The 285,062-nt window shown below is 42.4% G+C and overlaps 14 protein-coding genes, 2 long non-coding RNA genes and 1 other non-coding gene across 28 annotated transcripts; 9 read left to right on the top strand and 8 right to left on the bottom strand.

Annotated features, from left to right (window-relative positions):
- The first annotated feature begins 16,626 nt into the window (after window positions 1-16,626).
- On the top strand, window positions 16,627-34,946 carry tbx5a (T-box transcription factor 5a). The gene is made up of 9 exons (XM_047569096.1): window positions 16,627-17,078; window positions 17,656-17,830; window positions 18,494-18,588; window positions 19,859-19,978; window positions 20,778-20,925; window positions 26,751-26,903; window positions 29,466-29,557; window positions 31,039-31,271; window positions 31,907-34,946. Exons 2-9 carry the CDS (start codon window positions 17,687-17,689, stop codon window positions 32,497-32,499), a joined length of 1,578 nt encoding a protein of 525 aa, XP_047425052.1. The 5' UTR covers window positions 16,627-17,078; window positions 17,656-17,686; the 3' UTR covers window positions 32,500-34,946.
- A 31,572-nt stretch (window positions 34,947-66,518) lies between these two features.
- ddx54 (DEAD (Asp-Glu-Ala-Asp) box polypeptide 54) lies at window positions 66,519-72,645 on the bottom strand. Its single transcript, XM_047570537.1, has 20 exons — window positions 72,395-72,645; window positions 71,398-71,524; window positions 71,229-71,299; window positions 70,959-71,147; window positions 70,761-70,810; window positions 70,631-70,672; window positions 70,450-70,545; window positions 70,235-70,356; window positions 70,092-70,153; window positions 69,717-69,848; window positions 69,416-69,626; window positions 69,205-69,336; window positions 68,815-69,036; window positions 68,646-68,719; window positions 68,348-68,563; window positions 67,815-67,963; window positions 67,617-67,730; window positions 67,398-67,508; window positions 67,158-67,294; window positions 66,519-67,069 (listed from the first exon to the last, which is right to left on the bottom strand). The coding sequence occupies exons 1-20, from the start codon at window positions 72,500-72,502 to the stop codon at window positions 66,813-66,815; spliced, it is 2,622 nt and encodes an 873-aa protein (XP_047426493.1). The 5' UTR covers window positions 72,503-72,645; the 3' UTR covers window positions 66,519-66,812.
- trnac-gca lies at window positions 72,186-72,257 on the bottom strand. The gene has a single exon. It is a non-coding gene; the product is annotated as a tRNA-Cys (tRNA).
- Window positions 72,646-78,434: 5,789 nt separating the features above from the next.
- On the top strand, window positions 78,435-85,719 carry LOC124996914. Its single transcript, XM_047570330.1, has 3 exons — window positions 78,435-79,150; window positions 82,822-82,962; window positions 84,948-85,719. Exons 1-3 carry the CDS (start codon window positions 79,081-79,083, stop codon window positions 85,133-85,135), a joined length of 399 nt encoding a protein of 132 aa, XP_047426286.1. The 5' UTR covers window positions 78,435-79,080; the 3' UTR covers window positions 85,136-85,719.
- LOC124996915 lies at window positions 84,686-86,912 on the bottom strand. The gene is made up of 2 exons (XR_007110903.1): window positions 86,770-86,912; window positions 84,686-85,253 (listed from the first exon to the last, which is right to left on the bottom strand). It is a non-coding gene; the product is annotated as an uncharacterized LOC124996915 (long non-coding RNA).
- On the top strand, window positions 86,840-98,012 carry rab14l (RAB14, member RAS oncogene family, like). The gene is made up of 8 exons (XM_047570329.1): window positions 86,840-86,987; window positions 91,586-91,644; window positions 92,510-92,563; window positions 93,167-93,344; window positions 93,929-93,995; window positions 95,118-95,205; window positions 95,439-95,469; window positions 95,551-98,012. Exons 2-8 carry the CDS (start codon window positions 91,593-91,595, stop codon window positions 95,726-95,728), a joined length of 648 nt encoding a protein of 215 aa, XP_047426285.1. The 5' UTR covers window positions 86,840-86,987; window positions 91,586-91,592; the 3' UTR covers window positions 95,729-98,012.
- A 59-nt stretch (window positions 98,013-98,071) lies between these two features.
- Window positions 98,072-133,098, bottom strand: abl1 (c-abl oncogene 1, non-receptor tyrosine kinase). 4 transcript variants are annotated; one of them, XM_047570325.1, is made up of 12 exons: window positions 132,538-133,098; window positions 131,733-132,081; window positions 106,737-106,901; window positions 105,645-105,940; window positions 103,916-104,206; window positions 103,689-103,773; window positions 103,392-103,569; window positions 102,702-102,886; window positions 102,444-102,596; window positions 102,260-102,349; window positions 102,040-102,168; window positions 98,072-101,364 (listed from the first exon to the last, which is right to left on the bottom strand). In XM_047570325.1, exons 2-12 carry the CDS (start codon window positions 131,857-131,859, stop codon window positions 99,710-99,712), a joined length of 3,354 nt encoding a protein of 1,117 aa, XP_047426281.1. In that variant the 5' UTR covers window positions 131,860-132,081; window positions 132,538-133,098; the 3' UTR covers window positions 98,072-99,709. The 4 variants fall into 4 exon arrangements, with proteins under 4 accessions (XP_047426281.1, XP_047426282.1, XP_047426283.1 ...); XM_047570326.1 differs by having other exon boundaries at window positions 103,916-104,188; window positions 132,538-133,097; XM_047570327.1 differs by lacking the exons at window positions 131,733-132,081; window positions 132,538-133,098 and adding an exon at window positions 111,566-112,375.
- Window positions 133,099-135,360: 2,262 nt separating this feature from the next.
- Window positions 135,361-140,015, bottom strand: exosc2 (exosome component 2). The gene is made up of 9 exons (XM_047570731.1): window positions 139,457-140,015; window positions 139,002-139,103; window positions 138,809-138,854; window positions 138,622-138,711; window positions 138,458-138,523; window positions 138,301-138,369; window positions 137,965-138,141; window positions 137,074-137,202; window positions 135,361-136,393 (listed from the first exon to the last, which is right to left on the bottom strand). The coding sequence occupies exons 1-9, from the start codon at window positions 139,573-139,575 to the stop codon at window positions 136,313-136,315; spliced, it is 879 nt and encodes a 292-aa protein (XP_047426687.1). The 5' UTR covers window positions 139,576-140,015; the 3' UTR covers window positions 135,361-136,312.
- Window positions 140,016-140,377: 362 nt separating this feature from the next.
- On the top strand, window positions 140,378-173,711 carry ric1 (RIC1 homolog, RAB6A GEF complex partner 1). 2 transcript variants are annotated; one of them, XM_047570729.1, is made up of 27 exons: window positions 140,378-141,093; window positions 145,659-145,766; window positions 159,325-159,404; window positions 160,131-160,238; window positions 162,199-162,344; window positions 162,436-162,572; window positions 163,156-163,244; window positions 163,962-164,050; window positions 164,542-164,686; window positions 164,792-164,840; window positions 164,942-165,112; window positions 165,204-165,410; window positions 165,552-165,590; window positions 165,894-166,004; window positions 166,086-166,175; window positions 166,285-166,445; window positions 166,948-167,086; window positions 167,184-167,300; window positions 168,239-168,646; window positions 168,729-169,040; window positions 169,139-169,297; window positions 169,846-169,982; window positions 170,094-170,374; window positions 170,463-170,675; window positions 170,765-170,942; window positions 171,027-171,215; window positions 171,298-173,711. In XM_047570729.1, exons 1-27 carry the CDS (start codon window positions 140,953-140,955, stop codon window positions 171,611-171,613), a joined length of 4,320 nt encoding a protein of 1,439 aa, XP_047426685.1. In that variant the 5' UTR covers window positions 140,378-140,952; the 3' UTR covers window positions 171,614-173,711. The 2 variants fall into 2 exon arrangements, with proteins under 2 accessions (XP_047426685.1, XP_047426683.1); XM_047570727.1 differs by having other exon boundaries at window positions 140,379-141,093; window positions 163,153-163,244.
- A 60-nt stretch (window positions 173,712-173,771) lies between these two features.
- LOC124997129 (endoplasmic reticulum metallopeptidase 1) lies at window positions 173,772-193,158 on the bottom strand. The gene is made up of 15 exons (XM_047570730.1): window positions 192,652-193,158; window positions 189,476-189,780; window positions 186,700-186,827; window positions 186,487-186,592; window positions 186,045-186,191; window positions 184,643-184,735; window positions 182,777-182,989; window positions 182,435-182,655; window positions 180,938-181,112; window positions 180,456-180,646; window positions 180,055-180,207; window positions 179,729-179,931; window positions 179,517-179,632; window positions 179,168-179,331; window positions 173,772-178,194 (listed from the first exon to the last, which is right to left on the bottom strand). The coding sequence occupies exons 1-15, from the start codon at window positions 192,924-192,926 to the stop codon at window positions 178,018-178,020; spliced, it is 2,667 nt and encodes an 888-aa protein (XP_047426686.1). The 5' UTR covers window positions 192,927-193,158; the 3' UTR covers window positions 173,772-178,017.
- Window positions 193,159-196,312: 3,154 nt separating this feature from the next.
- Window positions 196,313-201,092, top strand: oaz1b (ornithine decarboxylase antizyme 1b). The gene is given in 6 exon segments (XM_047569910.1): window positions 196,313-196,515; window positions 198,795-198,846; window positions 198,848-198,934; window positions 199,284-199,456; window positions 199,803-199,888; window positions 200,015-201,092. Coding segments are annotated over 6 exon segments (654 nt in total). The 5' UTR covers window positions 196,313-196,390; the 3' UTR covers window positions 200,146-201,092.
- Window positions 201,093-203,049: 1,957 nt separating this feature from the next.
- Window positions 203,050-235,415, bottom strand: LOC124996428 (E3 ubiquitin-protein ligase UHRF2-like). 2 transcript variants are annotated; one of them, XM_047569439.1, is made up of 16 exons: window positions 235,045-235,415; window positions 227,321-227,719; window positions 225,748-226,079; window positions 215,575-215,793; window positions 215,265-215,374; window positions 214,920-215,106; window positions 213,680-213,803; window positions 211,812-211,919; window positions 211,609-211,713; window positions 211,417-211,523; window positions 210,988-211,150; window positions 209,866-210,003; window positions 209,283-209,601; window positions 208,922-209,070; window positions 207,878-207,976; window positions 203,050-207,764 (listed from the first exon to the last, which is right to left on the bottom strand). In XM_047569439.1, exons 1-16 carry the CDS (start codon window positions 235,195-235,197, stop codon window positions 207,618-207,620), a joined length of 2,859 nt encoding a protein of 952 aa, XP_047425395.1. In that variant the 5' UTR covers window positions 235,198-235,415; the 3' UTR covers window positions 203,050-207,617. The 2 variants fall into 2 exon arrangements, with proteins under 2 accessions (XP_047425395.1, XP_047425397.1); XM_047569441.1 differs by having other exon boundaries at window positions 209,283-209,520; window positions 235,045-235,414.
- Window positions 207,369-208,057, top strand: LOC124996429. The gene is made up of 2 exons (XR_007110851.1): window positions 207,369-207,409; window positions 207,850-208,057. It is a non-coding gene; the product is annotated as an uncharacterized LOC124996429 (long non-coding RNA).
- Window positions 235,416-238,387: 2,972 nt separating the features above from the next.
- On the top strand, window positions 238,388-247,543 carry LOC124996660 (uncharacterized protein KIAA2026). Of its 5 annotated transcripts, none has more exons than XM_047569906.1 (10): window positions 238,388-238,468; window positions 239,447-240,161; window positions 240,333-240,533; window positions 240,613-242,234; window positions 242,331-242,392; window positions 242,472-242,561; window positions 242,658-242,773; window positions 242,970-243,172; window positions 243,282-245,273; window positions 245,440-247,543. In XM_047569906.1, exons 2-10 carry the CDS (start codon window positions 239,458-239,460, stop codon window positions 247,443-247,445), a joined length of 6,996 nt encoding a protein of 2,331 aa, XP_047425862.1. In that variant the 5' UTR covers window positions 238,388-238,468; window positions 239,447-239,457; the 3' UTR covers window positions 247,446-247,543. The 5 variants fall into 5 exon arrangements, with proteins under 5 accessions (XP_047425862.1, XP_047425861.1, XP_047425860.1 ...); XM_047569905.1 differs by having other exon boundaries at window positions 238,415-238,907; XM_047569904.1 differs by having other exon boundaries at window positions 238,415-239,189.
- A 498-nt stretch (window positions 247,544-248,041) lies between these two features.
- On the bottom strand, window positions 248,042-250,357 carry mlana (melan-A). Its single transcript, XM_047569908.1, has 5 exons — window positions 250,195-250,357; window positions 249,665-249,757; window positions 249,428-249,524; window positions 249,030-249,137; window positions 248,042-248,500 (listed from the first exon to the last, which is right to left on the bottom strand). Exons 2-5 carry the CDS (start codon window positions 249,751-249,753, stop codon window positions 248,432-248,434), a joined length of 363 nt encoding a protein of 120 aa, XP_047425864.1. The 5' UTR covers window positions 249,754-249,757; window positions 250,195-250,357; the 3' UTR covers window positions 248,042-248,431.
- A 2,522-nt stretch (window positions 250,358-252,879) lies between these two features.
- Window positions 252,880-272,559, top strand: LOC124996509 (nipped-B-like protein). 2 transcript variants are annotated; one of them, XM_047569612.1, is made up of 47 exons: window positions 252,880-253,046; window positions 254,197-254,345; window positions 255,052-255,217; window positions 255,522-255,622; window positions 256,699-256,807; window positions 256,889-257,031; window positions 257,179-257,309; window positions 257,397-257,487; window positions 257,595-258,086; window positions 258,197-259,663; window positions 259,903-259,998; window positions 260,117-260,266; window positions 260,821-260,892; window positions 261,000-261,089; window positions 261,177-261,277; window positions 261,355-261,441; window positions 261,532-261,763; window positions 262,681-262,832; window positions 262,939-263,019; window positions 263,138-263,238; window positions 263,339-263,468; window positions 263,578-263,660; window positions 263,748-263,880; window positions 263,991-264,134; window positions 264,227-264,313; window positions 264,425-264,642; window positions 264,730-264,832; window positions 264,920-265,018; window positions 265,407-265,553; window positions 265,846-265,980; window positions 266,062-266,160; window positions 266,269-266,322; window positions 266,412-266,520; window positions 266,614-266,750; window positions 266,955-267,095; window positions 267,218-267,311; window positions 267,471-267,625; window positions 267,711-267,801; window positions 267,904-268,077; window positions 268,172-268,362; window positions 268,469-268,576; window positions 268,765-268,965; window positions 269,096-269,242; window positions 269,345-269,721; window positions 269,831-270,005; window positions 270,158-270,346; window positions 271,537-272,559. In XM_047569612.1, exons 2-47 carry the CDS (start codon window positions 254,282-254,284, stop codon window positions 271,894-271,896), a joined length of 8,007 nt encoding a protein of 2,668 aa, XP_047425568.1. In that variant the 5' UTR covers window positions 252,880-253,046; window positions 254,197-254,281; the 3' UTR covers window positions 271,897-272,559. The 2 variants fall into 2 exon arrangements, with proteins under 2 accessions (XP_047425568.1, XP_047425569.1); XM_047569613.1 differs by having other exon boundaries at window positions 253,034-253,182.
- A 778-nt stretch (window positions 272,560-273,337) lies between these two features.
- On the top strand, window positions 273,338-283,985 carry nup155 (nucleoporin 155). 2 transcript variants are annotated; one of them, XM_047570380.1, is made up of 34 exons: window positions 273,338-273,493; window positions 273,740-273,906; window positions 274,422-274,559; window positions 274,683-274,779; window positions 274,913-274,983; window positions 275,058-275,150; window positions 275,584-275,847; window positions 275,941-276,014; window positions 276,097-276,188; window positions 276,282-276,379; window positions 276,486-276,653; window positions 276,742-276,842; window positions 276,962-277,132; window positions 277,213-277,323; window positions 277,473-277,567; window positions 277,659-277,744; window positions 277,942-278,083; window positions 278,209-278,275; window positions 278,373-278,488; window positions 278,649-278,752; window positions 278,951-279,084; window positions 279,244-279,435; window positions 279,696-279,834; window positions 279,906-280,041; window positions 280,135-280,288; window positions 280,380-280,484; window positions 280,584-280,738; window positions 280,980-281,109; window positions 281,197-281,310; window positions 281,391-281,511; window positions 281,585-281,695; window positions 282,000-282,136; window positions 282,224-282,330; window positions 283,094-283,985. In XM_047570380.1, the coding sequence occupies exons 2-34, from the start codon at window positions 273,765-273,767 to the stop codon at window positions 283,230-283,232; spliced, it is 4,104 nt and encodes a 1,367-aa protein (XP_047426336.1). In that variant the 5' UTR covers window positions 273,338-273,493; window positions 273,740-273,764; the 3' UTR covers window positions 283,233-283,985. The 2 variants fall into 2 exon arrangements, with proteins under 2 accessions (XP_047426336.1, XP_047426337.1); XM_047570381.1 differs by having other exon boundaries at window positions 273,340-273,635.
- Window positions 283,986-285,062: the final 1,077 nt, after the last annotated feature.

Below are 285,062 nucleotides of genomic sequence, written 5' to 3'. Positions count from 1 at the left end.
ATGTTACACAGAGTGCAGCAGTTCAACAGCATTCCTAAGGCATCCAGGATTTCTTTTTTCATCAGATTTACTTTGCAGTAGTGTAGAACATATTCCCAAATAATGTTTTTTTTTTAATTAAGCTGCTGTTTATAGGGCTTAAAGCAAATTCATTTTCACACTTATTGGATGAAAGAGACATTAGAATTCTCTCAAAAGGTGGGAGTGCAAGGCTGCATTTGTCAAAAAAACATTTTAATAATAAAAGCAACGATAAAAGTCTGTGACGCGACCAAAGCGAGATGAAATACAGTGATGCGTTTGTTTTCCATTTTGCGTCAAACCCTGACGGCGTGTGCGAACTTGTGATGTGACACAGGGCAGAGGAGCGAGGAGGTTTCAGACGGCTTATTTTCAGAGTAGTATCTGGTTTTGGAAAGTGAGTTTTGAGAAGGCTACGCCTTTTGGTGCATTCATTTTGGTATTTTGCAGAGAAGCTCTGGTTTTTCTGTCAAATACCAGAACCTTACCAGAAGTTGTTTCTGTCTTTTTTCTCTTCTAAAACCAGGGTCAACTCAATGTGGACTCCACTGGATATAAATTCACGACACATCTATGTTGATATGGTGGGAAAATACTTAAGTCTCAAGGACAAACATCTGTTAACAGATGGGTTTTGGTTTAGCTTTTAAAGTTACAAGATCAAACTTACTCCCTGAAGAAAAATTATTGTTGTGAATATTATTTAAATTCACTTGGTAATTCTCTTCCTGTTGATTTGAGAGTAATACTATCATTTAATTTGTGTAACCTGCCACTGAAATAAGATACAAATCACACTGTATAAGATGTTCCCTGGCTGGTTACGTAAGTTGCTGCCCAAAGAAAAAACCAACACCGCACGCCAAGAATAAACAAAACCTTAAACAGAAGGTGACACTGAAACTCCCGGCTCCCAAAAAAAAGTTGCCGAGTGAAAACGTGATTTCTACCCGTGCGATTGTTTGTTTTTAGAGGGGGAAAAAGCCCCCAGGAAGGAGCGAATCGGACTTCGCCGCTGTGTGAAGCTGCAGCTCAAAATATCACCTCAGAGGATAAAGTTACGCTGTTCAGAGGCGTTTGCAGCTCACTGACATGCCCGCTTGTCAGTCAATTAAATTCTCCATTTCTGTTGCTGTCAGCCCTAATTCTACTCCATCACAATGCGATGCCCCGGAGCTGTCGAGGAGGTTTGTTATGGCTTGCTCCAGAACGCGATGGTGCAACAATCTGTGTCCACATCGTATTACAGACTGTAGTGGGTAGGATTTTTATGTCTGAGATGACACCCTAGCACAGTTGTGCCGGGTCACGTCATTTGTACTCAAAAGAGGAAGCTGCACATCTATTTATTTCAACTAAATACGTGCATTCAGCTTTAAGACTTTTATGATCTTCTGTGACGGATAAATATACTGATAAATATACAGTATTATTATAATTTTGCATTCAATATATACATATATATATACACACATATATATACATATATATACACACATATATATACATATATATACACACATATATATATATACACACATATATATACACACACATATATACACACACATATATACACACACATATATACACACACATATATACACACACATATATATACACATATATATATATATATCCTTTATCACTTTACTAAAGTATGTTGGATTCATGTCAATGTGTGTTTAAAGAAATTTAATATATATATAAAGAGAGAGAGAGAGAAAATGTCTAATCAAGCAAAGATTTTGCAAAACTCTTCATGCATGTTGATATTTTGTGTTGATTATGAAAGGATTTATTCTGTAGGGCGTTTTATAGCATCCTTCCAAACTACCACCTAAACTACTTCACCACTATCGTTCCAGAATATATCAATTTGATCTTCAAAATAAATAAAATCACTTGGTTTCCGACACGCGCTGCAAAACTCGAGGACTCTATTGAATAACAGCACAACATAATATATGTAGCTTTTTCAACACCGCTATGTAGTACGTATATGCCCGACATCTGCAAACCCTAAAAGTAGACTGCCAGATGGATAGGAAAGCCAGGCCACATGTGTGGTACCCGTATGCCGTGTGAGCCATGATACATTGTTTGCACATGCAAAACCCGCCGCTGCTCCGTTGTCTTCGGCTAAATGGGTTCTTTACATGCTCTTCACTCATTCAAGTTTCTTAAGTAGAAGCCCTGGGTCCAGCCGCAAGAATCCCTGCGCCCGAGAGAGGACGTTTAATCTCGACCATCGGATGGAAGTTTAAATGAGCTGTGGGTGAACAGGAGAAGACAGCCAAGTCTCCCTTTCGCGGGCCTAATAGCCCCCACCGTCAGCGGCACTTCATACACAACCGCTGGCGGGCAGATTAGAAAGAAGGCTCACCACAAACACAGGCACACACACCAGTAAACATGCTAGCGGATTCGGGGGCATACATGCACACGTGACCGTTTGATGTACATCAAGCAAACGCACAAATTGTGATAAGCGCGTAAAAAAATCTAGACACACATGTGTGTCCTTTTTTTTTGTGACAGCAGCCTGTCTTCGCGGCCTAGTCGTTCCATCTTTGTAAAATGATATCACATTTACAGGTTATCCTTTTTCCTAGAGGATAGTACTTTTTGCTTCTCATATGCTCATCCATCATCTATCTGCGGCATGAAGCCTGTGATGGGGAGGCGCACATCCTCTTCATGCAGCAACATCCATTATGGGCCGTAACGCCATAGGAACACATGTTAACACTTGCATCTGGGCACAGGTGGAGCCCTCTGTTGGCTATAGGGTAATTGTATGTACGAATACTAGCAGTCAAAACTTCAACTTGTGCAAAAATGCCAATGCCACGCTGTGATAGTACTCCATTAAATGTTACATTTCTAGACTGCTAGAGAGCCTGTATTTCATTCAATAAAATTCAACAACTTTTAGGTCGAATTAGAGGTTATTATTTTTAACAACTTGTCATTTCTTCAGGGCTGTTTCTAGTGATTGATGCATGTTTTGTCAGGGCAAGAGCCCAGCCCGAAAAAATGAAAACTGAACTGATCACACTTACAAGGAAGAGCTGCAAATCCTGACGTTTGACAAAAAAACAAAACAGAAAAAAAACACACAATAACCAGAAAAGGTTCATTTTCTCCCAGTCGTCTCATTGTTGCATTTAATTCATGTGAAACCATCATGAATTCTTTATATGTTGTGCATATAAAATCTTAATTTAGATTAAGTCGTAAAGTAAATAGTAGTAAGTGAAAAAAAACATGAGCCTGAAGATAAAAAATACTTAAGGGTATTGAGGTATAGTATTGAGGAAATGTAATTATACATACCAGGGTTATATACAATCATGAACTCTCTAACCCTTAGAAGGGCACAATCATAAAGGTTTTCTAGTATAGCAATGAAAAAAGATCATTAGTTCCATACCATTTCTTCTGCAAAATCCATCAACGAGTGTGTGCAGAGCAGAAACGAGAAAAACATAATAGACAGCGATCAAAGGACGAAGAAAAGCCAAAAATGCTCTTAGTACATTAAGTGCTCCAGTCACAACCGCTGTTTTCCCCACTGTCATTGAAATGCACACTATTGCATAACTTTGCACAATTATCACTGCATAATATTGCACAATACTCCTGTTGCCACCCTGTAATAATGCACCATTATGCTGTATTTATATTTTTATATACTGCATGTTGCTTTAAATGGTATGTTTTGTGAAGTAGTTCTCTCTGTACATCGAGCACTGATGGGGAGCTGCACACCATAATGTCATTGTACTTCTTTGTGCAATGCCAATAAAGAACATACCATCTTTATTTGACTCTTAGATTTACCCATGTTTGTCTGGCAGCAATGTTGCGAATATTTCCCTGAGAAATCCAGAGCAGCATTAAAAAAAAAAAAACATTTGATGGAAATACGCGAGGCCACAAACACACCTCCAAAAAAACGTTTGCCAATTACTGCCAAATATGAAAACTGGCAGACGTTGATCTGCCTTGTTCTCACTGCATTTCCTCTCTGTGTTTAGGACCATTGTCTCGCTGAATGCTGAAATGTTGTGATGCGTTTTACTGAAACTGAGCACGCTGCATGCTTCTGTAAAACAAAACCTTTCCTGCTGCCTCCATCAGAAGTGGAGTCATCAGTAAAGGGTGGCGCGCCAGTTCTGTTGCCATGCATGCATGTCCAAGCCACAACAGAGCCACCATGTTTGACCGATGAGGTGAGAATCCTCAGGTTCTGATCTCCTCCATTTTCTCTTCCTCTTTTTGACATATGTTTGTTTGCATTTCATCGGTTCGTGCAACTTTGTTCCAGAACTGTGCTGGTTTCTTTCTTACTCTGAATTATTATTATTATTATTATTTATTTATTTATTTTTTTGCAAACTGCAACTGGCCAGTCTGTTTTTAAGGCTCACTAAAGTTTTGATGTGAATTCTCTGAGCTTACGGTATGTGCTCTTGATGAAATCTTTGCTTGATTGTTGACAAGCCATGGTGGAACTTTATGTCTAAACGCTATACTTGAATTTCTAAATAGTAATTACCTACTAGTTTATCTTTGCACATCATGCACATCGTCCTTGTGAATTGCGCAGCATGTGTCAAAAAGAGTTAGACATTGTTAATTAAATACTGATGTAATTAAAGCTGAGCCTTCTATATAGTTACTTCACATTGAAATAAATAAATCTGGACTGTGTACTATATTCTTGCTGCTATGAGGTGTGGTGCTGAAGTTATAAATACTCGTTGCCTCATTCTCTTTGAGAGCAGTTTGACTGAAGTTGCTGCAGGGATTTTATCATTGAAACCCACATCACAGACAAATATTGCACAATCATAAAACACAAAAAACAAAACAAAAAAAACAAACGTCCAATTAAGGACGCACGCATAGAAGAAAAAACAGGAACAACCAGTTCCGCTCCTTGAAGCTACCCGTGAATGACTAACAAACACCAAACAAAGATCCTGCACTTACAACTGAACAACTCTCCCATTCTGAAGTAAAACGCACTCTTTTCACTAGGGAGTGTGACATGCTGCGGGCTGTTTCCCAGGGCGGGAACACAGAACCACAACACCTGTGAGGACGCACTGCGCTGGCTCATTCGTCGCCATAGTGACGTTTCATTTTCTGCGTGACTGTAACTATTTAACAATCTGTGTTAATAATCTTCCCTCACACGCTCCATATAATTGGTTATAATTATGTGTGAATTGACAGACGTTTTGACGTATTGATGCAGTAGATGACTTGTCTGGTGCCCTGTACCCAGCCGTGTGGTTGGACCTGTGCACCGCAAGCATAGTCTAGTACAAAGCACCAAAATACTTGAGGAACTCAGGATTTAATAACCTGGTGTACAGCATTCTGCAGGAATAAAGTGCATGCGATGGTGATAGACAGCAAGCAGACACATTGAAAAAGTGGAAGTCCTATGGTGCAGGATCAGGACGCAGTTGTTCTGGTCTTCAGGGAGCATGATGTAGATGTGGAATAAAACAGCAGCGGGGGCACTGGACTCAGTACCGGGAGTACAGCAGCTTGTCCATGAGGAGTATATGGAAGGACAGCATTGACCTATGAGTGTGCCAAGTCACTTCCTGTCTATTGCTGTCTGATGCCACCACAGAATTATAAAAGAATGTGGGGATCACCCCACAGCAAGGCTCTAAGTGGACTCCATCCTGTGTCGTCTCCCTGATGTTCACCAGTGCAATCAGTAGGACATACATTATCTCTGTAGGCATGTTGGCAGTGAAGTGGAGGTACTTCTGGCGACGCCACTATTCTGTATTAATCCTTCTCTACGTGAGTGATGCACCCAGCCACAACCGAGTGGTTGCAAATCATCTCAGTAAAGTCACGAAGTCGGTACTGGATCCTCACAGCGCTTTCTTCTCCCTCGAGGTGTGAGAGAGATCCGTGGAGGCGGCAGATGACAGCAACACCCAAGCCGGTGAATGGCTGGCAGGCATGCTGGAACGCATCCGAAGTTGAGCTCAGCGGCGTGGATGGTGTTACACAGAGAGGCCGTGCGGCATGCCTCACATCGCGCCCCTTTCTAAACACTGGTTTCTCGTCGGCATTGCAAGCTTATCTGTTTTATTAGCAACAGTTAATAACGTCTCTTTGATGCAAGCTGCCTGATTCCCTTTCTGAAGCTCCGTTTCCTCAACTTTCCAGGTCTTTCCCAGGAAGCAGCCGGCTGATCCACCGAAGCCACGGTTACAAAAGGAGCAAGACGATTCAAATAAGTCCACACAAATATGCGTGTTGACGGATGCTGCGGTAACAAGCTGTCCCACATTTATGTAAAAAGGAATCACAAAAAGCCACACAATGTCAGAGCTACGGGACGTAATTAGCTAATAATATCAAATATGTGTATCTGTCACTGGCAGATTTATTTCTCAGTGGAGTAAAAGAAGAATTCACAATGGGTTCACTAAGTGTAAGCACATTCTGGCTGTCATAAAAAAGAAGTCATATTACTTCTGTGTCCTCTGTAAAAGCTGCAACTAAAACTTGCACCTAATGTGAGCTTCCATCCCAAAGCCCATACGTACACTGATCAGCCACAACATTATGACCGCTGACAGGAGAAGTGACTTAACACTGACCATCTTGTAACAATTCACTGTTCTCTACTGGGAAACTTTTGGACCTGGCCTGCAAACTCAGACATGCATCATCCACCTGGACCAGACCAGGCACACCGGCCCCACAGCAATGACACTCCTTGATGCCAGCAGCCATCCCCAGCAGGATTCAGCCTGACGCAGACACGCACGCAACTCAAAACAACATGAAACAGCACAAGGTGTTGACGTGGCCTCCAAAATCCCTAGATCCCCGAAACGGATCAAGTATCTGTGGGATGAACTGGAACAAGTCTGATCCACAGAGGCCCCTCCCATCAACACATAGGACTCAAAGTCCCCCACTAACATCATCCTGTTACCAGACACCACAGGACACCCTCAGAAGACCTATGTCCGTTTTCTGATGAGACACAAGTGTTTCGGAGGCACAAGGGAGACGGACGCGACATTAGGCAGGCCTGATTGGTGTATATGAAACATGCACAGATAAATAAATAAAGGACAAGGCGACTTTGTTTGGTGATGGAAGTGTCCAGTCAAGGCGTCTCTTTTGTAATGCCGTGCATTCAGCTCGCCGGTGGTGCCGACAGTACAGCGACAGGGCAGTGGAAATAAATTAAACAAGTGTTGACATGAAAGCCATTCACAGAGTGGAAAAACCCCTGCAATAAAAAGGACGCTAAAAATAAAGCTTCTCTTCGCGTTGTAGTCTTCCCTATGGTGGATTAATAAAGGATAACATAATGTTTAGAAGAGCTAAAGCTTGGCAGGTGGTGCTTTGCTGTAGCTGGTTATTAACAAATAGCACTGGAGATATAGCTTTAGTAAATAAAACTTCCATCTTGTTATCGAGATCTCTACTTTCCATCCCTACTGAAAGCCTACAGCATAGACATGTGTGTAAACCAGCCCAAAATTAACAATATTTCAAATATGAGTGTGTGTACAAAAAGAAAGACTTTTTACATTTTACTTCTAACACTGTCAAAATCTGTAATTTAGGTGCAACATTTGACACGGATCCCAGTATTTTGTGTTTTTCAGATTTCCCACAAAATCCGTTTTCGATTTCAAATATTCCCCACCCGTGTTTTGTCAGGTTTTCTACAAAAGCGGCAGCCAACTCGTGCAACAGTGCTGGCCTCCTCCCTACAGAGAGCAGAGCTGCAAGTCAGACGCGTCACCCACAGTTCTACGGATAAACAGATTCATTTACATAACTGACCCAACAATTATACACACTGAAACGCTGTCTGATCTCACCACTCTCGCGTCTTCTTGCCCTTACATCACGATAACAAATAACAATGCAGAAAGAAAAGCAACCTACAGTGATGCAACGGTATTTGTTTGTGTAAAACAGATGTGAGTATGACTGGTGAAGTGATGAGGATTCAAAAGGACCTCTGATTCTCTATGGTGTTTTGACAATACTAATGTAATCCAATAGATGAAATGAGAGAAACTATGCCAAACTAGAGCACTCATACTACATCACTGCTCCACCACAGTAAACACTCTTGAGCAGGGGTCTTTAATGTTTTTTTTCAGGGCAAGGATCCCCACACTGATTAAGTTGGGACCCCCTACCTACTATATGTGTTCTATATTAAATTCGGCCTAGTGCTATTTATAAATATACATTATTATAATTATGCATTCAGTATGAAGCTATTCAAATAACACACAGGTTCGAATATTCTTTTTTTTTTTATTTGATACATGTGCAACCGTAGGGTGTCCTTGCAACTGCTGTAAACACAAACATACCTACATATATCATGCACTTTTAGCTTCTCTTCTGCTAATGCTGCAGTTTGTGTTCGCGGGGCCTACTGTGTACAGGAGGCTTAAATTGACAGGTCTCGGCTAGTGTTTGTGCTGAGTGAAATGGTGCGCTGTTGAGACAGCTCCTGTATCGCTGAATGAAATAAGTGCTAACTGAAAGATAACGTCTTCTGCCTCCATTTATCCCTTTACTACAATATGGTGGATTCATGTTGAAAGAGATAAGACATTAGGGGGAAAAATTGTGGGTAAAAATAAAAAAAAATATATATATATAAACATATATATAAAAATGTTTAATCAACCAAAGACTTTACGACCCATCCTGCAGTACCGCTGCGGACTCCCTAGGGGGCGCAGACCCCCTGTTGAAGCCCTATGTTCTTGAGTATCTCTTCCTGTGCTTAAATTTATCCAATTTTCAATGCAAGTCCTTAACATTTTCTGTAGAGACGTCACACCTCCCACCCTCTCTATGTATCCCAGCTCAGCCAAAAGAGAAAATTTAAGGAACTGATTCAATTATTTGCGTGCATGTTCTCAAAAGGTGTTTCGCTACTACAGCCTCACAAACATTACGGTCACAGACCTGAAAGTATTCGCTGCCAAACAGCATGTTCATGTGAGTTAGAAGAAGAGAGTGTGTGCATCTTGGTGTGCAGAGAGTGGAATATTCCGAGAGCCATGGCCAAAGTAAGGCAGCAGGTTACCTAGGAAACCGTAGGTGAATTCTTTCTTCTATAGTTTAATGGCTGCTTCCAAACAGCTTTTCAGGGCATTATCCTATTATACCCTTTCGACAGAACGGTTGCTAAAATAATTCGCTGAACCGTTCTTCAAATGCCTGAGGTTGTGTTGCTGCCACCTTCTGGTGTTTTCTCCTTTAGACTCATTTCATCCATTCATTCATTTAAGCTGTCTTCTTGTCCCTCCTACCTTCACACCACAGTGCTGCGTATCTGGACCAGTCTTTGCATTGCAACCTGAAATTTCTGCATGCCACACACAAAAGTGCAGACGTGAATTGATCTCATATCAAGGTTCCTACACCAAGAACCGTTCCCACTCTCCAGTTTTTCTATTCACTATGCCTCTGTGTTCATAATTCAGTGTTCCCTTCTGCGTTTCTGTTTTTATTGGTTTGTTTTCCCAGCTCGTCCAAATCCTAATTTCTAGCAATGCTAATGTGTTGAGGACACGGGTTAGACCAGACTGAAATATTTCAAACAGAGAAAAACTGATCAGGCTTAATTTCAAGATAATAATAGATGGAAACACTTTTTCCCTCCACAAAATTTAATTTTCAACATATTATTAATTTTTTTTCCGTGATGCGTTATACGGGTCAATATTTGGAACAATTCTCTACCAAGTTCTCCTCCCAGGTGCATTGAGGAAGCCTAAAGACAGATGTGCGTCTCAGTTCCAGCTTTTATCTTTATCTGTACCTGCAGCCCGTTTCATCCCTTTTATGGCCTTAAAAATAACTTCCCAGGGTCCACTCTTCCATTCTTAGACACACCAAAGGGCCAAAAAGAGAGGCGAATGAAAAAACAAATTCATAATTTCTGGATTTGACAGGGCCATAATTCGTGCATTTGAACATGTCAAAGTTGAAGGTGCTTTGACCCCACCGAAGTGAGATGTGATGGCGCACAGGCCTGCAGGGTGTGCGACTGTGGCCCTGGCTGGAGCAGACCACACTGCATGATTCCCATGCTCATTACCTCGGCTCGGTAGGTGGCTTGGCGCCTGCATATGCGCTGGTGATAATGGCAACGTGTCTGCGTGTGTGAATGTGTAGTTTGAAGGCTCAGTACGTTTTCCTCTCTCTTATAAAACTCAATGCCATCCTAGAGTCCACGTCACCAAACAGGTCTGAGGGGGTAATTACAGCCATATCTGCATCAAACAACGGGACGACGTATTTACTGATAACACCCACGCTTCATTCAGCTTTGTGGCTATAACCCCTGAAAGCTTTGTGTTCGTGTGCTGTGTGTTTACTTATTATAATCCAAGTTTACCGGGTTAATTTAACAGTCAAGTGTCCTGGCGTCTAAAGGGAAAAGTAATTTCATGTGATTACGTAAATGAAGAAAATGCAATGTTCTTATGCACACACACACACACACACACACACACACACACACATGGACAATAACAAACAAAGAGAACAAAGTTTTAAGTTTTCTTAAAAAGTTAAATAACTAATCTGTAGATAGCAAAAACGGCAATAAAAATTTTAAATTATTACAGTTAATTATTTGGATTAGAAATACAATGTGTGCAACAGATACTTTTTGTAATAATGAAAACAAATTTTAAAATCCATCAGTACAAAGAGGCTTCTGTCTAGCCTGATTCTGCATATTAATATGTAGTTATTATTCCACGTATTTTACATAAATGTTATTATTAAATGTTTTTTTTTTTCTAATCAGGGTTGACTGCCTTAAAGTGCATGAATATTTACAATGTTCTCAACGATAAATCCAGTTTGGTTCCCCATTTTTGCTAATATTTGCTGCCTCACAATACATTTTCCACTGTGTCGCTAAACCAAGTAAACTGCAATTTTGTTCAGGACAATCGGAGCCCTGGCCTCCCCGAACTACTGCTGCCAAAATAAAATAAACGTGTGCAAAAGAAGCTAAAGTTGTGCATACAATCATGCAATTGCAAGTTCTTTTTGGTGCCCGTTGTACTTTCCCTGTAGCGGGCCACGTTATATCATTAACGGTCACTAGAGGGCAGCAGAGTACAAGACATGCACTATAACACACGGTCACACAACTGAGTCGCTCTACCGACGGGACAACTTTTCAAGATGAACCACATCCAGATGTTTCGTTTAATTTTGATGACTTTATACTGATTTAAAATTTTGTCTAGAGCTGGCAGGTCACTTGTTTATTAAAAATATTATGGTAAACTGTTTTTCCCTAAACTTCATATCAAAGAAAATGTATATTTCTGCATATTTTTTGTTATTTTTTATAAAAAGCTGTATGTTTCTCTGAGTACAGTCCGCCTCACAACTGCACCGTCCCCCCAAGCCTTGTTGAAGGAGGAGGAGGAGGAGGAGGTGGTGGACGACTGTAGGTGGAGGGGGTTGATCAGGAAGTTGGAATGTGGGTCCCTGTGTGTGATGTGATTGTTAGCAGAAATGTGTCAGGCCCAAGCTCACCGCCACCACCACCACCACCACCTCCACCACCCTGGAGCCCACAGCCCTGCTCAGGTTGTAAAGCTCAGTACGTGAATATGCATGTGTGTGTTGTGTGCATCCGCGTACGCACAAACGCAGCGCTTAACCCTGCGTTGCCATGGAGGCCCTGATACCTTATCTTCGCCTCTTCTAGTGGAACAAGGGTAAACTCATTCACGAGGTCGGGGGTGAGGAGGAGGGAATAACAAGACAGCCGAAAAGACTCGGGGCGGGTGGCAGACCACAGGCCCATGTGTGGCCATGGAGGGTGAAACCATACTGGATTAGGAGAGAGTTTACAACTCTCCATCTTTATATAGAGAAAGTGAAAGACAGAGGAGGATGGTGGCGGCTGAGTGGGAGTGTGCACCCAACTCGCCAGCAAATGAGGCATCAGTTGGTATAAATCCCCCGTCACCATAACAACCGCAGCTTTCTCATGGCTTCTATTGTCGTTGGCTTTCCCCCACCAAGCTTTTTGTTGCAATGTTTACACCTCTAGTATTTAAGCTTAAGTCGTGTGACGCTGCCAGCTCCTGTGAAACCATAAGGTCCTGATTTCAAATGCAAGAGCCTGAGCGTGTTTTTGTAGATTTTGGATCAAGGGGTTGGACTTTAAAGGTGCACTCTGTGGAGAAGGATTTGTCTCCTCATTTGACAGCGGAATGTTTGCTGAATATACAAACAGCTGAGGATTCATAAGCAACAGAACTTAATCCACACATGGATGAGTCATGATATTCCTTTGTTTGTGCTTAAGAAATTGGTCAAATAAATCCATTCCACGCTTGTCTCAGGCCCATTAAATCTGCTAACAGAGACTTGTTTCAGTGTCAATAGATTCATAGCTCTTTTATCCTATTTGGCTACCATTCCTTCACCTGGAAAAGATTTTTGCCTTTTGTTTTCCCTCTTCTCTCTTGTTCCTGAAAGCCAATCTGTGGATGGGTTTTCAGCCACAAATCTCACAGCTGGTGTTTGGTGCACAGCATCTGGCCACACTGCTCTCCCTTGCCCAGGAGCTGGACTGGTGGTTAGCCACACCAGGGCTTTCACCTGCCTCCAACTGCTTTAAGTCTTAGCAGACTTGAAACAGCCCTAAACAAGTGGCAACACCAGATCACACACTGGCCAGCCAGGAGGTAGGCAGCATGAGTCCAACCATTGTATATGTCTGTCTTGCATGTTGAACTTTAACTGGAGGCTTACTCTAAGTCCTGCATGGGGTTTTAATGCCCTTTCTTTTTTTTCTTCTTAAACTTAAAGTTTCAACCTAATACATCACTCTATTTTTTTGGCACCCTGTCATTTGCTCCTGGATGAGTGGGATTTGTAAGAGGAAGTTTTTGGCTGAGCCACACGTGCTTGGTCACTGGAAATGTTTAAAATGTTTTTCAGAAATAACATTAATGGGCTTCAGGCACTGTTTGATTCTAACGCTGCAGATTTACAGTCTATAAGAAGAGCGGCGGTGAGATGCCAAGCTGGTCAGTACACTGCAGCTTGGGGCCTTGTATGTCTTCCAGGCTATATTTAGGGTTTATGTATCAGAGTAAATACCAATTAGCTAGCATGCTCACGCAACATGTTGAGATGTATTTATTTATCTAGTGAGTGACTACGTGAGGACAGGTTTAATGTATTTTACTGTATATATTAACAGGCTGTTTGGAAGGATCATTATATTCAGCCATGGAAAAGATTTGATTAAAAATTCAGAGAAGGTCAGCAGGTGCAGTTTTCCCTCTCTGTCTTTTATTATTAATCTGTTATTTGCTTCCCAGTACTCAATGTTCCTATACATATATATACACACACACACTATATGTAAAAGGTTCCTATATTCATGTGTTTTTTCATTTTGTGACATGTGGAACACCGTTGGCTGTGTCAAATGTTTAGTTAACTCCACAAGGGTTGACTATGTCCTCACTTAAAAGAGAGAAAAGAAAGCTTTTTTAGATGGCCTCTCGCCATTATGATCCCAACCTGAGGCCTTTTACCAGACCCGCCAAATGTGTTTAAATGTGTGAAATCGTTCTCAGTTTCCATTATTCTTCAATGCATGATTTGATAACATATAAATGGGCTTGTGGTATTGCGCCAAAATAGTCGATTTTAATTTTAGTTTATTTGGAAACATGTTATCTATAAAATGCAGCTAAATTTAAAATATTTCTTTGCATTTTAACTTTTTCATTGAACTTGGGTATAGTTATTTTACGCGTAGGCTATTTACGCATAACGGCAGCCTCGAGTGAACTTTAACCCGTCTCGCACAAGGCTGCTTTATTTTGACCAAACTCTTTCACCAACTAACGAATGGCACATGGACCGTCATTTCGTTCTTCCCCTTTTTGTTAGTAAGCTGGCTAAGTTATTACTGTTTGTTCACATGCGAAAACACTCTGCGTGATCTTTAATTCTGGATCAAAAATAAATGTCAGCCCTTTAATTGCTCTTTTATAGCCTATAACTCATTATCATTGTTGTTGTTTGTTTTGTTTGCGCGCCTGTGTAAGTGTGTGAGTAAGAGGGAGACATAGAGAGAAACAGAGAGAAATGGAGAGGTATATAGAGCGAAAGAGAGTCTCACTTCCCTCTTGCGTGTCTATTTTCTATCTTTCGTTTGTTGTTTGGATCTCTTTAGCATATGAAGTTGAAGGCTACAAGACAATCATAGCCAGAGCGAGGCTGCGCCTCTGCCTGCACATTATCAGTTTGAGAGGGTCGACTTTAAAAATAAATAAATGAAAACATTTCATTATTTCATGTCGATGGGCCGTTTTGCTTTTGTTTTACTGACCCATTAAACCTGTTTTTTAATGACTGAATTTCGAAGACCTCTCATAATTAAAACATGAGGAGCTATTTTTTCTTTCTTTCTTTCTTTTTTTTTTTGTTTTGTATTTAACATTTTTGTTCCGGTATTTTTTTTTCTAGCCATGTCCCATGCGTAAATACGCATGATCTCTTTAAGAAAAGTTCTCGTAGAAATTGTTTGGCAAAAATGACACGATGTCACACATAAAAAAAGATAATATAATAAAATTTTACAGGCAGAAATGCTTAAGTCGATGTTACCTGTTCTACACTTTTTTATTTGGACGAATGTTGGCCTCCAGGATTTCTTACCTTCGTAAATATCTCAGACTTAATAATGCCGAGGTCAGAACGATCGGAACCCCAATATTTTATGTAGACTGTCATTTAAACTATGTTTAACGAATTGTCTAACCTGTGTAATCGCGTGGTGTGTATTAGTTGTTAAAGCTTCTGTTTCACATTTAAAGTTTTTAAATGCATTTTTCCGTTTCAAACCGTGGTAGTTGTCTTGGGTATTATTAAGCGTTCTTGGACCCGATTTGACAAATGTGTCATATTTGCACTGACAACCGTATTAGCTCACTATGAGAGTCCTCCATAGCTCACTAGAAGGTCTGCATACAGTCTAACAGAGGAACATGCTGTACCCCATGTCTGCAGATGTGCATTTACGCGCTTGTTGTGTAAAAGACTGAATGTTACCTATAAGCTACAACTCGTAAAAGAATCCCACAGAATGGAAATATACGCGTGAGATCTTCTCGGGGTTTCTTTTCACCTCGTTTTCTTGATTCCATTTTGTTTTTAATAGGACGCAGAGTTGAACCAACGCTATCAACTCATCTTAACACAACCAATACTTAATTGTGGCATTCTCCACGAAAATTACTCGAACACTTTAAAACATCTTAACAAATTAAATACTACTTTCAGGTTTTTTTTCACGTCTGTGTGGGCCAAGGGTGTACAATTCCTCTGCGCACGAGTCCAAAGAAATAACGTTAGATACAGAAAATGAGTGTTTTTAGTGTTTACATGTTGACAGTTTCCTAATGAACAAAACAAACAGTTCATGCCATCTTTGTGCATGAAGCTGAGTGGTGATAAAAGCTACTCTGAGGGCGCCTGCGTAATGAGATAACAGGCGAAACGCAAAGGAGACGTTTCAGCGCGCACACTGAAAGAAATGCCCACTTTAGCACGTTCTATGTTGTCAGACTGCCCACGCCTTTCGCTGAAATCAGATATTTTGTTTTTAAGCTGAGTCTGTTGTTTCAGTGTTTTCTTGAGTATATCAATCAAACTCTAGGAACTAAAGAATTAAAGTTGTAGAACAAGGTTGAATAAAACGCCGGGGCCATCGCCACCAATAGGTTTAAAGTAGCTTAAAAGTGGCTATTTTTGCAGTATGTGGTTCAGGCTCTAACTGGAGAGCCGCCAATACAAAGCCAGATAGATGCTCGTGTTTGGTAATGTTTCTGGTAATGTAAACAAGGAACTATATTGTTGTATTTAATTCAAATTAATCTGGCGACTTGTTGCGTTCCTGAATCTTGTTTGCACGTGAAACGGTCTGACTGAACCTGTGTGTAGCCAAAGGCCAAAAGATAGCACACGCAGACGTCCCCTCGATAATGTTTCCCCCCTTTAGATAAATGCGTGTCTTTTTGTCTGTCAGGGACACTGTTCTGTTTTGGGAAATTACTAGATTGTAAAAGAAGTATTCATAACATTCGGAGAGAAATTGATCCAGTACCAGTACTCTAACTGGTGGGGTTAATTGTCCAAACACCAATAGAAACTCCTTCGGCCACAAGCAGAGACAGGCTCTTGGTCCGTGTATAGGCTACTGATGGGGATGCAGATGCAACTTGATTCAGCATTGTCTGAAGAAGAAAAAAAAGTTTGCGCGTAAAGGCGCATGAGACTGCAAACATCAAATGGATTAGAAACTCGGATTATGGAGGGGTTTGGAGTGGATAAATAAGAAGACCCGGGGTGGAGACCTGGAAGGAATTATTATTTGGGATACAAACCAATGCTATTGCATGAGCAGGGAACACCCCCCGTCCTCCTCCCCCATCGCCCCACACCGCCACCTCTACGTCGCGGACTCAGTTTCCGCTTCGCACGGTTGGTCATTGATGCGCACTGGAGGGCTGGAGAGGGAGCACGCACGAAAGAGAGGGAGACGTAGAATTGACAAACCAGAGCCTGGGCGAGAGAGGAGGGAAGAAGGAGGTGACGGACCTGCTCCACTGGGACACGGCTGTAGCTTACCGCTAGGAGCTATCGGCGGGATCGGCTCAAAAAAAAAGGACCTCAGCTGCAAAATGCACAATAAAGCACCGAGTGACGCTTTATAGCTGTCACATAGCCCGCGAAGATCTCCACTGTCTCGTCTCGGCTTCTTTGATATCTGGACTAACTGTGCGAGACAGAATTAAGTGGATTCATGGAGATTCTGTGCAGCTCCGTCGAGTAAAACGCCTGGATTATCTGATTTGACAGCGCGCTGGACGTTTTAAAGGAGAAGCGGCGTTTTTTTTCTGTTGTGCCATCGCCGCGTCCGGCTCTAGCCCACGACGTGTTTTTGTTTGTAGGTAAGCTGATCATGGTGTGACCCGACTACGTGTATTCATTGCGGCTGCAACTCGTAGCACCATAGTAGTTGCAGAAATCGCTGCTCGCAGACGCCTGAGTGTAGACTGCTGTTTTTTTAGGAACAATCATTTTGTTTCCATTTATTCTGGACTTCATATTTTGTCCTAATAAAGCTCGTGTCTTTAGTTTTGGGAACATGAACAGGAAATAGAATTCCGTAAAAGCGACCGTGTCCTGGGCATGCTACAATATGTGGTTATTATACTTCAAATACTGTAGATTCTATGCTGTGCACTTCCTTCTTATTCAAACATTTATTGATTAAAATAGACCGTGACAAACCTCATGCTTTAGATCAACTTTATGGTCTATATTTGTCATCTTTCCCTTTTAATGCTGATGTCTTTCAGTTGTACTTCTATAGATAGACAACTGCGGTTACATATTGTGGCAATAAAGTTTCTGCGGATCCGTTTTTTGTTCAACTTATTAAAATCAGTTCTGAGCGCCACACACACACACACACACACACACACTCTCACACACACACACTGACTCCTCTGCTTGCTCTTCCAGCTGGGACGGTGTAGTTTTCGGAGCTCCGGCCATGGCGGACCAAGAGGAGACGTTTGTCCTCCAAAACTCTCCAGGTGGCTCGGATTCAAGGGAATTACAGAGCGATAATAAATCAGAGAAACAGAACGGGACCTCGAGCAAATCCCCATCATCACAGACAACGTACATTCAGCAGGTCAGTATCCGCCTGCAGGCCTCACTCTCGCTGCTCACAAGTCTGGGGTCACACTCGCAGGGGTTACGAAAAGGTGTTTCGAGTGTTATGTATTTTAAGCCTTAAAGCAAATATCTGCCAACTGAACAGAGCAATTCTACCAAATTAACGTCTTCCAGTGTGTATATTTATGTTGTTGGTTGGATCTCATATTTAATTTAGTTCGCGGCCACTTAAAAGTTGCTCCAGGCAATTTTGCACTTTCTTGTTAAACTTCCAACTATGTGACCAATCACTTCTGCTGGAGGTTATGTTAATTATCACACATTTGATCTGATATTTTTACGCAGTAGATTTTTTTTTTGTAGTTTAAATATGTGTGCAGAAAGTTTATGATGACAGAATGGCAGTATACACACAAATAAGTCAATAATTCATAAAGATTCTACACTGGGTTACTCACTACTCGCTCAATTGGCGATCAGTTCAGTGTTTCAAAGTTGTTGTTTTTTTTAGCATGCTTTTCGAAACTTCTAATTGATGTTGAAAGTTTGACATTTTATATTTGACAGCTGAAAATGCTCTGGAGGCCTTAACGCCTTATTGGTCAATACATGACATATCCGCTTTAACTACAACAACAATGACTGTGATAAGCAGTAGAGAAAATGTTTTATTTTGAAGGGGATGGAGGGAATAAAAGTCTACCTGCACGAAAGGGAGCTATGGTCGAAGTTCCATGAAGTGGGAACGGAGATGATCATAACCAAAGCCGGACGGTAAGAGTATTATTTTTTTTTCTTTCTTTTTAAAGAACGATATTATTAAGGCTGGAGAAGCAGAAACACACTGGCTCCATGTGTGCTCCTCGGTAGCAGTTTGTGTGATTTTCTTATCTGGGATTTAAATGTAAACTTTAGGCAGGATTGGGGTTTTCCCCCCCTTACGCGTGTATTTAGAAATATGCATTAAGAGGAACCACAGAGAAAAAACTCAGAGCATCTGGTGGACGCTTTAACGCTTTGCGACACCACCACCGCACAGCCTACATTTTAGTCTGGGTGGCCTCGTTGGAGAATGCAATCCCATCGACCAAATCAGCCCGAGAGAGGGCAAACGGACAAAACCGCCCTCCGGTGTGAAATATTGCGGAGCCTCTCTCTTTACGCACACTTAAATGAAAACAATTTTGGAGCACATGTTCTCGCGTGCGTAAAATTACACGCAAACACGTCCTGCTTACTGCGTCCGCGATCTCGTCTCGCTTTCAGCTCTACGGTTGCCCCTCAGACCGTATCCAGGCAGAACAGATCGCGCTGAATTGAGTGTGAACTCGCATAAATGCACAATTACCGCCGGTGTCTCGTCCTGTCAAATGCCCCGCGGCTCACATGTGTTTTCTTAAATGATGGATATTAATAATTGAACGTAGATGCATTTCACTGCGCTCCCCTCGTTTTTTAATCATTGCAGAAAGTCTCCATTATATCCCCGTCAATCATTTCACTCCTGTATTTTGGCGAGAACTGACATTGCACAGCATCCCCCCCTCGTCCGCAGCCCCTTTCCCTTTAACTCGCGAGGCTTTCTATGACTATGAATTTCGTCCTGGACTGTGACAGCTATCAAATATCCAAGTGATTTACTAAACGGATCTTGGAAAAAAAAAAAAAATCTGGCATGCAGTGGAAAACGGTTTATAAGGGTTCCTCTTAGACCCAACGCCTTGCCCTGTAAGTAAAAGTAAGCTTTCCTCTCCAAAACAAATAAAAGCATATAGCCTATATAAAGTCATCTCACACGAGCTTTGCAAATGCGTTCAGTTTAGAAGTTGGAGTCTTTGAAAATGCAAACCGTGTTAAACATCAAAGCGCAAAAGCTGCAAAAGGTTTTAAAACGAGGGAAAAAAAATTGCATCGTATATTTTAGAGATTTCTTCTTGAGTTCAGAAATCCAGGAAAACACACTCCCATCTATTTTTTGCCTGTGTGCGCGTGTTGCCAACTTTTCCCACAGTTTGACTGAAATATCACTCGTTGTTCCTCACAGGAGAATGTTCCCCAGCTTCAAAGTGAAGGTCACGGGATTAAACCCCAAAACTAAATATATTCTCCTGATGGATGTTGTTCCTGCGGACGATCACCGATACAAATTCGCCGACAATAAATGGTACGTAAACAAAAGTGAAACTCGTTCTGGGGCGCCTTTCTTTAATTTTTACGAGCAGATGAAGGCGGGGATGGCCGTTTTTAGATTTTCTTTTAATTAATTATTTTTTTTAGTTAATATACATTGTCCTGATGGGCGACAATCGGAAGTGAGCATGTTATTTCCAGGAGAATTATTAACTGTGCATTTTCTAATGGTTGCCAAGAGTCAGCAGGGAGATATGTGTCTACCTGATCTTTCGGTGCTGGATGTTGATGGTGTTCCCTAAAGCTACCACCCGCCTATGTGCACTGCAACAAGGTTGTCTTTCCCGTAAACACTGTTATTTGTTTAGTGCCATGTCGATCTCCGACCTTGGACAGGGATGCTTTGCTTGGGTCAGTGCCTTTCAATAAAGGGATACTTAAAGAGGATAATCACATGCCTATACTGCCGATAATGACCTGTCCACGTTGGTCCAAAGCATGTCCTGGAACTAATTCTTCCAGATCTAACATGTCTACCAGTTCCACCTTTGACCAATTCAAAATCACGCTGCAAAGTTTTGAAAAAGCTGTAAAGGCCCATGGCCTTCGCGTTTCATTGCGCGCAATTGTGCGGTATAATCAAGTGAAATTAAACAGCCCTAATGGTGAGTAACAGTGTAAATAGCCTAAGTAAGCATGTTTGGCTCTGTTTACGTGTTAATATCATTCATTTTACTTTAGTCAGTTTCATTTGGTTGGAATACCCTTCTGATTTTCTGAATAACAGCACTGTTCAGGTTGTTTAGTGAACTATGTTTACGTCTGTGCGTCAGGTCTGTGACCGGGAAGGCAGAGCCCGCCATGCCCGGAAGGCTCTACGTTCACCCGGACTCTCCTGCCACGGGGGCGCACTGGATGAGGCAGCTGGTCTCCTTCCAGAAGCTGAAGCTGACCAACAACCACCTGGACCCGTTCGGACACGTAGGTGCCTAGGCCTATCATCTATACTATGTCTGTATCTGTAGTAACTTTGGGGCTGCGCCGAGTCCAAGCCGGGGAATCTATTTTGGTTTGACGTGTTGATCAGTGACACTAAAGGAGTGGGACGAGGCTTGAGCACCAATGCTGGTTTCCAGTAGCTAATTTTTGTGGAATAAGAGTTTCTTCGTTTAATTACAAACCTGTCATGCATTTTAAGACTCACAAAAAGAGAATTATTATTATAATTATTATCATTACTACAACAACCATAACTAAAATTATTATCACTTATTAAGTTTAAAAAGTTTAAAATCTGTGTGGTCAAATAATCTTAGAAATAAAACTACTACTACTCTACTAAGAATTTAATTAAAAACAAACAAATGAATGCTCCCTGCTACCGTCTTGTAAAAAAGAAAAAAAAAGTCACCATTTGAATATGGATGTTATTTGTTAAATTTACTTTTAAAGTAAAAAAAAAAAAAAAAAAAAAAAAAAAAAACTTTCAGTCAATGAAACAGAAGGCCTTACAACCTCACTGACCTCTGTTGTTACATTCACTTAATATATTCAGGGTATTTGGTGTTAAAAGTGTTGTAAAATGAACTTTCACTTTCAAACTATTATTATTTATATTTTTGCTGCTTTCTTGATTTGATATTTGCTCTTTCATATTTGTTTTATTTTTTTTCTCAACTTTTTTGGGCTGGTGGAGATACTATTTAGATATCCTGTCTCTGAATTGCAAAGGGCTGATGAACTGAGACTTTTTATCAGAACAATCCATCCTCTTATCATATCCTCTTGTTGCAAAGAGGGAAAAGTGTTACAATTTGTAGTTTTAAGTTTTAAGTGGATTGCAAGGAAAAAACTATGAAAATATATATAAATAAAATTATCTTCCTGTTAGGGAAATTTATTTATTTATTTTTTAATGCCAGGAAAAAAAGGAGCCCCTATTAATTTGATTCACATCTCACTGATTTGAGCAATTCATTCTTAACTGAAAACTGCATAAAATACAAAGCAGAAGTTAAAAAGGAATCAGGAATCAGCTGCAAAATGAGTAAACGAATAAATAAATAAGAAAATGGTGGAGGTGCTTTTGCATGCAGCATTTACATGCAGTTTTAAAGTTGCACAGCTAATACAAAAAGACAATACAATTTGTATCTGCAAATACAAAATTAATTTACATTCATATCTTATCTTATGAATATGCAAGTATTGCATTAGAATGCATTTCACACTGTCTCTGGTTATCTGTCTGTCCTTCCCTGTCACTCAACACAATGAACGCAACTTATAGGAGCAATGTTCTCATCAGTAAATGATGTTCAGCGAAAACATCAGCTTCATAACAAAAGGACAGTCATTATTTTAAAGTAGAAGATTTCATAAAGTGTCCTGGAAGCTCTCTCAGGGTTGCACGTTTTGCAGCCCGGGTTTATAACAGCACCCCCTATGTGCATTGTAGTTGTGGACCTCCTGGAAGTCATCTTGCATATATAGGGGAGCAGTTATTCACTTTTTAGCTAAAAAGGAAAAAGGCAATCCCCTGCCCTCCTCCTCCTCCTCCTCCTCCTCCTCCCCCTCCACCACCACCAATGAGAGGCTGCATGGTACCCATTTCCTTGCTTTAACTCCTCATTATTACTCACTATTTGGCTCCAGGCTTTTGTGATTACTGTCTTACCCTGAGCGGAACGCACCAACATAATTGACTTCATCAAGAGACAAGCCTGTTGGCGGCAAGGTTTCATAAAATCTTGAGTTGATGGGCACATCGAGGCCTAATTATTGACAGAATAGTCACAGTTAGTTTTGTTACCAACAGGCCATTTTTAGAGGAAAGAAATAAAAGCAAAAACGAGGGATACATGTGGTGCTTTGAAAGCTTTTTTTTTTTTTTTTAAAGAGGTTTATTAAAATATGTGAATGTTCTATTTATTACAGGTGTTAAATGCATATGGCTCATTCAAGGATGAGGAAAAAATGTAATCTATTTACGTTTCACAGAAAGGCAGAAACATATCTCTGAAACGTAGTCCTATGTTTTATTAACTGTATTCTAATGATTATACCTTCATTTACAATTATTATTGTTATTCCAATTATTCTTTCAAAACGCTTGCGTCACTGGTTCCAGTTTGGCAGTGGCTGGTTTCAGCCTTTCACACCTACAGTGTGTATTTCTATACACATAAGTCGCTATCTGTCCACATGGCACCTATAGGTGCCTTGCCAAGGCACAGCTGGTGAAGTGAAACTGGAGCTCAGTCGGAATGCGAGCAGCGTTGTAAATTCTGGGTTAAAGTGCGTTTTTGATTGGTTGCAGCGCTTCCTGGCTCACCCTCTTTCGTGCTGGGAGACAGCACCATGGGATTCATAAATGAAACACTGGTGTCTGGCCAGAAATGCGCTCCATCAGCTTGTTGGTCCAGCTGGTTGAAATAACTTATAGATGATTTATAATTACTAGCAGGGCGACATGAGACCAAAACATATTGCTGGTGCAGACTGGACCAAACTCACGGACGGGCCTGGAGCTGAAGTTTTTTCTCCAGAAACGTCTGGTAAATTAGATACACGTCAGCGGGCTGAGCGGGGCCGAGCTCGGAGGCTCAGGGCTGCTGTAAAGGAGTTTAACAGGAAACATGGAAGTCTTGAGCCCCATCGAGCCTATTTGCTTGGAGACAGTTAATTTTGGGGCTTTTAAAAAAAAATAAAAATAATAATTAAGTTAATCACAGAATCAGGCTAGAATGCAACTTGCAAAGGCGTTTATTTTTGTGAGACACACACAAAAAAGTGAGCTGTGTCAGTTGTGAATTGAAAGATTTTTGTTGTGTATATTTATTGATATTTTCTAGTAGAAAGGGGTTCATAAGGTCAATAAAAACTAATCTTTTAACTGCATATGTAATGGGTTACATACAGGCACATAACTGTACTAGCTTAGTCTCAACTGCATAGTTAATGTGTTTTAAATGTGGTTTTATGACGAAAACAATATGGATTTATTAAGATTCTACACTGGTTGTGTAGATCAGCTAAGTAGAAATCCTCAACAGCTTTACTTAAGTGTGTGTTTTAAGCTGCGCAGTTGCTATTTAGCTATTTTTAGTTGCCCTGTTTTAGTTCTTTTTGCATTAATATAACGCTGAGAAGATAGGAAATGGATTGTTTAAATTAACTTCACCATGACAATCTGCAACTTGTGAGTTGTGTGTAGGTTACTGTATCTAATAATAATACAACACAGAGGAAAGGGCCATAGTAACACACGTTTGTTTGTTTTTTTCCTTTCAATACCTCTATGCTTTTACTTTGACAAAACTGTGAATACACCACTTTTATTTATATGGGTTACTTCCAGTAGTAAATTCTTGCAAACTGTTGCACAACGGCGCTGATTTGGTCTCATGGCTACAAATTGGTGTTTTTCCTGTATTTTGAATTCCTAAATATACTTTGTATTTGTCTCAAGTTTCATACCGAGCTCTTTCTTTGATCTCCCCCCTCGTCTCCCAGAATATTTCTTAGTGTTACCCCCACCCCTCCCTCAGTTCACTCTTGCACTCGTCTCCCAGTCTTCCCACACATGTTTTGGCCAGGAGGGTGGAGTGTGAGGATCGCACTGTTTATATTTCGATGGCAGTGTGCGATGAGCAATAGACGGCGGTGTACAAAGCCGGCTAATCCCGAAACTCTCTGATGTGCTGGAACATGAAAGCAAAGGGCAGCGGCGTGAGACCCAGGGTGATCCCTCACTATCATTAAATACTATCATCCAGAGGCTGGTCGGGTGGGGTGAGAGTGGGGGTGTGGGGGGGAGGCGGAGAGATACAGGGAACCAGGCGGGGCAGAGACTGGGCCACGGAGACGAGGCATATATGCTGTGGGTGGTCTGCAGCTACACCCCTACCACCGCAACCCCGGTGGACTTTGGGAACCCACAGCCAGTGGACCATTCCAGTGTGAAACTTTGGATAGCCCGTGTCCACGCAACTTCTAATATGTCTTAATAATGTCAAGGCATTTTTAGCTTCTGAAACCCTGCACTGTGCTGCATGACACATGTTTACATTGACGGACTTGTTGTGGTTTGTCCCGGTCTTACATAAATCGGTGCAGCAGCAAATAAGACAGTAATAAGTGCATGGATGAGAACACGTTTTCCCAAACCTTTTTTTTTTTTTTTTTTATTTTTTATTTCTGCACTGTGTTCAATGGAAGTGTCATTCATGAATATAATGACAAACAGAATAGTAGAGCTGCTTAATAGTCCCAAGAAAGAGGGATATGGTTTTCATTAGCCCAATGACACAACATATTACAGAAATAATCCACCTAAATATTAAAATGATGTCATTTAATGAACCAGGCCAGAGCTAAACAAATCTGACATTTTCTGCATCGTGTCAGTAACGTCCAGTAAACTATACATGCATCGTTTTGCCCAGTTTCTGTCCATTACAAAAACATGTCGTACCATAAAATGAGATCAAGTTCAACTGGGAATTAGTAATGAATAACTACTGTATTGTGTCTAGGCCTCCACTCAACTCTCAGAGGAAAAAAAAAAAAAAAAAAAAAGATTCTGCAAGATTCTCTCACAGGAGGATCGGTGCAATCCCATGTCATCCCATGATAGGCAATAGGAGGGACACTCGTGGGACACGAAGGTGGAAGCATTAAGAAAAAAGCAAGAAAAAACATAAATATAATATAATAACCAAAACATTGAAATAAATCCATGAAACGGTTAGATTTCTTCAAGGCTGGTGGTCATGGTCCATTAAAAAAAAGGCTTGAGATGGATGGATGGACGGATGGATGGACGGATGGATGGATGGATGGATGAATGGATGGGCATACTACAAAGTTCAAAGTTCAAGTTCAGCTGTGTGGACCACGTCTTAGCTATAGCCGTCACGTAAAGACAGAGGTCAAGCTTGTGTCAGTCATGTCACTGCATCCATGTGACTTTAACCACCGGAACTGTACTTTAAATACTGTTGTACAGTAATTAATACATTTTGTGCATTGAGACAGCAACATTTTATTTGCTTCTTGTTTTCCAAAATAACTTTTTTTTTTATTGCAGTTCAAATAGAACATGCTAGACCTTCTTTTGATATTCAGGCCTTCAAGTCATTAAAAACACACGTGGCCAAATTTTATTTGAGATATTTAGAAAAGCAGTAACGTTTTAATTGCATTTTGTAGTCCAAAAAAGGGTTTGTTTGTCCATAAAAGTGCAGTTGATCTCACATCATTAGTCGTCTTTGAGATTAATGGATAATAACAACTTAACCTAAATGCAAATATATCATGCCAAATTGAAGCCAATAACATTTCTGTGGCCTTATATAGATTTGATATTATGATCCACAAATGTCTCGTCCAGGTTTGCGTTTATTTTCGAATGTCTTCTGTAAAAAAAAAAAAAAAAAAAAAGAAAGAAAGAAAAGAAAAAAAGATAAAGTCTTGACATCTGTGCAAAACGGTGTGTGACACTTGCCAGCACATGCGCAACAGTTGTCCCCACCTCCAAATTAAAACAAAGCGTCAGAAATGCAATTGTGGTGTGTTCTGATGAAAGTAATTTACAGGGAAATGTATGTAGTCTCTCTATTAAATCCTCGCCTCCAAAATATTACTTAAGCAAGGTATGAGTGCCATTTAAAATGTTTTTGCTCCGAAGAAGGCTCGTTTTTCTTCTCTCGTCTTTCCTTTTTTCCCTTTTAAAGAAATAGTGCTTGTCTGTAACAACGTGCTGATATGAATTTAACGTTATTTTTGTTTTTTGTTTTTTCCAGATCATCTTAAATTCAATGCACAAGTACCAACCGAGGATCCACATCGTCAAAGCGGATGAGAATAACGGCTTCGGCTCTAAAAACACGGCCTTCTGCACTCACGTGTTCCCGGAGACGGCCTTCATTGCGGTCACGTCCTATCAGAACCACAAGGTAAATGGGCCTGGGCCTGCATTCGGATTTTTGCTCGACACCAGTAAATGCGCAACCTTAAAATCAAAGGCGTAATTTATGAGGTGGTTTAATTAAGTCTCCAACGAGGTACGGAAACAGAAGTAACGCTGCCCTTTGCGATTTCAGAATGTTACCAGAAAAAAAAAAATGCAGAATTGTGTTAAACATTTTAAGTAATTAAAACAAAAGGAAAAAAAGAAAAGAAAGTATAATTCCCTTAGTTTCTATTTTTTTTTTTTTTTTGTGGGGACAGTGGAGTGAAGGAGAGAAAAAGAAAGGCACGGCTCTCTGCGAGTTTAAAACCTGCAGTCAGCTGGAAATCGCTGATATCACATTGAGCCACTGACAGACGAGGGAATAACTTCAGATACTCCGACTAGACGACGTCTGACCTCAAGCGACTTTTTCCAAGTTGCAGGCTCACAGCGCTTTGTAGAGTGAGACAAGCTGAAGATAAACCGGATAAAGCTTTGGCACGACTTTCCCAGCCCCACGGTACTACCTATAAAATTACAGCGTAATAATAATCATAATAATGACAATAATAGGCTAACAAGTCGACGTAAATAAATAATTGTTGCGCAACCAAACCCGGGCCTAATTATTTAAATGAAAACGTGCGCTTTATTTTTCACAATATTTGTGTAGTGAGGTAAACATGAACTTAAATATCCCTTCAGTTTTGTAGCCTTTGACTTTTTATCTGCCTTACTTATTTACATCTACTTTATTTATTTAAAAAATGCTTTGCGTAAAATATGCGCAACAGGCGCAAACCTTGTCTCGTTTCAAAAGTTTAAATTCACTTTGCTTGCACAAAATAAAAATGCTGCGGTTTATATTCTACATCCTAATGCGTTAGGCTTGTTTTATCAATCAAGTTTTATTGATTCGGTTAAATGGCTCACCTTTCTGTTTGCAACTATTTGGGAAATTCTCTCTTTTTTTCCCACTTATCAGTAATTTGGAACTTTTTACGCAAATAATGTGACGAAAGAAACACCGTGTTTACGCTGTACAGCTTTCTGGAGAGAGAAAAAATGCAAGTGTATGTAAACAGCGTCTGTTTAACATCGTTTAACCACGCAGGCCTATATGTTTTTAGTTTGGGGAATACGGGAGAAAGGGGCGAAAGCTCATAATGTGCCTGCAGCCAATAAGACGTCTCTGCGCTTCTGGGAACAGGAAGCACAAAATGACCAACATTCTGTAGAAACCATTCATTATTTTCAAACATGTTATTGGGGGGCTGAGATCGTAACCCCGGGCTAATTATTGGGGCTTTCCAGGCCTGCAGAAAAACAAGCATTTCTGATTTCCAGGCGCTTTACCACAACTGTCTAATCAAACAGTTTAACATCTGCCAGAGCAATATGTGCTGCAGGCATGTGTCCAATTCACCTGTTAGACTCTCAGCTAATGAAAAAAAGTCACTGGTTTCCTGACGCAGCTGTAATTAAAACATTTTTTTTTTTTTTGAAAATCGTGTTTTCTTAAGAAATCTGAATTTTTGAATGAAGGCCAGTAACTCTATATCTTAGGTTATATTAAATAAATCTTGTTCTAAGTACGATGTCTTGGTTAAAATAGCCCAAAGCATCTGGAATTATGTTTATGTAGCCTCAGTTATTTTAATGAGCATAGTTTGGACACACTGCCTAGTAAAACTGCAGTCTTTGAAGCTGAGAATGAATTTCGCCCAATCGTCTTGAGTCTACTCCCAAATTATTTTTAACCATATTCTCTGCTCTGATTATTCTCATCTTCTGAGCACAGTCCGTCCAAAAATATTTTCTTTCCATGTAAACTGAACTATCCTACCTACTACCTCAGGACTGGTATGTATATAGGCCTTGCTGCACATTTGGGACACCTGCAGAGGAGGAGTGCAGCAGCAGATGCTCAAAAACTGATGAAATATAAATGATCTGCTATTAAAGCCTGCTAGCAAAGTGTCACACAAGAGATTTTACAAGGTTTGGTGAAAGTGTCAGCCAGCGTGCAGACAAAACTTCCAGTCTTCAAAAAAAAAAAAAGCTGGAAGCACACAAGAGCTGCCAACTAATTACCTGCCAGAAACCATTGCTCACAGGAGGGATATCCCTGGATTGTGTAGAACTTCTTTAGGATTAATTTACCGTAATGGGGAGGTTCTCAAAAATAAATTCTGCACTTGTTTAGTTTGGTATTGGCAAAGAAATTTTTACCGCAAAACATAAGTCAAATTACTTGCTATCAACTCTGCTAAACTTGACACAATCTAATGTAACATAAATGATGCGCTAAAAATATGAGATGTATTGAACTATTACACTTAGCAGATTTGTAAAAGCATGTTATTTTTGTCTACGTCTTCTGTCATTTCACTCTTTTGAGTAACATGTACGCGTCAAGTCAAAGAAGGCTGTTATTGAACATTTATATAAATTTAATAACTTCTGTATTTAACTTTAATACCATTGCTTACTTGTGTCAATTGTAACAGCAATAACTAGCAAAACAAATGTAATTTGCTAATACAAAGCGTGTTTGCCATTTCAGATAACCCAGCTGAAGATTGAAAACAACCCGTTTGCAAAAGGTTTCCGTGGAAGCGATGACATGGAATTGCACCGTATGTCCAGAATGCAAAGGTAGCGGCACATCTCAAATAACCATCTGTTGATTTTGGAACATTTTCCTCGAGCGCTGTTTATTTAATTGATCTTGTGGGCTCCAATCTATGGAAACACTGACACATGCTGAATGATGTCAAATGAGTGGATTAAATGCAGCCTCAATTAGGCAGGGGTTACTGACATCCTGGTCACACAGTCACTTAACAAGCCCCACTTTAATCCTTCAATCACACAAACGCAAGCCAGCAATGAGTGTTATTTTCAGTGAGTGTTATTTTCAGTGATGTAAGTGTAGCTCTTGATCGTCAGCCAGGTTTCATGCTGAAGACTTTTATGGCTGATCTGGCAGAACCTCTGAAACATGACTGTAACATCTCTCTTCCATGAAGCTCTTTCTACCCGGATGTTCCAACTTGCTTGTGCGTCTGTTGCATATGTGCGCGTACATATATGTGCATTTGTGCTGAACCAGTGGTATCGCTTGGTCAGGCAGCCAAGGCAATACACGACCACACTGCGCTCTCTCCCTCGCTTTTATTCAGTCCAGATGAGGGATGGAGTCCATACTGCATGGAAAACACTTTTTCAAAGGAGAAAATCTGGTTTTCAAACCCCCCACTCTCCCCCCCATTTGGGCAGCCCATGCACACACTAGTGCATTCAAATGAAGAAATCCCAAATCAGACAAAAGTGGAAAAGCCGCTTGGCTTTTCTGCAAGGTGTTAAAATCCTGCATCCTTCCCATAACCTTTACTCCCAGCCAAAGCATAAAACTCTTTATGATCAAGCATTTAAGATTAATGTCGTGATTTACTTTGCAGTGAAAATCCCTGAACACTCAATAGATTTCTGTTCTTTCAAGTAGTCCTAAAAAAAATCGGACACTTGATTGTACTAGACACACGTTAAGTTACCGTAAGTAGGTGCGTGCCACAAGATAATAGGACGTTTTTAGTGCAGCGCTTTTCAGCTATCACAACTTGCAAATGTATAGAACTTGGTGAGAGTCCAAACCACACTATCAATCTTAACATGCCGTAGCCCAATCCTGCCGAGTCCAGTAAGCAAAGGCACGTCTGCTCTTGGTTACACTTTTAAGGGGAGAGCTTATTGCAAAACCAGGTCACTTTTTCAACTGAATGTAACCCTGAAATCAAAGAACCCAAAGTAGCAAAATGATCTATTGATGGATCCTGTGGATTAATAGGAGAGAAATACATGCTAGCATTTTCAACAGAAGGGATTTTCCCCAGAGGAGTGTGTCTCTGTGTGTCCTAAGTGGGAGTGAATCGCTGTGAATTGTGACGCTGAACATTGCCGATTGAGTCTGTGAGTCTATGATGAATTGAACCGTACAGGAAAAAAAGCTATTAAAATAGCAATTTTCTGTTGAGAGACCATGTCTTGTTCAGTCTTAAACACGTTTAATATTTCACGGTGTCAGCTGGAGACAATTACTAATAACAGCATTCATATGTGTGCATGTAATCACACAGCACCAAGGAGTATCCGGTAGTGCCTCGCAGTACAGTGCGACAGAGAGTCGGCTCCAGCCACAGTCCGTTCAGTGGGGAGGTCCAAGGCATGGCCACGCCAAGCACCCTGAGCTCCCAGTACTCCCAGTGCGAGAACGGTGTCACAAGCACATCGCAGGACATGCTGCCCCAGTCAGGCTCCTACCCCCTGCCACATGAACACGGACAAGAGTACCACTGCATCAAGAGGAAAGGTAGGAGACTCTAAAGTGACTTTATTGAATATGAGAGACTTCGATGCATCAAAAAAGATGACTGATAGATTCTTCATTTGGTACAAGTCGATAATCATGTCCACTGCTGTTAACAGTATGGTTCTGTTTCAGTACTAGATTGTAGTTATGTTTAAATGTTATTAAATCACACAATATGTTCTATTAGAGACAAATATTAAAAAAAAATAATAAATGTATGGCATTAACCAGCGCATTCAAGGAAGGTATGGTGTCATCTGCATAACAAGTGATCAAATATATAGGTCTTCAACAGGGGGTCACAAAATCTTTGGTTGATTAGACATTTTTTATAGATTTTTTAAAATTCCCCCCAGAAATTTAAATTTCTTTAAATACACATTAACATAAATCCAACATATTTTAGTAAAGGGGCAGCTTAATATTGTATGCAAAATGATAATAATTAGACCAAGTTTAATATAGAACACATATAGTAGGTAAGGGGTCCCTACTTAATCTCTCCTTCAGTTTGGGGGTCCTTGATCTGAAAATTATTGAAGACCCCTGACCTAATAGAATAAATATTATTTGTTGAACTAACTTTTTGAATAATTGAATAACACTGTTGCCTGCCTCTGTAACTCTACCTGCAGTGGAGGATGACTGTCACTCAGGTGAGCACAGCTATAAGAAAGCCTACCTGGAGAGCTCGTCCAGTGAGGAGGACCATTACTATCGGCCCGTCGGCTACGCCCAGAGCCTCAGCCTTGCTGGTGGGCCCTACCGCAGCGAATCCAGCCAGCGGCAGGCCTGTATGTACGCCAGCGCCTCACAAGGCGCTGAGCCCGTTCCCAGTTTGGAGGACATCAGCTGCAACACTTGGGCTAGTGTCTCACCCTACGGTGGCTGTTCCGTCACCACCATGCAGCCAATGGAGCGACTGCCCTACCAGCACTTCTCTGCTCATTTCACCTCAGGGTCTCTGGTGTCCAGACTAGGAGGGGTGGGGGGCCACGCCTCTCCGCAGCTGGGTGACGGCCACCATCCGGCTATGTACCAGAGTTCCATGACCCACCAGACTCTGGGCCGCCAGTGCAGTCCTGGAGCTGGTATCCAGTCGCCAACTGCTGGCCTACAGGGAAACGAGTACCTCTATACACATGGCATACCACGTACACTATCGCCACACCAGTACCACTCAGTACATAGTGTAAGCCTCATGCCAGAATGGAGCGAGAACAGCTAAAAGAGTTTTTTTTTTATCGTTCAAATACAAATATTGAAATAAAAAAATGGAAAAGGACCAAAATAATGCAGGGTTTAGATGAAATTATATTTATATTTTTTTGAGTATGTGTTGTTATTCATCTTAATGAGATCCTTCTCGGTTCACTGACATCAATGAAAATTCATAGAATGGTGTTGGCTTGGATAGAAGGCATCTCATCACTTAACTTGTTGTGACAGCATCTGCACTTATAAGCAAATGGGTTGAGAATGAATAAAGAGGAGCTGGACCTGAACAAAGACTGCTCAAGTGCACAGAACACTGACACTGAACAGAAGGACAGAAATGCCTCGGATGCTTGGCCAACAGTCCCCAAGTTGGCCGTGTTCTCGTGCAGTGGTGTTTTTTGGACGTCTGTGTTTGAAGTGAGACTAGTACGTATATTTGAAGTCTTTTCTAACAAAAAATCTTGTTTTTGTATTCATGTCCCAAATTTGTGTTTTTAAAAAAGGACGTTGGTCTTCTGTCACGTTAGTCCAACTTCTCATTTTCTTTCTTTTTGTAGTTAACGATTTACTTAGTAAAACTGCTATATGTTTAAAAAATGAATAAGCAGATGTGAGCTTTTGTTGTGGCTTCTTGGTGACTATGCTTGCTCTTTAATCTCTCAGAAGGGTGACTGTGTTTCCTACTTCATGGGTACATTTAGATGCACATCAAAAATGTGATATTAATTCCATTTCGAAAGCCGCAGCTGTAAAAACCAGGAACAGGGCAGCTGTTCAGCTAAAATGTTTTTTTAATTGTGCAGATGTTTCGGGCTAATGTCCTCCTCGCCAAGTAAAGTGACAACACTGTCAGAAGAGGTGTAAAAATGTAAACGATGACAAGACTTAGGAGAGTAAACCTGAACTGTATTCAAACTGTTAATGATTTAATCGGCTATGTTTAGTACTTGGAGCTACTAGTCATCCAGTTTATAGAGTGCACTACACAGTGGCATAGTCAAGTCACATTGTGTCAACATAACACAACACCAAAAATCCTTCACAGCACCATAATAAAACATCAAGTTTACCCTCCCTGTATCCAGATCTACAACCTGCTCTTAGGTATTCACAACACACACTTTGAAGCTGCATCAACAGAACTGTGTCCTGTCCTCCTTGGATGGCTTATAAAAGAACCTAAAGATTAATTATTCTCTATGGATGTATACGTGAGAACTGGTTGCTAACAGACTAATGATAGGTGGTATCTGTCTGTGAGTTGGTCACCTTGCTGTGCAGTTTCTCTGTCCCCTTATTATGCAATTACTACAATTTAAAGATGGGCAAAAAAAAGTAAACTCAGGCCAGAAAGGCAGATTTCTAAGCAACTCCTTTATTTAATAAGGTTTAATATTTAAACACCATTAAAACATATACGGTATGGTGCCTCATTTTCTGTACAGCTTTTGGTACAATTGGCCTTTGTTGTAACTCCATTCTGCAGATGCCTTAAAACTAACAGTAATAAACAATGTGCAAAAGTGAATTAAAGCTAGACGTTTGGTGCAGACCATGCTCCAATCATACGTAAGCTTAATTACACTGAACAATTATATAAAAGTGGAGCTAATTCCACAAAAATACTTCGTCACAGTAGGGTAATATGGGTTTTTATGTCTAAATGTGTGCAATGGTCTCTAGATATTTCATAAGAGTTTCAAAAACAGTCCAGACTGGCATTCAAAGATGGATTTTTTTTCCTTGGTGCTTTGTCATTTTGCCAAAATCTTGCCACAGCCTACAGTATTTATGTATGTGGAGTGTAAAACATAACACCTGAGAGTGACCTACGGTATACAGAGATTCGGGTCATCATTTGAGGTGGCATTGTTGCATCTCTGGGTAATTTATATCTGAAGTGTTGAACTAATAACTATAGTTTGCCGTCTTTCTGTAATGAAATCTAAATCTGAAGGATATTTCTCATGCAAATTCTGATTGTGTGTTTTATGCATCTCATGTTGTACCCAGTGAATGTGTGAGTGACTCAAATAATTTGCATTAATCCTCAAAATGGCACTTCTCCGGAAAACAGCAGTCGGATGCCTCGGAGTATGAATTTAAAAATGTAAAACAAAATTTACTTGATACACGTTATGAAGCCAGGGTCAGCTTCACCACACAAATGAGTGTAGAGGTATGTTTGACATGTGGACAAAGGCTAATTCTCAAACGCTTGTAGTTCGATAGAATGTTTTTTTGTCAATAGTATTTATTTTTCAACTATGTAAATCAGCTTGTTCCTGCATGTATCAAAGATAGATGGTCCAGTTTCTTTTCTTTTATAGCCTGCTTTTATTTTGTTTTTTTGATTGTATAGGATTTTCTAATCATACCTATATAGAAAATGGAAGATTACAGCTGTCTAATAGTGTCAAAACAAGATTGAAAAACCATAAAGAATTGAGTATCTATGTAAATAAACATGTACATAACAGAATACCTGCAATAAATTAAAAAAAAAAAAAAAAACTAAATCACCTTGCCAAATTGTGTTCCCTTTTACCCCAGATATTTTTCATTGTCACACAATGTTTAAATCCATTTACAAAGAGGCTAACAATGAGTTCACTTCAAGATACTTTCCAGCTCTATATTTTACTTTTTTTTTCCTGCATTGCAAACATGTGGCGCTCGTTTTAGTGTCTTGTTGAGAAGTGCTGGTAATGTGCTTCTGCACAGACGCATACAGTAAATGTTTATGCAAACCTACACTGAGAATGGAAGCTGATGCACAAAGTTCCCACATTTTAATAGTGCACCGTCTGAAGTGTCTAGCAAAAATGGACACATCCAGTTCCAGTCAAAAGTCTGGGTGTCGTGCATACACGCGTTGGCTACATAAAGACAACTGGCTGTGGTGTGGGATAAAAAGGAAAGCAGACTGAAACTGTATTCATTTCAGACCTGCATCCAGTCACTGCTAGCACAGCTGGGGTTGGAGTACTGTATAGTTAAAATTACTACAACAAAGACAAATATTTATCAGTCGGTGCTATTAAGAGAGTGTGTGGTTCGAGTTGCACAGACTAAATCAATTTACACAAATTCAGTACATCAACGTTTCAGTAAAAGAATTACAGAGAGGAAAAGGGAGGGTGATCACTTCAGACAACTCGGAGATTGAAATGGGCCAAAATAATAGAATAGTTAGTTATTGTTGGCCTCCACTCAGGACTAAACCCAGACTGAACCAGACTCACCTCACCGTCTCCAATGTCATAGCCTTTTTATACACGTTAGGGTGGGGGAGAAACTACACCTTTACTGTGTTTACTAGTGCACGGATTCTTCTGACTTTGAGCAACTGTCAATATACTGACCGAGTGAAAGACATGAGTTCAATTAAATGCATCTGTCGTAAACAACAAATGCACTTTGTTTCCAGGACCCATTCATCCACTAGATAATCCAAGGGATTAAACGTCTGCAGTCTCTACACCATGTATTCCTCGAGAGCTACTCCCCCCAATAAATCCCTTACACTTGTCTGTATTAATCCTTGGTGGAATAATTCACAGTAAATCATACTGTATTTGCAGCAGAACTGAGTTGAGATTTTGAAGTATGATGCACTTCTGCGAATGAAAAATCCCCCGAGGTCCGAAAGCGCCAATGGCAGGTCATAAGTAAAACAGTGAAGAACCTGACTGACATGTAGCCACTGCTGTGACACAACTGGGAGACGCTAGGAGAACAGTGAGGACATGTTTGGACCATAAACAGCCAGAGCCGTTTTTTTCCTTTTATTATTTTTTCTCTTGCTTCTCTCCTGATGTTTGCTTGCTATAGGTAAAAAACTGTTCCTGGAAATCTGGAACATACAGCACATTGAATACTATATAGCAGTTTGAGACTAACTTACACATGACTGAAGGTGAACATTTTCAAGAAGCTGACTCGTCAGGATTACACACCAACCAGCCACAACATTAAAACCACTGACAGGAGAAGTGAATAACAGAGAAAAAACACAAAAAACAGCACAAGGTTTTGTCCTGGCCTCCATATTCCCTGGATCCCAAACTGACCAAGTGGGATGCACTGGAGCAAGTCTGATCCACAGAGGCCCCTCCCCTCGAACCCCTAGGACTTCAAGGCCCCCTACTAACAACAATCTGTTGTCAGACTCTACAGGACACCCCCAGAAGGCCTGTGTCCATTCTGATTCTGATGGATCATAATGGTTTTGGCGGCACAAGGGAGACCTACACAACATTAGGCAGGTGGTCATAATGTTATGCCTGATTAGCTAGTTAACATGCAACTTACTGAGTTAGTGTCTGTGTATAGTTGTGTGTCATTTATCTCGCACAAGATCAGTGTTTCCTGTAGAACTTGCTGAGACAAATTTGGTCAACAAACGTGTCCCAATAATAAAGCAGCTCAACTAAATGGAATGCAGTGACTTTAAGTGCTAACAATTCTAATAATTTGCACAGTTTTCTGTCGGAAAAGGAAGAAGAATGAATACAATAATAATAATAAAAAAAAAAAATCTGATGTTTGATGCTTAAATTTTTAAATGCCTTAAACGCCATTGAAGTTGTACCCAGAAATTAAAAGCTAAAGTGTCTGCTTTAAGAGAAAGCAAAACCCGAGAAAGTGAACATAAACAAATGGAAGAGGGTCACATATGAAATATGAAGAAAATTAGATAATGTCAAACTTGTGTCAACACTGTCCCACTTCAGCCGCCCGGTCTCATTGTTTCTCAGTCCTATTTGTCTTTTTTACTGTCTCTACCCATCGTTATGCCTCTTCATCTCCTTTACTCCCCGTTCCCAATCCCTCCAATTTACCCCTCTGCTCTCTCTCCACCACCCCATGGCCAAACACACTGACCTAGACTCCCTGCCTCCTTTGATGTGAGTGATGTGACCCCTGCGCTCCAAATGCCCCTACACCGCCAGTCTTATCCTCTCCGAGAGCCGGCACAGCCCACAGAGAGGGCCAGTCATTAACCCCGCACAACCCAGGCCTCCCTTAGACTGCTTATACACATGATGTATCACAACACCCACCCCCATACATCCCCGCGGATTCACCCAAACATGCATGTGTGGGCGAGGACCGATGATGCAAGAGGCTCTTTAAACATTTAAAGAACAGGTCAGCTTTTCAAAGGGAGGAGCTGGAACCTTTGGCCACTGCTTCAGTTATCATGGTCAGTGGTTGAAAGTCTGGTGATACGTCAGTAGGAAAATAAATGAATGTCTAATGAAGGGATAGGCTGGATAATGAATGAAATGTCACCCTGGCACATCACTGGTTTATTTGGATTATGAGTGTATATCTTTGCCATACCAGTACTGATAGGGCTTGATAGGACGAAAAGAAACAGTGTTTTTATCTACTAACTCATAGAATATGATGAAATGTAGGAAAATGTGTGTATAAGGAGACTTGTTTATTCTAAGACCGCCACACTAAAATTAGAACGCCGAAAAACAGCGCTGAATTCCTATTCAAGCATCTCACGGTTGACCCTACATCATTTTGTTACTTCTGCGGAGAGAAAATTAAAACAAGTCATCTCAGAGTAATGATGAGTCATGGCCTAAGTCAACCTTAAATGTTAAACCTAAACAAATCACAGTCTGGGTGCCCCGCATGACAAAGGAGAAGAGTGCAAGAACAAGAGCATTCCTAGGAGGAGAAAAACGAGGGGAGGGATTACTTTATTAAGATGTACTGAAACACAGATCACCACAGATGGATGAGCGCTTTGTACAAAGAGGGGTTTTCAGAGAATCAAATCCATCTCGTGCAGGAGTAACAAATATGTGTTTAAAACTGTTGCAACTTTATGTCTTTCATTAAAAAACTGGAAGCTCCCTTGCGAGTCTAGCTCAAAAGACAAAGAGAGGAGGGGACAAAGAAAGAAGTTCTCCTAACAACAACCGCAGGCAATAAAGGCGAGCCAGTCTGGGCTTCAATCGACAGAGCATCTGGGCCATCCGCATAAGGAGGCAAATGCTAATATTGTTCTTGCTGGCAGATAAAATAAAGTCTAGCACACTTTTCTTGGCTCATTCCCAGGACAGATGTTTATACCTGACCTGAGGCTTGTGGTGGGATAGTAGCGGTGGTCAGTCTGGAATTAACAGAGCCTTCCATCAGATAACACGTTTTCTGGTTCATGTAAAGATGTCGAGCGTATCAACGAAGACATGCATCACTGCGCAGTGAAATTTGCATCCGTGCACAACGGCAAGTTTTTTTCCTTTTGTTGTTTTTTTTTTTCTTTTTTGCCTCCACAGCCGGCCCAGACAAGTCCTGGGACCAGAGCGCTGACATGGGAGAACAGAGCCCTCCATCTTCCACCATTCGGTCTTTCAGCACCACTCCTGGCCACAATCCTGGGGAGACAGTGGGAGGAGGATGGGGAGGGCGAGGACGTCCTCACGAGGGAGGCAGACAGGGATGGTGCGGTGTTGAAAGGGTGAGAACCAGAGAGTGTCTAAGGTCCACAGAGCAGTGTTAAGCTGTGCACGTACAGTTGGGGGAAACTTTCATCTAGATTTGTGGCCTGTACGATTTTGCACATCAGTAAATAACCGTTCACCTATATCTTCTGTCCACCAACATAACTCAAAGAAAGAATAATAAGTCTTGCATGTATGAGAAAATTCTACATTATTGTGCACTGATTGAAGATTTCTTTGGGATTTTGATATTACCAATTTAGAAGGTAAACAGTTGCCCAAAGCATCACCGGTTTGGACTATCGTTGACTATTGTTGTTTTTTTCCCCCAATCCAGTCCACTCCAAACTCCCTGCTATTTACATTACATCTGGTTCAGACTATTTTTTTTTTTTTTTGTCATTTTCCTCCAATCCAGTCGACTCGAGGTGTCCCACAGGGATCATTAACAAACACCCTGCTATTTCCATTAATAAGCTGCACTGATACAACTAACAAGTACATAGTGTCTTGACTGTATATTTACTGAATTCCTCCTGAACAAAAGTTAAAATCTAAGTTTAATTCTAATAGTGGAATAGAATTGTTTTTTCCTTTGAGAGCTGACAACATGCTCTTAAACTACTTGCAGCTTTTTATTATGATGATTCGATTCAATATATCACGTAACTAATACATACAGCAGATATACTATAAAAAACGTTATCTTAATGTATACAGAGTGATCTGGACCTCATGGAGCTTTATGTCAACATAACTAAATAAACTGGCAATGTTTTGAGACCAATAAATTAGAAAACTGACTGATATGAAGACAGAAGAGAAAGGGAGGGAAGGCCTTGGATGCAGTTTTGTCTGGCAAGAGACAGATTATTTTGGGGAAAATAGTTTTTATCGTGTAGAAGAAGATCGAGAAACCCATGTGAATCTGGGCCAAATCAATTTATACTAAATGAATGAGGTTTTTCCATGACATGGATTTATGACTTTGCAACTTTTCTGATCCTTAAGTCAGTTCAGGCAGTGCTTGAGTGAATGCTTATGCTGTACCAACCATGCGATTCCGGTTAGTACAAAGGACGCACTTCTATTCATCAAGTGCACAATGACATCTTGGTGGAGGCTCTTTTTAATCATGGCTCGCATTAATCAGGATTTGATTTTAACATTGCATTTTCATCAAACCAAGAACATTCACTACCATGCAATGAAAGGGAATTTTTTAACTAAAAGGTTGCTCTCTGTGGGAGATAACAGCAAAGACTGAGTGAAACTATAGCATTTGCTCAGTAAAGGTATCATATCAGATTTGAATGAATGGTTAACATTGCTGAAGTCCCATCTATCATTGTCACTGGGAGACTAGGCAGGTTAGACCATAAGTGTTTCAATGTCAAAGCTGGGCCCAGTTGGAAAATGGCCTCCAGCTGCCTCATCATTAAAGCTGATAAGGCTCCGGGGCCAGGCTCCCTTCATTCCTCTCTCAGTCTGTGGGAATTACAGGTACAGACTCTGGGTACCAGCAAGTAGAATATATGTTTTTCTCTCATCCACCTGGGTAGTATTCTTTCCATATGGAAGACATTTAGACTTGTGTCAGTCTTTGAGATTATGAGCATGCTGGTTTGTTTCAGTTTAAACATCTTTATCAACTTTGTCCTGGGAAGATCTCAGTAGAACTAATAGAGAGGCACAAAATATGAATAACAGTTGTCTCCTGACAGCATGGTTATATACACATTTACTGTATACTGCACTATTTTCTTTTTTAAAGACTGTTTTCTGGTCCGTCACCACTGAAGTCTCATTTTGCAGGACTGGCCATCATGGTATTCATTAAGAACCGTTCAGAAGGGCACTGTTTAGAGAAAATGTGAGAGTAGCAGAAAGAAAATAGAGCTGTAGAATTAAGTTATAAAGAAAACTATTCCTTGCTCCAGATTGGCACTTTATGGCAACAGCGTTCATAGAATAGGTATAATATTATAGTCAATGTTGGCTGCATTGCTAGACAGTATCCATATGTGATGGTACTTTTGAAACAGTGCTGGTGCTTAAAAGGTGCCTGAACCGGTTCTTAAAGAATAGAAAACATACAGACTTTGTCCAAAAGGCATTTTGTGACATGCAAGTTGAACAGAATATTAAGTAAAAATCACAACAAACTGTCATAATTATCATATTAAAAACAGTAGTGTATTAACTGCTCTCCTCTCCGGGGATGCTGCTGACCCCACTTATTTAAATTTATGTTACCTTCCTTGCACAATATTGCCTTCAAGCACTTGTTGCATGTTGATGAGTAAGGGCGGGTATTGGCAAAGACTTCACAATACGATACGTATCACGATACTTGAGTCACGATACATTATTGCGATATTATGATATTGCAATGTATTGCAATATTCTACATAGTTCACTAGGTAATTTTAAATGCAGCTTAAAATACAAGTTGTGTATATGTACAGTGATAATTCACTGGACAACTGAGTCAAAACAACAATATTAATTGAAATTCAGTTCAAATCCCAGTTAATTGCACTTGTACAGAAGGTGGATCAACTTGCCTAGTACTAGATTTATTTACGTTTCTTAGATCAATGTGACAAAACACAAAAATGTTTTAAAACTCTACTATACTGCAACTGAACTGAATTGCCTGTAGACTTACTGATTTAGTTTCTTTCCCCATCATCAGCCATTCATTTTCCAGCTTCCACCATTGAGATCATGGTCAAACAAGGTTGCATGAACACACGATCGCACCTAATCGAAAAGCAGCAGGGCATAAACAATCTGGTCATACAAAGTTGACGGTTGAGCAGCACTGCAACAAGAGTGTACCACACCCTCGTACAAAAACCCCGCCGCAAACGAAGTGCCAGCTAAGGGATACCCTGTGACTACGGCCATTCATCTATAGGAATACTCAGCAGGGAGCACTGTAACGGCTGAGGGATCAATACCAAGGCTTCAGAGTAAGTAAGCCCTTGGGTAGTGAGGGTATAACCTTGAATGACCCCTCCAGTGTCTTCAGAGACAGTGTGCCAGCACAGCAGGTCAATACGTCTAGAAGCAGCAGTATGGGGCCATCACATTCAGAGACAGCATGCTGACTTATCAAGCGTGCTACAGCTTTGAGAAAAATTTGAATCCTGTTAAATCTGTCAAGAAAATAAATATTTCAAAGATTCTGGTTGGCTGTTTTTTAGGCTTAATTACATTCCATCAATCAGTCACTACTTTTTCTACACTTTGCATCTTGAAAGCATTTTACAAGTAGCACTGGCATGAGTCATAATAAGTTAATTATATTGTGCTTCATTCTGTTTCATACAAATTGAAAGGAGTGTCTCTACAACAGTCATGCTTTGGAGACATAAATAGAGTCGACTTGAGCGGACAATATCAGAAATATCGTCTCCCTCTATTAACACCAGCTGAAAAATCAATAAATGTTATTCCCCAGAGGAACTCTCGGCTGCTTGTGGCACGGTATTGATCTCCCTAAATGCAGGTGTCTGCATGCTGCTCTTGGGGAGACACTGTGGTCTGTCTGTGTGCCAGCATATCCTCAACCCCCCCCGCCCCCTTTTGCCCTTTGCTTCCACTCCATGTCTCTCTACCACCAGCCGGGCAAAGAAGCCAGCGTAGCACCTCCACGGAGGCCGATGTGTGACTTGATGCCATCAATAAAACCACCATTTGAGATGGGCTTCCATCACGCCCCACGCAGTTAGTCAGGCCCTCTGCGATGAATCACCTTGATAGAGGCAAGCCCTCGAGGAGGCAAACACTCAATATCTCACCAGTAGGCTTCTTGGATCCATACTGGTTCATGTTTCTGCTTTTCTTCTGCTTTGTACTTTTAGTTTTAAGGGTTCTGGGTTAGTCAGCATCGACACTCAACAAAAAAAGAGCACACATAGTGGGGTAAAAAGTAGTAAAGTGAGCAGTGAATGAATGTCAGGGAAAAAAAAGTTAGGCAAAGAGGAGTGCTATGCTTTTGAAAAAGAAACATCAGAAAGCCGAGCTGATCGCGGCTGTGGCGTTTGGAATGTGGTGAAGCTGAGGGCTGTTGTAAAGCCGAGGGTAAAGGTGCACAGCAGGATAACCGAGGACGGATGACTACCGAGCTTTATGCGTCTGTGAATCAGCTGTTCTGTTTTTATCTTATCACTGACAGGTTGTTTGGTTTTTGTAACAGCTTATTATCTACGCATGTGAAAAAGGTCACACTTTAGTAAATGAGCACGTGCGTGTGTGTGTGTGTCTGCGCGTCTGTGTGTAAGAGAGCGAGACCGTCTGCGATATCGTGTTGGTGGTCTTCTTCTTTCTCGCACTTGAATAACAAACCAACTTTTCGGCAAGACTGATCTCCGAGGAACCGATTTCCCCAGAACCTTTGCAAGGTCGGCCGTGAAGACGCAACTCACGCAGTCGTTTTAATCTGCAGTCTGAGAGTTAAGTGGTTCGAGTGTCCAAAAAGATTCATTTCTCATGCGACATACATTTTTCTTTCGGCGTGGCAGCGAGTGTAGACACAAATCAAGCTGGGAACAAATCAGCAGTCCTTTTTTGTAGCCATTACCAAACTTTAAATTACATGTTGAAAGCAGTGGTTAATGGTTAGCATATCACGCTAACACTTGACAGCTGACAGTAACAGTATGGAAGACACCCCATGGCCCCATATCTTAACAGAGCGCCCTATCAAGATGGATGGGTCTGAAAGGACAATAAATGGCTAAACTCACTGATAGGACAACAGACAGACCCCAGCCGTGATAAATTGGTCTTTAAATGCTGCACACAAACATAACTGTAATCTTTAAGTGTCTTTTAGATTACATGAGTCTGGCCTTTGTAATAAATGCATTAAAAGTGACGAAAAAAAAAAGCTAATAAAGATTTTAGGAAGAACTCATAAAAATGATAGGCTGCGGATATAAAATCTGGTGATCCATGAAGTCCGTTAGCGTCATTAAAGCCTAGCGGAAAGTATAATGTTACAGAAATTCCCTGCTCTGTCTGTGAATACTCTTACTAGTGTAGTTTATACAATCTTTTTTTCTTGCTGTCTAAGATCCAGACTGTAGGTAACCTACTTCCAGAGTGTTTGGAGCTCTCAGAGAGCGAACGGCTGCACCCGGCGTGAGTCCAGAACGTAGCCGAGATGGATGAGTGTGTGACAGCACTCTCCCTTTACTCACTCTACGGGAGGCTCACGCTGAACCATGCAACGTGCGAGAGTGTGTGTGTGTGTGTGTGTGCGCGCGCGCGCATACTGGCAGTATAAACTCACCCAGAGGGACCCCAGGCCTCGCGGAGATAAAGACCTCTCCTAAAATGTAAACACTCTCTGAAGTGGTGAGCGGGGCAGCTGTAGTTGCGCACACACATTTAGAGAAATGCAATCCCAAGGTCAAGGTTAAGCGGTACACTCTTTCAAGACTCACTTTCCCTCTTGACCCTCCGTCTTGCCATTGGATCTGCCCTGGAGTTTGGGTGCTGAAACGTGGGCCGCCTTGACAAGAGAAAAACACTGAGAATGTGCAGAGTGCTGGTGCTACAGAACGGTGATAGTGCAAGCGCTACAGTTTGACATAAAAAAGGGGTCTCGCCGAGGCCTGCTAGCACTTCTAGTGTAAAACGTGAAATAAACAGGAAAGGCAGAATGTGAAGGTATAGCAGAAGGAGTAACAGTTGGGAGAAAGATGCAGATGAAGCCGTTGATGCGGTTTAAATAAAGGCCTAAAAGTAATATTTCATCTGAGCTTTGAAAGAATAAAAATACTACAACTATACTGTAATAAACTGAATGGCTACAGCATAGCACTCAAATTGAGGGTAGTAGTTCATCCTTGCATCTGTGGTCAATTGGAAAATTCCCACAGATACATCCAATGTACTGTTGTACTACTACTGTGTTATACTCTTATCTCTAAGCAATTCAGACCAAACTACAATATATATCATTTTTTTTCTGCAGACTATCAAATTTATTTCCTGAGGATATGAGTCAGCTTTCAAAGGAGTACTTTGAAGAAAAATGCATGATCAACAGTATTTAATGCATGCAAGGAAATTGCAGTTGTTTGGAATCTTTGTGGTGCACAAATGCATAAACTGCATTTCATTCGTCAACATTTAGTGCAACGTCCGTGCACAAACATACACAAAAACACTCGCACAAAACATTCAAGTGCTGTGTGCGCCATTACCAGGGTGACGTCCGTGTGTACAAAGAATAACACTTAACGAGTACTTAACAAAGTATCTTCTGCTCAGCGAGAGTGCTGCGAAAAATGAGGGGGGACCGGTGGGGTTCGTGGGTAATCTTCGCTCGAGTCCATCTTTACTATCTTGGTCAATAGACAGAAGTGGATCCTGAAGTAAAAATATCCAAGCCTGCTTCTCATCAATGTGATGCTCTTATCTGACATTCGAAATACATTCAGCAGCACGGGTACACATGGGTGTGTGCGCACTGTGCCTGTCATAAATTTTGTAAACCATTTCTCATTTTCTGAGATGAGCGGCGCAGGACTGGCAAGCCGGTGGTACAAAATAAATAACCAAACCTTTTATCATGAGACATGGGAAAGGTGAGGTTTAGGGAAAGATCGGGGCCTAGCCTAGAATGAAGGATCTTTGTTGTCATGGTAATAAATAAACAGTAATAAATAGTTTAAGGTTGTAGAGCAGTGATGGAAAACTTGAGACACTATTTTTTTTTTCGCCCTACATGGACATTAAAACTATGTCATCTCACTTCCTCACAATAAACACGAACAATAAAAAGTTACAATAAAACCAAGCAGCATCTTAAAAAAATTAAGCAAACATGGAAGCGGCCATCGACTGCTATTGCAAACGCCGCCAATTTTTTAGAGCATAAATAAACATCTGTAGGAGCTGATAGAAAAAAAAAGTAAATGCCTAAAATGTAAATATTGATTGTAAGTGTTAAGAAGAATGGCTTAAAATTGAAGCCAATGCCACCGATAGGTCACTAGGTGCTGGATCGAAAAGGCTTGCATTCATAAACCGTCACCTTTTCTCATGCAACACAAATCAGAGGAGACCTGTGGATTTCTGTTTCGCAGATGGTTATGCCGTCATTAGCTAAATGCACTCCTCATCAGGTGGCTATCTTGAAAGCAAATCCACAATTAAGTAGATTTTTGTCCACAGTGACTGGTATTGCTCCAAGGCCTGACTGATACCAGGCCTGGAGGGGGTGACAGATGGTTTGGGTGCAGCTGGCTGAGGGGGTTTTCAAGTGTCTTCAAGTTAATTCAAGTTGTTTTAGTGACTTTGTTCACAGTAAGCAATGCATTTTCAAAAGACAGTTTTGCAGTGAATTTTAAATGTGAGCAAATGCGAGCAAATGTTTCTGTTTTCTTATGGTTCCCAGCGCCCATTAGCTAAAACACCGTAGGCATTAGCCATGTTTTCCGCGCTATTTCACACAATTGAAAGGTCCCCGTACCAACCGGAACAGATTATATCAAATGTAAAGTTATTCAGTTCCAATGCAAATCCAAGGGGCAACAACACTGATCTTCACGGTAAGGCAGTAAAGGAACTGTGTCGATGGCGTTTTAAAGTTTACGTATACAATGCATGTCTTTACTCTTTCCTGTTCAACACATTATTTAGTTTTGCCATTGTTAACTTTCATGCGTTGTACAACCTAGGTCACAACCAAGGCACACTCAAAGTTTATTTTTGGTGTAGGGGCGGTTAATGGGGACAACCCTGTCCGTCGTTAAGGCGCAACAGATATCAATCCAGCACAGAGTGGAGACAAGGGGGAACATTAGCTGGGTTTCAGGACAAGGTGAGAAATTGAAGCTCACAATCTATCATAGTTCCACTCTGGTGAGTTATTGATTTCGTCCCCAGTTTTTGAGAGGCCCTGGACACTCTGCGACCTTCGGTGGCACTCTTTCGTGCTCCTCCGGGAGGCGGGATAAAAGGACAACGCCACTGAACAAGTAACTCAAGTGTGTCACAAATCATTCAGGGAAACACCTCCAGAGATGGCAGCAGTTGTTTTTAAACTGAGCTAATAGTCCTCCTCTCAGGAATCCCCAATCTGCTTAGGGATACAAACACTTGCTTTCAGTTGGTCACGTATGAACAGAAAGAGATAAAAAAAAAAAAAAAGAACAAAAGGAACGAAAATGATCAATGCAATGAGTGCACTTGTATATCTGCACACACATCAATAAGAAAAGTAAGAATGAGGAAAGTACAGGTTGTAACAACCGATATGCCAAACAACTTTGTCGGTTGTTTTTTATTTTTTTTTGATCTGCATAATCAGTAAACTGCATGAAGAGATGTAGCTGCCAGTTCTTACAGGATTTACAGTTGGCACAATTTAATTTTAAGTTACAGGAATTGGCTTAGCTATCCGTACACGTGACAAATCTTCCAAAAGCAAAAAGTTTTTTTTTTGTTTTTTTTTTTGGATTAATGATCTCGGCCAGCTCGCTTAAATGAGGATTTATTACTGTTCTGATTTTGTGCAATTACTCAGTGAGCTTTGTTAAATTGTCTGTTGTCTAGAAAAGTCCACCTGTGCCATTACTAAACACTCTAAGTGGAGTTCCATCCTTCTCATTTCAATGTCATAACTGACTGGAAAGTGTAGGATTTTAACCTGTGATTCTGCAGCAACAGCAAAGCTGATGGCAGCAGTGAGAAATACATGAACAAATGTTCCCTGCAACTGCTGCTTCAAAAGCTGACCAAACATGAGTTCACATTTAAGTCTATTCTTCACGTTTGTAAAGTTTTTACCAATGACAATGTTGCCCACGTGTTCCTTTAACACCCTCCATATCAAAGGGGGATACTTCTAAGCCCTTCTGCAGCAAACAAATTCTGCTAATTACCTCGTGACGCAATACCTTGCCTCATTCTCCATGATTTAGTTTCTTCTGAGCTGAACTCCTTCCCTCTGAAGAGTTTCACTTATATTACTGAGTACCCATACATCAAGTTGTCAGTGGTAGTTTAAATCTTAAGAGGGAATAATCCATCACAAGGAATAGATATGAGCTACAGTTTTTCTTTTTTCTCCACTTCTGCACAGATATAAGCAGGAGAACGGCAGCGGCGGCGGGGCATTCAAGGAGCAGGCAGGCAGGCAGACGGGCAGGCGGCAGATAAAGAGGGCTCTATTAGTCTCGGCTCATTGTGCCACTCTGATTTCTTTCCACTTCCTAATTGGCTGGCTTCTGTAGGCTTGGTGGCCATATTTCAGTTTAAAGGCGAAAGCTCCGTGGGTCACGGGAATAAAGGGGCCTTTTTGACAGGTCAGCAGCCTGACGTCTACGGCATAGTCTCAGGTCAACGGTCAAACTAACATCAAGATAGGCCGTGGCAGTGTGGGTCAGCTCCTACAGCAACGAGCCCAAGCCGGCAGACTCGGTGGAATGTCGTATCTCAGAATTTTAAACAAGACATCAAGACAGTGATGGGAATTAATTTCATTAGTACCATATAAAAAAAACAAAATTTTAGGCCATAGTTTTTTTTTAAAAATTAGCCTAAAACACGAGCCTTTCATCCACCTAGCTTTAATAGGTACTAGTAATATTATCAAACTACTTTTAATTTAAAAGCTGAACAGGAATGGGAAATGGATGAAGAATTTGTCTTGGTGCTTTATCTGTGTAACAAGAGAAAATAAGATGTTATAGTACTACAAGTCAAAAAAATCTTTAAAATAAGAAACATTTACAACAAAGAAAAACTTTATTTTTATTCCTAAATATGTAGTTTGAGCAAGTCTGCGCAAATTATCATTTGTAGCTATAACACATTACAGTTTGGGCAGCAGTGGGACTTCAGTTAAAAGTTTAATATAACATTGATCTTTTCATTATTTGTCATATTTGTGGAGCCAAGTAAGTGAAAAATAACTGAAATAATCCAATTATGAGTAATCCACGAATTGCAGTAATCAGATGAGCTTAAGTAACTGACAACAGTCTTTAGGAGGGATTTGGTGTGTGCAACAGATCACACTGGACCCTGCTAACTCGATTAGCATTAAAGTTCGCCTCAAGGAGATGAGTCGTCTGAAGACATGAAATTCGCTGTGCACAAAAATGCATACACACGTATGCATGTGCGCGCGCACACACAAACACAGGACAGTCTGCCTGGCACCAGACAGCAGTGCGCGGCCAAATGAGATGTGTGAGAGCCCCCTGCTGCCAAGAGGCGGACAGGAAGAAGAAACAAACCCTCTCTAATGGAGACATGACATGCTCACCGGGGCGGAAACTCAAACAAACGATTAATGGGCCATGGAACCTTTAGTACAGCAGCAAAATATCCTCCGCCGCTCCCCCTCTCTGGACTCACTTGCTCTCGTTCTGTCCCATGTCGGCCTGGGGGGGGTTTGACATTTCAAGACCCAGGGCTCTACCCTGAGGCGACATATTTCTGCCACCCTCTTACCCCAATTCTGCTGGGATTCAGGACTGATGGAAGCGGACAACACGACGTAAGTATCCTAAACATCTCAGAAGAATCTTGTGCACTGAAGGAGATTGATTTAGCAGTAACATGGATCCACTTCTGCCTTTTTATTAGCTTCGCCTCAGCTATGGTAGGCGAATATCCAGGCAAGTTAGAAGAATAAGCTAAGATCTGTCCCCACTGGGACGGGACACAAATACTGTGGCTTCTGGTAAAGCTCGCTGGAGACAGCACTCCAACAATAGTGACAGAGGAGCAACAGAGCTTGAGAAAAGATAAAGAGCAAAATTCACAGAGTAGTGCACATTGCCCAAAAGTTCCAATGTGAAACTAAGGTGAGAGTGACTGTGTAAAGTTCATATAGAAACTTGCACTTCAGCTCTCTGCAGTGGATGTGTAACTCGATCAGACAGGGTGTGTGTTATAACACAAAAAAAAATAGTTAAGTCTGCAAGAACAACCGAGGCGCCAGAACTCTTCCAGCAAGTAATAGGGTTGGTGTCCATTTATATGGGGCCACGGAGGTCCAGTCCAGTCCAGTAGCTGGTGCTGTCTCTTCCTTCGTCTCCCGGTGCATCGCCTCCAGACCCCCAGCTCAGCAAAGAGTAGCGGAAGAAAAAGGGAAGCCCTTACGTTCATGTGTTTTGATTAGCAGGTAATGATCTTTGATCTAATGCGCTGACTGGGAAAGTGCGGCTCCCATTGAAATCCGGTGGATGCTTGGCCGACCTGGAGCCAGTGTCACTTCTCGTTAGGGCCTGCAGCTCCATGACCTCCCTGCTGCCAATCCCAGCCCCCTCCTCGCAGCATGAGCACCCTGCGTAATGATATCAATAGCAGCAGGGGTGCAATGAATACAAATCCGCGTGCAGAATGTTTGGACAAGAATTCGCTCCAAACCCTCCCTCCCTCCCGCCGTCGTCCAACCTCTATCCCCCACACAAAGGGCTAGGTTAGGGTTAGGCAGTAATCTGGATGTTTGATTACGCAAAAAAAAAAAAAAAAAAAAAAAAAGTTGATTACTGGAAATAACAAACTACCCTTTTGGGTTGACCATAACTTTTTATGTTTCATGAAGTACCAGATATTTTGAGTCCCGCTATGAAAGTTAACCATTTCCTGCAAAAAAAAAAAAAAAAAAAAAAATGACCGTGCGAAACTGTGTGCGATCACACTGAATTGTTTCAATTTATTCATGCATGCAAATAAAACCATTCAGGCTGCAAACTATATAATGCCTGTTGCATGCTTAATTGAAAGAATACAAAACTCATTTGTGCATTTGCATAAAATAGGCCAGTTCACAGAAATCTTCAATTAGAAATATCGTTTGTTTTGCACTGCCACATGAGAGGCGTATTTTGGCTTTGATACTAAGCTGGATCATTTATTAACTATTACAAGGCTCTTACTTTGGTCTCACTATAGCAAAATGTAACTTCATAATCACAAAATAAATGAGCTGTAGCTGTGCACAACAAATCCACAGAACACGGTCTTCCCCTACTGAACACTTGTGCAGTGTTGGGCCCGACATGGCAGTCACCAGATTTCCGCCTCTGGTGCCGTGACAGCCATTTAAAGCAGCCGGACCACCGATGCCCGCAACAAAGGTATGTTCATGAAGCCAGTCAACGAAAAACTCTAACCCTAACCCTAACAAATCAGGAAGGAAAGAAGCAATGCATTTCTTTTCTGAATTAACAAGACTGGAAAAGCTATAAAATCCCCGCTATGAGACCTGTTTATTATCAATTACCACGGCACAATGCAGCCACACTGTGAACATACATACATGTGCTGCAGCCGTGGGCCTCCCTGCGCAGATTGCATGCCATGTGCACATGGCCGGTGCACACAGAGTCCTCTCTTCTTCGCTCGCCTGGTTCATTAATGCTGTCTGAACACACCTCTGTTGCTTCCTACAAAGCTCTCAATTACATGGTTCAATGTTTAATGTGCTGTGAGACGCAACAGCGTCAAAAACAATGTCCGAGAGGCCTTAGTTTTAATTATCAGTTTGGAAGAAGAGATGAACGAAGCAAGAGAAAGCTCCAAAAAGCTAAGTGTAATAGAAGCACAAATAGTGAATGATAATGTAAAAAAAAAAAAAAAAAGATTGATTGATGAGTTATTGATCATGTTCATCTGTGAGCCACCAGCGACAAAAAAAAAAGAAAAAAGAACAGCCTTCGTTATGACTATACTGTTGTAACACTAGAACCCAGCATATAACATAGTCGCTTTTATCTAAATGGTTCTGAAGTGCTCAGACTGGTAGATCTTTGACATATGAACTACTGTTTTCAGGCTTTATGTGTGTTTGAAAACTTACCGGAGCCTCATTTTCTCCTCTGCTCAAGTTATCTCTCTGCCTCCATATATTTTTATTATTAAGTGTCCGTATATTGCGCCATTACGTGCATGTGTGTGTGTGCGTGCGTGCACACATCATTTGTGGGCCAGTGTTTCGTGAGACACGGTATTATCAGTGTGGTTCACTGGTTCAGCAAAAAATGGTCGAAATGATATCCAGAGCTCAGACATCAAACACCAGAGGCCAGTTGAGTTATGGCGCATCGATCGACTCCAAGAACAAAGGGAGCGCCGGTTAACGGGATGGAAATCGTGGAAGAAAGAGATAGATGAAGCAGGCGGAGGACAAGCAGCCCGGGGTCTGCAGCGAAGTCTGTTTGGGGTCTGAGGCTCTGGGGTTTATGTCAGTCAGGATCTGGAGGAAAAGTTGCTCCCTTGAGGAAAAGAGTGGAAAGAAAAAGAGAGAGGGAGATGCAAGCGGATGTGTGGGGCACCAAGGGTCTAGATGATGGGTGACGTTAACCAGGTGCCCTCTTGGCCCAGCTGTCAATTCATCGCTTTACCTTCTGCTGCTCGACTATAAAACTCTGAGTGTTGTTTTTTTTTTGTTTTTTTTTTATAAATATGGTCCGAAGTCAGGTGGGGCTCTGGAGCACGGATGGAGGGTGAGTTTCTGTGCGTCTGTTTTTCTAAGCCATTACAGTGGTGTACGGGCACATGTCTGGATGGTGATGAATAACCAGACCCTCCTTGGTTATCTTCACTTCCTTTAGAGTTTCAAGTGAGAGCCAGATGTAGCTATTTATCTTAATCTTTCCTCTCATTCAGTCTAGATGTAGGTGGAGGCCATTTCTCTTTTCATTACATTATCAAACATTAGAAGAACACGTTGTCATGAGAAAATAATCAGTACGTGTTGAGTGCATTGTCACCATTACGTATAAAATAGCAAAAAAAAAGAAAGGAGAAAAGACAAATTTGAGCAAAATTAGCTGCAGACTGAAATAATCTGGACACTGTAAGACAAAGATGTTTGACCCCAGGAAGCTTCCTCGTGTTCACATTAAGATTTCATTTCCGTAGCCGAATTAATCCTAATGCATTTGAGATGTACTTGAATAAAAAGCTTTTGAGACAAGAGTGTTGGATCAAAGGAGATGGGACTCCTCACACGGGTGTTAATGCCATGCTGGGTTCCTCTTAAGTGACGATACATTACACAATAAATTATTCAAAACAGTTCACATTTGGCTGATTCATTTTTTTTTTGTTACTTCTTAAGTACAGACCTAAAATTTAAAGCTGATAAACCTGACAAAATGTTTGTATTTATTTCTATCTATAAAACAAACAGAACGTTTAGAAGCTAATTAGGAGGCTGTCAAGATGTAGAGAACCTCACTTCCTGCCAGTAGCTTTGTCTCCAGCACCGCGCACTGACAGCGAACTCGCTTGCATGTTTGCAATTAACAGATTTTAAGCGGTGTCGTCCTCAGTGATGACAGACCGCAAACTATGAAACTTCTGCGACAAGGAGCACGCCCTACATATGAGAGGCACATGAATGCCAGCCCTTTCGGTGTTACCAAAGACGGTCTAAACCGCACTGTCTAAAAAGTGGTAAAGGAGTGTCAAAACAGCTCGTGCGAGCTGTTGTGATGTCCCCTTTCCCGGTGGCTGGTAGGAAGAGGATTGATCCAGCACAGGAAACAGTAACACCACGAAAACAAAACTGTCAGCAAAATAGTGGCATTCGCCTCCATTATGCTGCCAGAGCTTTCAGCACAGCTTTGATGCACGAAGAGAGGATGAATTTGCCACTGCCAGAATGAATCTGAAAATTAAAATGTAGCGTATATTCGTCTGAGGGCTCCTCGCTATTCTATATCCTACATCCTATATCCTGTAAAGGAGTCAATGTAATTTGACATGCATCAGGTATCATAAGTAGAAAGAATAGTTTTTTTTTGTTGTTGTTTTTTTTCAGGATAAGGGTGACAGATGTAAACACTCTTCAAACTTAATCCACATCACCAGCAGCAAACAATGTAAATAGTAAAAAAAAAATGCAACACATCCATCCCATCAGCGCTTTTCATACCTCTGACAAATGACAGTTTCAAAAGCCAAAACCTAGAGAAGGAAAAAGTAGATTGAAGAGTCATCTTTTATGTGTTGTTTAAGATAATTTCAAGATTTTTTTTACAAGACTGTAGAGGGAAAAGAAATATTCAATCAGATGTGAAGCCAAGCTTGAGTATGCCCAGGCTGTTATTATAGGTTATTATTATCTAGTTCAATTTGAGAGAAACATTAAGCAAAGACGTCATATCTGATGACCACTTTACAACATCATGACAATCTTTCTAACAAATGTGCACATACACATTTAAAAACGACCCATTAGCAGTTATTGGTGGTTTTGAACTTCACCAGACCAGCACTGGTGGATAAGCCATTTCAAAAGAACTGAGGAGCTACCCGTTAGCATTTAGCTTAACCCAACAGCGAGAAGCGGCTTCTTATCGAACTACTGCTCCTCAAGATGTATAACAAAATGTCAAACTGATTTGCAAAATAGTCACATTCACTTTACCCGAGTGAAAGCAAAGTCATTAACTTGCCTTCTTGTTAATTTTTGCAAATGTTTGAATACCCTGAGGATGTTACAGTGTAGAGTATACACCGTCTAGGAATTTAGTCAATGGGACAATTCAATTTTCGTAAATAATTGAATTTAACAGAATGATTATGCACAAGGTGTCATCTTATAGAAATCCCTTAACCTATGCCTTCCTCCTTCCTCGGCTCCCTTGAAGCATGCCGCCGAAGCGAGAGATCTGATCCGACCTATCATGTCCCGAGGTAGAGGAGTGTGTTCAGGTGCATTGAACTGGGAGGGAGTGCAGTTGTCATGTTCCCTAACGTGTAGCAGGATGTATTGCTGGCAGAAGCAGCAGGGGAGATCCAGGGTCTCTCCTGAACACTCACAGCCTCATGAAAGAATGATGGTTGATTACCTGCAGGAGATGAGCTACACTGGCCCTCCAGAGTCACAGGGTAGCACTCTAACAGCGCGGAGCTGCGCCGCTAAAGACGACTGTGAACGCTGAAGAGGAAAATCCATCTTTGTCCCGTTAAAGAGTTTTTTTTTTCCTTTCCCATAACCGAGGCGAAAATAGGACCTCACGTAATTTACCAATTTCCTGTCTCGTGTAAGACAAAATTAGCATAAAGCGTGATTCTACATTTTTATTTGAATGTAATTTATTGGGTGCTAAAAGAAAGCAATTTGATCAAAAAAAAAAGAAAAAAACATTACTATTTCTCTTTACATATTTAGATTTCACTGTCAGCATCCTATTTTGTGCCACAGGCTTTTTAGGAGAACAAGATCCAGATGGCTCGAGGGCGCCGTCAGATTCCCTCCACCAGCCACTTTGGTTATCGGCAAGTTCACTTCATTTCAAGGAACCACTGACAGCCCTGTTAATTAGCACCTTTAGCCCCTTTTTCCCCCCAGACTTGGACATTCATATGTGGGCATTCAACTGTCGTCATTTTCCCACATCTTTAGCCAGAACTGAATGGACAGGTGGGCCAAATCTGCAAAAAATTGCAAGATTATATATATATTATATGTATTTTCCTCCCAGAGAAACATTTGCAAAGGTTATTTTAAGTTTGCTACTAATATTGTTTCCATTACCTCCAGGTAATTTGTTAAAATTGCAACAACAGAGGATGCCAATATTAACAAAGATGTTAGATTTTCAAAGCATTATTTCTATACAGTGCAACTAAAACCCATCATCATCATTAGTGCTGTCGCCAAGTACACAACGCCATAGAATAATAAGCCCAAATCAGCCACGCTGCTCCGTTTGAAACTGAAAGCCGCAAGACACAGTTCACAACACAGTGGCATCAGTCCAGGGTCAGTCCCGGGGCCTTGGCCTCTCCCCTCAGCGGAACTGAGTTCTTGACCTGTTGGTCATTTGTCCGAAGTGCAGGTTGGACCCTGGACAGCCTGCAGAGGAGGAAAATCTGCCCGCAGCTTTGATCTGCAGTTGCGCTAAGATGGGGAGTAATGAAAGTGCCTCTGCTAAATTACAGTGGAGTTCAAAAGACTAATAAATAATCGGGTCCGCCAGTTACAGATGACTGGCACTGATCTGGGTCACATTCTGCAATCAAACAGCACAGATAATGATGAATAATCTATAGCTGGTGGTGGGTTTTAAAAAGGGAGAACCTTCTTTTGACAGTTTCCTTTCAATTAACAATTCTGCTCGTTTACCCTTTCTTCAAAATTCTATCAGAGACTTCTTATCAAGTATAAAATATAATTTGGTAATTTCCGTAAAAGTTAAATAAAGAGGGCTGGCCATGTGTTTGAAGTGGTCCACTAGGGGTGGGACAAGCGGTGCTGATTGATAGCCACTTGGCCTATTGGGCCGGCAGAGCTTCCTCCAGAAGGTCACGTCCTGTCTGGCCCCTGTCCACTGCACACTTCCACAACATATCCGGGGTCTCGGCCCTCAAAACTGGCTGACGCACACACCGCGCACACAGACACACACACACACACACTCACTCAGAAACACACTGTACCCCCTCGGCGCCACGCTGCGGCGGTGGTCAGGGCCTTGCGTGCCATCCGGGGTCTGGTGTGAGGGGAGAGAGGGGAGGAAGCGGGAGGGAGCGAGTGATGGGAAAATAGTCTTGGACCAATCAGAGACCTTAGTTCTCCTTATGGAAAAGGTTACTGCACTCCTGGTCCAGCGCTCCGGTCCCCGCGCTGTACTGTAACTGTAATTCTAGGTCACTCTGTCCTACACCTCTATGTTACTCAACAGGCCAGATGTAAAGTATATAACCTTGGCTTGGCTCTGCAGCTGGCCGCGTATCCATTGATCTCCAAGCGGCTCCTTTGACCACTCAACCTTGCACACCGTAACTGAAAAAGCTGAGGCCAATGTCTTAAAGATGCTGCCTTTAGTTAGATGTGATTGGTCCCCAATGAATGGCTCATTCCCCTAAACTTTTCCACACTAATAGTTGTTCCTGACACTGTACGGCCATTCAAATCAACTCACAAACATCCAGAGCCACTTCGGGAGGCCCAGAAAAGCTCTCTGGCTTTCTGCTAGGCGTCCGTCTCTGACCTTGAACAAAGGCTACAGCGCCATCTTTTGGTAGCTAAGGTAAGTGCCGCATTCGTGTGAGGAGAGGGGGAACTTTGAAAAGGTTTTCTACATTAAACGTAAAAAGGAAATTTAAAAGCTTGGAAAAATAATGAAACAGAAAAGCAAATTAAAGATTAAATGTGTGGAAATACTTTAGAATTAGTTTAATTGTGCACTGCCCATTTGGGACGAACCTTTAAAGAAACCTTGATACAGTTATAATGTGTATAATTAGAGTGATGGAAAATGTAATAGTTAATCTGTTTAAGTTAACTTTTCTTTCAGTTAATGTGTATTTAAATAGCGATCATTGTTTATGAGATCAAAATGCTAAAACTAAATGCATTTTGCAAATCTCTTCAACGTTCGACACAATTTAACAATGATGGAAAATAATAAAAATTAGTATAAAGCCTCGTGAAACACTTCTTAAATATGGCTAATAAAATAATAGCGGTGTGGCCGACTCGGTCTTAACAAGCTTCGTCATCTTGTTATCCTGTGTGGGGTTGTCCTCCACGTCCTACTACTACTACAACTACTACTACCTCAATGTCCCGTGATTATTTTGATTTTCAGAGTTTCTCTGATCCCGGGGAAGACAAATGAAGTGCGTGGCCACGGAGAGACAGACAGCTCACGGAGGGTGAAAAGAGAGTCAGGGAAAACATTCCTCAGACAAGGAAGGGAGAGTACGGTGAAAGAAAAAAAAAAAGAATGGAAAGATGTGGTAATAAAAGTCTTCAGTGAGTCAAATAAGCTCCTTCACCTTGGATCAGAAGGCACTGATGTTACATTAAAGGAGGTTAAAGACCCAGGGTTTAAAATCATTAAGTAGCTATTATGTTGCTCTGTAGGTTTATATATTGCTGTATATTTTTGTTTTGTAGAATTAATGTTCATCTTTCCAGTGAAATCCTATTAACCCCTCAACCATTCTTATACCACACTGTCATGATATGGTTAGAACCTTTGTTCTTGCAGTTCATTAATAATGTAAAGCAGCCCGATAAAGGGACAGAAAGGGCATGGGGAGGGACTGAGGAAAGCCTAACGCGGGCAAGAGCAAAAAAGGAAACTAAAATTCAATTCAAGACACTTATTCAAAGGGCGCTCAGCAAGGCCAAGGGTCGCTTCAGGGAGCCTGGGTCGCATTTGTGCAAGAGAGGAGTGGAAGGTGATGACTAGATGCAAACGAGCAGCCCCATCGAAGAGCGACAGCGCAGCTGATAACCCACTTTCCACCCACCCGGAGAGGACCTCTTTATAAGGGCTTTCTGACGGGGCCTCAGGAACCCGAACATCCCCAAAAATAAACCTCTCGGAGTCCTAATCCAATGGGCTGATGAGCTGTGGCTCCACGCCAACATGTTTCCCACCTCGCAGCACAACACGCAGCAGCCTCTCGTATACTCCCAAGACAAACACAGCTCCTCTTTTAATTTGTTTTTCGAGCAACCTGTAGGATCGTGTTGTGTACTTAACCAATCAGTGTTCCCAAAAAAGAGGTGCGAAACACATAAAAATGCGCGACGGCCGCATTTGAACTTCTGCGGCACGCAAGCGGCGGCCGACAGCAAAAGCTCAGCTGCAGCTCGCTTCAGACCCTGCAGAAAAACCTCTTTCCTCCCTCGGAGGGTGCATCCAGATTTACAGCTTGACAGAGGCAACAGATCATAGTGGAGACACAACTCTCGGGGCAACGAAAGATGTTCTTTGCGTTGCAACTGGCATGTGCTGATTTCAGACCAGAAAGCATATTTTGGATTCAGCCGAGACAGATGGCTGTTCGTATCATTCATCAGTAAATCTCAAATGACGGTTTCAAATCCACCGTAAGTCATCGACATATTAAAATGATGCATAATGTGGTTTTATGAAATAGTTTTGACATTTGAACAATTCACTAAACATCTCAAAGTGAGGATTTACTACAAGAAGGTGCATTTAAGTCCTGTACGGGTAGAGGACCTGTCAGAAGCAGGCTATGTATTTCTATCATCAAGAACCATTGATTCATATACAGGTTCCTAACACAAACAAAGCAATTTGATAAATAAATAAATAAATAAATAAGGTATTAGCTCATGTCTCCAGAAGTTCCCTCTCACGGTTGGTGTAACTGCATCACTTCTGAACTCCAATTTGTCACACTTCATAACAGAAATTTCAGATTTAAGGGTTTGGCATGGGTTTGATCAGCGCTCAGAGCTAGTTCCCGTTCAACTAACTGTAAAAGGGCTTGCAGCAAGCACAACCCCAACGCACATTTTCATGTCTAATTAGGACACTTTTCTGGCCCAGACAGCCCCACTAACTACGGTCTTTCCCTTGTGATCAAGCTAATTTTAGGCTCCGTGTAAGCATCTGCGTGGCAGGTTGTTCCAAATATCTTCATGAGTTCATGCCTGTTTCCAAAACAAGGCCGCAGCACTGTAATTATAATTTGACAATAAACCGAGCTAACCAGCGTTTGACCCAACAACATCTCAGCTCCACCCAGTCTGGTGTGAGAGCGCGGCACTTTAAGAGCTTCATGAAATAAAAAAATAAATAAATAAATAAAAAGCACAATGATAGAAGAATAGAAGATATTCAGTGGCTAATGAGTTGTCAGCAAGTTTTTTCCTGAAGGAGAATGGAACTGCTCAGGCGAGAGCGGCTAATGTCAGTCATGTCGGCCCTGTCATTCCTCAAGTGGCCTTTTGCCTTGTAAGCGATAGCCTGAGAAAAGGCAGCAATCTTATCATCGGAGGGAGAGCAGAGGAGCGGAGAGGAGAGTGGAGCAGAGCCAGACTGCAGGAACGGCCGCTCGGGAAGGAATCAAACCAGCACGACACACACACACGCGTATCTGCAAACTGATAGCTGCTTTGGTCATAGATTAAGATGGACGAGATAACTACGGGAAAAATCTAAATATAGCGTTCGTACATGTCAAGGAGGCTTGTCCTAATTTAAAAGCTACACAGCGTCATTTAGCTCATTAACAGCACACTGTGCATGTTTTACATGGCGGCCGAACAAAGGTGGAAGCATTGAAATCCTTGTATGTAAAGGTGTCAATAAAGCAATTCATGAAGACACAAATTAAGAAGCAAATTAAGTTAGATTGTTAAGATTACTGGTTTGGTTGCCATAATTGTTATAATATATATAATATATAATAAAGAGTTAACACAAATATGTGTTATGTTATTTTTGTTCTTTTCTCTAATCTCTCATTTTTGTGTGAGGTATTTGATTACTTCAGTATTATTTTTAAAATGAAACCATGCGAGTAGTTTAGAGATGAAAAATGTTAACAGATCACATTTGGAAAATACTGATTTACGCAAGTTAAGTGTAACAAAATTATGCCCAAACACAGGACTTATTTACTTTTCTGTTCCATGTTGTAAACAACACTCATAGACACATCTGACATACAAATCCAACAGCACAGTGCTCATTTTAGGACATGAGCAGCCAAAAAGCATAGAGGAGGCCGTTATAATCTTTAAAAACAACCCTTGTTGCATTAGCCGCAGTGCAAAATGTTGATCTAAAAAGTCACAAGTGTAAAGCTGTCAAATAAATTGAACAGAAAGTACAACATTGCCACCAGATATGTGGTGAAGGTGAAGTATAACGAAGCATAAAACAACATTCAATACTCAAGGAAAGTACCTTAAATCCTCCTCAATTAACTGAGTAAATGCACTTTTTACTTTTCAACTCTGTTTGTGAGATTTTCCAAACCATAACATTAGATTACATCATCAGATTCATCACCTAATGTACGCAGGTTGCTTTGTGACACACAGAACTACTGAACAATTAAAAATAAATACCTTTTATATCATTCTGAAAGTAAACGATAAAAATGTGACAAGGTGAGAGTCATGTCAAGGAGGCACAACATACGCCAAAACCTCTGACAGAAGAAGTAAATAACTTTGACCATCTTGTGAAAATACAATGTTTTGCAGGGAAACTTTAGGACCTGGCATTCGTGTGGATGTCGCTTAGATGCGTAGCACCCACCCAGACCAGACCAGGCACCCGCACCCCACTGCAATGACAGGAGGTAGCCTGACACAAGCACACACACAAAAACGGTTTAGAAACAACTCAAAAAAAACATGAGGAACAGCACAAGGTGTTGACCTGGCTTCCAATCCACAGATCCACAGAGACCCCTCCCCTCAACCCATAAAATCCAAAGGTCCCCACTAACAACAACAGGACACTCTCAGAAGACCCATGTTCAATACTAGGAAGGTGGTCATAATGTTATGCCTGATTGGTGTATTGTGCTATATATCTTTACCACAAACTGCAACTTTTATGACTTGTAGAGTTATCTTCTAAACTGACAAACATGTGTAATTTACAGCAATCAAAACATTGTCCAGCTCTCACTACTGACTACTGTATGTATTTTTTTCAAAATAAATTTCAATGGTGTCCATCAAAAGGGGCGGGACTACAAGTTCTAAAGATCACAACAAATCAGTGTTTTTGCATTTACATGAAGTTCTGCTCATTAAATTCTGTGCTCTTCATTTGACTAGGGCCTTCATTAGATCCAGACGTTGCTTTATTAGAATGAGTACGTAGTGTTCATCTTTTGTCTGACTCTTGACTTGAGTTTATCTCTTTAGTTTCTGTTCAGGATAAGCGCTTATTGGGATCTTCTCTCACCAATTTGACAATGAATGAACAAAAATCAAGGTGAGACCTAATTATCAGTGTTGTTTAACGCAGTTGCAAACCCAAACAGTTTCACAAATGTCGACGTTAATGCAATGCAAGAGGCCTATATGGATGATTTTGAAGGAGAGTACAATTCCAGATGTTCAAGTGATGAAAAAGGGTAAAAACGTTGAAGCCATAACTGCCTTTCTAGCACCAACAAGTTAAGAAATGCTGTATATTGACATAACAGTGACCAGTCCAGTAGCAATACAAAGGTTTGAAATCAGTTAGGTAAGGCTTAAAGTTATCGGTATGTTCTCTTAATTTATAAAAACTTCTAATTCCAATTTTTAAAAATGTAATCCAGTCAAATTCTACAACTATAAACGTTTATATGTTACTACTGCCTAGCATTTCCATCCCACTGTCATGAGAACAGCAGTATTCTGATGCTCAGGCTCTTTGTCATATCTCAAGTGGATGCTGTGTCCGTCCTGGGAACCCTAAACAAAGATAAAGCTGCCGTTCCTGATGACTGGAGAGCTGCTGTAGCACTAGAGAGTCAGGACAGGGAGGGGGGGCCATCAGATAGACGAGGGGGGTGGGGTAAAAGCAGGCTATGGCTCAGTATCTCTGCACACAAGGATTAACTGATAGTACTCCAGCTTGGACTGGATAGTTTGGGGACAGACAATCCAAGTTCCCCATCTGGATGTTATTCTACACTTTTTTTTTTTCCTTTTTTCTTTTTTTAAGTAACTGTAGTATGATGAGTGCGTATTTCAACAGGCACCTCCTTGCTTTTTATGGACAACAGAGGATTAGTCATTATGCAATCTTTTTGATAAAGTGTTTCATAGTCACATATCTTTCTTGTTGGCTCTCGTTTCAGATTCATCATAAAATGTCTTTATTTTTACTTACTGTCTTGTTAAACAGCGTGCAGGTTTTATAACTAAGTCTGCCCAAAGAGATCCAGATACTCCAATTAGATTTACAGTTTATCAAGAAGTGACCCTTCGTGATATTAAATCTTAAAGGGAAGGTCAAATAAAACGATTTCGTATAAAGCCTCATTTGAAATCATCTCTTTCAACGCCAGGTGCAGTTTACTTTGATGTTACTTTAAGCACTGCAAAGGGCTCATTAAAGAAGATTGACTCCAAAGGGTGCACATGTGTATACAGTATATACTCCGCAAGCACACATCAGTAAGAAAGTAAATGCCATGAATAATGTGAATAAGCTCTTATAGCAAACTTTCTAAATACAGTACACTCTAGAGTGATTTTATAAATTAATATGCATTTTTCACATCTGGTGTGTTTTGAATGTAAAGTCATGTCATTGGCCAGGTATATGTGTACACAGACAAGGACTTTGTTCTCCAACATATTTCCATTTGGGTTTAGGTACTAGATCTATTCAAACCAGTGATATCATGGTTTGCGTGCTTTACACTCTCAACAGAGCAGCTGCCATGTTTTATGAATGGATGTCATTTGGGAGAGCCCCGCTGCTGTGAAACATGACAGAGCTCTGGTGCGTGTCCCGTGACAATCTCCATGGCGACATGTCATGTTTGGACCCAATACATTACCCACCTACCACCCCTTTTTACTCCATCTTCAGCAGCATGCAAGCTTGGAAGCTACAAGTCTTTGTGGAGGAGCCACGGCCCACGAGTAACTGCGGCCACGTATAACTTATGATAGGATGTACGCGTATCATCAAAAAACAGCTAGCGCTGTAACCACATCCAGATGGACTGAGCGACTTGTCTCTGTCACTACAGTGGCGCGTTGCTTCTCTTTTCTCTCAGGCTGCTGTGCATGTGGTCATGTTTTGCACCTTCCAAGCAGCTGAAGGAATGACAGTATTCTCCTTTGGCGGATGATTGACTATTTTATCTTCTGCAGGAAATAAATTACATGATCATTTGAAATGAGGCCAGAAAAAAGACTTGAATGTGATGCTTCTCAGATGTGAGCAACCCAGTGCATCACCAATGATGGAAAATCTCAGGCTTATAGGATATTACTGATGAAAATAACAGAATTTTTTAAAAAGTGTCAATTTATAGTTAAACTCCAACAGTGCAACAGTGTAATTTAAACAAATGCAGCCCCAATACGAAGGAAACGTGAATGGAAAGACAATAGTAGCAAGCGATGACAAGTGTCAGTAGAAGATACCTTTTTACTGATTTAGTTTGTAGTCCGGCAATTAATACTAAAATGTATTAGTGATAATAACTTCATAATGGACCTCGGCCACACACTATAACATGCCTGTTTCTGACATTTCTTCTGTTCTTGCTGCCCTGTGATAAATGATAGTGAGAAAAAGTACAATCCCAACATTTGGACGTCTCTGACATGCAGTGCCAGTTTTTCACCAAAGGAGTGCAGCATTGTACTTTTCCAGATCTTCAAAGTTTAAACTACAAATAATGTATAATATAAAGAAGTTTACATTTAACAGTTCTCAGTTCTCAGTTCTGGCTAACAGTCATTTCATGGTGAATATGATATTTTAAAAAGAGAATGACCCACTGAACATATAGGACATTGTAGTTCCTCTAAGAAAGAAGGTGACCTCACTTAAACCAATACTCGATTCTTCATTCACATCACCCACGAGAAAACAAGTGAGGGACAAAGCACAGTTAATAGTAGAAAGCAACAACTTATCAACAAAAATGAAATCCTAGGATAGGGAGCAAAATCATATAAAAACAGAATAATCTCCAAATATCAATAAACTCTACAAAGCACTAGCATGTCTTGCAAGAACACAAGCCAAAACTAAGAGCTTATTTTAATCCTGGAGTCCGGGACTTTTAGATAATAAATTAATAAATTAATACAAATGAATGCGTGTTGCAATCAATTCCTCGACAAATATCTTCCCACAATGCAGTCCATGTTTCCTCAAAATACAATAATGGCAGAAGGGTCTAAGAAACATCTACAATAAAGAATAAGAAAGAAACTCAAAGCACGGAGAAAATGATAAATGAATGAAAAATAAATATCTTAAAGACAAAAGAAAATCGCAAACTCCCTTTGTTCCATTTTTTTTTTCCTCTTTCAAGTGCACTAAAAAGAGATAAATGACTGAGGTACTATAGACATACCGCATATAAGTGCAAAGACAGTTTCAGTAATTATTCTCGCTGCCTCTAGGGGGCGACCAACGTCGCACACTGTAGCTTTAAAATTTAATAGTTCAGGGGTTTTTAACCTAAGGTTTGGAAACATTGTGTCAATAGCGAAACATTAATTCCGTCTGATGCTTTAGAAACATCTGATAGAAATAAAATGCCACAGGCGAACTTCAAGGAGTTTCCTAACAAACGTTTAACTGCAAGCAATGCAAATGTCGGTTTAAAGACTGCAATGGTTTACTGCCTGCATGCCTGCATACCTGCAACAGTGAACATGCATCTACAGAAATGTGAATGACAACACAACCGCAGATGAGAGGCCTCTCTTACCTGTTGCATCATGAACCGGAACGAAGCGGTGTACCGGGGCCGGGGTCGTGTCTGGAGAAGTCCTGTTTGAGTCGGAGGAGCAGGTACGACAGGTGGGGGTACATTCCCGACAGCGTTCGTGTTTTCGCCACACAATTCCTTTGCAAGTTTGTTCCACTTTCTCGATGCAAACGTGTCCAGAGACACTTGCCACCTTTGCATTTTAATTAAATCACGTCCTGGGTCTGGTTAACTCTCAAGCCGCCCCGCGCTCGGTTCAACCACACTTTGAGCTTTGCTATCACGTGACGGGAAGTCTTTATGCACACCTGTCTTTTTTTTTTTTTTTTGGTGTTTTTTTTTTTTTGTTTGTTTTTTTTTTTTTTTTAAATCGTTTTCAAACGTACTAGAAATAATAAAATAACGATAGTAATAACCAATTTTTTATGAGCACCTAACGCATACATTTTCTAATTTTACCGGGTGTACCATATGACACAGGCACGTGATCTGGGCACACCTGTGGGTGGGTACCTGCATGCTATATAACGTTTATATTTGGAAATGCTTTACACTGAATGGTCCCTCCTCATACATTTAGTGTAGCATAGACCTCTTCTGGCAAAAGTCTTTGCACATTATAGCACAAGAAAAACAATGAAAAGGTATAGTAAAATGGTGGAACTCCATCACCATCCACTACCACAATATTAGTCATCTTGCGGTTGTTACATTCAGTAAACTCATGAGAGGTTGCCTCCGATTAGTTTTTCCTAGTGTAAGTCTTTATACACAAGAGGCCCATCACAACAATAAAACAGGAAACCAAACTGAATATAAGATATAACCAACGGGACACCGTGGTTTGGGATGAAAGGCTTCAAAGTCTTTTTGGTTTTACATTCAAAATTTGAGAATTATGAATGCACCATGTTTGTGGTAAAACAGCTGCAGCCTTCCTCAGCAGTTGCAGGACCCCACCCACCTGATCCAGGATTTTGAACTCCTGGACATGAAGTCTGTCCATATGTTCTTCTTTCGTGTTTTCAATATTATATTACGATGAACACACATTCAACATTCATTTTGGAAGCTTGATCCATACTATTTATTAAAACTAAGGATATCTCAGACTTTACTGTACATCTGAAAGTTTCACCCATATTATTAGGAAAACGGTCGACAACTTTGTGCATTTTGCCTAGTAACTTTATTTGCATAGATGTCTTTCCCGTTTCTCAGATCATTGTATATTGAAAAACAAAGACACTTGGACTTTTCCTTACCATCCATGCAAGTATTTTTTGGATCTTAGCCATAGACTTTTAAATACACTATTATTTGCTGTATCAATGTCACAAACTACAAATGAAGACAGAACACAATATTATGTCATTTACATCTGTATTTTACTATCAGTCAAAAACTGAATACTTTCAATACTCAAATACACTTAAGCAGATTACACTGCCAATATGCTTAGGTGGAGAAAATCCAGATCTCTGGATAAATTCTTGTGACACATGAAGAGTTCTGTAAGTAATCATTGGTGAAAATCGAAGTGCACCCTTACAGTCCAGAACGCACCACGAAAATCTGAAGGTGTTCCCAAACATTACTGCTCCTCATCATCCAGTTCCTCGTGGAGCTCTCCATCTCCACTTCATCACAGCCTTGATCCTCCTCACAGTCTCTTCCTCATCTTGCCCTTCTTCTGTCCACCCCGTCCAAATCCTGACTTTCTCATTTCTCCGACCGCCTGCTTGCCCTTGCGGTGCTTCTTCAAGCCTCCGCTCTGAAGGAACTGCTGCTTCTGGTTCTTCTTGCGCTGCTTCAGGATCTCCTGGTTCGTTTTCAGCTCCGAGCGTACTCTGCGTCCGCCGGGCGTCCGCTCTGGACTCTGGAAGTTAGGATTCTGATGCCCTCTGCCACGGCCGCGACCTGGGATAACACAGAATGATGGGGTTGGAGGTGCAGCAAGGGTTTCTCAAGTGATTAAATGAGTGGCAAAGTAAAGATGTTGTCCTACCTCTTCCTCCTCCTCTTCCTCCTCTACCTCCTCTTCCTCCTCTACCTCCTCTTCCTCCTCCTCCTCTCCCTCCTGTTTCTCCATCTGAGCCAGATCCTCCATCGTCAAATTTGTATTTTTTCTTCCACTCCTCATAACTGTCATGCCGTTAAGTGAAATAACACCTCAACAACTCAACGCAAACTGTTGTAGAGACTGAGAAAGAACAGATCACAAAGACATATTTCCCTGGAAGGATACAAGCTCTTCCTGTTCTTGTTGTTATTGATGACCTGGCCACTCTCTATTTTGATCTTCTTCTTGTGGTCTTCCCTTCCCGACTCTCTCACAAAGCGCTTCCTCTTACGGTCCCTGCAAACAATCAACAAAAACACAAAATTATGGTGGGAAATGTGTAAAATCTGAAACATGCGTAGAGAAATAAAACGACACAGCGAACGACTGAATTTAAATTTTCACCATTTCATTATTGTTTTGTGCTGGTTCAACCGGTCGCCCTCGTCTCCCATGAGGTCGAGTACGGCCGTGGAGGCCTGCTGCTCGAAAGCGGTGCCCTCTCCGCCGAGACTTAACCTAATGACGCCGAAAACAAGACAATGGCAGTTAAAACAAATTATATTTGTTATATTTGTTGAATTGCGCTGTTTCAAACCTCACCCTCTCTCAGAGTTGAAGTCTTTTGGCCTGTATGGGATGTAATAGTTGTCATCTTTGCCCATTTGCCTGCTTTTCTTATTTTTGGGACGCTCTCCACCCTCTTCCTGAGGGCCTCTTCTTTTACCACCGACTACCTCCGAGAACACCCCCTGGTGGACACATGAACAATTACATGTAAGAAAGTGAATTGTGCATGAAATAAACATTTTCAACAATTATGGCATAATGCTTCCTTTTTTTTTATTGTGTGTATCTAAACTCTTTGGACATACATTTAGAACTAAGCATAACATAAACTTAAATTATAGAAAGACGTGTTCTCCTCGGAGTTGCAAACAGTCTTTTGTAGTTTGCATATTTATGATTTAAAATTGCACTTTAATTCACTAACTCGAAGAAGTTTGACATTTTGCAAAATACGTATTTGCTTCCTGGCGGATGAAATGCAGGAGAAAATCAATACCTCACCAATTTTGGTATATCACAATGCTATTTCCTCCATGCACCACATACAGATTTGTTTTGTTTATTACCTTGAGATCCTCCTCTTCCTCCTCCTCATCTGTGCCTCGTGTGTGGTCATATGCTGCACTGGTGGTGGGGTGGGCCGGCTGATGCAGCTTGCTTTCTGCATCCAGGACTTCTTTCTTCTTGCTGAATTTGTCCACTAACCGCGTGTCCTTGGTGCGTTTGGCCCGCATCACCTCGCTGGCTGACGTCTTGTTGCTGGAGTTGATTTCGAAGATGGTCTACGTCGAGACGAAAGGAGATATTAAGACGTGTTTTATCACGAAACATCACATCGCTAAGAGATCATTTCCTCTAACTCACCGCTTTGGATTTGTAGCCCTTGATGGCGTCAACTATTTGAAGACGCTCCAATTCCATTTTCTCTAAACCTGCCCCTGAAACAAGATTAAAAAAAAAAAAATCAGTTACCTTCCATCATCGCGCTTAACTTTCTTACGTCCTGTCATAATTTAACATCTTCTGAACTGACCGAGCAGTGGATGGACACCCATCGTGGACAAATCTGTGTTTTTGACCCGTCTGATGGACTCTGGTGAGGGGTTTGGCCGGGACTTGAGGTACTGCTTGTAGGCGTTCTCTGAGACACGGTGCAGATTTTGCAGCTCCATCGAGTTTTCGTGAGTCGTGATCAGGTGAGAACTCTCATCGTCCAAGATGCTCTGAGGGACTCGGCCAAACACGCCGTCTGAATCTGGAGGAGGAGGAGGAGGAGAAGGAAAGGGGAGGCTTAGACAAGGATGCAGTTTACGCAGCACAAGAATAAATAGAGCAATACGTAAAATATATCAGGAGTTTTAGATGTGCAGGACATCGATCCAAGAGTTCATTAGTCCAAGACTTGGCAGAGCATTCTGCTTACCTGGCATGTGCTCAGCTGTGGCAAACTGTACCGGCCTCCCGACGAAGAGGTGGAGGTCATAGACAAACGGCATCTCGTCTGGACAAATCAAGCTGTAGGTTGTGCCGCTCCGACCCGCACGTCCCACACGGCCTGGTGGTGAAAAAAGCAGAAGGTCACTTTAATTTATCTGGTCACTTTAAAGATTTGAGAAAAAAAATAGATTACCCACCGACTCTGTGCAAGAACAGTTTGGACTTGGAAGGGAAGTTGTAGTTGATGACATTGTCCAGCAGGGGGATGTCTATACCACGGGCGGCGACGTCAGTCACGATGAGCACCATGGCTTTCCGATGCACAAACTTCCCTATGTTGATCTTCCTGGCGGTTTGGTCAAGGGCGCTGTAGATGTAGGCGCACTCGATGCCTTCTGAAGTCAGCAGCTGGAGATCGAAACAAAAGATTAATGACAGCTCTAAGGATAAATACACACAAACAAAAAACAAAACCGAGTTATCCTGATGTTGTCTTACCTCCTTCAGGTACTCTACGTGGTGTTTGGTGGCAGCAAAAACCACCGTCTGTTCCTGAGGCTTCGCTACGTTCCTCAGGAGGTGGAGCAGGAGCGCAGGCTTGTCGTCCATACGCAGGTAAAAGAATGCGAGCTGTAGGACAACGGGAGAAAATGAAATATTTTGAAAAGGTTGTCCAAATAGTGTGCACACATGAAGCATAACATGATGCTTGTTCCAGTACATCCCACAGATACTTGATCAGTTTGGGATTTAGTGAATTTGGAGTCCAGGTCAATGCAAGTTGTCATAATATGGTCAATGTTATTTACTTCTCCTATCAGTGGTCATAATGTTATGCCTGTTTGACTGATATGGGAAACGCCGTCTCTTTACCTTAATCTGGTCACTGAGTTTCGAATCCACATCCAAACGTAACAGCACAGGTTCTGTCAGACCTGGAAACGAAGATTATTTAGCGAAGCCGTTTACAAACCTCATAAACCTTTCTAAAACCATTAAAAGACTGTCGATCTCACCAGCTCTGGCAAACTCCACCAGCAGTTTGGGCAGAGTGGCAGAGAACAGCAGAGTCTGTCTGGTGTCTGGAAGCCTCCGGATGATCTCCTCCAGCTGCTCGGCGAAACCCATTTCGAACAACCTGAGCGGAGGGAGAACGGGCGCGGTACGAGCTCACACACGTGCACAAGTGAATTCGGATTTGTCAAATCTGAAACAGTGTGAAATTTCTCACCTGTCAGCCTCGTCAAACACCACGTACTCCACGTTGTTCAACTTCAGGTTCATCTCCTTGGCAACGTGCATGAGACGACCGGGCGTACCGATAATTCTGCAGGAGGAGGATGGAGATAGAGGTTTTTGTGCAATGCATTGATGGGGACATTTATAAAGTAGCGCTGCAGTTAAACGCTTACATGTCAGGGTTTTCATGCAGAGCAGCAAACTGATCTTCCATCCTGAAAAACAACAGAGACATTTATATTAACCCCAGTGGTAAAACAGAAAACTGTGAAAACTCTAAAGGCATACTGTGGAGTCACAAACCTGTCTCCACCGAGGATTAAAGCCGTCTTGAGGCCAGTGAATTTTCCCAACTACAACAATAAAGAAAATAAAGAAAACATCGAGCGATATTTTTATTTACTCTTAACACATAACAGATTAAGCACACTGCAACTACAGATTTAATTAATCCAGCATCAGCCAATTTAAAAGAACATATCAGTGTACAAGCTGACTGACCTCTTTTGTGAATTTCATGGTCTGCAGGGCCAACTCTCTAGTGGGGGTCAGGATGAGGGCCCTGGCTCCTGTTTGCGCTTGAGGAGCCTTCAGCTTCTCAAACATGGGCACCAGGAAAGCGGCCGTCTTACCGCTGCCGGTCCTCGCCATGGCTACGACATCCTTTCCGTCCAAAATCACAGGGATTGTCTGAAGTGACGAAGAAAGGATTGAGAATTAATGCCAAAGACATGATCACAGTTTGAAGATCCTGAAGGGACGCAGACATACCTTTCTCTGGATGGGTGTAGGGACTTTGTAGCCCTTCTTCATGACTCCTTTATACACGGGGTAACTGAGACCTAAGACAAAACATGAAGTGGTCAAACAGCTTGGCTTGTCAGCAGTCCAAAATGGATGAGAATGACAAGCAGTGGGCATGCTACTTTCTCACACTTACCCATGGACTGAAACCCTCCAGACTTCTTCTTCTTCTTGTTTTGGGCTCTGACCAGCTCCCTGGTGTCGGGCTCCACATCTGACAATGCGTCCGATGCCGCAGGGAATCGCGGCAGTTTCCTCCCAGGCTGTGAGACGAATGAGAAAACACAACCTTATTTTTTAAACAACCAGAAATGAGTGCCATGTGACATCTTCAAAATTTAGATAGAGTTGTCTCTGCATAAGTTGAAAAACGACACTGGTTTTCTGAGAAAAATTATCATATGGTGAGGACTAATTGCGAAACAGTAGCATGGCCTTTTCCCCTTGAAAGTTAAAGTTTACGTCATTAAAGCATAATCACTTTAAGAGTTTGAAGGCTGAAATTTCTGGTGTCTAGATTATACAATGAAGAGTTTCTGTTATTTAGACGTTCAGTATATAACCGATATAAACAGAGTGGACAGTCAGCAACACAATTCAACAGCACCACCAACTAAACCCTCCAAAACGAATAAACACCTCTCAGACTTTTCATCGGAATTGTCAACAACTATTTATATGTCAATCAACAATATATCAACTATATAGTTTCAGTAAACAGTTCAGGTATCAGATTAAAACTCACTGAGATATGAACAAGAGTGTGACACCTGTAAAACATGTTGTTGGTGATGCTCAACTCTGTTGAGACTAAAATAAAAATTCTTTGTGTCAACAAACGCTGAACATAAATGCAGACGTAGTGTCAAGCCCATTAAAGTGATGGCCTGTGTTCTATGAGTGAAGTAAATAAGGATCACTTTCAGGGGGCATCCGGATTTGAACCGGAGACCTCTTGATCTGCAGTCAAATGCTCTACCACTGAGCTATACCCCCTGTGACCAACCACAACACCGTGTACGTTTCTGAAAGTAGCAGCTATACCAGCATACAATATACTTATGTAATAACTTATTAACATAGAAGTCAGTGGTCGCATACTGAGTTAGTTGTTTAAAAGCGGTGTTTCTTACAGAATCATCGTCCTTAATTTCAAAGTGTCCAGTGTCAGAATCAGAGTCCTGCTCTACGTTGGCGGTGTGTCTCTTCTTCTTCGTCAGTTTCTTCTTCCTCTGGGCCATCCTGCCGCTTCCGAGTCCCTTTAGGCTGTCGCCCGATAACTTGACTTTACAGATTATTAAATATATCTAGTTTTCAGCCCAGCTCATGACATCTCAACACACAACAACGCGGTGAGCAGCCATGTTGGAAACACGTGTGAGACTTTTTTTCCTTTTTTGTTTTCTTCTGTCTTGTATTACTGTTGTTATGTAGCTCGAAGGTCAATACTGCCACCTACTGTTACGGAGGTCACACTTTTTATTTTATCTTGACTCGATACACTGTGCTACAGCCTCGTTTTATTTTCTAGTGTAATAACATCTAATTTACATACATTTTTTTCTGTCTATATCAAAGGTCTGGATTTTGGTGAAATTTGAGAAGCAGATCAACACTAACTCAAATCATCAGGCTCTTTATAGGCAGTCTATACATAATGTTATTTTCTTTTATATGTAAGTAATTATTTTAATATCTCCTAAAAACAACACATCAGTTTTTGTATTACCAATAAGAGCAGAGTGAATTTACAATAATAAAAAAAGTCAAAATACATATTTTCTGGACAGTTTCTGATATATTTTGCCCTCCGAAACTCATGGATGGGGCACGTATTTCAAAGTAAAAAGAGCATACATTAAAATGTCTTACAACATATTTATATAACTCACTTTATCAGTGTATTCCTTTTTGTTGCATAACAGTTGGAAGTGACTATATATTTTGGCAAAGCCTACCTATCAAACCTAGCTGCCACGCTACTGGAAATTTTAAAATATGCTATGAGATGCCTCCAAAAGAAACTGCACCAAACATAAACTCTGAGACAGAATCTTTACACTTCAGCATTGAGTACTGTGTTAACCTTAGGGTTCTGTCCTTTAATGTCATTTATATTGCACATGTACTAATCTGCAGAAATTACACAGAAGACTGTAATTTTTTAATGCAAATAAGTTCTGTTCATTGCTAGAGTTTTCTACAAAGCCATATTTTATCATTCTTTACTCTTCTACAAAACAGAGCTCTCCCATTCTTGTGGCTTATGCGAAATACACTCTTTGACAGCCTTGAATTAAAATGATTCTTACACAACCGGATGAATCAGTAAGGGGTTTCTCGCTTCTGTTCTCATTCTGGTTTATCCTAAAGCAGTTTAGGATAGGTAAATTTGTCAAAAGGTGCCAATAATCCTACAATAATCCTTGAATCTGCTTCCTTTGCACATTGATTATTGGTTAAAAAAAATGTCATTTGTTTTTTATTAAAATACAAGGGCTAACAAAACAGCTGTCCAAGATATCAAGAATATGTAATAATAACTGTGTATAAAAATGGTACATTTCCCATATTGGTCAATGTGTCTTAGCCTATGGCACACTTTGCATTTGCTTTTGAATTTCAGTTGTTCATAACCAGCCCCAGTTTACATTTTTTAAATCACCCAGTGGAAATGTGTCCTTTGGATGATAACACTGACACTAATATGGCAGCCAAAACGTGTGTCGCGCTGTTTGAAGTCAGTGGGCTGATGTACAGTAAATAAGTCAACACCATGGCAACAGCCTGGAGCTAATGCCATTCATATTCTCTCGCACAGCCGAGCGTCGGTGGCCTGGAACCAAATCTGTTCAGGAAACTGAGAGAGCTGCAGGGTTTCAAACATGAATGTAAAAAGAAAAAAGAAAAGGTGTAGCAGCAACTCATCTATACGTGTAAAGATTTAAATGATAGAGCGATAAAGGATTTAGGATATGAAGCTGGCAGCACTGAGGAAGACTGTCGTGGATTGGCACCCAGATATATTGGCATCAGTGCACTCCAAAGCCTCTGGCAGTGTCTTAACTTCCCCTCTATGTCAAGCTCTTCTGAATCACTGCTTCATCATGATGTTTTCTGATATTGCTTATTATTCATGAGGCGGGGCTTTTAATGGTTTCGTCGATGTGTGTCTGGAGCTCAAAGAAAATAGAGTACCGTGTTTTGATTTTTCCTGTTGCGAGCCAGGCTAAATGACACTCCACCTCTCACAGATCCCCCCCAGAGCCCGGTTATCGATTTCACTAAGTGTAACGGTAAGATCTTTAAATTACAAACATTTGATTTATGTGACGTAGTTAAGATGCAGTCTGAGTGCAGGGGATTAACAGTGGAATATGCGACCATTATTACGCAGCTATTACACAAATACACCGGTTCACCGCACAGTCAACGACTAAATGGGCACTGAATAAAAGACACTAACAGATGTCAAAAGTCTCAGGTTGGATTTTAATAAAGATCCGTGTGTGTGTGTGTGTGTGTGTTTGTGTAGCAGATGCCGCCTCTAATCCTCTGAGATTGAGGGGAATGTTTAAATTAAGAGATTACTGAGCTGATGGTTTGCAGAGCTAAGCTTTTAAATGGGGGTAGCAGTTAAACATTCTTCCATCCTATCTGTGTCAATTCAATTATTTATCTGCTGCTCTTCCAAAAAAAAAAAAAAAAAAAGACAAGATAAAAACTGGCCATGGGTTCAGCGGACCTTTTTAAAAATAGGCCAAACATCCAATTAGTAGTAGCAGCATATTAGGCAGGCAAGTCCCTCCAGCAAGCCTTCAAATGCTGGTTTGATTTTTCCACGCCAGGCACTGCACATCCGAGGGGCAAATTAATCGCCCAAATCTGATAACGGCTTTTCAAAAAGTTTTAACCGGCTGCATGGGGAGGAAACATCAGCGTTGGAGTCGCATCTCGGGAAGTGATTATTACCAAACTGTGAAAGGCAAACGTTACTGGGAATTTTGAACTAAAACTGATATTTGTATTACTGTGAAACTTTTTTTTTTGTTATCCCATAATCTGATATAATCTAATCGATGCATGTAGCAATTTTAACCCGTGGTAAGACCTGATAATGTACATGTGCATAAAAAAAGGTTTGAATTACCGTAACTCACCAATGGACCAATGGAAATGGACCAATGGAAAATTCAAAGTGCACTGGGAAGTTGGGCTTTCTGGGGAAAAAAACTGCCATTACGGTAATTATGACGCACTGCTGCCATCGGCTGCATGTTGGGGAGCGACGCAAGACCGGGGAGACCCAGGAAGAGAGAGTTGCTTGGAGGAATTTGTTGACAAAAGCAGAGCTTCCCAGTGTTCAACCACACTTTGAATTTTGCCAATAGAGCAACCAACTGTGAGTTACAGTAATTCAAATACCACATGCCTTAAAGGGTTAAGATTACGAGGAACATATCCTCAAGTATTTCGACAGGCGCCTTAGCTGTACACTAGTTAAAAAGCATGTCCTCAGCACAATGTGCCTCGAGACAAACAACCGGCACGCATCATGCGGCACGCTTTGAGCAACCCAGCCACGAAGACAGGTCTCAGGCCAGTCAGAGAGAGGGTCAGGGCCCGGGCTGGGGCTCACTGGGCTGGCCTTACACTGTTAATGTAATAGTGCCACACCTAGTGATGGCAGCAGATGGTGAGGAGGCCCCGGGCTTTACCCTCAGGCTCCTGGGCACAGGGATGGAGCAGCCAAGCACAAAATATCTGGCCACTGATTGGACCGTGTTGCACTCGATGCCACGGGCGGATAAGATGCTGGAGAGGAGCAACGCTTACATGCTTGAGAAGACTTATAATTATGGTAACTCGGTAGGTTCTCTGGACCCTCCACTCGCACATTCTGCTACATATTGTAGCGTGTTAGGTCACTAAATGGGAATGCATCACCTTTCATATTGCTTGTGATCCAAGGATCATCACAATGAAAGGAACGCACATGCTGCATGTGGTCAGTGAAAACATCAGTTTTTAGGCCGCACAAGTAAAACTCTTACAACCGCGCTGACAACACTAAACAAATAAAAGAAACCTACATGAGGTGCAAGGAAAATCTGTTGAATTAAACCTGATGATCAATCACAAGCGAGAGGACAAAGAGGAAACGTTACATTAAATGCACATGAGTTATTATTTCACAGCAAGGTGCATTTTAGCTCATGCAGCTTAAATGCATCAGCTCAAGTGGAAACAATGTATTTTGGGACCCGATGCGGCGCGTGCCAAAATCTCACTATTTGTCATTCACGTAAAAATGGTGGGAGTTCCTGTTAAAAGGGTAATAAAGCAAAAATTCAGAAGTGCTTACGCTTCTACAAGTGAACCTAAGCCTTAGACGCTGAGACGCCTCCTTTGCTGTATAAGGAGGATCCGGCTTTGCTCTGCCTTCAGTGTGAAACTGCAGAGGCACATACATTCGGTCAAACTTTCAATTACATTCCGGGTGCTAAAAGGACAGTTTCCCTTCAAGGCTCTTGCAGTTAATCTTGGAGCAAGCGGCAGCATTAAGGCGATAATCACGGGACATGTGACAAATGCACAAAAACTGTCCCCGGAGGGAGGCGAGGGGGACCCCCGAGGATTTCCACAAGCAGCCAAACTGGTCGTGGAGCTTTGTTTGGATGTGCCACCAGAACGTGCCTCCGCGTTTGCTGGAGTGATGTGGTCAAACACCACAGGATTACTGCTAATTATCACTGCAGAGAATCCCCCACCCACCCCCTTCGGGCCGTGTTCAGGACTTAATGACCATTTTCAGTTTCATCTCTTGTGCAGTTTTTGTGGAGGGTTATGTGCAGTGACAGAATTGAAGCCCACAGAGCAGAATTAACTTTTCATGTATCCCCCCCTCCGCCCCCTCACATCACTGTTGTTTCATTTTGGTCGACCTCGGGCCCCGCTCCTCCTCTCGTGTCTTAATTCCAATTTTCATCAAGAATTTAAACAGCGCATTCTTCCCTATTCTCGTCAGAGCCATTCTAAACTAGCCACCGCGGGGGGACTTTAAAGGGTATTTAAAGCAGCTATTGTGTGTCATAAGATAAGACAGGGGCAGCGCGGGGGGAAGACTCACTTTCATCACTCTTGTACTGCTGGACCTCCTCTGCCCGTCCTCCACCCTTCTCTCTTTCATGGCTTTATCACTCAGAGGCTCAAGCAGCTCAGTGGAATATAAATGAATAAGGGCTGTAAGACGGGGGGGAGAGAGGAAAAAAGGTCGAGGCGAAAATTGCATGAGCACGCCAGCGGTGGGACTTTAACAAGGGCTGTTCTTTCATGCTTCACGCCACTCAGTTTGGCCGAGTTGACGCGCAAGGAATAACTTCACATTACAGATTAATCACCTCCGTCCGTGGCAAATGGAAATGGTTGCAGTGCGGAGTTGTGTTCACTCACTTTAAGGTTACAGTCCCCGCATAGGAATATTCATTAAACGGCATCTAAAAACAGCATCTTCCCCATCCCTTTCCCCTTCCCTCGTGCACACAACAACTGTTCACATGGCTCTCTCTACCTAACATATGCTCCGCACAGATAGTACACACTGCTGGCATTTCCTTTCCTCTCGCTCTTTTCCTCTTGCACACACGCACAAACAATGACTCACGAATAAAAGCAGACGACTCAGACGCAGCTGCACACGCTTACAAATAACAAGAGGCACCTGTGTGTGTGTGTGTGTGCGTGCAAAAGCATACCACCAACATGAACTGCAGGACATGATTAGCCATTGTTTTCTTTTCTAAATGAGCATGCATGTAATGATAGCTCTCGGGCCGTGATTAAAACATATGTGGAAAAATCTCCCCCCTGCTCCCGTTAATATTTCCCGAATATGAATGATAGCAATCACTGGGAACCATCTATCAGGCCGGACCATATGTTGCTTTGGGTGGGGAGGGAATGAGGGCTTACCACAAAGCCTGCCTTATCCTCTGGCATTACAGTCTCTAAGAAAGGATTTAGTCTTTAATTCTCGATTAGATAGAATTTTCTCCCCAGTGCGCCAGTGTAGTGATACAACAAGCACAGATAACCTGCCCTGCTGGGGAAAGTGTGAGCGTGTGTGTGTGTGTGTGTTTTAGAGTCCTTTGGCACCGCTCGCTCTCTGAGACACACACACAGACTTACATGCACAAACAACCGGGACCTCTTCTATGCCATCCCATTTAGCATTTGGGCTTTTAACACGTTGTGATAGGGCTATTATTAGAAGAGATGGATTATCAATCAGGAATTAATCCTGACTGATGTGTTTGCCTGGAAAAGGAGCACATTGAATGTTTCTCTGATAAGGGAAAAGTCTTTTTTTTCCCCAGGAGGTGATATGAGAGTAGAGAGGATTTTTTTTTCTTTTTTTTTACTTCCAGCAGCTTCTCCTTCTCAGGACGTGAGGGGACCGCTGAGGAAGACATTCATTTATTTATCATAGTTCCTCCACTCAATCATCTTCCTCCCCCTAGTCTCTTTGCCTGACTGGCTGCTGAGCTGACTGCCTGCCTGCCTGCCTGCCTGCCTGCCTGCCTGGATGGTTGGCTCCCTCTCTGGCTGGACGCTCACTCGCTGTTCACTCACACAACTGAGCGAGCTTCACTGAGGCAGGGGTGCGGAGAGACAGTCGAGCTTGGAAAGTGGGATCTCTCTGCCAGATTTCTCTTTCTGTCTTTTTTTTTTTGCTTTTTTGTTTGGTTGGATTATTAGATGAGAGCAGAGGAAACCTCCTCCGGCACAGACTATAGACCACCACTACTGTGCTGCATCCATGACTTTACATACCTGGCTGGTGTATGGGTTTGGATTTATCTTGGTTTTGGCACTCCGCTCGGCACAAGGTGAGTGTTTCGGTTTTTAAATATGCGATGCGTTCTGTTGTGCGTGGAGGCATATGAGCTGCGCGTGAGTGCCCGCAAACTGTGCGTGCGTGTGTGTTTGTCCGTGTGTGTGTGTGTCTGTGTTTGCGCTAAGCACTAATGATATCCCTGAGACAATAATCTTCACTTACAACAGCCCTTTGCATGCAGGCCAATCAATAACATGACCAACAGTCATAACAGTGACACATTTTGAACACAGCAATAAGTGAATGCATGGTGCCGTGTAACTTTATTTCAGTGGTCTTGTGAAAACCTGCAAAATGTTAAAGAAACACAGAAGTACAACTGTGGGGAAAACGACCTGGTGAAGATTCCTGCCCGAAAGCAGAACAGCATTAATATAATGAACGACCATGTTCCTTTGTTCTGCCTGTAATTGACCTGGGAGTTAAAATCCATGTCTCACAACAATAGGTGATATCCATAAGAGGCAAACTAAATTTCCCTACAGAGCAATAACAATTGACACGACTCGCCTTGGCTCTAACCTCCGTGTCAGTGGGCGCAAGGCAAAAAGAAAACGGGGTGATTTCGCGTGCTGAGACGTCGCTTTGCTTTATTCAAATCTCTGTGTTTTTGGTCTGAGTCAGATAACCTCTGATCCCAACTCCGAACGCTAGGGTGAAGAAAGCCCCTGGGCTGATTAATGATATGTCGTTTATTGATATGGCTACAGCCTCGAATGGCTGCGAATGCACGCATTCATAATTCCAGTCGTTAGGCGTCAAAATGAATGTTATTTCCGCTTAAACATCGTTGCATAAATAATGCAACATGGGAAAATAATGAGTGAATGGATACAGGAATGTGATCCATTACCTGTGATCTACTACAGCATTGCTGGCTGGGTCAACTAAGCTCAACTAAGCTTTTGGGACACCTTGATTACTCTTATCTTTCGCTCGGTTTGTTTCTAATACATTTATGGTGCTAATTTAAAGCAGGATTTTATTTCTGTGCTAATGGAAAAATAAAAACAATAACCCCATTTAATGAAAAACAGGAAGGCAGTAATCTCCAGGGTTTTTTTTGTTTTGTTTTTTTACAATGTTTCTTAAAATCTTACTTTTCCTTTGTCCTCTCACAAAATTCATCCTCACCAAGAAATGTTGGAAGCATAACAGCATCATGCTCCTATAACTGGATCTGTGGTGTCTGCATGTGCACAAAACTAATTTATGAAACTGGATTTAGGTCACAACAGATTCAGAGTTAAGCAACGTTTGCGGTGCATACTCTGAGCGAATCTGGTGTACACACATAATAAAAATGCACTGTACCATAATATGACCTCATTATGCTGACAAATGCTCATACCGGGAAGCTTTTCAATGTTTCGTGCTGCGTGTAGCAACTCAGCCCGGTGAAATGTTATTTGTCAAATGTAAATGACCATTTCGCTGCTTGTAATTTCCATGACATTCAACTTGCTTTAATGAAACATGTGAGTATGTGAGTGTTTTCACTACATGGTGTATCACAAGCAGGAAAATGTGGCACATTCCCTCCAGACTGGCATGTGTTCTGTGCCCCGCCGAGGCTTTACATTGATTCCAGACGATTTCTAAAGTGATTTTTGTAAGAGCATTTGCCTGGGATTAGTTTGCTCCTGAAAGCTCCATCAGAGCTTTTGGTGGGCTATTTAACGGAGCAGAACCGGTGAGAGGCTGGCGTCCGCAGGGCTGCACAGATAAAGAGGGAGGATTGGTTTCAGCCAAAGCTGAAGCCATCTTGTGTGTGTGAGCGTTTGGAGCGCAGGCCCAGGTGTGTGAGGTGTCTGCATTCATGGACAATCCCTTTAAGCTCTGCTGGATTTGTTCTGGTCAGGCTTAGCCTTTCTTAGTCCTTTCTTAAGGGACTTTAAGGAGCGAGCCAGTTGTCTCTGGAAAGATGGAAAGTTTAGAGGAAATGTGCATTTTATTTCTTTTTGGATATGCTTCATTTTGAAGGGAGTGCAGGGTCAAAATCTGTTTTGGCAAGTGATCCTGTTAACTGATCCTGCATGTTGTTTTAGTTTCTGTCAAGTCCTTGTCTTTGCTGTATCTTTCTCTGCCGAGTGGTACAGACGTGGCTTTGAGATCACAAGTTGCTGCTGACTAGCAAACAGCTTGGGATGGGATGTAAGCTATTGAGGCTGAGTCACCCTTGTAGATGTTTTATGCTTCTGCATCAATTTGACATCGTAGCTATGGCAACAGCCCATATTCTACACAGACCCTATGGAGACCCTAATACTGTACCTTGAGGTACACCTCCTCACCTCCACCAGCCTTCTGCTTTAGTATTTCCGGTTGCTTCCTCATCTCACATTGCTTTGGATCAATAAAGATGGGACTCGTCAAGGATCACAAGGTTTACAGAGGAGGTTTGGTGCTACAAACATCTGTATGACTAGTTTCGGTAAAATTTCAGCGAAAGTTTCAGTTCGATCAGTGAAGATGGAACGCATCAAAGAAATGTTGATTGAGGAGCTTCAAAGGTACAAGCATTTTTACGACTCAACGCTTCAGCCACCATTGTTGGATGTAAATGGTTTGCTTTGGCGTAGGGCATGTACGTAATAAAATACGAAGAGAAGAGAAGAGAAGAGAAGAGAAGAGAAGAGAAGAGAAGAGAAGAGAAGAGAAGAGAAGAGAAGAGAAGAGAAGAGAAGAGAAGAGAAGAGAAGAGAAGAGAAGAGAAGAGAAGAGCTTCATTTAGACTTGTTGTCCTCACAAGTGGACGCATTTATCTGCCATCTAGTGGTCAGAGAGTCAACACATGTAAATCATGTAAAAACATGATACCATCATAGCAGGAATTTCAGCGAAATCTTTATTTTATTTTTATTTTTATGGTTGAAACTTGTCTATTTATGTTTAATAAGAGAGTTTAATATGTCATGCAAATTAAGAAATTCCATCAGTAGTAAAAAGCTACAGCGTCGCTTATTAGCAAATACCCGTTTGAGGATGTTGGGATTACACGTCCTGCTCAGAGATGATGCTTTTATACTTCTTAGCTCTTTGGAGCAATTAACAGCACATAACAAATAAAAACTCGGGTCTCAGGAGGTTAAACTGAAATCCTAATTAATTTGACAAACACTCAAAATGCAGTTCAAAAAAAAAAGTTCAGTTGTGTCAGCGGGAACATACGGGGAATGACTTTGAAAATTAGTGACAAAAGCTAATTGTATTTAGTGTAGTGTAGGACTTCTGACAAAATACAACCATTGTCAATGCTCAGTGGGCATTGATGAGGAGAGGTTTCTTTCAAAATTGAAACTGGGCTATGATAAAGGGTTGATGAATTATGACTTCTTTGCTTTGAAATGTCCTGTCCCTGAATTATAGGCGTATTTCACTGGAAGTAGAATCAGTGTGTCAGAGGTGTCAAATCAGTTCAAGTGTTTCCTCGTAATATGTACAAATGGAATCTTGATATCTTAATAATAATCATGGTAATAGTGGAATGCAGCTCCAAAAGTAAATGTCGACATGGAATAGAGTTGATATTGTGATCTCTTCCCATCATTTTATGTCTTGGCACAACAGTGATTCTCTGTGTTAGATTTTAACCAAAGAATCTATGGCACGTTATTGTAAACGGCACTATAACAATTAATTCATTTTCCGTTTACCTTGCAGTCCAGGGGCTGCAGTGCTATGGCTGTAACATCATCCAGGGCCAGAGGTACGTGGACGTGGGTTGCTCCAACCCAGAGGTCATCACCTGCACCCACTCACACAAGGGCTTTAAACACCGTTTCTGCATCAAGACAGAGAGCAGTGAGTAAACCTTTCATGAATGAGACTCGATGATTATTTTCTCTCGCTCTTTATCCTCTAAATCAGTCTGCTAATGCGCTTGTGTTGGGTACTTATTTGGAGAATATTTGTGGAGTAGCGGCAGATTATTAAATCCATAATGAATTCCCTCTGGCGGAGGGGCCGCTGGACCTTGTCATAATCATTTTTAATCATACTTTCCTGTAAATGTTCTTTGTCCGCTGATGTGAATATTCCATGCAGAGGATGGTTATGTAACTCTGCTTTGGTGTGCTTTGCTGAGTAAATTATAAGTCATTCACCGTTTGATGTTAAGTCAAATGGAGGATGTGGACATCCACGACAGGACGGTGATGGTCGGATGTCCACGGAAGCGTGGACGAGCCAGCTGTTTCTTTGCTTGACATCTCGCGCATCTGCAAAAGGGGCTGACGAGGCACTTTTTTTTTCTCTCCATTGGCTAAGACAAAAAGCGAGCTCGGAGAAGAACTGACAACAGCCTGTCACACACAGCGGGACGAGCACTTTGTCAAAATGTCATAGCAGTGTCTTGGTAGCAATCTGTGAGCCAGTGAGCCTGTTAATCTTCATGCGATCCCGTCCAAAGCAAGTCAAACAGATGCCGGTGAAGTTCGAAAAAGAACCTCTTAGATTTCTGGCCCTCATTTGTCCTCAGGTACAAAACATCTGTCCTCGACTCATGACAAATCCAGAATCCATCACTTCTAAATGATGTCCTCTTGTGTGTTATTTCTAACCTGTAACTGAAGTAAAGACAGGAAAAAATGTTTATGCGTGGACAGTATAAATAAAAGAAAGGTGCTTCATTCATTTGTTTTAATTAACAATATCAAACAATCCTAACACACACAAAAAGTAGAATGGACATTTTGGAATGATTTTACAGACTATTTAAAAGCAAAATGATTTATATACGTTGGTCTTTTTATGTTAGATTAAGACTAGTTTTGGAAAAATAACAACCAGATTTGGATGTGGAGGTACAAGGTTGTCATTTATCTTTTAGGACGTTATAAATAAATGTCCTCAGGTGCTAATCAAGTAGGTGATGATCAATAATGTCTCATTATAACTATTTATTGGAAAAGTGTAGAAACAGGCAAAGACGAAGAATTTTTATTATCCTATGCTACATGGGAAATTTGTGTGCACACAGATGAGGTAACGAGCACACTTGGGGTGGTGGGCTGCCACTTACATCTCAGGTAGTTGGGTGTCTTGCTCAAGAGGATGTCAGCTATGGATGCCTGGGAAAAAAGAGAATTTACTCCAACCTTGAACATTTCTAAATGTCAGTACTGGGATTCAAACTGGCCACCATCCAGTCCCAGGCCCGCCTCTCATAATGCTAGGCCAGAGCTGCCCTCTGCATGTATTTATAGCTCACTGGTGCTTGTTTTAATTATCAAATTCGAATGATGCATTAATATATTAACTACTTGTTTCAGGATTCAACATCGCAGGCTGCTTGACAAACCGTGGCCCTGTACCCAAACCGCTCATACCAAATAAAGGTTTGATTCGAGCTGAAAAACAGAAATGACGTGTCCTCCAGAAGTCAGATAATCTTTACTGCCAGTGTAGCCCTGCGGGTTTGACATTTGTAATGGTTAAAATGTCCCCGTTTGTATGTATTTTTAGTGCTTTCCCAGTTACATAAAAAATAAAAATGGGAGCGTATGCTACACAGAATAAGACTGGCCAATTTGTTAATACGTTTATTTGCTGAATTTAAAAGCACAACATATGCAGTTCATCAAAGGATTGGTTTCCCTGCTGCGTAGTCATATCCAGTGGAGTGTGTCTTTAAGATCTCCAAATGTCTTCCTCATTATACACTTGCAGTGTTTGCTGCTTACTTGTGCTCTTTTTTTTTCTTTTTTTTTTTTTTCTTGCTGAGCCAAACACCAGCTCATCACTCTTATGTGACTGACTGATTGTCTCCCCCTTTTCTGTCCGTCCAGCGGCTCTGGGTATCGTCCTGACCAGCGGTTGCGCTACATCCAGACACTGCCAGCAACAAGAGCTGCCGGGGGTGCGAATCCACTGCTGTGACTCAGACCTATGTAACAGCACCCCCCTCTGGCATCCGAGCACACTCCACTACGTATGCGCACTGCTCAGCCTCCTGCTGCTGAGGATGGGGTTATGATGTGAAGTCAGTCTGGGGAGAAACATCTGTGAACTCTTCTCTTGCAACTGCTCATGTTTAGGACCGAATGAGAGTTTTACTCCGTGTGGTGTCACGGGTGAGCACCTTGTAATAGCTTCTGCAGTCAGAGAAATTACAAAATGAGCCTGCGAACACATTTGATGAACATAACGAGGAAGGAAGCAGCTTGTAGTCATCTGTGAATTTATTGTACACACCCACTTAAAATGTATGGAACATCTGTTGCCATCTTTGTTATAGTCATAATATCAGTTGTATAAGCAATGAAAAACACTCTAACTTCAGTTTTATAAAAGCTTAGATCCACCTGTTTAATAAAATAGACATGCATTTTCTCTGTTAGGAGATTCACTACCTTTTTCAAGATCTCTTTTGAAGTCACGGGTGTTTACTTTGGGAAATGAGAGACCCTTTTTAGTTTGTTGTGCAAACTGTTCTCCAGGCTAAGCTTGGGAAAGCACACTGCATGCTCTTCTTCTATGTTTGATAGTAAGAAATATTGTTCAGTGAATGCATGTAGTATTGTGAAATTACTGTATTAAAATGTTTCATATTTTTCAAAAGAAAAAATGACCGGGACTCTGCTTTTTTTTTTTTTTTTTTAAAAAGACACACCATGACCACATGACACACATATTCAGAGCAACCAGAATGAAAAAGACTCAGTGTAAACATCTGCAAACAGTCGATCAGCTGATTCGGACATGAAGTAAATTTAGTAGTAGTGTTTTTTAACACTAAATTCAATAAGCCAAAGTCATCACAAGCTGATATAGGATGATCATATAAGGTAAGTTAATATCCATCAGATGACATTTATACATTTCAGTTATTACAGACATTTCCATATTATAGTAGAACGTGAAATTGCACTATATCTTTTTGTTATCCTAACATGTCATACACAAGCCCATAAATAGGCAGATGAATGTCATCCAGCTCCATATGTTTTAAAAAAACAGCTTTCAGCCAAGCTTTCCTTATGCTGATTGCCCTCTCTGAATTTTTTTTTTTTTCTTTTGCAGTTAGATTTCCAACAGTCAAGTGTGAATCCAACAAAGACAAATGCAATGCAAATTACAGGCTGTCTCACTAGAAACATTTAACATTTAACATGCTGGAAATGCCAACAGCATACAAAAAATAAAAATAAATAAATAAATGTATATATAAATAGTAAATGTAAATGTATGTTTGACTTCGTGTATGTATGTTTAGGGTTTAGGTGTATGTATTTTTGTATGCAGTTGTGCTGCTGCTGTTATTGACAATTGATGATTATCCATCCCCTCAAGACATAGACCACATATATATATCAAACCAAATGTAGCTTTGTGAGCTAAAGCTCTGGCCCTAGAATCGCCCTGCCTCAAGGCAACTCATTTCAGAAACCGCAAATAAAAAATTAATTTTAAAAAGAGATCCCTAAAGCTATACCTCTCACTTTGGAATCAGGTCAGGCAGGTGTATCCTTGTCAATCAAATACCTGAACGTTCACTGTTGTGTGTCCTGATCTCACCTAAGTGTTTATTTCATAAGGTGACATGGCTTTTATGATAGATTTCATGAGCATTAATAAGTGTTGATATAAATACAGTATGCATGAATATACCTGTAAAGGTGGTTGTCCTCCAGGACACGGTGAATGTTATTGGTGCAAAAGCTGCAAATCGCCGCATATACCGAGGCTCTTTGTCCCAGAAGCCCATTGTATAGAGCGGAGGAAACCCTGTGCCGTGGGCAGCCATCTTGGATAGACAGCTCATACTTGAGCCAGGATCACCTGCAAACCTCTTCTGACCAGCCCAAGCTCTGAAGACCGCATTTCTGGTAAGGACAGAGAACGACAAATAATTTAACACACTCCACGCATGTACATTATGCCTAACAACCACAGGCAAGCTAATATTTATATCGTGAAAGACTTGTAAATGTTCAGGTATCTTGTGTTTGAGGAGTCAGCTGAGGGGAAAGCTAACGAAGCTAGCCAACAGATGCTTACTGCTAGGCTGTAGACTGTGTCGTTACGTGCCAAGAATCTCGGGATATGATTTGTTTACCCATTGAACAGTTAGTGAATACTATTGCTGGCGGTAAATAAGATGTCCATGTTGGGTTATCGAGATAATTCAGCTCCGCGTCTATCACCAGCTGACAGACTAGCCTGCTAAAGCTATCGCTGGCTGTCGTTAACGTTAGTTGCTGCTGTAAGGTGTTATTTTTTTCATGAAATTAGGCGTAGGCCAAGAGTGTTTTCTAACCTAGTTATACTAATCAACGGCGTTTAATCGATGGGTCATGTGTCAGTGGGAGCAGCTGCCTTGCGTGGCGTGATGTTTTTGTTGTCAAGGTACAGTTGATGTCAGCAAGCAGAATGCTGGCTAACGTTAAGTTAGCTGTCAACACAGCCAACACAGGGCCCTTGAATTTTATCTGAAGCGACCATCTACATGGCTAACCGTGTCAGTTATCACTTCTCTTACTTCCTCGTCAGCTCAGCAACGTCAGTGGCTTTTTGGCCGCTAGATAAAATCTAAAGAATAGATCATACTTTAGCCAGTCATAATGCCGGTTGGGAAGCTAACGTTGAGCTAGTCGCTGTCTTTGGGGATAACGCTACTGTGTCAATTTAGGAGTTAACACCAGACACCCTAGTCTGGCTTGTTGTTGGATTTGACCACCCCTTAATTCTCCTTGCTTGTATTGAGAATATCGTAATAAGTCGTAGTGCAGTGTTGCACATCAGGTGCAATGCTAAGTATTTAGCCAACAGTGTTTTAGCATCCTCTGGTTTTGTTTTTTCCAAACACAAATGCATGATTTATAATCTGGATCCGGCAACAAGGTACACCATCGTCATCTCATCGTTTGAAATATTCTTCTGACGTTTCCCTTTATCATCTATGAAATGCTGCATCATTTCTTTTTTTTTTTTGTGCCACTCCTCTGTTTATTAGCACACTTCCTCTGAGCCTACTACTGCCCGATATGTATTTAGTTTATTATATTCGTAAGATATTTATGATTATTTCATACACCGTGTGATAATGTGTGCAGCTCTACATTACCTGTACATCACAGATGATTTCTCACAATATTGTTTCTCTTTGTGAAGAAGTCACATGATTCAAATAGTGGGCCTGGCCATTGTGAAAACAGTGTGACCATGTATGTGTCATGATTTCCTGTCAGCCTCCGTTTGAGTTGCCCACATGTCATCCTTGCATCCCTTTCATGAGGAATGATTGTTGAGAGAGGGAAAGGAAGTGGCATGGTTTCTCTGGAGGAAGATTCAGAGTGTTAAAGGAGTAACAGACAAGTGCTGAGGCTGCAGTCTTGTCACATGGTCTTGACTTGCCTCTTTCATTGATACTGCTCGGTTTATTTCCACATCATGTGCACGGGTAGCTATAAACTTAGTTAAGTATTGAATCACATCTTAATTTTGCTCTTGTTGGAAGACTTTTGTAATAGATCAACATTCCACCACACTGGGGCAAGAGAGGTCACATGATGGTCATGTGATAAGAGCCAGTCTAGAAAAAGGCCATTGAAGCCGTGTGTTTGAGGATAATCATGTGTGTGACCGGTTTATGGCCCCTGTTTAACTTTAAACTTGAATATCATCTCTGTGAGGGACGTACTCACTGCAATATCATGCACTTAATTTACTCGTGCATTAATACATTAAATAACCCTTAGTGTAAACAAGCTTGTAGTTGCAAGGCAATCATAATATCAGAGGTAGCTATATAATCCAAAAGTGTAAAAAAAAAGATAGGTACAGAGATGCCATGTCATGATGTAAGTAGAAAGTCATGAAGGATCTTTTTTAGCTTCAGTAAGATAGTTGTTATTAGTTTAAGTGTCTCAGGTGAAGCTGAAGAGCCAATTCTTTTCTTTGGCGGCCAGAAAATACAGCCACAGATTGCCCTGGACGCCCTGTAGGTTATTTACATAGCTTCAAATTATATCACTAAAAGCTTTTTCCTCTTGTCTTGTTTTACCTCAGAAAAATAGCACTATACAAACATCAGTGGACTCGGCTGTCTAGTTTTATGACTTAATCAATTTTTGTCTGACTGCAAGCGCATTCTTCTATCATGATGTTGTGTGTACCAACATGATGGTACCTGTAACCTGAACCAACACTTCTTATTCAAGCGAAGGCTTAGGCTTCTGTATCTGTCCGTCTGCATTTCCTGTCTAACAAATTAGCGTCTTTAGTCTTCTACATTTCACCCATTTACTCAATTTTCTTATAATACTTAATGTCTACTCGCTCTGTTTCTGCTTCTGTCTCTCTCTCGCTTCTCTTATCACACTGCATCCACATTTATCATGTGCTGTGTCAGCAATAATCTGGTCGGCCAAACATGGTCACTGAACTGCAGATGTAGAAGTGGGAACATAACGCTATCACTGTGCTCTGATGTGACACAGTGACTTTTACTTCCAAGGAACTGCTTTGACAGCAGCTGTGATTTAAATTACCCAAAAGCTGTGGTTTAAGGCAATCTTTGCCAGGGAAATAGAAACCCTCAGGCTAGAGAATGATTATGCTACCCATTCAGCCTGAATTATTTACTTCTCTAGAGTCGACCCTGTATGGCAGCACCTTAATACAGAATTATGAGACAGTCTTAAGTCAGCATAACTACAAAACAGTCCTGATGTCAGCGGATGACATTTCAAAGTGAATTTTATTTCAAATTCAACATGAGGGGGAAAAAATGCCTTTGAAGCACACTCACAGATGTCATACTTAACCATATCATTTATATATATTAAAGAAACTCAAATAGATCATATCCCAAAAGGAGTATAATCGATGTATGTGTGTACATGCTCTTTAGGACTGACTATTGATCTTGTGTGTGTGTGGTAAATCTAAAGCATTTTCCCAGATGAGTGTGCTGTCACTTGGGTGTGAACTATGAAACATCCCTGGATGTCAGTTAGGTGTCAGTTCTATCTTTAGCTCTTAGCCGCTGGAGGTACCTTTGTGCACTTCTACAGCTACTAAAATCAGCCAGAGTAACTGGTGCTCTGCTATTAAATTAGACTGAGTAATGCTATCATTATGAGAAGTTCAACAGAGGAGAGATAGCAGGACAGAATAATGTGGATCCATCTGTATAGGTGTGGCTTATCGACCACTGAAGAGTAGTCTTCTCCCATACTTGTTAAAAAACGATTTGTCTCAGCTGCCTACTTAAGCTGGGTTCAACTAATGTTAAGACTTCGTTGTCATCCTGTGGAGTGAGAGTGAAACGGATAAAGTTGCATATAATATATGCAACCTTATTTTTTAGTCACATTACCCGCCTTTTCTTTATTGTCACATTAAAAGCATAATGCCCCTGTGGCATTATTTGAAGTAAGGAAAGGGATTTGAAGCTTTGTTGTAATTGTTGTGAATATAAGTAATATAGGAAATGAATCATTAAAGAGGAACTGAGCATTTTCTGAGCATGATTATTGCTGGGTTGGAAGAAAGGATCCAGTGGAATTAGTCCGTGTCCATGTTTACATTTACTGATGATGCAGGTGGACAAGCTGACACCAGTGCTGTTGATACTTTTACATTTTATAGACTTGATGTCAAGCAGTGTTCAAGTATATGGCCATGGTTGTGTTTTTATTTTCTTTTTCCTGTGATTGTTTATATTGGCAGAAAAGTGTCTGCAGTGCAGTCTTTGTTGGGCAAACTGATTATCAGCTGAAGTCCATATATCAGTATCATGACTGTCACAATTTCATCAGTAAATGTTTAAAACAAAATCTATATTCCCCATTAAAGACATGTAACAGAGCTTGAACATTAGCAGCTGGCCTGCGTTAATCTAGTCACTTCCTCGCTGTCCAGTGAAGATGCTACGGTGGCGTTAGCTCCACATAGCTAGCTAAACCAGAAAGCTGCCAAACAACATCTCGGAGGATTTTTCCCAGCCTTACACAGCTGTATTCATCAAAACGACTTTGAAATTTTGTGTGTTTATCTCTAGATAGTAAGAGGCTCCTTCTCTGTTCTTATCACAGATTTTTACTGTACATGTCCTGTTATCCTGAAAGATTGAGCAGCCGTTACTGTTTTAAACTTTCTGTTCTATGTTTCTGTTCCCATAGATTTGTGCATAAAGTCAGTGTAGTTTAAATATCTTTTTTTTTTTTCCTATTCCTAATGTGTATTTTATACACATGGAGAGAAAACCAGTGGACATCCTCACGATAAAACCCAGTAATGGAAATGAATTTAGTCGGTGTTGAGTAATGCAGGGGATTCAAGTCAATGATTGTAAGATGGAAAAAGCATTATTGTGTACTGTTTTCTTTCCAGTCATTGCCTGGAAGTCTTCTTGTAGGAAAAATGTGACTTGTCCTTGAAAGTTTAAACGGCTGAATTTCTCCCTCTTCTGTTTTTTCAGAGCCACAATGGCCACCGCACCGTACAACTACTCCTACATCTTCAAATACATCATTATCGGTAAGTGAGCATCGACTCTTCAGCGAGTCAAGTTGTTGAAGCTGTTTAACTTCTGTTTTAAGATCCAAAGGACAATATGAATGTTACGTTTTGCACGACTCTTTAATGACGCTCAGTATTTTAGAAGATGTTTCGGCAAAACTTCATTCACATGGCAGAACAAAGACAATTTAACAGCAGTTAAACTCGACTGCCGTAAAGAAATCTACCGTTAAGTCATATTTAGGTTGCATTATGTGGCCCCACTCAACTTTATTTGAGTTTGGTACTAGGTCCTCTCTTTACTTCATTTCCTATTGCATTGTACACATTGCCGCTGTGCACACATTTACAGACAGACATATGCATATACACCCTGACCCGCAGCTCCGGGTTGTTTGTCTTAAACGCAAAACACACTGCCTGAAAAGTTATGCTCAGCCCGGATCTTAACAAGTTTTCTAAATAAATCTCAAATATAAGGGTTGCTGTTTTACTTTTTGCTTATTATTATTTAAAATACCAGGGTATTTTGTCAAATAATTAATTTTTTTGACAATATTACCTAATAATAACACAGAGGAGTATGTATGATTTGTTTGCTTGTGTCTTTGCTTTGTCACAAGTACACAATCCAGCACATTAGTGACAAAATACAAAGATTCATTGTCAAAATATATGGCTCTACATACGTTACAATAGGTCCCTGTTGCTTCGTCTCCTACGTCTCCTCCTCATTATGTGAAAGTTTAAGTATTGTTGCTGACTGTCACAGAGGGGTTGCCACATCATGCGTGGGGCAACACTGCAGGCTTGAATAGACAATTGTTGTTCTCCTGCTTTTTCCTTGGTTGACCTGAGATTCTCTCCGTATCTCTCTCCACAGGGGACATGGGGGTAGGGAAGTCATGTTTGCTTCACCAGTTCACAGAAAAGAAATGTAAGTGCTGCCCCGATTCTGATCCCTTTTCATCTGCGTGTGTCTCAGTGCGTGTAAGGTTGCCAGGTTCAACTGGAGTGCCTAAATCACTTTAGATTTCTTTATGCGCCGGAGGAAGTCGGCGGCATAGAAGTCAAGTGTGAGCTCAACAGTGAGAGTCTCTTCTTCTGTGCATGAGCCAGCTGCAGCCTCCCATCGCCATTCAGCTCAGTTTTGTTTAGTGCTACTATTAACGAGCCAGATGCTGGGTTCCTCATTCAGTTGTCCACGATCGCATCCTGTCTATATCCACACATGCACTGGGTGGGATTTAGAAAAGGTTTTCAGTGTCGCTTTTATAGAAACGCGATACTTTCTGGATGTTTATACAATTTAGAAAACTCCATTGCTCTAAAGACTAATTAATTATTGATGCAACTGCTGCTGGCCTACAGTAGGAATGAGGTAGTGATGTGTGAGAGACTGCGCACATGTTCATAAGAATAAAGTTAAATTTTTGTAAGCCATAATGAGGCAAGTTCTTCTTAAACTAAAGATTTTCTCAGTTTTGAATGTTTGAACTTCAGGCACAAAAATCAAACACACTCCGCTTCCTCTCTCCAGTCATGGCAGACTGCCCTCATACAATTGGCGTGGAGTTTGGTACAAGGATAATTGAGGTGAGCGGGCAGAAGATCAAGCTGCAGATTTGGGACACGGCAGGGCAAGAACGCTTCAGGGCCGTCACCCGCTCCTACTACCGCGGAGCCGCAGGGGCACTCATGGTCTACGACATCACCAGGTACGAGATGCTTCTCACGTGTTGAAGTGACACCGTACACGATAGCCACCGAGCTCGTTTCACGAAAGCATATATATAAGAGGAAGCTGGATGAAAGCAAAGCTGATAACTAAACAGTCCAACCCCAAATATGAACGGCTTGCCTTGCAGCTCTGTGTCTGACCTTCCTACCCAAACTGTTAGATGGTATCAGTGGTACGCCAAATAAACACAGCTGAACATGTGGAATGTCTGACCACGCTGCACCCAACTCCAATAATTGACCCGAGGGAATAGAGAACTACTGTAACACACAAACGTTAGAGCCACAGATGAGCGTTTATTGCGGTATATGTGGTTGCTGCGCATGATCAGCTGATCATATCCATATCCTGTAATTAAAGGGTGTGACCTCGCTCAGTGTTTGTGTGTCAAACTCCCAGGGTTTCAAGTTTCAAATGTATCCGCAAATATAAAAGTCTTTACTCTGAAGTGATGTCCTCAGTATGTCGCAGCTGCCGCCTCTTCTCCGGCCGCTCCTCGGAGTCGGAGATATGTTGTGTCTTTGCTTGTCGTCATAGTAACCTCTGTCTGATGTCACACAGGAGAAGCACGTACAACCACCTCAGTAGCTGGTTGACTGATGCCAGAAACCTCACCAATCCCAATACTGTAAGTACACAACAAGACCCCAAATACCCCTCTCTATACACACACAACTCAGATCTTTGCCAGTTCATTAGGTACATTAGTGAAAATGAATACTTTCTAGTATAACAGCCCTGCTCTAAGTCTTAGCCTCATCGAGGTTATGGTATTTTCTCTAGTGTTCCTAATGCAGTGGCAAGTGATGTTATATTTTCTTTCTGTAGTTTTTCTCTTTGTCTATGTTATCTTTGCTTCCTTCCCCATTTCCCTCCTGCGTTGCTCTCCCTCCTCCTTGACGCCACAGATCACTGTCCATTTCTTAAATAGATTTTTTCTTGGTAAATATGATTAGCTGGAAAACATCCTGCCTTCTCTTGCAGACCTGTGTTCCATCAAAGAAGTATGTTTGTGCTATAGGCCACGTCCACTTCACAGCTTTCATATCTCGCGAGAAGCCATTTAGATGACATTTAGATCCAGCTATTTTCACATGGATGAGTTTTGTCAACATTCATGTTTACTTTTGTGAATAAATGAGACCTCAAAGGAGTTTCCCAGGGTTTATAAAGTTATTTTAATCTGGTTCTGATGTTCTGATGAGGATGATTTGTTGTTTGGACACCAGTTCTAACCGTTTTATTGACAAGTGCTATTTTTGCTGAAGTGTCGTGTAACGACCAAGTGGTGGCACTGTTGTTGTGTGGGGATATTTGTGTCTGTTTTTGGAACTATAAACATAATGAATATATTGATACTCTTTCGACTGACGCCACCATTGCGGTAGGAAGGTAGGTTAGGAAGGCTCAGCAAGAGCTTCATCCGATAATTACATTTATCTTGTGAACATGTTCCTGTGGAGCAGAATCCTCAGAAATTCTGTCTCTTTCTTACAAGGAAGAAGTTCATCACAGCAGTACATTAGTGGACTAATTACATCACAGTTGCTGGGGGCTCTGTCTGGTGTGCCAGCCCGGTCCTCGGTGCATCTCTAAATCAATCTCTTAACGAACAACTCAACTCGTTAGTGTAGTCTTCCTGCCTTGCCGTCAGCTTAATTATCTCTCGGAGGTTCAGAAAGCGAGTTTCTTCCAGAGAAGAACTCCAGGGATGATCTCACTCTTCCTCTTCCTGTGTCTGCGTTGTCAGGTGATCATTCTCATAGGAAACAAAGCAGACTTGGAGGCCCAGAGGGACGTCACTTACGAGGAGGCGAAGCAGTTTGCTGAGGAGAACGGTGAGCCAGACAATGAATGTGCAGCATGACGAGAAGTCAGGAAAAGGGGCTTTATTCTCAGGAAATGGTTTTTATTTACATCATGAACACCGCTTTCTATTTATATCCCTGAGATAGTAGAACTGAGCAGACGTGTTAATTGAACGAGTGGGCGAATGAGGAAGTGGTGTATTAGGTATGTGAGCCTGGAGCATTGTTTCACTGAATCATTACTTCTGCTTTATGTTGCACAGGTCTGTTGTTTCTGGAAGCCAGTGCAAAAACGTAAGTGTGCTCAACTTCATTTCATGAACCATTTGAGCCACCTGCCTCCTCCCGTTTCTCTGACATTGTGTTTATGTTCAGAGGTGAAAACGTCGAGGATGCCTTCCTGGAAGCTGCTAAGAAGATCTACCAGAATATTCAAGATGGCAGCCTGGACCTGAACGCGGCCGAGTCAGGGGTCCAGCATAAGCCCTCGGCTCCACAGGGCTGCCGGCTAACCAACGAACCACAGCCTCAGAGGGAAGGCTGCGGCTGCTAATGACCAAGCAAACGTCCCTTTGCCCTCCCTCTCTCTGTCTGTCTCTCTCTCTGTCTGTCTGTCCGTCCCGCCCGCCCTCCCTCCTTCAACCGACCCTCTCCATTCATTCCACCACCTCTGTACGTTCATACGTCACTGCACCGGGAGCGTGAGAGCAGGGCTGCGGAGGGAAGGAACAGGGGGGGCAAATATCGACTTGGGCCAGACTGAGCTGAGCTGCGTGGACTACATCTCCCTCCTCCTCCTCCTCCTCCTTTTTCTCCTCCTCTATGCCCCTCCGTCTCCCTTTGTCGCTCTCTCACCCCTCCTCTCTAAAACTCTGTCAGCCGTGTTGTCGTCTCATAACTCTCCCCTCGCCCCCCCCCCTCCTCGTCATAGTATCGTAGAAGAAGCCACCACTCGTTACACAGGTCACTGACACTTTAGGTAGATGTAATGTTCATACGATAATGATAAACCGAGACTGTTTTTTTATGTTTGGTTTTATAGCTTCTATATGAAATGTAAACACTGCATTAAGTTTCATCCAGCACTGATCAGTTCTGTACGATCTAAATTATATTCCTGAAGCCCTCGCCGCCTCTCCTGCATGGTTTTGCGATATCTCGAAATCGCGCTTTATTCGTGTGGGAACAGTGAAGGCAATGAAGTAGTTGTGTATCATGCAGCCGCCAAGGCTCCTAAGCCTAAGCCTGAGTCCAGGAGCTGAGCGAGCTGCCTGTTGGCTTTTAATTCTATTTTTTGCTGCTTGGCACAAAGCAAATTCCCTGGCCAGATGTGGCAGCACTGATGATCTCAGTAGAGATTATTTAGAAAACAAGGAATTACCCTGTAACTCCTTTGGGGTAATTCCCAAGTCTCTCCACTGGGATATCGCAGGAAGGAATATTGGGTGTTTTCCAGTTTGTGTGCGCTCGTGTGTTAGGAGGTTGAATGATCGCTTCTTTTGACTAAGTTAAAATGACACTTTAGCAAAACGAAAATCCTTTTCCATTTTTCTCCTTAAATTTTTTTTATTTTCATTTTTTGCACCAGTTCTCCCTCACCCATCTCTCCTCAGAACCCTCCTCCTCCTCCTCTTCGTCATATCAAACAGATTCTGTCTTTTCCAGCATTTTCTTTGTCATTGTTTGTTGCCTTATTACAAATGAACGTTGTTACTCTTTAAACTGTTTCGCCGCGCTCGCTCTTCACTCTGCTGTCGAGATTCACCCTAATTCAATAAATCAAGTCTTTTAGAATAATTCTCGCATTTTACTAGTAAAATAATATTTAAAAATAGAAGTAAATGGTTCCCGCGGTCGTCGCGTCTCAGATGGCCGAGAAGAAGTATCAGCAGCATGGGTGTAAAAAAACAAACTCACACTCCTTTTTATCTAAATGACACCGCACTGAAGAGCTCATCTCTTGTTCATTCGAGCTGCCTCCCACAATGCAACACCAAGCAGCATGCCCCCGCCCCCCCCACGACCCCGCCCTTCTTGACACAAATCAAATTGTCTAAATCAAATTGTTTTGTTTTTTTTGTTGTTGTTTTTCAAGTTTCTGTATCATAGTGATTCTCTGATTGGACAGCTGTATATATTGCTTCTTAACTATTGGTGATGACCTCGCTACTGTACTTTTGGATTTAGAAAATTTATTTGGTGGCTCTGCCAAGATCTGTACAGTTGGTGTGCTAGTGGGTTGCCTGTAATTCATGCTTGGGAAATTCTGTAACATAGTTTCTATTAATAAATGTATGTAAAGGACAGACACCTAGACCCCACCCCCTTAACCACCCCCCACCCCATTCACACACTACTGAACCTGCCGATTGGTTGAGGGGAGAGGAAGTGGATTGAGATGACGCGCAAACTAGTATTTATGTCTTGATTCCTCTCATTTCTGTGCGGAGTTGAGAACGGGGCACTTTCATGTCGATTTTCTTTTCTCCACCCATTCGTCGCTCCTCTCGTGTGGGAGGGGTCCGCATCGCTGTCTTAACTTTTTCGGGGAGCGGGGATTGATTTGTTATTTGTGGGAAGTGGGTGGGCTGGGGTCTTTCTTTTTTTCCTGTGTCCCACCTCTTCGCAGTCCGAGTGACCACTTCCTGCTTTTGTCTGTCCACAAGTACAAAAAAAAACAAAACAAAACAACAAAAACGTACATATGTATAAATTTTTAAGGAGCTGTGCTAACATTTAAATGCGTTCTTGCGTGTTTATGATTTTAAAATGTTGACATTTTGATTTTAATGATAAAAATACTCTAGACAGAAAAAATAAATTATACATAACCTGTTGCTTTGTGTCCTGATTATTTTTTTTTTTTTTCTCGTTGAAAAAGCACCAGACACGCCAGTGTATTTCAAGTAGCACATCTGCTTTGTATTTTATTGCAACAAAAATTGCACCAAGGCTAGAGAGGGATACAGAAACACAACAAATGAAAGCAAAGTTCATCTACAAAATTGGTGAGGAGGCTTAGACACAAAAGCAGAGTAGTGGTTTGTACAGGCGAGGAATTATTTATTTTTTTTATTAAGTAAGCCAACACTGACAGTACCATGTAGAAGTCAAGGCAGCTAGCGGTTGACTTCTGTCCTCAGGCATCGCAGTCAGACAGGGCACACGGCATGAGACGACTACAGCACCAACTCTGAAAACGTCCAAGAGATGCAGGCGAGGAGAAAAGAAAAAAAAAAAGGGAACGTGCGATGTTACAGTGGAATTTCGTGGGTGCTTTTCGGTCTGTAATGGTCACCTCACACGTTCTGTGAGACGGCAAGTAACATCCATAAACATTTCAGTCCAGTGTTTCCCCCAGGATAAATGTTTCTATCTGGGGAGGAAAGGCCTCTGAAACAGCGTTTAGACCACGTGACGCGAAGCCTCCGTCCTCTCAGGCGAAGAGGCCCGTCAGAGAAACACTGTTTCAGTCTGTTGCCCCTCTTAACAGATCAAACATCTTGCTGCTACTGATGGCTTTTGTGACTGGCATATAGAAAATTAAACTTGTAAAAAAAAAAAAAAAAAAATAAGAAAGTAGTCCAATCTAAGGACAACGTAAAACAAAAGATCCACTGAGCTGCAGATCGTGCACCCTGGTCCCTCTCCAGAACGGACTGGAGACAAAAGGTTTTTGGTATGTCAAACATTTAAATCCGATAAACAGCTATTCTTAACCACATGGCACGACTCAGCCAAAGCCACACATCTACGGCAGCTCTGCTGATGGTGTTTAAGGCACTATTTGTTACCAAAATGTGCAGGGAAGCAAAAAAAAGGTGAAGGCTGGAGGCTCATCCTGCCTCATTGGCTTCCTCTTCTTATTACTTTATGGCACATGGTTGCAAATACTGCAAAAAAGCATTCATACGAAATAAACACTGACACGATGTCACCACTCGGCACACAACCAACGACACGACACAAAGGAATGGAAAATGTTGGGATGCATTGGACAGAGGCTGTTTTTTTTTCTGTTTTTTTGTTTTTTAACAAACACTGATTAATTACAGAGATCAGTCGCTCATGTGTTATTAAAGGATGTGGATGTATTCAGTTTTTTTTCACGTGGAAACAAATAACACAGGCCATTCATTTATACCCATGTCAGTGATAAAGGGGGGGAAAAAAGAAGCACAATACATAAGACATGATCATTTCAAAAATGATTGGTGAAAAGTCATGTTGATGAAGAATTGGCCCCGAACCTCATGTCAAGGCCAAATGACAGTGTTCATTCATAGTTAAGGCTTTTCATTGTTGCAAACTCCATCGTCATCATACATAAAGATTCCTTTGATTCCATCCATAGTAACCACAGGCTTAGTGTTTCAGAGCGTGCTGTAGTGTGAACCTACACTGCCGCTGCTGCTCTCCACCAGGCTTTACCCTCCAGCATGGCCACAGTTCACGCACATGCCCAGGAGAAAGGGTAGTGTAACAAAGAGTTCATGTCAGTTTTATGTCTTGGCAGTTTCGGGATTTTAAGGCGCTACCTCTGAACAATGTCACTGATCTCTTTGACGGAGGACAGCAGCTTGCTGAAGTCCTGCTGCGCGCTGGAGCCCCCCGTGGCAGTGGGGCAGATCTGCAGCTCGCGCAGGCTGTTCTCGAGCTTGTTGATGGCCTCGCGGAACGCGAACTTGTTCCTCATCTGCTGGATGGAGTCGACGTAGCTCACGCAGTACTTGGACAGGTTCTTGCCGGCCTCCAGCACGGCGCTGTGGCTCCCCGTTTGCTCCGAGTTGCGGCAAATGGCGGCGCGCAGCAGCTCGGCGCCCTCCAGCACCATCTCGCGCGTCACGGCGGAGTTGGGCGTGCGCTCGTTGGGCGTGCGCGGTGCAGTCTTGCGGAGCGAGCATCGGGTTTTCGCCAGAGGGGTGAACGGGGTCGAGCTCTGATCGCCTGGGGAGGCGCCCAGGCTCTGGCTGGAAGGGGAGGTGGTCACTGAAGAAGAAGAGGAGGAGGTGGAGGTCTTTAACGGTTGAGGTTTAGAGGTGGAGCCCAAGGGCAGCTTCTTGGAGCCTTCACTGAGGGTTGAGCGGGCCTGGTCAGCGGCGGTGGTTGTGTGGTGGGAATCTGAGATGGAAGGAAGGCACTTAGCTTTGCTGTCTGAGGTGGAAGACGAGGTGGGGGAGGGGAGTTCTTGAGTGGGGCTGCGGGAGACCTTGCCTGGTTTGGCATTGGTGGGCGGCGGCGGAGGCGCTGGCTTGGGTTTCTGTAACTTTCCTCTTTCCCTGAAAGACGAGGAGTCCACAGTATGCTTGTGTCTGCGTGCCCTGCACTCTTCTCCAACGGCCCCCAACGCAGGGAACATATTGGTCTTAAGGAGCTCGGCGTGGATGGCGCTGGTCTTGGCGTTCTCCAGCCCCGGCAAGCCCGGCCTCTTCACTACCTTAGGTGTCAACGCCTGAGGGCTGGAACCAGGACTGGTATCGGTGTCCTTGCCCAAGCAGATAGAGGAAACATCTGCCGCATTCAGACGTGGTGGGGGAGTCAGAGTTCCCATTCGAGGGGCGTTCTCCCCTTTCTGCTCATTGGTCCTCTTTCGCGGCAAAGCCGGCTTACCCCCAAAGGTGCCTGAGTCAAAGTGGCGCTGGCCCAGATCCCGCGGCAGCGTGACCGATTTCCATTCGCTGACGTCTGAGCCGCTGGGCATGCTGGAGGACCAGAGAAATCTCTTTGAGTTAGAAATGGATTCCTCCTCACTAGGTGGCGTTGTGGCCGCCTTCCCTCCAGGTCCAGGCACTGCAGGAGCTCCCTTCTTTCGGGGGAATAAAGGTCCTGGGTAGTTCGGAGCCCCGTTTGTGATACCTCCAGCGCCATTATTGTTAGTACCCAAGACGTGCGAGTTGTCATTAAGAGCCAAAGAAGCACCGTTGTTGAAGTTTTCACTGTCCCGAGGATCTGGGGTGACAACCCTCCTGTCAGTGTGGACGTCCATCTCCCTGAAAGAGGAACTGCGTTTGGGTGGTGTTGGTGCGTTCTTTTTCTTTATCTTGATGAGGCTGAGAAAGCCACTGCCACGTGTCTTGTCCTTGTCTTTGGGTAGCAAGCGGTCATCCTCATTCAGGTTGCTGTCCAGGATGGGCCGCTCTTTCCTGGGGAGCATGGGCGACCAAACGGCCGCTTCAGGCTCCAGTGGATCTAAGGTGAAAGTGTAAAACGAGCCATCAGCGACAAAGACAAATAGAAGACACATCTAATTATAAGTTCTTTTTATGAAATGAAAAAGAAAAAGATATAGCGGAAAGAACTATTTGAGAATACATGGTGAAAAATTAAGAAAGTAGACAAGTGTTTCCTGAGATAAAAATAAATCTTAGGGAGCAGACTCCACCAGCTGCTATGTGCACCTGACTGCACTTGGATCTTTCAGGGTGCTTCAACCTCAGATTGACTGAGGTAAAAATAATTGAGGTCACAACCACTCTGAACAAATTGAGAACTTGTACCATTACATTTCTACCTTCTATAGTCTTTTGATATAGTACAATTGGGCTTTGTACGTGTTTTCAATGACATGTGTTAGGGTTAGGGATATCCCATAATTGAGGAAGATGGACTTCAAATGAACTGGTCACATGATCCCCTGCATCATCTGTGGTGATGAGGAATACCGAAAAAAGTGTTTCCATTGCACTTTTGCGATACAATTTATATCGAAACGTTTGAAAAACCACGTCATGGAAGCGCAACAGCGTTTTAGCCATGTTTGAGAGGTTTTTCACAATGTAGGCGTTTTCATTACCACTTTTTTATTGCGATATTTAGCTTTTGCATTTCTATGTGTAATGGTAACACAGAAAATGTGCGTCCCACCTGGACTATCTCCTTCCCTGTTGTCCATATTTTTCCGGACAATTCTCTTCTTTGTGGGCAGCTCTGGGGCCTGCTGGATGGGGCCTAATGTTGACTTCTTCTCCTTCTTCCCCAACTCCTTTTCCACCTCTGAAAACACACATTTGAGATAGATTTAGCAAAAAATACGGGAAAGTATCTCCTAACGGTGTTTTAGATACAGAAAGCAGCACTCACTGACCATCAGAGATGCTGGATTCCTGGAACATGGTCTCGAAGGCTTGGTGCGTTTCAGCAAAAGACGGACGCTCTGAAGGGGTCCACCTCCAACCTGAGAAGAGGAACAAAACATGAGAATCAGAAATGCTTCCAAACAAAAACAGCGCCTTCAATCGTATTTTACATGGACGCGTCTTGGTACTCACAGGCCGTCATGAGTTCGTACACCTTCTCCGGGCAACCCTCTGGTCGGTCCATGCGGTAATCTTTCTCCAGGAGTTCGTAGACCTGCGACAGGTCAATGCCGGGGTAAGGAGACATGCCGTAGGTGGCAATCTCCCACAGCAGCACACCAAATGCTAGAGATTTAGAAACAACACAGGTGGTTTAACAATCGAAACAACTTCAACGTCAGGTAACTGTGGGCGTATCAATGTGAGAAAACTGGTTAAGATCAAAATTACCCCAGACATCAGACTTAATGGAGAACTTGTTGTAGGCCAGACTCTCCGGAGCAGTCCACTTGATGGGGAACTTGGCCCCGGCATGAGCTGTGTAGGTGTCTCCCGTCATTAGCCTGCTCAGGCCGAAGTCTGCAACCTTCACCAGGTGGTTCTCTCCCACCAGACAGTTACGGGCAGCCAAGTCCCTGGAGAAGAGAAGAATGAGAATGAACACGAGAGGTAATGTTCAGAGGCGAGAGGGATGAGACTGGGTGAGCTGATATGAACACACAGTCTGCAAAAAAATATTGAGAAAAGGAAAATAAACAGTCTGTCTTTGATACAGCCTCATCTCAGGTTCTGGATTTCAACAGATGTATGAAGCGCAGTCACAAGCCGAGTCTTGTCAGGCTTCGAAATTAAAATGCAGCAGAGCAAATATGAAAAGACATAAATCATCTCATTGCGTCTAAAGGTCCTTGTTAAACGTGCCAGAACAAACTAGAGAAGTTACAACATCGACGAGAGGAGCGCTGCTCTGGAATGGAGAGAAAAGAGATAATGAAATTTAAGGCCAAAGCTTGTTGTTTTGCTCCCTGGTATTCTTGGAGCTCTGACTAAAACCTCTCCCTTTAAGACTGGTGAACAAACTGTCTGAAAAACCTGCGATACTCTAGGTTTTCACAGATTTTTTACAGTAAAAAGACCAACCTGTGTATAAAGTTTTTTTTCTCCAGGTACTCCATGGCGGAGGAGATCTGCGTGGCCATGTAGAGCAGCACCACAGCGTTGACCTCCGCTCTGTTGCACTCCCTCAGGTAGTCTAGCAAGTTACCGTGGGTCATGAACTCTGTGATAATGTAGAACGGTGGCTCCCGTGTGCAGACGCCTATCAAGGACACGAGGATGAAAACACACCGACATTAGCTGGACATCTTGTGTTTTTATGTCACATGCGTCTGCTAACACCGCGTGGTTAAAAGGGTTATAAATACGATGTTTTCGTACCCAACAGTTGCACCAAGTTGGGGTGTTTGATCTCTTTCATAACGGCAGCCTCCTTGAGAAACTCCTCCACTTCCATCGTATCTTCCTGCACAGTTAATGTCACAAAGAAAAACCATGAGCGGGGTGCAGTTGCATCCGTACAACACCAGATGGCAGCATTAATCAGCCGAGTTAAAGATCAGCAGCGGACACCGTGTTCACGTGAGACATCGGGACGTTCTTCGTACCTTTAGTGTCTTGACGGCCACGGTGAGGTTGTACTTCTTCCAAACACCTTCATACACCTCCCCGTACTGGCCGCCTCCCAGTTTGTGCTTCATGGTAATGTCAGTGCGCTCCATCTCCCACTTGTCGTAGTTGGGAGAAACCCCGTAGATGGTGGGCTTGTTGCGTTTCGGCGCCGGGTAGTGCAGCGTGGTGATGAGGCCGTCGGACACGGTGGAGTGGTGGTGCACCAGCTCCGCCAGCGTGTTGAAGCGGCTTTCCGACGAGACGTACAGCTGGAGGAACACGAGATTCTACGTTTGAGTGGATGCACACACGAGGTCAGTTTTACTTCCCGTTGATACACTGAAAATATTACATATTTGCATTTTTAATTGTGTAGTTAGGCTTAAAATGTTACCTAGACGTCTGCGCATGTGTCATTAAATACGCATTGAGATGCATGAAAAGGAAGTGCGTAAAACCAGTGAGATCTAGGAAATGATCTTTTAACAATATTTTACAAAACTGCATTTAAATATGTCATTCATAAAAAATGATCCCAGCCCATTCCAGGCTTAGTAGTTAGTCAGGAAGCTGGTGGATGGAAGGACATTGGTCAGGGCCCAGTGGACAGTCTTTTCCATCATCCAAGACTTACATAACCCGAACAATGATTTGCTCTACAATCTGCCATTTGCCTTTTCTTTCTTTTTTTTTTAAACTTATGAACGGGTTCTTTACCCAAGCTGAAGACACGTGACGGAAAAGTAAAAAGGACAACCTTGACCGTAGTGAAAAGACTGTTGAAAAAGAGGATTTAATGGTCAGTTGGCTGCTCTCCTGGCTTAAATATTTACCTAAAAGAGTGGTTACTAACACAAAAACCTTCTCTTTTTTTTCCTTTTTTTTATTCAGAGCTGTGTTAATCACAGGGTCTGTGTGAAACACAAGCTGCAGCTTAAGGGAGTGCTGAGGTAATCTCGAACTGGAGAAGTCGATCATACCAGACTCTTGACTTGTAGCTCAGTGGGAGGATGGAAAACAACATGAGACCGAGGACCAAGTGTAAACGTGTGCATGTGTCTCGCTGCCTCCGTCTGTGCTTGTCCGTTTTCTTTTTTTTTTTTTCCCCTCCTCTCGCGTGCACGCGCATACTTGGCTGCATCTGTCTGTGCTAATGCATGTCTTAGCATGGGCGTCAGTGTCTGGCCAGGCCTCATGTCTGCTGGCCATTATGAGCAGCACAGTGGTGGTTAGGAGCATTTTTGTCATAGCTGGCGTTCCTGGAGCTACTTCACCTCGCTGCATCACGCACGGGAGGGTGACACGGCCAAAATGGCAGCAGCCTCTTGACTGGTTTCGGGGAAATCCCTCCCCGAGAGACGTTCTGCCGTACTTACAGGGACACTTAACTATCCTAACCATCTCATTTAAAGCTCCAAATACACTGGCGTCTTTGCCCAAACTAAATCCCATAACATTTTAATGACAATAAAATGACATCAAATGAATTTTGTTTTTGTGATGGCTCCGAATGTCTAGCTCTGAGAGAAATAAAACCCTGGCCTCAAGACTCTTGAGAGGAAGTTACAAATATGTCCATCAATTGCAAATGGAAGCACCAGGTTGTTTAAGTAAGAGCAATTAGACCTGTAGCACTCTTGCCACGGCTAGCCATAATAAATAAAATGCCCTTATGTCCTGATACGACTTTAATGTGTATGTGTCTGTGTCTCCACTGATGCCTACCTTTCCGTCAGATGCAGTGTTAATCCTGTAATGGTAGACTCTCCCCTCATACCGCAGGGAAATGGACCTCTGGCCGGGGCTGCTCTCGCTCTCTCGCACCAGAAAGCTTCCGTTGATGCCCGAGCTGAGCAGGTACTCGGCGGCGTTGCGTGACACGGGCCCGTGGTACCAGCTGTGCTTCTCCAGGCTGTTGACCGGGGTGATGTAGTTGGACGGCACCCAACCTTGGCCATTCTTGGTCTGTGCCTCGCACCACTCGCCGTTGTGATTGTAACCCAGCACGCGCAGCTTCTCTCCTAGAGCCCACGTGAGATTAAAACGTGTGAGTTATCCGTGCTGATTGAGAACGCTGGCAGGATGTATACACACTTAAGCTGAGCATAGATAAAACATAAAAGTAACAATCCTTGTTAGCTGGGTGGTTAAATCCAAATCGAAAAACAACTTTTCTTTCCTGTGTAACACGCTGTATTGGAAAGGAAAGTTGCTACAGGACATTTTCTTGTTTATTCCGGCGCATATGTTCCCTCCTTCCTTCCTCTGTTTGTCTCATCCATCTGCAGTATTGTTTTATAGTTTGTTCAGTGGAAAAAAGACCCATGTGTGAGACCAGTGTCAGGAAGTAAGAGTCAGATGGGAATGAACACATAGAGGGAAGGAGACGGGACGTAAATAGGCAGATTCCCATTCATGGTCATAACCTTATTGAGACCTTGGCTATATCTCCTGTAGTGAGTCACACTTCAGGAGATATAGCCATAATATCACTGTCAATCAAAAGTCCACTAATGCTCACATGTTAAGTCACATGCTGACTTAAGAGCAGCCACTTTAAGAAATAAGACCTACTGTGAACAAGAACAGCTAAGATACGATCAGAATTAATTCTCCTAGATTTTCCTCAGGGTGGCCTAGTGACCCAGAGGTTTAAGGCTCATAGGAATGCCTTGGTTCAAATCCAGTTACAGACTTTTATTGCATCATGTAATCCAGATTTCCTTTCTCCGCTTATTTCCTAATGCTTCTCTAATACCGCTACTGACTACATGCAAAACATCTGAAGAAATATCTTTATACTTCCCCTCCGCTCACCTTTGGTGATGCTTAGTGTGTTGTCGCCACTGGCCACGAAATCGTAGAGCGCGACAAACAGGTTGGGGTCATTCTCGCTGGGTCCAGCCAACAGGTTCTCTTTGGAGTTCCAGCGGGCCGCTTCCGTCAGACCCTGACCCTCAAAATCCGGTCTCTGGAGAGCTTCTGGAAGAACAAAACAAGAAGAAGCCCGTTAGGACGCATGTAATTAACTGCAGCAACGAGCAAACACGTTAACAGCCATTTAAAGTCTGCGACACCGCCTTTCAACTGTTCCGTGCTCAAACAAGCAGATCAGCTGCGATCCCACCGTGGGATTAGAGCCGTGCGACCCGCGCTGCCCTTCACGTCTTTGCAACATTTAATTTCCTGCGTTATCCATGCTTACTTTTCATTTTCCCCGAACGCCGAGAAAACCAGCCCACATCAGACCATGAGAATGTGTTTCAGCACGAACCTTCTACTCAAACTGTAAAGACAGTGAGCTCGACTCTCACAGGAAATGTGACAAAGTGCGTTGTGTTAATTATAGACACAGCTTGAATTATAGCAATTTTAGAGCAGTAAAGTGATGGAAAAAAAAGACAAAATGTGAGAAAAGATAAAACGAGTCAAAAGACATAGTGTTTAAGAGGGACAGGGAGAAGTTTCACATTTTCTAACTGCTGTTTGGCCTAATCGTGAGCCTGATTGTGTGGTTTCCCTCAGCTGTTGTCACACATATTTTGGAGGCGTCTTACATTTAATCCCCTCCCCCTCCTCCGCTCCCAGTTCACACAGCTTTCCGTCCGAGACAACAGGCGTTAGGTTTTCAACTTCCAGTGAGAAAGCGTGGCGAGATATAATTCACATTAGTAAATTCGATTAACTTAATTTTCCCCGCAATCATCGTATGACTGGAAAAAAAAAAATAAAAGCCAGCTACATTTTTGGGTTGTTTTTGTTTTGTCAGGCTACAAAATGCCCATGTGCTAACTTTTCTCCCTCCCTTGCAACAGCTGACATCCTCCCTGTGTTTGCACCTTCACCACCTGTCCCTACATAGCTCGCATCGCTGGTCGAGCTCCTCTGCCCGCTCCATTGTTTTGTTTTTTCTACTTAAATCGCTTATTTTAGTTCAAAATAGTTTATGTAAAAAAAAAAGCGTATTGATTTTCTCCTCGTCACATTTCTCAATAGCCGTGCAACTGCGCTATTTGTGTGTATTGGCAGCTTTTCAGACACATGACCAAATATTTGATTGAAAACATATTTCAACAGGAAACCATCTGGTGACCTGCAGAGTCTCAGGGTTTGGTAACAGTGGGAAACAAATACCGACTCGCAAGCATATTTATTTTGTAATCCAGCGATTATGCTCAACAACTATTACAATTATGAAAGGAGCTGGGAAAAGTGGCAGACAAAACTGAAAATAAAGGAGTAAGTAATATACAGCAGAAATCAAAATAACCGGTTTTTAAGCTCAACCGCATCCTGTAACAGCGATACCTGCATCAATGAAAAGCTAATTCGGCTGGCAAATTTGAGCTTCAGAGGGCAAAGTTCCCTCAAGGCAAAAACGACACTGAAATACAGCTAATTATAACACCTTTCGGGAATTAAAGAGCAAGTCTAATAATATGTGCTGGCACCACATAAACACTGGCTGGCTTTGTAAGGTGTCAAGCCAAAACCAATTATGTATAATTCCTAGAAAATTACAGTGGAGACTCTGACAAGAGATGATTTCACTCACACCACCAAGTGAGAATTTGTGTCTACCGCACGTCATCTACGACCTGCTGGCACAATTCTGATTTCCGCAGGAATAAAAGTGTATTAATTATCAAATAATCATTGAAAAAAATCATTGAAACATATAAAATAAAACCAGTTCTCAATGACTGTTGTAGTGCATCATATTGTGCTGTGCCATGCAGGCAGGACACTTGCCAGGCTTAGGCATTTCCAACTCAACCAAATAAAAAACAAATGCATAATTTACTTCTACATCTTGGGATGATAACTCTTGATTTAAAAAAAAAAAAAAAAAACTATTGGACTCACCTGATTAGCTCAGGAAAACATCCATGTTTTTCAGAAAACAGAATACAAGCTTTCCGTCGCATACTGGAAAACACTGGGGGGAAAAAAACTCCCAGCTGGATAATGTATCAGATTACCACTTGGTCACTGCTTTTATTGCATAAGTGGATACTAGCTGAGGAAATACCAGAGATCCACAGAGTGCCCCGACAAAAAAAATAGGTTGCACAAAGTTGATGTATCTCAGTTTGCGTGTGGTAGTGTTAAAAGTGTTCCTGGTCTGAATGAGAAAGTCGTAAAAACTGCCAATAATCCACCAGAACCCTGCGCTCTGAGCCGCAGTTTGATTTATTGAATACGTACGGATCATTACCTTGACTTTGGGAAAGGGACGACATGTACCACAATAAATACAGAAGGCGCAGCTGGATTTGGTAAAACTCAAAGCTGAGAGCTGACGGACAAATCCGCAAAGATACTCTGTGGAAAAGCACGGATATGTTCGGCGCAAACCCCGAGGTTTAAGAGCAACTGTGTTCGCCAAATGTATTCGCTTTTGAGCTTGGGGATAGACACGATACAGACGATACGACTTTAAAATTCCTAAAAACACACATGCAAAAAAAAGCAGAGATTGTGACGTACAGCACTAAAACTATGACAACAATAAGAAAGCAAACAGGCTCACAGTCTGTCACATGACATTGTTGACAAGTCGCAGGCATCAGTGGGTTGGAAAACCAACAAAATACTTTTACTCTGCTCCTTCTGCAAAGGCAAATGCGATCTATTGTGTGTTTAGATGTATTCCAATCCGAAAAGACACAGAACTATAACATTTCTGAGCGACGACCATGATGGACGAACACGCATCGATTTAAATACTGATGAGAAACTCAAAACCAAAACTATTCCTTAAACCTGTGAAGATCCAGGTGGATGCGTTTCTTTAAAGTCTTTGCCTAAAGTAGAAAACTTGAAAAGCATGATCAGCCATTCCTTCATGTCTACTAAACCTCATTTCGAACTAACAAAGATTCAGTTTGTCTAGAATTAGGTCCCGTCCAGCCTTGCGTAACAAACCATTTCAACAAAGTTAGCTACGTTTTAATGGGGCTACAGACAATAGCAGCCAAGATTTCCATTTCAGTTTCTCCCTCGGTTGCACAAGCAAAGGTGGCATTTTCCCAGCGAACGCCGTCGGTCGAAGAAAGCCTGAGGGCCAGGGATTGATTGAGGCAGAAAAGGAACACCGTGAATAAGACCTAAGACTACCGGTATGCTGCTGAGAGTTTGGCCCCGGCCGTAAAGTGTGTGGGCAGCGCATCTGAGCAGCCGACGCCACACATGTCCACTTTACGGGCCACAAATACCACAGCTCTTTGTGAGAGGGCGACAGCACGCCGACACATGGGCCGAGGAAACGCACGCTCTGAGAGAGGGGAAAAAGAAACGTCATATGAAAAAGGAGACTTTGGGAGGCAACTGAGAGAGAAACCTAAAAGAACGAGAAAGGCCCTTTATCGGACTGCGGCTCTCCAGAGTCAGGGAGTGGGAGAAATTACAGCATGTCTTGGCTGCGTCGCTGAGATGACAGTCAAAGTGATTAAATATGTGTGGAACTTGTAAAGAATTCAAAGTTGTGACTGCACTCCGATGAGCAATAAGAGAGGCGGCGAAGGTCAGGCACTGATGCAAGATGGAAATCTCTTCAAAAGCCAGGCCTGGTAGCACGTGGTCTTGTGGATTCCAGGCATCTTTAAACAAGTCGCACCTCGGACGTAAGGCAAACACGACCAAATACCTGGCTCTGCAACCTTGTCACCTTCCGCGGCGTCAGCTCTTATCCCAAAAACCACATGTATTTCTCTTGCATCACCTGTCATCGCCCGAGTAGTAGGTGGCACAGAACACTGTAGGAGATATTATGTTGATGAGGATGTTCAGACTACGATCCAGTGAAAGGAACCCCAGCACACAAAAAGTATCCAGCTTTTCTACCAGTAGCAAAAAAAGCAAACAAAAACCTCCCCCGTTTTTGCTGAATTTGGGCTGGAACATGTGGCATGAAGCATGACATTTGTTGTGCCTTCCACCATATGGCCTAACAATTAGAGCCTCTTTCATCCCCTTCAATGGAGGGCTGGCTTACCAGGACTATTAACTCTATTAAATCATTTGGTTGTGCAATCGTCGGGGCACAAACGTAAGACTTCACCGGACTAATCAATTACCACGCCGATTACGGACAGAGTCGATGTGTCCTAGATTTCTTCGAAACTGCCCTTGCGCTCCGCAGCTCATGCACAAATCAAGTGAGCATGACATTAGAAAGACGTAACACCGAATGAACGTCCACATCGTCCTCTAATTAAATTAAGAAACGGCATTCGTGGGCGGTGGAACATAATGGAATAGAAAGCGAGGGCACAGTGCTGAGATTAGATCCCCTCTCCTCATAAACAAGAGTTTAAAAGTGGGACATGGCCAGGAGTCAGATTTCCTTGTATTCTCTTCTCCGTCTCTTTTTCCACTTTTTTCCTCTGCTGCTAGCCAGTGTGTCTGGCCTCCCTCCGCCTCCCCTGCGCTTACTGCTTTCCCCTCCCCATTCTTCAGTTTCCACCGCTCAGAAATCATTGTTGAGGCTTTACACAGTAATCCTTCACCTTTCGTCCTTCTCAAAGAGTTTGTTAGCCCCGGCCTTTTTCCATTTCTGACTCCCCCCCCCACCCCCCCACTTGGTATTGCTTTAGCTTTTAAAATTAAGGCCCGAGATAAGAGCCGCCACTAAATATCCTTACCTTCCAAGTAACAGCTGGAGGAGGACGAGAGGCCTTTCTTAGATTTACACCCCACCAATTTCAGGCATATCTCCAACATTTTCATTTGCTTTCTTTCCCTTCCCGCTGAAAATTTCCTTGCTTGTTCAAATCAGATGTCCCACGAACTTTTTCCGTCTACATGTGTCCAAAAAGAAAAAAAAATGAAGCGCACGTTAAAAAAAAAAAAAAAAAAAAAAAAAAAAAGACAAAAGGAGAAACAGCAGCAAGGCCGAATGTAAACGGTTTGTTTTTTTGCGGTTTCTTCCCGGTCGCTGTAAATCCTCTTTTTCTCCTCGCTCCTTTCCAAAACTGAAAGAGTCCGCTGTCCGGTAAAGTCTACCAACTTTTTCTTAGGGACGTCTCCATGTTTTTTTTCCCTCTTTGGCTTCAGGGCTGGTGGTTAGCTCCGCTTTGGTGAGATAAAACGACGATCCGGCAGCCCAGGTTTCGGCCTAAAAAGCTCGGTGGATGCGCAGAAGTGTCAGTTGTGTAGGCTGAAGGGCAGTCTGAGCGGTGCCATTCCTCTCTCCTGTCCCCTGTGTGAGTGTGTATCTGAGGCGCAGGGACTACTCGTGCTGCAGCTGCCAACAAAGGGCCTCTTTCAGGCTCTGCCTGCTGCACTCAATGACATCAGCTGAGCCCTCCCACCTCATGCAGTGGGAGGGATAGACCGCTACCACACACACTCTCCCAGAAAAATACAAACAACGGCTCACCAGCGTCCAGAAATCATGCCAACACAAGAGACAAAAGCTCCAGAGGCATCTTTGGACACCTTGAAAGGAGTTTTGATTCAGAGCGGTTTGAAAATAAATCCCCCGGTTCAAGTCACAGGATTACAAAAAAAGCTCCTCCTCCGACTTTTTGTTAGCCCCCTCCTCCCTCTGTATTTCCCCCTCTGCTTCCCAGTCGTGCCTCCCCCTTCTCTCCTCTCCAGTCTGAAATGTTTACAGGTAGAAGAATCAGTTATGGAAACAGGACTGGGTTGTTAAAGGCATCACTGAAGCTCTCAATCAACACAGAGGAAATTTTAACTTTTGTTGCCGTTCTTTAGGCTAACACCAAACGAGGCCCATTTAATGAAGGAATGAAGAAAGCGCCACATGTGAATTCATAAATACGTTTCTATAGAAACTGTGTGACTATGTGATTTAAATCCAGGAACAGTCAGGACAGATATCAACAGGGAGGAAATAATCCTTGGCAGAAGCAAAACCATCTTCCCAGTCTTTTCCCAGCAATCGGAGGAGTGAAATGCAACCAACGACTCATTGAGACCTCCGGTCATACTTCTGAACCAAGCGAGCTTGAAGCGAGTCCTCGGAAAAATTCACAATATATGATAAAAGCAATTAAGAAAGGAATGCGACTATAGCTGCGGTTATAAATGCATTAGGGAGTGTCAATGGCATCTGGAAAATGAGTGAAGCTTTGTGGCCTGTGTCCTCTGTTCGTATCCCAGTTGTTAATTTGTTATTCCATCCAACTACTTGAAGCCAGCGTCTCTTTTTTTTTTTTTCGTACAATACCTGCAGTTCACATTAAGATCCATTTTTCTGCGCAGCGCTGCTCAACAGCTGTTCACATCGGGGCTAAAATGTTGCCCATTCATCGTTAACAGGATGAAACAAGGGAGAATTAGTCACTCCATCTACAATAACAACGTGGACACAGACGAAATTTATCGCAATTCAAAACAATGGCCACTCACGGTTATATGGACTAAAATGATTATGCATCGTCTTCACAGTGAAGGCTGAATACACAATGAGCGCAAGAGCGGCCGCAATCGACTGACTACCTCAAACAAATATTTTCCATATAAATGACAAACATCCTAGACTGCGTGTGTGAGTTCAGAGATAAGAGGTCCGGTCAAAGGGTGATTACACGCTGTTGGGAAGCCGACTCGATGACATTACAATAACAGATAACGGCTGCAACGCAGGCAATTTACTGGCTGATAGTGTCAGGGGAGTTTCCGAGACCGGAGTGAAGGTGCAGGCTAAAAATACACTCCACACACGGAAAAATACAAATTACGTTGGTGTAAACAGCTTTCGAAATCCCATTTATAACAATGAGAATAGACTGAACACTAGAAACATCTCTCAGCAAAACACGATACAATCCAAAGACGGCAAAACACCGCTCTAAAACAACAGAAACTGAACCACACAAAGGTTAGATTTAAGCTCAATATCCTAACACTTGAAAGGAAACTCCCTGGATATTTTTCTCTGGAATCTGCAATCTGCCCAATCAACCAGCCCATTTATTGTTCCTCGTTAACACTGGCTGTCCTTGCAGGCTCATTTGTAAGCACTGATTTCTTGATAATACAGATATTGAACGTCAATCACGTTTGATATTCATCTTGGTGGACCAGATGCTCAAACCTCAGTGCTAAGGAGGTTCAGACCAGTTTTCCATTCAAACGTCAAGAGAGATGCATCAAGTAATAAATCCATGTAATTGCCCTGTATTGTAAGCCCTAAATTAACATTTGCGTACCTAACAAACTCTGTATGATGACTTAAATTTATTTATTTTTGAAAAGAACAAGACCAGAAGAGATACCAAGGTTGAAGCTTCAATTGACTGGCTTCCAAATTGGACGAGGATTTGTACAAATCGAAAACTTATTATCACCTACTATCACAAGTTTGCATCAGGAAAAACACGTAAATTTAGTCAACGCCTCAAATACTGTGTAGGCTGACGGTGCTCGACGAGGCACAAGAATTACTAGCTCGCGAAATTAACCCATCAATCAGCCATACATTTGTGCTGACTGGTTGCGATAAATCAGAGTATGTAAACAAGAAGTATTTGTGCAACCCTATAGGAGTGACAAAAGTTCCAGCAGCTGCAGGACTCGGCCCGCATCTGCAGCAATAGCCGGGGCGTGATGATGTATTAAAGAGTCTGGCGAAATGGATAGCAACTCAGATTCAGTCACAGGTAAAAAAAAGAAAAAAGAAAAAAGAAAAATGCATCCCACCAGGCATCCATGGCAACCCCCACACTGCACGCTTTGTGCGTCTGTCTGTCTGTCTCATTAGCCGTTATGTGCATCCTTCGTGACGCCTCAGGCTCTAATGATCTCAATCATCCCTGAGCTTCCAGTCGCATGTAACCGGGCCCTACATCATCGCCGCTGCACTGCTGGTATGGCAAACATTTGTGTTCCTCTCATGCACCACCCCAAACGCCAATTAAGAAGAAATGCAGGCTTCCTCAAGCTCTGAGAAAGGCCCATTAACTCACCGCAGTCACAAAAGTGTCGGGGAGATGAGGGGAAGAGGAGAGTGGGCTATAAAAAAATGGAGGAGAGGAGGAAAGAGGAAAAAAGGTTGCAGATGGAGAAACATGAAGCACATTGTTTGGAAGTGAGCTCATAGGAGAATCGTTCGCTCCGCGTTTTAAAATCCCGACCTAGTATGTTAACAGTTAGCTGACGTACATCCACCCACGAGATGGTTTTTTGGCTCTTTTGTTTCTTTGCACCACCCCCCCCCCCCAGGGTCTCCTGATTCCTTTCTCCAAAACTTGAAAGTAAAGGACAAATTGTATTCGCTAGCGATTCGAACTATACTGCTGCAACAGGTAACCCATATTCCATAATTCACATTCTTTAGCATTGAGCAGGAACACAAATGAACAATTCGAGCTATTACAAGATTGTGTCATACTGATTTTGAGGTGATGATAGATTTTTAATTCATATGATAAATCACAATGGGTGCAGTTGATGCCCAAGTAAGAGAAGCAAATTAAAAGCTGGTATAAAAGACGTACTCTTGCCGATTTCCATCCTCCCAGCTTCACGCATGAGAGCATGCACACAAACATAATCACACAGTCTAACAATGTCAGAAATGCAAGCCAGCCAAAACTTGGCATACATCCTCGTGTCCATCTAAGTTATGGAACAAGAGTTATTAGGCTTTTAAACCAATAAAGCTTTCTAATTACAGCGTAGGAAAGGGGTGGGAGGCAGGGAGAGACACAAAGCCCTGTAGGTTCCCGAATCGCGATCTTCACGACGCTGCACATGGCTCATCACTTCACGGCTGCGCCTAACTCGGCAGCCACAGCAATCTGTAACCGTCAAGTGTGCTTAAATACCAGACGCTGCAGAACCAGGTACCATGTAATGTGGTGTTTGGATGTGTGTGTGTGTGTGTGTGTGTGTGTGTGTGTGCACGCGCGCACATGTGGCTGTTTACTCAAGGCCCTCTTGAGAATGCAGCCAGAGTGTCTGAGGCGTGCAGACCGACAGATGAGGTTAAGGGGTTTAGATTTCCACATAATTCTCCTCTCAGTATTGTCCACAGGGAAAATGGACACTTAAGAACAAAACAGTCGCTGCTCTAGTTCAAGGTTGAGGTTTTAGCATCAGCCTGTGGTGGAAATAATTCACCGATGTTGACGACTGTGAAATCAAACTTCTATGTACAAACATTTTTTTTTTTTAAAACCTAAACAAGAAATGCATGAAAAGAAAGAGATGGATATATTTATATTGTTTTTCTCACTGGTCCAGAGAGCATTCATTATTATTTAAGGTCCTAATCAAAATTATTTGAGTCTGGTAACACTATGATACCTCCAACTGAATGACAAATTATGTATGGTAGGGTTGGGCAGCGTGACCAAAAATGTGTATCATGGTAATTCTGACGGTATCATGCATGCATTGCAAAATGCAAAATCATGCATTTTTTTCCATGCATAATCACATTTTCACAACATTTTCTACTGGTTCAGAAAGGACTTAATGCAGAAGATAGACTAAGGATGGACTGTTTTACTGTGATGATGAGTAAATATTGTAGAATAATCCCACACTAGTAGTAAAACAGGTTTGCGTGACCTGTGTTAGCACTGACTGATGATGATGTGCGAATCCAGGGGCTCCAGCTTGGAGAAAAAAAAAAATAAAATGTTATCAAGATGAAATTAAGAAACTGGGACAATTGTGGTTTCATTTATTTTGTCATATTTAAACATCTTTATTCTGCTATGTCTGTAAGGTCAATAACAGCGTGACTGGCTACCGTAATAGTTGTAGTAAGCGCTCAACATTTTTTCTCACATTCATAAAAAGCTAAAATTGGGGACCTTTTCTGGGACAGCTTTAGCTGGGGGACAGGTCATCTAAAATGAGGACTGTCCCTAGAAATCAGGGACATCTGGTCACCCTAAAAAAATCCAAACAACTGATAGTGCATCTTTTATTTGGCACAAGTCCTCTCGTTCTGCCGCTTCATTTTTCGGACCTAACTACCTTCACCGTGACTAGCAGTGACGCAGTCAAGTGCTACATTGGAAAAAGTATCACAAGTACTGTCACCACCTTTTACAACAGACAAGAAAGTGCAATCTAAACATCTCATTTCTCCGGCGGTCGCCATTTTATTCAACTCAATCAAATCAACTCATTGGTGCTCAGATGATCTGTGTAACAATCTCGTTGTGACTCTTCTGTCCATTATCGCATGGAGCCCACCCAAACGATTTGATTTGTCCGGCAGATCTTCGCCAGGCAGGACTCCAGACCAAAATTCCCCAGCAAAACGGTTGTGGGTGGGGGAAACGTGGGCCGGCTTCCATGCTATGAAATTGTATGTATGTGCATGCTCTTCTGTATGTGGTCATACACAATCTACATCTCCTTAGCCTCCTGATCTGAGGGGACTCGGATTGTACCAACAGCTCAACGCAGACAAGCCAGGCGGAAAGCAGCTTTAATCCAGACAACCACATCGGAAAAGAACTCGAGGGGCCATGTTATCATGAGGAGAGACGCAAAATAGAGCAACGCGAAGCAGGTGACTGGGCAGCTCCTTCGCGCAAACCAGTCTATCGTGTGCCAAAAATATGCAAAACCATGCATGAGTGCCAGAATTACGCAATCCTGCAGAGAATCGAAATGTATGGATGCAAGCCAAGTTGGAATTTCATACTACAGACGGGCAGGTTAAATAAACATCACCGTTCATCACTTGTCGGGTATGAAACGCTGTGCTTAACATCTGCGTTGAAATGAAAATTAAGAGGGCAGACGAGATTCCAGACAAAGCTCTACTCCAAAACAGCACCCTACGTAGCATATATGCGGAGGGGAGATGGTGCTAATCCAGTCACTTATTTTAGAATTTAGCTAAACTACTCAATTTGAGCCGGAGCGCTGGCATAAAAATGCAACTTTTTTTTCATTTTTTATATTCCTTTGTTTTATGAGTGTGCTGACTAGGAGAGCCAAAATCTTCCAGGATGGAAAGAGAAGGCTGCAGAGAAATGAGTAGGAGGTTTGCAATGGTACAGCAACCAAAAGAGAAAGTTAAAACTTCTATGCGGGTACGATTTAGTGATTCAAGAGCATAAAAAAGACAACGCCAGGATGAGAGTTGACACAGTTAGTAAACAGACAGACAGAAGGACAGTCTTTGTGACTCTGTCATCCTTAACTGCCTCGGGAAAACCCCATTTGTCTGAACGCGCACTGGAGGAAAAACAGCAAAAGATACATCGGAGAGACGCTCGCTATAAGACTTTTGGAGCCGCAGTGTTGCTGCTTTGGTTCTTCTTAGTGTCTAAGTGGATCCAGATGCAGCAAGCATTGCAGGCCCCCTCCTATCCTCTTATAGCGTTGTGAAGAAGAGCTTAATGCATCAGATAGAAGAAGATACACGACAGCACAGCAGTAGTGTGTGGACCAGACTGGTGGGAGGGGGTGGCAAATCAGACAATAACAAACCTGATAATGACTAAGTAAGTGGACATGATATTTATTATCTTTCTGCTGAATAAAAACGAAAGCTTAGAAGAATCTTAACCATAAGAGAAAGTGAAATCATGCCCAGCTATCAGACTCAAACCTGATCCTGTATCCTGCAAGAGGTCAGAAGATTTATGAACAAGAAGGCTGAGCTTTTTGTTTTTTCTCCCTGAAAGACAGATCCGAGGTAGCAGGTTGTCTGCAGAAAAAACAACAGCTGTGTCTGCCTGCTTGGGCATGGAGGAGAGAATGTTTTTTTTTTCCTTTTCTTTTTCGGTGTGCATGTCTGTGTGTGCACGTGGAACCAGGTGGCGACAAGCCCCCATGCTGCATTCTTTAACTCCGCTTGGAGGTCCTCCGTAAGCATGCCAGCGTTACATGTATTACGTGTGCATGCGCGACCAGAGGGTTTAACAACCAAACGTGATGAAAAGCATCGCAAACCCCGCTTCATGACTGAGAAATCTACAAGTTTGTGTAATCTACGAGTAAAAAGCTTAGTTACACAATCTTTCAATACATAAATAATTATCCTCTTGGCAGAAATTGAACAATCACAGGCACAGATTTCACAAGAGAGCGTTTCAGATGCTGAAGTAAAAAAAATAAATGAATAAAAAAAATCAGGGTGAGAGTCGGTGACTCAACAGGACTGTTTGTCCTGAAGCGACTTTCATGCACTTCCAATTGTTCTGTGCAAAACACGGTGCGGCTAAGTAAATGGAAAAAGCTTTGGTTTGCGCCTTTGTTTTTTCCCTCCGGATGCCTTTTCATTACAGCGAGATTTTAGCAGATGAGATTTCAAGTTTAGAAAAGAAGCCGAAGTTATGATCGGAACAACAGATGTTAATGCCTAAAGATTAAAATTTAAAATCGGGCTGCGAATGTGAATAAAAATCATATGTACAGTGACTTCTGGATGAGATTCTGGTGTAACAAAAATGCTGTCAATGAGAAACTGTCACTGTCACATCACTGTCTTAAAACTGCTCATCCCAAATCATCGAAAGGTAAATTAATTAGGAAGAATAGTGATTGATGTTATGTTCGACACAGCACTGATTCTCATTTATTAAAATTCTTCACATAATCAAGTCTGAAGAAAGCCAAGGATTACGGCAGATAAATATCAACCACTGCCACACATAAAAAAAATGCGCAAAAATGGGTTGCAGATGGCAGTCAGCCATTAAGAAATGTGTATCCCATTGTCACATAACTCTAAATGCTCATGTACTGTTTTGAGTTTATTTTGTATGCACCGCTTTTGTCTTATTTTGTTTAGCTCTTTGTTTGTGCTTTGTTCTCCACGTCAATAAAAATGTTCTTTGCATTGTAAAAATCAGAGAAAGAACGAAAGAACGAAAGAAGGGGAAGGAGGGAGGGAGGGGGGGATTACACCAGTTATTTGAGAGAGGAATGCACAAGAGGTCACATTCTTCACTCCACTGCTGTGGCTTGCCCTATGTTCAACTCTCTCTCTCTGTCGATTTCGAGCCGAGCAAAATGGGCAACATTACTCAACACACTTCTGCACCAACAGATCACATATTTGAATTTGCTAGGAAACGGAGCGGAGTGGCCCGAGAGGCAGAGGACGAAAAGGATTTGGCCAGAGCCCATTCACGATATAGTCATACTGATCAGATAACAGAGTTACACAATAGACCTTTTTTTTTTTCGCCAGGAAGACCGCTTGACATGTTAGAGCGGAGAGAGCAGAGGTGAAAATAATTAATGACAGTTATATGTAGTTGATTTGGACCTTGCGTTGTGTGGACTGAATCAACACACTCACAGCTCAATCGACTTTCTGATGGCGGTCCTTGTCCCAGTTGACATGCAAAGGAGAAAATCGAATTGCTGACGGGAACACGTCTTCCTCCTCCGCACTAGGTGGCGATATGGGTCTTTTCAGCGGGTTAATACGGACCCCTTTCCGTTTGACCTATTATGTCACACAATAAACAACTGGTGTCTAATGCATCAGACCAGCATTTCAAACAAGAAGATGGATAATAGTTCAGCTTTTTATCTCATATGTAATGTGCATGCCACTTACGGTGCAGATAATCCCTCAGGTGGTTCTTCTACCGGCTCTGTTTACCTTCTTAATAAATAATAATGAATGGTGGGGAAAATTGATTTCCAGTCGTATTATCTAGTAGGTGGGTATTGGCAAGGAATTCACGATACCATACATACCATGATACTTGCCTCACGATATGATACTTAATATATTTATTATGTTACTTAATATTATCTTCAATGACAATTTTAAATACATTACATTTAAAATACACATTGTACATACAGTGGGGGAAATAAGTATTTGATCCCCTGCTGAATTTGTAATTGCATATGAATGATAGCTCGTTATGTGTTTACTGTTAGGCAGATCAATCGAATCTAAAACACACATCTAAAGTTATAAATTGTTATGTACTTATAAGGGAAATAAGTATTTGATCCCCACAATTTTAAATTCACTCCTACAATTGCTGGTCGTTTGAGTGTTCGTATAATACCAAATGATCTTAAATCGTCATATATAAAGCACACAACTAAGTCTAAATGATTATTTATTAAGGAATATTTCCCAACTTCACTAGAATGGCTCCTAAGATGCTGGTGCGCATGACACAGCTGTCAGCACTAATTACCAACTGATTAGTCATGTATATAAAGCACACTGCTCAAATAGTTTTACATTCCAACACAGCCATCAAGACAAAAGGCTTGGTGAGAAGGTGACAACTATTGGTGCCATTATTCGCAAGTGGAAGACCCATAAAAGGACCATCAACTGTCCTCGGTCTGGAGCTCCCCGCAAAATCTCGCCTCATGGAGTGAGGATGATGATGAGAAAGGTGAGGGAGCAGCCTAAAACAACACGGCAGGAGCTTGTAAATGATCTGGAAGCAGTTGGGACCTCCGTCACCAAGAAAACAGTTGGCAACACACTGCGCCGTTATGGATTGAACTCTTGCAGTGCCCGCAAGGTCCCCCTGCTCAAGAAGGCACATGTACAGGCCCGCCTTAAGTTTGCCAGTGAACATCTAAATGACTCAGAGAAGGCTTGGGAGAAAGTGCTGTGGTCTGACGAAACCAAAGTTGAGCTACAGTGGGGGAAATAAGTATTTGATCCCCTGCTGAATTTGTAAGTTTGCCCACTTCCATAGAAATGATCAGACTCTGGTTTTTATGGTTGTTTACTGGTTATGGGTATAGACAGAATATCAATCGAAAATGCATAAAAAACACACAATCTAAAAGTTATAAATTGTTATGTATTTTATTAAGGGAAATAAGTATTTGATCCCCAACAATTCACTTAGAATTCAGGCTCCTACAGATTGGCTGGTGCGCATGTGGCACACAGCTGTGCTCAGTCAACTAATTACCAATACTCCTGATCTTAACTCGTCATGTATATAAAGCACACCTGCTCTAAGAATCAGTTTTCTTACATTCCAACTTCTACAGCACCATGGGCAAGACCAAAGAGCTGTCAAAAGATGTCAGGGACAAGATTGTAGACCTGCACAAGGCTGGTAAGGTTACAAAACCATCAGCAAAAGGCTTGGTGAAAGTGACAACTATTGGTGCCATTATTCGCAAGTGAAGACCCATAAAGACATCACTGTCCTCGTCTGGAGCTCCCGCAAAATCCGCCTCATGGATGAGATGATATGAGAAAGGTGAGGAGCACCTAAACAACACGCAGGCTGTAAATGATCTGGAAGCAGTTGGACCTCCGTCACCAAGAAACAGTTGGCAACACACTGCGCCGTATGGATTGAACTCTTGCATGCCCGCAAGGTCCCTGCTCAAGAGGCACATGTACAGCCCTTAAGTTTGCCAGTAACATCTAAATGACTCAGAGAAGCTTGGAGAAAGTGCTGTGTCTGACGAAACCAAAGTTGAGCTACAGTGGGGAAATAGTATTTGATCCCTGCTGATTTGTAAGTTTGCCATTCCATAGAAATGATCAGACTCTGGTTTTTATGTTGTTACTGTTATGGTATAGACAGAATATCAATCGAAAATGCATAAAAACACACAACTAAAGTTATAAATTGTTATGTATTTTATTAAGGAAATAATATTGATCCAACAATTCACTTAGAATTCAGGCTCCACAGTTGGCTGGTGCCATGTGGCACACAGCTGTGCCAGTCAACTATTACCATACTCCTGACTTAACTCTCATGTATATAAAGCACACCTGCCTAAATCTTCTTACATTCCAACTTCTACACACCATGGCAAGACCAAAGAGCTGTCAAAAGATGTCAGGGACAAGATTGTAGACCTGCACAAGGCTGGTATAGGTTACAAAACCATCAGCAAAAGGCTTGGTGAGAAGGTGACAACTATTGGTGCCATTATTCGCAAGTGGAAGACCCATAAAAGGACCATCAACTGTCCTCGGTCTGGAGCTCCCCGAAAAATCTCGCCTCATGGAGTGAGGATGATGATGAGAAAGGTGAGGAGGCTAAAACAACAGGAGCTTGTTATGATCTGGAAGCAGTTGGGACCTCGTAAAAAACAGTTGGCAACACACTCGCCGTTATGGATGAACTTGCATGCGCAAGGTCTGTGGGACATGTACACCGCTAAGTTTGCGTGAACACTAAATGACTCGTTGGAGAAGTGCGTGGTCTGACGAATACCAATTGCAGCAGGCAATTAACTCGACGCCTGTTTGGAGTGAACTAGATCCAAAGACCTACAGGAAGCATTGGAAAATCTGTTTGGGCTGCAGAAAGGACAGGCAATTCACGCTTATGGGCATAACCATGTCGTAACATCTTGGACAAAAAACCTTCTTTCCTCAGCAAGAACACTGAAGATGCCTCGTGGGTGGGTTTCCAACATGACAATGACCCAAAACATACTGCCAGGACAACAAAAGGAGTGGCTCAAGAAGAAGCATATTAAGGTCATGGAGTGGCCTAGTCAGTCTCCAGACCTTAACCCGATCGAAAACCTGTGGAGGGAGCTGAAGCTCCGAGTTTCCAAGAGGCAGCCAAGAAACTTGAAGGATTTAGAGACTGTCTGTAAAGATGAATGGGCCAAAATCCCTCCTGCGCTGTGTGCAAACCTGGTGACCAACTACAAGAAACGTCTCATCGCTGTGCTTGCCAACAAAGGTTTCTCTACAAAGTACTGACTTGTGTTGTGCTTGGGGATCAAATACTTATTTCCCTTAATAAAATACATAACAATTTATAACTTTTAGATTGTGTGTTTTTTATGCATTTTCGATTGATATTCTGTCTATACCCATAACCAGTAAACAACCATAAAAACCAGAGTCTGATCATTTCTATGGAAGTGGGCAAACTTACAAATTCAGCAGGGGATCAAATACTTATTTCCCCCACTGTATTTGGCATTAACTCGACCCGCCGTGTTTGGAGGATGAAAAAACGTGAGTATGACCCAAAGAACACCATACCCACGGTTAAGCATGGAGGTGGAAACATCATGTTTTGGGGCTTTTTTTCAGCAAAGGGTACAGGGCAACTCCACCGCATTATGGGGCCAATGAATGCAGCCATGTACTGTAACATCTTGGACAAAAACCTCAGCAAGAACACTGAAGATGCCTCGTGGGTGGGTTTTCCAACATGACAATGACCCAAAACATACTGCCAGGACAACAAAGGAGTGGCTCAAGAAGAAGCATATTAAGGTCATGGAGTGGCCTAGTCAGTCTCCAGACCTTAACCCGATCGAAAACCTGTGGAGGGAGCTGAAGCTCCGAGTTTCCAAGAGGCAGCCAAGAAACTTGAAGGATTTAGAGACTGTCTGTAAAGATGAATGGGCCAAAATCCCTCCTGCGCTGTGTGCAAACCTGGTGACCAACTACAAGAAACGTCTCATCGCTGTGCTTGCCAACAAAGGTTTCTCTACAAAGTACTGACTTGTGTTGTGCTTGGGGATCAAATACTTATTTCCCTTAATAAAATACATAACAATTTATAACTTTTAGATTGTGTGTTTTTTATGCATTTTCGACTGATATTCTGTCTATACCCATAACCAGTAAACAACCATAAAAACCAGAGTCTGATCATTTCTATGGAAGTGGGCAAACTTACAAATTCAGCAGGGGATCAAATACTTATTTCCCCCACTGTATGTACATCAGAGGACAGGGATAATTAATTGGACAAAGTCAAAAAACTATTTTAATCCAAATGATCCATTTCCAATTTATTGCACTTGTACTTGTACACAAAATTGATATTGTATCAGAAGCAAAAAAAATATCATGATATACTGCCATATCGATATTTTTTCCCACCCCTAGTATTATCTGAGTGTCTTAATCGGATAAAGAGAACTCTGATTTTAGTCGGACTATTGTGTTTACATGAACTTTGTTGTCCAGTTAAAGTCAGACTAACTGGCGATGCTGAAATGAACAGGGCGGAAATTTAACAACTACTGCAATAAAACAATAGCCTCTTTAGTGTAGATTTATTTGTGGAGAACTGCCATGAATCAATCAAAACAAATTCTGTCACGTCCTTTTCAGATCCAATACTGCACAGTCAATCTTGTGCAACTTGCACCCATCAGCCTATATTTGCCATTTGTGTCCTTGTGGACCTCGGCAGCATGAGTTAAAGAGAGAAAGGCTCTGAGTATCTTGACTACCTTGATTTATACACACAGCTGTTTTGGCAAGTCACTGGTTAGCGCGGCCATAAAGTGGACTCTTTTCCAGGTGGTCAAGACTTGATGAGAGGGAGGAAACACTTACTAATCAGCAATGTGTCATCCGGCGGGGTCACGAAAAATTCAACACAAAAGCCCGTTCAAGCACGTCAGAGCTGGGAAATAAAACGGTTTAAGTAAGAAAAAAAGTTTATTTAGATGAAAGTCAGGCAGGATCTGTGTGTGTGTATATGTGTGTGTGCCCATCAGAGATATGACCAGGCACAGTGAGACGAGCCACCAGGGGCCTAACAGCTGGCCTGAATGAGCATTACTATGAGGCGCCTGCACACACACACACACACACATACACACACACGTACACGGACCCCCTCCTCCCATCTTCAGGACCCAGAGGGATCATGGGAGGAGATTTGGTGTCTAGACTCTATAGATTCCTCGAGTTCCAGCCAAAAAAGAGCCAGTTACCAACTCAAAGAGAAACGGATCCACTTACTGCATCACATGCCCGACGCAGCTGCTGCAGCAAACACACACGCTCAGAAATCAAATGATGTCACAAGAGAGTGTGTGTGTGTGTGTGTGTGTGTGTGTGTGTGGAGGGGAGGGGATTCACACTGGCTACTTTCTGCCCCAAACACAGCATGCATCACTTCAAAATGACAAAATCAACCGATATCCCAGCTTTACATAATGCTACTGGAAAACAACTCCCGTCGTCATGACTAAACGGCCAGTCTTAGTTCTGCATACTTGGGACATCAGCTGTACTTCCTGGAATCCATGACTGGACAGTGGGCTACTGTATCGGATTTACAGCTGACCCCGATAACTTGTTTGTTCATCTGCGAGGCCCGCCGCAGATTCCAGTTTCACGGATTATGACATCGTAGTGTCATGGCCCAGATATGAAAATTAAACGCCGTTCTTGTGTCTAGACATTTAGATGAAGCCGTTTACTTGTCTGCGCATAGATAAATGCGACACGATGTTCCTCCAGCATCCCATGACCCCGAATAGAAAACAGCGAATATAAACAATGAACAACTAGGTCCCCGCACTTTATTGTGCCTTGAACATACTTGAGATTTTGCCAGTCTGGACTCCAGGCATCAAGCAGGGAAGAAGTACGGGGTGAAGTTTATGAGTAGGAAGAAAAGCCCCGTTGTTGTGCCCATACTAAAACCTATCCAAGCAAGTAGCAACATGCCAGAGGTCCGTACACAATCTGTAACCCAACTCGTCTGGCTGATGACAATGGGTTGGCACCGTTCTCTTCTCGTTGCCTACACGTGAAAGATTGCTGCAATTTAAAGTGGTAAGCAATCACATGCCAAACTATCATCTATAAAACCTGAACCTTAAACCGTTTCCAGCTGTTGTTGTTTTTCTTTACCCGACGCATTCCCATGAACAATACAACTGAATAAACAGATCATTACAAACCATCTTGAAAAGCTCTAGAATAAAACTAACTGAAGTATCTTTGCAGTTTGACACAATCTTTTTTTTATATATATATATATATATATCAAAGTTATTGACATTCACTGTTCAACCTTTGCCAGAGCCTATGGTGTAGTTTTCCATAAAAGGAACAACTTAGTAAAGGACGCAGTTCGTCTTATTTCTGTGTTTTTACACCTGTATTACGTTCAGATTCAGCTGCAACTATGATACGGTATGTTACAATATTGCACTACCATTGGTTCTGTTTGTGCCACGCCTGCAAACACTGTTATCAGGAAATAATTACATAGAAAATGGAGCAATAGCTGCGAGTGCGTCCACTGACATTTACTGCTCTTCTGTGGCTCATGTACCAGTTTTCCATACGCAGACGGCAATGATCGAGCATCAAGGCTGTATGTTGCTCTGACTAAAAAGTTCTCCTTATCCGACTAAGACACTTGATTGGAAATCAATTTTCACCAACATGTATATACCGTAATCGCACTGGACAACGTACATGCTGCACAACTGCTGTTCTGGCGTATGACACCAGAACTAAAATGTCCTGCCGGTCACAGAAGAAGAAGGTAAACAGAGCCGGTAGAAGAACCACCTGAGGGATAGTGCATATCTTATCAACACCATAAGTAGCACGCACATTATGTAGAACATTAAAAAAGCTGAACTATTATTCATCGGGTTGTTGTTTGAAATGTCGGTCTGCCACATGAACGACTCCAGTTGTTTATTACATGACGTAATAGTTTAACCAGAAAGGGGGCTGTAATTACCCTCTGAAAAGACACATATCGCCACCTAGTGTGAAGGAGGAGAACATGTTCCCATCAGTTACTGGATTTTCTCCGTCGCATGTAAACAGGGACAAGGAACGCATTTAGAAAGTTGAATTTTCAGCATAGCTTGATTAAGCTGTGCATGTAAACGTACTGACTGCTGCAGCCAGACACCTCTGCAGGAGAAGATGTGCTCTAGGGACACACAACAGCCTATTCCACATCAGGTAAACTGCTTCATTATGTAATTATAGTCTTACGTGGCAGTCGTATCAGTCTGTAGGTAAGATGTGTTCTCACTGCAAACAGACTGAGACCAGCAAACACAGTGTTTACACGAAGCCCAAATGAACCGACCAGGTGGGTGTTCCGGTTTTGAACTGGGAGTGAAAGAATCATTTGGTTTTTACGTTTTTTCCTCAGATTTGTAGCTTTTGTCCAGTTTCCAATGTCTTTTAAATTGTTTTTAATTTGTATTGGAGCTACTAATGCAGCAAACGTCTGTTTTTGTGCAGATTTGGGTGTTATATACTCAAGAGTATATCTCATTGATTCCACATCAGCAGTCAAACAGCACAGACAAGTGTTAGCTCCACTACAGACATGAAAGCTGTTGGACCTGCTCATCTGTGTGTCTGATCTCACAATAATATGCATAAATCAAGCACGTCCTGAGAAATATATGAGGTGAACTGAACATACACATAACAGAAAACAGATTAAACAACCTCTGATTATAGAGGATTATTTTTGAATAAAAAACAGTATTCAACTGCAATGCACTCTAACAAAACACACTAACCTGATAAATAAATGTAACCACCAGGGGGCAAATTTCCCCCTTTATACCATCAGCTCCTTCTTTTGAACTCTCTTGCCTCCTAATCTTTCTCAGCTGTCCCGTGTCATGCCTTTTTAGGGAATGGCAGGAAAACAAAAGAAAGGCGCACTACTCCTTCACTGATTATTTACTACAACCACAGCGATTCCGCTTCCTGCAGCTTGTCAAACTTGCCAGTGGTGGTCACTTGAATTAAAAACCCTTGACACCAAACTGATTTTTTATTTTTTTTTGCATCCATAACATGCCAGCTAGCTGTATGCACAAATACAATGACAATGGGTGGGCAATTATCACAGCTGAACACACAGTTTTAATGCAGGGTGCATTTTTGTATCAACAATATTATACACTAAATGAAACAAGAAAAAGAAAAGGATCAAGTACATTTGTCGTGCTCAGACCTGTTTTTTAAAACAGGCCCGGTAACATACTGCAACTATTAATTCTGTGACTTTTTCGAGTTGCATGGTAAGAACACACTTGGTTATCTGAACCATACAGAGAGAAAAGGCTGAGAGTGCTGCAGGAGATATGGTTCCAGGGAATTCATTACCAAGCTCCTTTCTTAAAATCTGCGCTAGCTAACCAGTGAGATCATAACTATCCCTATCCACTGTACAGTATACGGAGGTGCCAAAAGCAGAGACAGGTCTTTGCTTGCCTGCCTCAGTCTCTCTCCCAGGCAGCTGCACGCAGAGGTCTGAACCTGCCTGCTGAGAAGCAGCGTGGCGCTGGCTATCCCAGTTTTAACTAGCAGGGGCTCACCAGGAAGAAGAAAAAACATAAAATCATGCGTGTTGATGTTGCCCTTCTCTTGCACTATGACTCACATCCCTTTTGATGGTCTAACCTGCTCATGGCAGGAGGAAAGGGGCAGAGAGGGAAAACAAATACACCCCATGTCACTGACCCTTCACCAAAATTTGATCCATTTACCGGCAAAAGCTTTCGTTCTGTTTTTCTGACCTTCCTCGTCCTGTCCCCCCTCTGTGTTATGCAAGACTCAGAGTCAGTGGAAAATATTCCTGCCAAGGCAATCACAACCCTACACACACATTTGGTAAACTTATCAGTTAGCTGGATGCATGGCACGCCTCTGGTTCAATGGCTGATGACATGTTTAAAAACAAATTACTACTCAACTGATAAGTTGAATTTTCTTAAGTTGGGGTAATTTTATGTGAACTTGTGCGACAAACATATTTTTTGTTAACCCCTCTTAGCACTGCGATATTAAGAAATACAAGTTCAACGCCGAAACGAGCCACCTGCATCATATAAACATCTTAGCAGAAGCAGGTGGAGACAATATTTATAGGCATACACAGAAAAGAAAACTTCCTGTACTTTGTCTACTTTGTGTTTTTTTTCTCGTGGACGGTAAACAAAGACAGACACCGCTGTCAGGGCGTTTTAATGAGCCACAACTGGTAAATAATAAATCATTGACTACAAAAACTAGAGTGGAAGTCACAGATGAGGTCACCGCTGATTCATGTGAATTAAGTTCAAAACTTTAAACGTCTGCTTTCTGTTCTGTGCCATGCTTTAAAACAAAGTCATCTGATGGGACATTAGAAAAGAGGCTGTAACCAGCAACGGAAAAGAAATGGACGGCTCTGTAAACGTATGCACAGTTGGCCGCATGTTTATAGGATTTTATATATTGTTCCATTACTACTCTGTGCAAAATTTGTTTTTAAATGTGCTAAATTGACACTGACGCAGGCGATTATTGATGCAATTATCGAGATATAATCTGCAGCTTGGTCAGTAACAGCTGTGCGTTTCAGCCCTAATTTGCATGCTTTCTACTACATCTACACTGATCAGCCACAACATTAAAACCACTGACAGCAAAAGTGAACAGAATTTAAATCTTGTGACAACAGAATGTTCCACTAGGAAACTTTAGAGCCTGGCATTCATGTGGATGTTACCTCGACATGTTCCACTCACCCAGACCAGACCAGACACCCCCACCCCACAGCAGTGACACTCCTTGGCACAGATACACAGACAAAAACAGTTCAGGAACAACTCAAAAACAGATCCTAAACGGTTCTATTATCTTTGGGATGCACTGGAAACAAGCCTGATCCACAGAGGCCCCTCCCTTCAACCCATAAGACTGAAAGTCCCTCACTAACGGGGGGGGGACAAACTCAAAACGCCCACGTCCACTCTCTGATGAGTAGAACTGTTTTGGAGGCAGAAGGGAGAACTACACAATCAAGACCATTAAGGTCATAATGTTGTGCCTGATCAGTGTAATATGCATATATCTGCACAAACTACACTTTTATACACAGACACAGGAAGATGCACTGACACAAACTACATGTGTATTATTGAATTACAAGAGACTGCACAGCCTGCACTTTTTTTTCCCCGAATGATTCTTCTTCATGTCTATTGTGAGTTACACACAAGGCACAGTCTCCATCCTCTTCTTCCTGACTCTCGTGACCCTCAAGGGAGACTTTTTCCTGGTCGGCTAAACTCTTATCATGAAAAAGTCTCCCATGTATTATGGAACTTGTTTGTTTTAGAATATTACTGAGATTAGAATGAATTGCTTAAAATACACTCAGGATATTGTACACTACTGTGTTAATTAACTTTACTATTATATGTTTCAAAAGTTGCGTGGGGGGTTTAGTGCTTTGCTTATGTGCCTAATAAGGTCGCACTGTACAAACTGAAAGCCATTCCTTTCGGGAGGATGTATAAAAATCATTCATTTTAATAAATATTATATTGGGATTTTTATGTCAGTGAGTTTAAAACCTTTTCACACAGTACAAATGATGATGGATGAGAATGATGATGGATTTGATGGTTCCAACAGTGGAATGGATTCTGAATGAGCATCACTCAGTCCCATCGAGAGTAATTAAGTTGCTAATCAGTTTAATATGGTGGAGATACCAAACGAACCAATATTAGCACCAGAGTGGCTGTGGGTTATTGCATGTTACGTGCTTGATTACAAGCAGTAAGACATGAGTTGAGAGGCATCATACTGTGGAGCGGTCAAAGTGGCAAGGTGCTGACAAATCATACGTACAAGAGATACAAAAGACACATCAAACCCTCTGTAGAATCTCTACGTCTCTAACGACAGCCAACAGTGGTTTTGGCAATTGGCTGCGTTACTAACTGTGGTAGACGTGATCATAAGCTGTTAAAATGTATCACTGCACACTTTAAAGTGCATTAATATTGCACAAGCATCAGTCCCAAAAATACAACTACAAAAGCCCGATGTCATCTGCACTCTCTTATTTATGCAAATTAAAACCTCCACACCACAAACTTGTGCTCTCACACCATCTATGTGTAATAAATGACAAAATCCATTCAAAAGTACACTGGTTGCTCCAGACTACTCATCTGAATGTAACTTACTCGGCTGATGAAGCGGTTCACAGACAGAAAGGTATCATAGAACTTGATTTTAGGGCCAAATATGCAAAAGCACAATGCTCAAAAAGCTACAAATTGTTTTTCAACAATCAAAAACAAACAGATTGTAGCTACAGAAATGAGCAACTTTAGAAAAGAAGAGCTTACCGTGCACAACAAAAACATTACAGGGCTGGATCCCATGGCGTGACGACTCTCTCTTTCCCCCCTTGATGAAGGCTGGCAGACTGGGTCTCCTCTGGTCCCCTGCAAACTTCCCCGGCTGCTGCCCCATAAGGGCAGGGTGCCAGGCCGCAGCCGGGACTCTCCAAGCTGGACTCGGTTGTTCACCGTCCAAAAGTTGGCCACCAAGGCAGGGAAGGGGGGGTGGTCGGGAAAAGACGAGTCCAGTTGATGGCGGTCACCTACACAGATGTGTATAACGCCAGTATGTCTCTGTCTATCATTAATGGAGCCCGGGTGCTACAAAGGACAAACAATGGATTTTCACGGGAATCTAGAGGGAAAAAAAAAATAAAAACATAAAAAAAACATTCAAGACTATCAGGATTTAAAAAAAAAATTAATCAAACCTTTTTATTTTGTTATTTTGGATTTTCACCTGTCAACCTTACATGTGCTATTTTAAATGGCCACCATGCTCTTTAAACGGCATGCACAGTCTGCACACACAACTCACGGGGAACTTTACAATTAACACAAAACTTATGAGTGCAAAAGAGTTTTTTTTTTTTCTCTCAACTAGACCATAAATAACAGGAGCACTGAACCGCAGCACACCGTTAACTATTGTTACTCTTAACCCCATTGTCCGTAGGGAACTTATTTATCATGTGCACAACACTTCATCACCAGTGATGAAGTGAAAAAAGAGTGATTTGTACCGCACAACTCAAACTCACGCAGCAGTTTCAAAGGCAGCGAGTGAAGACAAGTGCGAGGGAAAACTTACTCGGTCATAGAAACATTTGTGTTGTTGGTTAGCAGGCGACCTCGAGCTAATGTTGAAGGTAGCCATGAAAGCTAATGTCTGCTGGTGGTATGCAGCTCCGGACCCTTAAATGCACCACGAGCAGTCAACATTAGGCTCTCGTTGGTTCGACGTTAGCACGCTGGTAGCAAACCTGCACTTAAACGCCTCACGGAAAAAAAAACAAAAACAAAAACAAGCAGTTTTAACACTACTGCAAGCACTATTTCCAGAGTTGGTCTCAAACTTCCGTGTCCACTCTTCCCGTCTTGCGGAGTCTCTTCCCCTGTGGTACCCGGACTAAAGGCACTTCAATCAAGGAGGCGAAGGCAATTCGAGGAAACTCTGCCGGCCACAGACCGACGACTCTCCCTGGAAGTCCGTTCCTGTGTTCGCGGTCGCCGAGCTCTTCGTTACCGACCCCTCGGTTCGCGTACTTACTCATCGCTTTCACGTAAAAACCTGTGCAATAAACTTTGGCCGAGTGGTAGTTATGTCGCTGGGGCCGCCATACTTCCATACGCAAGGTGGTTTACAGAAATATGTGGGTGGGGCGACGTGTGACGTCAGGTGCGTGCGTGGGCTAGTAGCTACACTGGAGCAGAGCGACGGACTTTTTTTTATTTTTATTTATATTTTTTATCAGGCAGGGAGAGCAGGACGGAGCAATAACACACAGAGAGGCACACATACTTGAAGCTGTTTCTTAAAATATACGCAGTTTCAATGTGAAATAGTCAAGATTTTTTTATTTATTTATTTATTTATTTTTTCAGATTGGATTAGATTCAACTTTATTGTCATTACACATGTACAGGTACAGAAAAACGAAATGCACTTAGGCATCTAACCAGAAGTGCAATCAGTAAGTAAGTAAGTAAGCATGAAGCATAAATAGTGTGGTATATGGACAAAATTTACAGATGAAACCCTATGTACTTGTGAGACCATGTACACAGGTGAGTGACCAAGATGTACGCAATTGATTGAGGTACTATGAACATATTATACAGATGGATTTGTGGGTTAAATAAAAGTAGAGTATAAATAGGAACTATAACATAATGTACACTAGAGGAAATGGCAGATAATGTGAGAATAAAACAGTGCATAAATAAAAAGCAGTAGCTACACAATCTTACTAAACTAGTGCTATATTTGGTACATAGTATGGTGCAAACAGATTGTTAGTCTTTAGTCAGAGAGGGAATGAGGAGTCGAAGGGAGCAAGATTCTGCTTTGGATTCCTTCTTTATGAGTTGAGTGATACATAATATCAACGCCAAAAATGCATGATGTGGCATTTCGTGGAGCAAGAGTTTGTTTTGTTAAGATAACCGTGTCACAATATTGTTCACCTCCCCCATAAAACATTTTTTGTTTTTAAAGCTTTCTGACAGTTCTTATGGCCTGAAGTGGAGTTGAAATGTATAGGGATCTATAATGATCCTTTATTTGCTTCAGGTGCGATGCATATACATATCAACCGCACACATGAAAATATTCAAGGTGAGTCGCAATCATGTCTGAGGGAAGAGATTATTTCATCACACCCGAATGGCCTTGGGTAAAAGAAGATTTCCAAAAAAAATAACATTCCAAGAGACACCACTGGGAGCATTATAAGAAGTTAAAAAATTTACTGAACAGATGCAAACCTGCCTTTCAGTGGGAGAAAGCCCACAATTTCATCACTGCGAGATACCTACTAGTACGCACTCCACTTTTATGTTACAAATACAAATCTCACAGACAAAGAGTCTAATGTAAGAATTTATTTGTCCCGCAAGAGGGAATGTAGGTGTCGCAGCAGGACAGTGCTAAAAAATACGAGTTGGGTAAAAAATAAAAATAGAAATAAGAAGAAAAAGAAATACTATATACAAAAAAATATATAGTCGCCCCACCAGGTAATTAACTAATTAAAGTTAGTTGAAAAAGCAACCAAAGCAAGTAAAGTAAATAAAATGAAAATAAACACACAAAGATACTAACCTTCAGAAAACAGATATTGCACAAAATGACATGATAAATAATAAGATTTCCTGAGATACCAGCACAACAGGGGCATAGTATTGTACTTGTTAAATACCCCAAATGTTATTACACAGAATGACTAAATGAATAGTTTTTGGGGTTAGAAATGCTTATATTAAACACTCTGACTCTGATAGTGGCCATTCTTAAACTCTGGGTGCGGCAGTCAAACGGCTACGACAATATTATGGCAACAGTAAATTTAAAGTAAAAGATCAATACATCCACAGCCAGTCAGCTCAATCCATGTTAAAGGTTTCGTTGGCCAAGTAAGACATAAATGAGTCTCAAGTACAAGCAGCCCCGTTCTGTTTGCTCTTAATAATATACAGCGCGTCAGCCTCTCCAGCCAAAGGCATGTCATCAGCTCTCTTTCCCATATTCCAAGGGATGGCGGTTCAGCATTTTTCCAACATATTGCAATTAATGTTTCTGCTTGGAGCAGTCCAAAATCTATCATTTCCATTTGCTTCTTTGTTCTGATAATGTCCTCGGGGTACATTCCAAGTATTCAAAGTATTGACCTCAGCGGAATATTGCTTTGCACCATCCATGATAAACATTCACACCGAAACCTACTTTTATAGCTTTTATAGTAAAGGAATCATTCCACTTGTAAATCCTGGGGGATTTAACTAAACCTATAATCAAGTAAAAGCTCAGGATTTTGATCTGTGGTCTGCTAAACAGTAAACATTGATGGAATTAAGTGGTTTCCCTTTGAATTGTGGACACTGATACTAATGACCAGCCATTATGAGGAAGTGATCTGAAAAAAAAGGTGGTTTATTCAACGTTTAATAGTAAATTGCTGTCATTTATGTATCTTTATTACTATTACAACTGTAGACTTCATGCCCAAAAACACTGAACAAGAACAATGTCATTTATGCAGTTCAGTTAAGAATCCAGAGACCTGTACAGCGGGTTCATAAAACAACTACCATAACAAATGCATGTCTTAGCTGCCCACCTGCAACTGGAGTACAAGGGACACCCCTTAGGAAACATCAGACAAGCCAGGCGGTTTGAAAGAGGAGCAAAGGAACCCATCTATGTGGTATTGGAAAATTAACAACAGTCCCAAAAAGTTTAGATTTTGGTGGGTCACAAGAGAACCACTAAATGTGAAAAAGAAGATACCTCACAGGTTCATCTGAACAACGTCCTCCAATTGGAGGTGAAGACTGTGTCATGAAGTTTAGTCATATAAGGGTTCAAGTGTGGACCGATTACAGATGTTCCAAAAAAATAAAAAATAAAAACTCCTCACTTGGATTGGTAGTGAAACATTTTCTCAAGAATGTCCAGTTTCCTTCGTTTCAGCTTTATTTTTGACACACCATGCCCAGGATGACTGGTGACCTCTTCTATAAACTTTCATCACCTTTTTCAGAAATACAGACCACACAAGTGAGGTAGTGAAAATGTAACAAAATTACAGAAAATTTATTGCATACATTTTTTTTTTTTTGTATAACATCACAGGTTATCAAACATGTTCCACTAAACCGCAGTAAAATATTGAATTCGGACTGTGGCAGATTAAAAAACAAAACAAAACAAAACAAAAAAAAAAACGCTAGCAGTCAAACAATGTTGATCAGGTTTAAAGAAAACCGCCTCTAAACTCTTCAGCTGTGCAGCAGACAGGGACGCATCTTCGATGGAACGCCATTTCAGTCTTCGGACAGGTGGTCGATGCTCAGGCTCGAGCCCTTTAACCTTCCTGTTCCAGCAGCTTCTGTTGCGTCAACATTACAATCTCCTCCATCACCTCGGGTTTCAAGATGTCCTTGACCTGCAGGGACGGCATAAAGCAGAGAATTATAGATCTCTTGCACTGAAAACATCTGCACACGTTTTATGGATGCTTTTGCAAAATATTTAACAAAAAAAAAAAAAAAAAAACCTGTCTGCACTAGAATAAACCACAAAATTATGCTTTACTTCGTCAGATCATTCAATGGAATTGATAAACTCACAAATGTCAGAGGGTTCAAAATATATATATTTCGGGTTTCTGGTTACTCTGATAAGTATTCAACAAAGTATTTTCATAGGTTGCAGCTTAAGTTTAAACTGCCTTGAAACCATTTAAATAAATTGGGCCAAAGCTAATTTAATCTTACAAAAAGTTCCCTGTAAATGTGTTCACAGAATGATAATAGCATGTGAGCTATAGATATCATATGCTGATATTAGAGGACAGATTAATGAGAAGTCATCTATTTCCTACCTATAAAGACAATAAAAATCACCCCATCTGTTCCACACCGCAAGAACGGCAGAGAAAAAACTGAGGACTGCGTTTTCCACTGGTGCTGCTGTGGATTTCCAATGTGGCCACCAGATGGCACAGTAAATCACGGCAGGGTTCGAGTATTACAAAATCTTTTCAACCCCACTGATTGTAAAACAGTTGAAAACAGCTACAGAGGAATCTACAGAGCATTAAATTATACCTAGATGCTTTCCTACCTCGTGCTGAAGTGAGGATTCGTAGCAATAGAGGACACTGGTGTCGTACAGCAGGACCTTGTGTGCGGCCAAAGCCAGGAGGCAGTTTCTCAGGCGTGAAATCACCTCACGATCAGACAGGTTAACAGGCTGAGAGGACAGGGATGCAAAAAAAAAACAACAAATATGTTCAAACTACCACCACAGGAGAGTTGTACATTAGATAATCCTTAGCACTTGAATCTGAAATAAAAGTGGGGATTCTTCACTCAAATCTAAAATCACAGCAGGGACTTGAGGAGACGTACACCAACAGGGACAAAGTGAGTAGTTAAACTAAATCCTTTTACATTTTGTGGATAAAATCATGTCTGGGTCTTTAACTCAGTCTAACTTTAACCATTTTCTTCACAGTAGCCACTTTCAACTCACTGTGTGACCTTTTTGCCTTTAGTCTCCAGCAAGAGGAATGCAGCGAAACTGGATTGAGATCCGGTGACTGACTCTAGGACATTACACCTTGAGGGAATATTTGGTTGCTTCGGCCGTACGGTTAACATCCTTGTTCCGCCGAACGATAAAATGTTTAATGAGCTTCGAGCGAGAGTGTTTCTGTACACCTCGGCACTCATCCTGTTGCTTCTGTTTATTTGAAGCGGGTTAAAAATATTTACATCAGTAAGTGCTACTTAAAGCTGAGACTTGGAACATTAATGAAGTGTCCACTGTTTTGTTCCATTTAAACATGCTAAAGCAAAGAGCAGTGAACAAAAAAAATACCACTGAATTTGGATGCAATCAATTAAAATGAATCAAACCAATTGTTTGATCTTTGTAGAATATTTAGTTAACATAAGATAACGGTATTTAAACGAGACCAAGTGCAGATTTAAACGAGATTTCTATTCGTACCTCCAGACTGGTGTAGAAGCCCCCAGCTTCTTCCTCCTGTTGCCCCGGTGTGGGATACAACCACACAAAGCCATTATTCCCAAGGATAATGGATGCACCACACGGCAAGTTGTGGAAATGTGTTTTCTGCCTCTTGATCAGCGAAGGGGAAAGCTGCACCAGCACTCCTTGACCCAGCTGGTGGTCAGAAGAAACAGACACTGGTTTAAAGCTACATTTTTAAATGTTTTTAAATCTATTATTTTGTGTCTGTGAGTGACAGCAGACGGTCGCAGTTTTTCAGCAAACTCAGACATGTTTTGGGTGAATCATCTCATCTGCACTGGCATAACTTACTTTTCCATACTTTAAACTGCGGGTGTGAAGTGAGAGGGCTCCGTCTGAGAAGACTGACTGTACCTCAGCCTAAAACCACAGGAAAAGCAAAACAGAGTCAGTATTAAGTGGGAACGAGGAGACAGAATGGAGGAGATTACGATAAATTCTCAGTTACACTGATGAGATCGCCCTCATGAAGGTATTCTCTCATGGTGAGTTCATCTTCTGCTGATCTTCTCCTCTAAAAGGCCAAAATAAAAACAAAGTTAGAAGTAATACAAATACCTCGGCCGGTGAATCTGTTCTTTTTTTTGTTTTGTTTTTTGCCCATCTTCTTACCAGTTCACCTCCAGGCAGATTGACAGAGGACAACAAGAGGACAGAGTCCAGCCGGGAGTTGGTCTCCACCTTCCACCGCTTCTGTTGTACCTACACATTAAAAAAAAAAAAAGATGATCAAAATGTTTTTAAAATCTTTTTATGAAAATGAGAGGAATCAAATAAGAGAAGTGTCTCCTTGCTTTACCTCTGTAATTCGCCCAACCACAACATCTCCAACCTCGCCATTAAATCTGCAACAAATAACATAAAATAATATTGTAATTACATAAATTCTCAAAAAAGAAAAGCCGGGAAAAGCAGTGAACAAGTCAGTTCTGTACGATTGGCCCACTTCAGTGTGACTGCGAAATATCAAGAGCTTCAGTTCAATCACCCACCTGGTCTTCAGTGGCCGGACGCAGATGAGTTTGTCTACCCTCTGCACCTCTCCAGCAACTGAGGCTGTCAGCTTCTCGTCATCAACATAGGTACCATGACCCCTGTGGAAAAATGGAACACAGGACTGTTTATTAATAAGAAATACAAAGACGGAAATATAAGTAAAAGCGGGAAAGGGGAGGGAAGATGTGGTGTAATGAGTGAAGAATTCACCAAGTTTATGGTTGATGAAAGCTCAGACAGATTAGGTTTATTCCTACTCCATAAAATAATCACCAGATCCGGGTCTGAGCCGGTGATAACTTTGTATTACTAGTGTAATATTTAGTAGGTATTTCATTGCCTGTCAAGTTTAATGTAGCATTCTGTTATCAACTTAACGAGTCAGACCCCAGTGCCAAAGATCAACATGCTATTCTGTTGTATTTAGTTCACCAACGAACCCGGTACCGACCTCATGAAACCGGTGTCTGAAGTGATAACATCTCCAGGGACGACCAGATCTCTTCGGTTCGAAGCAGAACCTGATAACGCTGTTGTACGGAGCGTCGGTAGTCTCATGTCTGCAGCCATGCTTCTTGTTTTTCTTCTTCTTCGCGTCGGCTTCCGCACAACTTCCAACGAGTTAAGGACTTATAGCGCCACCTACTGTAGTTTGAGTCTGAATTTTCCCCAAACTGCGTAGTAGTTAGTCCCGTAGCATGAAAGAAACACAAAATAAAGACGGAATATATAGAAGTGATAAGCATACAGTTGTTCCGCAAAGTCTATCATTATCATTCTCTCTTTATTTCTCTCACCAAGTTTGTTATTATTTACGATTGAAGGCTTTCTTGAATAAATATGATCCTATTTTCTCTCCCTATTGTTTTATATAAAATAACACATCATCTTGGTGAACAGACGTAAACTCATAGCACCTTGCTGTATCATGTTAAAACGTGATAACTACTACACCACTATGTGAGAACTTTCTATCACACTTAAGTTTTGTCGAGTTGCAGCAGTGCAATGGCTCCAGGATGAAAGTGTGAAACCACTTAGGCATTAGCCTGCTATGAGATGCGCTTGTCTGAACCAAGGAAATCTTCAATGTATGACTTTATAATGAGTTAATTTAAGTATAGTATAGCAGTGAGACAAGTTGTTTGCCATCGTATTGTATTTCAAAATGTGCAAGTGTGTGTTGGTGTAGTTTTCATTTACCAATACAAAATCATTGTATTTCTTTTACAACAGGGCTTCCATCCCCCTTACTTAACATAATTAATGTTTTCTAAACAATCTAGTGTGGTATAGATAGATAGATAATGTGTCATTAACGCCTCTAGATGTCACCGTCGAGCAGCGTTGCCTTCCGACGAGAAAGGAATTCGCATAACGGAGAGATGACGTCAGATGTCAACAGGACGCAAACTTCTCCGTGGCAGCCAATCAGCGTTGAGTCCTCAGACAGACTCTTGTAAAGATGGCGACGGTGAGGCATAGAGGAGTCAAAACTGGACGCTTTGCCATTATTAAACACCACTGGTCCGGCCACAGGAAGAATTGATACGGCGCCGGGAGTTAAAAGTTAATCGAGCAATTCGTGCGTGGCGACGCGCTGTTCGGTGCTGTGTGTTGACGCTGCGTATGTGGCTGCTTTTGTTTTCGGTTACACTGCCGTTGCCTCGGACTGCTCTTTAGCTTCAAGTTGGCCAGCCGAAGCTAGCCCGGGGCTAGCCGCGTAGCTCCGTCGGCTGCCCGGACCTTTCTGCATGGCATCCGTGGATTGATAGCCTGACCAGTGCTAAGGCTGGACTGTAGATACCTGTAGTTTTATTTCCCACAAAAACAGCCGCTCATGAGTCCTCTTGGGTAAAAAAAAAATTCTACTTAAAGGAGGATTACGGGGCACCGACGACTTGGCATTGCGGCACTGTTTGGAGAGTCGAGACTGAGTTTGCCGTCATGTATTTTCTCACCGGCTGGCCCCGGGGGCTGCTTTGTCCACTGAGGAGTGAAGAGGAGCCGTTCTACGTCCAGCCCAGCTCCCAGAGGATGTACTTCGCCCTCCTGTCAGAGACGCAGCTCAGCGTCTGGTTCAGCCGGGTAAGTTTAGTCAACTAGCCGAGGCTCCGGACCGCGAACGCGGCTGTCCCGACAAAAACAATCCGTGTGGGGCTACTTTCAGTTTGGCGTAGCTTAGCGCCTTAGTGTGAGCTATTAAACCCGTTTCATCAAACACAACCTGCATTCTTTTATTTTTTAGCGCATGCTTTGCAGTCTGTCGTTCATGTGTATTATAATTATAGTTAACAAACATGGGTAGTAGCGGCGGTGCATTCGAGCGACAGACATGTACGGTATTTTCACTTTGATGTGTTGGCACTCAGTTCCACCTACACGCCCGTCACACAGGTGACAGGTGACGTGGTTACACACCGTTAACGTTTGAGTATATCCGGCCACATGCACATGTCACAGCCAGTGCGTTCTGCCTGAACAGTGTTGAGTTTACGTCCTTCCTGTCAGTTGTCACTTCATCAAGAACAAACATGGTATTCTCTCAACCACAGTACCTGAAGTGCAGCTGATGAATGCTCTAGATCAGGCATGTGGCAAATGGCAGACTATACCCCCATCAGATACATCTGCTCAGGTTCAAAGATTATCAGCACAGGGTTTTCAGTAGTGCTCAAAACAACTCCACGTTGTTGCATGTTATGCTCAACCCAGAGTAAAGACATTTCAGCCAGACACAGTTAAGTGGTAAACATAAAGAAATCAACAGATAAATTGATCTCTTTAGATTCTGATAGCAATAATCCAAAGCCAATGAAGTGGCTTTTCTCAAATTTGCAGTTCTCAATTCAGGGAGACAACCACTCTTGTGTCTCAACAAGGTCAGATTTTTATTAATATATATTTTAGCTGAGGATTTTCATAAAAGGAGTCCTATGCTGAAACTATTTCCTTAATTTCTACTGGTCTAGATGAGCTGAGGGACCAGTGATGTTTGATGCAGGATGTTGTTATGAGCATAGATGGCCAGATGGCCAGACTCATTGTGTAACAGACGAAGTGACATTTAAGGTTTGACTTGGGGGGGGGGGGATTACAGAAATGAATGGAAGTACTGTAGGTCAGTAATTTGTCAAAGACGCTGATGACTTATTGGAAGTCTTTTTCCATGAGAGAAATCCAAATAATAAAAAAATAAATAACAACTGCGTGCTGGGAGTTGTTGCTGCGACAAGCAATATTTTCCAGAAATCACAGAATATATTAACTTGCCGAAAAATATTTCTGTCTGGATTTTATACAATTTGCTACCAGGGCACTCCTGTATCTGGTTAACTAATAGATCAACGGATCTGTGGAAATGACCAGTGTTCTGCAGTAGATCCAAAAAAGGAACAAAGGCAACTGGAGCTGTTTGGTAAGCAGTTCAATTGCTTTTCTTTCAGCTTTTTTGTATATACCATGATCAGGATGACTGAGAATCATCACAGACATGTCGGAGAAAAAATACAAAATTCCAGTTACAGAACTATGACTTCTGTACTCCTGTCCTCTTTTGTTTGGAATAATTGTCAGATGGACCATTTGATTTCTGATGACTTGCCACTGAGTTCATTGTTTGTCTAGAACAGTCTATGTTCTAGACAGTTTGTATATTATTGAGTTGTAGCAACAATGGATCCGGGCCACTGCTAATTTCCTGAGGCCCATACAGGACGTGACCATGCGTTGTTTCCTCCCTTTCTTGTGGGCTTTGCCGGCCCCTGAGAATCAATGAGGGAAGCATCCAGGAAAAGGAATGTCTCACCCATGTAGATTGGATAAACGTCTTCCTCTTGACACGCACCTTTCACATCTGTTAAGTCCATTATGTTGCTCCATTTCACTACCCCACCCAACTCTGCACACAGGGTTGTAAAGGAGGATTTTCTTAGGGCTGTTTACCCTTTATTATTTTGTTAAAGTATAAGTCAACTTAGCAAAACAGGAAGTGGCAGACCTTTCCAAAAGATATTTGGCATGTGACAAACCAGTTGCCTGTTGCTGGCAGAATAGAGCAGCCAGTCTAGGTAGCGTAGCAGTTAGCATGCACGTTGGCGATTCTTTGTGAGGATAATTTTTACTCCGATAGCTGAAAATAGTTTCTCAGTGGACGCTGATTGGCTCACATGTCTGTGGATCAGCCGTGCGCACAAAGCTTGAATCTTGGCAAGATGCAGAGTCTAACTGTGTTGCAAATTTCCCGAGAATTAAGCTGCTTTGCAACGCAACTAAATTACATCCACAACTCTGTTCTTATCTCTTCCTCTCATAAACCCTGTGTCATGTTCTTCATGTTACTTTCTGAGGCGATGTTTATAAACCTGCCTTTTTCCTCATATTTTCCCTAGTAGTTCTCACTCCTCCTGTTAATGCCTTGTGTACTCGCTCTGATCCCATCTACCCTCAGCCAGTCCAGCCTGAGCTCAGTTCACTCGAGGTGCTATTACTAATCCGTGTAGCACAGTAGCTTAGCCTCGTTGTTGTTCTGTTCTGTCACCCTGCCACAGCTGTGTGTGTGTGTGTGTTTGTGTATGTGCGCAGAGCTTCATTCTTGGCTCTGGGTACTTGCGAAAATGATCGCCGTTGTGTGTTATGGCCGCATATCATTGAAAGTAATTGTGTGTGTAATCATTCATGTTCCCCAGGGATTTCTTCACTTACACCAACAAACTCTATATAACTGTGGCTGTGCATGGGAAATTGCGATGGAAAAGAAACAACATTCGTTCAAGTCAGTCGCTATTACTCTGCAAGCCATTTCAGTTTTAGCTCAGTGAGAACAGTGTGTACTGATTATTTATTTTGGATGTTGTCATGCAAATAAAGCCTTTCAAGGCCTTATTTTTCTTTTGGCCGCTCTGCCTGTGTGCAGCTGGGTAGCACACGTGCCTCCCTACTGGCCCGGGTGATACAGCAGGTATCATGTGAACAGTACCATGAAAAGTGCAAATTATTGATGAACAATTTCACAAAATTTTGACATTAAAATGAATTTTTATTGTCGGTTCCTTTTGAGGTTTACGCTTAATTCCAGTTAAGTCTGACACATTTGTGTTGCACTGACCGCTCTGATCAGCCAACAAGCAGTACGTAACACAATGGAGGGAATATGAGTAGAGAGGGCAAGCAAAGAATACTTCTGTAGGTGACATTTTGTGCAGTCGCAGAGACAGAGCTATGAACATAAAAGTCCATTTAGTACCAAAAGTCCAAAATTATCTTTAGCAGATATCTCTCCAGTGTATTACCATTGACACATGCATTCCAATCAGCTAAGTGTTCATCATAAAGGACTGCATGAAGCCAGTGTCCACTATTGGCTTTCTTTCCCATTCATTTCAGAAAAAAATACGAGGTGATTCTCAATTTTTGTCAACCGAATATGTATGATAGCTACAGTAGTATCCACAGAGTTTACAAGAAGCCGTCCTTTCACTTCAATACAGCAAAGAGACGGTGTATACACAAAAATAAGAACAACTTCAGACCAGGAGAGAGTTTTCTGTTTCCTTGCCAGTGCGGGTATCATTGGCACGATTAAATTTTAATTCCACGAAAGGGACACGGTAGGGCAGAAATAGCTAAAACACCGGTCTCTGATTACAGCGACCACGAGGTATCAGGACTAATGTTGCATAGCTGGAATTACCCGAGACATTTTCCCTACTTTTGTTACCTGTCCATAGCCATACAGTGTCCTACATTTTCTGTAATGTAAAGCCCTGTTATCTCTCACGGAAAGCAGAATTAGCTTCCTTAAACGAAAAGAGCTACGGGATCACTGCGTACTTCTGAAAATGCAGTTTCACTTCCTACTGATGTGTCTGGAATGACGGAGGTTCAACACTTATGAGCTGTTCTAACTTTAGTTCCATTTGCATCCCGCCCCAGTACCACTTCATCTTTAGTTCTGATCTGTGCTGTTAATATTATATCAGTTCTGCTTGAACCTTTTCTGATTTATTGCGCATTTCCTACACCACTTATGACTTTGTGCAAATAAGTAGTAGTGGACGGAGTAGACGGAGGAGGTCAAAGTCTCCACATAAACACATGTTAATCTGTATCTGCAATGCATTGCATTACACAGTGGCCTGAACATGCTTTTGTTTGCACGGTTGAACTATATTTCGCAGTCTGGCACCAGTCAGGGGTTATATAGTCATCCCATTTTTGGAAGGGAGTTGCAAATCAAATCTCTCCCACTTCTTTGCCAAAGAACCAACATTTAAGGGAAAAATCAATAGCAACAAGTCTCCCTCCAGCCACTAGTTGACAAGAATAAATGATTGCTGTAAATATTAACTCTCACAAAGTGGGTTTTAGTGGCCTTTCTTTACCAGAAGGATCACTGAGGCTGCAGCCATAATGCCAGACTTACATTCAGACCTCAGTGCACTTTTCTCTTAATGCACAGCTGGTGTTTGGGCATTCTGATTACCCATCACTCTCACTTGATTGAAGTGCTTTTGCCATTTCTTTTTGGGCTGCCATATTAACTTTTAATGAAAGCGAAATGCTTACGCTGGGAAGCAGTCAGGTTTTTTTTGTGACCTGCGGAACTTTTAAGTGCTCACTTTCTTTCCCATGTCCTTGTTTCCCACCCACAGCCCAGCGTTTTGATTGTCAGCTATATTGAATCTGCAAAGGCGGCAGCTCAGTTTGGCTTCTACCAGAAGGCAGAATGGAAACCAGATGACTCCATGATAGCTGTGGCGGTAAGTACATTGCTCTATTGGATCTTCTCCTGTCTTTTACACCAAAATAATGCGTGACTGAGTTTTGGCTTTCATCCTCTGGAATGGAAATCAAAATTTAAACAACTATATTTCAGCATTATATCAAAAACTTAAATCACAAGAAGAAAACGTTAAAATCGGCATTTATTGCACTCTTGTTATGGAACATCTGAGGAATTTCTACTTAATCAGCAGCCCGTTAAATTGTCAGATATATTTAAATTTATGTATATATTTTATATTTATGATTGTATAACACCCTCTACGCACTGTAACTAATGTATATTGGTGGATAAATCTGATATGACCTTCCCACAGTCGTACAAGCGAGGATGCAAGCTCAATTTAAAGCGGTTTCATGAAAAGCTTCCTCAGTAAGGTGTCACCTAAGGGTTCTGACACGCCAGGCTTCCAGTCGTGTGGCTCACTGTCACTTGTAGTTATCTCTTACTGCATTCTCGTCCTCTCCCGATTATCCGTCAACCGCTTGGTTTTTCCTCATTAGCGCAGACGCAGCTTCCTGAAAAATTAGACGTTGCCACAGTTTTCTGAATGACAGCTTTTGCCCTTTTCTGCACGGTGAGCTCCAGATGCGAGGAATATGTTACCGTGGCAATGAGCATGAACTGAAACACAGTCCCTGACGTACTCGCATCGTGTCACAACTTCACTTTCTGCCATCGTGTGCTAGTAGGTGACAAGTTTTTGTGAATTGAGGTCAAGTGTAATAAAAAAATAAAGGGAAATAAGCTTTAATGGATTAAAACTAGTTTGAATTGTGACATATTCAACATTAGCATTATGATCACTTCATGCAGGATAAGAACACTTTCCTCAATCATCATAATTCATAGTCATGCCTTTTATGAGTATTTACCTTTCCCTTTTTGGGAAATTCTTACAAAGCTTTGAGAAACTGTTTCACATGTTTAAGAAAAGGCAAGTCTGTGTATGCAACCTGAAGCTATACATGTTTTAACAGCGTTATAACTTGAATGAACCATAAATTATTTTCCCTGTTTATCTTACCATAAATGACTAAAAAATGAGGCTTTACCAGATCCTCAGTTTTTTTTTTTTTATGTTCACACTCCATTATCAGATCAGCCCTTCAGGATCCGCTTGAACCTTTTCTGATTTATTGGTTGCGCGTTTCATGCACCACTTATATTTACTGCAAATAAGCAGTGGACGAAGGAGGTCAAAGTCTCCCCGTAATAAAGGCACGTCTGTGTATGAAACCGAAAGCTATACATGTTTTAACTTGCGGAGTCATCAACTCAGGTTGTTTCCTTGCTCAAGTAGCTCCAGGTATACTGCTGTCAGGAGTGGAGTGGCCTTTTACAAAACAATGTAAGCTCTAAATGTAGTGCTTTAGGCCTGTATGGAAGAATTTGAAGGTGTGCTGGTGGTATCTGTTTCAGTGACGCTTCAATGGTCCACAGAAAAGCTATGCTAAGCTATGATGAACTTAACTTGTAGCTTAGCTCTACATGTTGCAAAAGATTGAGGATGTGGATGAAGGTGATTGTGGAAGATGATCAAAGAGAAGGGTAGAAGTAGCTAAAGAGCAGCCAGCTGTCACCAGTAGGTAAGTCAATCAGGGTTACCTAACTAATTAGCTTTTCAGATAACGTGATGTCTTCTATGTTGTCCTGCTGCTGATTGTTGTTCTCAAAGTGAGACAGCAGCTCTTTGCCAAACAAGTCACCGTGCTATCATTCACCAGTGTTTACATTTAAACAAAGTAGGCAGATAACTCCTTTAGTGTAGAATTTGGTTATATTTGGATATCAGTCACCTGAGTCTCTGAGCCTCACTCCCAGGGTATTGTTGTATGTGTGACCTGTTGTCTAAAAGGATTTCAGTTGTTTTAGGAGATGAAGAAAACTCTATTTTTCAGAAGCATTTCATCTATATTTTGTTTTCTGTGTAGTTGATTCAGCTTTTGGTTAACCACTGAGTAATAAACAGAACTTCCCCAATTAAACATTTATTCAAGTATAATGACATTTCTTTATTTTTATATATTATATATATTTTTTTACTTCAAGTTTGAAATAACGATACTATTCAAAAAGAGTTGAGATCTATTCTGTGTTGTTTACTGTCATTAATTAGCAGTGTTGAGCATGATTTCACTTTAACGACATATGCAAATTTAAATGGGAAAAGCTGCATCATTCATCTGCAAAGTGTTGTTTACACACGCTTATAATGTAGTTTTAATGGAAATTAATCTTGTTTAATTTCATAGCACTGCACGTGCAAAAACAAACCAATTACAAGTTGGAAATGCGCTGGAAAGCGCTGCAGCCCTTCCAGTCATTAGCATCTGCTCTAAAGAGCGTTGTGCGCTGAGACCCTGTCTCCTGGTTGTCTCCTCCCGGCCTCTGACCACCAACCAGCAATCACACAAAAATGGCTGTAATAGTCCAGATACTGAAGCCTGCTGTCTCATTGTTCTGAGCTGGCAAAGCTGTCGGGTCTTCTATGTTGAGGTGCTGTGTCACAGTGGTGGCCCCTTTTTCATTTTTAATAAGCACGCAACTTCAAATTTTTTGACAGTCCTGAAAGTGGGAGTCACCATAATTGGATGCGCAAAAACTCTGTGCCCTCGTATATTGCCTCATTCCATACGAGTCAGTTTATTTACAATGTGGTTGACGAGTGATTGCAGCGCTCGATTTTAACCACATGCTCAATAATACCAGATTGTTTCAGTTTCAGCAATCAGAATCTCCCTTACTGTTATTGCATCCCTACCTTTGGTAAACCATAACAAAATCATTTGCTGTGCTCATTTCCATGTAGATGAAATGCCCATGTTCTCGCCAGCCTCTTCCTCTGTGTGAGCCCACACACACACACGCTTACTGATGTTTGTTTAGTCATAGCTTTTATCTGCTTGTTATGCCTGCTGTTAGATCAGGAGTTTTTACAGTTTATCTTCCAGATAATAGAGTTTTTCTTGTCAGACGTACCCACACAGGCCTGTCAGATGTATTGTTAAACCACTTTAAACATGGTTTTAAAATCATTGTCATATAGTGACACCACGATGTTTCAGCTAATATTTCAACTAGACTTTATTTATCCCAGGGGAACTTCGATGTCCAGTAGCTTCATCAATAACTATATACCTCACAGAGCACAGAAGATCATCAGAGATGTCGTCGTACACAGGGTGGTGGACATTGTTCATGCATCTGCCGCCAATGTCAGAGACTCCATCTCTGCCCCGACCACAGAGTCCTCCTTCTTAGCGCTGCCTCCCCAGCACACCGCAGCGTAGCAAAGGGCACTGGTGACGATAGTCTGGTACAACATGTCCAGCAGCTTCCGGCAGATATTAAAAGACCTCAGCCTCCTGAGGAAATAGAGACGGCTCTGAGCTTTTTTGTGCACCGAGTCTGTTAGCTGACCAGCCCAGTTTGTGATCCAGCTGTAGACCCCGGTCCTTTTAGGTTTGAGCCAACTCTACACGCTCCCCGTTGATGGTTATAAGCAGGTGGGGCCTGGACCTCCGGAAAATCCAGACCATGAGACCAAGTCTTTCACCGGACTCTTGGACCTCTGCTCTCGTCCCTTCCTGATACACCCCACAATTCCAGCGTTATCTGAGAACATCTACATGTGACTCTGTGTTGTACTTGAAGTCCGAGGTGTACGGGGGGAGCACAGTCCGCTCTAGTGCTGCTGACGATAACTGCTGCCAATTATTCAACTATTTTCCGTAATTTAATTATCTGTCTATATGGACCAACTGCCACATATTTAACTACATATTTCAATCGTTTATTCATGGCTTTCGGAAACTGATAAGACGTCCCTACTGCCCAGTTTTTATGACTCACTGCAGACATTTTTATTTGTCTTTAATTCTCGACATGGGGGCCTGAAAGAGCGGCAGCAGGTCAGCAGTAGGTCCACGATTCGTAATTAAATCAGCTAATATTTCCACGTACCCCTCGGAAACTGCTGAAATGCACCCTGGGGTACAAGTACCTCTGATTGGGAACTCATGCCTTGGCTGATTGCGATGCTATTTACTATCCGGATGGAATGTAAATCACTCTTATCAAACATAATCCCTGGTGTCCCTTTGTGCTCTGAACTAACATCTTAGTTGAGAGGCCGAACAGGCGGATGCTGCATCTGGTGTGTCAAACATGTCGACGCGGACAAAGATGCCTGAGCTGTGGTGTAGGAATCACACTCCTTAGAATAATTATTTTAAATGACTAAAAAGCGTATGATGAGAAATGTGTGACAGAAGCTCTAATTCAGCTGGTCTCGTCGTCTGGTTCCAGACATTCCCCTCCCATTTAATACGGTCTACTGAGAAAGAATCACCGTGACACAGGCAGGAACTGTTGTCTCCTCTTGTTACCTGCAATTGTTTGCGCTCTGGCATCGAGATAACTGTGTGAAGGAAGTGACACATTGAGTAATCTCACACAAGTGAAACTTCAGAGTCAGCAGATAACATTTCTGAAGGCCACGTCATCAGAAAAGCCCAAGACGGCCGACAAGCCGCACAATACAAGCAGATGTTATGAAAACAAACCGTGCACAGATAATTGATTCATTAGAATCAGTAGCATACGCTCCAAAATTCCACTGCTCCTGGTTTCATATGTATTCATGTCCATGCGTAAGTGAACTGGCTTCTGAAAAGTTTATTTTGCGTTCCTGTTTACCTACCATACTTCTTCCTATTGCTACTATAAAATGTAATGAAAACAAGGATGTGAAAAAACACAACGCAGCCCTCTACCAGTGCGGAAAATTTCCCTTTTTAATCCTACGTGTAAACACTGCAAGGAAGTTGTGTCAAGGACGCAAGATGTTCAGAAGACAAAACGGCAGAGGGACATGCATGTTTGTCCCAAAACACTCCCTTCTGTCCTCAAAGCTGTTCTACTGAACAGAAAGAAAAAAACCTGAATCATTAAGGAGGCGACTAAGGCACATACACATGGGCCAGTGACGTAAATCAGAATCAGAATGACTTTATTATAAATTATTATTACAAAGGAGATGTTAATTAGCTGTATTGTATAATCAAGTTGCTTCATGAGAGTGTGAGGGCTGAAATGTTGTCTTTCAGGAAGGACATATTTTTTACATTAGTCAAAATATTTCTTCCAGTGCCACAGAAATCCAAGCTGGTAAAGCACAACAAGGAAAATGTTTGATTTATCTTCATATCTCCCTCCGTCCCAGTCCCTCCTTTTGCGTCTACTTCTTGCAGAGACGCCAAAGCACACATGAATGAATGTTGTGAATGTGTCTGCGAAAGCAGTGCGTCAACCCCTGTCCCAGGCCCACCCACTCCCAACGCAACAGGGAGCAGGTGCAGAAGTTAAGAATACCAGAGCTCAGTTATCACTCGATTCCTGGGATCCACAAATCATCAGTTTGGTTTCGGCTGGTGAAAAGTATTCAGTGTGTACAAACACGTGTACGACCGAAACAGAAATCCCTCTTTAATGCAATAGCCAGGAAATTGGCTAAAGTGGAGCTGCAGCTTCGTTGTAACAAAACTTTTGTTCTCTTATGATCTTTTTGTCCTCGGTGAGTGTCTCAGCTCCGTTTCATTTAGTCAGATTTCACCTTTGGGAACATGCTCATGCATTCCTTCTCCCCTCAGGTTTATTCTTTTTAACTCCGATAACTCAAACAGGAAATGTTTGGAGCCGCAGTCGTATAAACTTTGAAGCAACACTTAAGATGCATGTCCTCTTCAGTCTCGCAACACCCAGCGGTGGGAACGGTGAAAGTTAAGTTTTTGAAATGTAGTTTTCACTTGTTACGACGTTAGCAATGCAGATATCACCAGGAAAACATTGGGGAGAAAGAAATCCCCGTTATTGAGGCTAAAATTAAAGTTAAATCAGAACAAAAGTGGAGGACTGTGGTTGTTTTGCACGTGAGACATGATAGTGGCATCAGCCATTGAGGTTGTTGAGTAATCAGAAAGTAACACCACATAGTTGGTTACGAGTAGATCAGAAAATGTCACAATCCCCAGGGAACACTCGCCCAGAACTTGTACCACAGTAGGAATTAAACCAGCCCACTCTTGAATCTTAAATCTCCCTTCATCTTTTTCACACGAGCAGTGTATTATTTGTTTTTAATTTAATTGCCAATTTGACACCTCAAAAATAAAGCTTAGGTGTTTTTCTCTCCTAAAAAACAAACACATGATTTAATAGGAATTATTCCCTGATTGTGGCATCTTGACCAGATACCTATATTCTCCAGAAACCTCAGCTTCACATGCCCTTATTAGTATTGTAGCTTAATTATAGGGTGAAGAAACTTAGATTACAGAACAATAAAGGCCGAGGCAGTAGTCTTCACTTCAGCTACCAGCTGTTTCCCAGATGTTTGGCTACTCGCACTCCCTGCAGACCTCGAGGCTAACGTAATCACCCTCCTAAACCATGCCTGGGACTATCTTTAGCTGTGTGTGTATGAGGGAGAGAGAGAGAGAGACCGAGAATGCAAGAGAAATGATTATAGCAATTGACAAAGGGTGAGGGACAGAGTTTTTGTGTGGCTGGAGTCAAAAAAGGATGGAGTTCTTCAAACGAGGGGAAATACTTTTTTACCATTTAGCTTTACTTGTGTGTGTGTGTGTGTGTGTGTGTGTGTGTGTTTTGGGATCTGTCCGAGGCCAAAATGTTCCCTCTCCGTTTTTAGACTCGCAGCGGTACTCAGGAAAGTGTTTTCACCAAAAAAACGCTTTTCATTGACCAAGAATCCTGCGCAGTTTTTGTACCGTTTCTGCCCTGCTTTAACTCACGCTTTGCGAAAAGGAAAATGATTTAAGGTTAACGGGGTGAAAAGAGGGTTTAAAAATGAGGAATTGGTGCTTAAATTGAAACGCCAGCTTTTTCAGCGGGATTTATAGTTTTGTAAACACAGGCAAACCCTCAGATTCCACCCTTATCTGTATTGCGTACACGCTCGTGCAGGATGCAGACGCAGTAACGGGAGCATACATTAGGTAAATATAGTTTTGCTGGGACTGCATCAGACTCCGGAGAGGCTTTGCTGTGCCTGCACTGCGTTTGGTCCTCCTTTTCGGCGGGGCTGGTATTTTGTGCAATTGGAAGTAGACGACGCTTTATTTGACAGATTGATTTGGTTTTGGAATAGCTAGAATTTTTTAGATCAGCATTTCATGCTTTATTACCGTTCCCTGTTGTGGTTTTCCTTTACTGTAACTCTGGCTACACTTTTAACGCTCAGTTCCAGGTGGTTGGCCAGTTTAGCCGGCGGGAATGTGGAAGACTCAGCCATGTATTACACAATGAAGACAAGACGCGTCGTTGCAGTGTTCTCTCTGCTCCTGTAATCAGTTTTTCGGTACACTGACGGTGGCGGCGGAGACGTAGATGAGATGTCTTTAGACATGTCAAGCCTCGGCTGAGACTACCGACAGCTGTGGGCTTCCGCACCAGTTTGAGTAAGACTTAACACGTGCCGCATTCGTCTGTACATCATGTCTCTGCTTTGCCCTGTCTGCACTGTTTGCTCTCGTTCGCGGCCCATGCAGGTAGCTGGTGTTTCTCAGCAAACACACCTGACTTTTGCTCTTTTAGGACTTCATGGTCTGTTTGATTCTAAAAACTGTGCATTGTATTTCATACGGGTTTTAAAAGTGCACTTAAAGCAACATTATGAAACTACTTTGACCTTTAAATTAGTTGCATAACTACCACACTGACTTCTAGTAGAAAGAAATAGGCCTACTTCATACTCGCTCACTCCATGTCCAGATGGTCCGTTCGTACAATGTGTAACTTGGGCACGAGCGTAATCACCCACGAGACATGGAAAACCCCGTACACGTATAAAACAATTTGGTTGTCGCCCTTTGCCTCGTAGCTGATAGTCCGCCACTTAAGTCCGCCACTAAGCTCTGTATGACTTAATAAATCTCTCGTAAGTTTCCCACCCTAAATGATTAGTGAAACAAGCAGAACACGGAAATATTTTAAACCATTTTTTAAGGTAATCAAGAACAAGAACTCCTCTCTATTTGAAAGGAAGATGCTGCCAATGATGGCATCATCTTGTTTTTCCCAGTGCTCAAATTCCACTATCAATTACAATCAAAGTAAAGAACTGTTTTGTTCTTGCGGCAGTGCTACGTCTCCATGGTTTCAGTAGCTATCAACATCACGGTAAAACGCTGGCTTTTAGCTATGGACAGCACCGAAATGAGCGCTAGTCATCGATGGATACATAATATGGATGTTTTAAAAAGTCGTGGGATAGTTCTGTGAGAGTGCCTCATCAGTCACCTCTGACAGACTGGGTACATGACTTGATTGCCAGACCATAAGGAGAAAGTAAAAAATATAAAAAAAAAAAAATAATCACAAGTATTCCAGATCCTGTTTCAGGTCCAGCAAGTGGCAACTCCCATATGCTTTATGAAACGTGTGGATAGTATGTGGATATGTGATTTAACGCCACTCAGTCGCTCTCATCTTTCATCTCTTTAATCGCGTGGTCTCAGAGTTGAGATTAATTAAACCCTCTACCTGCCCACTTCGCGCCGCCAGAGTTTTTTTTTTTTCACCTGTCTTTGTTTCCACTGCAATTCATTAAAATCCCATCGTCTTTTGTCACCGTGTCAGTGCTGATCTTTTCCCATCTCTACACCCTGTTGGAACATTATAAAGGCCGAGCAAAAGGCTGGGAAAGAAAACGGCTCCAATTATTAGCAAGAGCATAAAATACAATAAGCTGGAGGGATTTTTGGACAAATCTGACTTGCTAGTTTTAATCATAAGCCAAGGTTTAGCTGCTAACAAGACAAAGAAGCACATTTCACACAACTGTACGGGTGCCCAGTTGCAAAAATAATAATAATAATAATAGTGATAATTTAAATGAGGCTGTAAGTAGTGCTTTAACTTGAGAGAAACACAGCACATATACGTAACCTTGTGTACATTTTTATGGGGACCTTTGGGGCCTGTTTAGACACGCGGAAGAGAGGCTTCAGTGCACCATCACAGACTTTTCTGCTGACTTGTGACTTCTGACAGTCCTTCATTCTGCTTACAAGCCTGAACTTGAGTTGTTACCACTCGGCTATGTGTCTATTTGTGATTTTTATAGCAGCAATAGGTCCATGCATTGATGGTGCCAGCTGAAGAGGAAGAAGAAGAAGAAGAAGTGTTAAGTGAGGGGGGGGGCTATATAGCCCTGCTTGGAAGTACTGTAATTACCATATCATTTACTACGTGCCTCTCACATACCAGTCATTATGTGTCCACCCTTGTTAAAGGGCAGGTGAAAGCGGGACATCATAAAACATACGTTCATACACTGCAATAATTTATTCTCAAACGACTTTCCTTTGAAACCAGGAGTGGCGTATTTTACCTTGATTACTGATTCACAGCGCGGCACAGACGCAGCACAGAGAGGTAAAGCAGTTTTTCTCCAGATGCAGCCCTTTTTTGCAGACTCATGAAAGAATCTGTGGGTCATCACTCCCCGACTCTGGTGCTGCAGCACTGTAGTGCAAGTCCCGTTAGCAAGAAAAAATAAAGAAAAACTTTTTCAACTTTCCCCATCCTGTGCCGCTGACTGCCTTTGAATATTAGTGCCTCCTTGTTTATTGGGCTTCGGTCGACAATGAGCGGCATCCTGCCTCTTCCTGTACCATTGTCTCTGCGTGTGTTAACCCACCAAGAGCGCCAGGAGTCTAGGGACGCATCTCAGTGCCATTCCTTTCATCCACGGGGTTTCACTTCTCCGACGAGATGCGTTAAACTAATCTCGATCATAGTCACATGAACAGATGAATGGACGTGTGAACGCTTTCATGTATTAGTGCGATCAATCTGCAGATGAAAGGCAGGAGAGGCCGCGAGCCGGAGACGGCGCTGGAGCTCTTCTTAAGTAGCCCAAGTAGTTTCCCTCCCCCTCTTGTCTTTGATACTTCAGTGAGAACCCCTGCCTCCTGTAATGACATGCTTTTGAAGTACAGTAGCTGACTGGTCACACTCGCGTTTCCTTTCTGAGCCCACATGGCCTCCCTCTGGGAGAGAGAGCCCGCTTGGAATTTGTGGCTACGGGGATTGAGGACATCGCATCGATTCCAGAGTCATGATGTGAACCTTCCCTCCATCTTATGTGTGGATATATGCAACTTGGCCTGCTGTGTGTCTGCTGGCAGAGGCGCAGCTTCCTTTCCTGCTTTACTGCCGTTCAAAGACACAGGGCGAGCATTCCTTCAAAGCTGAAGAAGCTCGCCAGTTTAATGACTGCGCTGCATAACTGTGTTTACAATTACTACAAGAACTACAAAATACTAGATTTTTAATGCGGGACTGTAAATAAATGATGTGTAGAACTGGTACTAAAATCTAAATCTTAAAAACTAAAACTCGATAATCGCAATTTAATGTTAAAAAAAAAAGGCTTAAATACAAGCATGTTTTGCTTTGTGGGTCTTAAATTACACTTAGTTGCGTCTTAAATCCTTACGCCCATTTACCGCTTCATTTGCAGCATGACCCCATCAGGCCCCGGCCTATTAGGTTTCTGTTCCTCATTAGTGGGGCCCACCCCGGGGATGTTGATAGTTGAATGACAATAAATTTTACTTTTGAAGTAATAATTTTAAATACTTATGTGTAAAATATGTATTTAGTTTGAAGCCGTGCATGTCTGTGAACACTTTTATGCAAATGTGGAAACCGACGCAATTTAAAAAAATTGTAAACATTCCCAAAGATAGCACATGCGGAGAACCGTGCTCTCTCTAATTACTTGTATTTATACCTCTAGACTGCTGGAGCGTGTTTTAACTAACTAGGTCGTTGTAGGGAGACTGCTGCGATCATCTTAACTATATATAGTGCCAACATGAAAAGGACTGAGGCTATTTTATCGCTGCAGCCTCGGTGCACAATGACTTTCCTTAACAGACTGAAGCCAGTGAATTATCCAAGCCCGCTCGTCTCACGTTGATTCAATTACACAGTCGCTTAGATCGATACTACATAATGTACTGTTGATCCAAAGATCACGGCAGTAGTTAATCAAGCAGAGGTGGTGCGTGGATGCGTTTTCTGTTTGCGGCGTGTTACGTGAAGTAAATCATGACTTTTTAGTGATCCGTTTTTATCTTGTTTTATCTTTAGCGGAGAGATTCCTTATCGGCCTCTTGGCGTGTTTCAGTATTCATTATCATATAATATGTCTCTATCTATGTCTGGGTGTCAGCATAATGAGTCAGTTCACCACAGCTGTGACTGTGCATTAAATGTTTACCTTGGCATCGCCCTCTTCCTTAACAAATATTGGAGCTGTCATATTTGCATAACATGTTTGTCTGAGAGAATCGGTGTGGACTTTTGTGCCACATCGTTACTAGGACTGCGTTTTACTACTGATTTCCTGAATTGATTTGATTTCGATTCGGGATTTAGAAAATCTGTCAGTTTCGGAATAAGCAGTTTGAGAGATTTGTGGTATTTTCGTAATGTGTTTGCCTACCTAGTTGGCACATTTTGCATATGGCTTCGCTTTTGTCGAATCCTTCTGTCGTCACACTGTTCAAATCCAAAATGCTCCCACACACCAGTCTCCAAAACTGACTGTCAGAGTTGAGCTCCTGTCATGTATTTGATCTCCCACACACTTGGACAAATTTTATTGTACACTCCCGGTCCTAGTCGATATGTGGATCTCGTGTTGCAAGACCGCTTCGAAACCTCCAATAAGAGTTTTTTATACAGCTCTTTGAAATGAAGATGGATTTGAATTAGAAAATCCAGTCCACTGTTATTAATATTACTTAGGACGGATCTAGATGACACGGAGCTAGTGTTTTATTGGATGAGAAACCTCATGGCCCTTTTCAAGGTTGAGTCTACGTCACCGCAAAACCGCTGCCTGCAGTGGGTGACTAAATCAAATGTTGCAATTGGATTTCGCCCTGTTCTAATATTTGTTCCTGTTGCCCAGGTCAAAAGTATCTGGATATTGAAAAAAGACACTGATGCCGATTTAACGCACGTTGGAGCGCTGTCTAGAAATCGTTGCCCTGCATATTTTTTCGCCGAGCTTCAAAGCTGCTGATGGCTTTAGCAGAGCTCAGTCTGGCTCCTTCTCCTGTTTCTGGCGGCGTTTTTTTTTTTTTTTTTTTTGTAAAGCCAAGCTTCATGCTCCCGCCGACTTTACTTTGGTGCTGCTTTTCTTATTGCTGCGGTGATGCGTTGACGGGCTGCCGGCCGTCCTTTTTACCACACTAGGTTACTGTAATTCACTGCCAAAAAACTTAACAAAATACCGGCGCGGTGAAGCCCGAGACGAATGTGTAAACAGAGGTGATCGTTATTCTAGCGTGGCAGGAGTTGTTTTATGTGCAGCCGCTGCTGAACCGTGGCGCATCGTGGTTGACAGTAGGGTCTGGGTCGGGTTTCGTGTCGAGTTTCAGTGCACGGGTCCAGTTTCAGCAGTTTCCCCGGCAGCAGCGTGCGCCTGCATGTATGTTAGAGCAGTTGTGGAAAAACCAATGGAGCTGGACCGTGTGCCGGAAGAGCACATACACTGAGCTTCACAGCACCTAATGCACTTCTACTATTTTAAAACGCTGGCTGTAATTATCAGTAATAACCATAGTCATCTATTAGAAATGATTGCCTTTAAAACTATATTACTAAGAGACCTATTTGAACATGAAATACTAATTAAAACTAGGTGTGGATGTGTCTCTCCTGATAGAACCAGTACGAGAATAGAATATGGCAACAGTTTCATTGTTTCTCCGTCCTCCAGCAGTGACCCGGAAAGTATTCTCCCTGCTTTCATCACCCAGCGCCTCTAATGCGTCACTGAGGAGTCGAGGTGTGAGAGCAGAGCTCCTCCTCGGCCGTGCTGTTTTTATTGACGTGTCAAAACGAGCCGCTGGGCTTTCATGGAAACAGCCCTGCTGTAATAACTTCATTCTTAATTTTATTTCCAAGACATACATAGAAGCACGCTACACTAGCAGCAGCAGCAGCAGTTCTGTTTATTTGTGTCATGAAATATAGCTGAATCCTTATATTTTCAGGAGAACCCCAAAAGATTTTTCATCCGCATCACATCTCGAGCTAATTCAGGAAAAAGCAGAACTATAGTTCAGCCAGCCTTATTTTTTTAGTCCGCCTGACCTTAAGGAATTTCACCTACTTGTGGCCTTTCATGACATATTTATTCTATTTCAGTCTCCATAGTCCCCACAGGTCTGTCCTCCTCTTACCAAAATAAACAAAAATGTATTTTGTTTTCTGTGACATTTTGTTTTCTTTCCCACCCCCTCATTATGTCATTTACTTCCCGAATAGCATTCGGTGACTTGCGATGACATTCATTTCATGACATTGTGTTTTTAGTTGCAGATTTCTTTTTTTATTTCCTCTCTCGTTTTCCTGCGTGATGATAAAATAATGGATGAGCGGTTGCGTTCGTGTTATTTTAATGACTTTCTTCTCTCTCCCATTTCCAGACTGCCAAAGGCTACATCCTCCTGTTTGACGTATTGGGTGTAGGGGACGACAAGAACCTCTACGAGCCCGTCTACCCAAAGTGAGTGCAGCACCCGTTCACTCACACACTTGCATGTCATTTTAGGCTGCTTGTATTTATTTGAGGTTTACCGTGTAAATTAAATTATGTTGCAACATGTGTTGTTTGAGGTGATCAGCTAAAATCACGTATATCCTGTAATTCGTTTATATCAACAGTTGCTTTTCCTCTTAGGGGATTGTGCGTTTGCAGCAGTTTGTCTTTGAATATAGTGTCATGTCCGACATTGCCTCGACACCCCTTCGGTATGTAATCAGCTGAGCCTCTTTAGCAGTCCACCAAGCAGCTGTCTGTCAGTCCTGCTGGAAAACGGTGCTCATGGGGATTGGTGATAAATGTTCGCTCATCACCAAAACATGTAATCTTGTTTCGTGCGCCCGGTGGTATTTTTGGAGCAGGAAGTGGCAATGCGGCAGCATTTTTGCAAGTGACAAATACAGTCTAAAAACTTGCCTCTACGGGTTTTGAATGCAGTTTAATGAGGTAAAACGGCAAATTAAACGTATTCAAGTTTGCAGAATCCCCATCCTGCCTTTTCTTCACCCGTTGGTATCGGGCTTGTCGGTGTGTGCGTCACATTCTTAGACAGCATACTTGCAAAGGTCGGGCAGGTCGGGACACGTTCGGAGATCTCTGTAAGCTCTAAAAGTTACAAACATTTAGCAGGTAAGCTCACACGTCGGAAATGAGCCTTTTTCTAATGACATCTTTGTGTGTTCGCCACAGAGGAAGTCCTCGTGTGAAGGTGACCCCGGGTTACAAGGAGGAGCAGTGTGCGCCCGCTCTGTCTTTAGAAATGATGAAGCCCGTGGACCTGGAGGCCCCCATCACCAGGTAGACACACACTCACTCTCAAGCGTGTCTGTGACATCACACAAGCAGAAGCTCCCACAAACACCGAAGCCGTCGTAACATTTCTCGCTCTGCGTCCTAATTTCCAAGCGCTTGCTGTAAAGACAGAGCGGAGTGAATCATGTTTGTCTGCAGCCACCCTCTATTGTGTAGCTTGTGTATTTACATTTCAGATTATTCATTTTAAGCAGATTAAACACAGGTGGGATGTCTTCCATTGAACTTTTCCATCTCACGTTTTTTTTTGCTCAAACTATTTACCACCGGACATTTAAAGACTTTCCACCATGTGTGCGTCTGCGAAGGCCATTTGGCTCCGTAAACGGTTTGATAAAGTCCTTCTTCCTCTAATAGAAAGTGTGTGTTGGCCGAGGGCGCTGCGAGAAGCTGAGCTCCTCTTCTCACGTTTGTAGAGGCGGAAGCACATGAATCTGCAGAAACGGAGGTGGGCTGAGAGCAGAGAGTGGGTGGAAGAATTTACTGATGATCGACGAAAATGACAGAAGTGACATGGAGTTAAGTGTTGCCTGGAGCTCATCTGACTCCAGTCGGCCTCGTTTGTTTGCTGGACGGTGTTTATTCAGACAATAACAAGGCATTTGGAGAATACAAATCGTTTCAGCAGCTTCAATTTGCGTCTTTTTAGTTTGTCGAATGCCGATGTGAGCCCGGTGGCTCGTTGTGCTTGAAATCTTTGGAGGTGGCTCAAGCTAATCTGCAAAATTGGAGGCATCTTTCTTTTTTTTTTTTCCAGTCAGAATCGCCTACACGAAGACACATCCTCATTCCCCTTCTCTTCAGCGGTGCATCCTCTGTTTTTCTGTCATCAAGTAGATAACTGTCAAATTACTACAGCCCCAGCATTGCATCTTAATTTAAGTAAAACAACTTTGTGTAGGCGGGTTTCAGCATTAATGATGAACCCTGCATCGTTACCATAGAAGCTAGCAAATGGGTATTAGAGAAATGTTTTGCCATCCCAGGGAAAGAGTTTGTGTGTCTCTGCTTTTTCCAACCACCGTTTATCTCATCTTCTTCGTGCTTGGTGGGTGCATAGCTGGGGATCCAAGTAAGAGTGGTAAGAGTATCTTGATATGAGCTGTCCACATCTTGTGGCAGAACGATCTTTCACAACGGTATGTTGTCAGTGATGTCCTCATCATTTACAGCCTGCAGCTCATTCGGTCTTTAGCTTGTTGTTTGGACTAACTGCTTTTGATAAAGGTGCATGCCCAGGCTGATTTCTCAAATATAAAACCAATACACAACTTATACTTCTGTTTTTTTTCTCTATGGTGGTTTGAGTTTGCCAGTTTCTGTTTTTGTTCCAGTCACTTACCTTCCCACACATTGAAAACCTTGACGTCTTTGTTTGCCAAGTGACAAGAACTTTCTTTTTCGTGTCGTGTTTTTGTCTGCCTCTTGTTTGTTTCGTCTGCGCCCCGGCGTCCTTTCACCGCTTCTCCTCCGCTGTCTGCACTTGACAGAGATTACAGGGTAGTCATCTGAATGAGAGCACTCTGCTGGCATTTCGCAGTCGCAGCTTGATTGTGCAGGAGATGAGTGGGCGTCTCCTGCTGCGAAGCTGCAGTTAAAGACGCAGCCGCCTCCTCCTCGTCCTCGGCGTCGCTCCGCCGCGCCGATGCCTTTCGCGTCTCTGACTCTCGCTTGCCTCCTCTTGGTCGTCCCGTCGTGCCGGCTTCGAGCGGCAGACAATGAAGCACTTTACACGCGTGAACACACTGTTGTTTGTTCCCGTGTGCGTTAGAGGACAGTGAAACTTGGCACGGGCAGACACGTGGCCTCGTCACAGCTGGCCAGTAAAACTTTCAGGCTTCGCTCAGGGCAGCTGGGTGAAGAATAGTCCACTGTTCATTATCACTTTATGTCGCTTATTTCAATCAAAATACTAAAACCCTGTGTTTTCTCTTCTTTACACCAGCCTGCAGTCTGTCCAGGAGGATTTATTGGTGTGTACCGCTAACGGCTACCTCCACGTGCTGCACTGGGACGGGCTGGGCAGCAATGGACGCAGGGCCATCTGCCTTACTACAATCCCCTTCTCACTAGACCTGCAGTCTGCTCGAGGTTAGAGAAAACCCACACACGACGTAACACGGGAGCTCCCTTGCTATTTGCTATTATTATTATGATGTAAACATTATCGTTATGCACGCAGGTGGTCCCTCTCTGGACCTGGAGGGAGTTCACATCCGCTGCATGGAGTACTGCGTGAGCCTGGACGGCTTTGCCGTGGTACTGAGTGACGGACGCCTGGGCTTCATCACGCCGCTGAGCGACACCATCAGCGCAGATGTAAGGACACACACGCAACATGGGGTGTCGCTGCAGGCACCAGATTGGTAACCTGCAAAATCAAAAAGGAAAACGCAGAGCGGGATTGTTGCCGCCGGTGGGAAAAATCTATTCCTGATTCAAGAACTGAGAGCTCAGCTTAAACCAGGAGTAGTGTGCGGGGCTCTTTTTCTGCACAGCAGCCCCGAGGGGTTGTTAAATGTCTGCACGTAGAGTAACAGCGTACTTGGTGACCGATTCTGTCAAAAGACTACTGTTAACGCACGTTGCTGCATGTTCGCAGGTAAAAGTCGAGCCTTTTAAGGTGAGATTGTGTAGCCTGAGTGGTTAATCGAGGGTCAAATTAGAGGGGAGAGGAGTGGGAATTAAAACAAATCTTACACACAGTTCCCAATTTTCAGTAAGTATTCTTAGAATATGCTTAAATATTCTGCCTGTTTCACTTTAGATGCCCTTAACGCATGACGCCGCACTTTAAAACAACTCTTTTCACCTGCTTTATTGATGATTCGCTTATTAAGGAGTATCCCACGTTTGTCCACGAAACAGCTTTTGAATCGTATCCTGTTTGTGTGTCCAGCAGCTGCAGGGCGTCTGGGCAGCAGATGTGACCGACGGCACCTGCGTCGCCATCAACAACAAGTACAGGCTGATGGCGTTCGGCTGCGCCAGGTACATATCTGTGCAACTGTCCCTCTCTGTCCGTCTCCATCTTTACAATACAGTGCTGAGGAGAACACTTGTGTTTGTTTGTTTGCGTGTCACGGGGAGACCGCTGTCCAGGTGGTGTGTGTCCAGTGTGAGAATCTGTCAGTTTGCGTTTGCAGAGGCCGCCTCGCGTGTGCTTGTCAGGGGCTCCTCGTGGATTATTATGCATTCTGCCGTGTTGGCAGGAATTTCTCTCCTCGCTGCTTCCTCCGTTTTGTACAAGATTCTCAACCGCACTGAAATAATCCGAGCACACGGCGTTCTCTGTGCGATTACTGACCAGACAGTCCTCGGAAGAGAACGTATATCTTCATTTCAAGCTGTTTGTGTGAAGGACGGGGTGAATGCACACGTTTGTAAGCACACCCACGGAAACAATAGCTTTTTACTCAGAAGAAATTAGATTCTTAAATTAAATCCTCTGTGATTAATCAGTTGCAATCAAACCCAGTGCAAGAAATAACCTTGATGATGATCTTTTGATGTTGCATTTAAATTAATGTGCAATCAAGTGCACAGACATGCTGAGAGCATCTCCAAGAATAAACCTGTATCTCTGAGATAACGATCCAACAACACACACACACACACGCATTCTGATCCTCAAATTAGCTGCTTCAGGTCCCGTGTGATACTTCTCGCCTTATGTTACAGCCGTTAAAGTGCTTGTTCTCATTGCAGCGGCTCAGTGCTGGTGTACATGATAGACACCACAACAGGATCCATGCAGCTCTCCCACAAACTGGAGCTCACCCCAAAACACTATCCAGGTATGACTTTGTATCATCTCCACGTGTCTCTTTCCTTCAGCACCTTCTGTTTACCTTCCGCTTTATCTTAACCTGTTCTGCCTTATCATACACTTTACAAATTCCTCTTTGAGATTACTCACATTCCACCAGCGGTCTCTGTCTCTCTTGGGTTTACGTGCCTGTGATTCCCTCAGTTCACGTCTGGTTCAATCAGACCGTGATGGGATCCAAACCCATAGCTCCCCCTAGTGGATGAACTCTAATATAGAGCCGTCAGCATTTAAGCAATGACGCTGGCTGTTGTGTTCCTCTTTTAGAAGTTAATTCATATGTAACATTTTATGCATTATTATATTTGCTTTATGTGGGATTTTTTTTTGTAGGATATAAGATAAATTTAAAAATGCTTTGCATCAACTAGAGTTTGCATCAAATAATTACATTGCTTTTGGTCATTGTAAAGTTGGAAAACAAAAAAGGAAATAACTCTGAATCCTTCGCCCGTTCAGACATCTACAACAAGACAGGCCCCGTCAAACTAATCTGCTGGTCACCTGACTTCAGCGTCGTCATGGTTACGTGGGAGTGTGGCGGCCTGTCGCTCTGGAGCGTCTTTGGAGCTCACCTCATCTGCACTCTGGGAGAGGACTTTGCGTAAGTGGACGCACACACACACAGAGCTTCAACGTACATACTTTTTTTAGTCTGTTAAAAAAAAAAACACAACATAACACTATTATTTTGTGTTTTTTCCCTCAGGTATCGTTCTGATGGTACCAAAAAGGAACCCCTTAAAATCAGCTCTATGGTACGTGGATGTAGTTTTAACATAATTTTTAATTAAACAGAAGTAACACACGTCAATACAATTTGCCTTGACGTGTGACATTTTTTTGTGTCTACTAAAAGAGCTGGGGAGCTGAGGGCTATCACTTGTGGGTGCTCCCTACCAAAGGGGAGAGGAGGCGACAAGAGGAGCAGGAGGACGTGGAGATGGTCGCACCTCCCAACTCCTCCCCGCAGGCCGGCATACTGCAGTTCCACTTCATTAAAAGCGCCCTCACAGTCAACCCCTGCACGGTGAGCACACAACCCATCACGGCACACGCGCAGACGCACCATTAAACATGCACGCGTTCATTTTTACTCTTCTCTCTCTGGGGCTGCACAGAGCAACCAGGAGCAGGTGCTGCTTCACGGCGAAGACCGACTCTACCTGACCTGTGGCGACCCCACGCAGATGCACGGCGCCTCTGACACGCACCCGCACATACGCCCGCACGACGGCAGCCCGCTGCACCAACCCCCCAACCCCGACTCCTCTCTCTCTCAGGGACTCAGCACTTTACTGGGACACAAGCACTGGCACGTGGTCCAGGTAATGACACCTGAGAATATGTCTTGGTGGTCACATGTCACAAATCCCAAGTAAATAGTGGTAATTATACTCACATTGCTTAACTTAAAAGTACCTATTTGTTTATAGCTGAATGGATGTGACTTTTTTTTGTCGTTACAGATTCACAGCACATACCTAGAGAGCAACTGGCCTATCCGGGTGAGTGTGTGAATGTGAATGTGTGTTCTGGATTTTTGGTCCACCGGGTCGTGTGTCAAGAAGTAGGCCAGGGCTCCTGCCACATTCCTGTGTTAACATAGTAAACTTATTGTGCCACAAGCTTAAGTGTGTGTGTGCATACGCAGCATTGTTGTAATACAAGGTGTAAGCTAGATAAAAAAAAAAAAAGAAAATATGTCACGTTACTGTTCTGTTCAGTTTTATGAGGTTATTTTAAATCCTGTGTCAACACTTGACGTTGTTAAACTGTTTGCCTTACACTCCATATGTCTGTGTGTGCAGTTCGCAGCCATAGACACAGCAGGACAATGTATGGCTGTAGCAGGGAGACGGGGGTTTGCACACTACTCGTTATTCACAAGGAAATGGAAGCTGTTTGGGAATATCACTCAGGTGTGGTTACACTTTGGACTGAAGGATTGAAATCAGCCAAAAAAGCCAGCACAGCTACCAATACCGTTTATTTCTCTGCAGGAGCAGAACATGACGGTGACGGGAGGTCTGGCGTGGTGGAACGACTTTGTGGTGGTGGCCTGTTACAATTTCATAGACCAGCAAGAGCAGGTGAGAGTGGCACACGCGTTATTTCACCATGATTACAATAAAATCCTTCAAAATATGTATCCGCTATGTGTTGTCTAACTGTCTTGGTCTAATCATGTGTTCAATCTAGTTGAGACTCTATCACCGCTCAACCAACCTGGACAATGCCTTCGCCTCGGTCACTAAGCTGCACTCAGACACTCTGCTGCTCAACGTCTTCAGAGACATGGTCATCCTGTTCAGAGCAGACTGCTCCATCTGCCTCTATAGTATAGAGAGAAGGAATGACATGTGGGTGCTTGTTCATACAACTCAAACATAACTTAAAAGGATATTTTTTCATCCAACTTTTCCTTATAGCCTATAACTTGTAACATGGTAATAAACTGTGCCTTGATGAATAAAGTGTCTGAACATTTTGTAAGGGCAACATTTTGAACTGATTAATTGATGGAATGTTTTATCAAATACTCAAAAGAAATGCTCATACTGTTTAGAACAGTGTCTGTTTCTTCTTTTCTTTCTCCATGTCATCACTCGTCATGATAATGTTAGGTAATCACGTTATTCTTCCTCATTTACCCCAGAAAAAAAGAGGCTTTAATAAAAAGCTTTTGACTTAAAAGTGACACGCCATGAAACTACTTGATGGCTGGCCCACACAAGATTAGGATTAAGTGGTCATAATGTTATGCCAGATCAGTGTACGTGCCAGCATTGCATAATAAAGACTTAGCTTGATTTGTTTTTCCTGCGTAACGTCCTGACTCTGACTTGTTCCTACGATTTCCAGTCCAAACCCAACAGCCAGTGTGGAGTTGCTGCAGGAGGTGTCGATGTCCCGCTACATCCCTCACCCAGGCCTCGTGGTGTCTGTCACGCTAACGTCGGTGCGCACGGAGACTGGCATCACATTGAAAGCCCCGCAGCAGGTAACACACTAACTAACACACACACACACAAGCATTCTTTGAGATATAACTACAGGTGTATTAATACTTGTCACGTGTGTGTGCGTGTCCCTGTCAGGCCTGCATGGCAGAGAGCATCATGTTGAATCTGGCTGGCCAGTTGATCATGCTACAGAGGGACCGTTCGGGACCGCAGGTACGAGAGAAAGAGACGCCTGCCGTCAACAAGAAGCTGGTAAGTCTGAGCATGTCTCGGAGATTTTCAGATTTTTAAATTTTCTGTCACGTTTTCTGCAAAGCCACATATGTAAATAATAATAGATTATCATGATTAATATGATTAAAGATGTTAACACAGTTAACTCCTCTGCAGTATAGAAAGACTGTGAATGTCCCTTATGTTTATGTTCATTTAAAAAGGACATTAGTAAGATGGAGGTCTTTCTGGTCCTTCTGGCAACGCATTTCGGGCAGTTTGTCCAAATAGAGTTAACGTTGCAAAAATGAGGAGTTGATCCATTAGTGACAGGCAGCAGAACCAACCGATAAACATGCAAGACGCTAAACAACGCGTTGGACCTCTCCAAGGGAAATTTGAATTAAAAAAAAAAAAAAACGAGATGGAACAGTCAACCAACATAATGCATTGTGCAGGAAGGAGTTTCAGCAGCTACTAAGACGTGCTAACTTGTTGACATTGTCTGACAGGAGAGCTAACCACTTGTTATTTGAAATGTCTGTAACTGATAACAGTGGTGAGATATCTGCAAGCCAGCATTGCCAGCCGCCTTTGTCTCGGTTTGAGCTGGGTGACACGTTAGCCAAAGTGCTAGCAGAATTCACAAACTAACGTATGCTTGGTGTTAATGTGGTGTTTTAAGCTGAAAGAAAACTTGTTAAGTTGTTTTAAACTGTTATGCATATGCATAACCTTCTTTCTTGCGTCTGTTCGCTCATGCAAAATGAAACGCGATTAATATAGATTACAAATGAATGATATTTAATCACGATTAATCAAAATTAATCTACAGCAATCAGATTAAAAATATGAATTGTTTGACAGCACTGGTACAGATACGTGCTCAAACTCATTTGCCTTCCATAAAATTTGAATAACTAATCTAAATAGCATTTCACATATTAATTACCAAATCTATTTCCCTTCTCCATTAGCTACCATTTTGTCCTCCTGTGGTGCTGGCCCAGTGCGTGGAGAACGTGTGGACGACCTGTCGCACCAACAAGAAGAAGCGCCATCTGCTGGAGGCGCTGTGGTTGTCCTGTGGCGAGGCGGGCATGAAAGTTTGGTTGCCCCTGTTCCCCCGGGACCACCGCAAGCCCCACTCCTTCCTCTCCAGGCGCATAATGCTGCCTTTCCACATCAACATCTATCCGCTGGCTGTGCTGTTTGAAGACGCCCTGGTACTGGGGGCCACCAACGAGACCGTGCTCTACGACGGGCTACAGGGGTCCTCGGAGCCGCTGGAGGCTCTGTTCCCCTACTGCACCGTGGAGAGGACCTCCCAGATCTACCTCCACCACATCCTGAGGCAGCTGCTGGTTCGCAACTTGGGTGAACAGGTACGTGGATCCGAGAGCCCTTTAGTCTCTTTATTTGTGGACATTACACTGAGCTCATGCTCCTTCGTGTCTCCTCTCTCAGGCTTTGATGCTGGCTCAGTCTTGTGCCTCGCTCCCCTACTTCCCTCATGTCATGGAGCTCATGGTCCACGTGGTACTGGAAGAGGAGGCGACATCGCGGGAGCCCATACCCGACCCTCTGCTGCCCACCGTGGCCAAGTTCATCACCGAGTTCCCCCTCTTCCTCCAGACCATCGTCCACTGTGCCAGGAAGACCGAGTACGCCCTGTGGAACTACCTGTTTGCAGCCGTGGGAAACCCCAAAGATCTCTTTGAAGAGTGTCTCATGGCTCAGGATCTGGACACGGCAGCCTCTTACCTGATTATACTGCAGGTAGAGCGCATACTACACGCACCTGGCAGTGATTGTTGAGCATTTATATCTTCAGACAGAAAAATAGAAAGTCTTTCTTTTCATTTCTTCCCGTAAAGAACATGGAGGTTCCAGCAGTCAGCAGGCAGCATGCCACTCTACTCTTCAACACAGCACTCGAGCAGGGCAAGTGGGACCTCTGCCGGCACATGATCCGATTCCTCAAAGCCATTGGCTCGGGGGAGACGGAAACTCCGCCCCCGACACCCACCACTCAGGTGAGGAGTTTCTCAGTGTTCTTTCCTTTAACCAACTTGGTTGTAATAGTCGGCAAAGAAAAGGCCTTGTCTGCCTTCAGGAGAGTGGATAGTGAAATCCTAATCACGTCCAGGATTTTGTATCTCATCAGTGTTCGTAATCAGATCGTTAGCGATTAATAATGATGCAAATAATGGACAAAAACGGCTGCAATAAGATCAGTAGAGATATGCTCGTTAAAAGCAGAGGCTGTAAAAAGTCACTCAGTTCAAATTCAGAGACATAACTGATTTTATACCAGACTATAAAGCTGAATTTCTGCTGTAAAGTTGGACGTTTTAACATCTATGGAGAATGATTCATTTGTGGAGTGAGCCTCAAGTGGCCACTCGTGGAACTGCAGTTTGTATTACCGCCATCTTCTACTGTAGTTTCGTTTTTCAGCGCAACGGACATGATTATGACCACTCAGCTGTGCTTGACCCAGTAAATGTGAGGATGCTTATGCTTTGTATACACTGACATTGCACTGAAACATGAGCATGAATGTGTGTGTGTGTGTCTTTAGGAACCCAGCTCAACTGGGGGTTTCGAGTTCTTTAGAAATCGCAGCATCAGCTTGTCTCAGTCAGCTGACTCCGTCGCTACAGGAAAGTTCAACCTCCAGAAGACCTTCAGCATGCCCACGGGAGCTTCTGCTAAAGGGTAAACAAACCTACACACACTGATACACACTAGTGAACACAGACTTTGAATCCTCGCTCTGTTAAATCTAATCGTTTCTACATTTTTTTATTTATTGTTTTCTCCTGTCAGCCGGGATGTGGAGTGTGCGGAGAACATGTACATCGACATGATGCTGTGGCGCCACGCCCGCCACCTCCTGGAGCAGGTGCGCCTCCGAGACCTGGGGTGCTTCTCCGCTCAGCTGGGCTTCGAGCTCATTGGCTGGCTGTGCCGTGAGCGGAACCGCGTGGCCCGGGTTGAGGATTTCGTTTCCGCGCTGAAGAAACTCCATAAGGATTTCCTCTGGCCGTTCCCCGTCATTCCCGTGGGGAGTCTCAGCTCGCCCCTGAAGAACGGGCGCTGTCGCACGGGTGAGTGGTGGATAATGTAAAAGACGTTTGTCGTGCAATGATTTAATAGCTGTTCGGTATGTAAACTGTCTTGCTTTAACTCTTTCAGTGCTGAGCACGCGGCTGTTGAAGTCGCAGTCAGCCGACAGCCTCCTGAACAGCGACATGGACACGGCGCCGCCGCGGACGTCTCCCAGCAACCACACCTGGATGGACGGGCTCAGCCAGAGACCCAAAGACATGGACGCGGCCTCGTCGGCTCACTCCAACCAACACTCGCCGCAGACGCACGACGCCTTCCTGTCGCTGCTCACCAACAAAGGTAAAAAGAGCCTCAGCAGTCACGCTGCCTTCAAAACGTTCGAGTTCTCCAGCTTTATTTTCTCACCTTCAACGTCTCGCCCCCTGTAGTCGAGGAGTACAGCATCGGCTCGGCCACGGACCTGACGGAGACCAGCTCGGTGGTGGACGGCGACTGGACGATGGTGGACGAGAACTCCTCCACCCTGAGCCTGAGCCAGGCCGAGCTGGAGCACATCTCCATGGAGCTGGCCAACAAAGGGCCGCACAAGTCGCAGGTGCAGCTCAGGTGAGGCGTCTTTTTCCGGCCACGTCTACGTCCTCGTTTGTGAGAGTGAGTGTCTGACGGCCGAGGCCTCTCTGCGTCCTTCAGGTACCTCCTGCACGTGTTCATGGAGGCGGGATGCCTGGAGTGGTGCGTGGTGATCGGGTTGATCCTGCGGGACGCGAACGTCATCAAGCAGGTGATCAGCTTCCTGGACAGCCCGGAGGTTCCTCCAGAAACGGTGCAAAGCGTCCGAAGCGGCTTGTTGGCCGTCGACGCGTGGGCTTCCGCCGACTGGTGGGTGAAACACGAGTCTCTTCCGTTGCGTGCGTCGTTTGAGCCGGTCTTATCTCGCTGACCCTCGTTTTTTTTTCTCCAGCCAGGGGTACAAACCATTTCTCAACCTGATCCAGCCGCAGCTGCAGCAGCTGATGGAGTCGGCGTCGGAGCAGGTGCAGCCCGAAGCCTTCCAGCCCGCCATCCAGAGCTCCAAGCTCGCCGCCTCCGAGGGGCTGGGGGGGTCGGCGGTACCACGGGTAGAGGACAGCAGGGGAGCGGCGGCTCCGCTGGGCCTGGCCCTGCCCTCCCTGGAGCCGCCGGGAGGCTTCTCCCGTCCCGCCTCCGAGGACTGTCCTCCGGAGCAGACGGAGGAGCAGGGAGAGGAGGAGGGAGCCTACGACTGCACCTTGTCCTGAGCCTCTCCCGGACTCTCGAGCAGAAAAGAGAGCTGTGGCTGATTGGAAATAGACTTTATTTTTGTGTGTGTGTGCGTGCGTGTGCGCGTGTGTGAACAGGAAGTACCTCTCGTGCCGGTTCTTACCCCAGTCAGTATTATCCACTCTTCAGATTCACCCTTCACGCGTGGAGGATAATGAGCTACCGACTGGAACAAAGACACGGCAGCAGACAGGGTTCAGGACTCATTTCACTAAAAATGTCCTGTGTCAGTTATTTTCCACTTGTTGCGCTTTCTTTTCTTTTCTCTCTTTTTTTTTTAAAATCAAACTCGATCCAGACTAAAAGCTCCGTCGTTTCGCCCGAGCGACGGAATCGGTTCAGAGGCTCCATCTTTTTCGTCGCGCCGCGTCGCTGAAGTCGAACAAAGCTCCGGTTTCGTGAAACCGCGGACGGGATGAGCTGAAGTGCGTCTGAGCCCGCGGCGAGCAGGAGGTGTTTCATACTTTCATACCTCATATTGGTTTTAAGATATTTTGTGATACCTTTTTGGATGACGTGTACAGGATAGCGGTATTTTTCTATCGGTCATGCCTTGCGCCCCCTCCCATTCCCCCCCCCCCCTCCCCCTGGAGGAAGAAATGAGAAAAAAAGAAAAAGTTCTCGGTATGAATTCTGTGTAATTCTTGAGAAAGCGACGACCTTAAGGTTTCTAAGAAAACGCTCTCAGAGGAAAATCCACTGTTGTGAGTGCAGACTAGTTTCTTACCACTGATCAGTACCTCCATTTGTGTATTTTTTTTTTCTTTCTCTTCATATGCCTAGACCTTACGGAGGCGTGCTCTTATATGCGTCGTCAGCTCTTACATGCGTGGGCCGAGCTGATCAGGGTTGAGCAGATTTTAAGTTTGTGGCATGTTTGGACTTAAAAAAAACAAAAAAAAAACATGCTGCAAAAACCAAATCATGTGACGCTTTATTCAGCTTTTTTAAATTTGTGCGTCCCTATCCGAGAGCTTGTGTGCAGAGCAGGTCATTACTGCGTTATTAAAGCCATTCTCTATATTCGTCTCTTATAACGGGAGCTTCGTTTAGATTCCCTCGTGAGCAGTGTTAAGACCGACACGTCAGTATCGCGTTTTATTTTTTAAGTCGGTGGGGAGGATTTAGTTTCCTCTTCGAGACGACGATCTGTGTGGATTGAACCGAGTGCGTTGTGTTCATGACGTGTTGACCTGATTGATTTAATCGTGTTAGTCCTCTTTATTATTTATTAGCATTATAGCTGAGTGATAAAGGCTGAATTGATAAATGGACACTGATAAGACCCCTTCTCCCCATTAACTATCAAAGTATAAAAGATTCATCCCAGACTTGTCAGTATTATATTGTGCAATGTATTGAAAGAAATGTTACTCAGCTTTATTTAGTTTACTCGTAATTACTTTGACCCCCCCCACACACACACACATACATCTTCTCCAGCTGTTTGCTTTCCACCACAGACCAAATCCTTTTGGCTCAGAGTCGGCCGTTGTTTTTCCGTTGATGTTGAAATAGTTTGTTCCATGTGTTGTTTGAACACTCTGACGAGGCGCCGCTCTGCGCTCGGCTGCTCCGCCTCGCGAGCTTTACTTGAAAACGGTAACTTTGATGAACCAAAGACTTTACGTCCAGAGGCCTTCTGTTTCAACCCCGTTGCTTCGATCCAATGTGACATTAAGCAGAGGGAAACGAATCCTCACACACAACCCCCGTCCCCCCACCTTCTCTGATCAGAAACAACTATTGCTCAGAACTAATGCTGACGGCATACGAGACAATTTCCTACGGAAATGAATATTTCAGATATTACGGTTCCCTCGTGCGGGTGAGGAGCGGTCGTCGAGTGTCTCGTGGTACTTGGACAGCGCCCCCCCCAACTCCTCCCCTCCCCTGCTCTGTACAGTTTATTGCCTATTTACTCAGAACGAAGTTGGAATTCTGGGGAAGCAGGCGTCATCAATGCAGTGTAAAGATACTCTCTTGTACATTTGCCTTTTCTACTCATATTTGGTTTTCTACTTCATTTTTTTCCCCCCCTTGTACATAAAGATCAATAAATTATTTTTAAAACGGTGTCTTTTTGTGTGCGTTTTCTGTGCATGAAGGACGACACGAACAGCAGCAGCAGCATCGTTGTAGTAAGAAGCATTTTTTAATCGCTGTACAAGTGCTAAATTAATTCAAGCTTTTTGCATAATGTAAAATCATCCCATTCATTTGACAGGCGGATACCCTGTTGACCAGATCAACCCCAATAATCCCAATCACAACGAGTCCAGCTGACAAGTAAAAATTAAAAAAAAAACAAATCTAAATATAATTTCAAAGGACAAACTTTTGATCACGAAGAAAAAGAAGAAAATGATCAGTTTAAAGTTTAAAAACCTCTTCATTTAACTTTCAGAACAGAAACTGAACAGTTAAGAGAAAGAAACACGGTTTTAAAAAATATATATATATATATGTATAAAATGAAAATAGAAGGACACCCTTCGACATTAAGACGTGTATCCTACATAAAGTCGTCCGGCCGCTGCACCGAGTTCACATTAGCACGTTAGATTCTGCCACGTTTAAACTCAACTTTGCTCTACTGACTAGTTTGTGTTTGAAGCTCTCTAGCAGCACTCGGTGCAGATTTAGCCTGACAGCGGGAGCACCGAGGGTGGAGGATGAGCCTTTTCACAGCGTTCCTGTCGAATACTGTTCTCCCCCTGCTTCTCCCACGTCGTCCCACGTTTACAGCAGTTCCTCCTGTGCTTTTCAGTTTTCATCAATAAAACAATGAAAAAACAAATAAGAAAAACAAGAACCTTCTTTCTCTGCCTTTCTCCTGTTTCTAAACTCTAGAAAATATTACTTTACATTAGTTAATTATGTTTTTTTCTTTTCTCTATTAGACACTCTCTACTGCACTGCACGGCCAAATGTTTCACTTTATTTTCAGGTGCTCCTCAACATTAGACGTTAAATCAAAAGCATAAAAGATGAGATGCTTACCTCTGATCACAGTTTAATCTGTTCACAGGAGGAAAACAAAACACAACGACCCTGTTAGGATTAACCGTGACCTGATGATGGAGTACCCAGAATGCACCTGGCCAGCTGCAGAAAGGCCCGATCAGCTGTTAGTGCTTCTATTAATGTTGTGATATGTTACTAGCAGGTGTGGAGAAGCATTTTTTTTGTTTGTTTTTTGCAGCAGCAGCATCAGGGAAGTTTTAAAACTTTTACGCCAACTATTTTACATTTATTTCTTTTATTTTATTTTTCCAGCAGGCATCCACATGGCGTGCAAATCAAACACCTGACATATGCTTTGGTAATCCACATTACATCCCGAGCCCAAAGTCTTATCAGAGTCTGGTACCACGCCGTTCGGATTTCGTTATAGGGCATGTTTCAACCAATACAGAAAATTAAAAAAAAAAAAAAAGTCGTCTTCATGCAATTGGATCGTCCTTCGACCAATTCATAGACGTTTTGTTTTAAAGTAATTCTTCACAATACATGTGAAAAGAACAGAAATATGTTGAATCGTTGCGCTGCTGACCACCTGTTTCACTGAACTTTAGCTTTTACGTCAAACCATCGAAATTCATTACAGCAGATATGGTCTTGGTATTTCAAATAGGCGGGAAAATCATCTGTCGGTCCACTGGGAGCCTTCGACTACATCACACCTCCTTCCTCCTTCACAGATGAGACTGAAAGTTCATTCTCGTCCACGGAAACAAAGGAATGAACTTTGTGCTTTTAATCTCGTCTGCTGAGCCTCTGCAACAACCGAGCAAAGTCCGTCTGCTGAGGAAGACCGTGCAACATGATTAAAAGCTCCAAAATACTGCAGCTACCGAGTGGACTTTACATCCTCTTTAAATCATCTGTGACTTTTACTTTTTTTCTCCCCTCCTCCTCATCCAGTGCATAAAGAATAAAGAGCACACCTGTTCGAAGGCTGAGCTGTTTTAGCTTTAAACCTTCCAGGACAAAATACACATAGAAATGCTGCACGACGTGGCACTTGAGAGTTTTTAAGACCACCGAGACGTCCACTACGGTAAACATTTTGTCTTTGGAAGCGAAAAACTTTTAAGGCCTCCCTTCGTGTTCGCGTCACACAAACGCGGATCACACCGCACTTGGCGCAACACAAAGAAGCTCAGTTCATCTCCCAATGTTTAACAACCCAATTCAAACTTTGATAACGTAAAAGGGCGGCGAACAAACTAGCCAGCAGGCAACTACCTGCCTCATGAGCAGGTGGGGGGCGAGGGCCCAGTCATCCTGGACTTAATCATATGCAACTCATCTAAAACAGTACGGACACAGACGGCTTCGTATAATAAAAAGCCCCTGAAACCAGAGGAAGCCCACGGACCTAATCTCCCTTTCCAACGATAACATTCAATCCAAGAGCTTTAGTAACTTAAGGTTTGATTCGTGTGGAGGTAGCGGCGGCGCCGGCCGTAACAGCGCGCTAACAATGTGAAGCGTGTAAAACTCGTCACGGTGACTGGGTCGTGGTCACGACACTTGTTTTTTTTTTTTTTAAGACGAAAAGACGCAGCTCCACGTGAAATTGGACACGGGTTACACTAAAGGTTGTCTCCAGCAGCACCAGCGTCTAGTTTTACAGTTTCTAGTAACACAAATTAGCTGCTAAGTTAGCTCTGTGTAGTGCAGCTACGTAGATGCTAGCTATGCTATGTCATGCTAACTCTTCCCTATCCCTATTACCGTTTACTTATTAAAATACTCATTACACCATGATATGTTTTTTATATACTATGTAGTACGTCACCTATACCATAGTATCTAAAAAAGGAGTTGACATTTATTTTTTAATGATATTTTAAAGTCAGACTTTAATGCTGCTCCCAGTCTGCTTTTTTCAACACAGCTTCACAATCCTTCAAAATCCTTAAAAAAAAGAAAAGAAAAACATCTTCATTTAGTGTAAATGATGTGCTGATAAGAAACGCACAATCCAGAATTAAATCCGTTTTCAGAGGTCGTTTCAGTCCAAAACTGAACTCGTATGTGACAAACAGGAGCAGAAACGTCTGAAAAGTTGGAGGCAGCAGCAGCTTGAGATATGATTAAATGAACCACTCATCCACATAGCGACAGATTAGTTTTCCTTTGATTCACTTACTAATCATTACGACAGTATTTTCTTTATTAAGCAAAAGACATTCACTGGTGCTGCTGGAGACGGCTCGGAGCACTGTTTGTTTTTTAACAAAAAGCACAATTGTTGTTACAGTAGTAGCAAATATAAATAAGCTTCACTTCTGTGTGAAACAAGGTGATTGACACTGTTGCAGTTAACGACTGTGGAGCTGCACTGCTGGTTTTCCACCTAGTCACCTGCAAGACTCGGAAAAAAAAAAACAAAAAAAATAATAATAATAATAAATCACACCACAAGACTGCCCTGGATTCCACATAAATTGAATGAAATGAAATGAAAGTGACGCACTTCTCCTGAAGGTATCAGGCAAAAACTTTAAGATATGACAACGTTTCCCTTCATTGTCCTCCGCATTTAAGGAGAACTTTAAGGACACCTTGACATTTTTGATTTGACTCGGCTGGTTTCCTTCAGCAGTTCTCTGTGTCTGCAGGACAGCAAGGAATGATAACAAGCATTTTCACAGTTAACTCATTAATCGATGCATAAATTATCCACATGTAATATTATTAGTGCATGTCGATGAAAAGTGACTTTCCAAGTTTCCAGTTGAATTCAGACGAGGAGCGGGGTGGGGGTCGAAACAGAACGGCTCACGTGACCACACGCAGTGCAGACAGCGGTAGTGGTGTTATTTTTTTTGCAGAGGAAGCCGGAGACGCACGGAGTCTGACGGTGGCCGGAGTGGTTTGAAGATGAGTAGAGAGCAGGGCAGGGGAGGTAGCCATTCAATGCTAATCATTCGGGAAGAGTGTTAGCATGAGAGGAGGAACAGAGGGAGGAGAGGGAGGGAGATCGAGGAAGGGACTGAGAAAGTAAGTGAGTAAAGCAAAGGCACGAAAGATTGAGTAGAAAAAGAAAAAAACGTAACCCCTTCGTTTCGCTAACCCAGGAGTGAGCCTCACGGTAGCCGGTGCATGGGTCTGTGAGCTAGCTGGTCGGCTCGCCTCCAGCACGTCTTCCTGCTCGGTTAGCTACTAAGCCTACTGACACAGTGATGGGGGTCTCTCAGGCAGGCTGGAACGGAGCGTGAGTTGGTGTGTGAGTGTTTGTGCGTATTTCTGTCAGAGTGTAGAGGCGTCGGGGCCTGTCCTCAGTACTGTTCCTTCGAAATCTCTTTTCTCTAGGGCCCTCGTGACCCTCAGCTTTCCTCTGCGTCAGTCGCTGCGATGTGTGACGTCCTCAGTATCGGTACATGTCATAGGTACTGACCCAAGAAGAGGGAAAAGCCCATGTGGGGAACCTACGGAGGATTTCCTCCAGCTGAGCAGTCCTCTGGTCCTCCCCAAAGAAATAGTGAGCAGAAATGGCAACGGAGATCATCCCCTCAGGGCCAGACGGGTCCGGGTCTCTGGGAGGCTGAGAGACACAAGGACATAAATAAAAACAATTAAAATATGTGAGAGGATCAGAACCAAATATACTAATAATAATATACAGACATACTGGTGTATTTGATTACACAGCGTAAGAATAAATATGTTTAAATAAGTCAAAATACATGAAACCGCAATTGTCCCAGTTTCTTTTTTTCTCTGAGCTCTAAATGTCCCCAGATTGTCACATCACTAGACAGTGTTAACACTGTTTTACTACTTGTGTGGGATTATTCTACAATATTTACTTATCATCACAGTAAAATAGTCAGTCCTTAGTCAATCTACTGCATTAATTCCTCTCTCAACCAGCAGAAAATGTTGTGAACACATGATTATGCATGAAAAAAAATATTCTGTGATATATATTTTTGGGTCATACCACCCAGCTCTACTTCAGTGCAATTCAAAGAATTTAAATAAATCTCCAAAACTGGAGTTTAAAGGTTTTCACATGGCAGCAACATTTTGCTTTTTGCTGGGTCTCTCCTGGAAGGAGCTAATCTCCTGCAGTCATTAATAACTGAGGCCTTAAAGCGTTCGTGCGCAGAAGTCCAGACATGTCGGGAAGGAAGAGAAAACCTGAAAGAATGAGTCTGGATTGCACCTGTACTGATGCAAAGAATTTCAGACCATCAAACGCACCACAGTAACTGGTGTTTTACTGTCAACGGTCTTAAAAGCATTGATCAACATTTTGGGAAATACACTTATCCGCTTTCCTGTTGAGAGTTACATGAGAGCAATGATACCACTCACATGTCTTTATGCTATTGACTGGCTAAGCATAAAATCTGTAAGCAGATAAACAGCTAGAAGATACTACTGATCATGTTAACCCACGTATTTTCAAAAATAGTGCTGCCAGAAGCTAAAGGGCCACCGTACACTACCCTTAGAAAGAAAACACTATCAATTGATGTTAATCAGTGCAAAAAGTACAGAATGCCCGGTACCTGTATTTCAAACCAGAATGTCCACGTAGGGGCGTTGAGACCGTGGGAATAGAAGACAAAATATTCTCCGCTCAGGTCGAACTGAGGCGTCCCGTCACCGAAGGACCAGGTGGAGAGGCTGGCCCCCTTGTGAGGCATCAGATACAGAGATATGTGGCTGGGGCCTGCATGTCACAACACAGGACAAAACTAAGTGCACGATCACACAGAGATCAAGGTCTAAAGACTTCACCATAACATGTTCTTTACTTAAGTTTACTCTGATCACAAACAGGAGCCTCTTTTTACTTTGAGGCCTTTCATTTCATTACTAACGTGTGAACTTCTATGACTACTTCTTCTTCCCGACCTTTCACACTGAACGTCATCTTGACCGTCCCCCAGCTCGTCTCCTCTTTGGACAGCAGGCTGAACTCCACCGGAGAACTCGGAGACACTTCTGAAGCAGGGAGGTACCAGTTCTTCCTACAAACGCACCAGATAAGTGGCAAACATGTTGATATAAAAAGTAACCAACAGTGTAAAAAAACAAAGCATGAGCTATAAGGCTGTTTTACTGACTTGCTGAGGAATTTCACAGGCAGGAACCACGGGTAACCGCAGAAGGGTCGGTCCTCTTGGCAGTGAGTCCGAACGCTGTCGTTGATCTCGGGGATGTGGGGTGTGACGTGCTGTATTCCCGTGAAATCAAAGCTGTTTATCCAAAGACCCGAGTCTCGGCTCTCCACCTGGCCCTGGAGATTGTGGAAGGTCCGCGTTGTATGCTGCAAGGAGAAAGTTCAAACATTTCCGTTAAATTACAGGAAGAGAAACAGCATCAATATGTAGAGGCTTTTCTTTTCTAAAATAGTAGTATCAATGCTTGTGTTTGTGCTGTGACTCTGAACCTGCAGGAAGACTCTCTTTGGTCGCGGGCTGTCCTGGCTGCCTGAATAAGGAAAGAAGAGGCCGGAGGACACCAACAGGAACATGATGATGAAGACTGAGCCAAGGCCGGTCAGGATCCACTTACTGCTCCGTACCAGGTAAATGAAATGCAGCTAAGACAGACCCAGATGCAATGAAGTCAAATTACAACAAAGTATTTAACGTATCAAATAAAAAAGTATTTGGTCAAATATCCACCAACAATCCATGAAATACATGTTGCTTCCACAACCTTAAATTCTAGCTCAGTTCTTTAGTCATTTATATTTTTTGTTGCCGCCCACACTTTCTAATTCAAAAACATTGCAATGTAGAGTGCACATTTGTTATTCACTGTTGCGCGTAATGTGGCAACACTCACAAAAAAAGAGGAGAGGAAGATGGTTGCCAGGGTGACCAAGGAGGCCAGCACCACCTCCGGGGGGATCTCTGTACCGCTGCGGCCCATGATGGGTGTGAAAATCTCAAACACCACCCAGATGAGGAACATGAAGTGGACGTATGGTAACGCCAGGCCCAACAGGTAGAGCACGCTGTACTTCAAAGATGCTCCTGGAGGGAAAATTAGTTGAGGCAAAAGTGTTAAGAACTGCAGGGCTTTTGCATGTCCTCGTAAGCAATTTTCAGAAGCCTCGTCTGATGCTAATAGGAGCTAGCAATAGCTTTTCAAGAGTTTTTTTTTTTCAAGAGTCACCTAACTGTGGCTATACCAGAATCTGTTAATAATCACCCCACATGCATAAAAACAAGTCCTTTCTTTTAACTTTTTATGACCCAGATTGTAGTATTTCCATACTGCATATAGAGAATGATGGTTGAGGTGGTTAAGGTTGAAGTGCTTACCTCTGTGTTTAAATTCTTTGGCCAGCAGCAGTCTGGTGGCCAGGGGGAAAGCTACCATCAGCATGGGTACGTAGGCCGAACACAGGCCCTGATGGGTCAGCCACACCAGGCTGCAGCACCACAGCAGCAAGCTCACGTCGAAGTAGAGATCCCCCAGCTCCACCAGACGGACTCCCTGTGTGGAAAACACGCAACATTATGTGAAATATGCATGAGCGGACTTTGCTGTGTACTGTGCTGTGTGTTGCCGTCTTTGACAGATGAGGAGTCAAATGACAAAATAAAAATCATCTTAATTACCACAGTCCGCATTCTGTTTCATTTATGGATTCATGTTTAATCGTTTTGAATATTTTTTTATTTTGACAATTTATAACATCTGAATATAGAACAAACAGTTAATGCATTAACTCAAATGTCAAATAGAAAATCATGGATCTATGTGGACTCATTAAACGTCATTTGTGATCTGTGTGTGGTGGCATCTTGTTATATATTTTAATAAAGTGTAAACAGAATAACCACTAATCTGTCTCTGTAGTAGAGTAGAAAAAAACAAGAAGAAGAAGCAGCAATAAAGCATCTATTCTTTTTATTCTGGTGCGTTACCTTTTTTTTAGCACTAAAAAGAAAGAAGATAATTCTATTTCTATATTTATTTCTCTTCCTCCGGGACTTATGATTTGTGTTCACTCGATCAAACCATGAAAGTACCATTCACAATAAGGCCAAAGATACATTCTGAGCTTTCAATAGAGATTTTGTTTCATTTAAGCGTTATGTAATCTGGGACAAAGGTTAGCCTGTGCCCTTTCTGGAAAATGGCCACGGTAAGCTACAGTTCATATTGTGGTAAACTGCAGCTTCAAATGAAAATCAACTGTCTGTTAAAACCTCAGACTGAGACTTACATTTACTAAATGTCGAACGCACAATACGTCCAGGGAACTGTAAACATCTGTTCCTAAATTTTTTCAGAGGAGTTTTGCTTTTATTCACACATGCGAAAATGGAAAACCACAAGACGTTCACGTCTGCAACAAGGATCTTAAGCAGTGAGTGGAGTCAGCTGGTTCTCAGTAATGAGGAAAACCCGTGTGCACATGTGATTGACGGATGACTGCCTCTCTGACAAATCTTTTAATCACTCATATCGAGACAAACACGAAGAGCTTCCTTTTCTGTAATCGCTGTAGAAGATCAGGAGTTTGTCTTTCTACTTTCTGTAGTGCTTAGTACTTATTGTAGTCCTCAACAAATGTGAGTCATGAGGCTCTTAACCTCAAACTATAAAAAAGTAATTAAAACAAGAAATAATTTAATCATGCTGATATAAAACTAAGCCAGAGAAAAGATGTTTTGTTCCAGACAGAAATGTAGTTTCACGTTCGACACACTGAACACGTATTTCAACTCAACTGCAGAGAGAAGCTGCACCTTTGAAAGTGACCATACATTCACGGACCACTTCACACATCAAAGACTCCCATTACTCACCCCGTAGTACAAGTTCTTGGCCAGCGTGTGGACGAGGATCATCTTGCCGGTGGCCGCGGCTCCGTACAGGCAGATGCAGGCGTAGAAATGGTTGTACCAAAACATGGAGCGGCCCAGCAGGGTGACGAGCAGAGCTACGATCAGCACCGACAGGAGGGTGATTAACCAGCTCAGCAGCGCTACGCAGGTGGCGCCGGCCAGTTCTCGAACATAGCGCCCACCTTTAAGAGAGACACTATAACTTTTCACCTGTGTTGCCTCCGGAGGATTAAAATGAACAGTCTTAAACCTTATTACATTTACGACAATGGCGCACAACATATATCCAGTGCAGGGACCTACCCCTGTTGCCGGGCAGGGAAGCTTTCTTGGCCAGATAGAGGAAGGTGGCTGTGGCCACCATGTAGTTGAGGATGGTGCCAACACGGGCTGGGTAAGCCACTACAACGACCCCCAACAGGTCAAAAAACACCATGTTGCCGTGACGATACTCCGAGGAATCGGCCAGCTTCTCTGACATTGCCAGGTACTTCAGCACTCCCAGGATGTTGTCACCTATAAATAAGAAGTGAGAGTGAACTCAAAAGGGATTCAACGCTGAAATGTTAAACGGACGCTTATTCTAGCCCTGACTAGCTGGTAGACAAAAAGTTTTTATTTGTTATATCTGTAAACCCACAATCAGAGGAAGTAAACAGTCTGTGTGACTGAATATGAAAGCAATGACTTCACTATCATATGAGCAAAAAGGGCCATGCAATCTCTATTAATTCTTTAATTTCCAAATTAAATTAAATGTCGGATTAAATTAGATTAAATTTCGGATTAAATGAATGCATGAGGATTACGGATGTACTTTCTCTCGCAATCATCAGCCTCCTGATCTGCTACAATTACGAAACTCTCCCACACAGACAAAAAAATACTGGCACCCATTAAATTAACTGTTCTTCTCATACCAATGGTCTCACATATATAAACTATACAGGGCGCGTAAGGGCGTACGCATGAGCAGGATGAACTGTGTGAGCGGCAGAAACAAGTGGTGTGATTCACATTACAAACAGTAGTGGGCGCAAGAGAGTACGGTGGCGTACTGGTGTGTGACAACGCGTCTAATTTATTGCAACTCGCGGTTACGCAACAGTTTAGGGGTCACTGAGGACTTTCCAATCATGGAATTGAATACAGATCAGAAATCTGGTTATGTGAAGGCTAAGTAAGATGTGATTGTGCGCGCTGCTGCAAGTTTCTTTTATCTGTGCAGCTCTCTGTATTACTGTACGCCTCTATGTCTGCACAGTTGACGGCGCACACACACACACACCCAAAATGAACGGGCCAGACAAAGCTCCATTGTTCTTCCGCCTGGTAGGCTCACTGTGGCCAGAAAGTGTAAACACGAGAGTGTACTTGTTCCTGTAAGGTTCACTGCTTGTGATTTTACCACAGTTTCCCTTTCTGAATTTCATATTGACACAGGCAAACCTGCTAAGAGTTATAAGATGGGTTTAAAGAAGTTATATGTAATAGTTTTCATATGGATTCTATTCTGTTTTTTGAGATGGGCTACATTCAAGCATTGCTACTTTTGCTACTTGGACAAAGTCTCGCAGCTTGCTCCACTTTGTCCACATTGTCAGGAGTAGGACAAAAAAAGTGCTGTGTTCACCACCAAAAAAAAAACAGCTACTAGAGCATCTTCTTCTTCTGTGCTGTCTCTTACTCTCCACCTTACAAAACTGTGTTGCCTTCTTCTTCTTCACAGACTAAAAATACCTTCTACCTCCCTCTGAAATCTCACTTTCTCTCTCTAATAATTCATGCCTTTTATGGCGAGTTGCTGCGCACAGAAGAAGAGAATCGAGATGTCCAGTAGCTGCTGAGGGAGAGAGGAAAGATGCCAACTGTCTCTGGATTTTAGTGCTGACTGACCGGATTCTTTGCTAAGTAAAGCAAAATATATTCATCAACACAGACGCTGGAGGTAAATGAGGTCAACAGTATGTGACTACTGTGCATGTGCGCATTTCTAGAGGAACTAATAAGGCCAGGGGACTGCTGACCGGGCAGGAGGATAAAACACAAATGTACTATTTTTGTCTGCGACAGAAGAATGGTGCTGTGGTTTATCAACTGTGGTTTACAATCACTATTCTATGTGACACATGTAAGCGTAAATGTATGCGAGTGCAGTTGGCTGTGTACCGGCTCTCTGTATCGAGTCTGTCAGGATCCTGTCAGCCGTGTCATATTTGGTGTGGTAGATGAAACCGTTTTCAATGAACGCCAGATCAATGCCTGGAAGGAAAAATACAGACAGACACAGAACACAATTAAACATCAAATATGTAGTAAATGTTTGTTTTGTATATCTATCTATGTCTATATCTAAGTAGTGTAGACCGAGTACCAGATTGTTGTCATGAAAAGCGAACTGAGCCATAAGAGCCAAAGATTTCAGTTTAACAGACTGTCGATGCCACAACGCTCACCTGTGGTTGTGAACAGAGATAAATTGATGATGGATACAAGTGTTTTCAAAGAGTTTTTTTCCAAAAAGGTGACAGGGTTCAGCCTTAAAAAAAAAAAAAAAAAACATCTGGAGTAGCTAGGAGCACAGATGCTGTTACTTTATGTGTAAAGGGGCCATCTGAGGAGGTGGTTTGGGCCTGTGGGGATGCCTCCTGGTCACAGTGCACTTGAATTTAGCAAATACAGTGGTGGAAAAAAGGCTTTAGTTTACCCTTAATACTTTACACACTGTTGAGGGGTGATCTTGTCCCATTCTTCTTAAATTACTACTTTTAATTTTTCTAAATTCTTTGGTTTGCGCTTTGAAACACACCTTTTGATAATCCACCACAGATTTTCAGCTGGGTTCATGTCCAGGGATTGAACTGGCCACTCTAAGACCTGGATACTGTGCTCCTGCAGCCAAGTTCTACCGGCCCTGGATGTGTGGCACGGGGCATTATCTTGTTGAAACATCTGTACCCTTTCTGCATTAGGTTCCTTGTTTCAGCCATTTTTGTCTCGAAAGAACTTTCAAATGTCCTGGCTTTATATAGACAGGAAGCACAGCAGCAGAAAAATGTGTCTTTTGATAAAAAGCATGGCCTTCATTAGTGGATCGCCGGAACCGAAATGACTCAACACTCAAAATTTCTCGTGTATTTTTATGGAACCAATCAATTTTCAGATTTAATGGCTGTTTTAGGATTTGCTTAATATTTTGTCTGTGACTGTACTAAAAGAAATTGAACTTGAAGACCTAAGAGTGATTTTTAATGCAAAATGCATGGGTCCGAAAACTCTTTCCCACCATTGTAGACATGTCTTACCAGACATGGTCAGCTGGGAGGAGACCCTGGGTTTGACCCAGAATTCAGTGGGCGAATTAAATATCGCATCTGGCTCGGAAATGCCTTAGGATACTTCATAATGAATTAGAAAAAGTTTCTAGAAAGAGGGCTCTCGTCTGGTTCGGGATACCGCAATTACCCTGTTGCTACTGCGACTATGGAAAAGTGTATGAAAACTGATAGATGGATTACAGAAAAGCTCAATAATCCATTAATAATTCTTGTGCTTGAAGAACTGTTTTTACCTGGGATGTTACCAAAGTCCCTATATATGCGGAAGTCAGTGTCAGATGGGATGATGCCACTCTGAAAGACCTCCTGGCCGACCACAGATGCAAAGGGGTGTTTGGCTGCATGAACATATGCCTGGACCAGCCACGGGTTCTCTGGACCTTTAAGAAAGCAGAAACAGCGTAAGCAAAGATATATTATCGGTGGGTTTGTATCCCTCGCCTCCGCTGCCGTAACTACTTCCTGATAGTTTGGTAACGAGGGCACAGAGGCAGACACTGTAGTTGCACACTACAAACCCTTACGGTGACCGCGGACAGTGATAATGTCTCAAGTTCACCACAGAAATAGGGAAATACTGCCCTGCAGTTCTTGCAAAGTTACAAAAAAAGAGCATGTGTAAGTATAGCATGCCAACAAAGCAGGACACTTAATCAAACGTGAGCAGCACCGCACCTGTCTGGAAGACGACCTCCTTGCCCCCGACACCTGCGGCCTCCAAGTTAATAAAGGCCCGCACCTGTTTGGCCCAGGGATGCTGCGTAATAAAACCGTGACTGGCCTGATGGAGAGAAAATAGAGAGACGAGAAGACAACGTGAGAATGAAACAAAAAAAACTTGCTGTGGTCAAGCCTGTCTAACGCACACACAGCTTACTTCCTTCCTACCTGCAGTATGTTTTCCTCTGCCCCATTAAAAAGGAAGATAACTCCGTGGTGAAGAGGAGTGGACTGGTTGGCTAGAGAATGGAGGACTTCCAACATCACTGCACAACTCACTGCGTCATCACTGGCACCTAACGTAAGGAAACCAGTGCATGTGTGTTAAGAATACCAAAAACTAAGCTTAGCACTGATGGGTTTTATACACACAGAGCTGCACAAGTGCACGTCTATATCACTAATCTTAGCTGGTGGAGCATTGTGAGATAAAAACATAGATGGTAGAGCTGATAACTAACGGTAAGCACATCAGTACAAAGACATAAGAATGAAGGGTGTAGGCTCAATGAGGAAACATGTGAAGAATGCAACAAGCTGGTTGAAAAGCTCAGCTCCCACTGCTCGTACGATGGAGAGAGCACAAAGAAACAGACAGAACAAAAGAGCGTGTGATCAGAGCATGTGACGCAGTAAGATTAGACAAACTAGCAGGGAGGGACAAATTTTGCAGAGAATATATGTGAAAAAAAGGACAAAATGACCCAAAGATCAGAACCAAACCGAGACATCATGTGCTCCAGCTTTCTAGACCAACTGCGCTCATGAGATTGGGGTAGGGATTGGTTCATTGTCTGTCTGGGTACCATTCATGTTCATGTCCCTGCCACTTAAATCAGCAACTTATTAATCCTTGTTCCCAAGAAGCTCTGAAACAGTTTGAAGTAATGTAATGCATCATGAGAGGCCAAGAAGTTCAGCTTTGGGTGTATGTTTTGGAGCTAAAGAACTGACTCCAAATACAGTACGTTCACCCTACGAGGACTATTGCACAGCATGGCTCAATTCTTTCTCCATTATTATTTTTCACATGAACAAATATTTAGAATTCCACCGAATCAAAGGCTTGGCGAGTAGCAGTGCACATGAAAATGTCTGTGCAACTCTTCCTGGTCCACACCTTTTGGACCTATTTCCTTTTACCGGTTAGAGTTGTGTTGGGAAAACGTGCGTTTATGCGTGTGTGTGTCTCTGCACAGGCTCATGGGCGTGGAGTTAAAAACGATCGTGAATTAAAGCCAGACACAGTGATGACTGCACACTCCAGTGTGGTAACAATCTAATAGCTTGCTTGCAGTTATCTATTCCTACATAGCGATGAAGTATACTTCTCCAATCTGCTTTTGGTACTCAGTACATGCACAGCCTTCTGAGCATTACTCTCTTGACAGTAACTTTACCACAACTAATACATTGAATGCGTTCTCTATTCATTGTTTTATGCATCACCTTGTATCATGTACTTTTGTTTGCATCATGTGAATATGCTGCATGTATTCTTTACGCAGATGCATATATGAATTAATCTGCGCCCTTTTGCTGCTCTCTTCTGTCCCTCCTCCCGCTTTTAAAGCAAACATGTTCCTCAATATTACCTGATTTCTGCTAAAAGTTCCTTCCTGTTAAAGGGGAGTTTCCTCCTAGTTGTTGCCCAGAGGGTTTCAGGCTCCGGCGTCTGTAAAGCATCTTTACACGATCTGGATTGTTCCTGACGGCACTAATAATAACATTGAATTGACTCGTTCTATTTCTGAGTAGACTGGATATTGTACAATGCTCTGCGTACATGCTTTTGTCACAAACGAAAAGAAGGACTGAAGTGTTCTGGATTGGCTTGCTACAGCCATTAAAATTTGGTGGGGGATTATTATCACAAAAGCCTTGCTGGCCTGCACATGTTATGAGGATCAACGTTTCAGGATTTCTGACAAAAAAAAAAGAAAGAAAGAAAGAAAAAAAAACCCTCTGGGAACTAAACTAAACTGTCTTTACAACATTTCACAATCAATTTTAGTAGAAGATGCAGTCTGGACCCAATTGACTCACAGAAATATACGAAAACCATCGTGAAAATACAAGAAAGTCCTTTCCTTTTTTTAAAGTGACACGTCTACAAAAGATTTGTCTCGATAATAAACAAATCCAAAGTGAAAGTGCACAGACTCTGCATCACAGGTTTACAGTATAAACTAGAGTTTCCACTCTGTGGCTGTATGTCTCCACCAGCCAATCAAGTTGCAGTTTATTTACAAACCTTTATAAAATATGAGAGTAGAGTTTGATTAAAGTGCATCTTTCTGTAAAAAGAACGGTACCTCTGAACTGAACTTTTTTTTTTTTTTTTTTTTTTTTAAAGAGAAATACCAAAGATTCTGACAGAGAGCTTCATCACATGGTGCAACGACAGCCTCCTGAAGCCCAGTGTCAGCACAATGACCAGAGGAACAGGGCCGTCCGTCCTCGTCGTCATTCAGGGAGAGGAAGTGAATATATATTAGACTTTTGTGCAAAATTTTATTATTATTATTAGCGTCAGGCTTCTTGAGGTATGGCTGATAATGGGTCCGTTGAGGTGACGGCGACCTTGACATTTGACTGGAATCTAATCGTTTTATCTTTGACTCCAATGAAGGTTTGTGAGATATTGCCGTCCACGGTCGTGGACGTCTAAAAATGACATTCAAGGTTTTACAACGCTGATTTAAGAGGACTGATTTATTAAACTTCGCAGGGGTTATTTCCCAAATGAACAGCGTGTTTCGTTTGGTCAAAGAATGACATTTGAAAGTCAGGTCAAATCTGGCCCATGGGTATTTTACGCATGTACCTGCATGCAAGCAGCCACCTACCAAGTTTTATCATTAAATCTGAAAAATAGTTCAGCCCCTTTCAAAGTCTCGGTTAAGGTGTAAATCTTCTCGTGAAAGAACAAATATTTATATACCTGGGCTGTTGGCCACAGTGTCAAAGTGGCAGTTTGCGAGCATGAGGTGTTGCGCGCCGCCTTTGGGCTCCACCCTGACGGCAATGTTAGTGACGTGATCATAGTAGCTGGTGAAGCCTCCGAGAAAGTCAATGGAGAAGGAGCCCGTTGGACGCTGCACGTCCACAGTGAGCTGATGGGGGCCTGCTGCCGTCTGGAGTCGGATGTTCTCGATCTGCTCTAACAGGTAGCCCACCGTCAGGACCTCGTTCTCCTGGCTGCCCACTGGCCGCGGGCCCACGCTGGTGATCCTCTCCAAGTGCTGTCTAGATTGTGAGGTGATGGAAGACACAACAAGAGATAAAATGAGTACTGTGGTAAATGCATGTACAGTACCACGAGTTTTAGCGCCTCAACAGATTTCTTTAAATGAGCCAATATTATATATATTATATAGGTGCAAAAGTAAGTGTGCCTCTAGAATTACAAGTTGATTTCAATGTTAAATTAAAGTTGTTTAGGAGTGTTTCCAATCCATGTAATGCAACTCAAGTGACTTCAATGTCGCGTTCGTTTTTTAATTTTTGTGTCAAAGGAATTTTCTGAGGACCTCAGAAAAAGAGTTGTTGTTGGTCCTCTGGCTGGAAAAGGTTACAAAACCATCTCTAAAAGGTCTGAAATCCACAAATCCACAGACAAGACAAATGGAGATTTATTTTACCCTCCACAGGAGTGGCTGCCCAACAAAGATGAGTCCAAAAGCAGTCTGCATAAAAGCCCCAGAGGAAACAAAAGAGCCCAGGGTAACTTCCCATGAATGCATTATCAACACTAGAACTCTTAACAACCACGGTGTGATGGAGGTGGCAACGACAAAAACCCTTCCAAAAAGGACAATTCTGCTGCTCAGTTTGCTGGACAACATGTGGACAGGCCAGAAGACTACTGGGAAAATGTTTTGTGGACAGTTGAAAGCAAAGTAGAATTAGTTGGCGTTAATGAGAAGCATTACCATAAATGGACCGATAAACTTTGGATTGTACCAGCGGTTTCTAAAAGACAATGTCAAGACATCTGTCTTCAGAGAAACTGGATCATGCAGCAAGACCCCAAGCACACAAGTCGTTCTACACAAGGCTAAATCGGTGTCCTGACTTTAATCCTACAGACAGCTTATGAGCAGTTACGGAAATGCATATTGAAATTGCTGTTATAGCTGCATAAGGGTCAATGTATCACACCAGATACGGGAAACAAGAGTTCACATTCACAGATATGCAATACTGGCACATTTCAGGATGTTTTGAGTCATTTTATGGAGAAATTATGAACATCATAAAGGAAACAAAAACCTTTAAGCAACAATGTATGTGTGGTTAAAAAAAAACAACTTGAGGTTTTAAAACTAGGTTGAAAGCACTTCCTGACAAGACTGTGTGCATGCGTACATGCATGTGTGCGTGCGTGCGCGCCAAACAATTCAAAAATGTTTTCCATTATGTGTCAGACAATGAATCAAGTTCTGACTATGTTGATTTATAAAATATTTGTGCAAACCCACTCACTGTATGTTTAAACAAGATTTTCCATGGGTAACAATGTTCAAACATGGAGTCGAAGTAGCTCAGAAAAGACAATGTTTATCACTTTAAGTGAAGGAATTTCTGCTTATGTAACACTTAAGGATGAAAATTCACAGGTTTCTCTTTGTTTTCTGTGACTGAATATGTGTCCATCACTGTGTGACGAGACCAAACAAACAATTTTAACAAAGAACGTATCTTAGAAACAGTAGTCTTTTGAGCACCAAACAATGAATTGATTAAAGAAGTATTTGAAGTGACATTAAAAGACTGGTGATGTTTGCGTCGAGATAAACTGGTGAGAATATAGATTGAAATGTCAGACAAAGACTGCAGAGACAGGTTTCCGAAAAATAAAATTAAAAACAATGCTAATAAACTGTAGACACAAACAGGATGAAACCTATCTTTGTTAAAAAAATATGCTGAGATATAATCTCTCTGTCTTGTCACTACACAGGCTCCCATAAGGGAAACAGACTATAATTGTTTGTGGTTTTTCAGCTCCAGACATCCAATAGATATAAGTTGGTGCGTACACTGTCCATACCAGCAAAAGTGCCGCAATGGAAACTGATGCTTACAGCTACCAGAAACAAAGTTAACTTTAGACACGCTGTACATTAGTTGAGATGATAATGCGACTTTCGCCCACTTTTTAAAGCAGCATCCAAGAGACTGTTTCATGGTTATAATTCATGTCTGGATTTGCAGCCCACATAATCCTGAAAGCCACACTTGTGACCAAAGAAGCTCAGAGTCTTAATCAGTTCAAATGCAGCCTGTCTCGCGCAATTTATGGAGCAAGCAGCCAAATGATGGTAAATCCCACTGCCCAGCACTTCCGGCAGCTCAACCACAGCCCTGCTGACCTCAGACTCAGTGCACTAATCCCCCACCCATCCCTACTTCTAAAAGTGAAATAAAAAAAATAAAAAATAGACTGAAGCTATTGCACTGAATCATTCCTGGCAAAGCAAGGCAGCTACTCACGATTGTTTTCATTAATTTGGTCAAGTTCCCAGAGCTGACATCTTAAAATTGGAGTTTTCCTTGCATTAAAAGGGAGGACGCTGCAATTTTATATTCATAAAATAACTTCAATTAGTGTTCACCTATTTGTAGGTATCGGTTTAATTGTAAAAATCTAACTGTGTTTTTAACTTGTGTTTCAATGTTTTATGCTGCATTTTCCTGCCTGTTTCACCTTTCAGTGTGGCATGTCAATTACTTTTTTGTGTAAATGTGTCACAGAGATTAACATATGTTAGCTTACCTAGAAAAGCAGTGTAGCGTTTGAGCATCTTACAAGTTCAATTCTGACTTCATGGATACCTTTTATGTTGGTGCACCTCTGTGGTCATTTTTAAGAGGCTTACGGAAACATGAAGCTCGCATGTACCTGTCCCATTGTTCAAAACTAACGGTTAAACGGCAGAAACACCTGTCACTTGGAAGTACAGGTAGCGGGAAAGCGGAAGAGAGATCCGGTAGTGGTTTCTAGGCAGGTCTGTTGACAAACTAGAGGAAAGGTTACCGGGAGCTCTGTTGCTTTGACTCTAAAAGCCAGTATATATGTCAAAAAGGGGGTATTATAATAAGCAGAAAACTCACCTAGCTCTAACTGCATTGAACTCGCCGGTCGGCTTCCCAATGACAAGCTGCTGCAACGATAAATGAACGAGTCCCCATAGCACCAAAATAAACACAGAGACCAGGGAAGCCGCCAGCCCTTCCCGCAGCAAGTAGAGGCTCACTTCAGGCTTCCTCTTCGGGTCACCGTTGTAGCCGTTATCCCCGCATTGGCCCTGGGGTCTGTCGTTGTTTTGAGCAGCATAATGTTGTGTCCCGAAGGATTTTATTCTTCGGACAGTGGTGTCGCTCTCCATTTTTGAGCCAGCGGTACATCAGCAGCAGCAGCACCAGCAGCAGCCGTCTCGCTCTCGGCCGTTGCCTTTTTCTTTTTTTTTTTTCTTCTTCTTTTTTTTTTTCCCGGACGACCTACGGATCCCACCGAGGGACAAACGCGAAGCGAGAGGAAAAGGCGAAATGCGTCTCGACAGCGAGGCAGAGGAAGAGATGACGCATAATACATTGATTAAAAAGTCTGATTAAGTTGCATATATGGCAGATATTATTGAAACTTTTAATAAAATATAGGCGTGTCTAGCCCATTTTAGGGGTGCTCCACCACTCCACATTTTAGATAAAAAAAAAAGATGAAGAAAATAACTGATTTTTGTTGTTGTTGATTTAAAATGTTGTCTATAACAATGTGACATGACAAAAAATGTGGTTTAAACGTGTGTGTGTGTGTGTGTGTGTGTGTGTGTGTGTGTGTGTGTGTGTGTAGCGGGGGAGCCTGGGGGGTGTTGGTGCAAAGGGTAGATCTAATCTTATATTTCTGGTCTTGGTGGCATATCTTTATTGACCTACATTTGTTTATCTATCAAAGACTGGGAGGAAACACTTGGCCTGGTTGTGTTTGAAGATAATAAGATAAGAAATAGTTTGACTGTGTATTAATTTCATCAGTCCCTTTTTAAAGTTGTCCTTAGAATGTTCAAAATAAAACAAAAATGCTCACAACATTAATTATTGTGATTATAAATTATTGGTGGTGTTTCACCTTGTATCCACTCTTGGTACTAAACTAACCAGCTGCTGCCTAGCTTTTACTCATGTATCTGTGGAGGCACAGATCAGGTCCAGATCATACTCAGTTATATGGAAGAAAGTGAAGGAGTATTTTTTAAAAGTGTCAAACTATTCGTTTAACATAAACATAGTTAAAATAAGCATTCTGTTCTTATAATGAGTAAAACTACCTGTGCCATATTGGACAAAAAACATATGCATAACTCTTTATAATTACAGTAAAACAAAACAAAAAATATGATCAATATCAATACTTCCCCAAATAATGTAATCGGAGAGAGTATGGTTTATTATTGTCACTAACAGATACTAATAAAGGAGACGATAATGTTGCATGAAAGCTTGTAAATAATTCACTCAAAATATATAGATTACATCCACTGTAGTGCCTCAGTTTGCAGTAGAGTTGACGTATACACCATTGTATTTTTATGGTTCAAGGAAGTGGTATTGTACTTAAACGTCCTTGAGATATCTCTACTTCTGGCTTTGGCCAGATTTTTTCCCCGGATTTTGTTCACCCGTTCAAAGTATAATGACCTCTGAAGAGTCTACAAAGAAACACAAGCCATTATAAAGATATAATGTTGAGTGTTTAATCTGTTGCTTGGAAAAGGCACAAGATCAAGGTTGTGGACTGGTTGTGTGGTAACAGCATACAAAGTGTGCTTTTTATACAGGTCTTTCCTGTTATTGAATTTTAAAAATCGTTCTTAAATCTGTGTACTCTGTGTAGTTTTTTTCAAGACTGGACATTACAGGCTGCTGAGAATGGGAGTCAGATTCCTTGTATGTGTAAATGTGTCATGTGGCCTGTGAAACGGAATCAGATTACTTCCTCGTATGGAGCTGTAAAAAGTCTGTGACAAATTCAGAAAGTCATAAGGAAAAATACGTAACAAGCAGCTACACCATCAGTAACCTCTGCGTACAACACAACAGTACAACACATTATCACTGTCATCGTCCTATTTACTCATCCTTACTATGCTGTTAAAACCAACAGCAAAAACATATTTCATACACTGAGAAATAACGTTGCTTTGTCGCCATCTTGTGGACGGGACGAGCAACCCCGGTGTCACTTTTTATGTTGTACAAATAAATCGCTCCAAATCATTGCTTCAGAACATTTTGCACGTAAGAGTTTGTCTTTTTAAATTACGTTTTAACTGCTATTCAACAAAGCATGCTGAAGGATTCATTTGCGCAGAGAAGCCCAATAAATGCACCAGTTTAATTAAACCAAAATTGTTTTAATCAATTCGCTGTTAATTACTATAATGTGAATATTTATATAGTAAATGTTCTGAGCTTTGACTAGATGCAATAAATCTTAAACCAAACTTCCAATCAACACTTTCCGTATGTTACACATGATCTCCAAAATGTTTGGGTGCACTTTATACGACATATGTTTTGCTGAAATTTTTAAATGGACTCAGCAGAGGAAGAATGCAAGTACCACAAATATAAGTGCACGATAAAAGTAAAAGCCTCAACATAGTCATATTAACTTTTTCACGGCATAATTATCCAAATATGATGAAAAGTAACTGAAGCGTGAGATCATTTATCGTAAGAAAATCAATTGCCTCTGGTGTCTTTGTTTTACAGTCATTGGTACTTTTCCATTAAACGCCCCCTGGCCAAGTAAACAGCCGCCCTACTGACGGCTAACAGGCTAACCTGCTTATTTCCCCGGCTCATCATCTAACGCTAAAGAGAATAAAAGGGAAAAAACGCTGTCTGCTTTAATCATTTACTCTGATGTGTGGTGACGACACTCGAAAGATTATTCAACATTTAGGTTGTAGCCTTTCACGGTCACAGGTCAAGGCCAGTTGGTTTTCCTAGAAACAAATTACGATCCTGTACGGTAGTAGCCTCTTGACCCAGCCTCCGGGTTAGCATATTAGCACGGTTAGCATAAGCTAACGCTAGTGTGAAGGTAGCTCATTTTAGGCGTAGCTGGCTTCCGCTTGGAAAATAAAAGCCCATCATTTTCACATTTAAAGGGAAATGCATTAAAATTCAATTTTACACATTGTGTGTTAAGTCAGGCTTATGTTATGTTTACTTAAGTGTTATTAAAATGTCAACTACGCTTATTCTACGTGAATAAAACATTAAAGTGCAAATACGTAAAAATAATAACATATTAATAAAAAAGTCTTTCAATGCCGGTAGTGTTGTGATACTTGTTTATTCTTTTGGTCTATTTTATATTGTCTTTATATATTTATATTACTTTTACTCTGTACTGTACCTGTTTTCGGTGTTTTTTTCTTTTAATTCTTGTTTAATATCTCGTAAAACACTTCGGTTCACCCGTGAGTTGTTGTGTAAGACTTACATAAATAAAGCACATGTATATTTTACATTGTACTATATGATGTACAAATGGTGTAGCTTATGTAATTTGTAATCTGTAATTCATCATATTTTCACATAACAGAAATGACCAGTTATATAATATTATTTTATGCGAAATAATAACACGATTGTGTAAGTCATGCGCTCCATCTCACAATTATTTTGAAGTTAAGAGGCAGTGGTGTTGTGTCGTAAAGTTGAAACTTAACTACTTCCTCTTTTTTTTTTTTTTTAACCAGCTCCCGACTCTTTGACTGATCACTACCCTGCCGAGCATAGCAGAGAGCAGTCAGCTCGTCGTGTCTCTACCCGAGGCCGGATGGTAAAATCCAACCTCCAGCGGATCCTAAACAGTCATTGCTTTGCTCGCGAGAAAGAAGGAAAACAGCAGCCCATTACTACCATGGCGGATTTAAGTAGCGGTATCTGTGACATGATTGGGACGTAAGTAAACGCCGAAAAATACCTCACTCATCCAGCTAGCTGCTAGCTGCTAGCCGCTAGCCGCTGTGGGTGTGGGGGAGGGGTGGCTAAGCTATGCTAAGCAAGCAAACACTGGAAAGCGGAAGTAAATAGCTGTTAGCATTAATCGTACGTTTTACATATTTACTGTATCGTCAACAACGAGGTAGCCCCGTGTGTTCTGTTAGACATCGTTATAGTGATATTTTAAAAACTGTCACGTTAAAATTACGGACGTTCATTCGTGGTCAAGAGAGATGAGTCGAGGAGAGCTAGCTAATATTAGCTACGACCGTCGTCGAACTTGTGTTACGTCACGTAGTCATCTGCGCCAGCCAGATAATCTTTTATTTTTATTATTAGTTTCGATCTGAAACCCAAATAAAAACAACATATCGAGTAAAATAATAATTAAAAAATGTATATATATTCGTCAGTCAGTCAACATTATATGAGACGTCCAGATAGATTTCGGGTAAAAAACTATAATATTGATATTATTGTGTCGCACTGAGGTTTCAGTTAAAGTGGTTTTATAATGAGAAGAAGCGTATAATATAAAAAGACAAGCGGACTTCAGGTGACGTGTTAACCAATGACAGTTACCGGTGGCCCCAGTGACCTAAAGAGAAAAATGACATCCTTATTCAAAGAAAGAAAGAAAAAGAAACAGCAGGTGAACACGTTTCTGTGCTTTCTGACCTCGTGAGTCAGGTTGATTATTACGCAACAGACATTTTACTGCAGCGGGCGTCGTGACGACACCACGACATTACCGTACACTGTAATGGAGAGCACCATAGAAACACTGTCAGAGGTGGCGATTTAATGACTTATCGGTTAGTGGGCCCTTCCTGAGTGGCGAGAAATACGATGAACTTTGGCACTGAATGATTTTACAGGAGGCCTTATAAGATGCGATAGGAATAATTGTGGGTTTTCAGTTGGCCTACTTTGATATGAGAAAGATAACATGAAGCAAGAGCTGTCAAAAGTTTAAAAAAATGGTTATTAGTTCAACCTTTTCAGGTGAGAGGATAGTGTGACTGGGTATTATATATATTAAACTAAATGCTAAAATAATTATCATAGTGGATTGCTAGAGAATATAACAGATTTTTTTTTAAAGATTTATTTATTTTACGGTTTTCAGTCATTTCATAACAAACCGTTTTGAAATCATTTACAGTTAGTTTGATAATGGTAGTAAAATAAAATAGTTTGCTTGGGTTGTTTATTTATTAAGCAAACAGTGAACCAAGTGTCTTGAGAGTTTGTTTTATTATCTTTGACTACATGAATTTATGAAAAAGCCTGATAAGTGATCTAGTTTTGGAAGAACTAAGTCAAATAAATCGACAATTTAAGCTGCAGCCCAAATCTTGATCTATGCGCCGTTCCTACTAAACTGTAGACTTAATGGCACGACTCTTTATAGTATGAATAAGAGCCTTTAGATACAGTGTTGACAAAGCACTTTGCAGCACGACAAATTTAGCCTGTGTGCATTTGTTTGGTGTGGCAGTCTGCGGCTTATGGCTCAACCGTCTGTTTCAACCAACCTCGGACACCGTGGCTCAAGAACGAGTCGGCGATCGTGTCGTAGCAGTAAATAATTGCGGTTTGTCGAGACCCGCTGCACGGGCCGCTCCGAAATGTTGTGTTAACAAGTCTGTAAACTCGGTGTCATTGTTTTGGGGAACGAAAACCATAAACGGATCGAAGCAGCAGGCGTAGTGCGACACATGTTGTGGGTTGAGCTCGATGCTTTGTGGCACGCAGTTTGCAGAAACCTTTTCGGCATCCACATGTCTTCTCTTATATAAAATAGAAACTAGATATTTTTGTTTCACAAAACACGGAAGTTGCTTTTTTTTTTTTTTTCAAAACACTTGATAAAAACAGGTGCGCTCACACAAAGGACTAGAAATGAAAACACTTTTACAGTGGTTCTTTTTTTTTTTTTTTTGCTTTTAAGAAATGTGTTGTGAGAATCGGTAGCAGCGTCGACACAGCTGCTTGTAAACAGTCCAAATCCAACATTACAGTGACCTGCCTGGAAATTGTTGAGTTTTGTTGCCAAACCTCCTCCATTATTTATTTGTAGTTGCAGTATAATTCCAGGATGTGACTCATGTGTCAGTATTGTACCATATGAAATACATTTGTTCATTTATTGTTGTTTGTACATTTGCCCTGTGGCTGTAAATGAATGCGTACATTTTTGTAAACAAGTCTTTTCTCCGTCTCCCCCCTTCTAGCCTGTCCCTGCACTGTAGTAGTACCCGCGGCCCGGGGCCTCTGTGGTGCTCCTGATGCCCCTCTCCCACCCCTGAAGATCCCAGGTGGGCGAGGGAATGGCACACGGGATCACACTCCTTCAGCTCGGCCTCTCTACTCGGTAAGTCAGCCACGCGTCGTCGCCGAAACGTACTGAAACGGAGCTGTGAGGCGTAAGCAGCGGTGAGGTGTTGACTGATTTTTAAGATTGCGTGCCTATGCTCACTGAAACCACTTCCTGTCATATGATCCAGCTTCACGGTTTACAGAGCAGCCGAAGACATTTAACAGCGGTTTAATCACCAGTAGCACATTTTCAGTCTCCCCATGTGTACACGCGTTTTTTTTTTTTTTTTTTTTCTTTTGTGTCCCCGGCCGTGTTTCCGTCCCAGCTGAGCATTCGAGAGAAACATTTTTTTTTTTTTTATCACATTTAACTTGGCCCTTCCCTACCTTCGTTCATCCTCCAGGACCGAGCGCTGACTGTAACGGAAGAGCCAGCAGGGAACGGACGCCCTGGCATACTCCACTTCCAAAGCCGTCCCACCGTTACCAAGACAATACAATGGGATGCCGTCTTAAGCAGCAGCGCTCTCTATGTGGAGATACCTCTTGACCCGCTCCCTGAAGGCAGCAAGGAGAGGTGAGGCCAGGCTAGCAGGAGCCTTTGAGGGGTGTTAAACAGGAGATTGAGCCGAGTCAACATGCGAATAAAAGTAGAAACGTTTTTATTAAGTCGATTATAATAACGATTGGACACTGGCACCTGGTGCACCTTCAAACAGGGCCACTAGGAATCTTGATTTCTCCTTAAATCTTATTTTACTCACCTCGAAACGTCGGAGCCAAAGCAGAGCCTGTTAAATAATCAGCGAGTCCCATCTAATCCTCCGAGGATAAAGCCAGAGGCTCGGTTTAGTTTTTGCCTGTTTGTTACAGAATAGTTTTTATATTTTCTAACCTAATCCACCCTCTACGCTCCCTTCCAGCTTTGCGGCTCTCCTGGAGTATGCTGAAGAACATCTGAAAGTCGTTAGCGTGTTTGTCTGCTTTTACAAGAACAGAGATGATCGTGGTACGTGCCAACCGCTTCATTTTCCCAGCACACCTACTTACTTCAGAATTTGTTCCATTTGTTGATAATTATTGTGGCTTTTTTTTTTATATATATATATAATTGTGATGTTGCTTTATTTTTCAGCTAAACTAGTGCGTACCTTCAGTTTCCTGGGCTTTGAGATTGTGAAACCGGGCCATGCCCTCGTCCCACCTCGACCCGATGTTTTCTTCATGGCCTACAATTTTGACAGGGACTCCTCGGACGAGGAGTAGCCCTCCGGACAACCTCTCCACCCTCTCTGCTTACACCTAATTTTTTTCCTTCCCATTGTATGTTTTCCTCCCCCGTACAGTCCCGGCGCACGCGGTCATCTGATCCGTGTAAAACCGTGGACTGTAACTCTCTGTATGCAAGTTCTCCCTCTCCCATGCTTTTTGTGTTTAAGGGAACGCTTAAGTCGTTTTTTTTTTCCCCCTCCAGCATCTATATATGTGTGTTCTATTAAAGTGTTCTCATTGAAGATTAATTTGTGTTGACATCTTAAAAAAAAAAAAGGAGGGAATCTTGTTGTTTTGTTTCGTTTGTTTTTAACTTACATTCATATTGCAGTCGTCATTTCTTGTGTTTGTTTTGTTATTTCCTTTAATGACAAATTAAGCTTCATTTCATGAATGTACAACAAAAAAAAAAGGTCATCAGGTTTTTACTCGGGGGGTACTCCAGCTTTCATCCGATTGGCTAAGTTTCAAATTGATTTCTCTCTCTGAACTGAATCACCAACATTTCAGTGGGACCAGTTAAATTTTGTAGCACTAATATCCTCTTATTAGTTATTGTTATTATTAGGGATTTTGAAACTTGCGTGCCCCAATAATTGGTACTTCACAGCCGGATAGTGCACCCCGTTAGACTAGAGGTGGAGGGAGAAGACGAATGCTGTTGCACGTGACTGATGTAAGCGCTTCACTTAAGATCTTGTGCGTTTATTGGTACAAAAGAAAGTGAATAATCCAAAGTGCTTTTGCTTCTTTCTGCCATGTATATCTGATGTTATTGTAGAGTTTTGTTTTGGAGGTTAAAAAAATGCTGTGATATTATGATTGGATTTTTGTTTTCATGGATTAGCATTCCTTTTAACTTTCTTTCTTGATAGTATTGAGTTGTTCACCTGCATAGTGGTACCTGTTGTGCTTCTGTGATAATAAAAGAACAAAACCAACCTTTTTGCGTCTTTGAATTTCTTGGTGAGGCCCTGAAAAGAGAAGCGAAGTTGGCGCAGATCATTTTCTTGAATAGCTCCCCGACTGGGGGGGGGTTAACTTTGTGCATGTTGACTAAGGAATAAACTTAAAAATAAACCTTTATTACATGACTTATCATTTGTGTCCTATTTATGTAACACGGTGAACCATACAGTCTGTGCTGCAGAAACTGAAGCGGTTATAAAAGCGTCGGGCCAGACGTCCAGATGGAGCCGAGCGTTGCCACCACAAGGAGGCTCCACGGGAACCGTTCAGCAGCGGATTTTAAAACATTCGTCTACCATTTGAGTCTAGGATGTGCAACTGTTTTCTCTTTCAAACTGCATCCACAGTCATTCAATATTTGGATTGCATCGATAGTTTACAGAAGGATTCTGCATCTTAATTCTTTTTTTTTTATGAGTAAAACATAATTCAAATAAAGGATATTCAAATTAACTAATTAATGATAATTAATGGTTTCTATGCTTTTAACTAATTATAGCAGCAAAATGGTATTTAGTGTTGAGCTTTGCAAGACTAAAGTTTACCTCTGATGGTACAGTTTGCTAATTGCACATAAGAGCCAGATGATGATGAGAATATTGTGAACAGGGGGGACATGTCCGCCAGAATCTGAATGTAGACAGTGGAAAATGAAAAGGTCATATGCACCATCCTTACAAGATAACGTAGCCAACAAAAGCAAGATGAAGACAATGTAACTGCACAATCCAAGAAAAGTAACTGTTTCCACTTAGTAGTGTAAATATTAAAGACAGCCTTCATTTTTGTCACTTTTTGGTACTAAAACACACCTGAAAACGCTCTGGACACAGAAGCCAAAAGAAATACGCTCAAACTGATATTATAAAATTATGTGTGTTTTGCTTGTGATGGCAAACGACAGCACACCAGGCTTTCTGCATTATTAAATTCTTATATGCATTATCAAATCATACACAAACGTAATCCGAACAAACACACAAACAGTTTGATTTTTCACATCTTTACCAAACACAGACTTAATAAATTGCAGTCTGGGAACAAAGTCAACTCTTGAGCATCATTAGCAGCGGCAGCCTCCACCAGGCGTTTCCTGAGGCCGCTTATGAGCCCTGAATATTGGACCGCTCCTTCATGGAAAACAGTTTTCATTAATGTTTCTGGGCTGTCTCGATTGAACAGCCTTCTTCGGGTCAGGCCACAACATCTCGGTTTGTTTTATTTTAACCGCCTGCTTCAGGTCACGGCCTTGTTGCGACAGTCGCCCACGTTTCAGGTCACAAAATGCTGGCATGAAAAGCTCCTGTAATGTTTCTTGGCGCGGTTTTGAGTTGTTTTGCCGTGATGCTGCCTCCACCATGCTTCACAGTTGAAGATGAGGTTTTAGTAAAAAAAAAAAAAAAAAAAGTGAACTGCTCTTTTTCTATAAAATGTTATTGTGCTCTTTTGCAAAATGTATCAGGGGAACCATGATGCTGCCTCCACCATGCTTCACTATTACGATGAGGTGTGTTATTCTTTCATAAACAAAGTGCATTTATTCCTTTTTCCACATATACTGGACAAATGAGACAGACGCCAAGAAATTCTTCTTTCAACCTAGTCCTGATTAGCAACAGTAGCTTCTCGTAAGGTCCAATGAAAGTTGTTGTGAGTGAGGCATATTTCACACCAACTAGTTTTTCCTGAGAAGAGCAAATAATCTCAGTTTGTGCGCCTTTATTTTTAGTTCGGGGAAGCTTAACAACTCACACTTCCATTATAGTCATGTTAACAGGAACATCCGGTTCCAGTTTTGAAGAAGCTGTTAGTGCAGAGGTTCACACACATTTTTTTATTTTTTATTTTTCTGTTCGTCCAAAATGAATTGGTCAGATACTGTCTGTAAGTGTGACTTATGAGGAAAAAAAAGACTTGATGAAAGCAGACTTTTTTTCTTGAATCCAAATATTTAATAGTTACATATCAAGTATTATTATGACATGTATAAAATTTCGATCACAATATGAAGCGATGAAAGACTGGCTGCAAATGCTTGAGGTCGCCAACGTAAAAATGACTAATGATTAAAAGAGAAGCAACTAAAATGGTAGAAAAATGGTGTACGGACATAGATAGTAGTAAGCATTCTAGGAAAATTAAACGTGACATCTCAAACTTTTTTTTTTTCTTCTTCAACAGAGTGCAATCGAAATAAAACAACACAGCACTGAAGCCAAGCGTCCACAAGACGTCTAAAAGTTGTTAGTACTGTAGGTTCACGGAGGGCAGAAGACAGCGGAAAGGAGGAGAGGGGAGGGAGCAAAGGTCACAGCAGAGAAAGAAAGGAGAGCTATTAGCTTGCCAGTCAATGCAGGGAGAAAATAAACCGAACAAGTTTAAGCAACAGTGGAAGTAATGCACATCACAGTTAGCTTTAAAGACCATAGTAGCATTTGTACTTGCATGTTGTTGATAAAAAAAAAAAAAAAAATCCTGAATGATTGAACAGAAACAAGGACATCACCACAAACAAACAAACAAACAAACAGCCTGCCAATGAAAGGGGGGAGGGAACGTCGGTCGGTTAACACAACGGGTGCTTTCTTCTCTGATCTGAACGTCAAACAGAGACAAACTGATGTGTGCAGCAGCGTCTTGAAATCGGCTGAAGGCGTCCTCGTCTCAAAACATGGCTTTGCCTCGAGGGCCGTTAACACTTAAACGTGACAATGTCGTCGGAACGAGGGCTACATTTTCCCCCCCGCGAACCCAACTCGGGGTCTGTTATTTGAAAAATCGAGCGCTCCAGGTGACCCTCTGTCCACGTCGCTGATCGGTGCAGAGGCCGCGCCGCCGCTCTCCATGGGATGTTTGTTTTGCTTCCTATCAGACCTGCCAACCCTGGACATTTTCAAGTACCACATCAGCGCTGGGAGAGATGCTAATCTTTGTCAGCCGCTCGCTGTAAAAACACATTTTTGACTCCGGGAAAAATGGACTTTCTGATTGTGTACTGTGCTAAACACGCTTTCTGAAGCATCCGTGTGCAGCAATCCTTTACGGTCATCAATGTCTTATCAGCGACAGTAGCAGGAAAAAACCGCGCAAAGATAACCGAAGCCCAAACAGGCAAGAAAATAATCTCTTTAAGATAATGACGGTCGTATTCTTCCAAAACAGATGCTCAACTACACAAAGGATGAATTAAAAGAGCACTTTGTAGACTTCCAATCTAATTTTTTTTAATGTCCTTTCAGTTTTGGGGGGAATCAGAGGAAAGCGGAAAAGACCAGCGGGGTCGAGGGGGCAGATGACCACTCTGTGGTTACTTTTTATCATGTAACGCCATGTTCGGCTCACAAAATCATAGTTGCATTAAACTGGGTGGGTTGCAATGCATCTTGGTATATGTAGGAAGTGAAACAACGGTTGTGCGAGCGGGACAACTTTAATTGACTTTCTCCGTCAATTAACTACCAACACAGATTAATATCCACATAAAAAAACGATATCGTATTCTCCCGGTAACTAGTCCTGCTCAATAGTTACCTTGGGAACGGGTAAACAACTTGTCCTTTTACCCCAAATAAGTAGCTTTAAATAAGCCAAGAAATGATCTCGAGTTTTGTTCGGACCTGTTTTAAGAGCGTTAAAGCTGAAAATCTTTTGGTATGCTGAATCTAAGGAAAACACACACATGCGTGCTTTTGTTTGAGTCGTGCCCACAGCTGCCATTTGTATTTTGGGCTATGGACCATTGCTTGTTAGATCTGATTAACCGGAATCTCCGTCCATATGAAGCCAGAAACGAACAAAAAAAAAAAAATCTCTTTCTGCCACACGGGGTGTTAATCCTTATAAACGTGTGCTGCAGCATGTAAACAGGCCTCATTGTTATCCAGCACATCCAAAATCTAAACCGCTCTCATAGGATGCTGTCTTTCTGGAAGCAACTTCTTGTGTCACTAAGTGCTCACATCCAGCACAGCCAACAATTCAGGGACTCAAAAATCATTTCCGTTAGCTTTCTCAGTTAATTGTAAAAGTGCTCTTTCTTTTTTTTTCTTTTCTTTTTTTTTTGTTCATATTTACAGGCGTCTCTCTCGAACGCGAGGATGCACGGGACAATAAGGGTCACAACTTTTCCTCTTGTACCGGTTGGGCTCAGTGAAGGACATGATGCAAACCCCACCGTGTCAGTAACTCTGAGTCAATGCTGCGTCACATTGTAAGTGTAATGAAGAGCATTATGAAAGTGTGTATTATAAAAACTACTGAAATCTGTTCTAAAGTCACACGCGAACAGCTGAAAACCCTTTTACACTGCTGAAACGTTCTCACAATACCCCGCAGGCTAAGGCCAGAGCATTGTTTTAAAACGCGTCAATATGATATCAATATGATATCTGAGTTTCAGTATTAGCTTTTTTTTTTTTTTTTTAAATACCTTACTTTAAGGTATATACATTTCCTCTAATAACAATATTAGGAAACTGGCCGTGTACGAACTTTGGGTACTGAAAGTGCTACAAGACACTCTAACGAGTCTCTTGTTGTTTTATGGGGTAGGAACTGGTGCATCGTAATTTATGACAATATGAGACTGGTCGCACACAAAGCTTCTATCTTATCTCTACTAACAGATATCCGCATAGAAACATGCTGGATTTGTAGGGAAGGGATGAGATTTTTGGAAACGTTCTGGTTTCCATTTTTGTCCCGATAGCATTGGCCGATCGTATCTGAGTGGGCTTTGATCGCGTGCGTGCGAAGAGGTCTGTGTGAGGAGCAAAAAAGAGGCAGAGTGCCACGTCATACCCTGTCGGCAAAAAAAAAAGTTACTGCATTTGTTAAACAAAACCCTTAAAAAAAACAGTTGTAGTGATTATTAAGCCTTTTCTCACACGTGTTTCCACTGGTACTCCTAATAGTAGCTGATCAATTCCTGGATTGATTTCTATCCCGTATATATACAGTGCTCCAGGTAACGTTGCATATTTTGTCAGTGTCACTGAGCCTCGCGTCGAATTGGAGAGAAAAGAAATCAGCGGCTTTGTGTTACGCTCGGGCCGAGGCAGATCCATCTCCATTTTTTTTTTCTCTTTTGGAAGTAATTTGATAAATAATCCACAACTATCCAGCTGAGTGCGCAATGACTCATCAGACTACTTCTCTGAAAAGAAGCACGTCTGCCCACAGCTCAGTAGCGAGTCCAAGAGGCAGAACAATGGCAGCACAATATATGCTAACCATCTTTGTGTGGAAGTCCTGCTTGATTGCGGTTGCTTGGTAACACCAGGGACAAACCACAGTCTGCCCTTTTTAGATGTCACCGAAATGAACGCGCATGCAGGCACATCTAACATTTTCGCGCGTTCAGAGGTGCTACAGGTAAAGCTTTAATTCTGCATTAAATGGGAGCGTTCCTCCGGGTCGATAAAGGGAAATATCATACTTATCTAATGAGCGGGGGGCTGCTTAGTAAATGTCATCCGACTTACGAAGCCAAACAGCGAGACAGAACTTAATTCCTGACATCTTTTCCCCCCTCGTCTGCTCGACAGTCTTTTGTTTCTTTGAACACGTTTTCTGACTCGTGGAGAGGCTCGTGTTCCGTGATCGCTGGTGCGCTGTATTTGTATGTAAAGCCGGAGCTTCGCCGGAGCCGGAAATCTTCCAACGCTCCGAACAAAGTGGACACAGCTGCCAATTTCTGTTGTCTGCCAATACGCAGAAAGCTACCCCTGGTGAGACGTTTGCTCGTTAGCTCAAGGCAGGGCAGTGGCGTCACTCCAAGTGACACGAGCGAGCACCTAGCAGGACGCTAGCAAGAACTCCCAATTAACCCACAAAACTATCCTGCTGCATATGTGAGAGTAAAGTGCTTCGAGGGCATGAGATAATCGTGTGCTTCATTGCAGGTTGATATCTGTCCGTCTTAATTTAACCTCTCCACATCAGACCAACTCAGACCAGCTCGGTGTTTCGGTGTAAAAACTGCATTCATGGTACGCGAAATGAAAACAGGTTGGCAGGAATCTGAAACGGCTGATTTCACGATATTGCCAGGAAGGAAATTTTGCACTCGCGCGTGCTTTGTAATGTCAATTAACGGACAACGGCGTGAAAGGGAGAACTAAAAATAAAATATCTCAAGATGGCAAGTGGGAGTATGAGATGGGACTCTTTTTTGTGCGTTTGATTTTGTGCGCGTTTGTGTGGCAGGAGTAGGGAGGTTAACGAAATGTCCTTGGTTGAATTTCAGGCTGGTGATGTTAATGGAGACAGTCCAAGTTCAACGGATGAGGTCAGTCCCTACTGAGGTTGTTTGTGTGTGAATGATTGTATACATAAATGGCTGTACTGTATATGCAATATGCATTTGCCCGTGGGTAAGTACAGTATGTGTGTGCAATGCATTTTAAAGTGGAGCTCTAGGTACTTGATGGTATACGAGGGGTGCACAGAATGGATCCTTATGTGCGTGTATCCTACTTCTAAACGTGATTTCGACCTCATCGGCCCTTGCTGTAGCCGGGAAAGAACTGGTCAAGCAGCAACTGAAGCGTCTTGTTTTGGGTCATGATGTAGTCCTTGCCCAGGTCGTGGCGGCAGGCGGGGCAGGTGTACACCTTCGCTCGGAACGACCGCTGGAGACAAGTCTGGGGAACGGAGGCGGCGAGGAGAAGGTTTGCACGTGGGGTTTTTTGCACAGGAGTGTTTACATTTTTTTTTTTTTTTTTTTAGGAATCAACCCTGAATTCGCGCGACATACCTTGCAAACATTGTGCGAGCAGACGGTGGTGATGGGCTGGAAGGCGAGCTCCTGGCAGCACACGCACATGAAGATTTGCTCCATCTTACGCAGGAAATTCTTCAAACATGTTAAAGGAGTAAAAGAGGGAAATTAGAAATAGAAGAAATAAATCAAATTTGTGAAAACTGCGCAATATATCATGGTTTTATTTATTCTGAATGATGTTGGTGCTGTAGCCAATTTAAATAACGTAGTTTTACTTTAAGAGAATTAAATTAGGAGATGAAAAGTAAAGTGGTTAGAATCTCAAGATCAAGAAGATGAATTGCCCGGTTTTAGATGTTAGCTTGGTCCTTGGTCCAAGGATCTACAGTGTGGAACCCTTGGTCATCTACACCGACCCTATGCTGAAATGAGCTACAACAGTAAAAGCTTTTACACTTGTGGGCTGGTGTACGGGAAAGGCCATGAAAAAATTACGTTGCTAAAACGCAGCCGGCAAGTCACCTCTGTTGGGTTTCTCTGTGCAGATGGTGCAGATACCGGCTCTGTTTACCTTCTTCTTCTTCCGCGACCCGCTTTCTTGGATGTTTTTGGCTGCGTCCGAAATCGCCCCCTAAGCCCTACGTAGGGGTTACGCCATTTTGTAGTGTCTGTAACCTTAGTGATCAAATTCTATGGTGGATACCCCATCTTGTACTGCGTTTCTAGTGGCCCCGCCGTTAATGAGCGTTAGCGAAGTTTCGTCTCAAAATAATTTCTTTAAATATAATTTTACTTTTTATTTCACGAACATCACACATATTTGTTTACAAAATCGTCACCTTTAAGTAATGTATGTATGTACACGTGTTAGTCGGATAAGGAGAACTCCGATTTTAGTCGGCGTAACGTGCTTACATGCACTTAAGTTGTCCAGTTAAAGTTGGATTAAGGCAATAATTGCATGTAAACATACTGATTCCGAAGCATAAAGGAGGAAATGCACAGGCGTCGCTTTCTGCATCACCACGCTGTCTAGCTACATTTTCGGGGATGTGCACATGGCGATGTGTTTCATACCGGCCCCTCTTTAAGGTTTTCCATGGCTTCATCCCAGAGTTTCTTGTTGGCTGTGTCTTCTCGGATCAACTGCTGCTGCTGCTCTGACAGCTGGAACGCCTCCTCTATCTTCACCCGTTTGGGGGGAGGCTCATCAACCGATGACGATTCTGGTAAAGACACAAATTAAAACTAAAGACGCTGAAGCTACTCTCGGAGAAAAGAAAAGTATTAAAAAGTGCGGTTAAAACTTAAAGCTGAGTATTAAGATCCAAGTTGACATATTAATTCGGACATTTTTCCGATCAGGCTGTCCTCACCTGTCCTCTTCTCACAACACCTTGTCTGACCTGCTTTGAGCTTCATCTGTAAAAGCACCCACCACTATCTCTGGTTGTCTTCTGCTCTCCATTACTTTGCGGCGGCTCCTCTTCCATCTCGCCCAGCGCAAGGTCCTCGTCCTCCTCTTCCTCGTCGAGTTCCTCCTTTTCCTTGATCTTGCGTTGTCTCCGTGGCCGCCCCCTCCCAGGGTAGTGCTTAGTCCTGCCACCGCGGCCCGGTCTAGCGCAGGCCTCTTTCTTTGTTTTGTTGGCCATGGCCGCCAAGTAGCCGGGCGGGTACTGCGGACACACAGGGAGAGGTGTGAGCACAGACGGCCCCGACTGGATTAAAACTTCTTTTCTGCTTGTCTCGTCTAAAAACTGGAGGTACGTATAAAAAGAATGGAAAATAGATGAGAGACAGATAGAAAGACGCTTTATTTATCCGATGGGAAATTCAGTATCCAGTAGCATTATTACAGACAGAGACAGTCAGAAAAAGAAGTCATAAAATAAAACAGAATGTATAAAAAGTATATACATAAAATCACAATACAATAAAATACATTTATGTATAAATGCAATAATATGGATATTAAGATATATGGTAATATAGATCTATATATATATATGTGTGTGTGTTACCTGAACTGCAAGACCCAGTTTTTTGATCCTCTCCAGCCCTTCAGGGGTCCACGGTGCAGGTTCCAGATCATCCCGTCTCAGCAGGTACCTCCACACCAAGTAGCCACACTTTCCAATCTCTGGCCAGTACTTCACCACCTACGAGCCCGACACAACCACATCAAGGTTACATTTCTTACATAAAGGAGCTGTTTTTAAGTCCTTTGAAGCAGGTCTAAATTAAGGCTGGTGGAAAATACTATGGATTTAAATGCCTAGCTGACTTTACAGCGCTAATAAGGGCACGACCTTGTACAGCTTTAGTGTACGAGGCTCTTTCCGACTACCCTACATTCATACACTACCTACAGTCTACTCGGGCAACCTAGCAGTGTCGCTGGCAGTGGTGGCAGTATGACCAAAAATGTATATCACAGTATTTTTCAAAATTCAGACGGTAACACAGTACTTTTTTTTTTCATGCATAATCATGTATTGACAGCACTTTCAGCTGGTTGAGAGAGAAATTAAATCAGTAGATTGACTAAGGATGGACTATTTTACTGTGATGACGAGTAAATATTGTAGAATAATCCCACACTAGAAGTAAAACAGGTTTGCATGGCCCTGTGTTAGCACTGTCTGCTGATGTGGAAATCTGGGGACATTTACATATAGAACAAATGTTATCAAGATGAAATTTAGTAACAGGGACAATTACGGTTTCATTTATTTTGACATATTTATTAATATTTAAACTGCTGTGCCTGTAATGTCAATAGCAGCGCAAACGTAATAATTGGATTCTGCGTGCAACATTTTTTTTCTTATTCATAAAATGCTACAATCGGGGACATTTTTGGGGACAGCTTTAGCAGAGGGACAGGTCATCCATCTGGTTTCCATCTGGTCACTCTAAAAAAAACAAAACGGCACCTTTTTTCAAGTTTTCTCATTCACACCTCACAGTGACGCAGTGACGTGTGTTTAGAAGAGCTACATTAAAAATGGTCCGGTCTGAAACAGTGTCTCACGGTGCAGCATTCCTAACACTGTAATCAAATAGGCCCACAAAAAAAAATACCGGAATTCTGTATGAACAGGTAAACCTAGAAAAACCTTTTTGACGGCGTTTGACGGTACCTTGTAAATACCATCGTAGCGGTTCCCTTCCTCAGGAGCATATTTGCTGATACGTCGACCTTTGGAGCTGCGCACCACCCTCACTGGTTTTCCTGCCCGCCAGTTTCTGGACTCCGCTCCGTCTTTGTCATTCAGGGGTGCATCACAGTTTAAGGCCAAAGCCCTGCATGGGTCAGGAGCCAAGTCATAGAGAGTGATGCTTAGTGAGAAGTTAATCACCTCATATTAAAATTCCAAACACATATTAACATTAAAGTAGTTAAAATATATCAGTATTTTCATAACTTTATCAACCTGAAGTCAACTAAACCAGCAGAACGTATTTAGAAGAGTAATCTAGTTTTAATGTGTATATGGAAATTCTTGCTCATCTTCAATGTAAAAAAAGAACATCAATTGGAAATGAGTGTCGTCTTTTACGTGCTGCACCTGTTCATGTGGGTCAGGGTCTGGTCGAAGGAGTGTTCCCCGATCCGTTTGTTTCCTGAGAGGTCACGACCCCCGCTGCCCGTGTAGGTGAACTCGTCTCCCCGGTCCTGCAACAGACAACGGTCACCATGACACAGTCACCGTGGCACAGACAAAAACCCCCGGGCGCTCGACACGACAATCAGATCTCACCACTTCATCCTCGAAGCCTCCAGCCAACACCAGCGAGTAGGAGCCGTCGTTGCTGCGGCCGTGGATGCCGCCGACGTGCGGCCTGTGAACGCCTGCCTCGCTCACCTGAAGTGACAAAAGCACAAAAACAGTGGGGGTGGAAAAAAAATGTTCACGTTATATCTGATCATAATGAAATGCACAATTAAAAAATAAAAGCTAACCTGTACTCTGAATTTCCAGGTAGTTCCCACGGGAACACCAGGTATGGGTCCATAGTGGTTTGAAGGAACAATTGTGCATTCTTTAGTACGCCCCACACAGGCCATACCCTGCAATTACAAGGAAACAAGACAACGTTAAAAAAAATACCCTTAAATACCAAAATGAAAAACATTCATATTAAGTCATTCAAGAGCCTGGTGGTAACGTATATATCAAGTAAAACCCGCGGTGAGTATCATAAGTGGTTATAATTTCAGAATTGATGATCATCTGATTTCCAGCGTACGAAAGTGTGAATACAAAACAAAAAGAACTCATGCAAGGCAAAGCGTTTTACTTTAATGGCAATAAAAATTTGCGATGATATGAAAGTCAAGTATAAATGCTGTGTGAGTCACAGCACTTAAAATGTGCCCAAACACACAAGCCGGGCTGTTTTCAATTAGTCCACAGCGAAAGGGAGCGTTCTGGTAAAGAAAGGAGTTATTTTCCGTTGGCGGTTCCAGGAAAGTGGCTAAGTCATGCTTAATGGCATTGTTCACATTACACCGTGGAGCTGAGCGCCGGGGAGACAGCGAGGCCAGAACGGGAACGATGCACACGGTATCTCAAAAGCGTTGCCACGAGAAGACTCGTGAGAGGAGGTTTTGAGGAAAATATTTAACAGTATGCCTGAAACAGATGCTTAAAAACAAATTTAAATCCATGTCAGATGTCTTCCACTGCCTCAGCTGCTACAATTATATAATTCTGTTTTTTGCCAAGTAAAAAAGTCTCAATTCAATTTTACAGCTTATAACGCCACGAAAAAAAAAGTGAAATGTGGATAATTAAAGACTGTTTATGAGCCATGGTATGAGGATATGAGAAACATTTAGTAATCAATACTACATCAATAATTTTATAATTGTAGACGTCTGAAAAACAAATGACGCGACCGACAGGGAGACTCTGTGAACACGATCTGAAGTCACTACTGTAAGTGACTAGATGAAACAAACTGATCTTATCATCTAATCAGAGGTAATTTGCTGTGATGTGTTCCAGGAATATCTAACAAACCCTCAGAAAGACACAAACACGGCAGACAATCGCTTACTCTGCGCGCATGAAAACGACCCCGAGCGAGGAATAATAAACACACGAACGGATCAATGAGTAGAAGGCTGGCTTCGCCCAAACGTTCGGAGCTAGCGGCCTCCAATAACTGTAAGTCACAGACTGCTGTGCAATCATACTTTAAAGCAGTTTCCATTAAAGCTGAATGACTTCTTGTGTCAGGGTGTTAAAAACGAGGCACGTCGTATAAACCCTCGCTTTTAAACAGTACGTAAATACAATGTTTGGCATAGAAAATATTGTGAAAGGGTCAAATATTTACTTGTGTTATTTCTGCAGATAGAACTTCTGTCATCCCCACAAGGAATTAAAAAATGTTGACACATGATCATCAAGCACACCCCAGTAATCGGGTTATCCAATTTTTGAAAGTGGATTGCCTTTGGCTACTTCATGGGAGGAAACAGAAAATTCTTCTTCTTCTCCCGCTCGTCATGAGCAGCCACTTAAACTCGAGCCTATGTGCGCTGAGGAGAACACAGGAAGGCATTATCAATCGTCTTCGGTCATTTTAATTTATGGCCGACCTCTAAAAGAAACAATTTGGAAAAGTCACAGCTGCTGAGAAGCATCTGACACGAACAAGATTCTTCGTATTCGCCCACATAACCGTTGCTCCTTTGAGGCTATCTGAGGAGGAAGAGCAGTCCTTCCCCCAGGCGTTCTGTTAAAATATACTTTCAATCTCACAGAGCGGATGTCGGTGCACCTGGTCCTACGTGTGCCTCCGGGTGCCTTAAGGTCCTACCTTTCCCCAGTCCCTTTGACTCTCGGTTGTTGCCGAAGGCATTTTGGCTTTCTTCTTGCTGGCTTTGAGCTTCTCGCCCGCCTTGACAACCTCACTGGTGTCGTTCTTACAGGTTGGACAGTACCTGTCGAAAGAAAAAGAAATGATTTTCTTTCCTGTGCGTTCGATAGGTTTAAGTTTGGGTTGTCGCGTTTTTAACAGCCACGTCAAGTCCAGACACGGTCTTGACATCGCTGTCATATTTGCACTTGTTGCATCAGCTTAAACCTTAAACACAGAATGGTGGTATATAATGTTAACGTCGGTTTTTCACAAACATAACATTTCTGAATTGTACTTTTTATTTTCATTATTTTTACCTTTTTAGTTCGGTTATTAATTGATTTTTATTTATTTATTTATTAATATTTTATCTTTTTAGTCTGGCTTTTAACAGAGTTCAACTTATTTTATTATGTTTAACTTATTACATGAATTTTATTTATTTTAATCCTTTAGGTAATTGCTAATTTATAGTGATAATTTACACAGTTATTTTTATCTCTCTAGTGTCTCCTCAAGTTCAAGGCTCTGAGAGTGGGCAAGCGTTTAATCATCATTCTTAATTTCTCAGTGTTTAGTGTGTGTGTGTGTGTGTGTGTTTACATACATATGCAGTCTTTGTTGTTGTTTGTTTTTGTTTTTATGTAAAGCACTTTGGGCTGCATTTTTTGTATGAAAAGTGCTCTACAAATAAAGTTTGATTGATTGATTGATTTCTTTCTTTCTCTCTTTCTTTCTTTAACAGAATACTACATTATAAAAGTTCTTTCTTATTTGAAATCAATAAAATGTTGACTCAATAATATGAGCTTGTCTCCTTTAAGGATTCAATGCCCTTTTTTATTTCGTAGAAGCAATGGACAATCCTTGAACACATGATAATGGATTTTTTTTCTATTTTATCTGACAAAACATCAAAACATAAATAAAGGTGTGTCTCCTGCACTCACTAACTTTGGCAACAGCTTTAGTTTCTTTTCTTTACACACACACACACACACACACACCTCTTGGTTGGTAGCGACTCAAACTTGCTCCAACTCGTGACAGCATTATGATTTTGACTTCAATCACCACTCGAATCACCCCACACATACAGTTTAGCCCACGCTGAATATCATTAATCAGGCTGTTTTACAATCTTCATGCTAATTGTTGAGCTACACTCTCCCTTTCTTTCTCCCTCTCCGTGTCTCACCAGTCCTCGTCGTCTGGGATGGTGGCCAGAGGTGGGTTGAGGCAGTAGATGTGGAACGCCATGTTGCACTCATCGCACAGCAGCTGCATGTGAGCATCCTGCTTCCCACCGCACACACAGCAGGAGCAGAATCGACACTCCGCTTCAGGGTCGGCCTTGCAGTGCTTGCACTCGGGCCCGCTCTTCCCTGGAGCCAAGAAGCAAGAAAAAAAAAATTCAGACACATTTAAGCAGCCGTATGAGCGAGAAGAAGAAGATATCACGGTTCTGATGCGCGTCAATATATCTTCAAAACCAATGTGGGCAGGTTTGTCAATGTTTTCGCGGTGTGTTTTTAGTGCCTACGTTTAAACTGCCCATCTGCAACTGATAGTGCACGAGCTCCTGGTTTCTCCACCTGGTAGATTTCATCCAGAAACTGAACTTTACAATCTGCGATTACATCTCCAGGACCCCTGGATGGCAGGCGAGAGAAACAGACAGAAGTAGGGAGAGTGCAAGGAAGAAAGAGGAATGAAAACTAAAGCGAAAAACAAAAACAAATAAAAAATGTCCACAGTAATATTCTGATGAGGAACATAAAAAAAACAGAAATCATCCAGTTTACACCCAATGCATCACCCCCCCCACCCCACCTAGGAAGGAAGCTCCTCACCCCAGGAGGATATTGACTCGGAGCTCCTTGTTGGTGCGGGAGGTTTGATTGAGGTTCACGACCTCCGCGTCAAACCAGAAGCCTCTTTCGTCGGGCGTCTCCATGTTGTAGTTGACCATCACGTGCATGCCCACCTGGAGCTGGTCCCACCGCAGCAAGGTCCGGGCACGTGGCCGCACGTGCACCGGTCGGATCTCCACGACGCCGTTCTCTGGGTAGCTGGGAGGGGGGAGGGGAGGGGAGAGGAGAAGCTCATGAATTTGTTTTCACCACTGTCATCACCCCACGTTCATTATGTTATCCACTGTGAAAACAGTCTGTCTGAAGTTAACAGCTAGACTTGGTGAATGCCCTCACATTTTTTTTTGACATTTTCATTGTATGGACAAACAGCATTTTATGGCGGCCACATTTCTTTGTTTGGAATTGAAAATAATGACTTATCTCTACGCTGATAGCTCCAGAGCACTTGGCGTTGTAATAACTGCACTATGCCGCCAACAAAAAACATAACAATGTAAAAAACAAAAGCAGCTCTTTAGACTAGTGAGTCTGTAAAAAAAAAAAAAAAGAAAAACAGATGTGCAACGAGACTATTAAACAGTGCAATGCACTGAGTCACCGATGGCTCTTCTGATAAGCAACATAACCTTTCCTGAACAGGAACATACCAGGCGACTGATTGGTCTGCTGACCACCAGCCAGACAGCTCCTGCCCTTTCCTCTTCCTGTTGCTGCCAGGTTAGACTATGAGCATTAGCAATCATGCTAACGTGGGAAGACGTGGGGTTATTTCCACACTTAATGACTGCACATTTTTCAAATTTTACGCTAACTAAATCTCTCTTTTTTTAATTGAAATGGACTATAGTGTTTGTGTTACCCTAGAGACAGTAACACAGGAAGTCAGGACTTGACAAAGGGTGGGAGTCGTCTGGATGGAAGAGTCCAACAGAGAGTCAGTTAACCAGTTTATTTAAAGGTTAATTCCTTAATTGGCCTTCCGTTATCTCATGCAAGAAAACAATAAACGTATTTATCCTCACCGAATTAAGCTTTGTTTTGATGATCAATTTGATTTGCTACAAGAGTCGACCAAAGATTTTTAGGTAGACAATTTTGTTTTGATTAGTTTAGCATATTACGTACACAGATACAACACCTTGGGGATTATAATAATCTTCAATAAAATAGGACCTGTCCATATGCTATAGCTTTTTAGACAACTGTCTCCACATAACACGACAAATCTGCCCACAACAGCTTCCTGACTGGGTTATTCTGAGCGAGGGATTATGAAGGATTTTCACCACTATAGCGTTGCACCACATTAATCTACACTGAAAATCAATTTAACACAGTGACGTTAGTGCAACTGGAAAGAATACTTGTTACCGCGTTACAACTGGACCAGTGTTTTCCAAGAGATCACAGATGACTGACGTTCATTGTCTCCACATTCTTTTGCTAAATTACAGTTTTCAGAGCCCCCCCCCCACAGAGCTGTAGTTTTAAGGGGAAAAGACAGAACCGAAAATGATCCTTACTCTCCATAATAGCCGTACTGTAGCTGCTGGAGCTTTGCTGTAATTTGTGCGCTCTTTTAAAGCGAGACATTTTAGAAAACAAGAAATCTCTTGTGCGGTTTGATCGAGCTTGAGTCATCCGTACGCTAAGCACACTAAGCATAGTTTCTGGGAACTGTCGCACTCTTTGCCGCAGTGAACAGCAGCAGCGTGAGTAAAGGTGAGTTGACTAATGATGACCAGCAGCCAACATAAGCAGATCCGTAGTAATGGCAGGAATACCGTGGGCTAAAGAAAACATCCACATAGCTCGACTGTTTTTGATATTTAATGTCAGTTTTAAAGCTTTGGCTCGGACTACTGTCAGGCACCAAAGCTACAGTGGACTACTTTATCTTTTTACATAATATAAACAACACTGTCCCCTGTATTCTCCACAGCTCTAACATAGAGGTGAACAGAATCATGGGATGAAAAAGGGAAAACCCTGACACAGTATTTTGTTTTAACCTTCACTACAAAAGTCAAAATGAGTGATTTCGAATCTGGATCGATCGCCAGGTCTTAAATGTCACAACGAGGCTGTTGAAATCAATTTGCATCCCTTAGTTTGGCGTTGGCTTTCTCTGTATTAGACCATACATGCCAGTCAAGACATTCATGCCCCAAAACTAACATCTCTTGGGGCCTGTTCAGACCTGGCATCAAGATCTGATCTGGGAAATCCCACGGCAAGTGGCCATCATAAAAGACGGACGTGAACACGCCCTGGACGCACTGAGAGGTCCGATCTCTGACCACATTTGGAGGTGGTCGCATGTGTCCACATTGTTTTGCATTCTTTCGGTGGTATTAACGCAATGCGTCCTGAGTCACATTAAAGGCCACCCATACTCAACGGGGGGTGTTCCAGCCAAGTTATGAATCATTGATTCGGGGAAAAGAAACAGCTATTATAAATGGTCAACTGAAAAGGAAAAAGCCCCACGACTGATGTTTGTTCATTAGTAATGGGAACCTTTTAAAATATTCTGTCCTTGTAGCCGTTAACTAATCAAGAATTAACAAATTACAATATTTAATATGAGTACACAAGTGTGATTCTGTCATTAAACAACGTATCAGCGTGGGGTTATGTTGATGTATGAGGAGCCGCATGTGGTTAAGATACGTTCAGTGGGGGAAATAAGTATTTGATACACCGCCGATTTTGCAAGTTTTCCCACTTACAAAGAATGGAGAGGTCTGTAATTTTCATCGTATCATAGATACAAGGCTTCCACTGTGAGGGACACAATCTAAACAAATCCAGAAAATCAAATTGTATGATTTTTAAATAATTTATTTGCACTTTGTTGCATGAAATAAGTATTTGATCACCTACCAACCAGCAAGAATTGTGGCTCTCACAGACCAGTCAGTCCATCTTTAAGAAGCCCTTCTATCCACTCATTACCTGTATCAATTGCATCTGAAACTTTATTACCTACATACAAGACATCTGTCCACGCACTTGCTTCAACCGATCCACCATGTGCAAGACCAAAGAGGACACCAGGGACAAAATTGTAGACCTGCACAAGGCTGGGATGGGCTACAGGACAATAGGCAAGCACCTTGGTGAGAAGGCGACAACTGTTGGCGCAATTATTAGAAAATGGAAGAAACTCAAGATGACTGTCAATCTAACTCGGACTGGAGCTCCATGCAAGATCTCACCTCGTGGAGTATCAGTGGTCATGAGAAAGGTGAGGGATCGGCCCAGAACTACACAGGACCTAGTCAATGACCTGAAGAGAGCTGGGACCACAGTCTCAAAGGTTACCACTGGTAACACACCGCGCCGCCACAGATTACAATCCTGCAGCTGCAGATGGGACCAAAATAGAACATTTTGGTATAAACTCCACTTGCTGTGTTTGGAGGAAGAAGAAGGATGAGTACAATCCCAAGAAGACCATCCCAACTGAGAAGCACGGGGGTGGAAACATCATGCTTTGGGGGTTTTTTTCTGCAAAGAGGATAGGACGACTGCACTGTATTGAGGGGGAGGATGGACAGGACCATGTATCACAAGATTTAGGGAAACAACCCCCTTTCCCTCAGGGAGAGCACTGAAGATGAGTCGTGACTGGGTCTTAGAGCATGACAATGACAATCATAAGAAGCATTCCAAGGTCCTGGAGTGACCTAGCCAGTCTCCAGACCTGAACCCAATAGAAAATCTTTGGAGGGAGCTGAAACTCTGTGTTGCCACACAGAGGGACAGCCCTGAAACCTCAAACATGTGGAGAAGATATGTATGAAGGACTGGGCCAAAACCTCTGCTGCAGTGTGTGCAAACCTGGTCAAGAACTGCAGGAAATGTCTGACCTCTGCAACTGTAAGCAAAGGTTTCTGTACCAAATATTAAGTTCTATTTTTCTGCTGTGTCAAATACTTATTTCATGTAATAAAATGCAAATTAATTATTTAAAAAACATATGATTTTTTTGGATTTTTTTAACAGTTGAAGTGTACCTACAATGAAAATTACAGTCCTCTCAATTTTCGCAAGTGGGATAATCAGCGATGTATCAAATACTTATTATATATACTGTATTTCCTGAATAAAGTCTTTATTTCCCTTCATTACCAGAGATGACAGTGTGCACGGAACCTTCCAGGGTTAAGGAGTCATAATGAGTTTTGTGCAGGTCTAACTAACATCAGGGGGGCGGAGAGATCAATAAATAATAACTTAATGCGTGTGCCAAAGTCATGATGCATTCACATGAGACAGGGTTCCATTAGAGGCAGCCGCTGTCATAATATTGTACTGCGCCATAGATGATGTTGCCGCATACAGAGTGCAAACCCGAGATCAGATTTGGAGATGCATTTTAGAGACCCATGTTCGCGCCAGGTCTGAACACACGCACCTAAAGCTGGCCACTTGCGATCGGATAGCCCAGACAGATGTTACTGCGAGGCCTGAACGGCAAATACCAGGGCCCACCTAAATGGAACAGGGACATAACCATATACGTCACAATGGTCTTTACTCTGCCTTGCTGTGTCAAAACCACGATATACGAAACACAAAAATGGTCTATTAGTATTTAATTATAGAATGATTAGCACATCGATGTAGCAACTTGGCGTAAATGTTGTGATTTTCGCACATTGCAGGATAATGACCTCTGGAAAACCTAAAGTATTGACTTTCTAATTAATGAGAGAAGATGACGATTTTTGAATGGAGGTCTACCGGAGACAGAATTTTTTGGAGGTCTTTGACCCGCTTCTGCATTGTCTTCTCTTTTCATACCTGGTAGCTACACCAATCTGTCATAATGGACTATGTGGAAAACTCCAGAAAGCTGCTACGCCACAAAGGCACTGACTGGCATGAAAATCCCCTATAATGCCCCTAAGTCACAGCGGGGCTAATAGTTGAATTTTGTCACTTGGCTCTTATTTTCTGCCTCTTAACATGCTGCTGGCTTCATATCCACCGTACAGGCATCCAATACTCAACAAGAAAGCGAATAAGCATGTTTTCTAAAGTGTCAACCCTTCCTTTTAGATGTTATTAAAGCCTGACATATTTACTGAAAGGGAATCGTATTTTTTTTGGTTCCTAAGAACACCTACTTTCATGTTCTGCGCCCCTCCTTTGCCAAATGGCGATCGGAATGAGCGTGAAATGGCTCCTTGTCTATCAAACTCGGAGCGGATAGAGTGGGGTTAATTGCACGGGTTTCCTGTCTGCCAATCATCCTTGAGCCGTGAGGATCGGGTCTGACTTAGAAATGAATTGACAGCTTGCACGCTTTGCCAATCGCTGAGATTTACGCTTACAGATGAACAATGTGTTAAACACTGAAGTTTAGCCGCACAACTGCCCGCGCACTCAGGTCCACTCAAGCATTGGGAGGTCAAGGGAGAAGTAGAGATAGTGTGCATGAGCGAGCAGTGTGTGTGTGTGTGTGTGTGTGCGTGTGTTTTTCTGGGAAAGCTGAGCCAAAACTACTTTTTCAGACAGTCTGCACCCACACAGAGCCAACAATGACCTATTGAGCTCGGGATAAAAACGCCTGGAATACCCAGCATATTAAGTTTTCATGCTGGCAAAATGTGGTTTACATTCTTACCGAGGAGACTATACTGTACATTTTAAAGGGGCTGAACGTTGTATCTATCTACAGAGATAGACTATACGAGCTGCAGCACCACTAGTGTACTCCCAGGAAGAGAAAGGCCGGTTGCACGGTGTAGGGATTTCCTTTTTTAGGCCCGAGGGATTACTGTGTTTCTTCGGAAGAGCATGGGAGTGAACGCAGGCCACACAAAAACTCCCAGACACATGTCAACATGTGCATGTTGGCGCACACACACACACACACAGCAGACTGGACTGGATATCTGCTTTGGAGCGCAATAGTAGTCGGCATGGACTGCAGGAGAACAGGGAGCAAAACAAGGGAAGCAGAAGTAGCTGAGCCAAGACCACACAAACTCTTAGTTTGCTTCAGATGTGCTGCATATTAAAAAATAAATAACATAAAACATTAATATCGTAATAGTATCGTAAGAAGACGTTTCTCAAAGCCTGATGTTATATAAAATTGACGAATGCACGTAGTTTTCTCTGTGCGGACATTTACGGGCCGACACTCTGACCTACAATTACTGCAGCAGAATATGATTTCTGTTTTCATACAGTCGTAAATGTAGCAGAATCACATAATGGATGCACTATAATTAACTTAATGGGAAAACATGACTGCGCACTGTCTCCGATGAATTAAACAGAAGCTACTGTCCCTGCAATTTGATACGTGATTTAGAAAGCCCACGCTATTTTCGTCTGGATTACTTTCCCGTACCTGATGAAACTGGCTTTACATGCTGCGTCTGCGTATTAGATTCAGATTTTTATTATTATTATTATTATTATATGTTTTATGTCTACACATTTAGCTCCAAATGGCACTCCAGAACGGACGCAGACAGCTGCTGATTTGTGCATGGACAGCAGATGTGTTTCGAAACCTACTGCAATCCAGGGCGTGCGTACACAGACACATTCCACACATGTGCTCTACAAAATATGACAGCGACCTCCTGAGAGCGAGAAGACGATTATTTTGCACATTTGTTAGGCTGAAAAAGCATGAAAAGGGTTCAAAATGTCAAAAAAAGAAGAAATTTTGTTTTTGCTATTGCTACAAAAATTGCAAGTGCGTTACGTATGTATGTTTACGTACATAAATATTCTGGCGTGTCCGCATGAGGACGTCCACATGAGACCACCACTGACCGCCACAGAAACCCAGAGTTTCCCCTGCCGCCTACTGACCCGTATTGCACAATTACAAACTAATAGAAAAAAACAATGACCCCCATTCAGATTTCTACAAGTGTAAATAAAATGCCTTCTAATAACTCGTCAAATCCGCTGCAAACATTTTTCTGTTCGCACAATGATCAGAGGAACAGGAAGCTGAGTCTGTATTGTGTTGGACCATTTTGGCACCGACAACAGCTGCCAAACCGTTTGGCAGCAATTCAGCGGATTCAGCATACAACTGCTCATGGTTAACGGGCGGAGGCTACTCTCTCTGGATGGTGCTTTCAAGTGTATTCCAACTATGTCCTGTTTGGTAGCCACACCAATACTCTCGCCTGACCCTAATGTCCGTCAAACGGTTTCTGGACAACTCTAAAATGGCATATTGCGCTACATCGAGTCGCGTAGAGAACAGCAGTCGATGCAAAGACAGTTTGGATGAGAGTTCCTAAACTAATATCCAATATATATTAAAAAAAAATGTTGAAATTGAACTCATCACTATGCAATGGGGAGGAATTTTAGACAGCTGAGCAACAGGCCTTTTTCATGCATATTTTTTTGCCTTTGTCCGACGTGGAGCGTAGAATCTGCCAAGAAGCATAACAGAAGAATAACACTCATTTCTCAGTTTAAATAGAATAATTCATTCATTAAAAAAATGTTGACCAAAACGACTAAAAGACAGTCAAAAGTTTTCAACCCGAACACCTCGTTATTTTTGCTACCAACATGTCGGTTTCCAAGAAGCACTTTCCGATCTGGCTGCGCGAGGACAGTTTGTTCTGGCTGAGCCGGTTACATGAGGTACATCTGTTCTGATTGGCTGTCATTCAAATTATTAGCAAACATCCACCGTCCATGTTAACGTAGCCGCTGACTGCTCCGTGCAGAAGATACAGACAAAGAGCGCGTGAATGAGAAGGCGGAACTTTCTATCGTCCATATTTCTTTGTCACTTACTAAACTGGAAACTACAGCAGATAAAACTCTCTCAGTGGTTGTGGAGTAGCTCAGATAACAGGAGGCCAGCTGCCACTACTTCAAATACTAGTGAGCTCTCCTCCACTGCACGCTGCATGTGGATCTACCTAAACTACTGTAGTGAGATCATAATCTATTAAAACCCGCTGGTTTAACAAAGCCTCTCCAAACCTCGACATTTAGCTTAAACGCAGCGTCTATAAGAATGATTCACCCCATCGGATGTTTCCCTTTTACTACTTTTAATGCTTTTTTTAAATAAACAAAAACAAAATTACAAAACCTCCACACTCACAAAATTAATTGATACTTTTTATATATGTAAGTATTTCTCACAGGAGAAATTTAGTTTAATTCTTTTAATGCAGCTCTCTGTAACATCTGTTATATTTAACTGCTTTTGTAAGTTTTTATTGTTAGACTGAGGCGGGATGAAAGATATCAGGACCCTGAAACTGAAGCTAAATCAAATTCAGCCTTTGTTAATTCCATTGCTTAAGCCTCTGATCCCTGAGATGTAATAAGGTCTTCCAAGTGGCAGAGATTGGAGAGCAGGAGGGCGACAATGTTGGTAATAACCTGCCAACATGTTGTTCTGAAAACTCCTATGTGATTTGTCCTGGACGATCCTGTTGTCTAGTGGCTGAGTGACGGGAAAATAATACCGTTCGCATGGCTGAAGCCTTTAATGCTAATACAATAATAGCTATATTAAATCTATGGCAGAGACGTGCATGAAATATTTTAGGTAAAAGACAGTCATAAATTCAGTAGTCTATTTCACAAACACAAGGAATTCTGCCTTATCATAAGAAGCATGATTCAGTCCCAACAGTTTGTTTTCAATCTGCTCGGGCTCATTAACGCACTTTAATAAAATGAAAATTTAATTGCAAAATTATGAGGTAGCATTAAAAACCAAGCTGCCCCTCTTTGCATATAAGAAATATCCATAAATATCATTAGAATCTGTTACTATCGGCATGCATAATCAGCCGAGATTGAACCATTACACCGCATCGGAGAGTCCAACGCATGCACATTACGCCGACTCAGTTCCTAGGAGCAGCCGAGAGGAGATTCTGAAGGCTTTGATTTCTGTGGCTCATTATATTCTGTGGAAATGCTGCCCTGAACGTTGCGAAAATGTGGCGTGCGCGCTTCGTCGGGCTGGTTGTCTGTCTATGCAGGCAGGTGTTTGGGGAGGGAGAGTGTGTGTGTGTGTGTGTGTGTGTGTGTGCGTGTGCGTGTGCGTGGGAGAGCACAGCAATCTAACACACACTTTTCTCTGGCAAACAAAATGATCGGAGAAGCTTGGAACGGAGCTCGGTGGTTTGCTACGCATTTTGTAAGAGGCAAAAAGATCACGTTAGACGAGCTGCAACCGAAACCGACGATTTAAATCTCCTGCATTCGTCGCTGCAGCTTCCGGGGCGCGCGACATTTGCGACTGTGTTCTTGGCTCAGTTGGCAAAGACACAAGTCATATAGTCCTGTGACATTCTGGGTTTAAAGCTAGCTCGGGACCTTTGTTGCTTTACTTCCCTCGCACCAATAAAACAAAGCAAACGAGGGACAAGAAACTAAATAATCTGACTACCCAAATAAACAGATAAATGTGTTATATATATATATATATATATATATATATATATATATATATATATATATATATATATATATATATATATATATGTGGATAAAAAGGAGGCACATAAAACTGTGTGGATTATTGGATTGTCCCTGCAGGAACTCTCCGGTCCCACTGAAAACGGTGGCTCACATCAAAGCGAAATACCAGGGATTTGGCAGACTGAATAATGTAAAATGGGAATGAAGTTTGAATAAAAGAAAACACACAAAGACCGTTCAAGCAAACCTTGATACCATTTCTCTGGTATTACATCCCTTGACAGAAACACACTTGCAAATGCACACCACGATAGACACAGCGAGGAGGCTATGTCTCACCGGTGGCATGTTCACAGCAATTACAGACAAAGCTGAAGGAGGCAAGCGAAGAAGTAATGCTCCCGAGAACTCATGAGTTACCATGGAAACATCGGCTTCTGAATGAATTTGCCGGGGAAGGGGAACGCGAGAGATAGAGTCCAAATTGTAGCATCAACTACACAAACCCTCTTTTCTCCATCCCCCTGTACTGCCAGGAGAAAGCAGGCTCCACTTCCCAGTGAGCCGAACCACAGTCCCTACGCATATACTCGCATCTATGTGTTTATGTTTGCAGCATGAATACCTTTTGAATATCGACGGAAAACCACAGCTCGTGTTCAGTTAAGTCACAGCAATCGTCGAGCCATTACTTACTCTTCGTATTTAATGTGGTAAACTACGTCCTCTTCTCTGTCCTTGCCGTCCGTTGCCGCCGCCGCTGCTGCTGCTGTAGAGTCTGTCTGAGAGGTGGAGGCTCCATTGCTCTCCGAGTTCAACACAACACTATTCCTCTTACTGTCCGTTTGACCCGGGCCGTGGGTCTGTACCTGCTCGGCCTCCAGCTTTCCATTAGTCCTTTTCGGGGGCCGGCCCACCTTGCCCTTGGGGGGCGTTATCTGTTCTTTGGGAGCGCGCGTAACGTTTTCGACGCAGGCCTCGAACCAGGCGCCGATGCTGACGTCTCTGCAGTCCACCAGCTCGTTAATCTGAGGAGACACGAGGACAAAAGTAACACCCGGTCGCTTAAGACTGCTGCGGGTTGTGCAGCGAAAAAAAGATTTTTTTTGCATTTTTTTGGACCATTTACTAAAAATCATGTACTTAAAAAGTGAATTTTATACACAACTTCGTACCCAGGAGAGCAAATTCTTAAAACTGTCAGTGAAGAATGAATGAAAAGCATATAACAAAAGCTTTTTTTGTAAATGACGTAGTTCTGCGTGGTAGAACTACTACTCGGATTCCTATTGTAGTATTTCATCTATTTTGTGTCTCTGCTCTCTAGAAATGGATTTGTTAAGACACACATAAACTATTGCCAACATCACCCCGTCCTATAAACTCATTAAAACACTAGAGTAATGTGATTAACATCAGTTACAGGCACTTTGCAGTAAATGGAGTGAGACTTTGATTAATTCTCTTGGTAACAATTTTCAAACATTACATATTCTGAGATGCTAATCTTCAAATTTGTGTTTGTGTGCACACAAATGTTAAATGTTAAACCCATCCATGTTAATTGTGTTCTGTTGTGAATTCTGACAGCGTTGCAAATGCTTGTAAAAGCATGTGACCTTGATATCCAGTGAGGTTGAACGTTTTTTCAGCTGATCTACTTGATTATTGATCGCCGTGCGTGCCGGACTGCACTGCAAGCGTCAGAGAGAGCCTAGTCCCACCCACGCCAAGTTCTCAGACGCGTGGGTCACCAAACAAAAATTCAATAGCCAAACGTTGACTCACTTTGACTGTAGCTGTTTTATGATGTGCAAAGTGGTTAGTGACAAGAGTGTATACACATGTTTCCAATGTGTGGTCTAACGTGACTTCTTCCCAAGAGCAGTCTTATGCATGCGCGCAATTAGCCATTATAAATTAAAAACATTTAGGGTATCACACCAACAGGCGACTAATACTTGAGAATGAGAAAACACAATGACTCTTTCTACAGGACGCGCACAAGACAAGGCATATTCTTCTTAGGCGGGAATACTGTACCTAAGCTGTAACACAAGACAATGGGGGAAAATACAAAAGCACATTGTTTCAACACAAATTACATCAGCTTCATATTTACAAGGCAACCTGAAGTTATAAGGAGCTGAGAAAGGGCTTGTCTGTAATTTTATTAGATGTCCAACCTCAGAACAGTCCAAGAATCTCTGGCAGTGAGCAGCTAAAAACCCAGAACAGCTATTTTAACGCAAGTTACCGACATCCTCACCTTGTACACGCCGATTCCTGGGTCGACTAGTGTGTTCCTGCTGGATGTGGGTGGCTGGGCGTCCTGTGCCGGACTGGAGGACTTGAACCCATTTTTGGTACTGGTTGAGTTACTGGTAGTGCTGGTGTCTGGATTGGTTTCGATAACAGTGCTGGTGGTGACACTGCTGCTGTTGTCATTGTCTATACTGGAGGAGGTTTCCATAGCAGGGGGGGAGACGGGAGCCGGGGAGTCGTGGCTTTCGGACCTGGAGTCGGATGCGGGAGCAGAACTACAGGCCACACCCGAGGAGTCCTTGGCGGCGGGGCTGTCTGGAGGGTCGGTCTGCGAGCGGATCAGCAGCTGGACGATGTCGTTGAGACCCACGTTGTAGTCGAACAGTGTCTGGCCATCTTCCATCTAAATGCATGGAAATAACAGTTACCGACTTGCGGGAATAAGACAAGTTTATAACAAGTGTGTATAAAGACCTGTTTGTTCAGCCGCTAATTATTTATTTAATCAATATTTTAATCCATTTAAAAAAAAAAAACTTCGATTACAAGATTTTAAATTAGATAGTTGTCCCATCATTAGTTCCATCTATTTTTACCGGACGCCAATGTTCAATTGCATAAATGTCCGTAACAAACCTTCCGTCATTTACTTTTAATTTTGCCCTTAATATCTTTCCTAATGGACGTATGCGCAATGTGAAATGAACACCGCTGCGCCGCAGAGTGCCCTCGGACAAATCCACGAGGCTGCTTGTCAAGGACAAACAAGAAACACACACTACAAAGAAAACAACGGCGAGTGCGGCGAGAGGAAAACATATTGTCACTGCGCTCAACGGAGAACATTCAAATAACACACACAGCACTGTCAACAGAGCCCGCACGCCTTTAAGGATGCTGCTCTGGAATCCAACGGCAACAACATCTGCTCTCTGCTCTTAAATCAGCCGATGTTTAACTAAACGTAATTGTCGGCGTTTCAACCGATTCCACTTATTCTGAGAGAGGAAAAAAAAAAAAAAAAACATTTGTAACAGTTAACACCAAGGATAGAGGAGCTGGCACTACTGATGCCATGTGTTCATTTACATTTACAGTCCGACGTAAATAGATGCTAAGCTCCGCTCGCTAGCATCCGTCTCCTAAAAGGAAAAAATAAATAAAAGATACGAATGCATGAATTAAAGTGATAGGAGATATAGCTGGGGAAAGAAGTGACTGGGTTGCCATGACAACCAAACCAGAGCACCCCCCCCACCCCCACCACCCCCCTTCACCCCACCCCCATGACTCTGAATCACATATATATACACACAATTGCTGTCGACACAAACCCACCACCACCACCATCATCATCATCATCATCAGCAGCAGCAGCAGCAGCAGCAGCGTGACCCTTTCAGGCAGTGCGGCATATGGGCATCAGAAAATGGTTTGCTCAAAAAAAAAAAAAAAAAAAAAAAAAAAACTCGCTGTTGGGAGGAAAAAAATCGACACGGACCCATTAGAAACCCAATTTACTCCTCCACCACAGCCGACCCACTGTTAAGGATACAGTGCGGCTGGTGGAGCTTATGGCGGACTCGCCAACTCATTACAGACATCAGCTATTCATTTCAGCATTCAACCCCACAAGCCCATTGTGCCGGAGAGACAAGCATGGCCGCCACTCTCCCGCTCCCCTTCTCCCCTTCCACGTTGTTTGACAATGAGGAGGAGAGCGGTTGGAAGTGTAGCAGGAGAGCGGTGGAGGGAGCGAGCGCGATTTCCCCATCCCTCCCCGTTTTTAATAGTCTCATGAAATTTAGATCAGAGGAGCAGTGGTGCAAACACAGCCATACAGTGGTGGTTACACTCACCTGTCTGTCTTACTGTGGGAGTCTATATCCCCATTTCTTTGTTTCCATGCCCAAGCTCGGTCTTCGATTTGGACTCAGTAAATGTCTAGTGTCGTTTTTTTTTTTTTTAAACAACTTGATACGGCATTAAGCAAAAGAAAGGTAAACAGACAAATAGATTGCTGGCGGAACTTGCGGCGTGCAAGCCTGACTGTTGACAAGTACGGGTTGAGGTGGATGGACGGAGGATCTCGCAGACACAGAGAGTATGAGAATATGCAGCAGGATTGCACTGCAGCAAACACACGAAATGATATCTAAGCCGTCCACAGCTTTCCACAGCGACTTCATTACCATCAGTGTGATCAGACTTTTGCTGCGAGGTGTTACATCGCCGGCTTCAGTCACGTCGAGCGGAATAATCCTCCAAACAAAGAATAACCATCAAAACGGGAAAATGTTAGGGGGGGAAAAAAGGCTTTATGTATTCACCGAGGACATGATCTCTCGGACGGAATAATGTCGCGCGCCGAGGACGTGACATTTCTCCCCGATAATAAATAATTTAAAAACACATTACGTCTGGTATTTTCATTATGCGACTCGGTGAGATGTTCGACGTTCCGGAGGGAGCGTCCTGAGCACTCATCACAACAAAGCTTTAGACAAACCGAAGACACTTGGTGGATTTCTCAAAAGGCTCGAAACAAATGAGAGTCAAAACTCCTTGGCACGGCGATGTTGTGTGTGTGTGTGCGCGCGTGTTAGTCTATTTCATTGTTGAGCGAAATATAATTAACACCTATCCACAAGGCTAATTTCTCCGCTGAATTTCCACAGGTCTTTCAAAGCCTAATGTCTCATTGTAACAGGCGCCAAAGAAAACAACAGAGTGTAATGCCAGATGGAACAAAGGAAAGACAAAGACCTGTGGCTGTTACGTACTCAACATCCACACGGATACCACTCTTCAGATATCAAAACCATCGTGTCTTTTTGTTTTGGAGCAAATCTGTTTATAGTGTTTTTAAATCTGCATATCAAAAAGCAAAGGGGGGTTGGCTAAAATATTACATTATCTTTCATAACTGTGCCAACGCGCTGCCACACAGTATCTTACGGTGAAGCTTTAAAGGCTCTTAAATCATTCTGACATCAACGCAACCTACTTCGCATCTATCCCCGCATAACAATGGGACCATAGGCAAAGGTGGAATCAAATTAACAGATCCGAGGAATCAATCACGGAGAATGAGGACCTAATTCTGAAATGACATTCAAAAGGTGTGAAACTCAAGCTGGAGCTGCAGGTGGTGAGGAGATTCCATTGCGGAGCAGAAATTAGCTGCTTTTTTTTTTTTTTTTTGCTTTTTTTCAGGCATGCCGCCACCAAACCCCTCACTCCTGCACCATTACTCCTTGTCTCCTCCCACTGTGTTGGCAAGGAGTTGAACAAAATAGGTCATATTACCAAAAACAATCGCACGGGGTGTGTCTGCATGCCTGCTGCCATTTACCAGCTCCCCACTTTGGTGCTTTATCCCTTCATTCTGTCTGTAGTCATTCAGTCAGAACAAATAAATCCTCTGCTCTTTATTACAAATTACCTGGAAAGGTGATGAAGCTTGTTTTTTTTATTACTTCCACTTATCAGGTCCTTTGATAACTAGGCGTTACAATAACCGCCACTATGTAGTTATAAAGGAACAGGTGAACTATTTTGAGCTATTTTCTGCAAAATTCTCCTCAAATTATTCAGTATTCACACAAAATACAAATGCTGTTTACTGTGTACGTTTGATGCATGGTTACGTACTGTAGAAAATGTAATGCTAAATTATTTACTTTGAAAGGCCCAGTTCTTCTAGACTATGTTAATTTGAGCTAGGTTATGAAAAAGCTAAGTCATTCGAACCGAAAATGATCAGAATAGATTTAATTTAATAGCCTTAGTCTATTAGAATATCAAACAACCTGTTGTTTTTTTTCATAGTGGCAGACGCCCTGTGTCAGATTCTGATTATGAATCAACCTTTTATTGGCTTTATGGTCCTTTTAACGATTATTATTGACCCCCCAAAAAAATCTAAACCCAAGAGACATGCTATCTGAGCTAAAAACCGAATGCCTGCCGTTTACAATGGCGGTAAAATGAAGTCTTTAACAGCTAGGACATTCGATCACTAGGCAAGCTGAAATTACAACTACGAGAGGGAGTGGGCAAGCTGTGAAAACATGTGGGAGTGATGGAAAGCCGGCACTTGTAGTACGTTTGGCGCCTTTCTTTGTCTTTGCCCTTTGTCCGGTCTATCTTTTCGAAGAAGGGTGTGACTGTGCACATGAACGGCTGCAGAACAACGCGGCTTCCTTGGAGCTCTGAGCCATGCCCGAATGAAACCCACCTTTTCGAGGAGTCGCAACACCAATACATAATCAAAGTAAAGATATCTAGGTCACAGCGGCCGTCTGCGTGAAAGAGGGCAAGCCAATAACTACAGCCCAACAATAGGCAGCAGTTAGCAGTGGAAGGCAGGCCAACTATTTAAACACGAAAACATGTTGCTGCCTCAGTGGAAAAAGAAAGCGAACGACGACCTTATACTTAAATCTCGCAGGCGCAACACAAGCCGAGCTTATAACCACTTAATTAAAAAGCCAAAACCTCTTTTAAAATTTGTAAACGTGAAGCCGCCTGCGAGAGTGAGAGTGGGCGCTGAGCAGAAAGGCCGCACGGCCACGGGAAGGTGTGTGTGAGCCTGCCGTCGTATGTGACCGACTAGAGAAGTGAAACAGAGACGCAACAAAGAGCGCTCGGGTAAAACAACAACACAACAATCAAAGAAAAAAAGCAGCGGAGCCAAGTTGTGTGGCTCCTGGCTCAAGACCGACTGAAAGGCAAGCATGACTTTGAACTGGAGAGCCAGCGTGAGCAGTGAGCTGGAGGGAAAACATGACGCCATTTTGAAAAGAGAATTAGACTGAGTTGCTCTCATACAAGTCTAAATCCTAACAGAGCGCAGGCACCGCTGTGCATGCAAGGGCACTAGCTAGTGTACGCTGCATGACACTGGCTTCTTCAATGCATTACTTAACACATGGAAATCCCCCAATCAGCGGCCCCCACTTATTTTCCAGTAAAAATGAAGGAAGCACAGGATCGCAACTCGCAACTACAGCTACAAAAAACTCCACAACAACTCCAACGTGGCGAACCCGTCAATAGAGGAAATGTAATTCGGCCACAGCAGATCTGCTACACCTGATTCAAATCTTGAATTTCGAGGGGGAACACGGTTTCTTTGGCACGCTTTTGACAGTGTGTGCGTGTGTGGTGTTTTTGATTTGCAGGACGTTGTTGATTTTAGTTAGCTCACTGCCCAAAGACAGAAGTGAAGCAAAAGGTCTAAAACAAATATTTCTTTTCATCAAATTGGTTTGTCAAATTTACATTTGCCATTGTTATTCTGTTATTCTAATATCTTTCTTGGCTTCGAACCCCTTCTGTGGTCATTTTTCTGTCTACAGCACGCAACAGAGGATACAAATCAATCCATTGTGGCGCATGCGACTCAGAATCGAATGCCTGTGAAGATTTTATTATCATCTAATTACACAACAGGAAGTAGGCTAGATGTTTTGACGCTGCAGAAACTTTCGAAGGAATGTCTCGGCCTATAATGCAGCCGTATGTATGCAGGGAGTGTATGTAAACAAGGTGAGATCAACACGTCATGTAGGCTGTCTGCGTCCTGGGGGTGCATGTGCCTGGCTGAGTCATGGCGTGTTAATATCAGCTATGTAATGTTATGCTAACATTTAGAACCAGCGTTCAGCCAGCAGCAAGAATCTTCTGCATTTTACTGATAACAACTGACAGTCAGTAATCTTTCACACATTATAACACACATGAAGAGTGGCTCATTCAGGTTCACACACTTGAGCGAGCCCAAAATATTTATAGAACGGGATTTCTACTCATAATTAAATCACATTTCATCTGGATGTAAATCTTTCCACGTTCTGTTTGTATTAGCTCATTTAACGTGCGCATAGTGCGTCAGTTTAAAAAAAAAATAAAATGAATGTGTGTATATTAAAAAGTGAACCACAAGGTTAGAGGCTGCACCTGAGATGACACGCAAAGACACACATGTCCATACCAGGGAAACAGATTTACACATTTCATCATCGTCTCCCATAGCCGCTGGAAGTTAGTGACAATGAACTTGTTTTCAATCACTGCAAAAGAGATGAATTGTACACTAACCTCTGTTCAGAGTAAAATATGTGTGTGGAATTGAAATGCCCAAGGTGGTGACTTAATATTCCAGCCTTATTGTAGCCTTAAAACCAAAGAGATATTGTCTTAATATCGAATTAGTCTTTGCCAATTATTGTGTCGTTGCCACTCTCCTAAAGTGACACTATAGTACCAGCTCTGCCGTGTTTGTCTCCGAACACTCTTAGCTTCAAATATAACGTATTAGGTCATAATATAGGAAGAAGAGTGACAGTAATAATGGGGCTGCTTGAGTCTGTCATTTATAACAGTTTATTACTGACAACCACGTAAATTCTAATTTATACATTATATATGAAGGCAATATGATCCAATATCAAACACGCCTGAGGTGGGTTGTGTGGACAAAGTCATTACTCCTGTATGCTTATTAGATATTAAACATGATAATACACAATAGTGTTGCAATAGTGTCTTTACCTGCGCTAAGAATAAGTGCTAAAATATAAATTAATGGTATTTGTTCCAAGACATTTGGAATCTCATGCTCTACGGAAATCTTATAATTAATTTAGACATGGCAACAGCATGTAAAATAATCTGTATATGAGAAATAAGTAAATAAATAACACAGCCTGATTATTCTACAGGCCACACTGTTAGACAGTATCAAACCCCAACATGTCACAGAATGTTTAAAGTTCTATTATTGTGTAATGACAACAAAATAGAGCTTTAATGGCTTTCTGATTATGTCCTATTTAGTATTTACATTGCTGGGGTGGCTGGATTTCAACTCCTGCTGAATAAACTGTAAATAAGTCTAAGAAAAATTACACGCCACTAAAGTAAAGATTAATGTTTGGATACAGTTCTGGCTTTAACACGCCAGTGATTAATTTCAGCCCGGGTGTTGCAAGAGCAGAGTGTGTTCACATTACATCTTTACAGTAGACTGTCCTGTCTGTCTTTACTGTACAGCGTGCGTACAGTGGCGACGCCAGGGTGTAAACACAACTACACTTGCTTTTAGATGCCAATACACGTGTAGCGGGTCCACTCCGCTTCCTCAAATTATCACCACCATCGCCGCTGCACGCTACATGCTCGCGACTCCCTAATGACGCCACGTTACAAACGCAAAAAGCGACGTGTGTAGAAAAATAGACCGCCTCAAAGGCAGTCAGGCAAGTGCACATTGGTGAGCGATGTTTGTTTGCGCTGCACTACTTTGGCGTACATGTGGAAACAGAGGGCGATGTTCTCCTTTCTCTCTGGCGGCAATGTAAACAAACATGTCTACGCCGCTGGGACATTTGTTGCATGCAGCTCTCCTCCTCCTCCTCCTCTTCCACCTCCAGCAGCAGGAGCAGCGACATAAACAATGTGCGAATGACAAACAGAAAGGGACCACGCATCCACGTTTTCCCCCCACAGGATGACAAAAAGAGGAGAAAAAAAAACGTCGCCCCGGGTCTCTTGCGCAAGAACTATTGGCGAATTCCTATCAAAACAGGAAGCTCGCGAGGGTCCGAAACGGCTACCAACACCAGAGGACCACTCACTTTTATCCACCAGCACCCCTAACCCAGGCAGCCGTCTCAAAATTTGACTGTTGCGTGACGAGAATGACACAAAAATCCAGTTTACCTGCTTCCCTCGGTAGAAGAGGCGCTGCTGCTGCGGGCTTACATTGAAGATGTCTTGTATTTTCAACCGTAAAGACTCAATTTTGGTCAGTCTAGAAAGATCCTCTACGGTTCGCGTCTCCTTCCCGTCTATGGTACGAACCTGGATCCACATCGTTGCGCCGCCCTGTTACGCCTCAAATAAATAGCAGATAAAGCAGCGTTGCTTTTTTTATTTTTTTTTGACTGCGACTATTATTGTTTTTTTCCAGGGTCAAATGAGACAGAAAGGAACAATTTTCAGGGCTCCATTGCCGTTTTCCTCTGCAGAGGTAACGTCGGAGTGGCTCGCGCAGGAGGTGTCTCACATGAGGTCGCGGCGCCAAGCAAATCTCGCGAAGTAACGTTAAGCGAGGACAGTGCGCAGTTAAAGGCACAGCACTCCCTTTACAGTAGAAAATAAGAAGAACCACGAACCATGCACGAAGTTCGCCGCTTGTTAAGGGGTCTCCAAAGTCGAATTAGACATCTGATGAATGATTTTCTGTCCTAGACCGAGTTGGGATTTAAGACATAGTAGTCCATAACAGTCCAGTGATAGTAAGCACTTTATAACAGGGGTGTCAAGTTCATTTTAGCTTGGAGGCCACACACAGCACAGTTTGATCATAAACGGGCCTGACGAGTAACTTAATAGAATAATAATCTATGAGTAATGACAACTACAGATTGTTTTCCATTTGTTTTTGTGCAAAGGAGAATCAGGAGAATGTTTACATTCAATAAACTATTCTTAAAAATTTTAATGTCTTAAGAAAAATTAGTGCAATTTAGGCACATTGCTGTCTGCTGTTTAGTCCTGGGTCTCAGAGTTGTGTTCTGTCCACTCCTTGCAGTCCTCTATGTAATTTTTCTGCATGCCAGTTTAGACCCAGTTTAGACCCTCTGGCCGACCGCTTTTGGCACACGGGCCATATGTTTGACACCTGTGCTTTATAACAATCTGAATATGTCTGGCATTGGGCTGGCATTTAATATAAGCCTATGCCATATGTATTCTTCCTGTCACTACAAAAAACACCCATGCATATTATTACAATCGACTTATTAACTTTCTCCTACCCCGATCGCTGGCTGAGCTCCTCCTGCAAGGCCCTGGCAATGGTTCCAAAATCTCAACTGGTCACTAAAGGAGACCAGGCCCTTCAGTCTGTGGATATCAAACATTACTGACCTCTTTTCAGTTTCTCTTTAAGACTTACATTGATCATATGACTTATTCTTGAGAGGTGGTATTCGATCAAACTATTTGAAATACTTAACTTACTATTTTATTTTTCTCGTATTTTATTTAGTATCTGTTTCTGATTGTAAAGCATATCTACTGGAGGTTCTCACAGCAGTTTTTAACATCAGGACCAACTACTCGGTCTTATCTTATCTTAGATTATGTTTTCCTATGTTCACTTGAAAGATACTATACAAGAAAAAAAGTTATTATTATTAAATTATCCTCGCGTTAGTTAAATGCATAATGGGATCAGTTGTGGAAGTGATTTGAAGGGACATTGCATTTTTTCAGTACAGTTTATAGTTTTCCATACTCCTTTCTACTTTATTAAGACTGTGATTGCAAGGATGGTGGAAGGTTGTTGCTACTTCAGAGAAAGCTCTCCATATTTGCTCCCCCACTGGGTCTGGTTAACGTGGAGCCACGGGGCACAATGACTGATTTCTAAACTGTACTGTATATTATAGGATTATACCATAAGACCAATTCCCTTGCTTTCCCAGAAAGACAAGTACACAACTGTAGCACAATCAAGCTCTAGGCAGAAGCTCTATCAAGAAACCAGCTCTTAATTTATTTATTTATTTTAAAATCTATACACTGGCTTACAGTTAGAATTGATTTTAAATTCTTGCTGCATGTTTTCAAATCATTTAATGGCTTATACAGTCAAGACATATGCTCTATCTATATGTATGAAAAATAAACCTATTAGGCACCGAAGATCTTTAAAGGAAGAAATAAGATCATGATTAAATGGTACTGCAATGCTGCTCACAGAGAGAACCATCTCTTACACACTCCCCAATAATCTTCTTCTTTAAGGTAATTTTCTCTGCCTATTTGTCCATTCATGCATTATTAAATTTGGCTAACTGGACAAATGAGTATACAGCATCTTTAGTTTTTTGTAGTTAATTTGGGACTGGTTTCAAGCCTTTTTTCATACGAGATAACCAACACTGTTATCACAAAACATTAATTATAAGACAATGAATAACCCCATAAATAACTAAAAACATACCTCAAAGAGTGTTATTGGTACATAATTTTACATTATTTCGTGGTGCATTACTCATAATTTTATACCAAAAACGAGGCCTATACTTGAATGAGACGTCCTTGTCTCACAATACCTCTTAGCTGAGCTGAAATCACTGTTAAGCACAGGCCCCCAGTGGCATAATTGTTTAATTAACAATAGTCCCAGCTGGAGACCTCCTCAGTGTCTCACATATGCCTATAACTGCCTGTATAAGATCTACTTGCTCTCCTGAAGCTGCAGGTTTAGTCCTTTGCTTATGTGATTTTTAAACATAGCAGTCGTATTTAGAAATGGAGCTGAATAAATTCAGGGGCAACGTTTTGATGTTTCAAGCAAGAATCCCTGCACATCCCCGCCTCAACCTTAGGCCTACATAGTACAGTAGTCCAAAACATTAGCCAGGGAACTCCTATGCCCTGATGTATGTCTGACAGGAAGCTTGTCCTCTTTGGGGAATTTCCAAATCCTGTTTTGTTCTGTAATTAACATACACACTAGCCCCCCAGCTTAGCCATAGACCGATCAAGCATTTGGTGGAGCTATTTATGGAGCGCTGAGGACCTGAGGTTAAGGGCTACCAGACATGCAAAAATAGGAGTAAACACCTGAGAGGCTAAAGAAAGGGCTAAAATCCCTCGGGGTGTTCAGCGTTGACGTACAGTATGAAGTCTATTAGCGACTAGCGACATCTAGCGGTTAAAAGTGAGACGTCTGTGTAACAGTGTCTCCCATAGTTCATTGAAAAACGTCTTAGCGCTCGAGTTATGAATGAATGATTAAAATACTCGGATGTTGTTGACTCATTGTTGTGCATAGTAGCCTTCCAATATGAGTATTTTTCTATTTGTTATTATTATTTTTTTCTGAAATGACAAATGTCTGTGTTTAATCGCCTTTCCGTGACAATGGCTGACACAATCGCCTGTCCTAAATAATATAAGGTAAATAGTCCGTGCGTCGGCATTTGCTTTCAAAATCAAAACAATCCAGCGTGACACGGAACCAGCTTGTCTACCCTACGTCCGGCTGCGCACATTTGCATCGGGTGCACGCAGGGTGGAAGTGGACGATATCAGCGGTCTTCAGGCAGCCCAGAGTGAGAGTGCTCGGGTACAGTTGCCTTTTTTTTTGTAACGCCACAGCGTTCACAACATACCAGGCACACGGTACAAACCTGTCTCTTGAGTGAACGTGCGAATCTATACGTCTCGTAAAGTAGATGTCAACTTCAAAAACCTAGCTCGTTGGCGGAATAGCTCGCGATAAGGAACTGTTACGCTTTGTCAGACCATCAGCTAGTGTTACTTGTAATGGTCTGTCACTGACATCATTCCGTGCGATGACGACATGCTGTCCCTGCATAACTTCTCATCTGCCGGACATTTAGTTGCGACGTTTTTTCTTTTACTATGGAAAGCGAACGCAGCAATTGCAGGCCCCGGGTTGGAGACAATAGCAAGCTAAGCCAGCTAGCAAGCTGTCGTAGCTGCTAAAAGCTTCACGCGTGTGTGTGTGTGTGTGTGTGTGGAGAAGCACTGGAAACGTCGAGGTATGTCGTCGAGCTAACCCAATTGTGTCTCCGGACAGTTTGTTGTGCACTTATTGAGCACGTGGTCGCGGTACGGGAAGTGATAAGGAAGTACCCACCCCAAGAGAAAGCAAAACAAACTTTTGGTTTCTTGTTGTTATTTTAACTACCCGTTAGCTAGCCGGCTAGGAGCTAACTTCGTGCTAGCTCGCCATTGATCCGGAGGAAAAGAAAAGTTTGCAAAGATCACATTGGTAAATCAAGTGGGATCATTTGCTTGTGGTGTGGGCCCAGTCACAAGAGGTAAACATTCCCGTTTTTCATCTCGTGTCTGTGTTAATGTGACCTCGTTTCATGGCAGGAGTTACAATGAAAACAAACAAGCCCAGTGATGTTGGGTAAGGTAAGGGCAAGTCACCTCAATGCTGTCGCGTATTTTGGAACTCGGAACATAAACGCTTAGTCAGCGATGTTTACTCGTCCTGCTCTAGATTTCAATCAAAAGTCGTTTGATTAATACATCAAAGTTTGCCATAGGTGACACCTGTTACCCTCTTCAGGTGCCTGTGCCATGGATCAGGAGGGTGTGACAGACCAAATCACTGCAGCCTGTAGCCAGTTGTTGTTCCACAACCAGGACTTGGCCTTGACTGACCGAGCACCCTCGCTGCCTAGCTCTGACACCATGTCCTCACAATCCAAATGGATGAGCAACAGAACTGAAGACACTGACCTGGCTGTGAGTGCTGATGGGCTGAGTAATGGCACCGGTGAAGTTGCACTACTATGTCCTGGAGATAGTGGGGAGGTCACTGCCGAGGGCGACAGCCTTCCTCTGAGCACAGATGGCATCCCAGAGTTTTCTAACAGTGACTTATCATTGCCCGAAGTTTGCATCTCCACCAACAGCAATAGCTTTGAGGAGGACATGAACTATGAGGTCCAGCAAGCATATAGGATATTCACTGGCTTTCTCCTGGACAAGCACAAAGGAATCACCAGCCCGTTCCTCCAGCCTGTTGGACACCAGGAGGCCCACCATGGCGTTGGAGGGGTTAAGGGCAGGGGTCAGTCTCAGGTCAGGCAGTCAATGTGTTTGCGGAGTATGGAGGCGAAGTTTATCAGCCAGGAATATGAAACCATAACAGAGTTTGTAGCGGACTTCAGGCTAATGTTGGAGAACTGCTACCGATACCACGGGGTGGACCACTGGATTTCCAAACAGGCTCAAAAGCTGGAAATTATGCTGGAGCAGAAGCTTACATTGCTGTCCAGGTAAAAATCATTGAATTACATGGTTGTTGTTTCCATCCTACTGTTGTTATTATTAATACCGATGATACATATTAATAATGATTATTGTTGTCATTCATAATAATTATAATAATACATTGTTAATTTATCAAAAATGTTCTATTTTTGTCTTCCCACCATCTCTCAAACAAGGACACTGCGAGAGAAGACAGCCTTAGCTGTGACTTCTAAAGGACGTTTCGGTGCAGAGGAAGAACGGGCCTCGGTGGGCACTTCCACACGGAGGAGGTTGGCTCCTCGTAGCCTCGCTACCATCACTGTTGGTGGGCATGAGTCTATCATGGTACAGACCCTACGACTGGAAGAGCAACAAAGGGCCAAGGAGGAGAAGAGGTAAGAATTTGAAAGAGAAGATTGAAATAGAGTTGTATGGTATGTTGCCAAAAAACACAACTGTACCCTGCCTTTTCAGGCAACGTGATATTGAGAAGAAGGAAGCAGAAGAAATGTCAGCCAAGGAGGTGGAAGAGTGGGAGCAGAACTTGCTGTCGCAGGCTTCTCCCCAGACTGTCGACACCCTTTGGGAGCTCCCAGCCATAGGACACTTTCTCTGCCTGGCTCAGACTGCCCTTAACCTTCCCGAGATTGTATTTTTTGAGCTGGAGCGTTGTCTGCTGATGCCCCGCTGCAGCCTGCTCCTCTCCAAAATCATGTCTTCCCTACTGTCACCTCCACAGCGGAGGGCGACTCTACACCGCCGGCCAGCCCTGCCTTACTGCCGCTGGGAGTCAGAATTAAGGCAGCGAGTAATGGGCTGGTACCGGTCTGTCGGTGCCTCCCATAATCAGCCACGTCGAGCTGAACAACTTGGACTTTGCCACCAGTTTTTCAGCATCCTGGGGGAGGTGAGTCCTTTAGAGGAGAGACCTTTTCACTTGTTGCCCTTCTACCAGCGAGTGTGGCTTCTGAAGGGTCTGTGTGATCATGTGTATGAGACACAGAAGGATGTACAGGACGCTGTGCTGGCTCAGCCCATCCATGAATGTCGGGAATCTATTTTGGGTTATGACAGTAAAGAGAACGCATATATACATTTCCCACATTTCTGTGGGGCAGACTTGAGGATATATTGCCAGAGCCCCAGCACACCCCCTGCGTTCCCTTTCCCTTCTGTGTTGGTTAAAAGGGTTGAAAATGAGCCAGGGACAGAGGGTGAAGAGTCGGATGGAATAAAGGATGAGGGGGATCAAAATGACAGTGGATGTTATGGACTTCAAATGGATGCAGGAGAGTCTGTTGATTTTGGAAAAGGGAGAACAGAAACACCTGGGGTCTTCAACAAGCAAAATGGAAAGGAGGATGAAGATAAAAAAACATTTAAAACATGGTCACTAATGAAGAAAGAGATGTCTGAATCGGGGTCCTCTGATGAAGATTCTAAATTGGACCTGAAAATGCACACTAACCCCTTATCCCTCACACACTGTAGTCCGAATAAGGGAGGTGGTGTGAAAATAAAGGAAGAGACTTTACATGTGGAGCACCAATCCAAGTGGCCCACGATAAAGCAGGAGCAAGAGCAGGAGCAGGGACTGTCATTGGGTTCAATGCGCACCATTAAAGCAGAGACACAAGATCCCTGTCTGAATGTAGGGGAGCACAGCTACACAGGCAGATCCCCTGCTCGCTCAGCGAATTTGGCCTCCCCAACCAAGCCTCTGATGCTCAAAATGGAGGGAGAACCTCCCCGTCAGGAAAACCAAATATCTTCCTGTCTGGAATGTTGTAAAAGCAAAGCTAGTCACCTTAGATCAGAGGAATACAAATGCTGCTGTGGTGCTTCGGCAACTCAGTTATCCTCTGAGAGCACTCAAAACTCGAGTGAAGAAAGAGTGAATGACAAAATCTGGACTAAAAAAAAGAAGCGGAAGAAAAATCGAGGGAAGGGACAGCTGCTGAGCATGAAACGAGGACACAAGCAGCTGCAGCATGTGGACAGGATGAGGCTGTCCCCAGCAGAGGCTGCTAATTCTCCAACTCAGACAGCTGCCACAGTTATCAAGAGAAAAGACAAGAAGAAAAAACATAAAGCAGGTGAGGAAAGGCTTAACGTTGTTCAAGCACATTGTAGTGTACAATGCTATGCAAAATAATAACTTGTTGATTACTTACCTGTTAACTTATTGACAGGAAAAAAGCCTGAATCGTCAAAGAATGTCGACGATGAACTCCCATTTGAGCCTTCGTTTAAGGTAAGCACACTCAGTTAACATTTTATGCTTTAAATCTTAGTCTCACTATTCTTGTCTCTGTCTTTTTTCTCCTATGCAGTTGGTTTGCACCAGTCTTGAGGAATTGCGAGAACTGATAAGCAAGACAGAAGATGAACTTGATGATCTGGAGAGTGCAAAAAAGCGATTGGTAGGTGCAGCTACCGCCAAGATGATTACTGAAATGTGTCATTATTTTAATGTTGTGAACTTAACTAATGTTTCCATCTCATGTTTGAACTGGCAGGGTCGATGGTATTATAGGAGAGAAGCAGTGAAGGACCTCCATAGCACTCTAATTAGACTACTGAATGAACTCTCACCCTGGGAACCCAAGCTTGTTAAGGCCTATCAAAGAAACAGGTTAGACATCCAAACAGCAGTTTGATAAATCTTTCATTAATTTCATTTTTAATAGTTCATCACGTGAAAGTTTTGCCCATTTGACCAACATAGAGCATTATGAACTCATCATTGATTTGGCATTGCTTTGTAATATATCATCCTTGCTGAATCAGAAAGATATCCTCCTCTTGCTTCTATTTTGCTTCTATTATAGGCTTCGCTTGAAGAAAGAATTTGATGACTTCAAGAAACACCCTGAGTACAATAACTTTGTACGTGAGGAGTGCGTTTCATCGTCGTCATCAGATGATGAAGAGAGGGATTACGAGAAGGAAATGTGTTCATTCTCTGATCATTATGGAAGATCAGAAGAGGAAGACCTAGAACATAAGGTTCCTAGAGGCCTTTGGAGGGGAGGTAAATAATCAAACTTGAAACATTCAAAATTTGTCTATTGAACTTGTATATGAAGCAGTTTAGCTAATAATTCTTGCATTTCTAATAGACAATTCTGTTGTGTTCTTAGCAAGCACCAGGGAGTTTGTGGCTGAGTCTGCTGGAGAAAAAAACGTGACCTGCAGACCTCTGAACCACCTTAAACATCCTCTGACTAGCCCAGAGAAAGGCATCACTCTTCTGCCAGGACTTCAGACTGTAAACGTTGACGAGTCTCTGCCACAGTCTATATCTGAACAAACACCAACAAATCAATCCAGGGATCCAACAGGGATAGCAAGGTTACCAACCAATATTTCAGTGTCACCCAAATCCCCCATCCTCAACCCCACCAGTGGACTACCTAAGGGCTACACGCCCATTCCCACCCTGCTGGCTAAGAGTGTGGGGAACAAAGTGACCTTAATGAAACGACCTGCTGATTTCAGAAGTGTTAACAATGTAGATGGACATAGCAAAGGGTCTTTCGTCTCCCTGCCCACTGCAGTGGCTAAAACAAAACTTTCAAAAGCACAAAGTTCTTCATCCCAACTTAACTGTCCACAAGGACCACAGCAAACACATGCACTTGTACGCCCAGCAATGGCCACTGTTACGGCAGCTCTTCCTAAATCACAGCAGGCCATGCCAACCCAGACTGTACCAAAAAATCCTGTCCAGGTTGTGTACAAAGTACCTGAGGGACTGGGAGTTATAAGGAAAGATAGCAGCAGCAGCAGCAGCAGCAGCAGCCCAGTCAAGGTCTCTGTTCATCCTGTCGTGGACCAGAACACTGGGGAAAAGATCATGCAGCAAGTGGTAATCCTACCCTCTAACCTTCTCATTAACAAAAGTGAAGCAAAGGCATCCTCTTTACATCAACACGAGGCTAAAGGCTTTCAGGTTGCTGTTCCAAAAGTGGCTGGCTCTCTATGTATGTCCACCGATGTGCCTGGGTTCAGCATTCCTGAAAACAGAATTCCTGTTCAACATGTGGCTCCTCTAAAAGATGCCAGGACAGAGAGGACTCCTTCCCCATCTGTTTCCCCTTGTTTGCCACAAGTGTCTGTCAACACAGCGGGATTTAAGGGTGCACAAGTATGCAGTGTCCAAACTAGCACATCGCAAGCAGTCACATCAAACCCTTCAACTGTCACAACTCTTTCCAGTGCAATTTCTACTGAGTCTGTTAAATCTACAGATCCTAAGCAGGAGCTTAAGACGGTGTGTATCCGTGACTCACAGTCCATCCTGGTAACAACTAGAGGAGGCAACACAGGCATCGTCAAAGTCCAGACATCCTCGGATCAGAGCGCACTAGGGTGTTTTCCCACCAGTCCAGTCATCACTATCTCACCTCAGTTTAAAGCCTTCCTTGTATCCAAGACATCAGCAACTCTGTCTCCTGCTACTCCCTCTCAGACTTCTCCTTCCCCTGTTGCAGCAGTGACTAGCATCGCAGTGGCCCAACCTCAGAAGCAAGTTCCTTCAGCATTAAAGCCCCCTTCGATTGTTACAAATCCCATGTTCACATCGGTCACTGGTAGCATTCCCATAACAGGCTCCAGAAGCCAGACTGCAGACACTACAGTTGCTTTAAGTCAAGGCTCCAGTACCTCAGCTGGTTCTACAGCTAAAACAATGACTTCCCAACTAGTGAAGACAACTACTGCTGGATCTCTAGTGCAAGCTTCAGTTTTAGAAAACACAGTTGTTGTCCCATCAGTGAGTAGTTCTGGAGTTCCTCAAGTTGTCACACAAGATTTCATCAACAAGACTGGTGTGAAACGAGCAAGTACTGATGAGAGATCCCCAGTTGCTAAATTCATCCTCGTTACTCCATCTTCTTCTTTGGCCTCCACTGTAGCTTTGCCCAAAGGTGCGCCCTCATCCACAAATTCAGTTCCTAGTTCAAGAGTGGTGTTCATCAGCCAGCCAAGTGTGACATCCTCTACCACCTTCATGGGAAATATTCCAAAGCAGACGATGTCAACTAGTGCAAGTGGACAGGTGCTGACCAAGTCAATACCAAGTCAGACTCTGAAAATGGGATTAAGGACAAAGAACATCACTCTTCCTTCAGGTAGGTTTTAAGTTTTTTCTCTATCTTACAGAGTCTGACAGATACTGGGCTGAATGCATCTTGTTTCAAATTTTGTATGGAATACTGATTCCTTAAAGTATAAGTCTAATCAATTCATAACCAAAATTGATCAATTGAATAAAATATTTTTCTTATGTGTCACCAGGGCTTCGAATCCAGTTGTCAGGGAAGACAACAACTATCGGACAGAGTATTGGTGCCCTGTCACATTCTCCTCCTGAGGGCACACCAATGTCTGTCTCAGGATGTCGAGACAGCACCGCTGGAATGCTCCCAGTAACAAGCTCAATTGCCATCACAAGTTCTCCTCAGCTTGCCCCTCACAGTTCTCTGACCACCAGCTCCCAGCTCCTGGGTATCTCTTCCTTCTCCCAGGCAAGTTGTTCTACATCCACATCCACATTTTCCACTCTGCCTGCAGGAAACATAATCAAGCGGGGCCTAAGTATGCCACCAAGTATACTGTCCAACAGCTCTCACGCTCAGGTAACCACTACCATGGAGAGCAATCCAGACCAAACCAAATCCACTCGTGGATGCCAGTCCTCGTCTGTCCAAAGTGGCATTGGTGAGGCAACCACTTCCTTCTTATCTTCCTCTCAACTTGCTTGCAATACAACAAAAAGTCCCCTCTCTGTACCAGCCACCTGTACTCCATTTACCACGTCTGCTACACAGTCTGGCACAGTCCAGCAGAGAATAGTCATCAACACCTCTACGCCTCTTGCTGCTGGCACACAGATCCTCCTTAACAATGCACGCTTTGTGGTCCCACCCCAGGGTTTGGGTCCAGGCAGTCACGTCCTTATCCTCTCAAGCCCTGCACCACAACAAGTGCCTACTGCCAGTGCTACCGGCACTGGAGAATCAGTACCTCCCCAAGGGGCAAGCCATGCCATTGTATCTCCTCGGGTACCAGTTTTACCCCAGTCCCCACTGGTACCCCAGTCCCCAGTCAGGCTGCCTGGGATGCCAGCCGTAAGTTCTCCTTTTGCATCATGTACACTTGCTACTGGTTCATCATTGCTAGCAACCCCTCCTAATGTCTTGCCAGTAAGACTGGCAGGAACACCTGGCCTAAGCTCAACATTGCCAAGTAAAACAAATGTAGTGTCAGCTCTTCCTAGGTTGCCAACTCCACAGGCTGGTAACTTTGCATTACCTCCATTAGGTACATCCACTCTAGTGTCTTCTCCAAGGTTACCCAGTGTACCAGCTCTAGTTTCTCCACTTGTAACCAGTGCCCCTGGTCTTGGTTCAGCACTGGCTACATTCAGCTTAGCTACCAGTACTCCAGCACAAGCTGTATGTTCATCTGCCGTTTCACCTGCAGTAGCACATCCCTTACCCAGATTATCAGGGCCTCTATCATCCTTGCCTGTATTACCCAGCCCATCAGATGTTGTCATCCCTGGCCCTGTCGTATCAGTTTCCTCACCTTTCTCCTCAGCTGCAGCTCCTGTTGTAGGAGAAAACACAACTTTGCACTGTCAACTTCCTGCCCCACAGATGGTTGCAGTGGCAACTCTGAGCTCCGGCATACAACCTAAACAGACAGCAGTTAGAATTACAGCACCCTCAGCCTCACAACCCCAGGCTTTAGTGTATGCTGGATTAGGCAATGCGTCTATCAAAAAAACAGTAGCAGTCATGCAGTCAGTGCCTGCTTGCACACGGACACAAGTGTTGCCAACAGTGGCAGTCCCACCAATTGTTAGTCCAGTGTCTAGGATGCAGACACTGCCCATTGCCACGGTTCCACCAATCGGAAGCACTGTCAACACCTTTGAAACCACACCTGTGGCAACGGCACCTCCACCCAGCCCCACCGTATCAGTCATGTCAGCTCAATCAATCACACCACTGAAGACAAACAACACCATCCACCTACCTGTCTTACTGACCAATCAAGCAATTGGGAAACACACTCTTCAGACCTCCACCTTGGGTATGCATACCAATATGACATCCAAGCTTCTCATTAGTCCTGATGGTGCTGTTTTGGGTACTGCTCCATGTCAGGTCAATCCAGCACAACTGACTGCCTTCCCCAAACCTCTGGAAGCACTGGTGATTTCCTCCAATAGTTCCACTGGAGCACTACAAACACATGATTCCTCTTTGCAGCATTCACGGGCAGACACAAAGTGAACCAATTAAATGAGACGGTGTCAGCTATGTCAGGGCTCAGACACCACTTTTTAGCTGCATAGTTTTTGAAGGTTTTGTATCTGTTACTTGTTGTAGTACTGGCAAGACTTAAAAGAACTGGGTGCTTTTACATCTATAGTTTGATTCGTAACTTAAACGTAGGAGGTTTGTAGAAGTCACTTTTTCCCTACGGTTAGATCATTTTATAGATAAATTCAGACTGACATTCTGATGTGTACTGTGATTGGTTTCTCATATGGAAACAAATGATAGGTTCTTGACTTTCCTTGATTTGCTTCATGGCCAGTATTTACAACTGTTACAACAAAATCAACGCAATCAGAGGGTAGATTTCATGTCAACCTTTTGCAAGATAAAAGTTTTTGTCTCATTAGATTTTGTTTCAAGAAGTATTAATTGGTTTACTACTCATCCTCGTTTCTGCTTGCTCTACTGTATTTGTCATTTTGAAAAACAAAACAATATTTCTACATCCAGTCTGACATTTTTTCAATCAATAACTTTTTGAGAACTACATTTTAATTTTTAGAAATATAAACTAATAGACAAATTTGTACTACATGTTGAAGCCCATGTAAATGTTTTGAAGTCACATTTATTTATTTTTATCATATAGATTTTTCAAAAAATATTCACTAGGTACATTTTCATTGAATAATAGTGGACGCTACTGCATGGAAATAAACAATGCGATTGTCCCGAAAGAATGTCTCTGTGCTCATTCTTTATACACAGATTTGTGAAGTCACTTCTATAATGTTTATTCAAACTACCTACAGTACATACGTTGTGGTCAATCAAGTAAGTCATTTTGCAAAGTGAGAGATACAGCAATTTCATCTGTGTGTATGCTAAAGTACAAAGCGTGCAGAGCTATAATGAAAGTGATATGAAAAATCCAATTATCATCAGGCAAAAACATTTTTTCCATTCCTCATAAGACATCCGTCTTCAACAGAGATCCTTCAGGGGGAATAGGGAGGAGGCAGCGGCCCTGAGGAAATCTTTTCATAGGCTGGAGGAGCGTTTGGAACCTGTAGAAGAGTGGGACAAATGTATTCAAATGAAGCAGCTGCAGGGTTATATAGTTTCACTTCATGTCTGTCGAGTCTGTACTTCGGTGCAAAGTTTACTTCATCATGGTTAAACAATCAAATACAAAATTTACATTTTACACACATGGAAGTCCATGTCGAATGTGAAAAGAGTGTGCGGTCCTGATCCTGCTTCCATTTTCCTCCACACTTGAATACACATATTTGCCTTGGGAATGCGACATTTTAATACCTACCCCTGGTCTGGTGACATAATAATCTCTCCTTCAGGCATCCACTGTATTGGCTCTACACTGTATTTCGAACTCAGAGGCTTTGTACAAGACTAATTCCCTCTGTCTTGGAGGTCGGTTTGCATGGTTAAAGTATGTTTATGTGGTAACTGCAGTATTTAAAATAATATAAATTAAGAAAGAGCTATGTGTTCCATATGTGTCATTAAATTACTACGGCAGAGGAAGTTACTGTTGAAGTCCAGGTAGAAATAGTCAGGGGGTAGTTAACTCACCACAGGTCGTAAGCTGCCAAAATCAGTGAGAGCCATCTTGTTATCTGCTGAAGGTCCTGCCTCTGAGTAGTGACCCCCCATGTGATTTGGTGAACCTGATCTGGAGCTCTGTTGAGTTGAGGTTGTGGGAAAAATGAGAAATGAGACCGTTATGATATACTGTAGGAAAAGAAAGGAGAACAGTCATGCAAAGATACAAAATGGAACATAGTCATTGTCTATGTAAATGAATCAGAAATAGCAAGTTTATGCTGGATTAAAAAATAGAGAGAGAGAGAGAGAGAGAGAGAGACGTTAAATGTGAACCCGCCTTTGTCATTTAATGGTTAATCAAGAGATTTACCTGTATAAATAAAGGTTTAATAATAATAATACAAAGTGAAATGTGATACACTCACCCTGATTATTCTGTAGCCACTCCTTTTCTTGAAGTACCAGCAGCCAAGGATGAGGAGACCCGCAAGGATGACCACCAGCAGGGCTATGCCCAGTGCCCTGTGATGCACAACCCATGTGACACTTTAAACATTTTTTTTTTTTTTTATAGCATCACTACAATGTGGTTCCAGACTATACAACAGATTCATGTAATGTCTGATCAAGCACAGGTTTATTTTTTTGACTGGAAAACATACTCTTCAGCTCTGACGTCTCCTCGTCTGCCGCTGGAAAAGTAGATGTTAAAGTCTCCACGAGGCATCCCGTCTGTACGATTGCACTTCATAAAGCTGCAAGTTAAAGGGGAGCCAGATCAGCAAATCAAAGAAAACCAGTCGAGTATCTTGAAGTTATTAAAACTGTATTTACATCATTCGATCACATTTAAACACTTTATGCGTTGGAGTCATCACTGAGCAGAGCACAAGACCAGAGCAATTATCATTGATGTTGTTTACCTGTAACGACTTTGCTTAGTCTGTTTTGGGTAGTGAAAGCAAACTATAACATAAAGTAAATGAATCGAAATGTAAAGTAAGCCTAGGGATCGTGCAAAGTGGCTCTGCTCTTCTTGGTGGCAACATCAGACGCAACAGTTAATCAATGATGCATGAAAGGTCAATCCAAAATACGTTGTTTTTTTTGCTCCATAACTAAATAAAGTACGCCTACAACACGGGTACCTCTACTAAAGAACAAGTACGAGGCAAACAGACGACCATCTTACCGAAATGGATGTTTGGCTTGCAGAGAACTGTTCCTCTGGTTCGGAGAGCTTTCTCAAAAAGACCCAGAAAGAGAGCTCTGTGTTATTTCACTCCTCAAATATCTCTTACCTCAGTGTGCCGGAGAGCAGAGAGGGGCAGAAAACCCCTCATGACCGTCACGGGTTACAGACTCATGGTTAAACCCATTGAAGCAGTCTTAATAACCGTGAAACCCCCGCGGCCCTGAACGCAACATTATTATCCACTCGTGAAACTACCGGCGTCAGCTGCTGGCCTTTCATAAGAAACAGAGTGAGTGTGTGCATGATCAATGCCGTGACTTCATACATCTGAATACATCTGTATACATCCTAATAATATTGTTATTGTACAAGTATCATTATGTAACTTAAACAACAGGTGAAATAGTTTAACCTGTGATAATTTTCGAGGTGTTCTGATACGAAAAAGTAAATAAAAATGTTAAAATGTAAAACATTTGATTAATTTTATGTCAAAGTGGTAGTTTATTGTCTTCAAATGTTCAAATATAGGTAAATGTCAGATTCTGATAAACAAACAAAACAAATAAGGTCCGTTAACAAGGGAATTGCTAACATCTGTGGAAAAATGTTCACTCGTGGATTTTTAAATTTTTGTTAGACAAAATGCTACTGTTTAAAGAAATCCCATGCGAAGTGGTTTGATATAATTACAAACAAACTAACTAAACGAGCAAATAAAAGCAAACAAACGCAACACCAACCAAAAGTCACACATTACAGGGGGATTGGAGGTTGAGATTGCTTTTTCAGTCTTTACAATATAAAGTTTATGCTATAAACTATAAATTGAGGCAAATCTTTGGTGGTGCAAAATTACTTGAAAATTTAGTAAAAGACACATACAAGCGTATTTCCCTTGTTTACTTTGTGTTATCACTCAGGTCGCTTCTGACCCGCCGTGTTTCAATGAAATTTTCCTCGCATAATTAAAATATCACAATCTAAAAATGAGACAGACAACAAGCCATGGGAATCTGACTTCAGGGTGCAAAAACACGCGTTTCTCCACAAGAGGGAGACCAAGCCTGCTTGTAAAAACTCATTTAATTTAAATGCGCCTCACTGGACTCATCTGGGTTTATTCTTATTCTCATTAATACGATGAATTACTGTTTTGATAGGCCCTCGCGTCTAAACTGCTACAGTCGCTCATTTAGTTTGGAGCATAAAAAGGAAGGAGACTGTTTGTAGCTTCGGGCAAGGCATGGTTAAGTTTTCAGTGGGAGGCAGTCAGCTGATTGGCTCTGGCTGTTCATGTGTTGTGATGACAAATCATCCAGTTAAACAGATAAAGCAGGTTTTTTTTTTTAAATATTATTTTACACAGGGGAACGGCATCTGACGAGAAAACCGTGTAACTTATTATAAGTTTAATACGTTTTATTCTGTGGAATAAATGCGACAGCATCATACAAGTGAGAAATCTGACGTTTATTGGAGCTTTAAAGCACAGAGCCCGGATATCCCAAACACAAAGAAAGCTCACATTTCATGCATTGCATTTCAATTCTTCAGGATTTTTTGTGAGTCCAAAATGTAATGTACATGAAAGAACACGAAACTAAAGACTTCTAAACTTTAAATAAATAAATAAATAATCCACAAGCTAACAAGGATAAAACAACAGAGCGATTTTAAACAAAATTATACTGTTTGTCTCAAACTATATAAATGTAGTATACTATATGAATACTATCCTATATAAGTACGTAAATACGATAAAAATACTCCAAAAGCAAACTAAATTCAAATCAAATGGCCACTGAGGCACTCATGACACATAAGACGGTGTTTATTTATCTCACATATGGAAATTTTTCCTTGTCACAGTTGTGCTGAATTAGACAAGAATATATACAAAAAAACAACAATATCAAATTTCAAAGAATATACAAAATATACAAAAAAATAAAAAAAAAATAAGAGCACACTGGAAAATATATAGAGGAAAATAGAAATATAAGGATATGGTGTATATGCAGTGTGGAATGGGAATTCGAAATGCTAATAATTGATAATATAATATAGTTTCTAAGATTTTAAAATATAGACAGTGGGGTAGCTTGTGCATTCGAGGATGTAAATCACGCAGGGATTGACAAAAAAAAAACTCATTTGTCCAGACAAACAAATGACTTTTGGCGTGGTTTATTTCCACTAGCATAGAGAGGGGAAAAAAAACAACAATGGCTTCTGCTGCCTCTTTCACCTGGTGTGCGTGATACCTTCAAAATAAAAGTATTAACAAGTAATCAAAATGAACAGAAATGCTAATAAACCTACTTTAAGTCTAATCTTGAACCTAAACAAAAGAAAACAAACGAGTAATATTAAAAGATTACAAAAGAATAACAAATAGCTCCGACAAAAATAAAAAATAATTAATAAATACTTTATAGACGGGTATATTTTTAAGTGAAATGTTAACTTTAAAAACAGTAGCCAAAAAACAAGAACAAACAAACAAAGTACGTACGTCCACGCTAGGCTGTTGTTTTCCACTGGGGGAAAAATATATATATATATATGTATAAAGCCGAGTCTGATGGCCCCCCATGTCCCAGTTGTTCGCCGTGAGAAAGAAGAAGAAGAAGAAGAAGAGAAGAAGCCCCCACCCGTCCCGTCGTGTTTGCCATTACCCGGAGGAGCTGTTTGAAGAGTGGGACGGAGAGGGAGCTAGAGTCTCTTCTCCAGCTCCAGCTGCCATCCTACTCCTGCTCCTCCCCCTCGTCCTCCTCCTTCTCCTCCTCCTCCTCCTCCTCCTCCTCCTCGACCAGAACCACTTCTCTTTCTCATCACATCCAGAGGTAAATAAGCTAGATTCACCAGTAACAGCCTCCTCTCGGGCAGACTGTTTTGTCTTCCTGCTTGTTTCCGCCTGGTGGACAGGTAGTACGCCGCCGACACAGACGTTGGGAGCCGTTAGCGAAACCAGCCAAGGGGGTAATTCTGATTTGTGATGAGGTCTTTTCGCTTTGTACCCCTGCCTCCTTAGCGTCGGGTCGGGGTCGTTACGCTTCCCGAGGCAAGTCCGAGGTCCACTTTTTGTGAGCTAGAGATGCGTCGGAGGAGGCCACAGCGACCGTGGGGTTGAAATATAAAACAATGCCCGACCCGTGTGGTGGAAAAAGAGCAATACGGGGCGAGCGAGCCGCGGCTAGCCGGCTTTGATGCACTCCTCCCGGTGATGCTAGCTAGGGCAAGTTCCCGATAAGGCTACACCTAGCCACCTAGCATACATTAGCTACATCTCCAGTTGTTGCTATCCGGCTAACCGCGAGTAGATTTTAGTCACTTTCACAGCCGTCGTTTCGCCCCTCGTCCTCCTAGCAAGACTCTAAAACACCATAATAGTAACAACGTAGTAGTAATGCAGTCGCAGCTGTTGTCAGGATAAGCTAATGTCGTTGTTAAAGGCTCGGACTGTCCCGGGAATCTGAACTGACACTGTAACAAAAGGAAGAATTTGCCACAGCTAACTGTTGTGTAAACGGTGTTTTGGTTTTCGTTTTGTACGTGTTTCAGTAGCCGAACGGCGCGTGAAAGCTAGGTTAGATATGCAAACACACACACACACACAAGATACAATCATTTCAGCTTTATATAATTAATGGTGTCATTTTTGTCAGTGTCGTGTAATTGCAGTGCAGATCATTGTTGATTGCCTGTTGTGTTTTCGAACATGCCACTGTTAGCAGGTTGAAATTTCACCAGGAGCAAGATGGGTTTTTTTTTTTTCGCTCTCACCAGAACCTTAAATCAATGAGTGATAAAGACATGCCCCTGCTTGCTGTAGGGCTTGTATAAACTATGCCCATCAGAGGTGCAGTTGGGCTGGCACAGTAATAATGCCCAATCATTCGTAATCCTGATATGATTAGTGCTGCATATGATGGTGTCCATCTTTATCCAGAGTGACTTTTGACACTTCTTTTTTTTTTTGTTTTATTTTTGCAGGACTTTGGAGATGTGACGAATAGGAAGAGACTGGTGATATTGAGCAGCCTGTGCATTGACACGACCTCTTGACCTCATCTTCAGCATGAATGGTGACATGCCTCATGTTCCCATCACTACTCTTGCTGGAATTGCTAGCCTAACAGACTGTAAGTGCAACATCGTCCCTCTAAAGCCTAAACACTGACATTCAAACGCAGATGAGGTCAAACTAAGGATTACCTGGCTGCCAAGCAGCCTGAAATGGACTGGGCAGGAGCGAAGTGCTAGTAACTGTAATGCTTATCACTAGTGGTGATTTCAGGGCAGGCAGATGGGCAGTGGCTTATGTTTTCTGAAGATGGCAGGCTGTAGGCATAAGGCTTCAAAACCGGGTTTTAATGTAAGAAAACAGAATAAATATATATATAAAAAAGACATCATGCATTTCACAAACGTATAATTCATAGCAGAATTCGGGGATGTGTTTACATTAGATTATAGAGGTGTATGAATGTAAAAATCTCTGGACATTGCCATATATTTAGAACATGGTTACAGAATTTTTATGATCAAATGTTGAGGCCCTGATTTGGTTGTTCTCATTAGAAATATTGTAAATATTAAAAAGGGAGTAAAATAAAAGCATTCTGAAGTTTGTGCATATGTTTTATTTTACTTACTTACTTATCTAAGTACATTTATGGTAAAAATAGATTTAAGCATCAGTTAGCACAGACGGTAAATAAGCTGCATAGTCTCATTTAAATAGTCTAAATTTTAAGTCCTTGCATACGGAAATACTTTCTCATCAACAATCTTACGTGATCATTTCTTTTCTTCTTAATCTAATTCCTCTTGCAATCATCCTTTCAGTGTTGAACCAGCTGCCTTTGCCTTCTCCTCTCCCTGCCACCACTGCTAAGAGCCTGCTCTACAATGGGAGGATCTCCGAAGAGGTCAGCAGCCTCCTGGTGTGTCACGATGAGAATTTGGTGACTCAGCTGGCGCACAGCCTTAACCAGGTCTCCACCGAACACATGTAAGTACCGCCCCCTTATTTTGTGCACTTTTCTGCAGTATAAATGAGGACAGCACTCAAGCAGTTAGTGTGAAATGCTTGCTATGGTGGTCTAACGTATTTATGAATTGGATGGAAATCGTTAGGAGACTGTGATTGGCAGGAGTGGTGGTTGAAAGGCTTCTCCAAGTGTCTTTTCACTTAGGCCCCCTAGACCATATCACGGTCTGGTTAGTCAGAATTGGTAAGCGCTAGCCGTGAAAGGGCAGAACACATTACGCGAGGGAGTAACTAAACTATTCTTTTGTTTTTGTTTGTTTTCCAGAGAGTTGAAGGACAACTTGGGGAACGATGAACCCGAGGGTGACATGCCAATGCTTTTACAAACTCTGCTGTCCAGGGACCCCAAAATCTTCAGGGACAAAAGTATGCTAACCCTGTGCAAGGTTTGGGGTGGGAGTGCATGCTCTGTCCTTCGTTGCACCCTTTGTATGTGCTCTAATTGCTTATTGGCTTGAGCATTTTCTGGGTCAGATCCACTATTTGCCTAATCACCACACTAATGTGATTCAAGTTTCTGACATTAATAACTTAGCACCTGTGACCACATACGTGTCCACGGAGGGATGCATAAACAGGAAACCAAATACAGTTTTAAAATACTTTACTACATTTGTTTTGTCACAACACAACATTTACATAAACATTTTCATATTCATTTAATGAGTTTTGTTCAGAAAAGCCTTTTAGTTTCATGATGAGCAGCAATAGCCTACAATTGCACATAAGTATGGTGGTAATAGTATGTAGTATGCCTACAAACTAACCAGCTACAGAAAAAAAAAGAGGCGTTGCATGCAGTGTGTGCACTGCAGCGTTCAGAGTGCTTCCAACGGTGAGATGGGCAGTAGTCAGAAAACTAAACCACAAGCGTTTGTGGTAGTGACCACACTCACTTCCCATTAAGACATATAATCAAGGACCTTTTATTAATACTGATACGCAAGCCTGACTAACCAGCAGACAAAACATGTCGGTGTAGTGTTATTCATGCCAGTAGTAGCACCTTTTGTTCCAGTGAATTGCTATTTCAAAGTTCTCACTTCAATGTGCTCAGACGTCATCCGACACAACGTACATACTTATGTAAACCCTCGCCATTTTCCTACAAGTACAACTTCCTTCTTCGTCACTTTGAACTCCGAATACGCTTTGTAGTGATTGAAGATTGAACTTGGAATGCTGTAAAAACAGTTTGTTTTGTGTACAGCCTCATAATTGTGTCTAATTATGCTAGTACCGTATTGTGAAACCATGCTCTGTCTAATGCAAACACCAACACACAAGGAAATGAAACTCAGAAATGACCACAGAGTTGAATAAAGACTTTCATGACACATGGTTAAGAGAAGAAAAGAAGTTATGATTCATATTACTGTGTAAAGGATAGATTTACACGGAAAATTGCAAATGTTAAACGTCTTTGTATTCTTATCTCTTAGGTGTAATGCAGCAGCCAGTGATGCAACAGTATAAGATATCTCAGAATCAGGTCCATGGGAGTCCAGCATCAAATTATCAGCAAACCTCTGTCCCTCAAAGCCCCTCTGGGTAAGGCAAATTTCTGTCGTTCTGTTGAGGAAGGAGAGGCATCTGTACCTGTATTAAGATTGCTTTTACCCCTTTTCACAGGTGCTTTACATCCCCGCAGTCTGCGTCAGGTACTCGATATGTACCCCAGCAGAACAGCCCAATACCTAGTCCCTATACCCCTCAGAGTCCTGCAGACTACATGCAGTACAATCCACCCACTTATTCTCAACACCAACAGCAAGGTGAGTACAAAGTCTGGTCAGGAATGTCATTAGATTCATGTCGCACCTCTGTAATGAATGACAATAAATAGCAAGCTAGAAAAGCAACCTTTGAATCTTCAGTTCGCGTGCAGGTGACTGTATATTTCATTTATTTTTTTGTTTCAGTTGGTAGTGGTGTGAGAAATATCCATGACAGCAAAGTCTCTGGACAGCTATCGAGTAATTCATCTAATCATAACGCGAGGCTAGGCTCAGATGAACACTACATAAACGTGGCTCACAGACTGGGAAATGAGGTAATGGAGAGAATCAACTTATCCCGAACCGGCCCTCGGTAGACACCACTGCTTAAAAGTAATGATGAATGTCTTATGCGCCAACAGGAGAATGACTCCTCGATGAAGGCAGCTGCATATTCAGTTAAATCACCACATTCCGAGTGTTCCCCTTCTGGGGGTGAAGAGACTGCAAGAGGTATGCTTCCTTAGCGACACGTTCACTTTTATTCATTTCTGCGATTCCTCCTGTGCCGAGGTGTGTTCTCTGGTGCTCACTTGCCCTTCTGTTTATTTGTGTTTCAGTAGGGTCCAGGCCTCCCCTCATCATGCAGTCACCTCCACCTGATGTGTCACGAAGCGCGGCACCCCTCCTTACCTCAGCTGACCGAAAAAAGAAACACAAGGATAGGAGTAAAGAAGAAAGCGAACAGATAGACCAGCATGCCTTGTATGACATAGTTAGTTCTCCATCAAAAGACTCTGCCAAGCTGACATTAAAACTCTCCCGGGTGAAGATGGATCAGTCACAGGAGCTGCCCCCCGGTGCACACATGGACTCGGACCATGAAACGGTCATGATGAATAATAACGATAATCAGTTGTCGAGGACTGCTCAGGACTTTTCTCACAAGTTAGGAGCTGAGGAACAGACAAACTGTCAGCAGGTCGGTGTTCAGCCAAACAGTGGGGTCGTGTTCGACGACGCCGAGATAGACGCCATTGCAGAGATCGAGAGAATAGAACGCGAGTCAGCCAGTGAGAGAGAGCGATGGTCTAAAGAAGTCCAGGATAAAGGTGAATATCTTTGCGTCTGCATTTGCTATAGTCCTTCTTGCACGTTTTCATACCCCAAGTTTGTTTATGTTTGTAGAGTAGCTCATCTACAGTGTTATTTCTCATTGCAGACAAGCCGCTGAAGAAACGAAAGCAAGACTCGTATCCTCAGGAACCCGGAGCCGAGTCGACCGAGGGACCTACTGTACACAGTGTCAGCAAGCTGACACCCAAGAAGACGAATGCTCCAAGTAACGGTGCCAGTCGGCCTGCTTTGATGGTCAGTATTGATCTACAGCAAGCGGGGAGAATAATACGACAGCCTGTAGTGGTCCTGGATGCACAGCCGTTGTGTGAGGGTCAGCTACACTGTCCGAAGCCAAACGCAGACGGAAAGGTGAATAAAGTCGTCGAAAACAGGCCTGGGATCATCAAACAGCACGGCGACACCACAGAGAAGTCTGGCTCGGACGGCCAACCGGAAGAACCCAAACAGAAGCAGGAAAGCCGGCGTGAATCAAAACACAAGCATGACAGCAAAGGTGACAGCGGTAGGGGACACGCGGACGACAGACAGCCAGAAACTCCCCGGAAACACGACAAACATTCAGACTCGCGCCACAGAGAGGAAAAGAACCACAACAACAGTGTCAGCGGACTTGAGACTCCAAAAACCAAGAGCAAGGGCGAACGTAACTCCGGACATGGAGAAGACAAAGGCAGGGATAGAGAAAGGGATAAGAACACGGACAGGCAGAGAGACAGAGACAAACACAGAGACAAAGACAGAAACAAAGACAGGGACAAAGATAGAGAGAGAATTAAAGAAAGAGATAAAGATAGAGAAAAGGATAAAGACAGAGAAAAAGTTAGAGAAAAGGATAACGATAGAGAAAAGGGTAAAGACAGAGAAAAAGTTAGAGAAAAAGATAACGATAGAGAAAAAGATAAAGACAGAGAAAAAGATAGAGACAAAGATAAAGACAAAGAAAGAGAAAAGGATAGAGACAAAGTTAGAGACCGGGAGAAAGGCAAAGATCGAGATAAAGACAGGGAGAGGAAACACAAATTGTCGAGAGAAAACTGCAACAGAAGCTCGCCTGACCGCGATCCCAAACATGACAGCCCAAGAACGAAGCAAGATGGAAGCAGAAAGTCGGCTGACCTCAATGGCCGACAAAAGACCGGCAGCTCCGGCCTCCAAACTCCCCAAAATAAGGAACAGAGGATGAGCGGGGGTGGCAACGTCAGCTGCCCAGCTGGAAACAAACGGCAGTCTACTGAGGCAAAACTGTGCGAATTCCCTTCATACCTGCTGGGCGGCAAGTCAGGAAGCTTCAAGAACTTTGTGATTCCTAAATTGAAACGAGACGGAAAAGAGAAAGACCCCCAACCGAGCAAAGCGGCAGACGCTTGGAGCGAACCGCTAGTAAGGCTGGAGAGAGTGTCGCTGGTGGAGAACCTAAACAAAGGAGCCAAGCCTGTTGTTGTGCTTCAGAAACTCAGCATTGATGAGGTGAAAAAGATGATGAAGGAAAGCAAGAATGAACACAGCTCCAAATTCAAGAACTGGTCCTCCTCTGACAAATCAGCAAGAGGTACGGTGTACTTTTTTCGTGCATTGTGCTGGATGTGCACTTGCTATTTGTTTTTGCATTTATTAGAAAGGTACAGAAAACTCAAGGGGATGGATATATGCAACTTTAATCTAATTTTAACTACTGTCTTGGGAATCATTGTTACCAAAGTCACTAATTAAAAAGAACGGTCCTTGATTTCTGAACTGTTTGATCGTTTGAAGTATAGCTGAAAGCTCGCTCACCTCTTGTGCTTACAGAGATGTCAAACAAGCGAAGGCACAGTATGATTAGTAAGAAATCCAAATATGCGGAATTGGACTCAGACGATGATGACGACAACTCTGGCGATGAGTGTGAGTATTAAACCATTAAATCCTAAAATCTGTCAGATGGCCAAATATATCGCCGTTATTGCATGTTACGCGTTTGCGTGTATTACATACATGTATAATTGTCTGTAAATTGTTACAGCTGCACGGAAAAAGCACAAGAAAGACCACGACAAGACCTGGAAGTGCGAGGAGAAGAAAGGTTCTGGAGGTCTTCATAATGCTCGCCGGGGGTCTGGTAGCCGCCATCGTGAATCTGATGAAGACGCTCCGGCACCAAGCCTGAGTGATGGTGGGGCTTCTTGGTTTGGGGACAGTGTGTGGACTGTGTTTTCAAACCTCCAAACTCAGAGCCATCATGTTAGCTTGTTTGTCCAAGAGAAACCTACTGAATTTGGAGGTCACGGTCGCGGCTGTGGTCGCGCAGAACATGTTTTTGACCATAGTTAAGCTAATGAACGTGCCAACTCAGGAACACTATTGGAGAATTGCACCAAACTTCGCTCCAACATCTGCTTGAATGCAAAGATGAGCCCTTTAAAATTGGTTTGGTTGTCACACAAATGTTTGATGGGGTGAAATTAAGAAATTAACATCATGATGCAAAAAATATCATAAGTAAGACACTATAGCTTCTACTACTGAATTTAAGTATTTGTTAAGTATCTGCGCATGGGGAAAAAAACTTGACAAATATTATTGTTTCAGATTTCAGATTATCGTCCATTAGGGTAACTCGATTACAACATCCCAGTCTTTCTCTATTAAATAACGACTGATTGAGAGTTGGTTGCTGTTGTCATCGGGATTTGGCTAATGTTGTTGCGGTGTTTTGTTTTTGTTCAGTCGCCAGAAAACTGAAGAAAAAGGAGAAACATAAAAACAGGAAGCTGTACGATTCCAAACTGACAACAGATGGTATTTATTCGTCACATTCACCTCTAGTATAAAACTAATGGATTTAATTAGAATATAAAAACAGCTATGGTTTGTTCTAATAATTCACTGTACTTTTAATTTAACAGAAAAGCTGGAGTCTTCCACATATAAGAGGTTTGCAGCCAGTGTGGATAACATACTTGAGAACCTTGAGGACGTAGACCTCACGGCCACAGGTGAACATAAAGAGCTCCACGCTGTCCAAACTTATAGATCTATATTGTTTTAAGTGGAGAAATTTATGAATTTGTTCCCTCAAACAGATGATGACGAGATACCTCAGGAGCTCCTACTTGGAAAGCAGCAGTTGAGTGAGCTAGGCAGTGATTCTGCCAAGATAAAAGCTATGGGCATCTTTAAAAAGGTAAGTGTTCTTAGGGCAGATTTTTAAACTCTTGTAAAGATGTTATTAAAGTAACCATCCATCCTCTTGCTCCACAGTTTTCATCTGATAAACTGGTGAAAATTTTGAATATCCTGGAGAAGAACATTCAGGACAGCGTCACTCTTTCCACATTAATAAACCACGTAAGTTGTCAGCCTGATATTTTTGGCATCGCGGATATTAAAAATGCAGAAAGGCTGTTTCTTTAATTTCTCTTAACAACTCGTTTGAAGGATAATGATTCCATGGATGAGGAGCGATTGTGGCGTGACCTTATTATGGAGCGGGTGACCAAATCTGCCGATGCCTGTTTGACTGCGCTCAACATAATGACATCTCCACACATGCCCAAAGCAGTCTACATAGAGGACGTGATTGAGAGGGTGCTGCAGTTCACCAAGTTCCACCTTCAAAACTCTGTGTACCCTCAGTACGACCCGGTCTACAGAGTGGATCCCCACGGAGGTTAGCCATGCTTTTAACCTGTTTTTCTAAGCTGTGTCAAGATAACAGATACCTTGATCCCTGGGCGGATAAATTCAATAATAACAAAAATAGAAACAAAGAAGAAGATGCATAAATAAAAATGTGACGGCAAAAATATAGTATTTGCAATAATCTTGATTTCCATTAGTTATTTTTGTGCTTGCAAAATCATTTCATAAACATCTACAGATGAGTCAGAAAGCATCTTCAGAGCCTTCAGGCTTTCATTCCTTATTTTAATGCTCTTCAGCTGAAGTTGAGGCCTAAGGAAGAGTAAAAAAAATTAGAAGGGGAACAACATTTTTTGAGAAAAAGGTCAAAATTTTGAGAATAAAGTCTATGGGCAAATGGGGACACGCTCCTGGAGTTTATGTCCCTCCTTCAGTGGACAACAGCATGTGACAATATCCAGGCCACTGTTGACATGCAACAGTCAATATAATATGTCAGTCCAATACATATAATATATCAATATATCATGAAAAAATTCTTAATATTGATTATTAATTAAGCCCCGATACTCTTCCGTGGAGTATCAGCGGTACTATGCGCATGTGGTACTGCAAGGTTTAAAGGTCTACTTTCTACTTTTTTCTCAAAATTTCAACTTTATTCTTGAATTTTGTCTTTATTCTCTGAATTTTGACCATTTTCTCGAAATTTCAACTTTTTCCTCGAGATTTCAACTTTTTTGTCAAAGTGCACGATGGAAAAAAAAATCTACCTCTTCTAATTTTTTTCTCATGGGTGGCCCTAATACTCTTCCATAGAGGCCTATTTGATTTTTTTTTTCTTTTTTTTAAATAAATTTCTTTCACATTTGAATACATTGCTTGAACAGCTGAAACAATTGTTTTGCATCTACTCTAATTTTCATTTTCTCCTTCCTCATCCAGGTGGCATCTACACTTCAAAGTCTAAGAAGGCCAAGGGCTCCACCCACAAACAGAAGGTGGTAGTCATGCTCTACAACAAAGTGTGTGATATCATCAGCAACATGTCGGAGCTCCTCGAGATCCAGCTTCTCACTGACACCACAATTCTCCAGGTGCGACTCTGAATGTCTTGCCTTGCGTCACTCACATCTGTGGCCTCACTTCACCTTTGACTGTTGAACCCTGTTGTATCTGACTGGTTTTGTGCCCACATTTCAGGTGTCCACCCTTGGTATCACACCCTTTTTTGTGGAGAACGTCAGTGAACTGCAGTTATGTGCCATCACACTAGTGACAGCAGTAAGCTAGCATTGCTTTATTTTTTAAATGGATCCAGTTGTGTATTTTGATGCCACGCTCGTGCGTGACGTCCACTTGTGTGTTTTAATTTAGAGCTTTGCTTTTTGCTCTCCCCTAGGTGTTTTCTCGCTACGAAAAGCACAGGCAGCTCATTCTTGAAGAGATTTTTACCTCCTTGGCTAGACTGCCTACTAGTAAACGCAGCCTCAGGAACTTTAGGTAAGCACAACGAGAATAAAGCGAAACAACATAAAACGGCTGAAGTCTCGTGCGCTGCTCAGCCGACCTAAGGATACTGATGCTTCGTACTCCACAACAGGCTAAACAGCAGTGACTCAGATGGAGAACCCGTGCACATCCAGATGGTTACGGCCCTCGTTCTTCAGCTCATCCAGTGTGTGGTTCACCTTCCCTCTGAGAGAGAGACGGAGGAGGAGCACAATAAGAAGGTAACCGCTGAGGATTTAACAGATTTTAAAGCCACCTTTACCTGGAAAATAAGTAATTAATTGGATAATGAGTGTTATTTTTGGTGTGTTTCACGTGTTTTCTTTCTAGGTGGATAAAGATGTCTTTATTACAAACTCTTATGAAACTGCCATGAGGACAGCCCAGAACTTCCTGTCAGTCTTTCTCAAGAAGTAAGTCATTACTTTATGCGTACCTGATCTTTGTTGTCTAGTCGGTAATCTGTATCATAAAATAATACTGTCTTCCCTGTTTTTCAGGTGTGGCAGTAAACAGGGAGAGGAGGATTACAGGCCTCTGTTTGAGAACTTTGTTCACGACCTGCTGTCCACAGTCAACAGACCAGAGTGGCCTGCAGCCGAACTGCTGCTCAGTTTGCTGGGCCGGCTCTTGGTGAGTAACATTGTTCGCTCCCAAGCTGTGCCACCCCTCGCTCATCACTGGTGTCTCCAGCGAGGGAAAGCTGCTGACGTTTGATTTCTCCTCCATATCTCGTGTCCCAGGTGCACCAGTTCAGTAACAAGCAGACAGAAATGGCACTCAGGGTGGCGTCGCTGGACTACCTTGGCACCGTTGCCTCTCGTCTGCGTAAAGATGCTGTCACCAGCAAGATGGACCAAAGGGCTATCGACCGCATTCTCAAAGAGGTAGATTAGACGATCACAGAGTCAGATAATGTATGTAAACTAAGTGACGGAACTTCTTCTGAAACACTCTTCGTCTGTTTGTCTCCTTACAGACCTCAGGTGCTGATGAGGTGCAGCAACTCCAGAAGGCTTTGCTAGACTACCTGGAGGAGAACATTGAGACAGATCCATCTTTAGTGGTAAGAGAAGCTCTAATAGTTGAGAGTGACATGAGGATATTGTGGACGGTCGTTGACTAAAGTATGCCTTAACGCATCTCAACATTATTCCATCACGTGTGTTTTCTCCAGTTTGCCAGGAAGTTTTACATCGCCCAGTGGTTCAGGGACACTACAAGTGAGGTAGAAAAAGCGATGAAGTCCCAAACAGATTATGACGAGGACTCGAGAGATCTGCATCATTCCAAGGATATTGATTCGACCGGGGAGATTATGCAGAGGGCAGAGGCACGGAAGAAGTTCCTCCGCAAGGTCATCAAGACGTCGCTATCACATTTGAGTTCTCTGAGGTAAATGCTGCTGAACTCTGGATCGCCGCACTAATTTGCTGTTTGACTTGTTCTCCTTCATTCTGATCCTCTTGACGTTTCTTTCAGGATGAACTCTGACACAGTAGACTATGAGGACTCCTGTCTGATTGTCAGATATCTGGCCTCCATGAGGCCATTTGCACAGAGCTTTGATATTTATTTATCACAGGTAAGATGATTAATTCAACACAAACATGACAGTGTATTCTGTCAAATGGGCTGATGTTTTTTTTTTGTCTCTTTTACCTCAATATAGATTCTGAGAGTTTTGGGTGAGAGCGCCATCGCAGTCAGAACTAAAGCCATGAAGTGTCTGTCTGAGGTAGTGGCTGTGGATCCGAGCATTCTGGCACGGGTAAGTCATCGGTCGTCACATTGAACAGACTTGTTAATCAATCCGGTTCTCTACACAGGCAGTGCACAGAGTTGCGTCTTGAAGATTCTGTACACATGTAAATGCAGCTTGGAGCATCATTTTACACTTCATGTCTTGTTTTCTGTGTTTTAATTACACTGTAATCGCTCGCAGCGTGTTGTGCTCTGGTTGCTTCCGAGATGCAGGCGATATACAAGTCAATGCTGTACCTGAACGCCTCATGCACAAACATCAACAAAGCACCAGATTTCCTAACGCTCGTCGTTCTTCACCTTGACTTTTGGCTGTTATATGATGTGCTTTTACAGACAGTTTTTTTTTGTAGTGTTCATCTGTGCCTCTTTAATCTCCGGTATTTGTTTCCCAGCTGGATATGCAGCGCGGGGTTCATTGTCGCCTCATGGACAACTCCACCAGTGTGCGAGAGGCAGCCGTGGAACTCGTCGGACGTTTTGTGCTAAGTCGACCCGAGCTCATCGAGCAGTACTATGACATGCTCATCGAGAGGATATTGGTAATTTATTAATCTATTTACTTCTCCGCTGTTTGGCATTATAATTTGAGTTTGTGAAAATCTATCACAAAGAAGATTCATGCTTTGCTCTTGAACATTGCGAACTATGATCAAAATATTCAAGAAAAGGGCAAGAGTACAGCTCAGATTAAATCGTGTCTTTGTCCCAGTGCCACCATTTCTATTCATTCGTAACGAATGTGCACATTTTTCATTTCCATTCTGAGGAATCGGTCACAAAATAGGCACTTCGCTTCTGTTTATATCGAGCTGTCTCTTTGTCTCCGCACAGGACACGGGTATCAGTGTGAGAAAAAGGGTCATTAAGATCCTGAGGGACATTTGTCTGGAGCAGCCAGACTTCCACAAGATCACCGAGATGTGTGTGAGGATGATCCGGAGGGTCAACGACGAAGAAGGGATCAAGGTTTGTGTTTATTTTTACATGGACGTCTTTTACAGTGGATCTCGGAGCTCATGTGTACCAAACATTTTTTTTTCTTTGCAGAAACTGGTGAATGAGACGTTCCAGAAACTCTGGTTCTCCCCGACACCTGGTCACGACAAAGATGCCATGACGAGAAAGATCCTAAACATCACAGATGTGGTGCGTAGACTTCAGAAAAACAATTTCTGTGCCATCGTTCAAATCGTTCAGACGTTTTGGTTTTTGACGTGATCTCACGATCTGATTCGCGTTTTGCTTTCATGCCAGGTGTTGGCATGCAAAGATACAGGCTACGACTGGTTTGAACAGCTTCTCCAAAATGTGAGTACTTTAACTCGCGCGACTCTTAGTGTGGTTTGCGTGCGTACGTTGTCTAACGTTAAACTTTTGTTTCACTGTGATCGTTTTAGCTGCTGAAGTCAGAAGAAAATGCATCATACAAACCTGCCAGGAAGGCCTGTGTTCAGTTGGTGGACAATCTAGTGGAACATATTATAAAATATGAGGAGTCTCTTGCAAGTAAATACGTTTTGTCAGTTTCTTCACAATGCTCTTATTGTTACCGTGTTAAATATTACCCTGTGCGAAATAACAATGTTTTGTCTGTTTCAGGCTGTGAGGACAAAGGCGTCATCTCAGGTCGTCTGGTAGCGTGCATCACCACCCTCTACCTATTCAGCAAAATTAGAGCACAGTTAATGGTCAAACATGCAATGACTATGCAGCCCTACCTGACCACCAAGTGCAATGTAAGTACCCTTTTATTTCTCGTCGTGTGAGTTTATTTTTTTAAATGGTTTCATGTAGGTTTTTGCGTTCGTTTGTTGAGGCTGGTACCGACAGGACAGAAATCAACAATAGTAGTGTGTATGTTATTAAGTAGGACCACCTAGTGGCAGCAAAAGGAAAACGCAGTTGTTCAGCACACGCCGCATAAACTCGTTCTCTTTCAGACCCAGAATGACTTCATGGTGATATGCAACGTGGCCAAGATCCTGGAGCTGGTCGTTCCTCTGATGGAGCACCCAAGCGAGACTTTCCTCACCACCATAGAAGAAGATCTGATGAAGCTTATCATCAAATACGGCATGACGGTCAGTCTTCCTTACACCCCTCAAAGATTGCTCCTAAAGCAACACATCAGCACAGACTCAGACCCTGAAACTGTCACAGAGCATTTAATGTTATGATGTAATTTGTTGTGTCTGTTCCACAGGTTGTACAGCACTGCGTGAGTTGTCTTGGCGCTGTTGTGAACAAGGTTACACACAACTACAAGTTTGTTTGGGCTTGTTTTAACCGGTACTACGGTAAGGATGTATTTATAATAATTCATTTTTAAAAAATGATTTCCATTTGATTTATTAATTCATTTAAATTTTATGTTGTGGTGTGGTTGTGTGCTGCTATTAGTAAGTGGAGGTACATCACATATCTGACAAACGATTAATTCCGTGATCATTTTACAGGAGCTCTGGCAAAACTCAAGACGCAGCATCAAGAGGACCCCAACAGCTCCACTCTGGCTACTAACAAACCCACTCTCCTGCGCTCGCTGTTCACCGTGGGGGCTCTTTGTCGACACTTTGATTTTGACCAAGAAGATTTCAAGGGCGCCAACAAGGTAAAAGCTGGTTTTTAGCCTAAATGTTGCCCGTATAATGTAATATTGTGATAGCTGACTCTTCCTGTCGCTTCTTGTCTCTCAGATTGTCATAAAGGACAAAGTGTTGGAGCTTCTGCTGTACTTCACCACTCATGAAGACGAGGAGGTGCAGATCAAGGCCATCATAGGTCTAGGTACGCGGCTCACTCTAATATGTTATTAATTATTTTGCCTTTAACTTGGGCTGTAACTGTCTGTACTGACGTCTTTATTTCAAACATTTCCACTTCATCCAGGGTTCCAGTTCATCATGCACCCAGAGCTCATGTTTGTGCAGGAAGTGAAGGTTCTGTATAACAGCATCCTGTCGGATGAGCACAGTTTGGTCAACCTGAAGATCCAGGTGCTCAAAAACATGCAGACGTACCTGCAGGAGGAGGACTCTCGGATGCAGGAGGCTGACCGTGAATGTGAGTTTAACAAATCCATCTCTTCCGCGTCGCTCGGTAGTTTTAACCTGCATTGAACCCGTCAGTCACGTGCTGATCTTTTTTGTCTCTGCAGGGAAGAACCAAGCCAAGCAGGAGGATCTGAAAGAAATGGGTGACATCTCATCGGGCATGAGCAGCTCCATAATGCAGATTTACCTGAAGCAGGTGCTGGAGTCCTTCTTCCACTCGCAGTCCACCGTTCGCCACTTTGCCCTGAATGTCATCACGCTGACTCTCAGCCAGGGTCTCGTCCACCCTGTACAGGTGCGTTCTCAAACCCAGCACACTCTGATGATCATCATTTAGGACTTAAACGCAGTTTACAAACACGCTCTGAGCTTTTGACATCATGCAAATTATTGTGTTGTAGTGTGTGCCCTACCTTATCGCCATGGGAACAGACCCCGAGCCATCTATGAAGAACAAGGCCGATCAACAGCTGGTGGAGATTGACAAGAAATACTCAGGCTTCATTCACGTGAGTGGCTGCTGGTTTATAATTATCAGAACGGGACGTGTTGCTGTAACTAATTGCTTTCTAATAATGCACTTTGATCCTAGACTTTGTGGGTGCACTAACAATAAAATACTGGCTTTAAAGATTTAGAACTGATTGGAAGGATTTCCGATGTGGTTGTTTTATGAGTAATTTGTCCCCCGCCACAGATGAAGGCCGTCGCAGGGCTGAAGATGTCCTACCAGGTGCAACGGGCCATAAATGGATCTAAAGGCGCGGTGATCCGCGGCTTCCGTCGGGACGATTCGGACGCGGCTCTCTGCTCTCATCTCTACACCCTGGTCCGCGGCAACCGGCAACACAGACGAGCTTTCCTCATTTCTCTGCTCAACCTGTTTGACGACAGCTCTGTAAGTCTCCGGTTCCTCCGATTGATCGATGTTTCTCTTGAGATGCGTTGGGAGATACGCAGCGTACTTGTTTAATGAAAGCTTCTCGCGTGCAGCTCGTTAAAACAGTTCATCAATTTGTTGCCTGCAGAAAACAGAGGTGAACATGCTGCTGTTCATCGCCGACAACTTGGCCTGCTTCCCTTACCAGACCCAGGAGGAGCCTCTTTTCATCATGCACCACATAGACATAACTTTGTCCGTCTCTGGTAGCAACCTGCTCCAGACTTTCAAGGAGGTTGGAAGCTTTGTTCAGTTTGAATATCACTTGAGGCTGTTGGTTGTTTTGTTAATCATTAGATGAAAATCTTACTCTATGTAATCTATGTTTTCCGTGCAGTGCTTACGGAAAGAGCCCATAAGGCATGAAAAGAAGATGCAGACAAAAAAGAAGAAGAAAAAGAAGAAGAAGAAGCATTCTCGGAAGAGGAAAGGCAGCTCGGACGATGACGACGACGACGAGGAGGACGAGCAGAGCAGTAGCCAGTCCAGCAGCAGCGATGACGACGACGATGAGGATGAGGACGAGGTGGTCCACAGGCGAAAGAAGTCTGCCGTTTCTGACTCGGACTCTGACGCAGAAGGTGAGGACGCGGTGATGGACCGTCTGCCTGAAAACAGCGCTCCTCTGCTGGACTTCGCCAGCGCTTCCCAGGGAATCCTGATGTTGCTGGTGCTCAAACAACATCTGAAGAATCTGTACGGCTTCTCTGACAGGTAGGCGACATGAGAATATACCACTAGACGCAGCTTTTACCGTCGTTTTATCAGTAGCGCACCTGCAAACCTGTCGGAAGCTTAACAGAGCGCGTTGTTTGTGTTACAGCAAAATCCAGAAGTATTCGCCGACGGAGTCCGCCAAAGTATACGACAAGGCAGTGAACAGGAAATCTAAGGTGCACTTCAACCCAAGTCAGACACTGAATTACCTGAAGAACGACCTGGCCAACACAGAGCTCAGCTACGAGATCAAGAAGAATATTGTGAAGCAGTATTTGGATGTAAGCATTCGGTTTATTACATGTTATCTTGGTCTCTGGAATGTAGTCTGTCTGTAGAATGCAGTATGTTTGTGAATTTCATGTGTCCTACCTTTCATTTGTAAAGAAGATAAGGACTTAAGCCTCTTACTTTGTCTGCGGTTGTCTCTTAGTTCAAGGTACTGATGGAGCATTTCGATCGTGAGGAAGAGGAAGAGGAGGGCGAAGCAAACGCCAATGCCAGAAACAAAGCTATTAATTCGCTGCTCAGGGTTCCGAAATCCCGCAACCACAACCACAGTAATCACGCCGCTCCAGAGGAATCAGATGATGAGGACAGTGATGATGAAGATCCCCCAGCAGTAAGGATTAAAAAACAAAAAAACTCTCTGCAGATGTGAAATATTTATATAGATGAGTCCTAGATGGTGTGATCGTTCTAAAAATGGCAGCTGTTGATTCCACAGAACTTTACAGTGTGTTTTTGTTGAATATTTACATCCATATTGAAACAGGCTCACCGGGTTTCATTGTATTTGAACACACGAGCACACAACAGGAAACATTTATAAATAAAAGTTTTTTTGGCAGGAGGTGTTTAGACACCTCTTATTAATATGTAAAGCATGTTATCCATGCATGCCAAGGTTAGAAGGGAGGAAACAAAAAGATAGTGTAATATCAAACTTATTCAACACCATCAATGTTACAAGGCTGCACTATATTCTCAGCCAGGGTTGATACTAAAACCGAAAGCAAGTCTTTCAGCATTATTGAATAGGAATCAGCTTGTATCCGTCTCACTACTCTGTATTGGAGTTGTTAAGTGTTCGTGATGTTCATGATGTCCATGGCTGAGGACGGGTATTGGACAAGGACTTCATTTGACAAATTGAGTCCAAAAACAATATTAAATATTAACAAAAGGTGCGTAAGTCATTCACAATCGACCGAAAACATGACTTTTTCTTTTAAATTTGATGTTAAGACACTGAAAATCTATACTGTATTGGAAGAAAATGGTGATATATTGCCATATAGATATTTTTTCTCACCCCTATTCGTGGTCTATATTCAACATCCACCACATTAAAGTGTTTTTCTACTTTCTTTTTCACCTGACATTAGTAATTTAAATACAGGAACGGTAAATATTTCTTGTACTTTTAATATATTTTATTTCCTTTTGAATTTGGTACTTAATTTTCCTCTCTGGTATCTTATCTTAAAGCCCTATGAGCTCTACAGACCCAACCAGAAAATAAAAAACAATAGCTCCATCTAGTGGACGGAGAAGGCAATTGCTTTTATCATATTAGTACCGCAAACCAATTTTTTTCAATTATGCTTGGTGTCCGTGCATCAGTAAACATACAATAAGAATATTGCAGTATTACGCTGATTCACTTTACAGTCGCCCATAATAGACTATCAGCTATCTGCTTCTACAATCTTTACACCCATTAATCCAGACTAGATATCATGTGTAAGAGTTGCTATTTCACTATGTCTATGTAAAAAGTGACTAACAACCTGCCACTTTCATCCACAGCGAAAACCAAGGAAAGGAGGGGATTCTGCCGAGGATTCGGGTCACTTGAACGAGACGGTGGATGTAAAGGATATCATTGCCATCTGCTGCCCCAAATACAAAGACAGGCCACAGATTGCCAGGGTCATCCAGAAGACCAAGAATGGCTACAGTATACACTGGATGACCGGAACTTACTCTGGACCCTGGGTCGTGGCAAAGAAACGGGACGGTCGCAAAAAGGTGCCTTGGGTCGACAACATCAAGGAGTCAGACATTATTTACAAGAAAATCTCCTTGACAAGCGGACAAAAGCTCTCAAACAAAGTGGCACAGACGTTACGGGCGCTATATGCTGCTAAGGAGGGAACTAAGTGTTAATCAGCTGAAATTACTCAGACAACACCCCTCACAGTCCAAATCTGCAGATCAAATATGTTACATACAGAGACAGAAGTGAAGCCTCTTTAGATTTAAGGCCCTGGTGGAGGAAAAGTATTGTGAACACTGTTTAAGACATGTTTAAGTTAAACACAAGAAAAACACAAGAAGGAAATGTTTGGGAAAACATTGTGTGGGAGATCCTTCGCTGTTGTGCAGCAACTTGGTTGTTTGATTTCTTTTCCCTCCCACTGTATCATAGTTTAACTAAAAACATGTTTATATCTGAACATAATTCTGTAAAAACAAAAAAAATACAGTGAATGTTGGAAATTAGTGTATTGATGCTGTTCTTAATAAAGTGTTTTTGGAATTTAAACTAGCACCAGATGGATTTATTCACTTGACCTGAGCTCCGACAACTTTTAACGTTTTTTTTTTTTTTTCTTTTCTTCTTTTCTTGTTTTAAACATTTTGTTGTCTACCCTCACTGTGTAATGGACGATCTTTGATATAATTTATTTATGTTCAAAGCAGTGCAGTATCTGTGCCTACATTGTTTTTAATATAGATTTTGATGTTATAGAGCACAGAGCAACAAAAAAAGTGACCCCTCGATCTTCTTGTAGAACAAATACTGCAATAAATTTTTCTTACGTCTTTGTTACTTGTTCGCTCATTTTTTCACCCTTCACATCAGTGTGTGTATAGAGTATTTTTTTTTTTTTTTTTTTAGAGTCATTGGGTCCTGTTTTTTGTCTCTATTCCAGTTTTTTTCAGATCTGTGTTTGACCCAGATCAAGAGCTGCGTAGTGCCAAAGACGATTCCAAAAACTAATTTCATTATTTTTCAACGAGCACATTGAGGGCAATGATAAATGGGGTCTGTCCATGCCTCTGAAATAATACCAGCTGTTCTCTTACTGCTGAAGTCTACTCGCTCTGCAAAGGCTTTCATAACTGAAAAGTATCTCCTACTTAACATAATGGGTATTGCCTAAAGGCTGTGCTGTTGGTGGATTTCTTGCTATAATCCACAGATTATCAATCAAGAATCAATCATGCCTCTTGATTGCCATTATGAGAACATAATAAAATTTTTCAGAGGCTCCCAGCTTAAAAGGCACACATATACATATATAATACATGTATACATACACAGACGTTTAAATAAAACACTTATACTAAAATATGAATAGGCAAAAAGGAAAACAATCATAAAGTGCAGCTTAGTGCAAGTTTCAGTCTATGTTTAATTTTATTTAATGGCATTGCTTTTTTTTTTTTTTTAATTTGAATATTCTTTAAGAAACATACTGCATGTGCCTGTGTTTATGGCCTATTTTATACACATAATTACACTGACCGGTAGGTGGCAGTACAATGGTTCACTTGCTCAGTCTGCGGAAAATTAGAAGAGAAGAAGTAGATCGTGACGCTATACCGGAAATAGGAATCTCTCTGTGCATGAGGTTGGCGGGCAGTTAGTTGGATGTGTGTGTTGGGTGTATTATTTTAAATTTTGCAACCGAACTGGTGAACACAAGTTGTTCGCCAACTAGCTCAGCGCCACGCGGAATCTTTTCACTTGGTCGAGGTAACAAATTCACTTTAGAATACTTTATTTCGCACTTGGCTAGCAGTTAGCTTGCATGCTAAATAATACGGCTTCAATGCTAACCGGCGTTGTACCAACTTGCTAACATTGGCTCGCACTGACCCCCCAACACGTTAAAGATGTGAGTTTGCTGGTATATATTTAAACGTCATTCGCTGCGGGCATGTAACCGATCACCGCTGACGCTGTTGTTGTTTAAATTGTGTTGAAATGTTTCTTGTGCAGAAAAGTCGGCGGTGGTTGACCAGCCATGCCGTCCACCGCTGGACCCAGCAGCCCCGCCGCTGCACTCGCCGAGGCGCTGGAGAACTCTGCCCGGCTGATTGACAGACACCTCCAAGAGGACCGGTGCTTCCCTGACCTGTCAGAGCTGCTCGGTGTCCCTGCACACAGTGAGTCCTGGCCTCGGAAGGACCCAGCATTGGCTACCAAAGCTTAGTCTGTTTACAATAGGGTGACATGTAAAACTGCAGCGGTAGCAAAAGAGTAGGAGGCTGGATGATGAAAGCAAAGCGTCAGAGTGTGATTTTAGTTAAATCTGGACATGTTTTTGTACAAAGATCTTAGAAATGGTGATTGGTATTACCGATTATGAAGAAAGAGCGGTTGACTTGAAGCTTAGTTAGAGGTGCCAAATGTACAACTGTGTTAGAAATGAAATATATGCTCACCTATCACCACCCATAGGATGAAACAAGAGTTCGTAACTGTGATAGGTGAGGCTGATTTCTGATTTAAATCAGAATAAGTTTTTCCGAACTTATACCTTGGATATACCTCTGTACCTCTGTACCATTTCACACTCTTAACAAGTGTAAGGGATGTGTTAGAATACAAGGGAATTCAATTTTATTAGGATACACAAACTTTGATACTATAAGACTCTTTTTCTTGATTCTGTTGCTAGATATGCCGTCCCTCTCTGGAGTCTCAGACATGGACTACCCCCTCCAGGGACCTGGTTTACTAAGCGTGCCAACCCTCCCTGAGGTCAGCGCGGTCCGCAGAGTCCCTCTTCCACCTGAGCTGGTGGAGCAGTTCAGCCGTATCCTTTTGGTCATTCAGGAAAAAAAAAATTAATTTCTCTCATATGGCTCCAAAGGTTTCATTGAGATATACTGCACTCTTTAATTGAGAAATTTCTGCTTAACCATTAACCGTTTCACAGATATGCAGTTTAACTGCATGATGGGAGTTTTTCCTGAGATCTCTCGTGCCTGGCTTACAATTGATAATGACATCTTCATGTGGAATTACGAAGATGGGTGCGTACTTTTTAGATTTTATGGAAACTGATTTGCACACACAGTGCATTTAATGTGTTATTAATATTGAACTTTACATTGTTACCTGTCCCCATGAACCTAAAGTCAAGGCCGCTGTTTTTTTCTCTTGCAGAGGAGACGTGGCCTATTTTGATGGCCTGATTGAAACTATCCTGGCAGTGGGCCTAGTAAAACCAAAACAAGGTATGTCTAAGCCCTCAGTCAATGTAGGTGATTTGTTTAAGTAACGCTTATAAGTTGTGTTTTTGTCTTTTCAGGGATTTTGCAGCCACACATTCACTACCTTTTGGTATTGGCCACGTCTGTGGACGTAGTGATCCTTGGGCTCAGTTTCCCCAAAAGCCAAGCTGGTGAGTCTTTTCTCAGTTTAAGTATCATGATATTATAGTTGTTGTTGTGACTTCTTACCTTGGTTCATACGCTGTAATGGTGTAGGTAGAATATTAAAAAACCTCCAGCTGCTTTGGAGCTGCATGCAAACAAACTTGGAAGGTTGAAAACATTGGTAAAATAAATTCCAAGTAACATCATCAAATATGTATGAGCAAGTAGCTGCTATTCATCAGCTATGCAGACAAATTTGAGAAATACACTGTTTTATTGCAAATGTTGTGCACATAGTTCAGAATCTGTATCATTACACTTAAATGAATGCAAAGGTGGAAATAATCAAAGTATCTTATATCACAGACTTACTATGTTTAGTTTGCCATAGTACTAAATATACCCACATGTTCTTGTATTGATTTTAAATGCATCATCTTTGTGTCTCTCTTGTTGTAGGTCTGAATGACAGCATGTCTGGTGGGATGCAGCTGCTTCCAGACCCCTTGTTCTCCATCCCCACTGACAACACCTACATCCTGTCCATCACCTCCACTGACCTGGGACGGATATTCATGGCAGGAAAGGATGGCTGCCTTTACGAGATAGCTTACCAGGCAGAGGCAGGCTGGCTGAGCCAACGCTGCAGAAAAATCAACCACTCCAAAAGCTCTCTGTCCTTCCTCGTCCCCTCTGTGCTCCAGTTCTCCTTCTCTGAAGACGGTAAGGAGATGGAAAACCTTTCACGTGGAGTAAAACATGTCCTTGATGAGATTAAACTTTACATGAACATGTTGTTGTCCTCTTGCACCACAGATCCCATTGTACAGATTGCGATTGATAACTCTCGCAACACGCTCTTCACACGCTCTGAGAAAGGTGTTCTGCAGGTATGGCCTCATATCATTTCTGGTTACCACAGAACGTTTGCAGTGATCATCGGGGAGCTGAAATAATCTGTGTATATTTCAGGTGTATGACCTGGGTGCTGATGGACAGGGTATGAGTCGTGTGGCGACGATGTCACAGAATTCCATAGTTGCAGCTGCTGGAAACATTGCAAGGTTCGTCTGAGTTCATCAAATCTCAAATGTGTTTCTTTTAAATGTGATATTAATTCTCACAGGGAAGTAAGTTTCTTTTCTTCCTGTTTGTAGGACAATAGACCGTTCTGTCTTCAAACCCATCGTCCAGATCTCTGTGATTGACAGATCAGAGTCTTCGGACTGCCACCTGCTTGCTGTCACTCATGCGGGTAAAAACCTGTGATGACGACATAAAGAAATAGTCGTGTACATGATGGGTAATATCACATCTCTTTATTCATTATTGTTGCTTATACTGATGTTTTCTTTCTGCAGGTGTGCGTCTCTACTTCAGCACCACACCTTTTGCTCCCATGCACCAAAAGTACGTTGCGGTTCGACCCAGCCTGCTAGCTCTGGTCCACGTCCGTCTGCCGCCCGGCTTTTCTGCCTCTTCTACACTGCAAAAACCCGCCAAGGTCCATAAAGCACTACACAGCAAAGGTAACATCAGTCAGATGCATTTAGTTTTCAGGGTTCTGCTCTCTGACATGTTTATAAACTGCCTGTAAAACAATTTTGTATCTTTCAGGTGTTCTTCTAATGACTGCTTCTGAGACGGAAGATAGTGATATTCTGTGGTGCATCAACCACGACTCCTTTCCCTTCAAGAAACCCTTAATGGAGACACAGGTTTGCATATAGGAAGCACAGAATGAATGGATTAAAAATTAAAATATGTGTACTTTTGAACTGCATGTGAGAAGAAAAACCCCGCAGCACACTCTTTCTTTTTGTTTATCATGTTGCAGATGATGTCCAACGTGGACGGACACTCTTGGGCTCTTTGTGCCATTAATGAAGAGAGGCCAGCCAAGATCTTTACTCCTCTTAATAAGGAACAGATCCCCATCACAGATTCCCCCGTGGTCGTCCAGCAGCACAATATTCCTCCGCAGAAGTTTGTCCTTCTCTCCGCAAAGGTAAAGACTGCAGTCATGACTCATCAATCTTAATCTTGTGTGACGGCGTTTTTTCCTAAAGTGTAGACTTTCTCCAACAGGGGAGTCACATCTTCCAAAAACTGCGACCAGTCGACCAGCTCCGTCACCTTCTAGTGAGCTGTGCCGGAGGAGAAAGCGAGGAGATTGAACGGTTCTTCAAGCTGCACAGGGTACAAAATCTTGACATTCGCTGTATTTCCGTTAATACAGCGTGTTGCCTTAAACTTGTGCACAACACACATGCAGAGTATTAGGCTGCAAGGCCTACAGTACCTCCAGGATTAATTTGGGCGTTGCATTATTGCTGTGGTCTCTACAGGAGGAGCAGGCTTGTGCTACAGCTCTGATCCTGGCGTGTTCCTCTTCGTCTGCCGACCGAGAGGTTTCGCAGTGGGCCACCAGAGCCTTCTTCAGGTCAGATAACAGCATCTGTATACAGGTACATGTTTCCCTTATTCGCACAGTCCACAAACTAAATCAACTCTTCCTTTTCTGTTGTAATCAGATATGGAGGAGAAGCACAGATGAGATTTCCTGCAGCCATGTCGTCCCCCAGTACAGTTGGACCTGTGATGAGCTCTCCGGCACCAGGTAAATGAGCCAGTATCTTGTTGTATCTTGTTCTTGTCTGGTTTGTGATATTAAAACCAAACTACTTCTGTGACACAGTATAAAGCCACTTACACTAAAACCATAAACAAACAGAATCAAACAAACATCCTGCATCGTCTCACATTTGAGAATGTGATCTTAAATTTTTTATTTTTTTTTTGTAATGCCCCTATAAGGCATCATACCCCCAGCGCTAGCCACACCCTTTGCACCGATGCATTCTGGATCTGCCCCCATCACACCCATGTCCGCCGGCCCAGAGGTGATCTTCTCTGGAAAACACAACGGCATCTGTGTTTACTTTGCTCGCATTCTTGGGTAAGCAAATCCCGTCACCATTTGTCAAATGTTTCTGGGTCAGCGCTTCGGATGCTGACGTTCATTGATGGTGCTCCTAAGCTCCTGAACATCCTTGTCCTCCTCTCTTGTTGCACTTATAACAGAAATATTTGGGATGGGAGCCTCGCTGTAGAGAAAACCATGAGCATAGGAAATCAGACTGTGGGCATTGTAAGTAGCTTAATTACATTTCTTCACAGCAGCTTTTAAATTGATGCTAATAATAAAAACTAACACTTATTTATTTTTTTTTTTTGTGTCCCTACAGTTGGAAAGCAGCGTCGGATCATTTGATCTGGAGTCTGTCCTCCTTGAGCTCTTCGGTTTGAAGGAGTTTCTTGATAAAAACTCTCAGTTCAGTCCGTCGTCTCTTGGTGCTGCGAGGTAAGATATTCTTCTCTACTTGCTTATTCTTTTTTGAATTATTTGGTGTTTTGACGTCTAAATAGATTAGTCAGAGTTTGGTATTTTTTTAGTCTGTTTAGTACAGAAAACTTCTACCCAAAGATCTGCTTTATCTAACATCTGTTCTGCTCCCTGTTAGCTTTACCTCTCCTGCCAACCTGCAGCAAAGGCTGCTGGGATTTATGCGTCCTGATGGAGCCAGCTCTCAGCAGGTTCAGCAAGAACTCCAGAGGAAATATCACAGTGAGTAATGAGTACAGATTTTCTGAGATTTTTTAAAAATTAAAATCAGTATAAATGTTTAAGTTCATCTTTTCTCTTTTGACATGACAAATTTTGAACATATATCATAAAGCTGAATCTAATCTATTAGTGTTATCCTTATTATTATTATTTATTGCTCTAATGAGTGTACCTTTATGTTTCCATCTTTGTGTCCAGCCAAGGCTCAAGTCTATGAGAAAGTGTCCCTGCAGGGCATCCAGCAGTTGGTGCATCGCTCTTATCAAACTCTGGCCCTCTGGAAGCTTCTCTGTGATCATCAGTTCAGCCTCATTATGTCTGAGCTGCCAAAGGTACATGAGTGCACAGACACTTTTTCCACCTCGCAAACAGATGCTCGTGTTTTTCTGCAGTGCAGTTTTCTGCCAAAAACCCGGCGAACGATCCGAATTCCCTGCGCTTCTGCGAGATCTGATTGAAAATTCTTCCCCCTTTTTTATTATAATTTACAGGATTTTCAGGAACAGATGAAGGGAGCGAGTTTTAAGGATGTTGTGATACGAGGCAAGGAGCTATCCGGAGCGCTCATCACAGGACTCATTAATGTGTACATCAAAGATAACGCCTCCGTGGATGCTATCAGCAATCACATGCGAGACCTCTGTCCCCTCTTGTACAGCAGCGACGACAGTGTTTGCTCCAAGGTGCCTTCACTCTTCTAGTTTTCAAGTCCTCCTTAAAACATCCACTTCACAAATAGGAGTGTTAAGAACTGCATAATGACATTTATCATCGTTTTGGGGGGGGCGGCGTCACGTTTTAATTTTATTGATGAATCTGTCTCGGTTTCACGTAATCTTCAAAATAATTTTTGGAGCAACAAGATCTCGTACTAAGAGGTTATTGATCTGCCCTCATTGATTTATGTGTCTCACCACCGAATTTGCTTTTCTTCCCCACTCAGGCTAATGAGTTGCTGCAGAGCTCTAAGCAGGTCCAGAATAAGGTTGATAAAGAGAGAACCCTGAGAGAGTCTTTACGGCTCTACCAACAGATCAGTCAGCACACGGACCTCCCACTCGTCTGCTCCCAGTACAGACAAGGTAGGGACATGTAAAACTCTTCCACTCTCTTTTTTCTTTTTCTTTTTTACTAATGCTGTTTACCCCTTTAGTGCGTTTCTACGAGGGCATCCTTGAGTTGTGCCTCACAGCAGCAGACAAGAAGGATCCGCAGAGGCTCGGGCCCCACTTCTACAAGAACGGAGAGCCCGAGGAGGACAGAGTGGGGCAGCAGGCCTTCCAGGAAAGGTAAGAAACTCCAGAAAATACAGTAATCGCCTGGAAGATGTTTGACTGTTGCAGTCGCCGCCATTTTCCCATCCCTCCCTTTTCCCGTTCCAGGCTTTCGTGTTATAAGTGCATCACGGACACCATGCAGGAGCTGGTGAACCAGAGCAAAGCCGCTCCTCAGTCCCCCAGCGTCCCCAAGCAGCCCGGGCCTCCCGTCATGACCTCCGACCCCAACATGCTCAGCAACGAAGAAGCCACAGCCCACGTGAGTGTGAAAGGGACAGTCGACGCTTATCTCTGTCCGCCGCAGTGTACGTGATCTGCATTTCTGATGAAAATCTGGTGTCCTCCTGCAGTTTGAGCAGATGCTTGGTCTGGCCCAGAGGTCTCAGGATGAGCTGTTTCACATTGCTCTGTACAACTGGCTGATTCAGGCCGACCTGACAGACAAGCTGCTGGAGGTATTGTGCTTTTCTAGGGGGGAAAATAAAAATAGATTTCTATGGACTCTTGGTTTTGCAAATAAATGGTGTTACTTTAACATGTTCTGTGTTACCCAGGTGAATTCTCCATACTTGGAAGAACATCTGATGCACATGATCAAGCAGGACCAGAGCAAGGTCCACAACATGGACCTCTTGTGGCGCTACTACGAGAAGAATCGTAACTTTGGCAAAGCAGCTCACGTACTGGCCCGCCTCGCCGACATGCACAGGTTAGGACACGCATTGAGAAAGTAACTCAAACATTTTACATGGAGTACAGTCGTCAAAGAAGTACAGGTTCACTTCCAGCCTCCACCCTTTCTGATGCACATCTAAAAAAACAAGACCAAAAAATTAATTTATCGACAGGATTATATATTGCATTTATGACATAAACCTTAAACTGGCTTTTTCTTTACCATTTTAAAGAGAAAACATTGTGACTTGACTGTTTGTTCCCCAATCGCACAGCACCGAGATCTCTCTGAAGCAGCGTTTGGAGTACATCGCCCGAGCCATCCTGTCCGCTAAGAGCTCATCCTGCATCTCGGCTCAGGCCTCCGACGGAGAGTTCCTCCACGAGCTGGAGGAAAAGATGGAGGTACTTGCACTGTGGCGAGCACTGAGAGAAATCTATCCCACGAAATTCAGAAATTTCACATTGTCCTTTCCGTTCGCCGTCTTCTAGCTCGTGCGTATCCAAGTCCAGATTCAGGAAACGCTGATCAGACAGTACTCCCATCATCCCTCGGTGAAAAACGTCATCTCTCAGCTGGACTCTGAGCTCATGGATATCACAAAGGTAACGCGTAAACGTTTAAGGCGTCAAAGCTGATTGAGTGGCGATGGATTAAGATTTAATATTTTATTGTTCGTGTGCAGCTCTACGGAGAGTTTGCTGACCACTTCAAGTTGTCAGAGTGCAAGCTGGCCATCATTCACTGCGCAGGACACTCCGATCCAATCCTGGTGCACTCGTTGTGGCAGGAGATCTTGGAGAAAGGTGAGTGAACGGGGTGAGTTTCCCCAGGCATCAATGAGTCACAATGTCACTGAGCCTGTGTTACTCCTTTCAGAACTGGGAGACTCCGTGGCCATGAGTCCCGTCGACAGGATGAGGTCTCTCAATCTCAAACTGGTGTCCCTGGGAAAGATTTACGCTGGAACTCCAAGATATTTCCCACTGGGTAGGACGTAATTATATTCAGTCATGAATGAGTTTTCCAGATTGCCGTTTGCACGTTTGAGAAAAGTAATATAATTAGACTTCATCATTTATGTCAACACGTCTCTGGAGTGCAGGTGATGTGTGCTGCAGGTGCTTTAGCTAATTTTTTAATTGTCCTCAGACGTGTTCAGACTCGCCTGCGGCGTTCGATTCATTTCATATACATCCTCCGTGTTCGCATGTGTGCGCGTAATCAGTCAGCAGCTAACATGTTGCTGATTGTGCATTGTTAGTAAGTGCTGCCGTGTCTCTGGTGATTGTAGAGTTCCTGGTGAAGTTTCTGGAGCAGGAGGTGTGCCGGCTGAACTGGGACGTGGGCTTTGTGACTTCCACCATGCAGGAGATTGGCGTGCAGCTGCCCCGTCTCCTGGAGGTCTACGACCAACTCTTCAAAACCCGGGTACGAGCCTCAATTTTAGGATTTGTTCTAATTTAGGACTCAATTTTGCTCGCTGATTCTCATCACCTGCCTTGGTGCTTTGTGTAGGATCCCTGCTGGCAGCGGCTGAGGAAACCTCTGCATCTGGTGGAGTGCATTCACGTGCTTCTCTGTGGATACGTGGACGACCCCAGCAGAGTGCCCACCTATGACAGGTAAGCACTGTCATTCCTCTGCTGGCCTGTAGTGGCCACTGTGGTGTTATGAGTCTAAAATCCTTGCAACACCTTTATACTACATTCAACAGACAGTGTGTGCCGTACTAAAGTGTTAATGAGCAATGCAAGAACCCCACCGATCAGCCACAACATTAAAACCACTGCCAGGAGAAGAAAATAACATTGATAAAATTGTGAAAACTTAATGCTCTGCTGGGCAACTTTTGGACCTGGCATTCATGTTGGTATGATGTACCACCCACCTGGACCAGACCATGACACTTATTGAAGGCAGCATCAGGATTCAGCCACACACACACACACACACACAAAATAAATAATAACTCAAAAAGACAGAAAAACAGCACAAGGTGTTGACCTGGCCTCCAAATTCACCAGATTTCTGATACACTGAAATGAGTCTGATCCACAGAGGCCCCTCCCCTCAACCCATGGGACCCAAAGGCCCCCCATTAACAACATCCTGTTGGCAGACAGCACAGGACACCCTCAGAAAGCCCATGTCCGTTCTCTGATGAGTCACAACTGTTTTAGAGGCACATGGGAGACCTACACAATATTAAGAGGGTGGTCATAATGTTATGCCTGATAAGTGTATATTGTTCCATGTGAGAGCTATTCATCAAGGGCTGAAGCTAGTGTGAAGCATCTATGTTTTTTCTCTCAAAGAAGTCATTGTTGACAAATGGGCAAATAAATCGAAAAACCGTAACCAAGGTTTGTTTTTAATCTTTCACAGACGCCGCTTTACGAACGTGTGCCTCGACAACATCTGCGGATACCTGGTGGAGCTGCAGTCTCTCAGCCCTAACTCGGCCCTTCAGCAAACCATCGGCAACTTCAAGTCGCTGCAGGCGAAGCTGGAGAAGCTCCACTGACTTTACTAATGACGTTGTCCATCAGGACGGGGGACAAGAGACTTCTGGATCTGGCGCCGTTGGCCTTAGCTGATTAAAAGTGTGATTACGTCATGAGAAAGCCCAACGCGAGGGCATCTGTATTCTGCAGTGCTGTCTTCAGTCAGAGTTGGCACAGGTTTGTTGTAAAGGGACAGAGGGAGCGGATGAAAGTCGTCTGGTGAACATTAGGTGGAATGAGGAGACAGGTTTTTATAACTTATTTGATAGATTTTGTTAGTGTGAACATTATGCTCAAATTTACCTTGTGTCAAAAAAAAAAAGACATTTTTAGTTATTTGCCTTTTGTGCAAATGGCTGTGGCAAGATATTAAATCACCTGTATTTCTAAAAACAAAAAAACACGAAATCAGAGCTTCACTGTCATGTTTTCAAATACTGAAATGCACTTATTTTGTGGCCATTTTTGGAATATTTTCATATGAATACAGTTTGTAAATATGCCTCGCTCCAGCCTTTTCACGACTAAAGAATGATTTCTACTCCTGCCTCCAGACAAACAGTTTAGCGTTGTAATTATGTACATTACTTGGCTAGGACGTCCCTTCTTCTGCCATTCAAACACTTCGAAATTGATGCGGTGTCATGTACAGTGAACCACCGTCTGAACTGGGTTAAATTTACCGGTGCCGTTGTTGAGTGCGTTTGTGATTCTTTTGTGAGATCCTTCAAAAACAAAACCCTTTTTTTATATATAAAGAAATAAAAAAACTGTTTGTGTGTGAGAATTTTTTGAAAACACAATGCAAATTATCTGTGAACTAGACAGTCTAGGTTCTTTTTCTGGTTCAGGAACATCTTTGTTTATAATCAGCAGACAGGGACATGAAATTGCTCCGTTCTGATAATGTGTTTATATAATTATCTTTAATTCAAACAGCACTCATGGTTTCATAGCGTCATCACCCACAAGGCAGTAATTACTAAAGGTCTGCAATTAGCTGCTCTCTCTGGTACATGGTTATATTTCATCTTTAGCCTTGTGGAAAATAAAATAAGTCTGACCTGATGGAGAGATTAGTTATTGTCGTTGACATGGTGCACATTTACCAATTAAAAAACTAAACAAACCTATGTTTAGCAGGTACCACCCTTTTCATTTCAGAGTGTCATCTACACATTTTAAATAATCGCATTATTATCCCACTCACAAAAAAATGTTCATATAAACAATGTATTAAAGAAGAACCTTAAATAGTTGCATAATTGTTGCTTTAAGCTAAGTTTAATTTGGGTTTGTCGGTTGAAAATCTACAGTGTGAGTAGCAACATGTCTGTGTATACGATTTGTTTCCCTTTATTAAATATAAGGTTTAATTTCTTAGTTGGAAAGTCAAAGACTGAATTACTGAGAATCAGATAAGATGGAAAGCAACAGAGCAGAGCAAAGTACCAAGTATCAGCATTGTTACTGCGTGTATGACACTGCAGTCTACAAACATCGCCCCCCTTCCACACCACCCCATCCTCTCTCATATTCAATGTACAAAATGACAAAGGTTATATCACAATATTAATATAAAGTGCAAATTGCACCTCAAATCAGTGGCACCCCAGCACAAACATAAATAGACACGGGATTATGTCCAACTCTCCACATCCTGTCAGTAGCAAATATGCCTCCATCTCCTCTAACAGGAGCTTTGCTTTATCACTGTTTTTTATAAAGACATTGAATGGTTTCCATTTCCCTTCATATGCACCCATTCTATCTTTTAAGATATAATTTATTCTCTCTCTTGACATGCACTGTGCCATACACTTAATCCAAGCTCCTAATTTTTTCCAGTT

This window comes from Mugil cephalus, chromosome 19 (genome assembly GCF_022458985.1).
Source record: "Mugil cephalus isolate CIBA_MC_2020 chromosome 19, CIBA_Mcephalus_1.1, whole genome shotgun sequence".
In the NCBI taxonomy this organism is placed as follows: Eukaryota; Metazoa; Chordata; class Actinopteri; order Mugiliformes; family Mugilidae; genus Mugil; species Mugil cephalus.
Note: the sequence above shows the minus strand (reverse complement) of the source record. Positions and strands in the feature narration are given on the sequence as shown.

Bases quoted from the DNA above. Each gene is read 5' to 3' on its own strand.
- nup155 (XM_047570380.1), top strand. From the start codon at position 273,765: ATGCCGTCCACCGCTGGACCCAGCAGCCCCGCCGCTGCACTCGCCGAG. The intron at 278,084-278,208 runs GTAAGCAAATCC...CACTTATAACAG, and splicing joins TACTTTGCTCGCATTCTTGG to AAATATTTGGGATGGGAGCC. The intron at 280,739-280,979 runs GTTAGGACACGC...CCAATCGCACAG, and splicing joins CGCCTCGCCGACATGCACAG to CACCGAGATCTCTCTGAAGC.
- ddx54 (XM_047570537.1), bottom strand. From the start codon at position 72,502: ATGGCCCAGAGGAAGAAGAAACTGACGAAGAAGAAGAGACACACCGCC. The intron at 70,154-70,234 runs GTGAGATCGACA...CTTCGTTTCCAG, and splicing joins GGTGGAGTTTGCCAGAGCTG to GTCTGACAGAACCTGTGCTG. The intron at 67,070-67,157 runs GTAGGACAACAT...GTGTTATCCCAG, and splicing joins AGGAAGAGGAGGAGGAAGAG to GTCGCGGCCGTGGCAGAGGG.
- abl1 (XM_047570325.1), bottom strand. From the start codon at position 131,859: ATGGGGCAGCAGCCGGGGAAGTTTGCAGGGGACCAGAGGAGACCCAGT. The intron at 106,902-131,732 runs GTAAGCTCTTCT...TTGTTCTTCCAG, and splicing joins TAATGTTTTTGTTGTGCACG to AAGCTCTCCAGAGACCGGAT. The intron at 103,774-103,915 runs GTACGAAGAACG...TTAACTGTGCAG, and splicing joins TGGCCGTCAAGACACTAAAG to GAAGATACGATGGAAGTGGA.
- LOC124996428 (XM_047569439.1), bottom strand. From the start codon at position 235,197: ATGTGGATCCAGGTTCGTACCATAGACGGGAAGGAGACGCGAACCGTA. The intron at 227,720-235,044 runs GTAAACTGGATT...CCATGCATTTAG, and splicing joins TCTTCTACCGAGGGAAGCAG to ATGGAAGATGGCCAGACACT. The intron at 215,107-215,264 runs GTAGGCACTAAA...TCTTGGCTCCAG, and splicing joins TGCAGATGGGCAGTTTAAAC to GGAAGAGCGGGCCCGAGTGC.
- LOC124996660 (XM_047569906.1), top strand. From the start codon at position 239,458: ATGGATCAGGAGGGTGTGACAGACCAAATCACTGCAGCCTGTAGCCAG. The intron at 240,534-240,612 runs GTAAGAATTTGA...CTGCCTTTTCAG, and splicing joins AGGGCCAAGGAGGAGAAGAG to GCAACGTGATATTGAGAAGA. The intron at 242,774-242,969 runs GTTAGACATCCA...CTTCTATTATAG, and splicing joins AAGGCCTATCAAAGAAACAG to GCTTCGCTTGAAGAAAGAAT.
- LOC124997129 (XM_047570730.1), bottom strand. From the start codon at position 192,926: ATGGAGAGCGACACCACTGTCCGAAGAATAAAATCCTTCGGGACACAA. The intron at 186,593-186,699 runs GTAGGAAGGAAG...TCTCTCCATCAG, and splicing joins CAGAGGAAAACATACTGCAG to GCCAGTCACGGTTTTATTAC. The intron at 182,656-182,776 runs GTAGGTCCCTGC...TCTCTCTTAAAG, and splicing joins TTCCCTGCCCGGCAACAGGG to GTGGGCGCTATGTTCGAGAA.
- LOC124996914 (XM_047570330.1), top strand. From the start codon at position 79,081: ATGACTTTACATACCTGGCTGGTGTATGGGTTTGGATTTATCTTGGTT. The intron at 79,151-82,821 runs GTGAGTGTTTCG...TTTACCTTGCAG, and splicing joins GGCACTCCGCTCGGCACAAG to TCCAGGGGCTGCAGTGCTAT. The intron at 82,963-84,947 runs GTGAGTAAACCT...CTGTCCGTCCAG, and splicing joins CTGCATCAAGACAGAGAGCA to CGGCTCTGGGTATCGTCCTG.
- ric1 (XM_047570727.1), top strand. From the start codon at position 140,953: ATGTATTTTCTCACCGGCTGGCCCCGGGGGCTGCTTTGTCCACTGAGG. The intron at 141,094-145,658 runs GTAAGTTTAGTC...TCCCACCCACAG, and splicing joins TCAGCGTCTGGTTCAGCCGG to CCCAGCGTTTTGATTGTCAG. The intron at 170,676-170,764 runs GTAAAAAGAGCC...CGCCCCCTGTAG, and splicing joins GTCGCTGCTCACCAACAAAG to TCGAGGAGTACAGCATCGGC.
- tbx5a (XM_047569096.1), top strand. From the start codon at position 17,687: ATGGCGGACCAAGAGGAGACGTTTGTCCTCCAAAACTCTCCAGGTGGC. The intron at 19,979-20,777 runs GTACGTAAACAA...TCTGTGCGTCAG, and splicing joins AAATTCGCCGACAATAAATG to GTCTGTGACCGGGAAGGCAG. The intron at 29,558-31,038 runs GTAGCGGCACAT...GTAATCACACAG, and splicing joins CGTATGTCCAGAATGCAAAG to CACCAAGGAGTATCCGGTAG.
- exosc2 (XM_047570731.1), bottom strand. From the start codon at position 139,575: ATGGCTGCAGACATGAGACTACCGACGCTCCGTACAACAGCGTTATCA. The intron at 139,104-139,456 runs GTCGGTACCGGG...ATTTTTCCACAG, and splicing joins TCAGACACCGGTTTCATGAG to GGGTCATGGTACCTATGTTG. The intron at 138,855-139,001 runs GTGGGTGATTGA...TATTTGTTGCAG, and splicing joins GTCCGGCCACTGAAGACCAG to ATTTAATGGCGAGGTTGGAG.
- mlana (XM_047569908.1), bottom strand. From the start codon at position 249,753: ATGAAGTGCAATCGTACAGACGGGATGCCTCGTGGAGACTTTAACATC. The intron at 249,525-249,664 runs GTATGTTTTCCA...TGTGCATCACAG, and splicing joins GGAGACGTCAGAGCTGAAGA to GGCACTGGGCATAGCCCTGC. The intron at 248,501-249,029 runs GTGAGTTAACTA...ACTCTTCTACAG, and splicing joins TTGGCAGCTTACGACCTGTG to GTTCCAAACGCTCCTCCAGC.
- LOC124996509 (XM_047569612.1), top strand. From the start codon at position 254,282: ATGAATGGTGACATGCCTCATGTTCCCATCACTACTCTTGCTGGAATT. The intron at 263,661-263,747 runs GTAAGTCATTAC...CCTGTTTTTCAG, and splicing joins CTGTCAGTCTTTCTCAAGAA to GTGTGGCAGTAAACAGGGAG. The intron at 266,751-266,954 runs GTAAGTACCCTT...GTTCTCTTTCAG, and splicing joins ACCTGACCACCAAGTGCAAT to ACCCAGAATGACTTCATGGT.
- rab14l (XM_047570329.1), top strand. From the start codon at position 91,593: ATGGCCACCGCACCGTACAACTACTCCTACATCTTCAAATACATCATT. The intron at 91,645-92,509 runs GTAAGTGAGCAT...CTCTCTCCACAG, and splicing joins CTTCAAATACATCATTATCG to GGGACATGGGGGTAGGGAAG. The intron at 95,470-95,550 runs GTAAGTGTGCTC...GTTTATGTTCAG, and splicing joins CTGGAAGCCAGTGCAAAAAC to AGGTGAAAACGTCGAGGATG.